The 258323-nt window shown below is 32.6% G+C and overlaps 4 protein-coding genes across 10 annotated transcripts; 1 reads left to right on the plus strand and 3 right to left on the minus strand.

Moving 5' to 3' along the window:
• Positions 1 to 7404: 7404 nt before the first annotated feature.
• Positions 7405 to 126870, minus strand: LOC114326992 (probable multidrug resistance-associated protein lethal(2)03659). Of its 4 annotated transcripts, XM_050654865.1 has the most exons (14): positions 126591 to 126870; positions 76820 to 76932; positions 72777 to 73019; positions 56803 to 56934; positions 51922 to 52352; positions 48145 to 48301; positions 41507 to 41966; positions 40794 to 41100; positions 38015 to 38245; positions 32022 to 32328; positions 25669 to 26171; positions 25385 to 25615; positions 20992 to 21507; positions 7405 to 10348 (listed from the first exon to the last, which is right to left on the minus strand). In XM_050654865.1, the coding sequence occupies exons 2-14, from the start codon at positions 76894 to 76896 to the stop codon at positions 9861 to 9863; spliced, it is 4083 nt and encodes a 1360-aa protein (XP_050510822.1). In that variant the 5' UTR covers positions 76897 to 76932; positions 126591 to 126870; the 3' UTR covers positions 7405 to 9860. The 4 variants fall into 4 exon arrangements, with proteins under 4 accessions (XP_050510822.1, XP_050510823.1, XP_028131287.2 ...); XM_050654866.1 differs by lacking the exon at positions 56803 to 56934; XM_028275486.2 differs by lacking the exons at positions 76820 to 76932; positions 126591 to 126870 and having other exon boundaries at positions 56790 to 56934; positions 72777 to 73014.
• Positions 126871 to 150438: 23568 nt separating this feature from the next.
• On the minus strand, positions 150439 to 178668 carry LOC114326994 (dolichyl-diphosphooligosaccharide--protein glycosyltransferase subunit STT3A). Its single transcript, XM_050654871.1, has 9 exons — positions 178350 to 178668; positions 176592 to 176759; positions 175967 to 176325; positions 173386 to 173577; positions 169938 to 170330; positions 166446 to 166780; positions 162088 to 162362; positions 159094 to 159246; positions 150439 to 150658 (listed from the first exon to the last, which is right to left on the minus strand). Exons 1-9 carry the CDS (start codon positions 178444 to 178446, stop codon positions 150510 to 150512), a joined length of 2121 nt encoding a protein of 706 aa, XP_050510828.1. The 5' UTR covers positions 178447 to 178668; the 3' UTR covers positions 150439 to 150509.
• Positions 178669 to 203357: 24689 nt separating this feature from the next.
• On the minus strand, positions 203358 to 215257 carry LOC114326996 (male-specific lethal 1 homolog). Its single transcript, XM_028275488.2, has 6 exons — positions 214179 to 215257; positions 213262 to 213850; positions 208165 to 208289; positions 207855 to 207979; positions 207280 to 207483; positions 203358 to 203988 (listed from the first exon to the last, which is right to left on the minus strand). Exons 1-6 carry the CDS (start codon positions 214524 to 214526, stop codon positions 203889 to 203891), a joined length of 1491 nt encoding a protein of 496 aa, XP_028131289.1. The 5' UTR covers positions 214527 to 215257; the 3' UTR covers positions 203358 to 203888.
• A 433-nt stretch (positions 215258 to 215690) lies between these two features.
• LOC114326997 (ADAM 17-like protease) lies at positions 215691 to 251056 on the plus strand. 4 transcript variants are annotated; one of them, XM_028275489.2, is made up of 10 exons: positions 215693 to 215925; positions 216873 to 217112; positions 217170 to 217624; positions 218883 to 219077; positions 228476 to 228614; positions 232673 to 232908; positions 235407 to 235609; positions 238328 to 238566; positions 238743 to 238858; positions 242995 to 251056. In XM_028275489.2, exons 1-10 carry the CDS (start codon positions 215850 to 215852, stop codon positions 243331 to 243333), a joined length of 2238 nt encoding a protein of 745 aa, XP_028131290.1. In that variant the 5' UTR covers positions 215693 to 215849; the 3' UTR covers positions 243334 to 251056. The 4 variants fall into 4 exon arrangements, 3 of the variants coding, with proteins under 3 accessions (XP_028131290.1, XP_050510827.1, XP_050510826.1); XM_050654870.1 differs by lacking the exon at positions 228476 to 228614 and adding an exon at positions 223554 to 223701 and having other exon boundaries at positions 215694 to 215916; XM_050654869.1 differs by lacking the exon at positions 228476 to 228614 and adding an exon at positions 223554 to 223701 and having other exon boundaries at positions 215695 to 215925.
• The last annotated feature ends 7267 nt before the right edge of the window (positions 251057 to 258323 follow it).

A 258323-nucleotide genomic window follows, 5' to 3' on the forward strand; every position in this document is an offset into this window, starting at 1 on the left:
TTACTTCGGATTTGACTCAGTTTCAGAGTTGCCACCGGATGTACTATTTTAAAGTCGCTGAAATAGTAAAAGCGATATATTATTCGACGCACCTTAGCAAGGCGACAACAAACATTACTTGCGGTTTTTATATCACTTTCGGTTAAAAAGTTATACTGGGAAGTTTGGCAAAATTACTCAAAATTAGTGAAATCGATCTTAAAACCATGAATATCAGGCAGTGACGAAGGAAAATATCCGATAGGGCAGAATGGAAGAACATATTGTTATGCATGCCCACAAAGGGTTGTAGCGCCATTAGAAAAAGAAGAAGACTTTTGTAATTCTCTAGACTATGAATATAAAATGAAATCCCGTATCCTTACTTTAGAGATGCAATGTTTTCTTTCTAATTTAAAAAAATCTCAACAGACAAATAATAATAACTCCTCTCACACCTTCAAAATTGTCAAGCGTTGCGTTGGTACGAAAATACATTTAGGCTGTTCTTTATATAGTTTTCATTTACTTATTTATTGAAATTTACATTATACTCAATCAATACAAATCATAATTAGTAAATTTGGAGCAAGAGGAACGATTGGACTCGAGTATTTGAGTAATTCAACCAAGTTTTCTGGCAATTGCTTCTCAAGTCTTTTGGCTCTGGTTGGTTGAATAGTTGCGTTCTTATTACATATATGATTTTTAGTAATCTTTTAAAATTGTTTTATTCCAGTGAGATTTTCACTTTCCGAAGATATGTACCTATACTCCGTCTAATATACTTACCGTTGCACGTCATCCGCGTCATAGCCCGTGAAGTCACATGATACCAACGCCAAATATTTAGGCCGTAGATGTGTTCTTTTTTAGAATCATTGCCGAGTACACTGGAAATACAGCCACTATCATAGACATATTTTATTATATACACATTTGTTCACATTTGTTCGGAATACACTGTAACTGTAATCGAACGAAGGTGATATTGTGGCATAAATTGGTAACATTTATTTGACAGTTGCGGTCATGACACTTCATATTTGTTTTTATTTTTTATTATAAGTATTTGTTTTATTATATTTACTGTTTTTATTATTTACTTTAACGTATGATTATAACTTAATTCTTGTTTTCTATTTTTAAAGTTTTTATTTATGTTCATTGAATATTAATTTGTTTTGTTGTATAATCAATCATCTTCCGCAAAAATTGTGTGATATATTTGATTTAAAATGAATTCAAGAATTTTTATTAATTCTACTTATATCTCTGACGTAGATAATGATGTGCAACGGTAAGTATATTAGACGGACTGTATGTTAAACTTTTTAAACTAATCAGTCTACAATAAACTATATTATTTGTTGAATATATAATTTAAACTATAAACGAAATAATCTGGATTCCGCGTACCAAAAAAAAGTTGATTAATAGCGAGCTGAAAATTTGTTAATAGCTTAAGGGTGTCTAGCCGGACAAACTTTGATGTACGGGAACACTGTAACAGGGGAAGTTTTAATTGTGGAACAGGTTAAAAATTTGGAACGTCAGACTACGAAAACGTCCCATGTATTTTGTCGGGCGAGACTTCCAATTGATTTGTTACCCTTTCATTAAACTCTCATGCAAAAATCAGACTGGTATGTATTTATCACCAACTGAGCATTTTAATAAGTCCGCCACGTAGAACATGTCAAATAACAGGAATTACTTTGGAGATAAATACCTAACAGTCTGATTTTTGCAATATGAGTTTAATGAAAGGGCAACAAATCAATTGGAAGTTTTGCCGACAAAATATATTGGACGTTTTCGTAGTCTGACTTCCAAATTTTTAACCTGCTCCACAATTAAAACTTCCCCTGTTCCAGTGTTCCCATATATCAAAGTTTGTCCGACTAGACACCTTTAAGCTATTCACAAATTTTCAGCTTGCTATTAATCAACTTTTTTGGTACGCGGGATCCAGACCTAAAACTTAAAATTCACCTCGATAAGAAATAAAATCATTTTAAAAATAAGCGATTGTTTTAAAATTCTCTTAAAATCCTTTTTAATACAGTAAAATCTCAAAAATATATTTTTAAAACATTAATAGGTACAGTTGTTTAAAAATTTTGCTAACGTCATAAACGACCATAATCTGTTGAAACTAATTTCTTCCAAGTTAACAACTATGTAACAGATTGTCCTGAAACTGTTAACCCTAACATAACCTAACAAAACCTATAAAGGTCTATAATTGGCGCCATAACCATATACTCGTATAATACCTATAGGTACTGCGCGCTGTAATCTAAAACTGTCCCCCAGTTCGACAGAGAAAAGTGTTTGTAAACAGGGTATGCATCTCTTTCTAATCTACGCGGTGTATCGACCACGTGACTTTTTGCACTGTCGTCGATTAGATAAACTCCGTCGATCAAAAAAACTTAAAGAAAATAAATGTGAAGAAATCTAAAGAAAAGGGTATTCAACAGATGTATCCTACCAGTGATGACCTATGGAATGGAGACCGTAACACTTACAGAGTTATTACTCCAGGGTAATAAGCTAAAAATAGACCATGTTCGGGACACTGAAAGATCCAGGTAGCTGACTACTTTGTTAGTTATTGTAGACCTATAGGAAGAAAACCTACCTGTTTCCTGCCTAGAGTTCGCGTCCGTTTTTTAATTATTAACAATTTTGTGCAAAAATCGCGATTTTTTCGATTTTTTGTATCCCATTCAAAAGCTAAATAGTTGACATAAAATTGCAAAATTTAATTTTTTATAACATTAAAAAACCTTCAAAATGCCGATTTTTGAAAGTTAAAAAGGTAATTTGTTGCTACGCAAACTGCAAAATAAGTGAAAATCGTTATTTGTTAATAACTTTTACTAAAACTACCTTAGAACTTTAGTGTTTCACCCAAAGTTGGGTATTGGAATACTTAATAAACCCTCAAAATTTGAGACCGATCCATTAATTAGTTTAAGTTATTCTATTTGTTTATCCCAAAAACCTTTATTTTGCAATAACATAAGACAGAAAATAATGAAGATATGGAAATTCTGCGTATGCCAAATGAAAGTAGAAAACTGATGCTATCAAAATGTACTAAAAAAAGATAAAAAAAGTATCTAATATAGTCAATCAAAAATCCTAATGCCAAATTTGTGAAATTTTGTAGTTTATAATCATTTAGAATAACATTAAAAATATTGTCCGTAGAAAAAATCATTTTACATATTAGAAAAGCTGGTATTTTACACGAATTTTAAAAATGTAGTTCAATTGGTGACTAGTCGTGGTAAGTGGCGGGTGAGCTGGGAGCCGACAAATGCACGAGTTTAAAAAATAAAAAAGGCAACTTAAAACTACTATCATTTTCTATATCTCGGGATCTACTGAATATATTTTGATCGTCCTTTTTTAAATGTGTATGTATTTTTTCTGTACATTACAAATATGCAATTTGTCTAGACATTTATTAATAAATAAAAAGTCTAATTTTTTTAAACAATTTTTGAAAAAATATTATTTTCCCAAAAATCCATGATCGTTATTAATCATAGAAAAAGTTAAGGTATACTTTAATAAATAAATTATCTTCAATAAATAATTATCTAATAAAAATCATTTATTTATTAAAGTGTACTTTAACTTTTTATATGATAATTAATGATACTATGATTAAAAAAATAGATTTTTGTAAAAAAATATTTTTTCAAGGATTGTTTAAACAAATTAGACTGTTTTGACTGATTATACTCAAAAAGTCTAATTTGTTTAAACAATTTTTGAAAAAATATTATTTTCCCAAAAATCCATGATTGTTATTAATTATAGAAAAAGTTAAGGTATACTTTAATAAATAAATTATCTTCAATAAATAATTATCTAATAAAAATCATTTATTTATTAAAGTGTACTTTTTCTATGATCATTAATGATACTATGATTAAAAACATAGATTTTTGTAAAAAAATATTTTTTCAAGAATTGTTTAAACAAATTAGACTGTTTATTAATTAATAAATTTAAAAACAAATTGCATATTTGTAATGTACGTAGAAATTATATACAAATTAAAAAAAGAAAGATAAAAATCCGTTGAGTTGATCCGAAGATACAGAAAATTATATTCGTTTCAAATTGCTTTTTCGGTATTTTAACTCGGTGGATTTGTAGGTTCCCCCTAGTAATCCTTTGGACTACGTTTTTGAAAAATCGTAGAGGGTGCTGTGAAGGTACAATGTTTGTGCACATTTTTTAAGAAAAATACAAATCCCATTCTTTAAAATGGCATTAATAAGATTCCTTAATTATTATAAACAAATTAGCTGTGAATTAAAAAAAAACATATGGCTAACTTTGTCCCAAATGAACCCAGGCTAAATTTTTTATTTAAAAATTCGTGTTAAAATACTATCTTTTTGAATATCTAAAAAGATTGTTTCTACGGACAACATTTTTAAAGTTATTCTAAATGTTTATAAACTACAAAATTTCACAAATTTGGCATTAGGATTTTTGACTATATTAATTTTTTTTATCATTTTCTAATACATTTTGATACCACTACTCTTCTACTTTCGTTTGGAATACTCAAAATTGCCCTATCTTTATTATTTTCTCTTATCTTATTGCAAAATAAAGGTCTCTGGGATAAACAAATAGATTAACTCTTAAATTAATTAATGGATCGGTCTCAAATTTTAAGGGTTTGTTAAGTACGCCAATACCCAACTTTGGGTGAAACACTAAAGCTCTAAGGTAGTTTTAGTAAAAGTTATTAATAAATAACGATTTTCACTTATTTTGCAGTTTGCGTAGCAACAAATTAACTTTTAACCTTTCAAAAATCGGCATTTTGAAGGTTTTCTAATGTTCCAAAAAACTGAATTTTGTAATTTTTTGCACTAAATTGTTAATAATTAAAAAACGGACCCGAACAGGTAGGTTTTCTTCCTATAGGTCTACAATAACTAAAAACGTGGTCAGCTACCTGGATATTTGAGTGTCCCTAGAAAATCCTTATTACTCTGGATTATATCAGCCAATAGATTAAGAGCAATACAGAAGGCCATCGAACTAGCTATGTCAGGAGTATCTCTAGTCCAGTCGGGTTAGACGAATAACAGGCCTAACCTTGCATTAGGAGCTGCCCCAAATTTTATTTTTCTAATCTTTAGGGAGGGTCAATATTAGTATAAATTTAAAATCTCGACTGAATTCCACCGTTGCGTTAGGCGCCATCTTGATTTTAAACGAGAACCGTTTTTGCTCAATATCTCCGCCATTTTCAATTTTTTGACAAAAAGTGTAGAAACTGAAATTGTTGAAAATGCGATTTTCTATAATTTCATTAATTATAATTTTTTTCGTGCGGTCGATATTTTCCGAGTTATGAGGGGAAAATAGTGAGAGTTGGAGCATCATTATTGAATTATTGAATTATCCCGTTCATTATTAGTTTTACAACAAATATGTATCTATACAAAAATGAAGATAATTAAATTCTACACAATTTTGACCTCCTTCATTTTTTTGCTAAAATTAATATTTAAGGTAGTACGTATGCGGAAATGGCGCGAGCGTAAGACCGGATTGATTTTATAGCAATTGTTTTTGTTCAATGTCTACGCCATTTTCAACTAAAATTGTTCAAAATAAAATTTCCTACAATTTCTTTTTAACAATTATTTTCATGCGGTTGATATTTTCCGAGTTACATGGGAAAATAGTAAAAAGTGGTGGGGGAAGCATAATTATTGAATTGAATTTTGTTTCCAAGCTGCCCCAAATTTTATAATTCTATCCTTTAGCAGAGATCAATAGTAGTGTAAATTTAAAATCTCGACTGAATTCCGCGGTTGCATTAGCCGCCATATTGATTTTAAATGAGAACTGTTGTTGCTTAATATCTCCGCCATTTTCAACCTAAATGGTGGGAAAGAAAATTGTTGGAAATGCAATTTCCTACAATTTCTTTGGCACAATTTTTTTATACGATCAATATTCTCCGAGTTAAGGGGGAAAATATTGGAAGCGGAGGGGAAGCATAATTATTGAATTGTCTCATTTATTATTAACTTTACGACATAATTGTACATAAACAAAAATAAAGAGAATTATATTTTATACAATTTTTGAAACTTCCAATGAAACATCAACCAAACTAAGTATGTAAAAGACATAAAAAGACATTATATGCATTAAGTTCACTTAATTTTATTAACTAGCGGGTTATATATTATATAAAAGACATAAAAAGACATTATATGCATTAAGTTTACTTAATTTTATTAACTAGCGGGTTTGATTGGTTGAATTTGTCTGTCAATATTTTAAGTTTTATGTCAGCTAATATATCTTGATGTTTCAACAATTTTTTTTTTAAATTTTGGACCCTGTTGGGGGGAATTTTCCCATTTCCCCCCTTGTAGACCCGCCACTGGTTCTCTCGAAAAATTGTAGTAAATCGTAATTGCAACAATTTCAGTTCTTACACTTTTTGTCGGAAAGTTGAAAATGGCGGAGATATTGAACAAAAACAATTGCTACAAAATCAATCAGGTCTTACGCTCGCACCTTTACCACATACGTACTACCTTAAATATTGATTTTATCAAAAAAATGTACGTTATCAAAATTGTACAAAATTTAATTCTCTTCATTTTTGTATAGGTATATATTTGTTGTAAAACTAATAATAAACGAGATAATTCAATAATTATGCTACAACTGTCACTATTTTCCCCTCATTACTCGGAAAATATCGACCGCACGAAAAAAATTATAAAAAATGAAATTATAGAAAATTGTATTTTCAACAATTTCAGTTTCTAAACTTTTTGTCAAAAAATTGAAAATGGCGGAGATATTGAGCAAAAACGGTTCTCGTTTAAAATCAAGATGGCGGCTAACGCAACGGCGGAATTCAGTCGAGATTTTAAATTTATACTAATATTGACCCTCCCTAAAGATTAAAAAAATAAAATTTGGGCAGCTCCTAATGCAAGGTCAAATGCTATCCCGACTGGGCTACTCTGAGAGCACATAATATACGAAATGAGGAGGTGCCAAGCAGGACGATGGTGGAAGGTGTAATTGGAAGAATTGCGAAAATGAAATTGACCTGGGTAGGACGCGTGGCACGGCAAAACAACGACAGGTGGACGAGATACACTGTACATTGGAGACCACGAGAGCACAGTCGTAGTAGAGGAAGGAGGAAGACCACAAGAACGATGGCTAGACGACATCAAAGTAAAAGTGGGGAGAAACTGGCACCAAATAGCAGGGCCGCCGAGAGGGATGAGTGGGCCCCGGTAAAAAGTGAAGGACGGACCCATGGCAAAAAGTGAAGAGCGAAAAGGACTGTTTAATTTTTATCGAAATCAAATTATTAATAATAAATAATAAGAAACATTTCAAATATAAATTTTATTGAATTTTGATTATATTATTTATAATAGTGAAAATATTTATATTACAGGTGCTTTTCGAGTTTTCTGATTGGCAAAAATGTCTCTAATTTTTGAAAAATCGCATGTTTTTGTCAAATCATTCTAATTCACAAAGTTGATAGGCAGCTAACCGATCCTGTTTCATTGTAGCTATCATTACCTCATAGAATTTTTTATGCGAAAAAGAAATCTAAAGGATCTTTCTGCTTCTGTGACTGTCACCAGTAATGTGCAGAATATTCTTAACGCAATAACGATTCAAATTTGAGATGTTTAATTTTATTAAGCAAATATATTGGAGAAAGTTGAGATTCACCAATATTATCCTTGTATCTCGCTCTCAAATGAAAAATTTCATCTATCAATTCTTAGTCCTGTCGCCAGGGGGGGTACAACGGCCTTCTTAATTCAGATGGACTTACCCAAGTTTTTTTTATGTATTTTGGCCCGTAGAACACGAATTTTTTGGGTAACAGTTGATCCGAATGTCGATAAGATTGTTATAAACAAAGAAGTTGAGGAGTTACATAACAGCGATTTCTTGCAAAACAAAACATTTTTTTGTATTTTTTGGGTCATTCTAACCAAAAAATGTTTCTACAAGTTTTTTCGTAGGATGCATAGTTTTCGAGATAAACGCGGTTAAACTTTCAAAAAATCGAAAAATTGCAATTTTTGAACCCGAATAACTTTTGAATAAGAAATAAAATAGCAATTATGCTTACCGCCTTTAAAAGTTTGAGTCAAATTATATCTGTTTTAAATATTTGCATTGCTAAAAATTTATTTTTTGATTGTTAAAAAAAGCTATAGTATTTCCCGTGCCTAATACATGCGTTTTAATGCATGCTACGTAGAAATAGCCTCACTTGCACTTTTACCTCTTCTACCTACTCGTTCGATTTTAAATGAGAAATCATTAAAAACATCACTCAAGCACTAGGTGTTTATAGCTTTTTTTAACAATAAAATAATACATTTTTAGCAATACAAATAATTAAAATCGATATAACTTGACTTGAACTTTTAAATGCAGTAAGCAGAATTGCTATTTTATTTTTTAATCAAAAGTTATTCGGGTTCAAAAATTGCAATTTTTCGATTTTTTGAAAGTTCAACCGCGTTTATCTCGAAACCTATGCATCCTACGAAAAAATTTGTAGGAACATTTTTTGGTTAGAATGGCCCCAAAAATACAAAAAAATGTTTTGTTTTGCCAGAAATCGCTGTTATGTGATTCCTCAACTTCTTGGTTTATAACAATCTTCTCGACATCCGGATCAACTGTTACCCAAAAAATTCGTGTTCTACAGGTCAAAATACATAAAAAAAAAACTTGGGTAAGTCCATCTGAATACAGGAGGCCGTTGTACCCCCCCTGGCGACAGGACTATCTTCACTGATGTCTTTTTTTATAAAACTTGCGCAATATACATATCTATATCAATTTTTCTTCTTAATATTTTCGTCATCATCATCGATCTCGGAATATCCATAAAATGTTAAATAGCGAATGAATTTTATTTTCCGCATTAAATCTTCTGGTTAAGTTGCTTATTATATATGACAATAGTAAATATTTCCCAACGAAATATTGCGTCGGGCTCAAAATTATTAGTCGCATAACTACTAGGCCCAGGCAAATCATCAAAAAATCTCACAAGCTTTGTTCGCGGTTTTTCGTTATTAATTTAATGTAGAATAGAATAGAATAGAAATATGCTTTATTGTCACTGAAAATTATACAATTTTATGGACAAAGCTTAACATAGAGTCAGAGTCATGTAAATTCTGGATTTATTCCATAACTGCTGGTAACTAATTTAGATCCTTCAAAATAGATTCTTCTCTTTTTTGTAAATCTTCTAGAAGCCCCGATATATTTTTAATCTCCATATCCATACAATAGTTTTATCTGACTGCACTTTAGTATTTGACTCCTGTGATTTATTGCTGTTAAAATTTTAAACAAAATCGATTAAAGGTCATAATATTAAATATAGCCGAATATTAATTAAACGCATCATGGGCACAAAGTGAAGAGCAAAAAAACGGGAAAAATTACGTCTTTGGTCTGGTCGACGCCGGGCCCCGGTAAAATTTACCGGCTGTACCGCCCTCTCGGCGGCCCTGCTAAATAGCACAACACAGAGAAGATTGGAGAACTTATGGTCCAGGAGTGAATGCTAATAGGCTGAAGAAGATGATACTAAAATTTTACTTAAAAACATTTTGATCTCGATAATAAATTAAAAATAAAAGTATATAGTAAAAAACAAGAAACTAACATTTAGCTATGTTCAATATTAAGTGTCTTGGATATTGAAGTGTTAAAAACTGTTAATTTGGAGGAAATTTCTACAACTGATTAATTTATTTAAGTGAAACGCACAAACAATCAGTGCCCCTATCAAACTACTACCTAAAACTGTCTGGATGAAGATGACTCATAGCTTCGTAACTATATTTAGCTAACTGATGAAGAGTTTCAGCCATAGTTTTTCCTGTCTGCTGAACCATCCCATAAAAGATACCATCTTTATCTTGTAATAGTACGTGAGGGTGGTCAAACTCCTTCAAAGTTCCAGCGTCCATTACTAGCACCTTATCTGAATCCATTACAGTATTCAGTCTGTGAGCTATAGTTAGAACCGTGCATTCTGCGAATTTGGTTCTTATGGTTTGCTGGATCAGAGCATCTGTTTGTGGGTCGACGTTAGCAGTGGCTTCGTCGAGGACTAAAAGTTTGTTCTTTCTGAGGATGGCTCTTGCTAGACAGACAAGCTGGCGTTGGCCTACGCTGAAGTTGGTGCCACCTTCGGACATTTTGGAGTTGAGACCGGCTACCAAGTTTTCGACGGCTTCTTTTAGTTCTACTTCTTCTAAAACGCTCCAAAGTTCAGCATCTAAAACATATTTTTAGTTAAAACAAGCTGAAAATGCGAGCATTATCATAACGAAAACTTTATTTATTTACGTATTTTAATTCATAATATGGAAAATTGCTATTATGAAAAGTAGTTTAGAATTAATAATTATGTTTTAATGTGCAATTATATCATTTTAATTTAAATTTTATGAACTATAAGGGCAGTTCACTCTTGATCGAAATTCATATTTTTTATATACCTCGTATAAAATTAATAAAATTTTACATATGATGGTTACATCATAAATCTTAGAACATGAAGAGCTTTGTATGAAGAGTAACTTTTCTTCGTCAAATTAAAAATAAAAGAGTTATAAATGAAAATGTTGCTGGCATCCATAATTTGAGAAAAATCTTCAAATATTTTTTTCCATTAGAAAGATGTAATTGCACATATCAGACCATAATTGTTTATACCAAACAATATTCTTTCATATACTGTCGGTTCGCTAAACTCAGACACAACTGGTTAGTGATTTTAGTCAATAATTTTGCCAATTTGCCAAAAAAATCATTACTAATTAGTTAATAATTACTAAATAATTAGTAATTTTGTCAATTTTGGCAAAATTCGCAAAAACAAAAAAATTACCTACTAAAATCACTAGCCAGTTGTGTCGAGTTTAGCGAACCGACTATATTTTAATTTCATAGCAAATTGAACAGTCCATTTATCATAAAGGGGAGGCCGCATACTCGTATAAACCTTTTTGAAGCTGTTAATAAATTATTGCTTTTAAAATATACTCAAATTGTATTTTTGAACATCTTATTTATTTTATATAATAATTAAATTCACTATCAGATGTCATTAATGTTTTATTAATACTTAATTTAAAATTTAGTTTGACATTCACGAAGTGTCAAACTCAAATGTAAATAACCTATTATGCTTTGATTAACAAATCGAGATTAAAAAACTAGCCTACTTAATAGCAACGATTTCAGCTGGACGTGTATAGTCCATGTGGTGAGACCGCTCCCGTCTGAAAAAAATTTCTGATTCGGTTTCTTTGTGGATTCCTATTCAAAAATGTCCCCTTTAAACAAATCTGAAGGGTGCCGGGCGGAATTTTTGGGCAGAAATTGTTTAAACAATTTTTTTAAACAAATACACAAGATCATGTTTTTTTACTCTGGAACATATATTTTTAGATTTTTTGGATCAATCTAAACAAGAAAGGTATCTTGTAATTTTTCTCAGAAATTGATACTTTTGGAGTTATAGGTGATTTAAAATCTGAAAAATGCGAAAATACGCATTTTCGAGGCTTAAAAACTTATATTTAAATTAGCATTTTTGAGGTGGCCAAATACTTAGATTGAAGACTGAACATTCAGCTTTAAGTTTCTGAAGAGTAATCGCGTCTAACTTTAATTTATATCGTTGTTTTTTAATTGTTAAATATGCGTGTTTATCCGATTTTTTTGCCGGTGCGGCGCGCTCCATTTCAAAAATCTCCTATTTTCACCCGAAAAATATTTTTTCTAGATTACTTGGGACATTCTAAATAAAATAAGTTTCTTGAAATTTTTCTAAAAAGGTTAATAGTTTTTAAGTTATAAGCGATTGAAAATTCGAAAAATGACAAAAAACGCATTTTTGGATTTTAAATCGCTTATAACTTTAAAACTATTAATAGGTCTGGATCCCGCGTATGAAAAAAAAGTTGATTAATAGCAAGCTGAAAATTTGATAATAGCTTAAGGGTGTCTAGTCGAATAAACTTTGATATGTGTGAACACTGGAACAGGGGTAGTTTTAATTGTGGAACAGGTTAAAAATTTGGAACGGTCACAGCACGAAAACGGCACATTTATTTTGTCCGACAGAACAGACTTAAACTCTCCGAACAGAGATTAAACTCTCATGAAAAAATCAGACTGCTATTTATTACCTGTCATAATTCCTGTCATTTGACATATTCTACATGTTCCACTCATTAAAACGCCCATTTGGTGATAAATAGCAGTCTGATTTTTGCATGAGAGTTTAATCTCTGTTCGAAGAGTTTAAGTCTGTTCTGTCGGACAAAATAAATGTGCCGTTTTCGTGCTGTGACCGCTCCAAATTTTTAACCTGTTCCACAATTAAAACTACCCCTGTTCCAGTGTTCACACATATCAAAGTTTATTCGACTAGACACCCTTAAGCTATTATCAAATTTTCAGCTTGCTATTAATCAACTTTTTTTTCATACGCGGGATCCAGACCTATAACTTTTAAGAAAAATGTCAAGAATCTTATTTTATTTAGATTGTCCCAAAGAATCTAGAAAAAATATTTTTCGGAGGAAAATTGGAGATTTTTGAAACGGAGCGCGCCGCACCGGAAAAAAATCGGATAAACACGCATATTTAACAATTAAAAAACAACGGTATAAATTAAAGTTAGACGCGATAACTCTTCAGAATCTGGAGGCTGAATATTTAGTCTTCAATTTAAGTATCCGGCAACCTCAAAAATACTAATTTGAATATGAGTTTTTAAGTCTCGAAAATGCGTATTTTCGCATTTTTCAGATTTTAAATCGCCTATAACTCGAAAACTATCAATTTTTGAGAAAATTTGCAAGACACCTTTCTTGTTCAGAATCACCGACAAAACTCAAATATATATGTTTCGGAGCAAAATAACGTGATCTTTTGTATTTGTTTAAAAAAATTGTTTAAACAATTTCTGCCCAAAAATTCCGCCCGGCACCCTTCAGATTTGTTTAAAGGGGACATTTTTGAATAGGAATCCACAAAGAAACCGAATCAGAAATTTTTCCAGACGGGAGCGGTCTCACCACATGGACTAGTAGTGTGTCGGAAGAAAATAACCCGATTGTGACGTCACATTTTACACTTTGGGATCGATTATCTCGAAGACGGTTAGAAATATCGAAATGCCGTCTTCAGATTTGGATTCATAAGAAAAAACTACATAAGAATCCATCGATAAATCTGATCTGAGTATTGCAGGAGCGGCAACACAATAACACACAGACTTTTGCGAATTTATAAACGAAATGTTTTCGTTGAAACGCAGATATACATTGTTAAATTATAAATAATTGTTAAGTAGAAGATGTTGTTTGCTGAGATTTCGTAAGAAAGTGGAGAAAACGACTGTTTATTGATGAATAAATTGAAGATTTTTCGGATTTCGATACAGTGTGAATACGTTTATAGCAGAAGAAAGTAACGCTAAAAGTTAAATAGATTATACAGGGTGTTTCATTAATAATTGTCCATATAGTAACTGGAGAAACCTTAGCACAAAATAAGAAGAATTAACCTAAAACACTTAAATAAAATGTGTTTCCTTACTGAGTTACAGGGTGTTTTATTTAAAAACTTAAAAATTATTTTTGCTCAGCATTTTAAAACTATACGACGTATCCTTTTCATACTTGGCAGAAAGTGCGACTACTATACACCCTACTAAATTGTGATAAACAAACGTTTATGGCTATTACCAGAGGCGTACGACTGGGGATAGTGAATGGTTAACCCTTCTTAAATTGTACGCCACTGGAGGAATTACTATTTTAGTGCCATTCTTAGATTCTCCAATACTTTCTACGTAAATAATATACTCCTCATTGGTAACGATAAAGTCATTAGTTTTCGAGATATTTGAAGTTAAATATGAAACGGCAGAGTTATTTTGATTAATTTATGATATGATTCGTATGATTAAAATTTAAAAATTATTTGCACCCAGTACTTTAAAACTATTTGGCGTATCCTTATCATACTTCACAGAAATTGTAGGTACTGCACACCCTACTAAATTAAGATAAATAAACGTTTCTAGCTACTACCAGAGGCGTACGACAGGGGATAGTGACTTGTTGACCCCTCCCAAATCCTACGCCACTGACGAAATTGCTATTTTAGTGTAATTTTATGATTTTCCAATACTTTTTATGTAAATAATATACGCTTCCTTCGTAACGATAAAATGATTATTTTTCGAGATATTTGAAATTAAAAATGAAGCGACACAATACATTAATCAAAATAACCGTGTCGTTTCATTTTTAACTTCAAAGATCTCGAAAACTAATGACTTTATCGTTACGAATAAAGAGTATATTATTTTCATAGAAAGTATTGGAGAATCCAAAAATTGAACTAAAATAGTAACTCCGCCAGTGGCGTAGAATTTGGAAAGGGCCAACCATTCACTTTCCCCCGTCGTACGCCTCTGGTAATAGCCATAAACGTTTGTTTAACATAAATTACTAGTTTGTACAGTACCTATACCTCCTGCCAAGTATGAAAAGGGTACGTCGAACAGTTTTAAAATGCTGAGCAAAAATAGTTTTTAAATTTTTAGATAAAACACCCTGTAACTCAGTAAGGAATCACATTTTATTTAAGTGTTTTAGGTTAAATCTTCGTATTTTGTGATAAGGTTTCTCCAGTTACTCTATGGACAATTATTAATGAAACACCCTGTATAGTACATACTTAGTACATACAAACGCAGCGCCGGATAAAGGGGCGGGCGAGCCAGGCGACCGCCCGGGGCGCCGAATTTTGAGGGATGCTGATATAAAAATAAAATATTTTTTACATTATTTTTTTATAACTTTGAGCATTATTCCTAAAACATGATTGAATAATAATTTTAATAATAAGAAAACTATAATCAGAATCAATAACTCAAAAAAAGAATAACACAAAAACAAAAAATTTCTGGTCAAATGTAATGCAACCTTAGGGTAAGCACAGAACAAGTAAGTCGCGGTGGAGCTGTATGTGTCGGTCGCGGTCGATGTCGACATCCATGTAAAACAAACACATTGTAATGAATGTAAGCGAACAGAGCAGGTAAGTCGCGATGGAGGTTTAGCGCGATGCCATCCAGGAGGTTTACATCGATGCTTTTGAAACTAAAATGAGTTTGTTTTACATGGATGTCTACTGCGCGGCCTACAAGGATGATCTGAGATGATACTTTTTATATAATCCCTTTTTTGTATTCAGTTTATTTTTGAATTTCTAAAGTAATTAAATTCAGTAAAGTTTTGAAACATGAAGGAGGATCTTTTTATTTACAGCCAATTGATAGTGGTTCTAGCTCGACTGACAGCGCAGGTGACCTCCTTGCTATGTGCTGTCGACATCGACCGCGACTTAACTAGTAGCATCTACCGCGACCTACACCTCCACCGCGACTTACTTGTTCTGTGCTTACCCTAAGAATTTTTACGATCTAAAAAGTTTGTTCAGTTTTTAAAAGAACATTTTTGTCACGTACCTATCACTTATGGTAACAATGTAATACATACATACTTAAAAAAAATGACAAAGATCAAATTTATGGATAGTCAGCGATATTATAATACTGGCGCTTGTAGGTATATTATGTCATAGATGTTAATACGCCTCAATGGTTAAAGTTAACCCATTTTCTACCAGAATATCAATAAATATATTATTTCATAAATATAACTGCAGATGACAATGGAATGAATCTAAATAAACATAAAAATATGTTTTTATTAACTTTTTTTTATAAACATAAGAAAAAAACGCTGTAACCATATGGTCACACAGGGAGCTTACATATATATATATATATATATATATATATATATATATATATATATATATATATATATATATACATTATGTATTTACTACTGTGTATGAAAAATGTCAAATCACTAAATATAAAGTCCAAAATTACATTTTTTACAATGTGTACGTATCACAGATGAACACCTTCTCCAGCGCGCCTGCGTCTATTACCGTTATAGAATGGAACAACAATATGATCAATTTTGTCATAATGAGATTCTCGGACACTCTATTCGTTGACAGAATATCTTTGCTTACTGCAGGCTTACCAGGATGACTAGGTGGAACTCTATATTTCCGCATTTTCCGCAACTTTCCTTTGAGAACTTATATAAAGTACCCACACGTTATGGAGGCACAAATGTAAAAGCCAAGTAAAAAGAGGCAAATACCACCTTTTACTTCTAATGCCAATTCTGTATCGTGCTACATCTCCATCCATTCTATCCTTGCCACCCATAAATGTAGTATATTTTGCAATAATCAAAGGCCTTTGTACTTGAATAATTTTCTTCTGTTGCTTAGAGTGCCTCTTGTCTAAACTTTGAGGACGTATGCTGTGACAATGTAACTGGAAAATTCTTGAACGCATCATATTTTTTTGTTTCTTGTAAAATATGTTCAAACATATCTTTGTCAAAAATAGTTCGAAGAGTTGTAATGCACTCATGTTTTAAAATTCATAACTTTCAGATTCATTCCGTTTTTAAATTTTTTATTATGTATCAAATCTCACTGTATTCATTGCGTGATCTCAGTTTTTTTTTAGAAATTCTACTGTTTTTATTTTTTTCCTTATTGTTCTTTTGTCTCTATTTCATTCACAGAGGCTTCCTCTCCTTGTTCCATATTTTATTACGATTTTTTCGAATTTCAACTGACACTAATAATTGACTGTAAGACAAATTGCCAAATAAACCACCACCATCTTCGTCGACGGAATCTTCCTCCCTGCTTTCATGAACATCTAGAGGACAAATAAACACCGTTATTCCACCATTTTCTATATTTTTGTCGTCATATCACATAGTCAGTGCTTTCTCTAATGTAAAACAAGATATAAAAGGAAAAACAGTAAACCTATCATTTATCACATATTATACCTATGTGACCGTATGGTCACAAACAAATATTAGCAGCTCTGCTACATTTTGTACAATACTTTTGTAAAAGATTGTATAAATATGTCTTAAAGAAATTCCTCTAGATTCTATTTTTCCAAAAATATTTTTAGTACCTTCAAAAATAAGATTAAAAAATATTACGTACTGCAGGTGAACGTCATTTTGATCCTTTCTCGTTGTAACACCACCAAATAATAACTATAACACGACCTTGCCAGCGAATAGATTAGGTACTGAGTATGTTATTCGTTAAGTAGAAGTCTCTAAGCTGCGTGGTCGTGTAACTAGTTGCATATATCGCTGTATGTGTTAAATGTTGTATATTTAAGAAGGGCCATTTAGTGTGACCATACGGTTACTCTAGCAAGAAACGGGTTAAATAATTCTGTCTTTCTGTTCTGTAAACTTCCGTTAACAAGACTGGCGTGTCACCGTGGGTGTGTAATAATTAAAGTAAAATAAAACAAAGATTTGTTGGATATTGAAAATTTGTGGTATTGTGGTATTAATTAGGTATTTTTTTACGTTATATAAATTTCCGTAAGTAGGTATCGACGTAAAAAGTATATAAAATTTATGGTAGGAAACATAATATTAAATTGCACATTGTCAGAAGGTAAACAGAATTTTGAACATTTGAAGTGATTTTTTAAAATTATTATTCTCATCCGTGTTAGTAAATAAATTTACCTATTCTTTCATTTAAAAGTGATTTATTTCTTCTTCTGACAATTTTTTCTGCCAATAAACTGGGTATGAACGAATTAGAAATGACAAGTTCTTTTTCATATGAATATTTTTTTCCTCTGATTCTGGCCTTGGTTTAGAACTAGAACCTTTAGACACGTAATTGTATAACATATAACTAACTCAGGTGTAATGTGAAGTGTGTGTTGAGTAAGTGTCTTGTTACTTTGCAAAGTCGACGTCATTGTCTTTGCAAAGAGACACTAATTGTATCCGAACGTCTGCGGTCCCTCCGGTGAGTACCGATCCCACAAGGACAGAAACTATTTTCATTTATTAATTTATAATAAATGAAAAAATTCCCTGTGATCCAAAATCCCAATGACCCTGGTGGGATTCGAACTCACTACCATTCGGAACTTTCGATCCAAAGGTTAGGCGCTCTTACCACTGAGCCACAGAGGGGGTAACATGTGAATATATTATAGAAACTTATTTCGAATACTTTGTAAGGTTAAGATGTTTTATTTTTTGCATAAAAACGGCGCGTTGCATGAAAAAAGGAAAGATAAATAATTTTTGTATCACAAATTGAACGAAGAATTCCAAAATGATATTTTATTTGAAATATCTCAGTGGCGTACTTTTTTATTCTTTAAAAATTTCAGACCATTACCCGTATTCGCCCCAAACCGTAGATATAAAATTCTTCATTTTATGTCAAAAAAAGCGCAATAATTCTCTTAAAACCCATAAAATTTCATTTACATATCTCAACCGGTTTTAGAGCACTAAATAAATCGTCAGTTTGTAAGAAAAATTTCAACAGCCTGTATCCCGGAAACGAAGTATTTGCGGACTTACGTTTATAGAAACTGTCATTATTTTTTCATGTAGCCCTTAAACTTTGTCGCACTTATTTAGAAATACCCTGCATAGTACTAATATAAAGATTTAAGCAGTTTTCACTGTATTCTATTATCCATTTTGATAGCTACTTTTTTATTCTTGTAGACTACTCTTATTAATATTCGCAGAATTTCGATGTCTTCCATTGCTTTCCATAGTTTGGTTCTGAGTATCGAATCATAGTCCTACTCATTATATGAGATAAATAAAAAGTTAATGAATGATTTTAATTGAATTTAGATTTAGATGATTGTAAGGCCAAGGATATGACAGTGGCTCTAACATGAATGGATAAAATAAAGGTGTACAAGCTCGTGTTTGCAAAGACTATCGTCCTGCTTTTTTTATGCCATATGGATGCCACTTCCTCAATTTAGTCATTGGGGATGCAGCTATATCTTGCGCACAATCAACATCTTTTTTGGTATTGTACAACATTATTAACATTTTTTTCTGCTTGTTGACAATGTGCATTTATCTTTTAACTAGTTCCTTCGTCGTTTGAACTTCATTATGCTATGTCATATGTTGGATCAGTTATAAATAATAACTATTGTACTATTTTTTAAATAAACATATTTTCACATAGTTCCTTATAGTGAAATTTTAATTTTCTTGCCGTTCCTTCTATTTTTTTATATTTGCCGTAAATTTGTAGGTATATTCTTGCATGAAAGGGCGCCAAATTTTATTTTGCCCGGGGCGCTCAAAACCCTAGAACCGGCCCTGTACGAAGGAATTAACAAAGGCAATAAAAAAATTAAACAAGAGGAGAAGCAGAGAAACGATCACAGCATAGGCTAGTCGTAGCAGAATGTATAGTTTGAGCAGGAAAGAAGAACGAACTAAAGTGAAGAGAAATGTCAACAAGAAACAAACGAAGAGTTAAAAAAATAAGAAAGTGAAGAAATCTAAAAGAAAACTGAAAAATATTAAAAAGAACAATAACCCAGAAGGCGGAAGAAATATGCGGAGTAAGAAAATTTAATAAACATTTTAAGACGCCAGAATGGTGGAGTGAAGAAATCAAAACATTAATACAAGAAAAGGCGAACCGGCAGAAGAATGCTTAGAGGAAGACAAAGTAGTAGAAAGTTTTCCGGATATAACAGAGAGGAAATGGACGGAGCTATAAATAGAGTCAAAACAGGAAAAACATTTGGGGGGAAGGATAACTGTCTCTATTGCCGAGACAGAAGATGATCTCCAAAGATTAACACACATCTTCAATACAACAGCCAAGAAATAAATACAATATGATAATATAATATGACAACATCTAAATACCCACTACGATGTAAAATCGAAATTGATGGGAAAATAATAAAGCAGGAAGCAAGGTTTAGATATCTGGGAATAGATATAACTAGTTAACGAGATGTTGAAGAAGAAATACGACAACAAAGCTTAAAATCAAGTAAAGCGGCGGGATCTCTTAATGACACAATCTGGAAGAACAAACACCTAAGATAAGACACAAAAGCAAGAATCTATAAAGCAGCAATTAGACCTATATTGACATACACGGCGGAGACAAGACCTGACACATCTCATCTAAAACTAGACGACTACTAGTATAAACAACAGAGATGAAAATATTTCGACGAATATCAGGGAAAAGTCTGTTAGATAGGGAGCGAAGCGAAAACATAAGAAAAGTATGCAATGTAGAAGACATAAATGGATGGGTGACAAAACGGCAATAGGAGTGGAATGAACACATTGGTGGAATGGCAGAGGATAGGATAGTACGAATAGCACGAGATAAGTCACCAAATGGACGAAGAAGTATTGGCAGACCAAGAAAAAGATTTAAGGAGGACCAAACAATTTAGGAGGCTAATATTCAAGAAGAAACAGGCTTTAAAGCCTACATACAAGAAGGAAGAAGAAGAAGAACAAGAAGAAGAAGAATAAGGTAAGGAGTGGCATGGATAATTTGCAAAGAAGCTTGGAAGAATCAAAAGATGCCTGAGGAATGGGAAAATAATTTTTGAGAAAAATGTGCGAGAAAATAAAATGGGGCAGGATAAGAAATGAAGATATCAGACAAAATGACAAAGCAGAAACCTATTACTGAGTACATTAAACAGAAGTAAAGGCATCCTTGTAAATGGAGAAAGAGTAAACAATATTAGATATGCCGACGACCCATGGTGATAGCAGATAGTTTAGAGGGTCTTCAGAGGCTAATGGACACAATCAACGAGTACAGTCAACAGTACGGACTAAATATTAATAGGTACCCAAAAAACGAAACAAATGATTATCAGCAGGGAGAATATAAACGGGGCTAATCTATACATTACGTACTACTTACCTGAAAATTCATCAAATGGATCTAAATTCTTCCTCATAGTTCCCGAAAACAGAACAGGCTCTTGTGGGATAATAGAGATCTTAGTTCTCAAATCATGTAATCCAATCTGTGAAATGTTAACTTCATCTATCAAAATATCGCCGATAGTTTCAGTTAATTGGAAGAGAGCATTAATAAGTGAAGATTTCCCTGCACCTGTCCTTCCGACGATACCGATTTTTTCTTTTGGTTTCACCACGAAGCTCAAATCCTTCAAAACGAAGGGATCCTGTGGGAAGTACTTTAGGTAAAGGTCCCTAAATTCCAACTTGCCCTTCTCTGGCCAAGAAGGTTTTGGTTTCTTGTCAGGCTGAGATTCCAACGCGCCTTCTTTTTCTATATCATTGTACTGGAGTACTCTTTCTACGGATGTCATTTGGTTCTCCAATTCGGTGGACTGCCTCATTCCCCATTGGAACATTCCAGTCAGTCCAATAGCTTGGGTAATAGCTAAGCCAACGTTTCCTCCGAATTTTTCTAAAAATATTTATTATTAGTATCCAATAATTAAAAAATATACCTAAGTTTTCAATATAAATGTACAAGGTGTTTGGTAAAGAATGGGCCATAGCTTAACCTCAGGTTCCTGAGGGTAAAATAGGCCGATTTAAGCTAACTTACCTTAGTACGAAGTTTATAATAACCGAGATACAGGGGTCAAAGTTAAATTTTTTTTTTATTTATTATTGAATATTCTCTGACAGGTATGATATAACAACATGAAATTTGGTATGTGGGGGCTTTTTGGGTCGAGAAAACTAAATTTCCTACCAAAAATTATGTATTACCCAGAGGGCGTCACATACGCCTTTCAGCACTCATTTATTACGTTCAATTTTTTTTATTCCTCACTCTGTATAATTTTGACATTAAAATTTTTATTCTCCTATTAGTTTTACTTAAAAAAAAGGTATACTTCTTTCATCTCCCTAAACTTAACTGTTTTCGAGATAAACGCATTTTAAATCTGAGATACACCATCATTTTTAGCATAATTTGTAGTTACACCCGAAAAATAACTTAAAACCATAAAATTATCCAAAAATATATCGCAAATTTCTTTAAATGGAATTTGCAATGCAATGACATACATTTGAGAACTGGCACAATTATTATGGTTTTAAGTTAATTTTCGGGTGGAACTACAATGATATTATGCTAAAAATGATGGTGTATCGCAGATTTAAAATGCGTTTATTTCGAAAACGGTTGAGTTTAGGGAGATGAAAGATGTATACCTTTTTTAAGTAAAACTAATAGGAGAATAAAAATTTTAATGTCAAAATTATAAAGAGTGAGGGATAAAAAAAATTGAACGTAATAAATGAGTGCTAAAAGGCGTATGTGGCGGCCTCTGGGCAATACATAATTTTTGGTAGGGAATTTAGTTTTCTCGACCTAAAAAACACCCACATACCAAATTTCATGTTGTTATCTCATATCTGTCAGGAAATATTCAATAATAAATAAAAAAAAGTTTAACTTTGATACCTTGTATCTCGGTTATTATAAACTTTGTACTAAGATAAGTTAGCTTAAATCGGCCTATTTTAACCTCAGGAACCTGAGGTTAAGCTATGGCCCATTCTTTACCAAACACCCTGTATAAAAAGCATAATGTAGGTGTAAAAAATATAAATGTAAAAAAAGAAAAATCAAGTGCATTTAATGTAAGCAGATATATGTGTTTTATTGATTACAGTAAAGCAATCGACTGTATCAGATGGGACAAAATGTGGGAAATACCTGGAGAAAAAGGATGCTCCAAAACACCTAGTGTCATAGCTAGTGAACATCTACGTAGAAAACTCAGCAAAAGGGAAGACACATGGAGAACTGTCGGAGATGTTCAGAGTTGGCAAGGATGTAAGGTAGGGCTGCGTGATAAGCCACTTTCTGTTTAAGATATCTGGAGAAGCCATTATGCGCGAACCAATCTCGGAATGGGAAGGGTACATATACATTAGCGGCAGAAGAATCAACAACTTAACACGCAGATAATACAATGATAATACAATGCTTTTCATCGAATCCTTAGAAGAATTGACGGTGCTGTTAGAACAAATAAAACGAGTGAGTTTGGAAACAGGGCTGTCCATAAATAAATCAAAAACAAACATTATGATCATAGATAAAAGAAATAAAAACCAGTCAGCCATTATCAGAATCAATGACATCGAAGTGGTAAATCAATTTTTATATCTAGGCATCCTTATAGCAAATTCCGGAGGATGCACCAAAGAAATAAAAAGAAGGTCAGCCAGGGCCAAGGAGCAATGACAAAACTCAAAAAAGTAGATATGAAAAAGACACAATATCTCCATGGATAAAAAATCTTCTTTTTCTTATATTTGTACATCTTTCGATCTGTTAATTCCGGCGTTGAAGTATTTCTTGAGAGGTAGACTGCCAGCTATCTCTCCAGCTTTTTGGTGGTCTCTCCGGTGGATGCTTGCCAGCTGGTTTTCATTCTAGCGCAATTCTTGGTAGTGTGTGCTCCTCCATTCTTTTCACATGACTGAACCATTCTCTTCGTCGTTACCTACCACATCTTATACATCTTACACGCCATTTTTCCATTGTTCCCTGATGAAGTTGTTTCGTATTCTATCCCTTCTTGTCTTCCCTGCTATCGCTCTTAGTGTCTTCATTTCGGCTGTTCTTAGCATGCTTTTGGTTTTATTGGTATCTTTACTTGATTCAATACCATAGCTCATAACAGGTCTGATACAAGTTTTATAAATTCTAACTTTGCTCTACATTCTCATATATGGGTTATTCCAGACCATCTCTCAAACATCCTGACATGACTGCGGCCTTCTTTATTTATCGTCTTAGGTCTCTTACTGAGTCATGATAACTTGATAGATCTATACCTACCACGAGCTTACATCTAATTGGATCTTTCGCAATGGTAATGCATTTTGTTTGGATAAAAAGATAGGGCTTTTAAAAACAATAGTCTTCTACATTTTTTTTATATCAATCTGAATGCTGGTCTCTACGCTGAAGGAAGTTGATAAACGCACTAAAACGCGTTCTAAATTTTTTGCTGGCGAAGAATGTTGCGAATACCTTGGACTGCAAGAAGAACAAACGAGTCTATTTGATTCTAAACATTGTGAAAATGATCTCGAGAATCTGACAAGGAGCGAGAGTTCGGGGAATATTACCAACAGGGTATGTAGACTACATTACAATAGAGGTCGGAGCTCCACTAAACCTTTGCTTCAGAGTTGCAGAGGATAGAGAAAGATGGAAGGATAGAGACAGTTTAAGAGAAAATATTGAAAATGCAAGGTAGCCTGACGACTAGGAAGTAAAGAATAAAAATAATTGTATATAATCACTTATAGTCCGCTCGCTATAACTTTTCCCATGCGGTACGATTCATTTTCAATAAGTCAAAACATAAATTGAAACGAACGTCGATGTGTATATACTGTATACTGTATACTATATACTACACACATCGCGTACGTTTCACGGTGCCGGTTTTGACTTAATTTGATTGAAAATGAATCGTACCGCATGGGAAAAGTTATAGCGGACGGACTATATATTCAGTTAGACAACATTAGAAAAGACAAAAAACATCTAACTTATAATTAATAAAAAGAGAAGAATTGGTTAGGTACTTCTTACAAAGAACTGCTGAGAGAAAATCGAAACGGATATAATATAGAAATACATACATGAAAAATCACTATACAAATTCTTCTGATAATTTAAATTATTATAAGAATTTTTTTACCAAGTAACAAAAACAAATTTGTTGAATTTGCTAATGTTTTGTATTTTCAGAAAGATTTTCCAAGTGGGAATCGAAGCGCCAAAATACATTTATTTTAAAGTACAATTGTGGCTTATTCCCAATAGCAATAGTAAATTGTAAAAAAGGTTTAGAACAGCAAAAGAAGAATAGCAGGACATCATGGACATACCCAAGGGCACAACTTTCAAGAAGAGAAATGTACTCAAGTGTATCATTTTTCTCTGAATCCAATACATATACGCCATCTATCCCTTTCGGAAGACTCAACTGGTATGGCCAGTAGGAGATTTTACACCTTCAACAAAAAATCAGCACCCTGGTGATTATAGCAGATCTAGGAGCCCGGAGCAACCTGGGTTGCAGAAATGCCGAAGATCAGATCCTCATGGACCTAGTGCGTATGATAGGGGTGATACAGTGGACCCGCATTAGGAGTTCTAAGTGACTAAAGGGCTCAAAAGTGCATGCTGCCCCAAAGTACCATAACCATAACCAACAAAAAAAAAGATACACTCGTTAGTAGGAAGAGTATTATTTATGATTAACATCTATAATTAAGTATACATATTATATACTTACCGTTACCGATAACTAGAAAACTGAATGTAACAAGAGTAACGTAAACCATACACAGTAAGTCCAACCAGTACCCGAAAGCTCTGGACGTTGATATAAAAGCATACCAAGCTGAACTATGCAAATCTTGATGGTTATCAAATTCCTTTTTCAAAATTTCTTCAGCTTGAAAAGCCCTGATTGTTGTTAATCCCAAAAGAGAGGCATTTAAATGGGAAAATACAGGACTTCTGGCTAAAAAATGCATTAAGTTAAAAAAATCTCCGGATAAAAATGATAGTACTTACTGGTTCCTTCAATTCTCTTTATGTTTCTACTAGTTCTTAAGTAAAAAATTCTGAAGAAAAAGAAGATTATTCCAATAGCTACAGTCGGTATCATTAAGAAAGGAGTTACTACTGCTACAACTACTATAATACCCAAAAGAGCTAAACCGATCTGTAGGCAATCTATTAAAGCTGTCGGCAAAAGTTCGTCAATGGATCCCATGTCTTTGGAAAACCGGTTTAATATTCTTCCGGAAGCATTAGTATTGAAGAACCTCATGGTGGCTCTGGTAATGCTGACGAACATATTGTCATGGAGTCTGGTAGAGGCGCGCATACACACAGCAAAGAATGTGAACGATCTGACTAACGTTATAATTACCAACAACACAATTAGACCCGAGTAAATGTATATCGAGGTTTCTCTTGAAAAGTGCCAAAAGTTATTGGTGATGGTCTCATTTGATGAAAGTCCTGTTGATTGTGTTGAGTTTGCGGCACTGTCTTGTTGTTCTAAATTTACCCTAAAACAAATTATGTCTTTTATATGATAGCATAAACACTGTGTTAGCACAAACATTGACTTTATAACATTTATAATAAGCAATATCTCTCTCGGAATGGATTTGAAATGTTTTAGAAGTGTATATCAAGATGGAAAGGTGCATAATGCAGGTAAAGAAATAGAAAGACTGAATATAGATAATATAAATACCTATGTTAGGAATCAGCTACATCCAATGACCTGATTCAGGAAGCCAGTTATCGGAGAGGTCTGAAAATAAAGGACAAAGTAGATGGCAATTGGATAGATTAATATAGACCAAAATCTGCTTTCTCTTAATGGAGAGGAGATAACGTGTGCACATTTTAAAGACCTTAGTGGCTGTTTAAATGTAAATTGTGACTCTGATGAAGAGATAATAACCAAGATCGAAATATTATGTAAGGGTTATGTAAAGCAGTCAAAAATATTAAGGTAAAAAGGAGCGCAGAGATTGGAAGTGATCATTATCTAGTCAAAATGAGCTTTAGAATAATAAAAGACATACAAAATGACAAAAAGAGAAAAATAATAAAAGAAAAAATCAGAAGCTACAAACTGAAAGAAATAGAAGTTAAGAAGAGATACCAGAAATGCCTAGAGGAACATAGGAAAAGAGAAAATAAGTACCAAAATATAGAAGAAAGATGGAAAGATTATAAACATAGTCTATTAGTAGCTGCAAAAGAGAGTTGTGGAGTAACAAGAATAAGTAATAACCCCAAAAAACGCACAGCATGGTGGACAAAAGACTTAGAAAAAATAGTACAAGAAAAGAAACAACTGTGGAAAACATACTTAACAGATAGAAAGCAAGAAAGCCATGACAAGTACAAAGAGAAAAGAACAGAAGTTAAACATATGGTTAAAAATAACAAAGACAGAACATGGGTAGAATTTGGAAATAAATTAACAGAAACATTCGGTGAAAACCAGAAATTATTCTAATAACACACTTAAGAGCATGAGAAAACCAAAACCAAATACATTGAAAAACGTGAAGGATAAGAATGGAAATATACTTACAGAAGAGAATGAGATTATGGAGAGGTGGAGAGAATACTTTAAAGAACGCTTGGAAGTGGAACAAAAAGAAAGAAATAAGATAGAACAAAAGAAAAATCAACGCACCCCACAAGAGCAACAAGAACAGATAGGAAATATAACACAAAAAGAATTAACAAATGCAATCAACAACATCAAGATGGGAAAAGCACATGACGATATAACTGCAGAAATGGTCAAATACATGAATGAAGAAAGACAACTAGAATTACTAAACATCATGAACCAAGCTAAGAGAGAAAAAAAGTGCCACTAGACATAGGAGATAGCTAAGAATGCTCAAACTATAGAGGAATAACACTTGGAAGCACAGTAGGAAAACTTTATGCTAGTATACTAGAAAAGAGGCTACGAGAAAAACTAGAAAACATCTTTGAGGAGAGCCAGGGCCTCGATTTTTGACCCTTCGCTTCGTTATCGAACGTATGCGCTACGTATACTAAACAGATCGTCGGCTTACTGCCAAAACCAACTAACTCCACTTTTTAAAGTTTTGAGAAATCTACGTTTTAAACTTTAATTTGAAATGAAAAATCGTGTAAATTTAAAAATGATTTAATGACTGAAAAATATTAAAGTAAATAACATTATAAACAAAACATTTTGTAAAAAAATTATTAAAATGAAGCAAAAGTTAAAAAAAAGTAAAAAAAACATTTTTTTCCGGCACTTGTCGGGTTTTGGCTGTACAAATTTAGTCAACTTCCAGGTCGCTTTGAACATCACTGTCCTCCATATCAGGCTCAGGTATACTGTCTTCGATGTCGTTCGAGGTCGGTAACGACTTATAGTATTGATGAAATTCATCTGGAATGACTCCTGTTTTGCACAGTTTTAATAGATCCTGTTTTTTTTTAAACTGATGGGCCGAGGTTTGGAGTATGCCTTTTAAAAATCTATTTCTCTCAGATTAAGAGGACGACCTTTACCAAAAATTTTTATTTCTTTGTATTCCGAACTGTGATCGTACCTGTACAACACAATGCCTGGTTTGGATTTTAAATATTTCAAGCATTTTAATTTCTCTTTCTTTGTCGAGGTCTAAATCATCGAAACCAGATTCTGTCGTAATACTCGAGCTATTTAAACCTATTGGTATTCCAAATGGAGATAATTCGACAGTTTCCTCTTTTTTGATTGTAACAAATTATTATCGATAACATCAGTGTCTAAATTAGCACACAAGTTGCCATCTACCACCATTCCATCGTCTAATAAAAAAACGTAAATACCGATAATAAAATAAAAACCTGATATTATTATCAACACTTACCATTAAGTAATTCAGCTTCTAATGCCATGCTTAATATACGAGAACAACGGGAAGACATTTTTAACTAATAAAACTTTTCCACAAATTAACAAAAAAATTCACCAACTGTAACACAAAATAAATCTCTCTATGTTTAAAATGTTTAAAATTGAAGACACATGGGCGCCGACAAGTCCAGACATTTACAGGAGAAGAATTGCATATCTGCAAATTTCTAAATACCTACCGAATTATCTACGTGCAATATCGTATTACGCTGAGAACTAAAGACAGTTATCATGAAATATACCGAAATAGTACAGTGAAAATAACTTAACTTGCACTTGTCTGGTTTTGGCAGAACTATAATATTGTAAATGATAAAATATTATTTTATTTTAACAGACAACTGCACATATCTGTTTTTGGCTGAATAAAATTGTCATCATTGGAGTTAGTTGTTTTGAGACCCTTCTGTTTCTCACATTTAAAATCTGTCTGGACGTGTCTGGTTTCATCAGTACATTCTTTGATAATTATTAAGTACAAAGGCGTACTTAACTCAGAATTGACAAAAAGTGGAGTTAGTGGGTTTTGGCAGTAAGCCGACGAGATACGAAGCGAATACGTTCGATAACGAAGCGAAGGGTCAAAAATCGAGGCCCAGATCTTTCTTCAGAAAAGAAAGAGGGACGAACGATCAGATTTTCATAATGAGACAAATAGCAGAAAAAGCTCTTAAAACAGAAAAATAAATACATGCATGTTTCATAGATATGGAAAAAGCTTTCGACAGAATTGAAAGAGAAGATATTTGGAAAATACTAGAGAAGAGAAAAATTGAACAACATCTAATAAGATGCATCCAGAGCTTATACGAAAAAACAAAAAGCTATGTAAGGACAAGAAATGAAAAATCAAAAATGTTCGACAGCAACATTGGATTAAACAGGATTGTGTCCTGAGCCCACTACTCTTTAACCTAGTACTAGATGACGTAATAAAAGAATGCAAACACAAATGGAGAAAATATAATTTAGGATATTGGAAGCTGAGAATGATACAAATAACAGAACTATGTTACGCAGACGACCTGGTGATCATTGGGGAGTCCGAAAAACAATTACAAGAAAATATAAACATACTGTATGAAGAGCTAAAAATCAGAAACATGAAAATAAACAGAGAAAAATCGAAAACAATGATAATTGGAAGACAAAAAGGAAAACATAATATAGAAATAGACGGCAAGCAACTTGAACAGGTAGACAGATATAAATATTTGGGGGTAATCATAAGCCAGGATGGAAAATTCGAAGATGAGATAAATGAACGAATTGCAAATACTGGTAAGCTGTACAATATTATTAAGAGTAACTTTTTAAAAAAGAAAGAAATACCTAATAATATAAAAACGGAAATAGTAAAAAAGATTATGAAACCCTCTCTAACCTATGCCTGTGAATCTTGGGCATTAACAAAAAGGCAAAAGAATAGACTAATAAGCACAGAAATAAGATTTTTGAGAACAATAGAGGGAAAAATAAGGAAAGATAAAATTAGAAATCAAACCTTTAGAGAAAATCTGAAAATATACCCAGTTACAATAACAATCTAACAAGGACAACTTAGATAACTCGGACATGTACTGAGAAGAGGAGAAGAAAAAATAGTAAGACAGATATATGAAGCCAGAGATATGGGAAGAAAGAAGAGAGGAAGACCAAGAAAGACGTGGATAGAAGAAGTGAGGGAAGCGGCCGACAAAAGAGGAATAAAATGGGAGGAAACAAAAGCATTGGCCATGGATAGAAGGAAATGGAAGGAAATGTGGAAGAAGACGACGGAGAACCTAACTCCATAATAACTCACACCGAAAGGTAGATGGGTTCTGGATTAAGTAAGTAAGTAAGTATCGAAATATTATGTAAGGGTTTTATGACCAGAAAACCAGGTTAATGTAACGGAACCCTGTCGATGCATATTCGCAAGAAAGTCCTTCTATTTTATCATATTAAATGGTTATGAGACATGAACATTAAGAACCGCAAAATGCAAAATAAATTAAAAACATTATAATTGTTGTGTTATTGATGGATCCTAAAAAAATCGTAGTTTTCGCACCCTTCCAGTCTTAAAATGATGAATTCAGGACATCTGCTCATACAGTCATAAAGAAGGGAAAAATAAAATACTTTGGCCATATATGTAATTAGAGGACATAATCTGCTTCGCTTTGTAATACAAGGAGAAGTAGAGGCAAGGATATGGATTGGTCGAAAGAAACTCTACTTCTTACCTACTGCTGCTGCGGATGGTGATGCTCTGGTACAAACTCTATTTTACTATATACTATTTTCAAACTCTATATACTATTTTCAATGTTGGCAATATATAAACTGCTCATCAAAAGTTAGGGATATAGAAAATTCTGCTTATTTTCATAGTTGATTTTTTCGCGAATAGACGGATTCCGCTATTTTTTTTATTTTAGCCTTTTATTTAGTATTAACACAGTTGTGCAAAGGTTTACTCAAACTTATTTTTTGTACTTATACCGGGTGGAAGAAAAAATATGTTTTTCTTGTGTTAAGTTTGAGACAACCTGTAGGGAGAACGAGGTACAAATGTGAGTATACATCAGAATAATATTGTAAGTCTTATGTTTTGTGAACATGGTGTTGTTTGAATGTCCCTGATATCTTTAGAAACAAAAAAAAAATAAGCGGTTTTGTAATTTAACATGTGTTTTAACCGAAACAAAAGTTTGAGACACCTTGTAGGGAGAAAAAGGTACAAAGGTGAGTATACCCCGATATTATGTTGTAGTCTCATATTTTTTGAATATTTTATTTTTTTAATTTCTCTGATATCTTTAATAACAAAGAAAATAGACGGTATTACTCTTTAATATGTTTTTCTATGTTTCACATGTGTGATGTGACGCATGTCGTCAGATAAAACACATATTAAAAAGTAATATCGTCTAGTTTCTTTGTTATTAAAGATATCAGAGAAATTAAAAAAAAATAAAATATTCACAAAATATGACACTACAACAAAATATCGAAGTATACTCACCTTTGTGCCCTTTTCTCCCTACAAGGTGTCTCAAACTTTTGTTTCGGTTAAAACACATGTTAAATTACAAAACCGTCTATATTTTTGTTTCTAAAGATATCAGGGACATTCAAACAACAGCATGTTCACAAAACATAAGACTACAATATTATTCTGATGTACACTCACATTTTTACCGTTCTCCCTACAGGGTGTCTCAAACTTAACACAAGAAAAACACATTTTTTTCTTCCACCCGGTATAAGTACAAAAAATAAGTTTGAGTAAACCTTTGTACAACTATGTAAATACTAAAGAAAAGCCTAAAATAATAAAAAAAATTAGCGGAATCCATTAATCTGTTCACGAAAAAATCTACTATAAGAATTCAGCAGAATTTTCTATATTCCTAACTTTTAACGAGCAGTTTATATCATTCAGCAAATCACTTACCAATAAGATAAGTAGTAATCTGAGGCACTGGCAAACATTTGTGATAACAGGAATAAAAAGAAGAATATAAAAATAACACAACAATTTCCTCCCGCTCTGAAATAGGCTCTGTATACATATCCACCAATCGTACCGGTGCCTTTTTGTTCCTGGACTTCTTTGGGTTCTTCCACTTCTACTGAAGCAACACTTTTTATAGAGAGCTGACGCATGACTTCAGATTCTTTAGTTGTTTCCTCTTCCTCCGTAGATTCCCCGAGTGATTTTGTAAAATCTAATCCACTCGCTTGTAATTCTCTAAAAGACCCTGAAAGAAAAAAATATATATCGGTAGGTAATAGGAATAAAAATAAATAAATAAAAGCAGAACAACACGCACAGAAGAGAGATAATTGGACAGAAATAGTCAAACAAATTACATGACATCAAATTACACTACATCCTTACGAAGAAGAAAATATAGAGGAGGAGGAATAATAAATTGTAGATGAGTAAGTATAAACAGAGAAGTTAATCCGAACTGCATTTTTAAAATTTTTGGTAAATTAGTTTGCAATATATATTTTTTAAAGCCGTCTGTTGTAAACTGGTCTTACTACAGCCCATAGGCGTAACCAGGGGGAGGGTTTTGGGGATTATAACCCCCCCATTTAAATGTACTTTGAGCTCTATAGGCTTAACACCATTACTATTCCATACCCCCCAGAGACCATCAAGTAGTTGTAACCCCCCTTAGGATCATCCTGGTTACACCTCTGCCACAGCCACCTATCTTAAATGTATATCTTCCTTTCAATCATGATACCCATTGTACGATTGAATGCCACCAATTGGATTGGAAGGTTTTCCGAAATATAGCAGAGGAAATCTTTAAAGACACAGAAGTCCAGGTACTAGTCTGTTGCAATGCGCATGCTTAATGATACGGAGCGAAAACTGTCCCTTGCCACGTCCAGTTGCCAATACCAGCATCCAGTTCTAGTCCCTACAAAGTTCCAAGAGAAACCATCTCATAAGGAGGGGGCAATGTTATGCCAAGCCCTTGCCTACGATCGAACATCAGCACAATGACCTACGGCTATCTAGAAGATACGCGTCATAGCAGATGTTTATTGACGCTATGAGATTTTAGGCTGCTAGAATCCAGAACACCGGGACATCTTCTTTGAGGCCGTTGTATTGGGATTCACAGCATCCATTATTAAGCATCCAATTAAGAGCAAGACACATTCTTTTAAAATTTAAATGTCCTTGGTAAACAAACACACGTTTGTTTATTATACACATTACGTGACCCAGATTACTCCACACAAGTGTACCAGTTGTCAATCCTGCTGTGTCAGCGATTCAATATTACATATTCCTAATTCATGGCCAAAGCCGACTCAGCATAAATAATATCAACACTTTCTCTTTTATTTATATACACAGAAAACATCGGCAGGCATTCTAATTTCATTGCGTGATCAATCATCATTGATAAATACACCAGAGGGTGAACGTACATTAGCACACCAACTCTTTACAGTCGTACTCCGAGTTGAATAAATGAATATACTGTGAGTAGTGTTTACTTCATCAACCCCTATCGTAGGGGGTAACTACCCAACCACTCTGAGATGATCCACATGATGTAGAACCAATATAATGTGCCCAAATTTTAGGCGTGGGTAGCTTTCATGACAATTTGCCGATATTGTTCTCGATCTTGCGCGGCTTGTAACAATTCATCTGCTGATAAGCATTGGCAGAGGTTTCGGAGCCATGAATATTTCTTCCTATCAATTCCTCTTTTTCCCGCGATCTTTCCAGTATTATATTTGCAGTACTAACTGCAGTATTCAGTATCTGCTACCTCTCATTATATGCCCCAGATATTCAAGTTTTCTCTTTTTTTTTCCATCTTCGTCAATTCACTTTCACCTTATACATATTCTGTGTGAGACTTCTATATTTGAAATGCGTCGAACTTATGATATTTTGAGCATTCTATGATATGAGCCTATCTCGAAGGCTTCTAATTGATTCATCATTAATCTTCATGATCCAGGTTTCACATCCATTCAGTAATACAATTTACACATAACATTTTAGGAACTTGATTATTAGTTATAAGTTCAACTGAGAATTGCTCAATATTGATCTAAGTCTTATAAATTCTCCTCTTGAAATGTCTATACAAGATTTAATTTCTTCGTCAGGATTTAGTGTCTCGTTTATCCAACATCCTAGGTATTTAAAATGGTTAACTTTTGTATTCCGCTATTTGTTGACAATTAGTTGCATAGAGCCAAAGTCTTGTTTACTAACCACAAGTAACTTTGACTTTGATGTATTTATGCCAAATACGTTATTGGAGCATTCTCTAGTTACTCGATCTATAATGGCTTGATTACACGTAACGAGTACAGTGGCGAGACAGCAAACTGTTACTAGGCCGAGACAGTGGTGAGGGCGAGAGATGGTTTATACGTATTTGGCAATTTTTGAATTTGGAGGCGAGTCAGTTCAGTTTCGATTCACAAAAACAAGAAGTAGTGTACTTATGGATCGTAAAGCTAACATTAAAAATATATCAAACGGCTTATACCGCTGCTTATACAAGATTTGACGGATATATCATGAGCAGCAGATAAGCGTCTTTGGACTTATAGACAATGGATTTTAAGAAGACCAAATCTCGGTTCCCCCGATTTCTTCCTTGAGTTTTAAAACCAACAATATTTATTTCTTCCACAATCGATACATAACCTGCATCACGTTTTTGTTTAATTTTATACTCCGGAGGTTTGAAATTTCATAAGCATGGTGGTTGTGGCATACAACTGAATAAACTTTATTGTCCTATCTGAGTTCCATTTGTTAGCTGTTTTTGAGAATCACAAATCACATTGATTAACACAAGTCGTATCCTCTGATGAAGTGGTAATGTGCCCAGTTGCACAGCGAGTGTTGTTTACACATTCCGAGTGGATTGGCGAGTATACGATTGAAGGGTAGGAGGTCGAAGACTCGGCCTAGTAAATAGAACAAGATCCGAGTGACTGTCTCGCCATTATGACTGGGTCGAGTTCTCGGCCAAGTACTCGTTAATATGTTGTATATCAAGGTATAAGGAATTGAAGATATTTTATATTTTCAGCCATGATCGCTGCATCAACTGTATATCTGATGTTGTTAATAGTTTCTTCCCCAATTCGAACTCCACATTGCTCTTCCAAGGCTGCGTTGAATGTTATTTCCGAGTACACGTTAGTGAGAACAAAGTTGAGGATAACACACAACCTTGACTTACAACTCTTTGTTTGAATGAAAATTTTGACTGTTTCTTTGCCGTCTACCAGAATAGAAGCTTCTGGATTCCAATATAGATCTTGTAAAAGTCTCAGGTCTTTATCATATAAGTATTCCAATCATTTCCAGATACTCAAATAGCCTATCATGTTGGACCCTATCAAACGCCTTCTCAAAATCTATAAAACAGACGTAAATTGGTTTCTGTCCACTTCCCATGATATGACCTTTGAAGTAATGTTAGCATTGAGAACAAAGGTTTCCTTGTTCCCAACAACATAAATATGAGAAATTAAATCGTAAAGAGTGAGTCTAAGATATAAATTTTTATTGTAATAAATATACTATAAATTAATTGTTTTTAATGTTAGTGGACATGAATTAAAATAAGTATTAGAAAAGGGTAAATAAACTAAAATGAAATTAAAATTAAATAGATCATTGCAGCATTCTTGTATAAATAAAGTTTTATATTATACAGGGTTTTCATTGGGAAACGGAAATACTTTAATTGTGAATAGAGGTCACCGAGGCGGTTCTAGATATACTACATTTTTTGCCCTACCGACTTTTATAACCGAGTTACAGGGTGTTTTATCGATTTTGCCAATTTCTTTCCTAAGCCATAACTTTAGAACCACCCTGTATATTTTTTTGATATTTGGTACACATGGGTCTCATCCAAAACCCAAACGACCGACATACTAATCACAAGAAAAATCCAGGTCCGGATTAACAAAAAATTATAAAGTAATTGTGACCTTAAAACAACACCCTGTATATTGAAATTCTGAAAATTTGTTTGCATATTTGAAAAGAGCCCAAAAAACTAAATCTAATCATTCGCTTCAATTTTTCGGCCAGACAATTTTATGACTTTAATTTTAAAATTATATTGAATTTTTTAAGAACTCTTTAAAAAGAAGGTATTATTAACTTTTAATTATAAATTATTAAAGCTATTGAATAAATACTTGTTTTAAAATTAATCAATACTTATTTACCACATTGGAACGACCCAATAATTATTAATCACAAGAAAAATCCAGGTCCGGATTAACAAAAAAAATAAAGTAATTGTGATCTTGAAACAACACCCTGTATATTGAAATTTTCAAAATTTGTTTTCACATTTGAAAAGACCACAAAAATCTGAGTTTATCGGTTTGCTTTAATTTTTCGTGAAGGAAATTTAATGACTTTAATTTTGAAATTAAATATATTGATAATTTTAAGAACACTGAAATTAAAAAGCAGATTTTTAAAGCACTTTTAAGAATAAATTATTAAAGTTATTAAATAAATACTTATTTTAAAAATAATCAATACTTATTTACGACATTCGAATGACCCACTTACAAATCACAACAAAAATCCTGGTCCGGATTAACAAAACAATATAAAGTAATTGTAACCTTGAAACAACACCCTGTATATTGAAATTTTCAAAATCCGTTTGCACATAGGTATGAAAAGAGCACAAAAAACTAAGTTTAATCGTTAACTTCAATTTTTTGGCCAGACAATTTAATGAATTTAATTTTGAAATTATGTCGAAATTTTTAAGAACTCTGGGAACTCATAATAAAAATTTCGATATAATTTCAAAAGTAATGTCATTAAAATGTCTGCACAAAAAATGAAAGTGCGACATTAAACTTAGTTTTTCGTGCTCTCTTCAGGTGTGCAAACGTATTTTAAAAATTTCAATATACAGGGTGTTTTTTCAAGGTCAGAATTACTTTGTATTTTGTTGTTAATACGGACCTGGATTTTTCTTGTGATTAGGAAGTCCTTCTACTGCTGTAAATAATAACTGATTATTTTTAAAATTAGTATTTATTCATTAACTTGAATGATTTATTAATAAAAGTGCTTTAAAAACCTGCTTATTAATTTCAGGGTTCTTAAAAATTTGAATATATTTAATTTCAAAATTAAAGTTATAAATTGTTGCACAAAAAATCAAAGTGAATCTATAAACTCGGATTTTTGTGGTCTTTTTAAATGTGAAAACAATTTTTGAAAATGTCAATATACAGGGTGTTGTTTCAAGGTCACAATTACTTTATGTTTTTTTGTTAATCCGGACCTGGATTTTTCTTGTGATTAATAATTGGGTCCTTCCAATGTGGTAAATAAATATTGATTCATTTTAAACTGAGTATTTATTCAATAAATTTAATAATTTATAATTAAAAGTTAATAATACCTGCTTTTTAATGTGGAGTTCTTAAAAAAATTCAATATAATTTCAAAATTAAAGTCAAAAAATTGTCTGGCCGAAAAATCGAAGCGAACATTAGACTTAGTTTTTTGTGATCTTTTCAAATATGCAAACAGATTTTCAAATTTTCAATATACAGGGTGTTGTCTTAAGGTCACAAATATTTTATAATTTTTTGTTAATACGGACCTGGATTTTTCTTGTGATTAGTATGTCGGTCGTTTGGGTTTTGAATGAGAGATATGTGTACCAAATATTAAAAAAATATACAGGGTGGTTCTAAAGTTATGGCTTAGGAAAGAAATGAGCAAAATCGATAAAACACCCTGTAACTCGGATATAAAAGTCGTTAGGGCAAAAAATTTAGTATAACTAGAACCGCCTTGGTGACCTCTATTCACCATTAAAGTATTTCCGTTTCCCAATGAAACACCCTGTATACATACATAGAAAATAGGTTGAAAAAAATTACCTGTTTTAGGAATGCCATCTTCCAAATACAATATATTGTCCAATTCCTGTAAGTACTGTATTTGATGAGTAACTAATATCACAGTTTTATTTTTTAAGTAACCCGTAATGCACTGTTCAAATATTTCTTTCCCGACGTGAGTGTCCACAGCGGATAAAGGATCGTCTAGCAAATAAACGTCGGCTTGCTTGTAGACGGCTCTTGCCAGATTGATTCTTGCTCTTTGACCACCTATAAGTAAAAAAGTTGACTTAATAAAATAAAATATCGGGTCAATAAAATATGCTGGGGTGGTCCGACAAATACTTAGCCTACAAAAGCAAAACGAAAACTTTGAAAAATTTGTGATTTATCTCTCAACATAGCCTCCTGTTAACTCGATACAAGTAGGCCTTAGTGGCGGCGATGAGCTCCTGGCGAGCTCCTGGTGAGCTCCTTAAATTTCTGTACGGCGAGTGACTTTTCAGGTTTGCAAACAAAGAGAAGTCGCATGGGCTCAAATCTGGAGAATACAGTGGATTGAGCAGTAGTTCGTAGTGTAGTCCGACTAATTTGGCTATGGAGACAGCGGAGGTGAGCCGTTACGTTTTCATAGTGGAAGAGCATTATTTTCGCCAAATTGGGCCGTTTTTTCTGCAATTCGACGTCAGCCCAATAATTCGGCACAATAGAGCCCTGTAACCGTTTTGCTCTTCTCGAGGTAGTCGTTGTAGATCACATCTTGTGAATCCCAGAAAACGATGGCCATCATCTTTTCGACAGATAGGAATTTGTAATATGAATTTGGAATATTATTAAAGAATTTGTCTTAATAAGATGATTACTAAGACGCAGTGTATCCCAATATATCTTCCTTTCCTTCCGAAAATTTTCTGACTACGGAAAAGGAAGAAAATTTTCTAATAATACCACCAATTGCTTACTGCGTTCTAATAAATACAATATGTACATTTTTTTCTATAAATAATAATTAAGTACAAAAAATTAAAAATGTTCGTTATCAACATTGTTCCCGTTCCACTTGTCACTCACTGTGTTCTCGGATTGTAAGCATATAATCTATTCTTATGTATTTCCCAGGTCTTGGATCACCATATAAAAGATAAAAGAAATAAAAAACCTGAAAATAACCTAGCTAAGAAAATAAACTAGATAGGAAAATAACCTAGATAAGAAAAAGAACCTACATAGGAAAAATATCCTAGATAAGAAAAATAACCATAGCTAAGAAAAATAACCTTAGATAGATAGATAGGTTTGAAAAAGAATAGTCCTAGCTAGATAGAATATTGATAGGTAAATATATTTTTTCGTGATTTTTTTTAATAAAATATAGTCTATTTTTATTAACACTTTCTTTCGAATTTTTATTGAATGTTGAAGTTTTGATACCGACAATAAGATTTTTGATTTCAAGTTTTTAATATCGGTTGAATTTTAGTATAAATATGATTTTTTTAAATATTTTATGATGAGTTAAGTAGACAATTGATTTTTTTTTAATATATTAGAAGCAAAGTTAATTAACAATATAAACAATAAAAAACCAACTTTTGTCAAGAAAAAAGGTACAAATGAACATCAGAAAATTTTAGCATGCTCATTTCATGTTTTGAAGCTAACCGACTCTCATCAAGACTGAGCAGTTCGGATCAGACAGGAATTTAGGGATGCAAAATGTAGAAGATTTTTTTAAGCGCACAACTATCCATTTTGTCTTTTTGGAACAAACCTTCCCACGACTAAGGACGTGGAGAAAGGACCGGAAGCAAATACAAGGATTGAAAGCTGCGAAAAACCCGCCGAGTAGGTAAAGGTTAGAAAAGGAAGAATATGTGAAGTAAATACGAGTTTAATGAAGAAATATGAAGAAGAAGAAATATGTTTAATAGTACACTATGAAGAAAGTACTAAGTATAAAGGAAATGAAAATATGTATTAGTAAAGTACCAGTCAAGAAGAAGAGGAAGAAAATGGAGAAATTTTTTTTTAATTGAAGAATATGTAAAAGGTCTGAAAATCAAATAATTATTTTAAAAGTGAAAGAAGTATAATTAAAAAGTAAGTTCAAATGTAAGAATTAAAGTTATAATTTTATTTTAAGTAGGGAAAAGGTAAAATATACATTACAATTTCTGAGTGTAGAATTTCGCGAGATAGGTATAAGGAAGTAATAAGTAAGAATAGACAATGTTTGAGGACTAATTTTTTTTTATAGGGTAATAAGTTGTATATTTGTATATATTATATTTGTATTTTATATTTGTATATATTTGGATAAATCTTTAACACAGTAATGAGTTGGTGACGTTGTTTAGAAAAATTTTCTTCTTTGTCGGAAAGGCAGAGAAAATAAGGTACATCTCTCAGAAAATTTTTCTTGTAAGGGTAGGGGATGTACAGGATTTATATTATCATTCCAAAATAAAAGCCACTCATATTCATTTAATTTTTAAATATCTTAAAACAAACATTGCCTGTTGTTGTAAATAACTAGGTGACACAGATTTCCCAATATAGTGCACTGGTTTCAAGAACACCTTAGTCAGCTACTTTGATATAATTATTTCATTAGGTCGAATCGTGTCAAAAATCATAATAAACAATTGGGATTGATTATAGATACGTAACAAGTAAAGAAAGAGATCATTCATTATTCAGCATTCATTATTCAACCATCAAGGTAGTTAGAATATAGACTTTCGTCCAAAATAATTTTGTTCAATAAAATTGTTGTGTCAGAATGTTTAGATAAATGCAAAACCAACTGTATACGTACCACTGAGGGATACACCTCTATCTCCAACAATAGTCTTGTCTCCATAAGGCAAAAGTCTAAAATCCCTTTCTAAAGCACACTTTTTAACCACAGTCTTGTATCTTAATTTGTCCATAGGCTGTCCAAATAATATATTTTGTCTAACGCTGCCTGCAAATAACCACGGCTCCTGCGATGCATAACTAACGGTACCATTGACAGTAACAGATCCATAAACTAGTTTCAACTCTTGCAATATCACGTGAAGTAAAGAACTTTTTCCGCTTCCAACTGGACCTATTACTCCTAATAGTTGACTGGGGTAAACCTAAAATGGAGAAAAATGGTTAAATAACAAAAAATAGTAAAAAATGGATGGGCCCGACATGTGATAAGAATGGGAGAGGATAGGCTACCAAAATAGCACTGAATGCTAGAATGCAGGGAAAGAGGCCGGTTGGAAAGCCAAGAAAGCGCTGGGAAGACACAGTAAACAGAGACGCACAAGCCCTTTTAGAAGTCCGTGTATGGAGAAGAGCAGCCACAGACAAGCAAGGGTAGAGGCAAAAAATAAAGGAAGCCAAGGCTCACTTTGGGCTGTAGTGCCGTAGAAGAAGATGATAAATAGAGACCTCAGAGGAGACGGGCAGAATAGGACGAAAATGGCGAACTTATACTGGGGTGTAAAATTATTATGTAAAACTAATATAAAACTATAACCTCATATACATTACCTTTATAGTAATACCTGTTAAAGTATTATCCACAGACATTTCACTCCACTTGGCAGTAGCATTGTTTAAAAAGACTCCCAGCTCCCCTTTCCTCTCAGATTTCTCAACTCCATTCCCAGATTTGGATAAATCCAAACTTTTACTACTGCTCATAGAACATCGTCCAAACTTTTCTCTGACCATATCTATCTCTTCAAATTGCATGAATTTGTTCAGTCTTTGGATAGATATTCTAACTTCTGCGACCTGCGCGATACCTTGAGGGAAGAACACCGTCAGAGATTGTCGAAGGACGCTGTAGAATGATGTAATGACGAAGACTTTTTCGGCGGAGATGTCATATCCGGAGAGGACGTATGCTAAGATGCTGACGAATAGTGATATTCTTGTACTGTACATTATAAATGAAAGAAATATGCCTCGCATAAAGGCAGTAGCTCGGAGTGACTTGATTTCATGCCTAAAAAAGAATAAAATATCTTAATGTATTCAAGCTGTAATAATGAACTTTTTCAAATTGAACACCCTGTATTTTATTAGTCTGTCTTGCGGATTATTTACTTAGCTTTTCAAATATGTATATTGAACAAAGTAAGTTATCAATCGAAGTAGCACAGAAAACGACAGTAAATATCGTCTTCATACCACCAGATTGACAGCAGGTGGAATACTTTCTTTGGTTACACCTCCTGAGATTTTCAAAATTTATAAATCAAACAGGATGCCGAGGAAATTAGGATGAGAAAATTTTAAATAATTCACAACTCATCTGCTCAGCGTGGTAAGTTCCAATAAGAAAGATTTCTTAATACTCCTACAAATAGTCTGGGCTGATTATCGGAGAATAGGCCATTTTTGGGAAAAGTTATTTACCAGCAATTTTATTGCTGGAATCGAATTATAAGATCCTATATATTAATAATATAGGTATGCAAAGTCCTCAGATAGTGTGCTACTTTTTTTATAAACAAAATGGCGCCCGAAAATCGTGTTTTTTTCACATATTGCTCTAGAACTCCGAAGATTTTAACTTTACAACAAAAACAGTCAAATAAAAATTCACCGTAATTAAATTCTGCATAGAGACGTGTTTTTCCCGATCTGCTCCGACGAAAATTTTTCTCGGAAAATGCGGGTTTTCCCATCAAAATCTTTAATTTTCAAATAAAGTTTTAGAAGTAATTATTTACCAATAATTAAATAATTTGGTGACTTAAAAGCCTTCTTGGTTTAAATTATAGTTCCAGAAGCTGGTGAAAATTAAACGAATATTTTAGCAACAATTCAATTATTAATTAATAAATTACGGTCGCAATAATAACCAAAATAATTATGATACACTGATCAAACTTTGAAATCTTATAAAGATGAGATGCCTATTTAACATTTTGTCGACAAAATATAAATTTTTTATTTTTTTGCATAATCTTTAAATGTTTTAAAAAAATAGTTATAAACAAATTAACGTTTCTCAGAAAGTTTTTATTATATTATAATTTTAAAAATTAGCTAAAATGCGCATTTCAAATATCTTGAAAATGAATGCTTTAAAACTTTTTTGCAACCATTTGCAAAAAAGTTATGAAACAGCAAAATAAACATACGATTACTACGGTGTTAATAATTTTTTTTAATTCTTTCAAAGCGTAGAAGTGAGTTTAAAGTACAAGCTAATTATTTATAAAACAATATCGATTATCAGCTTAATGGTTATATTTTAATTAAAGATTATAAATATATTTTTTTGTAATTTATACGCGCGAAAGTAGAATAATACAGTACCGTAGCTACCCGCCCACATACACAACTCGCGCGAGTTTAAGCGTGTCAGTCGTTTTGAGTGAACATTTTATCTCCGGCTCTGTATCAAGCCTACTTTCGCGCTAAAAATTACAAAAAAAAGTATTTTTAATCTTTGATTAAAATATAACCATTGCACTAATTTTTGACATTCTTTGTGAGTAATTAGATTGTACCATAGACTCACTTTTAAGCTTTGAAACAATTAAAACAAATTATAAACAATGGAGATATCGTATATTTATTTTGCTGTTTCCTAACTTTTTTGCAAATGGTTGGAAAATTTTTTTAAAGCATTCATTTTCAAGACATATGAAATACGCATTTTAAGTATTTTTTAAAATTAGAATATAATAAACAATTTCTAAGAAATGTTAATTTATTTATAACAATTTTTTTAAAACATTTAAAGATTATGCAACAAAATGAAAAATTTATATTTTGTCGACAAAATATTAAATAGGCATCACACCTTTATAATGTTTCTAAGTTTGATCAATGTCTCATGATTATTTTGATTGTTATTGCGACTGTAAATTGTTAATTAACAATTGAATTGTTGCTAAAATATTCATTTCATTTTAACCGGCTTCTGAATTTATAATCTATCCCGAGAAAGCTTTTATTTCACCAAGCTATATAATTATTGATAAATAATTACTGGCCCAAAAAATTTATTTGAAAATTCGAGATTTTGTTGGGAAAACCCACATTTTCCGAGGAAAATTTTTGTCGGAGTAAATCGGGAAAAACATGCCTCTATGTAGAATTAAATTGGGGTGAATTTTTATTTGAGTATTTTTGGTGTAAAGTTAAAATCTTCGGAGTTATAGAGCAATAATTGAAAGAAATACGATTTGTCGGCGCCATTTTGTTTATAAAAAAAGTAGCACACTATCTGTGGACTTTGCATACCTATATTAATAATATATAGGATCTTATAATTCGATTAAAGCAATAAAATTGCTGGTAAATAACCTTTCTTTGTACTTTACTAATTAGACCAACGTATTATAACTATTTTTTTTTTCAAAATTTAAAGATTATGCAAAAAAAGAAAAATTTATATTTTGTCGATAAAATATTAAACAAGCATCTCATCTTTATAATCTTTATAAGTTTGATCAATGTATCATGATTATTTTGGTTATTATTGCGATCGTAAATTGTTAATTAACAATTGAATTGTTGCTAAAATATTCGTTTAATTTTCACCGGCTTCTGGAATTAAAATCTATACCAAGAAATCTTTGATGTCACTAAGTTATTTAATTATTGATTAATAATTACTTACCTAAAACTTTATTTGAAAATTATAGTTTTTGTTAGGAAAACCCGCATTTTCCGAGGAAAATTTTCGTCGGAGCAAATCGTGAAAAACATATCTCTATGCAGAATTTAATTGCGGTGAATTTTTATTTGAGTGTTTTTGTTGTAAATTTAAAATCTTCGGAGTTATAGAGCAATAATTGAAAAAAATACGATTTGTCGGCGCCATTTTGTTTTTAAAAAAAGTAGCACACTATCTGCGGACTTTGCATACCTATATTATTAATATATAGGATTTTATAATTCGATTCCAGCAATAAAATTGCTGGTAAATAACTTTTCCATGAATTTTGCTAATTAGTCCAGAGTAAAAAGAGTAAATGAATTAAACATGTATAAACATTTTCAATTTCTTTGCAACACGAAAATGCAGCAGATGCATAATACTCTGGTTAAATCGGATAGTGCAGGAAAAGTCTATACCGGTTTCGGAGGTCTTTTCCCCCTCATCAGTAGTCCTATATCCTCTTCTCTCCGACTTATCCACGTATCATACTTTGGGCCTTTCCGAATTGCAAAGAAAGAAATGTCACGGATGAACTAGAGCCATCTACCGAAAAACAAAGTAAGTTATCAATCGAAGCAGCACAGAAAACGACAATAAATATCGTCTCCATACCACCAGATTGAAAACAGGTGAAATACTTTCTTTGGTTACACTCCTAATTTCCTCGGCATCCTGTTTGATTTATAAATTTTGAAAATCTCAGGAGGCGTAGCCAAAGAAAGTATTCCACCTGTTGTCAATCTGGTGGTATGGAGAGGATATTTATTGTCGTTTCCTGTGCTACTTCGATTGATAACTTATTTTGTTTTTCGGTAGATGGCTCTAGTTCATTCATGACATTTCTTTCTTTGCAATTCGGAAAGGCCCTAAGTATGATACGTGGATAAGTTGGAGAGAAGAGGATACGGGACTACTGATGAGGGGGAAAAGACCTCCGAAACCGGTATAAATTCTTCCTGCACTCTCCGATTTAACCAGAGTATTATGCAGCTGCTGCATTTTCGTGTTGCAGAGAAATTGAAAATGTTTATACATGTATATTGAAATTTTCTATACCCATCTATCTATCTAATTAGCCTTCTTCGGTCCATCTTTGGACATAGGCCTCCCCAATCCTTTTCCATTCTTCTCTGTCTGTCACTACAGTCATCCACCTAGAGCCCACGTGCTTCTTGATATCATCTGCCCATCTCCTTTAGGGCATTCCTCTGTCTCGTCTATATTCCCAAGGTCTCCAATTTATAATAATTTTGTTCCATCGGTCATGTTTTTGCCTTATATTGTGTCCGGTAAATCTCCATTTCAATTTTGCAATTTCTTCTATAATCTATAACATCCCTCACTTTTGTTTTCTCTCTTATCCACTCGTTCGTCTATTTATCCATTAGTCTTATGTGCAACATTTGTCTTTCTATTGCCCTTTGCGATTTTAGGATTTTGTCCATGTTTGCTTTTGCAAACGTCCAAGTTTGGGAACCATAAGTGAGAACAGGGAGTACCTACGCATTGATTGTATACCTTGGTCTTAAGATGTTGTAGATATGTGTATTTTCTTTTTAAGGATGTAGCTTAGTTTGCCAAATGCCGCCCATGTCAGTCTCACCGGTCTAACTCTAACTCGTCTTTTGATCTCTGCTGTTTGGTTTTCCTTGTTAAGTTTTATAATTTAACCCAGATATATAACTACATACACTTAATCGTGAAGCATAATCGTGAAGTATACCCGTATTGTATAATCGTGAAGTTGTTCTATTTCATCTTGTCCGATCCTCATCAGTATTTGTTATAATTTTGGTCTTGCTGTAATTCATATTAAGCCCGATCTTTCCAACTTATATATCCAGTTCTTTCATCATTTCAAACAATTCTTCTTTTTATCGGTTATCAATACGATGTCATCAGCATACCTTAGGTGGTTCAGGCGTTGTCCACAAATTTTTATACGTTTTTCTTCCCATTCTAGTCTTTTCAAAATATCTTCCAAAGCCTGATTGAAAAGTTTCGGTGATATTGTGTCACCCTGTCTTACGCCTCTATTTATTTGAATTGATTGTGTTCCTTCGTATACTTTAATAATTGTGGTTTGACTTCCTTATGTGTATATATTTGCTATTAGGTCTGTGTTCTGTGGTCAATTCTGCTCTTAATCAAAGAACTTTGCACTGTCCATGTTCAACACTGTCGAAAGCATATACCTATCTCTTCTAAACTTTAAAATATTTAAAGATTTCCTAATTTGTAAGCTTTTCTAATGGTAGGTATGCTAAATGTGCAGTCACTCGAGCGTTATGGGGACCTATTGGGTTATGAAGAGTAGGTCCTAAAACCAAAAAAAGTTAAGTAAAGTTTTCCATTTTAGTGGGCGCTTGCCATTTTTTAATTTAATTTTCCATTTCCAACAATCGTTTTTTCCGATTATAACGCCATCTATCCATAATTCGAAAAAATGTTTCAAATAAAAGTTACTTATTTTTACGTAAGGAATCCAGATCTGCAATAAAAATGGAGGCTCCTATTTAAGATTTTAAAGTAACCCCCCTACCCCTCTTCGTGGGGGTTCGTGTTTGGTGTCATTCGATAGATTTTTCAAAAATATTGAATAAGTGTATTTTACAGTTTTTCGACCTGATGTTCATTTAGTGATATATCGCGGGATTCGTATTTAAAATATTAAATTTATCCCCCACCCCTCTCCGTGGGAAGTCGTGTTTGGTATCATTCGATAGATTTTTAAAAAATATTGAGCACATATTTTTTAGTTATTCGATCTGTCATTCATTTCGCTTCGAAATGACGCTTTTATCTTGTGAAACTTTGGGACTCACCCATTTCCTTACGCCCGGTTCAAATCGTTAGATTTTTTAAATATCTCTCTTTTGCATGTACTTAACTTGTCTTATCCTAATCTGACAATTTCGAGTTTTTTTAAGAATAGATTTTTTTTTCGGGCCCCCTTAACGAACTCCCCTGTGTTAAGAGCCAATATATGGTAGAGGTACATCTGCAGGGTACCAGGTTTCTCCCCATATTATCAACGACGCGCTCGAGTAACTGCAAAAATCCCCGCTTGGGCTCCCCTACCATAATAAGTCAAGTATGTAGTGGTTAAGTAAAACAGATCACCTCTTTTCATCTGTTATCACCTGGTCCATCTTCTGGAATAATCGATAGGGTAACACTATAATTTGTAGGTATCCACAAAAAAGTCCATCGGCATCAAGGCCGAAGATTGTGGAGGCGTGCACCTCCACGGTGGACCCGTGGACCACCTCTTCCTCATTCCTGTTGAAGCTAGTTATCCCATAATTTATATGATTTTCAAATCACTAGCTGGAGAAATCAATTTTTATTACCGAGACGGTTTGAGATGTCCTGAGAACATAACTAGAACCTAACTTTATATTCGAAGATGCAGATTACAACAGTACAGTGGTCACTTAACACCCTTTTATTTTAGGCTTAGTGTGATACGTTACCTCAAAATTTTAATAAATATCCTTACCTTCTGGCTGTAGCTACCAACTGGGCAAATGGTGTCTCCCATGCATACATTTTAATTACTTGTATGCCTGACAAAATTTCGTTCATCAGTCTGACTCTTTCATCCGTTCTTAAAGCGGTTCTAAGACGATAGAAGGATATTTTCTTCCCCAAATAAACTAAAAATTAAAAAGTAAATCTTATTCAGGGTTTTGATAACAAAATGAAAAGGGTATTTTGTAGCAAAGACATCACAATGGCTTTCAATGTTGTTCTAAGGAATGGCAACTTGGATGAACCACGTACTGTACGGCCTACCGACACAATGACAGCTATGTACGCCGTTGCTCCCGCTTGGCGGCGCTATTATAGTTGGGGGTCAACGTTTTGACTATTCGTGAAGTTTGTATATGGTGTTTTTGTTTACGATTTAATAAATTATGGCAGAAAAACACGGATATTGGACTGTTTGTACGTTGAAAAACGAATTGAGGAGAAGGGAGAAGGATTGGAGGAAATGGAAGCCCTTTAACAGCCTCCACTTTGTATATAGCCTACTATTTCCTAACTGCCCTGTCCCAGTTTCTTAGTCTCTTGTTGCCACAAGATCAAATTTATATTTTTTGGCTTCGTTTACTAGATGCTTCAGTTTTCCTTCCTGGAATGATCCTCTTATATTCCACGTCGCTATTTCAACTAGTTCTTCTTTATTGCCATTATCTCGTTTATTATTTTTCGACTCTTGTTTCCGTTTTCTTTGCCGGGTCATTTCTGTTGGGTCTCCTAATACTGCATTCAATTCTAGTTTTTTGCAATGTCTTCCTCTATTCTTTCCAGCTGCTCCTTTTCTTTATTTCATTTCCATAATTCATTGTTTATTGTCAGTCTTTGGTATCCTGTTTTTGTGCCATTTCCTTGGATTTTCTCTTCCTTAGCAATTCTTCTTATTTTGGCCATTATTTCCCTTTCCGTCCTTGCAGTATTTGTACCTTATGAAGCGCTACCCGTCAAATATTTGGTATCGATTGATAACCGTTGATGAAACCTGGATCCACCGGAAACATAGATACACAAAAGAAAACAGAATGAACGCACGGCAATAGACTGAAGCCAGCAAATTATTGGATAGCAAAGGCATAATTTGAAAAAGGTAAAACTATCAATAGCCAATATTATTGTGCGCTATTGAACAAACTGAAGCAGGAACCCAGTGGCCCCATATGCAGAAGAAAAAAGTATTGTTTGTCCAAGATAATGAACCGACTCATAAGAGAGTTATGACAATGGCAAAAATTCATGAGTTGGACTTCGAAACGCTTTCTCATGCGGCTTATTCTCCTGATTTGGTCCCTCCGATTATTATGTGTTCCCAAATCTGCATCCCTATCTCTTGTCGATTCCCCATTACTGAGGATCGTGATTTCTTCCAATATTATTAACAATTTTTTTCCGTCGGTCTCTATCTTCAGCTGCTCTAAGAGCTTTGCAAAATGAGTTTCCAGCTGAATTCTTTATTTGGTCGGACCATCTAGTTGGTGATCGTCCTCTTGATATTCTCCCCGGAACGTTTTCAGAAACAATTAATCACTCCAAACGATCGTCACCTCTGCGAACCACGTGACCAAAGAATTGCAGAATTCTTTATTGTGGACAGCCTTTTTTAAATCTCGAGTTGGTTTAGCATGGAAACGTTTGTCCGATGAGCTGTCCAAGGTATGCGCAGGTGGCATCACATCTCAACACCACATCTCAAAGGCATCAATTGTTGGCGCTCCCTTGCGCGAAGAGCCTAAGTCTCTGCCCCGTATAGAAATATTGAGAATACAAGGGCATTCAAATCTGAATAGACGTCTCGTAAATAAAACATTCAGCTCGAACTAAGGAGTAATTGACTAGACAAACATATATTCTGAAAACCTTCCAGGTTATTCCAGTATTCTTTGTACGGCTTAAAGAAGTTGGAAAATCGCTGGAATCATTATACTGAGCTAAACGGAGATTATATCGAATAAAATAAATAAAGTACCCCGCACAAACCTTATGGAAATTAGGTCCCAGTGGATTTCGTTCATACTTGGGGAAAATACTCTTTGAAGCATGCTGATAACAAAGTTCTCATGGGCACAACTCAATTGTATGAAGCATTTTCAAGATCTAGAGGCACAAACTCGGAAAATTATAAGATTTACCGGGTATTCCCATTCCCTGAGTTACTGGATATCTGGCAACATGTAGAAGTTTCGATCAAGAAAAAGTACTGGTAGTCTAGGATTTTTTCCTGGCTATCCAATGGCGACCTTTACTTTGACCTTGACCTTCAATGGACGTCATATTCTAGAGTTTCTAGGTTTTTCGCCATTAAATTGATATAAACAGATTACTCATGGGTTTTTGGGATCGCTTAACACGAATATGCCATCAGAATTGACCTCCGGAGAACGTGGTGACCAGGGCTACTGCAAGGGACGTCATCTTCTAGATTCTAGATTTTCGATGTTTTTCGGCATTTAATTGATGCAAATGAATTACTGGAGGGTTTTTTGAGGTCGCTAAACACGAATATGCCACCAGAACCGACTCACGGAGCACCTGGTTGCCAAGGTCAATAAAAGGCGCTCTTGGAGTTTCGTGAGTTTTTGGTGCTGCATTAATGCAAACGGATTAGTTATAGGTTTTTGGGGTTGCTGAACACGAATGCGTGATCAGCACAGACACAGGAGCACCTGGTGCCTTAGACAGGTTATCTTCTGGAGTTAAACACCTAAAATGAATCCATTTGATTCCTCCATTTGATGTCTCCGAAACTCCAGAAGATAACCTTTCTTAGGCACCAGCTGCTATTGTGTCTGTGCTGATCACGTATTCGTGTTCAGCAACCCCAAAAACCTATAACTAATCCGTTTGCATTAATGTAGTACCAAAGACCCTCGAAACTCCAGAAGCCCCTTTCATTGACCTTGGAAACCGGGTGCTCAGGGAGTCGGTTCTGGTGGCATATTCATCTTTAGCGACCTCACAAAACCCTCCAGTAATTCATTTGCATCAATTAAATGCCGAAAACCATCGAAACTCTAGAAGATGACGTTCCTTGCAGTGGCCCTGGCCACCACGTCCTCCGGAGGTCAATTCTGATGGCATATTCGTGTTAAGCGATCCCAAAAACCCATGAGTAATCTGTTTATATAAATTTAATGGCGAAAAACCTAGAAACTCTAGAATATGACGTCCGTTGAAGGTCAAGGTCAAAGTAAAGGTCGCCATTGGATAGCCAGGAAAAAATCCTAGACTACTAGTACTCTTCCTTGATCCAAACTTCTATATGTTGCCAGATAACCAGTAACTCAGGGAATTGGAATACCCAGTAAATCTTATAATTTTCCGAGTTTGTGCCTCCATATCTTTAAAATCGTTTATACGATTGAGTTGTGCCCATGAGAACTTTTTATTAGGATGCTTCAAAGACTATTTTCCCAAAGTATGAACGAAATCCACTGGGACCTAATTTCCATAAGGTTTGTGCAGGGTACTTTCTGGAAAAACATGATTTTCATTTTAAGGGAGGTTACATCTCAAATTATCTAGTAGCATTAAAAACATCAACAGAAAAAATAAAAAACAGTAGACGAATTAGAAGCGACTATGCAAGATGTTGAAGAGAAAAAATAAAAAATTGAAACAGGCAAACAACGGACAGAAGAAAATAGGAAAGTACTATAGATCTGTATGGCTTGAAAGTAACCTACATCTATCTATATTGATGTCAACTTTAAATAACTTAATATCTTTATGAAATACTTACTTTGCAATGGCACCGATGCAGCAAGAATGGCCACACCAATTATAGCGGAAACTCCAATCTCCAAGTACATAAAGTAAGTACAAATCACAGTTTCCAGAGGAGCTAACCACAACTGGTGAGCAAAAATAACCGCCAAATCGAATCTGTTAACATCGTTGGACAACAGATTTACAATTTGCCCAGCAGTGGTTTCTCCAAGAGCTGTCTTGCTTAGCCTCAGCGCTTTTCTGTAGATAAGAGAGCAACATGCTATTCTCATTTTCATGCCTATATGGATTACTCCGAGCATGTACGGGTGGACTAACAGCACGGAGAGCAGAGAGCATAGGACAATGCCAGTGGCGTAGTAGTAAGCTTCCTCGATGCTTACTGGTTCTCCTTGGGGTGAATAATATGTGAGTAGACGCTTGAGGAGCAGCGGTTGAAGTATACTTAAAAAGATAACATATTTATAAGCACACCATCACCATCTAATACAGAATCATAAAGGTATTTTCCAAAACTCTTGTATTGTTATTTTTTAACAGTTAGTCATTTCCGTGCCATGTATTACACATATCTGGTAAAGAGAGTAGTCCATTAAAATGTTACATTTTTTAAGCCATACCTTGCATTTGTTAAAGGAGTCAATTTTATTTCTTTATTGTCTAGGGGGATCAGTGGAAGCTTAAGTTCAAGTTTTTGGGGTCGCCACCCTTGTCCCCCGGCCGCCATCTTGGAAATGGAGTGCAAAGGGGTTTCGCGCTATATCTCGTAAACTACCAAACCTACGGAAAATCCAATTAAACAAAAAATGTAGCAAATTAAATTTTCTACAATTTTATTTCTATAAATTTTTTCGTCAAGTGACCAACGAAAAAGATATAAACAAAAATATGGAAAAATTTTTTAATAAGTTTCCTTTTGGAGGTTATAACTTTTTTTCAGTTCATTTTAAAATAAAATAACATTATAGCAATTTTGTAAAGGGTTTTTCAGCGAACAATTTCCACTATAAAGTTGTGTAATTCTATTTATTTATATAGGTTTTACAGCGCTCCAAACTTGACCAGATTCTCGAATGCTCATAGGGATACAATAAAAACAAAAGTTAGGCTTACTTTTCTATCTATATATATATATATATATATATATATATATATATATATATATCAAATGAAAATATATATATATATATATATATATATATATATATATATATATATATATATATATATATATATATATATATATATATATATATATATATATATTGAAAACCATTAGGATAAAGATTTTTTTAGATATTTTATGTTTTGTAAAAATGTCAAATTAAGGAACAAACCTCACGTTGTAAGTTTTTGTACTAATTTTTATGCAATGTTCTTTCATTTCGTTGTATTTATTTATAACTATATAATAATTTTAGCTAATCCTGACGAAGCAAATAAATTTTGCGAAAGCTTGATTATAACACAGAGTTCCTCTTACCCTGCCCCTTAGAAATAAATGACTGCAACCTCAATAAAAAACTAAAGTCTACATATTATCAGTCAATAATACCAAACTTCTTTATATATATATATATATATATATATATATATATATATATATATATATATATATTATTCATACAATTTATTATGATTTTAACATTCCTATGCTATTATTAATCTGTTTTTACCTTTCTCCCCACTATAAAACTTATAACCCTAAGCATAGGTATATAGAAAAGGCCCAAGAAGTTGTTTGAGGACAAATTCGCCGGTTCAGAAGAAGAATTACGCAACCGCAAAATGCAAAATTCTTAAGAAGAGCAAAAACAATTTTTGATATCAAAATCATAAAGTATGATCAAAATTAGCCATTCACCACATCGTGGTCAGAATCTCAAGATTTAAGCGTTTTTTGGGGTGTGCAGCTTGTCTAAGAAGTAGGTAACATAACTTTTTTTCTATTGTATATTTGGACTTAAAATTTTCCAAAAAACTTCTTCATGAATTATATTTTATTGTTGTGTTGGTTAAAATTATAAACTAAAAAGTTTGTCACTCAACTTTTTTAAGTAAACATGAAACTAACGAAATATGATGACAAAATGTTTAAAAATTAACAACTCCTTTTATAATGTGTTTAAACATTTTGGACAAATTTTATTGTTATCTACATACTTCAGAGATAACACAGTAAAATATTTACAAGGAAATATTTACAGTGACCAAAGATACAGCGGGGTAAATTTGAAAAATCATCAAAATTGATTTTTGGCATTTTTTTATAAAATGTGATTTTTAAACATCGTTCCACCAACTCTAGATAAAAATAAACTGCATATTCGGATTCAGCTACCTCAAAACCATAAAAATAAACCAAAATTGGTCATTCACCTTAAATTTGATTTTCATGGTCGGCATAACGGTTGATGCCGCTGGCCTAATATATGGATAGAAAAATATTGTTTTTATTGTATTCCTATGAGAATTCGAGAATTTGGTCAAGTTTGGAGCGCTGTAAAACCTAAATAGTAAATAAAATTAGACAACTTTATAGTGAAAATTATTAATTGAAAAATACTCTACAAAATCACTGATGTTATTTTATTGTGAAATAAACGGAAAAAGTTATAACCTCCAAAAGGAAACTTCTTACAAAATTTTCTCTTATTTTTGTTTATAACTTTTTTGTTGGTCACTTGACGATAAAAAGTAATAGGTAGATATAAAATTGTAGAAAATTTAATTTGCTACATTTTATATGCAATTAAATTTTCTGTAGGATTGCTATTTTAGGAGATACAGTGCGAAAGCCCTTTGCACCCCTCTTTCCAATATGGCGGCCGGGGAACAAGGGTGGTAACCCCAAAAACTTGAACTTAAGCTTCTACTGAACCCCCCTACACATTAAAAAAATAAAATTGTGATGTTATTGTGAAATGAACGTAAAAAAGTTATAACCTCCAAAAGGAAACTTCTTACAAAATTTTCTATTATTTTTGTTTATAACTTTTTGTTGGTCACTTGACGATAAAAAGTAATAGATATAAAATTGTAGAAAATTTAATTTGCTACATTTTATGTATAATTCAATTTTCTGTAGGATTGCTAGTTTAGGAGATACAGTGCGAAAGCCCTTTGCACCCCTTTTTCTAATATGGCGGCCGGAGGACAAGGGTGGCGACCCCAAAAACTTGAACTTAAGCTTCTACTGAACCCCCCTACACATTAAAAAAAATAAAATTGACTCCTCTAAGAAATGCAACTCCAAATGTAACATTTCAATGGACTAGAGCATAATTTTGGCTTAAAATTATTTAAAATAATATATAATAATATATAAATTGTAATAATTTTTGGTTTGGAAAATACCCTCGAAAGCGTTGATACCTTGACCAAATATGGCAATCGATTGAAGTTAGCTTAATTGCATGCTCTTTGTTGATTAAAAATTAAATGAGTTATTTCAACACTCGATTTCTTCCATACGTCGCATTTTCAGACGGGTTAAAGAAGTTGGAGCATCGCTGAATCAAGCGTATCGAGCTAAAAGGAGACTAGTTATTGTTACTTTACGTTCTCGTATTATTTTTAAATAATAATAAATACATAGCACGAAATTTAGCTACCTTGCAAAAACTAAAAATAAAAAAAAAATAATCGTTAAGCCAAAGAAACCAAAACCAAGTCTATAAAGTTCACAATAATCGCAGGAAATAGAAGGAAGTTGAAAGATAAAATAAAAATCTACAGCACTTAAAAAAGAATAAAAGAAAAGGAAGAATACAGAAATCAGGGAAACATTAAAAGCTCTTTTACGTTATGTACAATGCTTTAAAGTAAATAATTTAAACTTAGTTGTTATATAGCTTTTACAATCTAGATCAAACAATAGTTTTTGTGGATTACATTTCATTATTTATAAAAAAAAAGTACATTTTAGTATTTTAACTTTCTTCTTCTTGAAGCTGTAATTTCTAAAGTACCTACTATAAAAACTACAAATCTATTTCCTAGCCTAGAATTCAATTGTTGCTAATTTGTCATCCTCTGTAGATGTATAATCTCATGTTTTTCGGTTAATATATTCATATTCTTTTGTCACACTTCAATGTCGCGTGCATAAGTAATCTGCCATTACTCAATATCCAATGAATTATTGTTAAAATGCAAATTCCCCAGTCGCCGCTTTTCTAAATTTCTTTGAAAGTAAAAGCCATTGTTTGACCTAGACATTTAACCTTCCGTTTTTCGCGCCAACTTTTTGTGATCGAATACTCGCGCAAGGTGCAGAAGACCCGGTCCAAAAATATGGGTCAGCAATATTTGAAAAAATTTTTTTTTTGCAAAATTGTGTACAATTATATTATTTAATGAATATATGATCATATAATTGTGTAAATATGCGTTTGTGTCAACATTATATTACTTTAACAAAAAGTAATTTTGTTAATCATCATCTTCATACGTTTCCTCGTCAGCAGATACTTCCTCAAATAATTTTAATAATCTTTGCTTCTCCTTCTCGTAATCCATATCTAAATATAAATAAACAAATATATAAACATTAAAAATAAGAAAAAGACCTTAAATTACCTGACTAATTAAAACTTACTACTTTTAATTACCTGACTAATTAATAGGTCTTGCCTAATAATAAAAGTACAATACTCTTTTTTACACTGCACGTGGACTTCACACACAGTTGACTGATGACTGAAGAGGTATATGCAGCAGCAATTGAAAATATGCACTACAATCAGAGTTACAGGCAGTTACTTAGAGGCCCGGTCTCATACACCGTGTGCGAGTAACGGAGGGTTAAATAATATGTACAATGAACACTACGTCTAAAAGCCACTAAAAGAAGAATATGCAACAAGTTAGAGGCCTCACACTGAATATTTACGTTTCGTTAACATTTTGTTGATCTGATGTGAAGCTGGTGTTTGACATTTCAGGAGGATTTATCGGTGGTGTTTTTTTAGAATACATGTCAAAATATCTCACTAGACGACCCAAAATAATGGGTTGATATAATCTGTTAGAAAAATAATTTTATTATTAAAAATCGTAATTCATAGAAGTGAGTAAAACATAGATATCACAAATATTACCTGCTGTACCTTATCGAAATCCTTTTAGTAATCGATGAAAGGCACATAAATATCTGTACGTTGGTCGCGGCATTTTAGGTCTATTAAAAATTAAAATTATCATTTTGCTTGTAATATCCATCTTTTAATCAACTTTATAGGTACCATGTACCATAATGTATTACATAATAGGTAGTATGTACGTTGCTAGAGAGAATAAATTTGCTTTGGCATAAAACGTATTTTTAAAATAAATACATTTTTATACAGGGTGAGTCATGAGGAACTGTACATACTCCTACCTCGTATAGAGGCTCCTATGGGAATAACAAATGACCATTAAAAAGTGTTTGCTCCCCTTGTTTAATAATATACAGGGCGAGTTTCGCATTTTGACAGAAATTTATATTAGTCATAATTTTTGAACTGTCAGATTGAGGTGTCTCTTATTTTGGTCAATCGTTACACTATTATCACCTAATCAACTGATTTATTCAAACTAGAAAAAAATCAGGTCCGGTTTTAACAAATTAGTTCGTTTGGGTCTTAGAAAAAATTTCACCTTGTATACGCTTTTTGAAAACTCTAATATGAATTTTACAAATTAGACAAATACGCAATTAATATGGCATATTTATTTTTTTTCCCACACGATTACTTAATTTTTTATAAAAAAATCAAATTTGACTATGAATTAAAAGTTTGGTAAAGTAAACCATAGATTTAAAAAAATTAACTTTTATTACAAAAATTAATTTTTTTAACAAATATTTGATTTATGTTACCACCCAATCAACTGATTTATTCAAACTAGAAAAAAATCAGGTCCGGCTTTAAAAAATTAGTTCGTTTGGGTCTTAGAAAAAATTTCACCCTGTATACGCTTTTTGAAAACTCTAATATAAATTTTACAAATTAGACAAATAGGCAATTAAAATGGCATATTTATTTTTCCCCACATGATTAATTAATTTTTTATAAAAAAAAATCAAATTTGACTATGAATAATAATTAAAAGTTTGGTAAAGCCAACCATAGATTTAAAAAATTAACTTTTATTACAAAAATTAATTGTTTTAACAAATATTTGATTTATGTTACCACCCAATCAACTGATTTATTCAAACTAGAAAAAAATCAGGCCTGGATTTAAAAAATTAGTTCGTTTTGGTCTTAGAAAAAATTTCACCCTGTATACGCTTTTTGAAAACTCTAATATGAATTTTACAAATTAGACAAATAGGCAATTAAAATGGCATATTTATTTTTTCCCCACACGATTACTTAATTTTTTATTAAAAAATCAAAGTCAAAATCGGAATTTTAACCTAAAAATGAAAAAAAAAAAGATGAAATCTCGGTTTAACAGGCTACAACGCAACGTTCCATTTAAAAAAAAATTCTGAAATTTTTACTGCACATATCTCTTACCATTGTGAAGACTATGACGATTGTTGTAGACTTTCAGTCTTGTTCTCGTAAAAGTTATGAATTTTTAAAAATAAAAGGTGCAGATTCGTGAATTGCAAAGTTAAATCGCAAAAATTAAGTGAAAAAATTTAAAACTTATCTATTTGATCACGTCTATGTTAAACTATCGAGTCCAAAGAGAAGTGTTATGGGGAGTTTTAGATCTAGACATGTTATAAAAAAAATGGTGAAACTTTTAATTTTAAGAAAAACGTTTTTAATTTTTATTTTTATGGTAAAATTGCGATTTTGACAAAGGGTACCCCCCGTTAAGATAGGCAAAATGCCCTCACTCTCAGAATTCAATCTTTTTAATTTTTTTACGTTCTATGCAATTAAAAAATGACATAACGCGGATTTTTAGCTCGCCACCCCCCTTACCCCTCCCCCCACAGCCTAAAACGTAGATTTTTAGATTTAATTTTTTTTAGTTGGATTTCAATTGATTTAAAAATTTCAAAAAATTCACACGTGTAACTGAGGCTTTTACAAAACATGTCCATTTTTATGGACCCTTAGGTCGAGTGTACATAACCTCAAATTTTTTTTAACTTTTTTAAAACCTATAATTTTATTTTGAAGGGGGCTGCAGGTCCAATTTTTTCTGCATTTTGTGTATTTTATCAAAAGCTATCTTTCTGATTTTTTTCAGATTTTTCCGTGAGGTGCGCCATCTTGAAAAATCCGGAAAACGGTTTTTTCGGGGGGTTTTTAGGGATTTTCTCCATTTTATAGACTGCAACATAGATCAACTCAAGGTTTTGTTAATAGATTATGTATAATTTGAAATAAATAAGTATTTTAGAATTATCAAAAATTGGGCAAAATACCTTTAAACCCCCCAAAAACCATGTTTTGTTAAGTTATGTAAGGGTTTTTGCGGGCTTAATGATATTTTTTGAGGTCGATACAGCCTGAATATATTTTTTATTTTTTTGCGTTCTATATGATTTTTAAAAATTAGGACTCACCGCAATTTTAGCCCACTTCCCCTATTCCCCCTCCCCCACAGCCAAGAATGTCAATTTTTCGATTTTATTTTTTTTTAAGTTGGGTTGCAATTAGGTTAAAAATGTTGTTCTGAAGCTATTTCTTTGTGGAATTTTTGTAATTAACTATTCTAAATGGGAAATAAGCCACAATTTAACTAAAAAATGATTTTATTTTCCATCTGTAATGCGATAGAGAGAATTCGATAATCTGTGACGCACTGAAAAAATGGTTTGGGACGATCTATATAAATAAGTCAGATTAAATTAAATTATTAGAAGAGTTTTTTACCAAGCAACCTTTTTGTTTAATTTATTAATATTTTGTATTTTGACAACGACGTCCGTGGTGGACGTCGAAACGTTAATAAAATCATTTTTTATTTAAATTGTGGCTTATGTCGCATTTAGAATAGTTAGTACCTAATTATTAATTTATAAATTACAAAAACTCACACGCAGAGCTGAGGCTGTTCTTCTTCTTAAAGTTCCCTCTCCTATCGGAGGTTGGATATCATAATGGCTATGGTCACTTTGTTGGCTGCTGCTCTGAATAGTTGTAATGAACTACAGTTAAACCATTCTCTAAGGTTCCTCAGCCAGGAGATGCGTCTTCTTCCTATGCCTCTTCTTCCTTGGATCCTTCCTTGCATAATAATTCTCAGCAACTCATATTTTTCTCCTCTGGTAATGTGATCCAAATATTCCAGTTTTCTAGTTTTTATACTTTTCATAATTTCTAACTCCTTATTTAAACGTCGTAGCACTTCAACATTGGTAATCCTTTGAACCCACTGAATTTTCAATATTCTTCTGTAACACAACTGAGGCTGTTACAGAACGTCTATTTTTATGGACCCGAAGGTCGAGTGTACATATTATAACCTCATTTTTTTGTTTTTTAATAGGTACGTATAACTTTTTTTGGCGATAGCTGCTAATTTTTTTTTGTCTTTTGTGTATTTTACAAACCATCTACGTTTGGCTCCTAATGCAAATAGTCCACGCTGTATGCTTGTCCCGTTAGGTAAATTATTCCGATTAATTTTTTTTTGCACAAACTTACTCAAAAACAGGTCCTTATAACAAATCCACAAGGTGCCAGGCAGTACCGCGATCGGAAAATTGTTTAAACATTTTTAAACGAATTAAAAAAATAAAAAAAAAATTCACTTCGGACAAATTTGTTTTAGATTCTCTGGATCAAGCTGAGCAAAAAAGGTATCTTGTGATTTTTCTATAAAATTGACTGTTGTCAAGTTACATGCAATTTCAAATTCGAAAAACGCGAAAATGGTCATTTTCAAGGCTTAATAACTCGGTTAAAAATTATTATTATGAAAGTCATAAAGTGACCAACTCAAAGTTTAATGCCCCCCTGCAATAGCCTAAAGAAATTTTTGTAATTATTTTATTGCTAACTATTATTTTTAATAATTAAAAACGAGCGCTAAGCATGTATTGAAGCGGCCGTCCGCGAGAGAGAGATGTAATGTAGGTACCGGGTGTCCCAATAAGAATGGCTCTCGGCCATATCTCAGGAACCGTTTATAGTAGAGCTTTGAAATAAAAAATTTTATAACAAAAGTTGCCTCAGGAAAAGCCTGGAAATTATTTTCATAATTGTGGGTCCACCGCTAGAGGGCGTAATTGAATATCAAAAATAAAAAAATCAAAATTTTACAAAATTTTCCTAATGAAGGGGCACTGGAAATCCGATGATTGTATTCTTCATCAAATTCTGCGCATATTTAATTTAACAAGTTTAACTCTACCTTTGCAAATAAGAGGTGGGGGTGAGTGGGAACCTTGTTATGAAAAAATAGCTCTAAGTCCGGTTCTGCTAAATCAAATTTTAAAAACTGGGTCTTGTTGAAGACAGATCTTTTTCTTCAATGTAAGCGTGATAATTTTGAACCATCCTAATAAGTAATAAGCCAGCTGGGAGGCGTTATTTAATTTTTTTCAGAAATCTAGTTTTCTTTGGAAAATATTAAATACAAGTATGCATTTTTAATCATACTTTATAAAATTAGATTAAATTAGCAATAGAATAGCGAAAACCGCATGTCGATACCTTTTTTCTATCTCAAGATATCTCGAGAAACGTGTAAATTTTATACATAACTGTTACTATCACCGGTAAGCTAAGTTAATGAAAAGTAGTGTGCTGTGGAAAAAAACAAAATAACATTTTCCAGATGTCAACGTATAAAAATATACTTAAATAATTAAAACAACAATATAAAGAGAGACAATACTATTAAAATTAAATATAACACAGAACAAAAAGAACTACTTAGTGACGACCTAAATATTCAAATTGTTGCCCATCATACACTACTCTAGGATACATTATCCAGAGAATACTAAACGCCATTCAAAGCATATCGAAAGCAGAAATTGAGACTGCTGTTCAATCTACTCTTGAAAGAGTAAATGTTTGCAACGAAAATGATGAGCAAAAATTTGAACGTTTATGTCATCACTAAATAGTTGTTTTTATTTCTTTGTAATAGGGCTTTTCAACGCTTCTCATTTGTTTCGAGCCTCTGTCATATGCCGTATAATCCGTGTATAATATTAATATAGGAGATATGAACGAGGCTCGAAACAAATGAGAAGCGTTGAAAAGACCTAATATACGTTGAAAGCTGGAAAATGTTTCTTTGTTGTTTCCATAGCACACTACTTTTAATTAATTTCGTTTACCGGTGACAGTAACAGTTATGTTTTTTAATTTACACGTTTTGTAAGATATCTCGAGATAGAAAAAAGGTATTAACATGCGGTTTTCGCTATTCTGTTGCTAATTTTGTCTAATTTTGTAATATGGTATTAAAAATGCATGTTTGTATTTAATATTTTCCAAGGAACACTAGATTTCTGAAAAAAATTAAATAACGCCTTCTAGCTGGCATATTACTCAGTAAGTTGGTTGGAAATCAGAACTTTTACATTGACGAAAAAGATCTGTCTTCAACAAGACCAAGTTTGCAAAATTTGATTAAGCAGAACCGGACTCACAGCCAGTTTTTCATAACAAGGTTCCCACTCACCCCCACCTCTTATTTCCAAAGGTAGACCTAAACTTGTCAAATCAAATATGCGTAGAATTTTATGAAGAATACGACGATCGGATTTCCAGTGCCCCTTCATTAGGAAAATTTTGTAAAATTTAGATTTTTTTAATTTTTGATATTCAATTACGCCCTCTAGCGGTGGTCCCACAATTATGAAAATAATTTCCAGGCTTTTCCTGAGGCAACTTTTGTTATAAAAATTTTTATTTCAAAGCTCTACTATAAACGGTTCCTGAGATATGGCCGAGAGCCATTCTTATTGGGACACCCGGTACAATATTCATTGGACGTTTTAAAAAAATATCGATTGGAAGTCAAAAATACGTTTTAAAAAATAAAAAAGGAATTTTGAGGTTATATGTATGTACTGTACACTCGACCTACACGGGTCTATAAAAAATAGATATGTTTTGTAGACGCCTCATAAAAAATTTAAATTAATTGCAACTTTAAACAAAAAAAAAATAGAAAAATTGACGTTTTTATGGTGGCAGAGAGGGGGGGGTGGTGTGCTAAAGATGCGATTAGTCTTATTTTTTATTCACATATAACGTAAAAAAAATGAAAAAAAAAATATTCAGGCTGTATCGATCTCAAAAGATAATATCATTAAGCCCGCAAAAACCCTTACATAACTTAAAAAAACATGGTTTTTGGGGGGTTTAAAGGTATTTTGCCCAATTTTTGATAATCCTAAAATACTCATTTATTTCAAATTATACATAATCTATTAACAAAACCTTGAGTTGATCTATGTTGCAGTCTACAAAATGGAGAAAATCCCTAAAAACCCCCTAAAAAAACAGTTTTCCGGATTTTTCAAGATGGCGCACCTGACGGAAAAATCTGAAAAAATTAAAGAGATAGCTTTTGATAAAATACACAAAATACAAAAAAATTGGACCTGCAGCCCCCTCCAAAAAAAAGTTATAAGCTTTAAAATGTTAAAAAAAAATTTGAGGTTATGTACACTCGACCTACGGGTCCATAAAAAATAGATATGTTTTGTAAAAGCCTCAGCTACACGTGTCAATTTTTTGAAATTTTTAAATCAATATCAATTGCAACCCAACTAAAAAAAATTAAATCTAAAAATCTACTTTTTTGGCTGTGGGGGGAGGGGTAAGGGGGGTGGCGAGCTAAAAATTCGCGTTATCTCATTTTTTAATTGCACAGAACGTAAAAAAATTAAAAAATTGAATTCTGAGAGTGAGGGCATTTTGCCTATCTTAACGGGGGGTACCCATTTGATTTTTTAATAAAAAATTAAGTAATCGTGCGGGGAAAAAATAAATATGCCATTTTAATTGTCTATTTGTCTGATTTGTGTAAAATTCATATTAGAGTTTTCAAAAAGCGTATACAGGTTGAAATTTTTTCTAAGACCCAAATGAACTAATTTTTTAAAACCGGACCTGATTTTTTTCTAGTTTGAATAAATTAGTTGATTGGGTGGTAACATAAATCAAATATTTGTTTAAAAAAAATTAATTTTTGTAATAAAAGTTAATTTTTTTTAAATCTATGGTTCACTTTACCCAATTTTTAATTCATAGTCAAATTTGATTTTTTTATAAAAAATTAAGTAATCATGTGGGGAAAAAAATAAATATGCCATTTTAATTGACTATTTGTCTAATCTGTAATATTAATATTAGAGTTTTCAAAAAGCGTATACAGGGTGAAATTTTTTCTAAGACCCAAACGAACTGATTTTTTAAAGCCGGACCTGATTTTTTTCTAGTTTGAATAAATCAGCTGATTAGGTGGTAATAGTGTAACGATTGACCAAAATAAGAGATACATCGATCTGACTGTTCAAAAATTATGACGAATACAAATTTTTGTCAAAATGCGAAATTCGCCCTGTATATTATTAAACAATGGGAGCAGACACTTTTTAATGGTCATTTGTTATTCCCCATAGGGGCCTCTATACGAGGTAGGAGTATGTACAGTTTCTCATTACTCAACCTGTATTGCTGGATGATTAACATACATATAATAATATTAGTAAAATAACCTGTTCAGTTATTGATTAAACCTTGTTAGAACATTGAAAAAATGATTAATAATATTATACTAAAAGATGAATAAATAAATCATAACATCATTTGCGTATATCCCTATTTGAGATTGAGTTCCCTCGGTATTTTTTTTTTGTTCTGCCGTCCCGAAAACTAATATACACTTTCGGTCATCATCGTAATCATTCAGTCTTCGCTTGTCCACTGCCGGACATAGATCTCCCTCATAATTTTCTATCTGTTTCGAACTTTTGCCTCTTGCATCCAATTCCTATGACAACGTTTTAAATCACCAGTCCAATCCAACGTGTTGGTGGACGACCTCTGCTTCTAAACCAGGGCGCATCTGTAAAAATATTAGTACATTTGGACGTTGAGAGGTGACTCAAATTTTTTTGCAGAAATTGCTTGAAAATAAGTCAAATAATAATATTTGAGTTATCCTCCCTCTCAAAAAGGTCCGGAACATTGTTTAACCCGCCATTACACGCGCTATGAGGGAATCCCTCACCATATTTGTTTATAAGCAATGAAATTGTGTAAACTAATACGATAACCTTAAGCACCCAGGAATGCCTTTAGCATGGTTCATGAGAGGATATGAAAAAGTTATAGAATATTTCAGGCGGTCAGTGTGCTGTGTGATAGTTGAAAGAAGAGACATCCCTCTTCAAGTGAGGGAATTCCTCACTGCGCGTGCAATCACGGTGAAATCACGTTTCTGTTATCTCAAAGAAACTTTTAGGTTTTTATTTAATATTTAGGTTGGTTTAATTAAAATAATATTGTTTGGATTAGGTTAGGAACAGTGGCACACCGAAGGGGGGAGGTTTGGGGGTTAAAATCCCACCCAGAGCATATAGAAATATATATAAAAGAAGGTAGGAAAATGTAACTTGTCTTTCACAAATAATACAAAAAACTTTCGGTGCCCAAGCAAACCCCCCTCCCCTCAGAGGAAAATTCTAGGTGCGCCACTGGTTAAGAACCCATTTTTAAATTTACCTATTCTAATTGGGAAATAAGCCACAATTTAACTTGAAAAATTGATTTTATTGACGTTTCGAATTCCACCTCGGACTTCGTTATCAAAATATAAAATATTAATAGTTAATTACATAAATGCCACAAAGAAATAGCTTCAGAACAGTTGTTAATTTTAATTTGTATTTTTAGTAAAATGAATTCGCGTAAAGACCGTTAATTTCTTCAGTGGCTTGCTGAAATTGAAAATTAAGAAAACTTTTGAAAATTTTTACTTTTGTTTTGTTAAATTAATAAAAAAAAAATAGGTTTACGAGACTTTCTATAATATGTGAGTACAACCCATTTTATATTTATACATGTTGACATTCATTCTTTCTCGAAATAAGTCGAATTTATGTAGGTGAGGGCAACGCTCATACGCGTGCAACCACGTCACAATAGAAAACGCGTGTAACGGCGGGTTAAATAATCAAAATGTCAAAGAATTAAGGAAAAATTCGATTTTTTTCTTCGTTTTTTTGATTATAACTTTAAAGGTATTCATTTTAGAGAAAAGTTGTACTGACATAAAAGTTGCGTAATTAAATTTTCTACAATATAGAATTGGTTAATATTTTAAAAAATAGTCACTCTTGTTGCAAAATACCAATAATTGCGAAAAAAACCATACAAAAACAAGTATTCGCATTTTACGTTTTTAAACCATTTATGCTACACTTAGGACCTTCGTGTTTCACCCAGAAAAACTATATGATACAGTAAAACAATACTGTAAATTTCATTAAGATCGGTTCAATAGATTTTGCAAAATAAATTTTGCAATCCAGCTTTCGCAAAAAAAATTCATTTTTTCAAAATGTTGCAGGACTGAAAATAAAGCAGATAGCAAGTTGAAATTTTTTTGCTTATAGAAGTGTACTGTACCTACCTTTCGTTTGCAATTTTGCAAAATTAAAATCGTTTAACACCACGGCGTCAGGAATTTTTTTAAATAAACAATAATTATTGGTGCTACGCGCAGGACAGCGGATAGTTTGCTCTGCTTGGGCATTCCAATGACCTTTGATAATGATTGATACATTTTAATTTTTATTACATTTCGATATTAATAAATAAATTTGTAATAACACTTTGAAATAACACTTTTATTAGCAAACACTTTCTTTGTTCATATATTTTAACTTAGAGAATAAAAGTTTATTATTTTTAAACATATGCAATTGTTTAAACAATATTTCACAAACAATAATAAAATTAGTTTGTTTTTTGTGGAATTAAAATATTAAAATACAACAAAATATAGAGTAAGAAAATAATATATTAGATAAAGATTGGAAGAAATTTTGGTGGAAATCAGCTTGTGTGAATCGAACACCGTTTTCCTGCGCATAGCACCAAAAATTAATGTTTATTTAAAAAATTCCTGACGCCGTGGTAATTAATCGATTTTAATTTTACAAATTGTAAATGAAAGGTACAGTGCACTTCTATAAGCAAAAAAAATTCAACTTGCTATCTGCTTTATTTTCAGTCCTGTAACATTTTGAAAAAATGAATTTTTTTTGCGAAAGCTGAATTGCAAAATTTATTTTGCAAAATCTATTGAACCGATCCTAATGAAATTTACAGTATTGTTTTACTGTATCATAAAGTTTTTCTGGGTGAAATACGAAGGTCCTAAGTGTAGCATAAATGGTTGAAAAACGTAAAATGCGAATATTTGTTTTTGTATGTTTTTTTCGCAATTATTACTATTTTGCAACTAGGGTGACTATTTTTTAAATTTTTAACGAATTCCATATTGTAGGAAATTTAATTATGCAACTTTTATGTCAGTACAACTTTTCTCGAAAATGAATACTTTTAAAGTTATAATCAAAAAACGAAGAAAAAATATGAATTTTTCTTTAATTTTTTGACATTTTGATTATTTAAACAATGTTCAGGGCCCTTCTGAGAGGGAGGATAACTCAAATACTATTATTTGATTTATTTTCAAGCAATTTCTGCAAAAAAATTTGAGTCACCTCTCAACGTCCATCTCAAAACAGATGCGCCCTGGACTATTCGGTAGGCATCATATCTTGGTCTCCAATCCAGTATCCACTTTGTCCATCTGTTATCTGTCATTCGAGCCACGTGACCCGTCCAGTTCCATATCATTGTTGCTATTCTCTCTACTGCATCAGCCACTCCTGATACTTTGTCGTAGCTGGTGGTTTGGGATCTTGTCTCGTATTGAAGCGTCCAATATAGCACGCTCCATCGCCCTTTGAGACACACGGATCTTTTGCACTGTTCTCCTTGTCATGGTCAACGTTTCCGATCCCTATCAAAACACACTGATTGAGGGTTTTTCTTTTAAGACATAGTGGTATGTCAGACGATTTGAAAATATGGTTCAGCTTGCCGAAGGCTACCCAAGTCAGTCTTATAAGACGGAGAAGCTCAATGGTTTGGTTATATTTTCCTGTGCGAATCTCATGACCTAAGTTCTAGGTATTTATAATCCATTGCCTGGTCTATTAATCTTGTTCCTGCGCATTCTGGGTTTTAAATATACCTATTTATTTTCAATCCCCCTTCTAGCGAAGAAAGGTAGAGCTGACTTAAAAATAGGTTATATTACTGAACAGAGAATTAAAAAAATAATCGATTACGTCATCACACCCAGATGGATGACTCACTAGTAAGATATATACATATACCAAGAAAATCACAATTTAAAAATCAAAATCGCCCTGTTTCGGGATTTTCCTTAAAATCACCGGCTTACGAACGACCTAACGAATTTATTCCTCTCATTTGCACCATACTGTATAATATAACGTATATTTTCTTGTACTTGCACTTGAAAATTATTTATTCTGAAAAACATAGTTGGTTAATCATCTATAGATAAAAAAATACCGAAATAAATAACAAAACGTCTATTAGGAGTTATTTATTCAAATTGATAAGAAATAGTTTTAAAAATAACGTTCAAAACACAAATAAATGAAAAATGGATTTCTTTAATTACACTTCGAGGTCGTCATTTGTCTAATACAGCTCCTCTGCATTTAATCGTTTGGAGTCTATGTTAAATTATTGTATGTCCCCCATTATATATGTGTATACTTAATGACACACAATTATCAATTTGAAAAGGTGCCACCCTGTATAATTTGGTCCCTATAGAAAATCTAAAAATATGCAAAAACACGTCAGATTTATTTATGAAGGGGACATTTTGTAGACCAGTTTTCAACTAAAATATATCAACCCTCTAACGGACACAAACCCCCAAAAACTTTAATGGAAAAGGGGGTTGAGTGATACCTCATTTTAAAGGTCGTTCAACTCCTCCTCCTCTTCCTCCTCCTCTATCTGTTCTCCTTCGTAAGGATGTAGTGGCGTGATGTAAGTCGTTTGACTATTTCTATCCAATCCTCTCTCTCCTGTGCGTGTTGTTTTGCTTCGGAGAACGAGTAACCAATCATGTCCCTTATTTGGTCTTCCTTTGGATCTTCTTCCCTCTACGTTGCCTTCAACTATTATTCGTTCCATGCCTTCTCTTCTTCTAGTTATATGTCCAAAATATCTCAGTATATTTTGGTTGATAGTTGTGCTGAGTCTAGTTTTTAGGTTAAGTTCGGCTAATATTGAATTATTTGTGCGATATGCGGTCCATGGTATGCGCAACATTCTCCGGTAGACCCACATTCAGATGGTCCAAGTCTCTGAAGCGTAGGTGGCGATAGGAAATATTAACGCTCGAACAAGGCGTAATTTTGTGTTTTTTGTAATGTCAGTATTCTTCCATATTTTTGTGAGTTTGGCTGTTGCTGATCTGGCCATTATGATGCGCCTACGGATCTCGTCTTCGCATCCTGCACTGTTAGTAATAACGGAGCCTAAGTAATTAAATTGTCTGACCACTTCGTAACCTGCCAAGTCTCTTATCTCCGGTTGGCTGTTTCTGATTCTATCGATGATCATTACTTTGGGTTTCTGTATATTTATTTTCAAACCATATTCTATACTCACCGTTCTTAGCCTATTCATAATGTCTTCCAGTTCTTCTGGTGAAGACGCCAATATAACAGTGTCATCAGCATAACGTAGGTTTTTTATTTTTCTTCCTCCTATCGTTGCTCCACCTTGCCATTCCTCAAAAACTTGACGCATAATGTGTTCACTATATATATTGAATAGAATGGGGGATATTATACATCCCCCCCCCCGTTTGAAGTTTGAAGTTTTTGAACTAGTCGTTAAACTACCTTTTCAAAAATACCACATACATTATTTCATTTCAGTACTTTTGGAAAAACCTTGGACTCAATAGGTACTCCAAATAATTTTTGGAGTTCTGAACTCGATAATATGCAATACCTTTACGGTTTCACTTGATTTTTTCAAAACTACTAAAAATAAATATTATATGTGGTATTGTTGAAAAAGTGGTTGAACGGCCTTTAAAATGAGGTATCACTCAACCCCTCTTTTCATTATAAATTTTGCGGGTTGTGTCCGCCCCGCTAGTGGGTTGATGTAATTTAGTTGAAAACTATTCTACAAAATGTCCCTATTAGTATGGTATAACTAGACCCAAACCCAGACATCCAAAGTGAAAGTTATCCTCCAACACCAAATTGTGCTATATGGTCCACATAATTTTCAGAACAAAGTCACACCATTTTCGTAGTTCACGCAGTTCGCACACAAATTCGTAGTTTTTTACGTTTTTCGTCAATATTTCTAAAACTATGCGGTTTAGCATGAACAACCTTCTATACAAAAATGTTATACATTAAATTTTAAATAAAAAGGCCCTATGCGTAATCCTTCTAAAATGAATGGTTCCAAAGTTACGGAGGTAGTATAGTATAATTTGTCCAAAAAAGGCATAACGCAAGCATCCAAAGTAAAAGTTTTCCTTCAACACCAAATTGTTCTATATGGTCCACATATTGTTCAGTAAAAAGTTACACCATTTTGAGCGTCCGGTTTGGGGGGAAGATGGGGAGAACTTTGTAAATTAGTAGTTTTTTACGTTTTTCGTCAATATTTCTAAAACTATGCTTGTGGCGTTTGAAAAAACTCCAACATTAATTTAATATCCTATCTTAAATATTTTAAAGCCGTCCCTGTTTGAAGGTTTCAGAATGTTATGAAATACTGCGTAACGTTGAGAGAGTACCGTTTTTAACCTTTAAAAAATTGTTGGACTCGTCCCAAACTTGCAGAGTTGCATCATTAAGGGCGAATTTCGCTTAGAAGTACGCAGAAGAATCGGTGAAGGTTAGGTACCCCGCTGAAGAAAAGTTCAGTACGGTTTAAAGATTCGAAGAGAGAATTGTTTAGTTGCATCATTAAGGGCGAGTTTCGCTTGAAAATGCGCAACAGGTTGGCAGCGGTGAATGATTTTGCCCCGCGAAAAAACCCTTCTCACCCCCTAACGATTCCACGACCCGCCACCGCACAACCCATGAGCTCCCGTCTCGCAAAGAGGCTTTGTGTGTCTGCTTCTTCTACTTTAGCCCTATTTCGACCCCCAGTATTTTTGTAGTTAGTCTTATCCCTGTCCCCATTAGAGCAGACATGTAAAACGCTTCATGCTTGAGCGTAAACAGTGTTCTATACAAAATGTTCTACATAAAATTTAAAACAAAAAAGATCCTATACATAATTGTTATAAAATCAACGGATCCAGAGTTACGGAGGGTGAAAAGTGGAGGTTTTCGATACTTTTTATATTTTTTGGGCAATTTATAGATAATATTATTACTGATAAAAGAAATTTTCTTTAACATTTTGTAAATAAAATTTGCTATTTCAGTGGCCGATGGTATGTTAGTGATAAGCCCTTGAAGAAACGTCAACCTCACCACCCAAAATCATCATCAATTGTCCAAAAAATATAAAAAGTATCGAAAACCTCCACTTTTCACCCTCCGTAACTCTGGAACCGTTAATTTTATAACAATTATGTATACAACCTTTTTTGTTTTAAAGGACATCGCACACATCTTATGGAAAATATAATGTCACTCAAATTCAATAAAATTTATACGATTAGATTCGTTTTAATATAACGATCAATTCTTATCATTGCGCCAACTCTTAATTATGATTAATTACGGCGCAAATTGCAATTAAAGTTTATCGAAATCACATTTTTGGAGTCCATAAAATGTTAGTTTACAATCATTATTGCTCTGAGTGCTATTCATAACAGCTTAAATCCCGCTGGGCCTAAGCGGATTAGTGAAACTAATCCGCTGATTTATGGAGTACCGAAAATCTGGGTATTTTAAAATATTTTTTCTCTCTCTAACTTATGTACCTACCCATTTGATTTCAGATTTATTTATATCAATTTCTGCTCTTATTTTTGAAAATAGAGAGTTGGCGCAATGATAAGATTTGATCGTTAATTTAAAACGAATCTATTGGTATAAATTTTATTGAATTTGAGTGACATTATATTTTCCATAAGATGTGTGCGATGTCCTTTTATGTAGAATATTTTTGTATAGAACATTGTTAACGGTAAAGCATAGTTTTAGAAATATTGACGAAAAACTTTAAAAAACTACTAATTTACCGACTTCTTCCCCATCGCCCCCACAAACCGGACGCTCAAAATGGTATAACTTTTTACTGAACAATATGTGGACCATGTAGAACAATTTGGTGTTGAAGGAAAACTTTAACTTTGGATGTCTGGGTTAGGCATTCTTTTGGACCAATTATACTATACTACCTCCGTAAGTTTGGAACCGTTTGGAACATTTTTGTATAGAAGGCTGTTCATGCTAAACCACATAGTTTTAGAAATATTGGCGAAAAACGTAAAAAACTACGAATTTACCGATTTCTCCCCTCGCCCCAATAAACCCGACGCTCAAAATGGTGTGACTTTTTCTGAACATTATGTGGACCATGTAGAACAATTTGGTGTTGGAGGATAACTTTCACTTTGGAAGTCTGTGTTATGCCATCTCTTGAATCAATTGTATCACACTATATCACAAATAAATTTGACGTGTTTTTGAACATTTTTAGATTTTCTATAGGGACCAAATTATAGAGGGTAGCACCTTTTCAAATTGACACACTGTATAGAGAGGAGCTGGGTATCCAATTTTGTAATGATTAAATATTCGTTATGATGTATTTATTCAGTGATCTTTTTTGCATTAATTTATTCTCCCTAAAATAATATCATCGTCTATTTACCTACCTTACCGTTTCTGACAAGATCAGAACAATACCCATCGCTAAGAACTCCCATCCAAAGGCTTTTAGCAGTGTCCGCTGTAAGGAGGGAGTAGTGTTTTTCTTTTTTGCTCTCTCTTCTTCTGCTTTCCAGATTTTTTCTATTTTATTTCCCAAATAGTCAGACTTGTGTTCGGAGAGAGTTTCAGTCAAATCGGATTCATCGAGATCACGTTTGAATCCTTTAATGAAGGTGGGGATTGTGTAACTAAAAAAATAAATAACGATTAACAAATGATTTGGATACTATAGATTTAATAATAAAGTTAATAATCAATAAAATGATAAGTCCCAGCTCAGAAAATCTGAAAACCTCTATGGGGAACCAACCTCTGGGTACAATCTCAATATGTGCCTTCTACAATTTACAAGGCAAGCAGGCGATGAATAAGCAGACGAAACGGACTCTACAATATGCAGCCACATTCCGTCCATTCGTCAAAATTGGGTCCGTATACTCACAATATGAGTAAACTGAGAAAATGAAGACTTCGGTTCAGAGGCGATCATCATCCTCTTACATACATTTCACCATCTCAGAGATCTTCAGAGAGGCTATATTATTATGATCTTCTCTGAATCGAAAGGAAATAGCTATTTGTATAACAAGGGAGGAAAGTGCTACTTTTCCTCCCGAGAATGAAGTTTACTGCCCGACGTGTAGCGGAGGGCAGTAATCATTCAAGGGAGGAAAAGGCACTTTACTCCCATGTTATACATATGGTTTTTCCACCTTCCTCAAATTAATAACAAGTCATTTTTCATTTTTACTTAATTTATTTATGTAACTAACCAACAAAATTTATTAAAACTAAAACTAACAAGTAGGTACAATATAACTGTCAACTGTCAAATACAAGTCAAATTATTAATGTAAACATTGTTAAATCAAAATAACAATTTACTGTTTTTTACCATTCTGCAAAATACAGGGTGTTTTATAAATAAACGTTAAAATGTATAGATACTTACGTAATAGAAAATAGATATTGTACAGGGCGTCAATAAGTTATATTTCATGAATGAAATACCATGACGTCACTTTTACTTTTCCTCCCTAGGGAGGAAAAATATTTTCCTCCCTAGGGAGTAAAAGTACTTTTCCTCCCTAGGGAGGAAAAGTAAAAGTGACGTCACGGTATGTCATTGATGAAATAACTTATTGACGCCCTATACAATATTCTATTATCTATTACACGTATAGGTATACACCCTGTATAATAGTATAGGTTGTATTAACGTGGAAATGAACCTCGCTAGGGGTAGGAATACACTAAGTACTCATAATATGTTTATTTAATCACTATATACGCTAGTAACTAGTTGGTGGATGAAAGTCTATATTCTAACTACATTGATGGTTGAATAATGAATGATGAATAATGACTGATCCCTTTCTTTACTTGCTACGTATCTATAATCAATCCCAATTGTTTGTTATGATTCCATACCTGACTGTGACCATGAAATACTAACAGTACCAAATTGCTGACTCCGTTGTTTTCCAAAACGAGTGGTCTACATTGCAGAAGCAATGTCACCTACTTTTACGAAATCAAAACAATACGAGTAACTAATATTTGTTTGAGACTTTAAACATTAAATCGATATAGGTTACTTTTATTTTTGAATGATAATATAAATCCTGTACACCTGTATTGTGCAGAATGGTAAAAAACAGTAAATTATTATTTTGGTTTAACAATGTTTACATGAATAATTTGACGTATATTTGACAGTTGACAGTTCTACTGTACCTACTTGTTAGTTTTAGTTCTCAATTTTGTTAGTTAGTTACATAAATAAATTATTTAAAAATGAAAAAATTACTTGTTATTTGAGGAAGCTGGAAAAATCATATCTATAACATGGGAGTAAAGTTCCTTTTCCTCCCTTGAATGATTACTGCCCTAGGCTATGCGTCGGGCATTAATTCTCGGGAGGAATGGAGGAAAAGTAGCACTTTCCTCCCTTGTTATACAAATAGCTATTATAATTCTCCTTTAACAGACAGGTTGTTTTCCTTTTGATTCACAGAAGACCATAAATATATCCACAACCTCTTGTTTGCCGATGATCCAATAATTTTAACAGAAGACAAAGCCGACATTGTCTTCATGATAAAAAAGCTGCAAGATGAATTTGTAAGCTGAGGCTTGAAAATTAATTATCATAAAACGCAATACATGGTCATTGGAAAGACAGCAGAAAACCTGGAGATAAATAATAACTTAATTAAACAAACAAATGAATAGATACTTACCTAAGGATAACTTAATAACTACAGAATCAGAAGAAACCTATATAATAAATAAAATAAAGGAAGGAAAGACAATACGACAATTAAACTAACTTATGTGTAGATTTAACTCAAGTGTAGATCTTGATTAGTTAAAAATTAGATTTGACTTACGGTACTATAACTTGATAACTCCAAAATTGACGTTTTTGAGATAACTAGTGCACAAGATGTATTTTATTTGCCTCCATATTGTGTAAAAACTTGATAACTCGCTAAAAACGGGTTAAGTATTTATTTATGATTGACGAAAGTTGATAAAACTCAAATGTCCTTAATATTCAGTGCTAAAACTTGACAAGATAAGTTATCAAGTTATTGTTTAATCGAAATAAACGTGAATACGACATATACTGAATGCTACAACTAGCTAACTCTAGTTATCTAGTTGTAATACGTGTTTTTCTGCAACCATTGAGCCTACCACGTAATTGTTACTGTTCATTCGGTTCATGTTAATGCAAAAATTCAAGAATTGTTAGCAGATCTGGCAACCCCCATGGCAGAGAGCTAATTTTCACCAAAATAGTGCTTAAAATATTAGTTTTGTTTAAAAGTTCACTTAGATGCAACTTGGCACGACATGCGACATTACCAAAAAATGTTAACATTATGGTAGTGCTAAAAGTTGATAACTTTAATTTTTCATGTTATTTTCCATATTGGAAAACAAATTTGAACCGTATTTCTAAACTGATCAGTAGCCAAAAAGTTAAGGAACAATAATTTTAGAGCTGCAGAGTGAATTCCGTATTTACCAACATTATGTTAGCAGCACAAATATCTTTAAAATCTTTAAACAAGTTTATCTCAGAACTACTAATTTCCAGTTATCAAGTTATAGTATTAAGGCGACGAGATATTCTCATGTGCTTGAAAAGGAAGGTCTTTGCTCAGTGTGTGCTTCCGATTCTAACGAATGGAGCAGAAACATTGACCCTTGCCAGAAATGAAATAAATAAAATACAAGTGGTACAGAGAGCAATGGAGAGGTCAATGTTCGATATATCCCTCAGAAACACAATTTCTAATCAAATATTTAGGAGAAAAACTGTGTTGAGGACGCAGTTAAAAGAATTACAACGCTGACATGGAACTGGGCCATTTTGCAGGAGTCAGAAGATGAACTGAACCTGGAAGATGAACCAAAAAAATTTTAGAATGGAAACCTAGACACGATGCTGATCGTAATCGAAGACATCCTCAAATAAGATGGTCGAATGACATCTAGCGCATCCAGGACAGCTGATTCCAAGGCTGCTCAAGGGGCCGTTCAAGTATTACGTAACGCAGGTTGGAGGGGAGGGGGAGTTAAAAATGTTCAAAAATTGCGTTACGCAATAGTTAAACGCCGATTAGAGTGCGTTACGTAGGGGGAGGGGGGTCAAAAATCGCGTTACGTAATACTTGAACGCTCCCCAAGAGCGGAAGTAATGGAGTTACGGGGAGGGGCCTATGTTCAGCAGTGTAATAGGACTCAAAAATAAAGTAATAAAGGAGCATTTTCAACGGAAGAACTACTACCCAAAGTCCAAAGAGAGCTTCTAAATATCGTTAAACAGCGAAAGGTATCATATCTAGTCTAGGCCATATTTTAAGAGGAGATAAATATAATCTTTTGAAAATAACTTTATTGGGTAAAATTGAAGGTCGGAGTGGACCAGGTCGCACATGTCACTCTTAGTTAAAAGTAAGTACACATAGCTTACCAGAAAGTGACTGCAGATAATGGAAATGCATTTTCTCTTGGATTTGGATTTCTTGTTTTCTTGATACCTCCGTCCATTATTTTTTCTGTTGATTAAAAGTATATTCAAGCTATCTGAAACCAATAACATACAATAAATTTTATTTAATAATTAACACAGCTGAACTAAACACAAATTAAGAATTTAATATTATATAGGGTTATGTTTTATTAAGATAAGAGACTAAGCTTTGAGAAGCTTTTACACATACAACAAAGTAAATGAGGGGACATGAGATTCCTAAGATCTCATCCTGAGATCAAAGAGGTCGCGCCTCGTGGAAACGGTACTTCCCTGGCCCCAAGATGCCCCAAACTTTAGGCTTTAATCTTGGATGCCCTGTGAAATGGGGCACCTGAGAGGCCATTTTCGTTGATGCCGCTTTTGTAGGGGTAGCGTCATTACGCCAGTCAATGGGAACAAGAATAGGATATTACCTCCGAATTCTATCCTACTACATGGATTTTAATGAAATTTTGGGCCTAGCCTCTACTTATCTCCCAATTCAAAGTCTACCCTATGCCGATGTGTGCTTTTATCTTGGGAGTGGTTCCGACCCCTTCTTAAGGATGGAAAATTTTTTGGTTAAAATTACCACGGAGTTCGCTAGATAACCTAATTCTAAGTAAAAACTGTTCTATAATTTTTTTTTGAAAACTCAACACTATTTGAGATATTCTTGGTTGAAAATTGGCCATTTTCATTGAAACATAATACCTTTTCGAACGGTTTTTTGCGAATACCTTAAAAACTATGCATCTAACTAAAAAAATTATATTAAATATTTTTGTAGGTTATAAAAAAACAAAGAGACACTTGCCTTCATAAATCTTCTAGTTATAATACAAAAATAGATATGGTATGTGAAAATAGTTTTTTTTTGGTACATTCTCAAATTCGTGTATTCAACTTGAAATAACAGAGAAACGGTCGATTTTAGATATATGTATAATGCTACTAATACATTTTGTAGTGTTTGAAAATATCTTTAAAATGAACTATATTAAAGGTCCAGGTATTCTAATAAGCGGGTTCCTTTAACAGGTATTCTAATAAGCGGGTTTGACTGTATAATGTTACTAATACCTTTTGTAGTGTTTGAAAATATCTTTAAAATGAACTATATTAAAGGTCCATTTTATTAAAACTAAGTGAGATATGCTGCAAACAAAATTGATAACTAATGTATTTTAAGAAAAAATGAGAAGTAATTTTAACCCCCATCCACCAAAATGTAAATGCATCGTTTTCCTTCCACAATACCTTTTAATATAGTGTTATTTCTATGTTCAAAAAGTTGGACGGGTTTAAAATGAATGGTTTTTGAAAACAAAAGATCAAATAATAGAGAGCATTTTTAAATTTTCTTAAAAATCTTCCTTTTTCTCCATGTAACTTGAAAATGATAAGAGATACAGTAATGAAAAAAAGAGGAAATTATCTTTTTCGAGTTACATGGAACAAAAGGAAGATTTTTAAGAAAATTTAAAAATGTGCTCTATAATTTTATCTATTTTTTTTTTCAAAAACCATCGATTTTAATCCAGTACAACTTTTTGAACGTAGAAATAACACTATAGTAAAAAGTATTGTAGAAGGAAAGCGATGTTTTTACATTCTGATGGATGAGGGGTTAAATATATTTCTCATTTCTTCTTAAAATACATTAGTCATCAACTTCTTTGCAGAATATCTCGCTTAGTTTGAATGTAATTGACATTTAGTATTGCTCATTTTAAAGGTCTTTTCAAGCACTACAAAAGTTATTAGTGTCATTATACACCTAAAATCGACAGTTTTTCTGTTATTTCAAGATGAATACACCGATTTGAGCATGCAGCAAAAAACAAACTCTTCTTACCTACCATATCCTTCTTTGTATTTTAACTAGAAGATTTATGAAGGAACGAATCTCTTTGTTTTTTTATAACCTACAGAAATATTTTATATAGTTTTTTTGTTAGGTGCATCGTTTTTAAGGTGTTCGCAAAAATCCATCCAAAAAGGTGTAATTTTTCAATGAAAATGGCCAATTTTCAACCACGAATAACTCAAAAAGTATTGAGTTTTCAAAAAATAATTATTAACAGTTTTTGCTTAAAATTAGGTTGTCTAGCCTCTTCCGTGTCTATTTTAACCAAAACATTTTTCACCCCCGAGAAGGGGTGGGAACCATCCCCAAGATAAAAGCGCACATCGGCTTAGGGTAGACTTTGTTTCTTGAGCTGTTTCCTACTTACTGTGAAAATATCAAGTAAATTGATGTAGGATGGAATTCGGAGCCAAATACCCTCATTGACTGCCCTATATGCTCCGTTCACCCTGGTTTACATTTCTTTTAGTGAATCCTCTAGCTAGAATTATGTACTTACCTCTCTTTCAAATGGGTGTCCGTTACCAAATGAGTAACCTCGGTTAATGGCTCGCTGCACTAAGGTTTTGTGTGAGAAGGTGTGAGAAAATATTGTAAAATTTATATCAATTATTGTTGTTATTACCTATTGTATCAAATATTGTATTTGATAAATCGTTCACAGGACTATGGGCTGTTTCGTAACCAATTTAACAATATTCACAATATATCAGCAAGAACCAAGAAACAAAACAAAACTGACGGGTCAAAAGCCTTTTGAAGCAAAAATAAAATGAAGAGTAGAAGAGTAGGTCAAAAATAAAAGAGCTTAGGTACATAACTAGGAACTGATTCAACAGCAGATTTTTTGTTAATTGATTTGTCAAAACATAGCTATGTATGTATTATACAAATTTCAAACATAAACAAAATATAAATAAAATTGTTTTTATTGTTTGTGTTAAGAAATAAAAGGTAAAATTAACAAATCTTCTAATTTATTTATCAAATGGCACGTATTTTTTCACAATAATTATTATTACTCACTACTTTTGTCCACTGTCGCGAAATTTTTATACAATTTGTTATTTTTCTAAACTGGCTTACAGAAACTAGATCTATAACCAGGAAAAGTAAATGTTGACATAGTTTTTATCTGTAAATCAATTCATTGATTTTATTTAATAGGAACAGCGTTGGATCTAGCCAACATTAGAGTTAAATTAATAATTTATCATCATGTCTAAAGAAAAGACAGAGATAAGAAAAAATGTTTAAATATGAAATTGCAGCCCATTTAATTTCCAAAAACCTGGTTTGCAAAATTTTTTTCTACGGCAAAAATTGAGTGAGCTATCGACAATTAAAACTTGTAATAACATTCAAAAACCGCCTTTACCCACCCTTTCAAAGTCACCTCTTTTTGCGACTGAGGATTTTAACAAGAATTAATATTAATACCCTTATATACCTTATAAAAACCTACAAAATTCTTTTTTTAGCAAACTTCTAGGATCAAAATTAAAAATTTTAAAGAAATTCAATTGGAAGCATAATAATGTATTTTAAAAACAGGAGTTAAAAGCGAATAACGAATTTTTGTAGCTTGGTAAAAAATGCTATTTTCTTCAGAATATAAGGATTAGCATCACAGATACGATAAAATGTTTCAATATAAAATTGTAGGTTATTCAATTCTGAAGAACTTGGTTTGAAAACATTTTTTCTACGGCAAAAATGGAGTGAATCGTAAATGAGTAGGGGAGAGTTGGACAAAACGGGATACCATTCTTGTTTACTTTTACTACGGAAAATATGTTTAGAGAAAGAAATTATCATAATATTATTCTTATAGGTATAACATTTATTGCAGCACACAAAACACATATCTTTAGCTATTTTTAATAACTGGAAAATAGTAAAAAAAAATATTTAATAAAATCCTACACATCCCGTTTTATCCAACCACTGTTGGATAAAACGGGATAGGTTTATAATATGCAATTTTTCTATAAAATTATGTAAAACTTAATTTATGTCTAAATTAAGTCGACATTAAATTTTATAGTAAAATTTACTCTTGAAAGAATAATATCTTCAGTAGTCAGAAACTTAAAAATAGGCGTTTTTTATGTTTTATGGCAAAATGGGAAATAATACCTTTTATTTACGACTAGGTACGTATATAAGAAAAAAAGTCACATAAAAATATGTTGTTCTTCTCTGCCGTATGAGAAAACGCTTCATATATCTTTTTAAAAAATTAATAGGCCAACAAATAAATAGGTAGATAAAACGGGACATAAGAAACTGTATCCCATTTTATCCAACTTATAAGTGTCCCGTGTTGTCAAACTCAGACATTTTTCAAAACAAAAATGGCTGCTGCCTAAATGCGAAAGTAAAATTAGGTAGACTATACATGAGAATATTCGTTAATGACTGCTTAATTAAATGTAATAGTCACCGGAATTATATTTTTATATATGTAGGCAGTATAATGCAGAAAACAACGCACTTAAAAGTACAAAGTATCAAAAAAATAGAGTCAAACAATTCTAAACACAACAACTTTTCATCAAATAGTGGCATCGAGGTAAAACGAACTGAAAATGTTAAAATGACGACTGATAACAGGTTTCCGTCGTTGTCCGATTGATAGCACCACTAGTTGGGTATCTAGGCTAGGTATGCCGTTTTATCCAACTATCCCGTTTTATCCAACTCTCCCTATATCTATCAAAACATTGATTTTTTCGATATAAAACTAACATTTTCGATGGCAAATAAATCGAAAACTGTTAATTTTATCAAAAAAATGTATAGAACATTTTTTGCTTAGAATGAATGTTTTTATCAACTTTTGCGGTCAAAATATAATAAAAAATTTGCACCCCCGAGATGGGGTGACAACCACCCCCAGAATAAAAGTGCCTTTCCGCATCATATAGATTTGGATACTTGGTCTATCTACTACTTATTTTAAAATTTTCAAGAAAATCCTGGCCTATAAGTTCGCATCTTAAATAATTATTTATGAAATAAACTATCAATATTATTTAATGAACAGCTCAAAATATTATTTCCGATGTCATGTCAAATATTTAAAATTGTCACTGTCTTATTACCATATTCTATTCGGCTGAGTGCGTTGTATGACAAAGATAGCGAATGTTCGATTTGGAAAATATCACCACGGACATAGTGTCAATTTTTTTCGAATCCTGATAAAACTAATAAATATTTTAAAAAAATTTAAACAAAGAATGAAAGAATAAATTATTATCGAGGGCCGAAAGTCCCTTATAATAAATAAAATGTTCCTTTTGAATGGGATATTTGAAATTAAAAACCACCCTAAATTTTCTTTTTGAAGTTATACTTCTTTACGCGCGATATGAGGGTGAATTTTTATATGTTAAAACCTACGATCTCGGCGCATGCGCATTATAACTTTGTTCTGATTGGATGTTCAAATGACATGTCAAAGATTATCCAATATGGCAGCTGTAGCGCAGCTGTGAGAAACAACAAAGAGAAACAACAAAGGTTAGTTAGTTATACTGCCTTTTTAAATAGTTTTCATATTATATTTTTGAAGTTATACTTCAAAATGTTTTAATTTATGTATGTATCAGTCCAGAAAAGGTGTGGAAAGAATATATTAGTGTTTTTAAATATATTTTTCTACAAACGTGTTAAAAATGCAATTTTTAGGACTCCATAGGAGCGTTAAAAATGCTACTTTAAGGCACTAGTGCTTTAAAATTTTTAAGGCACTGCAGTTAAAAGTGAATTGTCAAATTGTGAAACGTCAAAATATTTATATTTCATTTATTAACATTAATATTAATAATACAGCTTGCGCAATTTGAAAAAGGTGGTTTAAAAGGTTTTTTATTATAATTTTGTGTCTTTGGATTTGTCTTCCTTGGGCGTAAAATAATAAAACATCTATTTTTACATTTCACTTGTCACCGTGATGTATAATTATGTATATCTGAAAGGTAAGTAGCATGCGGCTTGATGGCCTTGTTGGTAGAGCATTGGACCAGAGATCAAAAAATCGCGAGATTGCGGGTTCAAATCCCGGACGATTCATATTTTTTTCTTTTTTTTTTTAATATTTGGCATTGTTAAGTTTTGGTTCATTTTTGGTAATTATTGTTAATTTTTTGTATTGTAACTGTTAAGTAGGTATATTTATTTCGTTGAAATTATATTATAATAGAAGTATAACTACTTACGTGCGTACAAAGTACACACACATTCTATTTTTTACCCCTCTAACTTATTAAAATAAACAATATAGAAGTTTTCAGGGACTTTTGGCCCTCGGTATGAACGTAATCTTTCATTCTGCGTTTAAAATTTTCAAAAATACTTATTAGTTTTCTCAGGATTCGAAAAAAATTAATCCCATTTAAATAGCATTGGAGCAGAAACTTCGTACCGATCCCCTTAATCTCTTATAGGAATGTGATAACACCATCAAATTTTTATAATTTCTTTCCATCGTTCTCTGTTACATCTAAATTTCATTTTTGATGGTCTATAGATACCATAAAATACTCTTTTATAATAATTAGTTAGAAACATGTATTTGTAGGAACGTGTAACCAAAAATTAAGTCATTGTACTTTTATCACCTTTAAGACAAAAATAATCACCCTTACGTGACCTAAAGTTCATCTTTCACTTTTATTAATTAACTTTTTATGTTTGTTTTGAAAACATTTAATTACCATTGATTACACAACAAACCATTCCGTAAGAATTATTAAGAGTGACTGAGTGATTGTTGAAATTCTTATTATTGATGATAAATGTCTTATACGAAAGATAACCACGTTAAGATAAAATATTAAGTAACTAAATTATTACGAATATTGTTAACCGTTGTATTGACTGTAATATCACCAAAAGGCGATTATGCTACTAGGCCTGGATCCCGCGTACCAAAAAAAGTTGATTAATAGCAAGCTGAAAATTTGTTAATAGCTTAACGGTGTCTAGTCGGACAAACTTTAATGTACGGGAACACTGGAACAGGGGAGGTTTTAATTGTGCCCAAACGCCCCAACTATCTTTCAGGCAGAAATACATGCTATGTACATTAGTGTCCAAGAATGTCTCAACCCAGACACTCGTAGAGCAAAAGTCTGTATTTTATCACACAGCCCAGCTGCTTTAAAGGCTCTGTTATTTACTTGTGAGTCACAGTTTTTTGGGACTGTAAAACAAACCCTCGAGAAGCTGGCGGAAGCTGACGGTGGGTTCCAGGTCACAAGGGAATTGCAGAAAATGGGGAAGCTGACAGCTTGGCAAATTGACGTGGAAAGAGCAATTTCACAACTAGAAGATGGCAAAGCTCCTGGACCTGAGAATGCATATGCTGAATTAATAAAAATATTTAACACCGACGGTACTCAACGTCTGACCAAAATATTTAATGAAATATTTTAAAGCGGAGTAATACCAAGAACATGGCTGAAGTCAACGTTTATTTCTTTACCAAAGAAAACAAAATCCGTAATCTTCAGTGATTTGCGAATCATCAGCTTAATCAGTGGCGGCTGGTCTGTAAGTGAAGGGGGAGGTCATATCCGGTGGTTCAAGATTTTTTTGGAAAAACAAGAGCTACAAATCCCATTTTAAATAATTTCTTATTCCATCATCTGTATTGGTTTCTTATAACTTATTTTGCAATATGTTGTTTAAATTTAAGCGGATCTTTATTTGACAAGTAAATATGAAATTAGTAAAAGGAACAAGTCTTCATTACTAATTGTCAAATAAATCAGATAAATAGTATGATATAATATGTAATTATAAGAGCCAGAATATCAACAAACTACTTAAACTCAAAACCTAAAATAAATAAAAACTTACATTTTTATGCGGATTTAAAAAGTAAATCGATTCTTCTGGCCTTAGATTTTACCGCTCAACAACGAAAACGATACCTACGGTCTACGGTCAATGACCACGAGTTGGTACCAACTTGCATATAAGTGCGTATTTTCGTGAACGTTCGGATTTCCAGTGCTGTATTCTCACAGTGAGGTCAAATAAATTTCTTGACCATCGTGAATGTTCGTATTTAGCTGTTTAAGAGTAATATTGCGGTAGTTTCAGTCAAAGATAAATTTGGCTTTTCGGTAACGTCAAACAGCTCGTATTTCATGTTTATTTATCGGTAATCTTTTGGCGGCATCTTTGTCGCTATATTTTACAACAACAAAATGACTGAAAAGTCAATACAATAAAAGCAAAATTTAACTTTGAACGATACTATTGTATTCCGAAAATTTTTAATACAGAAAATTTTCTTTTTTTAAGGAAATAATTACACTATAATCGTTTGATTGTACAAATATTACAGGGAGGTCATTGACCAATTGACCTAAAGGGATAACCGCCACTGAGCTTAATGAGCCATATTTTAAAATTGTTTATAAAAATTATACATCAAAGGATATATAGACTGTACGAAGAAAAAATCAGCCGTTAGTACACAGTTTGGTTTTCGAAATGCAGTGGGTACAAGAGAAGCTCTATTTAGTATTCAAGTGCTATTTCAACGATGTAGTGACGTAAATTGCGATATTTATGCATGTTTTATTGATTACCATAAAGCGTTCGTTACTGTAAAGCACGACAAGCTAATGGAGATACTAAACAATATTGGAATAAATACCTGTGATTTAAGGATTATCAGTAATCTGTACTGAAATCAAACATCATCTATTCGGACAGAGGCAGGAGAATCCGATGATATCAAAATCAAACGTGGGGTCCGTCAGGGATGTATACTATCACCACTGCTGTTTAACATCTACTCTGAGGAAATCTTTCAAGAAGCAGTGAACCATGTTGAAGCCGGAATTCGAATTAACGGAGAATGTATCAATAACATAAGATACGCAGACGACACAGTGGTATTAGCTGACAGTGCTGAAGCCCTCCAAGAGTTAATGAACAGAATCGCAGAAGTCAGTCAGAGATACGGTCTTTCGCTAAACACTAAGAAAACAAAATGTATGATGATCTCTAAGAAGGAACAGCAATTTGGACGAATCAGTGTAAACAAATAGAAAGAGTAAAAACATACACCTACCTTGGTACGAACGTCAATGAAAATTGGGACCATTCCATAGAAATCAAATGTAGGATAGAGAAAGCAAGATCTGCATTTCAAAAAATGGCAAAGTTATTCAAATGTCATGACTTGTCGATACCCATAAAAATCAGGTTACTACGATGTTATATCTTTCCTATACTGTTGTACGGAGTTGAGTCGTGGACTCTCAAAGACGTCACCTCCAAGAAAATTGAAGCGTTTGAAATGTGGCTTTATCGTCGAATTCTGAAGATATCTTATACCGACCACATTACTAATCAGGGTGTTTTGCTGAGAATGCAAAAAGAAAAAGAGCTGTTAATCACAATAAAAACAGCCAAAATCGAATACATCGGTCACATCATGAGGAACAGTGAAAGATATGGACTGCTGCAACTAATCTAGCAAGGAAAAGTGGAAGGAAAGCAAGGACCAGGAAGGCGAAGGATTTCCTGGCTGAAAAATCTACGTACGTGGTTCAACACAACAACCACAAATCTTTTTAGAGCAGCAGTGTGCAAAGTACAGATTGCCATGATGGTCGCCAACATCCGAAACGGATAGGCACTACAAGAAGAAGAAGAAGAAGAAGAAGAAGAAGAAGAAGATAGCTTGGCAAAAGAAGGGTTAATACTAATACCTTATTTCATGGTCCAGAACCCTTCTGTGGACTATCGAAAAGCCACATCACAGACGAACTCCAGACCTGGGAAACAATCAACAACTATATTGCTCTAACATAGTACCAGAACAAAGGCAAACAAAAAGGCTCATACATGTGTCACCTACTGTAACAAACTGTCACCTCAAGATGAGTACAAAAGCTATAAAAATGGTCACTGGTTTTCTCACTGGTCACTGCCCTCTGAGATATCATTTCAAAAAATGGGCAAAAAAATCAGATAGTGCGAGAACTGTCGTTTCTGTGACATCGAAAAAGAAACGTCAGAATATATACTATGCAACTGCATAGCACTGTTCTACAAACAACTAAAATTACTAGAAGAAGTCAGTCTAGCGTCCTCTGACATAGGAAAAAAGTCACAATAAAATAGCTTCTTTCAGGAAACAGTGTTTAATTTTTAATAAATCAAGAAGTATTTTTTTGTACAAACGGTACATTTCTAGAGAGTACAGAAATTGTAGGTGTTCTGACAATTTTTTCAGATCCTATAGCCAGGGTTTCATACGTGACTTCCTTTTAATAAAACTTAAAATACACTTTTAATTACATCTGTCCGTGTTTTTCTATTTGAATTCACACGATGAGAGTATGAGAGCAAATGTTTGAATATACTTAACTAATTGATGATACATTAAACATTAAATTGATTTCCCGCAGTTTTCACACGTGTAATTAATCATTCTGTGTGATTATATAAAATCAGTTTCAAATACTTGAATCAAACCTATTACTTATTGGATATGTGTAAAATTGAATCGTGAAAATGCACACGTCATAGAGCAAATACGTTTAGCTTGCAACAATAAAAAAACTACCAGAATACTGTAAATAACACTATAATAAAACTACATCATAAAAAATCAATAGGTATAATATTATATATTATAAATTATAACCAACTAACTGTAAGAATTTCAAGGTAATATCTCTAGTATAATATGCATACCTATATTGCAACGTAGCCTTATTAATAGTAAATTGAAAATTGAAAATTAAAATTTAAATTGAAAAAATGTGCTTTTAGAAAATTTTGGCATCCTCATCTACTTCGTTCTCACATCTCTACTTTGTCAGTCTAGTCCTAGTGTATTGTGCCAGTGTTGGTTCTCTGTATTGTTCGTATATTTCTTTATTAGATCTAAATCGCCAGTTGTTAGTTTCATTGGTTGACCCAGTATTCTCTGTAATAGAATGTGAAGAAGCGGACCAGGCCTGAGAAGGCCATCCTGTCTCCAAAATCTGTTAGAGTGGTATCAAGACTGCAATTTGACAATATGAATTATTTAAGAAATATGTTAAGAAAGCTAAGAAATATGTTACTCGTGCACGATCGTTTCTTGTATCCCCTCCAAGTACTTGCACACAGCGAATAGAGGTATTCTTACAAAACAAGAATCTACAGAAAAAATAGGGAACATGCACATATTTTTATTACATAATAATGTTCAGTTTTGTTTAAAAATGCTATTTCCAAAATTTTACGCTTCAAAAACTCATAATAAATTAAAAGTATAAATTTAAAATCTTCTGTGATTTAAAATAGTTCAAACGACCCGTGACGTCACAAAGTTTAACTATATGGTTCCGTTTATGGTTATATTTAGGAATATTCTTCTTCTTTTTCTTTAGTTTATTGGCATCTACCTACTTGGTATTTGACCAGCTCGACGTCGGGGAATAAAGGAAAAATATTTATATTCTAATGACATTTATCATATGCCATTGTAATAATATTATACTAGTTTGTTGAGATTGGAGTTTGATACAGTTCTGGAAGGAAATGAAAGAAGGTTTACTATGGAAAATAAAAGAAAACACTATAAGTGTTTTTTAGTGCCATTTTGTAAAATTACAAGTTTTCTATGTTTTTAAAATAGTTCAAACGGTCAAACGTATTTTCTACTGACGTTTATAATGTCTAATTTAAAATTATATACAATTTTGTTTACTTTGTTGGTGCAGAATGTAAACATATATAATCATATGACGTCACGACGCGTTTTGGCTGCAATAATTTGAATTTAGAATCGTCTTTAGGGGGGGCCAGGGGGGGCTAAACCGAACACAAAAACAACTTTTTGAAGTTATACTTCTTTAGGCGCGATTGAGGGTGAAATTTTATTAATCTGCGCGCATGCGTACACAGACAGTATGGAGTTCGTTACTAAATGTTTTAATTTATGTATGTATCAGTCCAGAAAAGGTGTGGAAAGGATATATTAGCGTATTTAAATATATTTTTCTATAAACGTGTTAAAAATGCAATTTATAGTACTCCATAGGAGCGTTAAAAATGCTACTTTAAAGCACCAGTGCTTTAAAAATTTTAAGGCACTGCAGTTAAAAGTGAATTGTCAAATTGTGAAACGTCAAAATATTTATATTTTATTTATTAACATTAATATTAATAATACTACTTGCGCAATTTGAAAAAGGTGGTTTAAAAGGATTTTTTAAATTTAATTTAAACTGTATTATTGCATTTTTAACACGTTTGTAGAAAAAAACTATTAAAATTTGTTAAAATATACAAAAATAAAAGTACAGTCGGAAAAATGAAAGAATACCCATGAACTAACATATAAAACACCCTGTATTTTCCTGTCACCGTGTCACAAAGAAAATTGCCCAGCGCAAGTAGATGTAATAATAATTATTACATGTACTTGCGCTGGCCAATTTTTTGTATGACACGGTGACAGGAAAATACAGCGTGTTTTATATGTTCGTTCATGGGTATTCTTTCATTTTTCCTACTGTAGATGTTATTCTATAGTTGTTATGATTTACGTATTGACAGTATAGGCAGTTTTGATGTAAAGTCAAGAAAAATATAAAAATGGAATGTCAGTCAAGTTCAAGTAAAAGTTTTTGTAGGTATTGTCATTGTCCTGTAATTGAGAATGAATAAATTATAATTGTTGATATATAAGACATTTGTAGAAAAAATATTGTATGATATAGGTGTTAAACAGTACATTTTTAAGGCACTCATGTGAATTGCAGAATGAGCGAAGCGAATCTTTCACATACGTGCCTTAAAATTGTGCTTTTAACATTTATATCATAAATAACTATTATTATAATTTTTGTGTATTTGGACTCGGGAATAAGATAATAAGTAATATTTAAAGTATTTTATAATTCACTTCGTATGTTTGTCACTATGTCTGAGAAATCTTGTAGCCCGTATAAACAAAAGGATATAGCTCAGTGGTAGAGCGTTGGGCTGGAGATCAAGAGGTCCCCGGTTCAAATCCTGGTGTTTTCTAATCTTTTTTTAATTTTTGGTATTGTTTTAATAAAAATTTTTGGAAAGTTGTAAGTAAAAATTCATTTAATCTTTAAATAAAATACAAATAAACTGTCCGAAAGTATATTTATTTCATTGAAATCATATTTAGAAGTATAACTTCTTACGTGCGTACAAAGTATACACACACAATCTTCTTTATCTTTGATACATGTTTTAAATAATTATGTTCTGTTGTGATTTAGAACATTTTTTTCGAATTTAAAATTTTATGGTTCCCTATCATATTCCATGATTTAAAATAGTTATTTTCCTAACAAGTGCAGAAAGTCATTCTTTTCCGCACGCGACTGCAGTTTGCCGAACGACGCGAAGCGGGAGTTCGGCAAGCAGTCGAGTGCGGAAAAGAGACTTTCTGCAAGAGTTAGGAACAATATTTTTTCTAAGAGTCTTAAAAAAATTACCAAATCTTAATCAATTAATTTAATTAATATGAAAATACATACACAAATTAATTCTTTGACAAGGTTGTCAAAACCAAACTTTCAATATAATTAGTTAGCATGACGACGATCTTGGTTTCCATGACGATGATTCAAAACGACTGTTATTGTCTACCGATTTGACTTTCGAATATTATGTCAAAATAATTTTATTTCATCGAATTGTCGCGTTAATTTCATTAAAACAGGAACACAATAAGATATATTTGAAATAAATTAGTAAATAATATCTAAATATTAGTTTATTGCATGTATTATAATTACTTTAAGGCCATATTAACATATCTAAATTAACACGCGTGCGGAAAAATAAAAACCGCGTGCGGAAAAGTAACACGCGTGCGGAAAAGTAACATGCGTTACTTTAATGGCAACCGAATAATATAAATAATGTAAAATATAAATTATTTATTAATTGCTAATTATGTGTTAAATGTTACCAGTGTACTAGGTGATAGTTATATTAAATAATTTAAATATTAATGGCCTGAAAATGTTAATAGAAATAAATATATGGATATAAAGCATTAAGTATTTTTTATATTTAAAAAATATATTCTTAATTAATGAATATACTAAGTAAAGTTGAGATTTTTATGCATAAGAAATACTATAAATATGCGCATAAATATGTTAAATTAGTCACTTGAAGGCATCAAAAGTATGAATTGTTTTTGCCATGTAGATGTAGGTATGTATTTTTACGTCATACTAGTTCACTTTGTGTTTTATTGCGTAGTTTTAACAAATTATAACAAAATTTTAATAAATATTAACAAATTGAAAGAAGTGCTCTGCCCAAGAGATTTGAAGTTGGAGCTAAGAGTTAGCTTGGCTAGGTGCTACATTTTCTCGACTTTGATTAATGGAACGGAAGCTTGGACCTTGAATGCGGCATTAATGAAAAAACTAGAATCATTCGAGCTGTGGGTGTACAGAATAATTCTGAAAATATCGTGGACAGAACAGGCCCGGTGAGAGATAGATTCCCTGCAGCAAATGGTGATTGATGTTTCATTGTCTACGTATCAAGTTTATGGAAAAGCTAGATCCAGAAGGTATGCATGTCAGCATATCTGAAACCTCATTGTTTTAGATATACTACTACCCTCTTATATCCTTCAGCAACTGACGTACATACTCTTCCATACAACATGTTCCTTCAACGTTGTCATACTGGCAAAGAGTTACCGATGTTACACGCAGATAGTGGCCTGTATACTTGTCAGGATCGCTCAAATTCAGATATTTTGTAATGATGAAGGGGATTTTTCCAAGTGTATTTTTTCCAACTGGTTGTACAGTACAGTGACCTTGTCTATAGGTCAGATAAAATCTTTTTCTGAACAACCACGTGCCCGTTAGGACATGCAGTCTCTTATTAGCTTCAAATTATTGATTTTATCTTCGTCAATAATGGTAAAAACGCGTCTTTTGTCGGTTTTTGTCTCTGGTACGTTTACCACAAAAACTGATTTTCCATCTTCTACGTGAATCATTCTTAGAGAATCTTCGACAGTTCATGGTCATGGATAAATTTTAAAACATCTTCTCTAGACAGAACTTTAGACTTGTTACCGTTGAATATTTGGACCATAAGGAGCTCGGAGAAAACTTTTCAAGAAAATCAACTGTACCATAGTACCATACCAATGGCCATTAGTTGTTGAGGTATTTAAGATAAATAAAAAAAGATTCTATTATAAATAGATTTTGTATTTAAACATAGCGATAGTAAACTAACGAGGCGTTAGACAAGGTTGTATACTTTCACCTATATTATTTAACCTATATTCGGAAGAAATATTTAGCGAAGCCTTGAAAAATTGCGAACATGGAATACTTCTAAATGGAGAACGCCTAAACAACATCCGCTATGCAGACGACACCGTTATTTTTGCAGACAGCTTGAACAGTTTACAGCAACTAATAAACAAAGTAAATGAAGTAAGTGAAAGATTTGGACTTCAAGTAAATATATCAAAAACTAAATTTATGATCATCAGCAAAAATAAAATTAGAGAAGTCCAACTACTTATCAATAATACACCAGTGGACCGAGTAAAACAGTATAAATATCTTGGAACAATAGTAAACGAACAATGGGATCACTCACAAGAAATAAAATGTAGAATAGATAAGGCTAGGAGTGCATTCAATAACATGGCCAAACTCTTTAAAAGCCACAACCTTAATCTGGAGATAAAAATAAGGCTCCTACGATGTTATATCTTCTCAATATTGTATTACGGAGTTGAATCCTGGACACTCACTGAAGCAATGGAAAAAAACTTGAAGCCTTCGAGATGTGGCTATACAGGCGAATCCTAAGGATATCATGGACGGACAAGATAACCAACGAGACCGTATTACGAAGAGTGCGCAAAGAAAGAGAGGTGATGTATACCATTAAAAGGAGAAAGTTAGAAATCTCGGACACATAATGAGAAACGGCACTAAATACAGATTACTGAAGGTAATCCTTCAAGGTCAAGTATTCGGAAAGCGAGGAATTGGGAGAAGAAGAATATCATGGTTAAAGAACCTGAGGAAATGGTTCTCCACAACAACAACTAATCCAGCGATACTCAACCTTTTTTTTCCCTGGGCCACATAGTAGCTATTGCCACAGCTTGCGGGCCGCAATCTAGGTGAAGTAATATACAGTATGATATACAAATGAAAGGAATAAATTCGTTATTTCGTAAATTGGCGACTATAAGGAAAAATCCTGAAATAAGTCGATTTTTTATTTTTAAATTATGATTTTTTGACATATATGTTATACTAGTGACGTCATCCATCTGAGTGTGATGACGTAATCGATGATTTTTTTAAATAAGAATAAAGTTTGTCTGCTAGCTCATTTGAAAGGTTATTCAATGCTCTATTCAGTAATTTAAACATTTTTTGCATATTTCATTTTTGAATATGAAGATTCGCACAGGCATGATCAAGCAAACAACGTGAAAAGCAAGTAAGCGCCACTTATAGTTATTCGGTGTTAATTTCCAGAATTCTCCAGAATATTGATTTGCGTCTCTTTTTTCTTTAAAAATTGCCTCCAGATTTGTATCATCTTTAAAATCAATTAGTTCATCTGACAACTTTGCGCTATTAAATCCCAATGCCGCAAATTGTGTAGTAGCGGCTACTTCTAAGTGCCGGGGATTTTCCACTAATAGAAGATATTTCCTAATTTTTCGCAAATCATTAAATCTTTCCTGAAATTCATCGCTCAAGAAAACTAAGTAATTAGAAATAGTAGCAAAGTTTTCTGGAGATACATCAATTCCATCTTGTTGACCTTTTACCAATGTCGAAAAGTTATACAGATTTTTTATATTAATTTCCTCGATATACCTACATCTTTAGCTTGTCTTCGAAAGCAAATACTTTATTCTTTAACTGCGAAATAATTTTATGTTTACCTTTTAATTTGTAAACGACGTAAAGTTCGCCAAGTTTTCCTGGTATGTCGCAAATAAATGCTAAAAGCCACCACCAACTATCTTAGATCAAAATAATTTGATCGTTTACAGAGCCCTTAAGTTAGTCTTCGGGCCACATAAAAAACTCAAGAGGGCCGCATGCGGCCCGCGGGCCGCAGGTTGAGTATCACTGAACTAATCTATTTAAAGCATCAGTTAATAAAATAATTATAGCTAGAATAATCGCCAATATTCGAAACGAATAGGCACTAAATGAAGAAGAAGTAAACTAAAAAAAAAAATTCTATAATAAACGGTTTGTCGCCTAAAATTATCCAATAATCAGGACCCTATTAACAATGACGTCGTAATTAGCATTACATAAGTATGATGTACAGCAAAAAAAATACAAGGACGAAACTTCGAGCATTTACGCATATTTACATTAGAAATTAAAGTAGTATCAATCTGAAATCATTCTTAATAATGCCGCTCCACTATAATTTATTTTAAATTGGATAGCAGTTAATACAACATCAATCTAGTTATCATCTATGTTTTGTGAGGATAATAATAGGAGTCTAGATATAAGATGCTATACTATACTGATAAATGACCGACAAAACCTAATGTTATTCGATATTTTCGAAAATTTATAAATCACTAAAGTAGCACATTTATGTTCTAAAATATCGCCTAGTGAAAACAATAGTGGCGAAACACGAAAATCAACGTTTTTGAGTTAAGTCCATCAATGGACATCTAAATATGCCCTCTTTTATCTGCATATCGGCCAAGAATTATTTAATTTCCTTATTACTAGAGGGCGCGTACAAGTCTTTATGGTATTGTGAATTTGTCAAATATTTTGATGCATTAACGACGAAAGCACACCAAACTTTATATCAACACTGGCGAATCTGTAATTACGCCGTGCCTGCATGTATTTGAAATATTAGATATGTTATTAAAGATAGTAGTACAATGTGCAATAGTGGCGAATGAGCACTTTTGTCTGTGTGGTCGTTTTTGCTTTTGTGTTTTTTTTTTATAAAACTTCTTACAGAGAAACTCAGTTTTAAGCGTTCTTAGGTACTTAGAAATAGCAAACCAAGACAGCATCTATCCACTTTGGATCAGTATAGTTTAATTCCACACTATCAAGAATCAATATTCATTTCTAAAAAGAAGTCTTACAAAATAAATCAATTCCTTCTACCCACAATCATTTCTTTAGTAGTTTGAAATACGAAACATACGTGAGTAAAATGATGAATTTAATTTTACTATTCATAGTTCTTTTGCTTACTTTTTATCTTTTATCATGTTTATCGTTTTCATAATTATTACTTAAGATCTTATTTTGTAATTTTTGTATTGTACTTTAGTTTCATTTTGTGAATAACTGGTGTGTACAATAAAATATTGTATTTGATGCGTTTAATTTATTTTTAAAAGTAAATTTTTTAATTATTTAAAACAGAAACTAAACTGTTGTAGTATAGTAGTAGTAAAGTATAGTGGTGAAACATCAAATTAAACATCCTCGATAATGCAATAATGGTGTATCGCAGAAAAAAAATCAAAAATAAATACAATATCCATCTGTTCGTCAAATAAAATTACTTCTACTAATTGGTTTACATATCTAGAAAGCATATTATTAGAAAAATTCTGCAAAATGATTACCTATTAGTCAGTTATGCTGTTTAGCAGTTTCATCAAAACTTTAAATACGATTATCTCTAAATGTTCATTTTGAAGTTTCGTCACTATTGTTCTCACCAGGCGATATGACGACTATATTAAGATTTTCACCGACGCGACGCTTCAGGAGCCAAGAATGGGTGTGTCGCAGCATCTATAACCAGTGGCGTACTGAGCATGGTTCCGCGGGTTCCGTGGAACCAGGGCCCGGGACCCACAGGGGCCCGCTCTAGCGCCCTTTTTGCTGCTTTTGTTTCTAATTTGATGGGGACATTTTGAACGACGACACAAGTACACAATACACACTAAGAAATCTAACTGCTTAATAAATTTTAATTTTTGTGTAGGTACCTACTTATAAATAAAAACGACGAATACCTACCAATATCAAATTCAAAAAATTTAAAAACAATATTTATTAAGAAGCACAGACTGGATAAGTCCGGAATTGTATGAACTAACTAATTCCAAGCAACTTTTTTTCTATACCGTTTTCTCACTAAGTCAATACTTTTCGAGTTGAACAAAAAACTAAGTTGCAGGAGGTTTTTTGCAAATAACTCAAAAGGTAAGTATTTTACCAAAAAAAATATTATTAGCAAAAATATAGCTTATAAAAAAGTGAAAAAAATGGTGTATGTATAAAGTCTGTAGACCCAGTAGAAGCACAGTTGTAGCTAATGAAAAGTGAGTTCTTACTAGTCAAATTCCAAATTGAATATTTCAACGTGAAATGACCAAAAAATCAAGCACTTTTCGGAGAAAATTTAAATTTTTTAAAGTATTTAAAAAAAGCTTTATTTTTGTTTTTTAAAAAAGTTTCTAACATCAAAAGTAAGTAAGTTACGATCAAAAGAATGTTGGTCCATTTTTTTTGTTGGTAAAAAAATCGTGAAAATCACTCCCAATTAGCATCCAAGATTAAATTAATGGTTACCGCTTCAGAAATTACTTTACTTATTTATTGTTTATAACATCTGTAAGATTCATTGGTTCAAAGTGCTTATTTTTGAAAAGGCTGCAGTTAAATTGGCTTAAACGAGTCACTAATCACGAGTGTATGCAAATTTTGAACAGCCATATCTTAATTAACCAATTTTTGTCTTCAGGAAAACAAAAAGTCCAAAATACAATAGCAAAACCTATAATATAAATATTTAAAAAATATTATTTTTTTACTACTTGGGATTTTTGGTATCACCAATAACTTACAAGGGACCAAATTTATTTTGAGCTTTACATAATTAATTTTGATGCTAGAAACTTTCTTAAAAAAAAACAAAAATAAAGCTTTTTTAAACACTTTAAAAAAGTTATTTAACTTAAATGTACACAGCATAAATAAAAAATGTACACAGCAGTCCAGCAATCCAGAATACACATTAATTCCATCTTGGAATGAAAACTACGCATTAGCATTTTATCATACTTTAAAAAACTCACTAAACTGTATGCTTGAGCCAGACTTGGAAAACTCATACCAAAAGCTTGTTGAAACAATTACTAACACCTCTTTGCTTCTTGGCTTATCGAAAAAATTATTTAATACTCCAAAAAACTCCAGAAAAAATAATAAACCTTGGTTTGATCAGGAATGTTACAACTCAAAAAATTTTGTTCAGCAAAATTTGAAAATAGCAAAAATCAACAACTTTCTACCAAATTATAAAAATGCTTATTTGGTTAGTAAAAAGCAGTATAAGACAATGATTGATAACAAGAAAAAATCTTATACAAACAATTTTACGCAGGCTTTAAGTAACGTTCGCGATCAAAAAAACTTTTGGAAAACGATCCAGTATTTTAAGGGAAATACAGTTAAAACTAATCTAGATATTCACACGTGGGAATTATTTTTAAATAATATTTCGCAAGAGAAAATTGTCGATAATACTCTTTTTTTTTGACGTTCGTTGTCCTATTTTGGACGCCCCTATATCTCTTGAAGAAATTAGCAATACTCTAAAACAATGCAAAAATGGCAAAGCCCCCGGACTAGATAATATTACATTTGAGTTCTTGAAACACCTCCCAAATAATTGGCTATTATATTTAAATTGCTTGTACAATCGTATTCTAGATACCGAAACTATGCCTTCAGCCTGGTCTAATATTATATTTACAATGTTGCACAAGAAAGGTTCCCGTGAAGATCCAGAGAATTACAGAAGAATTGCTCTAGTAAACTGTTTAACTAAACTATTCACGCAGATATTATCTAATCGATTAACGATATGGCTGGACAATACTTCCGTTATTCCAGAATGTCAAAATGGGTTTCGTCAAGGCAGGGGATGTCTAGATAATATATTTACCCTCACTTCAGCTGTTCAGCTACAACTGCGACTTAAGAAAAGAAAAGTCTTCGCTGCTTTTATAGACCTCCAAAGAGCATTTGACTCAGTCGAACATATCTTGTTATGGAACAAACTTTTTCAGTGTGGCATTAGCGCGAAATTTATTAGATTAATTAGATTCCTGTACGCATCGGCTACCTTCCAGGTTCGCTCAAATTCACAATTGTCACGACAATATAAAATAACGGAAGGTGTTCTTCAAGGAGAATGCTTAAGCCCGACTTTGTTCTCAATTTTTCTTTCAGATGTGGTGGCCTTTTTTAGGGAGGCAGGGGCAAAGGGAATTAATATTGATGGTAATACTGATATTCTTCTATTACTCTATGCCGACGATTTGATAATATTAGGAGAATCAGAAGTTGACATGACTCGCAAATTACGAATATTGGAAACCTACACCTCACAGAATAAACTGACTATAAACACTTCCAAAAGCAAAATCTTAGTCTTCTCGAGGGGTGGCCATTTCTCCAAGGAGCGAGGATTCCTACTAAATGGTCAAAAACTTGAAAGCGTTAATAAATTTAATTATCTGGGTGTAACGTTTAGTGGTTCCTCGTTATTTCGAGAGATGGCCGTTACTACGATTGCTAGAGCCAAGCAGTCTATAGGAGCAGTAATGAACCTCTTGTCTAATGCAATAGTAAATTCATGGGAGACGAGAATTACATTATATAATTCCATTATTTTAAACTGTCTTTCTCAGTGTATATCTGTCTGGGGTCTGCGCTACTCAAATACTCTAGAACAAATTCAAACTAATTTCTTTAAGAGACTGCTGCATCTACCAAAAAATACCCCCAATACTTATGTTAGGCTAGAAGTTGGCCAAGTTCACTTAAAATACTTAATTTTTAAAATATCACTTAATTGGCTTGAGAGAATTTTACTTATGGACTCCTCTAGGTATCCAAGAATTTGTTATAACCGTCTTCGTCAGCTATGTAACAATAATGACAATAATGAGAATTATAACTGGGTAGTTCAGCTAAAAAATTATTTTTCTGAAATTGATGCAACAGAAACTTGGGAAAATTTATCATGGGGGTTACTGAGGCATCAAAGAAACGGTTTGTTATTAAAAATGAAAGAAAAACTCTTCCAAGATGACTTATCAGCATTAACAAGTTCTCGCTATTCTTTGTACTATAAACATTTCTCACACAATAGGCAACCGCAAAGCTATTTACAAATAAAAACTCCCATATATATTACAAGACTTTATTCACAAATCAGACTTTGCTCTAAACTTTACATAAAATTTTATTATAAAGGGATTTCGTATCACATCAGCCAAACTGAAAATTGTTCAATATGTAATTTACACAAATTAGAGACTCTTTCCCACATTTTGTTGGAATGTCCATTATACTCGTGTTTTAGATCACCCCTTATTCGATCATTTGTAGAGAATACCGAGAGCTTTTTTCTGTTTTTAAATACAACCCATTCTCCCACTGAGATTAAGGAACTGTGTACATTTTTTATTAATGCACTCAGATTGCGTTCATTTATATTAAATGAATAATTGTAACTAAATCTCCATTAAGCGTCGACTATTTATGTGTAATAATTTGTACTCAACCTCTTGTTATATGATTTTTCATTAGAAACAATAAACATATCTATCTATCTATCTATCTATCACTTTAAAAAAGTTGCGATGAGATTTTACCTAAAAGTGCTTTATTTTTTGATTATTTCACGTTGAAATATTCCATTTGAAATTTGACGAATAAGAACCTACTTTTTATTACCTACAACCATAGATACAACACTGCCCCTACTAGGTCTACAGACTTCGTATATACACAATTTTTTCTTTTTTATAAGCTATGTTTCTACCAAGAAAACTTTTTTCGATAAAATTTTTTTGTTGAAAAATAAGCATATTCACCCGCAAATAACTCGAAAAGTATTGACTTATAGTGAAAAAACCCTATAGAACTAAAGTTGCTTAGAATTATTAGTCAGTTTATTCAATTTCGGACTTATCTTATACGTATGTTTTTTCACCCCCGAGAAGAGGTGAAACTCACCCCCAGGGCAAAAGTATGTACACATCGGCACAATATCACTTTTTTTCTTTGACATGTTTGCGATGTGTACTTTGTATGCCAAATTTCATGTCAATCCAAGCGATTTTTTAAAAATTACAGCAAAAGATCTGAGTAAGTGGACTATAAATTAGCTTGAGTTTTTATAAATATGTGTATGATATATAGATATTTTATGATATGCTGATTTATATTTAATGTTTATTAAAAACTTTGATATACCATGTGTCTTTTTATTGGGAGAGCGGGCCCGCATCCCAACTGGAACCAGGGCCCGCTGATTTATCAGTACGCCACTGTCTATAACAGAAGATATGGAACGAATATCTTCTATACGAATACCTATTTATTGCAGTGTATTTACTGGAGAAGCTATTGCAATTTTAAAAGCACTCGAATTGTGTCAAAATAATACAGATTCTAATCTTCTACTAATCACAGATTCATGATTAGTACTCCAAAGCATAAAACAGGTCTATCCAGTTCATACTATTATCAAAAAAATCTATGCTACATTCTATGCAAAATAGAAATATTAACATTCACTTCCTTTGGGTACCTTCACACATAGACTTAACCAAACTTATATGGAATCACTATGTCTTTGAAACCTACAGCTTTTGGAAGCTATAGGTGTAAATATTTTAGTTAAAACGATAAGAAGAAAATCCTGCGAAGAAGAAATTTAAGAAAATTCTGTGCAGTCATGATCTAAATTTGGAACTTCGCATAAGAAGCTTCTTCCTTCTTGTACCTGTTTGTAAAGCCTATTTCTTCTTCAATATTAGCCTCCTAAATTGTTTAAGTTATCGCACCATCTTTTTCTTGGTCTGCTAATACTTCTTCGTCCATTTGGTGACTTATCTCGTGCTATTCGTACTATCCTATCCTCTACCATTCTACTAATGTGTTCGTTCCACTCCTGTTTCCGTTTTGTCACCCATCCATTTATGTCTTCTACATTGCATGATCTTCTTATGCTTTCGCTTCTCTCCCTATCCAACAGACTTTCCCCTGATATTCGTTGTAGTATTTTCATCTCTGTTGTTTCTAGTAGTCGTCTCGTTTTAGATGTGTCAGGTCTTGTATCGGCCGTGTATGTCAATATAGGTCTAATTGCTGCTTTATAGATTCTTGCTTTTGTGTCTTTGTTAGGTGTTTGTTCTTCCAGATTGTGTCATTAAGATATCCCGCCGCTTTACTTGCTTTTAAGCTTTGTTGTCATATTTCCTCCTCAACATCTCCGTAACTGCTTATATCTATTCCCAGATATCTAAACCTTGCTTCCTGCTTTATTATTTTCCCATCAATTTCGATTTTACATCGTAGTGGGTATTTAGATGTTGTCATATATTTGGTTTTTTCTGCTAATATTATCATATTGTATTTCTTGGCTGTTGTATTGAAGATGTGTGCTAATCTTTGGAGATCGTCTTCTGTCTCGGCGATTAATGGTGCGTCACCTGCATAACATAATATTTGGATTTCTTTGTTCCCCATTCGGTAACCATGACCTTTACGTACTGCTTCTATTATTTCGTTCATTATTATATTAAAGAGCAGTGGGCTTAACGAGTCACCTTGTCTGACTCCGCTTTGTACTGGTATAAACTGCGTTGGTTTTCCATTTATCTTTGCCTGTATTCGATTATGAAAATAAATGTTTTCGATGGTTTGTATAATATTGATTGGTATGTTTCTTCTATACAGTAAATGTAAGACGTCTTCGACTTAGATGCGATCGAAAGCCTTTGTCAGGTTTATTGTACTTCTGTGATTTGTCTCAGTACACATACGGCGTCTACGCAGGATCTTCCGGATCTGAATCATTGTTGTTCATCTGATAAAGTTGTTAGTTTATTGATTTTGTTGGTTAGGACTTTTGTGATTAGCTCTAGATACCGCACGTTCAAATTCTTAGTGGGTGAAACTGGGCTTACTGAATGTGCACTTTACACGTGTGAAAGAAGCATCAACGCATCCCTAGAGATTTTCTTAAAATATTTCCTTTTCTAGCAACCAGCGATAGTAAGTTTCATAACAATAGCTAATAAAATTATAATGTGGGTAGCAAAAAAAACTCAATGAATTGCAGTAATTATATTTTTATATTGTTAACTGAAATAAGCACAATACGATATCTTCTGTAGATATAAAACAGCAGCAATAGTAATTTGTATTGAACACAAACGTGTATTCAATTCTAAATATACTGGTAGGTATATAAAAGGTCAATTTAGTTTTTTATCTAAAATCTGTGTCATCAGTTTGTATTTCAAGAATGCAAATACCATCTAATTTTATTACACAATCAGGTAAATGCTGAGAGCATCATACGATTACATAACTGTTGGTGTTCTTTAACAATAAATCAACTAAATACTAATTTAGAACTCAGAATACAATAAATTTGTTTAATTTACTCGTGCATATTTATATTGACAGAAGACATAATGTAAGAAAAACGAAACGCAAATGACTAATCAAAAACAACTAAGCATCTCTGGTAATTATTCATCTTTTTCTTTATATTCTTCTTGTTGGTCTAAGTTCAGTTAGTAATCTGTCTTATCTGTGTAATGTATATCATTATTCGAAATGTTGCTTCTTCTTCCTCTTGATGTGCCTACCCGTGACCAATGTTGGCGATCATCATGGCAATCTTTATCTTATCTGCAGGGCATAATAGCTGCACAGATGTTATGTTGAACCAGGTTCTGAAGTTCTTCAACCAGGATATTCTTCTTCCTGGAACTCGCTTTCCAAATATTTTCCTTGCAGGACGGCATATCTGATTTCATTTAGCATGTGTCCAAAGTATTGTAAATTTGAAAATTAGAGGGTTGTCTCCCCATTCCTCTGAGGACCTACTCATTTGTAACTCTGTCATTCCACGGAATTTGTAGTATTCTCCGATATAACCACATCTCAAATGCTTCCAATTTTCTGCACGTATCTTCGTTCAAGGTCCACGATTGAACACCATAAAAAAGGACAGAGAAGACGTAGCATCGCAGCATTCGTTCTGTTATACCAAGAAAGAAGTGAATTTTGAAGAAGGCCCCCATCCGGTTGAAGGCAGATCTTGTTTTTCCGATGCGTGCTCTTCTCTCTTGGTTGTTGGTCCATTCTTTATTTATTATGGTTATGGTGCCGAAGTAGCTGTAATGCGTTACTCTTTCTACAAGGGTTTTGTTGACGTAGAGTTGGTCTTCTGCTATATTTCTCTTGCTAATGATCGTAAGCTTTCTAAGCTTTCTTTCTCTAAGATCTAAGTTTTCTTTACGTTTATATTGAGTCCATATTGTTGACTCTACCTAATACGTGATTTTGTCCATAAGGACTTGCCTGTCTTCCAGACTGTCCGCAAACACTATGATGTGATCTGTATATCTGATGTTTTTTAGCCGGTACCCGTATAGTAGAATGCCCTTTTCAGTTTCTTGCAAACCTTCGATAAATATTCTTTCGGAGTATAGATTGAAGATTAGAGCAGACAAAATACAGCCTTGTCTCACTCCACGCATAATTTTCACATATTCGAAGTGTTCACCTTCAACTCTGAGATTTGCAGTCTGATTCCAGTAAAGGTTTCTAATTATTTTCAGATCTTGGTTGTTAATTCCTGCTTCTTTTAGTAACTATTTGCATCATCCTGGCGTGCTGTACTAGATCAAACGTTTTCTCGTAATCAACCAGACATGTGTAGGTATACGTCACAATTGACGTCTCTGCATCTCTGAAACAAGACTTGCATTGAGAACAAAGCCTCTTTCATACCAGCGAACATAAACTGATTGGAGCAATATTATGAACATAAACTGATTGGGGGAAATTTTACAATTGCACAGCTTGTAAATTCTCATAGGCCGTCCGCACATGGGGCGACGCTCGAACTTCTCGACTCGATTCCAGTCGCGTAGGTCTCTCCAGGGCTGCTTTATAGCCCGATCAAAGAACAATCTGACCCCAAAAAAATAAAGGAAGGATGAAAATTTGGGAATAGGTAGTTGAACTTGTCTATTATTATAAAATATAAGAAAAAGTTTACAATTCTACATCCCCTCCATTTTACAAAAATGCAGGGAATACCCCTTCTCGGGGGTGAAAAAATATAAATTCAAATTAAGATCGGAATTAGATAAAATGACTAATTCTAAACAACTTTTGTTCTATAGAGTTTTTTCAGTCAATACTTTTCGAGTTATTTGCGAGTGAATAATGTTCATGTTTAACAAACTAAAACGTGTTTTTGGACGGTTTTTCGGAGATAACTCAAAAAGTAAGTATTTTAGCGAAAAAACTCTTCTTAGCAAAAATATAGCTTATAAAAAATTTAAAAAATGGTGTATACATGAGGTCTGTAGACCCAGAAGAAGCAGAGTTGCAGCTAATGAAAAGTAGGTTATTCTTCGTCAAATTCCAAATCGAATATTTCAATGTGCAATAACCCAAAAACGGAGCACTTTTCGGGGAAAATTCATTTTAACTTGTTTAAAGTGTTTAGAAAAAGGTTTATTTTTGTTTTTTAAAAAAACTTGTAACATTAAATAGTCCAGAAAGCCACTGCGCATCCGCTAGGAAAAATATTCTAATTCGGATTTTTTGCACAATCTTACTCAAAAAGGACCCCTTTTAACAAATTTGCATGTTGCCAAGACCAAAAGTTGGTCAAAAATTTTTGAGACGTTTTTTTTTTGTTTTTTCCTAAAATTATTTTTTTTTGCATGGAAAATTTTTTTTTTAGATTTTTTGGATCATTCCAAACAGAAAAGCTCTTTAGTAACTTTTCTCTAAAGTTGATAGTTTTTGACATATAAGCGATTAAAAATTGAAAAATTGCGAAATCGGCCATTTTTAACCCTCAAAAACTATGTGAAAAACTGAAAATTTGAATGTTACCAAGGTAGGTAGATATTCTTTAAACATCGATTGATGAAATCACGAAGAGTTTTTTGCAATACAATATCAAAAACCCCTTTGTTTTTTAATTGCCAATCAAGTGTGCGCGACACTATTTTCCACTGTTGCATGTGTATGCAGTATGGTGCAAATGAAAGGAATAAATTCGTTATTTCGTAAACCGGCGACTTTAAGGAAAATCCCGAAACAGGTCGATTTTTATTTTTAAGTTATGATATTGTGACATATATGGTATACTAGTGACGTCATCCATCTGGGCGTGATGACGTAATCGATGATTTTTTTAAATGAGAATAGTGGTCGTGTGCTAGCTCATTTGAAAGGTTCTTCAATTCTCTATTCAGTAATATAAATATTTACATAATTATTTATACAGGGTGTCCAAAAATTTAATTTTTTTGTCAATTTGCCAAATGATTTAATTTAATAAAAATTTTTTGGACACCCTGTATAAATAATTATGTACATGTTTATATTACTGAATAGAGAATTGAAGAATCTTTCAAATGAGCCAGCACACGACCCGTATTCTCATTTAAAAAAATCATCGATCACGGCATCACGCCCAGATGGATGACGTCACTAGTATAACATATATGTCACAATATCATAACTTAAAAATAAAAATCGACCTATTTCGGGATTTTTGCTTAAAGTCGCCGGTTTACGAAATAACGAATTTATTCCTTTCATTTGCACCATACTGCATACACATGCAATGGTGGAAAATAGTGTCGCGCACGCTTGATTGGCAATTAAAAAACAAAGGGGTTGTTGATATTTTATTGCAAAAAACTCTTCGGAATTTCATCAATCGATGTTTAAAGAATATCCACCTACCTTGGCAACATTAAAATTTTCAGTTTTTCACATAGTTTTTGAGGGTTAAAAATGGCCGATTTCGCAAATTTTCAATTTTTAATCGCTTATATGTCAAAAACTATCAACTTTAGAGAAAAGTCACTAAAGGGCTTTTCTGTTTGGAATGATCCAAAAAACCTAAAAAAATTTTGTTCCATGCAAAAAAAATAATTTTAGGAAAAAAACAAAAAAAAACGTTTAAGAAATTTTTGACCAACTTTTGGTCCTGGCAACATGCAAATTTGTTAAAAGGGGTCCTTTTTGAGTAAGATTGTGCAAAAAATCCGAATTAGAATATTTTTGCTAGCGGATGCGCAGTGGCTTTCTGGACTAAAAAGTAAGTGAGTTACGCTCAAAATATTTTTGGTCCGTTTTATTTTTTGGTAAAAAAATCGCGAAAATCACCCCCTAATTAGCATCACAAATAAATTTTATTATTACCACTTCACAAGTTACTTTTCTATGTATTATTTATATGATCTGTAAGTTTCATCGGTTCAAAGTGCTTATTTTTGAAAAAGCTGTAGTTCAAATGGCCTGAACGAGTAACTAATCACGAGTTTAGGCAAATTTTGAACAGCCATAGCATAACCAATTTTTGTCTAACAAGAAAACAAAAATCAGAAATATTCAGAAAAGCAAAAGGTACATTTTATTACTCTTTTAGATTTTTGGTATTACTAATAATTTTTAAGTTAATTCCACAAACAATTCCATTTCTTTTTTTTTCAAAATTAAAAAAATGTTTTATTTTAAACCCAATTTTATTTAAACCTGAGCACTTTGAGCCAATGAAACTTTTAGATAATATAAATAATACATATCAGTAAAGTAACTTGTGAAGCGGTAACGATTAATTTTATTTGAGAAGCTAATTAGGGGGTAATTTCGCCATTTTTATACCAAAAAATAAAAGGCACAATATTTTAAGCGTAACTCACTTACTTTTAATGTTAGAAGTTTTTTTAAAAAACAAAAATAAACCTTTTTCTAGACACTTTTAAAAAGTTGTAATGAATTTTCCCCGAAAAGTGCTCCGTTTTTTGGTTATTTCACATTGAAATATTCGAATTGGAATTTGAAGAAGAAGAACCTACTTTTCATTAGCTAAAACTCTGCTTCTGCTGGGTCAACAGACCTCATGTAACACCATTTTTTTCAGTTTATTTATAAGCTATATTTTTTCTAAGAATATTTTTTTCGCTAAAATACTTACTTTTTGAGTTATCTCCGAAAAACCGTCCAAAAACATGTTTTTTTTTTGTTAAAAATGAACATATTCACTCTCAAATAACTCGAAAAGTATTGACTTAGTAAAAAAATTCTATAGAACAAAAGTTGCTTAGAAATGGTCATTTTATCCAATTCCGGACTTATTTTGAACGTATATTTTTTTTCACCCCGAGAAAATATTTTTCACCCCATATTTTCCAATTTTTGTAAAATAGAGTGGATGTAGAATTGTAAACTTTTTCTTATATAATAATAGACAATATCAACTACCTATTCCCAAATTTTCATCCTTCCCTTATTTTTTTGGAGGTTTTCGTAAAATTTTGTGTTCCCTGTTCGGGCTATTATCCATTAGGCAATATAGACAGTTGCAAAAATTTTTGTGCAATAATTGCATTACTGTGCAAAAATATTTGTACACAAAAATTAAAATCGAATAACATTTAAGTACATCCATCAATGGAATAGAACTATGCATTCATTTCTGGAAAACAAATTGCATTCTCTTAACACTATTTATTCAAAAAGGACGGAAGTCGTTAATTTAGGGATTATTATAACGATATATAGGGATAATGCATCCAATATGTCTGGCAAATATTCAAGACTACAGGCCAGAATAAAAAATCATAATCAACTTGCTGAATACGTACCTTGCTCTGGACATTTTTCAAGCAGAATCCTGTCTGAACGCCACTGCCTTTTTCATTTTTTTGCAAGAATTATATACATTTTTCTCGTCTTCCACATATAGATGGAAAATTTAGTTGACAACTTAAAATCACCTGTTGTGAAATCTCTTAGTGAAACTAGGTGGTCCGCAAGCGCGGACGCAACTAAAGCGTTATACACTGGCATTGATTATAATTATAAACTACCCACTTATATACTACTGGGTAGTTTATAATCAATGACACTGGCTTCAGCGAAATAAAAAATGCGCTTTCTAGAACGACGAATGTCAAACTGCAGCTGTGAAACATCCAGCACTTTTTATATTTGAAAAAATGCATACTTTTGAAATGGCTTTATTAGCTATCATTTGGCAACATATTTTAGAAAGAATGAACCTATCCAATAAGTATGCCCAGAGTCATGCAATGGATCTGGGTTCTGTCGTTAAAGGGTATGAAGCTCTTTCAAATTAATTTACCTAGATCAGAAATAATTTTGCCATTTATGAAGAGGAAGCCAAAAAATTGTGCCCAAATAAAAATTCAATTTGACGATTGGGCCGATGATGAACTAAACTTTTCAGATAGTGATGAAATGAAAATCCACATATTCTATATTATAATCGATACTCTGATAGGAGACCTGAATAGATTTCTGGAATCTTATCGACTTATTTATCAACGTTTTCGTGTTATAAGAGATTGGCCAAAATTAAACAATGAAGAAATTATTAAAGAAGCTGAAAATCTGATACAAATTTATTAAGTCTACCTAGATATTTACATCATTAATACATGAATGCATTCACTTAATGGGTAATTTGGATACCACAATAAAATCAGCAATTGACATCTAAATATTTAAAGAAGCGTAGATTGAAAGATGCTTTCCCTAATTTTGACATTGTTTTGGGCATTTATTCGTGGATCACAATTGTCAACGTGACCGCTGAAAGGCCATTTTCGAAAATGTCAAGAATTAAAAAAATTTTCCGATCAGTATGACGCAAGAACGTCTTAAAAATAGGGCTTTTTATCGATTGTCATTTGTTTCGAGCTTCTGTCATAATATGTTGTATAGTCTGTGTATAATATTAATATATACGGATTATACGACATATGACAGAAGCTCAAAACAAATGACTGTGAATGAAAAGCCCTATTGGTCGATCTTGTTCATAGAAAGTGACGTAACAAAGGAGATAATTTATGACGGCATTACAGTTGATTTTGCAAAAGAAAAATCAAGAAAGAAATCTCTGATGTGATCGAACTGGAATGACATTTTTTTCTGTTATATGTAGGTATATAAACATCGTAGTTTAAATCCATTTTAGTATATTTTTATGCTTGCAATCTTTTTTTCACCAAAATGGTACATGTTTGAAGGGCGGCTTCTAGAGAATTGCCTAGGGCGTAAATTGACCTAAATGCGGCCCTGGGTCGCTCCCCGCCAGTCAAGTTCCTTCGTTGTGCCATTGAGCTCCGTACACGGAGCGTTTAGGATTGCAAATCTCCTCGTCTTGTACGACTCTCGTCCCTTGCGATCCGTAGTGCACGAGAAAGTTCGAGTGAGACGCACGTTTCCAGTCATATGGGTAGTTTATTTTATTTGTTTCCTTCGTTTTTTGTTGTTTTTGCGCTTAATTAAATTTTAGTTTTATTTATAGATCGGTGCATATAAAATTCTGCAATCATTTAACTTTTGTTTCTAGGTGTTTATTATAAAATTCGTTGCGGAAGTAGAAAAATACCCTCAATTGTATAATGCTCATTGTATACAAATTATACTAAAAATGTAACAATACCGTACTTTTTACAGTCGAAATAGTAGTTTTGGTTGACATATGTATAGAAAATGCGTTCTTACTGGTTGGAGATGTGAGCAAATTGAATCGACAAGTATGCGGAGAGCAATCGCATGTGCCGCAGGGTTCGTACAAGACGAGCAAAACGCGCGAACTTAGAGACGTGTCTTCGATCCACCCATGTGCGGACGGCCTTATGGTTAACAAATAAACTTTGATTATCTACCGGTTTCTGAGTTTATTTTGACCTTTTAGACTTGTATCTCTGAAAAGGGTTGACAATTACCCCCAGGGAAAAAGCACATAGGTACCAGCACTATATAAGGTTTTTTAGATGAGTTTTTTCAACTCTTGTCAAAATGTCAAGTTAATCGATGCAGTTTTAAAGAATTCGTAGCGGAAGTTCTTCAGGGAATTGGAGAAGATATCGTAATGCTAAGTTGGAAAATCTTTATGTAATTAATAAGGATCGTGACTTCTTCCAATATTCCTAACAATTCTCTTCCATTGGTCTCTATTTTTAGCTGCTTTAAGAGCTTCGCAGAATTAGTTTCAAGCTGAATTCTTAATTTGGTCGGACCATCTAATTCAGCGATACTCAACTTTTTTTCCCTCGGCCACATACTAGCTATTGCCACAGCTTGCGGGCCGCATAGGTGGAGTAGTATACAGGGTGTTTCATTAAGAAACGGAAATACTTAAATATTCCTACCGTCCTACGTCCAATATTCCTAACAATTCTCTTCCATTGGTCTCTATATTTAGCTGCTTTAAGAGCTTCGCAGAATTAGTTTCAAGCTGAATTCTTAATTTGGTCGCCCCATCTAATTCAGCGATACTCAACTTTTTTTCCCTCGGCCACATACTAGCTATGGCCACAGCTTGCGGGCCGCATAGGTGGAGTAGTATACAGGGTGTTTCATTAAGAAACGGAAATACTTAAATATTCCTACCGTCCTACGTCCAATATTCCTAACAATTCTCTTCCATTGGTCTCTATATTTAGCTGCTTTAAGAGCTTCGCAGAATTAGTTTCAAGCTGAATTCTTAATTTGGTCGCCCCATCTAATTCAGCGATACTCAACTTTTTTTCCCTCGGCCACATACTAGCTATGGCCACAGCTTGCGGGCCGCATAGGTGGAGTAGTATACAGGGTGTTTCATTAAGAAACGGAAATACTTAAATATTCCTACCGTCCTACGTCCAATATTCCTAACAATTCTCTTCCATTGGTCTCTATATTTAGCTGCTTTAAGAGCTTCGCAGAATTAGTTTCAAGCTGAATTCTTAATTTGGTCGCCCCATCTAATTCAGCGATACTCAACTTTTTTTTCCTTCGGCCACATACTAGCTATTGCCACAGCTTGCGGGCCGCATAGGTGGAGTAGTATACAGGGTGTTTCATTAAGAAACGGAAATACTTAAATATTCCTACCGTCCTACGTCCAATATTCCTAACAATTCTCTTCCATTGGTCTCTATATTTAGCTGCTTTAAGAGCTTCGCAGAATTAGTTTCAAGCTGAATTCTTAATTTGGTCGCCCCATCTAATTCAGCGATACTCAACTTTTTTTCCCTCGGCCACATACTAGCTATTGCCACAGCTTGCGGGCCTCATAGGTGGAGTAGTATACAGGGTGTTTCATTAAGAAACGGAAATACTTAAATATTCCTACCGTCCTACGTCCAATATTCCTAACAATTCTCTTCCATTGGTCTCTATATTTAGCTGCTTTAAGAGCTTCGCAGAATTAGTTTCAAGCTGAATTCTTAATTTGGTCGGACCATCTAATTCAGCGATACTCAACTTTTTTTCCCTCGGCCACATACTAGCTATTGCCACAGCTTGCGGGCCGCATAGGTGGAGTAGTATACAGGGTGTTTCATTAAGAAACGGAAATACTTGAATGGTGAATACAGGTTACTGAGGCGGTTCTAGATATTCTACATTTATTGCCCCACCGATTTTTATAACCGAGTTACAGGGTGTTTTATCGATTTTGCCCATTTTTAAATGAATCCATAACTTTATAACCACCTTGTATATATTTTTGATATTTGATACAAGTATGTCATATTTAGAACTCAAACCATAGAACTACTAATCAGAAGAAAAATCCAGGTTCGGATTAAAAAAATGATACTTAAATTCATTGTGACCTTGAAACAACATCCTGTATGTACATATTTGAAATTTTCAAAACTCGTTTGCACATTATTTGAAAAGAGCACAAAAAACTGAGTTTATAGGTTCGCTTTAATGTTTTCCGCAGAAAATTTAATCACTTAAATTTTGAAATGAAATATATATATTGAAATTTTTAAGAACAGAGATTACAAAGCAGGTTTTTAAAGCACTTTTAATAATAAATTATTGAATTTAATGGATACATTCTCATTTCAACACTAATCAATACTTAGTTACTACATTGGAACGACCCACTTCCTACTAATCACAACAAAAATACTGTCCAGACTAACAAAAAATATAAAGTTATTGTGATCTTGAAACAACACCCTGTATATTGAGATTTTCAAAACCCGTTTGCACATTTGAAAAGACCACAAAAAACTAAGTTTAATGGTTCACCTTCATTTTTTGCTCAGACAATTATCAGACTTCAATTAATTTTGAAATTATGTCGAAATTTTTAAGAACTCAGGACTCACAACAAAAATTTCAATTTAATTTCGAAATTAATGTCATTAAATTGTCTGCACAAAAAATTGAAGCGGTCAATTAAACTTTGTTTTTTGTACTCTTTTCAAATGTACAAACGGATTTTGACAATTTTAATATACAGGTGTTGTTTCAAGGTCACAATTATTTTATATTTTTTTGTTAATTAAAACCTGGGTATTTCTTGTGATAAGTAAGAGTCATTCCAATGTAGTATATAATTATGGATTATTTTTAAGATGAATATTTATTTATTAAAAGTAATTTATTATTCAAAGTGCTTAAAAACCTGCTTTTTAATCTTAGAGTTATTAAAATTTTCAGTATATTTAATGTCAAAATTAAAGTCATTCAATTTTTGAATTGAAAAAATCTTGAAAATTTAAATATACAGGGTGTTGTTTCAAGACCACAATCACTTTATATTTCTTTGTTAATCCCGACTTGGATTTTTCTTTTGATTACTAAATGGGTTGTTCCAATGTATCTAGTAAATAAGTGTTGATTATTTTTAAAATGGGTATTTGTTCATTAACTTTAATAATTTATTATCTAAAAGTTAATAATACCTGCTTTTTAATCCCAGAGTTCTTAAAAATTTCAATATAATTTCACAATCACGCACAAACACGCCTTAACCCGCGAGTAGTCGCGCGGTGAGATAGAATCTCAATTTTTATCCTTTTTCGCGATAACTTGATGAAAAATTTTGCAATTTTGAAAAAATTTCGTAAGTGCCTCGAGGAAGGGTGTAGTAATGCGTAGGAATTTTTTTTTCTTCTTCTTCTTTTTGTGGAATTTATGGCTTTGGGGAGAGCCAATTAGCTTTAACCCGCGAGTAGTCGCGCCGTTAGATATAATCTCCCATTTCATCCTTTCTCGTAATACAGTAAAACCTGTCAGTAACGGCCACAAAAAATGAAAGAACTATTGGCCGGTATAGAAAGGTGGCCGCTATTGCCAGTTTTTGTAGTCTATATACAGTGGAACCCCGATAAGCCGGAAGTCCGGCTAACCCGGACAGATTTTCATCAGACAAACATTTCAACAATAAAAATGTATGTAATATAATATTTGAGAGATAATGTGTGTATTTGTGTAATTTGAACTATACGATAGTAAAAATGACTCATGGCACACGGCGGCAGAGCAATGTTCATTGTCTCGGATTACCGGAAACAACAGGCACCTGTATTCCTTTATTTATTTTAAACTGTCTTAGCATTGTTTAAAACAGACTGAAAGACTATTTACAAAATTAATTTTTTTAACAATGGTCTTAGTCTCCACTGTTCTTAAATAACATAACATTGTTCCGATTGTGACCGTATTGTGTGTAGTACCGAGTTTTTACCAAAAAATGAACAATACTTTATACTCTATACAACTATACGTAATTTAGATGTGTACTGTGCATATATATGTCATATAATATCAACTATAACGGAGTTTATCTGTTAAGTATACCGTATTTTATTAATTTTTACCACATTCTCCGGAAAACCCGGATTTTCGATAACCCGGATCGGCCGCGGTCCCGATTAATCCGAGTTATCGAGGTTCCACTGTATAATTGGTTTGGGAAATGTTTAAACTGGCCGTTAGGACAGGTGGCCGATGTTGGCAGGTGGCCGTTAACACAGGTTTTACTGTACAGTAAAATTTTTCAGTAACGGCCACTAAAAATGAAAGAACTCTTGGTCGATATAGAAAGATGGACGGTATTGGCAGTTTTTGTAGTCTACATATAATAGGTTTGGGAAATTTTTAAACTAGCCGTTAGGACAGGTGGCCGATGTTGGCAGGTGGCCGTTAACACAGGTTTTTTTAATAAAATTGTTAGAAATATATATTTTATATATAAAAAGTAGATAAAAATAGTACAAAATAAAAATTTGTTTTAAATTCGTATTTTGAGATAGAATCTCACACGCGACTATCGACGTTACAGAAGTGATCGCGACTACTCCCGGGTTAAACACAGCGGCACACTATCAAATAATTTGACTAACACGTGAAATTTGACAAATAATTTGGTCGTTTACAGCGCCTTTTAGTGAGCCTTCGGGCCGCATGAAAAACACTAGGGGGCCGCATGTTGAGTATCACTGACTAGTTGGTAATCGTCCTCTTGATCTTCTCCCCGGAACGTTTCCAGAAACAATTAATCTCTCCAAACTATGGTCACCTCTGCGAACCACGTGACCGAAGAATTGCAGACATATTGTCCACAATATGTCTGCAACGAAAACATCGTCAAACATAATATATAAAAGCTAACCGGATAAGATGGGCAGGTCATTTGGTAAGATCAGAGGAAGACAGAGTATGAAAAAGACAGTGTTTTTTGAAAGACCCGATGGTAGAAGCTCAGTAGGTCGTCTCAGAAAAAGATGGAAGAACGATATTGAAGCCGATTTATCTAGAATTGGGATACAACATTTGGAGGTGGAAGCGCAAGATCCATCGTAGAAGATGGAGGGCTATAGTGGATGCGGCGAAGAATCACCCCGAGTTGTAAAGCCAGCCAAGAAGCAGAAGATGAATATTATATTTTCGTTGGACTGTTTGCCATATCACAATAATTATTACGCACGCGCAGAATCTAAATAAATTAAAGTTTAATGTCCTTTTTTTTCTTTGGGAAACATCCATAAACTACGTCGTTGAAAAGGGGGAGGGAGATCTTTGCTTATTACGACGGTATACGACAGGGGTGAGGGGTCCATGAGTACATAACCGACGTCGTTTGACGTTCACGAATATAAAAAATATGCCCTATTGTAGGATTAAAAAGAATTACTAGGTATATTACTTTTATCGCATATTTTTCATTTGGTTTTTATCACTCACATCCTTAATAATATTGCTAGCAGTTTTGTACAGAATTTAAAAACAATAAAGCATTGTTCTATGTATTTAAACAAACGTTTCTATACAGAACAACGTCTGGAAGCAATAAATATTAAACTGTTCATTTATTTACTGAATACTGTGTGTGAACAATTATTCTACAAGAATGAATAGAAATAAAATATTCTATTTTATTTAGTTAGTACATTGTATTTATACTTAATAAAAGAAATGGTATTGAAATCAAAACAAAATAAGTATCAAGATTTATATGATGCAGTTAAGAAAGTATAGGAACTCCGATAAAAGTATTGTCTTTTGTCCCAATAAAGCTAAATAGTTGTACAGTGCATTGAAAGAAAAAAGTAAGCGGATATTAATGAGCTACATAGTAATACTGATTTGGATACATTCGTAAATAAACTTTGAGAGCTAACTTTAAAAAATCCAGAAATAACAAGGAATTTAAAAAAATTCACTAAAAAGGGGGGTCATGAGTTGCAATTGCGACGTCGGTATAAGGGGGGGTCAACTGTAAACGACGCTTTACGATGGAAGGGGGGAGGGTATTAAACAGTCCAAAATTTTTACGACGTAGTTTATGAATGTTCCCTTGCTTCTTTGATTTACATACTAATAACTTTATATCTAAGTACACAAAAATATACATAAGTGACCTTCTAATCATTAGCCTTGATAAACTACATTAGATTAGTTAAAATAAAAATATTTACGCAAAGCAATTCAAATTTGCGATGTTTTAGGTTATTTTTAAAATAATTTTTCGTCTAAGGTGGCAGAATTTATAATTATCACATATGAGGTCAATTCAATCAAAGGTTGCTAAAGCTGAAGAGATGAATGTCTAAAATATCACTTTTTATTATCCAGAATATCTGGAATATCTAAAAGTTTACTCGTTGTGACAGTCTACACTTGAAATTCTAATAGGCCCTCAATTTCTTCTTCTTCCTCAGATTTTCCTTTTCAAGAGTCGCTGTTCCTGGCTCTTTTTCGCCACTCATTTCTGTCCACCGTATTTTCTCCACATAAACCTTTCTCTATTAAGTCCTCTGCCATACAGTCCTTCCATCTTCTCGGTTTTCTTCTGTCTCTCCTCCCATAAACTTCAAACAGCTCTATCCTTCGTTCCATGTAGTTTTCATTTCTACATCTAACATGACCAAGCCATTGCAGTATTTGTTCATAAAAGTTTTTTGAGACTGTAGCCATCCCGGCTATTTCCCTAATCAAGACCATCCTGATCCTGTCCCTTCTAGTAGTAGCTCTACCATGACATTTTCATTTCAGCTACCTCCATTTTATTTTTCTGAATCTTCTTTATAGGCTACACTTTACCCCCATAAACCAACGCAGGTCTCAGTTTATGAAAAACTCAAATCGGTCAATTAGATGAAAACTCCCTCTAAGGAGAAAATGCACTCATCCCAGATACCCAAGTATCAAAATGATTGAGCTCTTTCCATGTCATTGATTTCTAGGTGACAATAGGTTTGTTCGTAGTACGATCCAATCGATCAGCAACCGTTGCCAACCATCAGACGCATGCGCAGTTAACAGTTAGCGCTGCGCAGTTAACAGTTTGAGTTCGTAGACTACGAACGCGCTTGCGTCTGACGGTTGGCAACGGTTGCTGATCGTTCTACGAACAAATCTCATATATCTTTAGGCGAGCAATACTTTTTGAAGTTATACTTCTTTAGGCGCGATTGAGATTGAGGGTGATTATTTATTATTAATCTGCGCGCATGCGCACACCGACAGTATGGTATTAGTCGTTATACGGGCTCTGGTTGGGAATATGGAGGTAAACAAATGTTGTATAATATATTAGTTTTATTGTTGTGAGGACAGAAACAAAAAGTTTATAATTGTAGTGACTTTTTAAATAGTTTTTAAAAGCGACAGGTACGTAATAATTGTAAATATTTCAGTATCCTAATAAAAAAATTTCATAGGTACCTACCTATTTGAACCTACCAAAATACATAGTATGTAATACTTTTATTTACATAATTTGATTACTATCAAAATTTCTATCAATATTCACCTAATATATTGTTTTCTTACTCTATGTTTTGTTGTATTTTTTAATTCTAAATCATTTCAATTCAAAATCAAAATAATTTGATTTAATTCAAAACTGTCAAAAGTTTAATCCGTTTACTTAGTCGATCTTCGCACATAATGACGCATTGTCTCCGTGGCGAAGGGTTTAAGGCGAATGAACCCCAATACCAACCGCGCTGATAAGCGGGTTCGAACCCCAATAGAAACTTTTATTTTTTATTTTTTTATACATTTTATGATAGTAAGTATATTTATTATATAATTTTATTTTCAGAAAATACGTATTTAGTTAAAAAAAATTCCGACAATTATTGTTCAGAAATCATTTGTGGCATTTTTCAATGTGTTTGTGTGTGTTTTATTCTTTTATTATTTTAATTTTTGGCACTGTTTTAATTAAAATGTTTGAGAAGTAGTAAGTAAAAATTAATTTAATATTTAAATAAAATATAAATAAAAAGTATATTAATTTCGTTTATAATCATATAATCATATAATAGAAGTATAACTTCTTACGTGCGTACAAAGTACACACACATTCTTTTTTTTTCGCATGCAAGCGTTTAATATTTATATAAAATATAAATAAAAGTATATTAATTTCGTTTAAATCATATAATAGAAGTATAACTTCTTACGTGTGTACAAAGTACACACACATTCTTTTTTATATGGTCTTCTACCTTTCAATAAGACTATTTCATGTTATCTATCAGAAAGCTAGAATATGATATGGATGATACCCAATTAATGTCCTCTCTCAAAGATGCTTAGATATGAACCTGGATATTTACTCCTGTTTCATCGACTTCGAAAAAGCGTTCGACAGGGTCCGACATGAAAAACTAATAGAATTATTGAAAAACAGAGATATAGACAGACGAGATTTACGAATTATCATTAATCTGTATTGGAATCAAAAGAGCAATATAAAGATAGAAGAACAAAAATCTGAGAATATTGATATAAAGAGAGGAGTAAGACAAGGTTGTGTTCTGTCGCCGCTACTGTATAACCTGTACAGTGAAGCCATATTTCAGGAAGCGATAGCGGAGTTAAGTGATGGAATCTCTATAAACGGAAGAATAGTAAATAACATAAGATTCGCTGATGACATAGTTATAATGGCAGACACCCTGGAATCGCTACAAGAATTACTAAATAGAATTAACGATTATTGCATTCGATACGGACTAAAAATAAACAAGAAAAAAACTAAATTTATGATTGTATCAAAAACAGAACATGGAAATGAAAGGTTAAAGATAGAGCAAACTTAAATAGAAAAAGTTAAGACATACAAATATCTGGGAACCTGGGTTGATGACAAAAATGACCAAAGCAAAGAAATTAAAGTCCGAATTGAAACTGCAAGGCAAGCATTTATAAAAATGAAGACACTGCTTACAAACAAAGACCTTCAGTTGCCTCTCAGATTGAGGGCTCTAAGATGCTACATATTTTCTATATTGCTATACGGAATGGAAGCTTGGACATTGAAGAGACAACACATAAGAATAATAGAAGCGTTCGAAATGTGGTGTTACAGTAGAATATTGAAAATTCAGTGGGTTCAAAGGATTACCAATGTTGAAGTGCTACGATGTTTAAATAAAGAGTTAGAAATTATTAAAAGTATAAAAACTAGAAAACTGGAATATTTGGGTCATATTACCAGAGGAGAAAAAAAAGAGTTGCTGATAATTATTATGCAAGGAAGGATCCAAGGAAGAAGAAGCATAGGAAGAAGACGCATCTCCTGGCTGAGGAACCTTAGAGAATGGTTTAAGTGTAGTTCATTACAACTATTCAGAGCAGCAGCCAACAAAGTGACCATAGCAATTATGATATCCAAGCTCCGATGGGAGAGGGAACTTTAAGAAGTTATCTAGGAGGCTGTTAAGGCCTGGGTTTGAAATGAATCTGAAAATATCATGGACAGAACACGTAACAAACAAAGAAGTTCTGAGAAAGATGAATAAAGAAATGGAAGTCTTAGATACAATCAAAACCAGAAAATTGGAATATCTCGGACATATTACACGTGAAAAGAGATACAACTTGCTTCAACTCATTATGCAGGGAACGATTCAAAGAAAAAGAAGCATAGGGAGAAGCAGAATTAAGTGGCTGCGCAACCTGAGAGAATGGTACCCGATGTTCATCAAATGAACTTTTCAGAGCAGACGTCTCCAAACTACGAATAGCTATGATGATTGCCGACCTCCGTCGTGGAGATGGCACTTAAAGAAGGGTTTGAATTCTCCATTGTTTCCTTATTTTTATCTCACCATTTCTCTACACGGTGATCTTTCCGTTTTATTGAAGACGAAATTATTGCGTTAACTATTGCGACATCAAAAGTGTTGTTTGTCTAGTTAGTTTAATAACCAGTATGATATGCTTGCCGATTGTTATTGTTATTTTAATCGATATTATTATTGCAATTAAAAATTATCGTAATTATATAACATTAAAACTATGACTAAGTAATTACTTCAACTACACTAGGAAAAATATTTCTCTATAGTACATTCTTTCACGGTTTTTGCTGTACATTTTAAAGAACCGCTTGGATTGACATGAAATTTGGCAAACGCATAGCTAACATGTCAAAGAAAAAAAGTGATATGGTGTGGATGTGTGCTTTTGCCCTGAGGGTGACTTTCACCCCATCTCGGGGGTGAAAAAATATATGTCCAAGATAAGTCCCGAAATTTATAAACTGACTAATTTTAAGCAACTTTTGTTCTATAGAGTTTTTTCACCAAATCAATACTTTTCGAGTTATTTGCAAGTGAATATGTTCATTTTTCAACAAAATAACCGGAATGGGACGTTTCGATGCCGCCGGTTCATCACCGGCCGTTTCGATGCCGCCGGTTCATCGCCAGTCCATTTCATCGCCGTCATATCTCGCATTTCCTAGAATTCCTAATTAATACTAAAAATAACAAATAATTGTAACTGTCGAAAATTCGGAAATATATCAGATAGCGATTAATTGACTGGCGATGAATCGGCCGGCATCGGCATCGAACTGGCGGCATCGAAACGGCGGCGATGAAACGTCCTAGACCCCAAAATAACCACGTTTTTAGACGTTTTTTCGCAAATAACTCAAAACGTAAGCAGTAAAAATTCCAAATAGAATAATTAAATGTTAAATATCCAAATAATGAAGCATTCTTGGGGAAAACACATTACAACTTTTTTGAATTGTTTAAAAAAAAGCTTTATTTCTGTTTTTATAAAAAAAATTATAGCATCAAATGTAAGCAAGTTCGCTCAAAATAAAGTTGGTCCCTTTTGTTTTGGCAAAAAAAATCAGGAAGGTCACCCCCCAATTACCAACTTAAATGAAATTAATCGTTACCGCTTCACCACAAGTTACTTTACTTATGTTGTGTTTATATGATCTGTAAGTTTCATGAATTTAAATTGCTTATTTTTGAAAAAATTTGTTTTTAAAGTAAAATGTTTTAAAAATTTAATTTTGAAAAAAATGCTTGTTTTCAAAATAACTTAAAAATTGTTAGAGATACCAAAAATCTTAAACAATAAAAAAGTCAGTTTTACTTTTCTTAATATTTTGTATTTTTTTTGTTTTTCTGTAAGACAAAAATTGGTTAAGATTCGGTTTTTCTAAATTTGCATCCACTTGTGATAAGTGACTCGTTCAAGCCCTTTTAACTACAGTTTTTTCAAAAATAAGGACTTTGAACCGATGAAACTTACATATCATATGATCAATACGTACGCGAGTAAAAAACTTGTAAAGTGGTAACAATTAAGTTCATTTGAAATGCTAATTACGGTGTGATTTTCCCGATTTCTTACCAAATAAAAGGGACCAACTTTATTTTGAGCGTAACTTTTGACGCTAAAATTTTTTTTAAAAAACTAAAAATAAGCATTTTTTTTAAACACTTTAAAAAAGTTAAAATGAGTTTTCCCCAAAACAGTACTTCGTTTTTTAGTTATGGCACGTTAAAATATTCGATTTGGAATTTGACAAATCTGAACCTATTTTTCATTAGCTATAACTCTGTTTCTGCTAGGTATAGTGACCTAAAAGATACACCATGTTTTTTACTTTTTTACGTGCTATATTTTTGATAAGAATTTTTTCTCGACTAAATACTTACTTTTTGAGTTATTTGCGAAAAACCGTCTGAAAACGTGGTTATTTTGTAGAAAAATTAACATATTCACTCGCAAATAACTCAAAAAATATTATTTTGGTGAAAAAACTTTATAGAACAAAAGTTGCTTGGAATTAGTCATTTTATCCATATCCGGACTTATTTCGAACATATATTTTTCACCCCCAAAAGGGGGTGAAACTCACCCCTAGGGCAAAAGCACACATCGGCACAATATCACTTATTTTCTTTGACTTGTTAGCTATTTGTATTACTCGAAAAGTATTGACTTAATGAAAAAACTCTATAGTACAAAAGTTACTTAAAATTAGTCAATATATCCATTTTTTGGACTTGTACGTATGTACGTATAGTTTTTCACCCCCCGAGAAGGGGTGAAATCCACCCCGAGAAGGGGTGAAATCCACCCCCAGGGCAAAAGCACAGATTGGCATATCATTTTTTTCATTGACTTGTTAGCTATGTGTATGCCAAATTTCATGTCAATCCAAGCGGTTCTTTAAAATTCAGAGTTTTTGCAATATTTTACCGTTAAAGAACGTACTAAATTAAAATTCCCATTTCTTAAAACTAATACTTGTCGTCATTGGAGAAAATAATATTTCTTTATACAGGAAATATTTGTCATTACGTTCAGCGAACATACCACATCCTAGTATATTGTTTCTATATTACAAAAAGGGAAAATGTAGGTATAGTACCTTCCAAAATATTTTAGAAAACCGTAATCTTAAGATTATTAGAAAGGCATTTGTATTTGAATCGTGTGGTTAAGTTTTTCGTCCAGGTAGAAATTAATAAATTTTAAGATATTGTACTTTTAATTATTATATCTGCAATTCAGTATGTTCGCTACTCGAAATTTAACAATACTACTCAAATACAAATGACTTGGTAATAGGATTAAGATACTAGGCCTGGATCCCGCGAAACCAAAAAAAAGTTGATTAATATCAATCTGAAAATTTGTTAGTAGCTTAACGGTGTCTAGTCGGACAAACTTTGATGTACGGCAACACTGGAACAGGGGAAGTTTTAATTGTGGAACAGTTTTAAAATTTGGAATGTCAGATTATGAAAACGTCCAATGTATTTTGTCGGACAGAACATCCAATTGATTTGTTACCCTTTCATTAAACTCTCATGCAAAAAATCAGACTGCTATTACTAACCAACATGATTCCAGTCATTTGACATGTTCTTCATGAGACTCAAAAAAATATGTAACAAAAATTTGGAAAATTGGACGTATGCGGATTATGAACAATACAATAAATATACATAGAGAATCAAAATATTCATTAAAAGAACACTTGACACGTACTCAGAGGTCATAATAAATTATTACAATGTAAAAATAAAATATTTTGTAATGCGTGCTTTCCTAGAAGACGACGGCGACGCACACCTTCGCTCTGAAATTAATTGTATGTAATTGTCTATTTAGATTTTGAGAATAGCTGTCCTTTCATAAAATAATCTGTGTTGTGACGCCGACAGTAACTTGAATATTTTTAAAGTTGATAAAAAATATAATACAGCACACACTCAATTGTTTTTCCGTTAGTAGGATTCTAAATACCAGATCGTATAACTATTAAACATTGTACATTGTACTTTTAACCTTTCTGCAGAGTGTGCAATTTTATACCAATGGGTCAAACAAAATTCCTTTCTTTCAAGACAGACATTGTTCTTTAATATAGTCAAGTTTATGTCATTTATTTTGGTTTTTGTGTTTTAACCATGTTTTAGCACATAATACCTATGTAATATAAGGTTATTAAATGCAAATGTTTAAAGAAACATACTGACTCCCGTAGGATATGGTAGATAGCTCAGTTAGTGAGAGTATAGGCAGGGATAGTTTAGATCGTGGGTTCAAACCCCACCCGATGTGAGTTGTTTAGACATTTATTAATTTGGTTGGTTTTTACTATGTTTACAGGGTGAGGTAGATAAAGGTCCTATTAGACATATCTCAAAACCTAAAGGCAACAGAATCATGAAAATGGGAACGAAGGGGTTTTAAAGAGTGATCTATTTAATGAAAATATTTTCATCTATTTCCTACTTCCGATTATACCGGATGTTGCTTATAACTTCGTTTTTTTTTAATGGGGCGCTCTGTATATTTTTACATTTTTAAATTCTTCTCGATGGCTTCGTTGTTAAAATATAAGGTTTTGTAATGTTATACAGGGTAGTTTAAAAGAGAATTACATTTTTTTTCTTAATTTCGTAGGACTATTCACACCCTGTAGAATTGTAGAAGTTTGACATCAAAAACTCTATTTATATTCATATGATTTTTAATATATTCTACTATTGTTAATAATTCTTAGTATGTATAGTTAAATTTTTACCTAACTGCTTTAGTTTGTGAGTTATTGGTGATTCAAGCCAAATATTAATTGCAACAAAAAATACGTGAAATTTAATTAGGTTGGTCGTGAACATATTCAATCGCAAATAATTTTTCGGAACACATTATAATCTAGGAATACATATTAATCTAGACTGATCCTAAAAATTACCAATAATGGTTGAGCTATCAAAATACCTACGTAGTTAACATTGTGGTGCGATTAACAATTAACCACAAATTAAAGCAGTAAGGTATAGGGAATGCTTAAGAAATGAAAAATTACCGTAAAATATCATTCCATTACAATACTAAAATACAGGGTGTTCCATTAAAGAAAACTCAGAAAATACTCATTCCGAGTTTCGACCAACCCTGTATATCAAATGCAACATTTAAATATACATACTAATAATTTTTAACAATAGTAGACTATATTAAAAATCATTTGAACATCAATAAAGTTTTTGATGTCAAATAACTACAATTCTACAGGGTGTGAAAGTTGCTACGAAATTAATAAGAAAACCTAATTATGTATCTATTAAACTACCCTATATAACATTACAAAACCTCATACTTTTAGAAAGAAGACATGGAAGATAATTCAGAAATGTAAAAATATACAGGGTGTTCCATTTTAAAAAACGAAGTTATAAGCATTTTCCGGTATAACTTGAAGTAGGAATAGGAAATATAATATAAAAATATTTTCATTAAATAGATCACTCTTCAAAACCCCCTATTCCAATTTTCATGATTCTGTTGTTTTTAGTTCTCGAGATATTTCTAATAGGAAAGTTATCTGCCTCACCCTATGTGTTAAGTCAAGCTGAAAATGTACCTATACTGTTACGTTGTTCTAAGATCTAAAGTAACGTTTAATAAATAGCAATATGCTAGTGGGTAACTGCGAGACTTGCAAGACTCTTGCTGCAAGACCAAGACCAAGACCAAGACCAAGACCGGGAGTGAAATACCAAGACCAAGAACAAGCAACAAGATCAGGTGTATTGGTGCAAGACCAAGACCAAGACTCTCTAAGTCTCGTCTTGGTCTTGCATTTGGGCAACACTAAGTTGGATGTGCTTTCGTACACAATGACTATACTGCTTCATACAAAATCTCGAATTTTAGCACAGTATACACTGGAGAACTATTCGCAATCTACAAAGCATTAGAATATACTATAAATGTTAACATAGACAGATGCCTAATAATAACAGATTCTTTAAGTTCTATTAACAGCGTAGGCACCATTTAACCAACCCATCCTTTGTTGCGATTGATAAAGAACCATTTATACCAACTTCAGCAAAAGAATGCCATAGTAAAGTTTATGTGGATTCCGTCGCATATAGATATACATGGTAATGAAAGAGTAGATGCTGTAGCCAAATCTTCAGTTAACAACGAAGAGTTAACAGACACTACATACAAGAAAGATTTTCATCACTGGATAAACTCCACATTAAGTGAACGGTGACTTCAAACTTGGAACCAGTCTCAACAAAAGTTGCGGGACATAAAAACAACAGTTACAAGATGGAAGAGTAAGTGTTCCAACAGGAAAGAGCAGACTATATTAAACAGACTGAGATTAGGACATACACGCCTAACACATGAATACCATATTACTCGAAGTGTTAATCCAATGTGCGGTAAGTGCGGTAACAGCTTAAGTGTAAAACATATATTCCTTGAATGCCCGGCATATGCAAATAACCGGAAAAAGTGTAAACTACCGATAACGCTACGTAAGTGTTTAGATGAGGACTGTGACTTTTCGTCAGTTTTAAGTTTTTTGAAATCAATAGGGATCTACAACCAAATATAAACATCAACACTGTAAAAATCAATGTACCTATATAAAAATCTATGTATATGTATTAATGTTAATTTATGTATCTATCAATGTATCAAAAACTTTGTAATACCGAGCGGCGCTAATAACCATATTAGGTTGATGCGCCTTAAATTTAAATAAAAATAAATAAATAAAGTCGTCCCAGGAACGCAACTTAAGAATATTGACAATACATATCATTTTAAAGTCAAAACATATTATATCAACGGCGTAACTAGGATGATCCTAAAGGGGGGTTACAACTATTGTAGATTCTCTGAGTAGTATGGTGTTAAGCGTATAGAGCTCAAAGTTCATCCCAATGGAGGGGGGTTATAACCCCCAAACCCCTCCCATAGCTACGCCTATGTATTATATGTGTGAATTGTCGACATGAATGAGTCAGATAAAATTAAATTATTAATGCCTGGTTGCACCAACAGATCTTAAGTTGCAGATTAGCTAAGCTCTACTTATAAATAGGGCCTCCTTGAGTATCACTTGAGTTGCACCATAATTTTAGATTCTTACCTTATTACCAATTATATCTCTTATTATATTATGGTATTCTTATTGTAATATATTATAACTATATTATATTAATTCTTATGATATTCTCGACTTAAGCTTAAGATCTGTTGGTGCAACCGGGCATAAAAGAATTTTTTTGTACAACCGTGTTAAAAATGCAATTTTTAGCACTCCATACGAGCGTTAAAAATGCTACTTTAACGCACTAGTGCTTTAAAAAAAATTTAAGGCACTGCAGTTCGTATTGACCGTATAGGCAATTTTGATGTAATGTCAAAAAAATATAAAAATGGAATGTCAGTCAAGTTCAAGTAAAAGTTTTTGTAGATATTGTCCTGTAATTACGTTTGTAGAAAAAATATTGTATGATATGCGTGTTAAAAAGTACATTTTTAAGGCACTCATGTGAATTGCAGAACTCGCTATCGCTCATTCTGCAAACTTTCACATGCGTGCCTTAAACGTGTACTTTTAACACTTATATCATAAATAACTATTATTACCAAGCACCAAAAACGAAATGTGCTTATAATTTATTGTTTTGTATTTTGAGGGCGATTTCCGAAGTGGAAATCAAAACGTCAAATAAACTTAATTTCAAAGTAAAATTATGGCTAATTCCCAACAAAAATAGTAAATTAAATTAGCCTAAATAGAGAGCTGGAAAAGGTTTTTGTTGTAATTGTTTTATTAATATTGATTAAAATAATATATTGATTAAAACACACTTACCAAAAATAATTACAGCAAATCTCCACACTACAGAGATGTTCTAATTCTAAATATGTCGAAACTATTTCAAAGAAGGAAAACTGTAAAAGTCAGGAAATAGTTGGTAGCACTCACGTCATTCCCGACTTTCCACCACTGGCGCGCGATCCCAAATAAACTAACGACTCACACTGTCACACTCGCGACTCACCTCACAACACCACGTGCAACCTATGTAACTGTGATCGCGTTTTCGTGGTAATCGTCCAAGTCCAAAGCCGCGGACAGCGAAGACCCGCGGACGCGGACGCGGAGAAATTCCCCATCATTCGTTTTTTAGATCCTGATCGATGAAAACACTATCGTAATAGCAGGCGCAAATCTACAAGGTTGTTATAGTTGGCACAGGAAACCATGACCTTGTTAGTGTGTCATGGGCGGCGGAAAAGTCCTTACAATTTACAATTCCGAAAATACATCGACACCGACCGCAATTGAGGTTTCCCAGTAGCATCGATCATTTTTTCTATTAAGAAGTGCTAACTTGTGTGTACACATCGAGTAGGAAATAGTTTTGCTTTAATCTATTGCACGCAGAAAATATTTATGAAATTATAGTTTATTTGAAAATGCATAATAATACAGTTTTTAGGGCAAAGTATTACAAATTACAAGGGTCTATATACAAGACTGTTCTTCTTCTTCTTTTAGCCCATTTCTATGCAACTTTGGACATAGGCCTTCCCCAAATCTTTCCATTTCCGTCTGTCCTTGGCTGCGCTTTTCCAGTGACTTCCTGCAGCTTTTACAATATCGTCCTTCCATCGTATCTGAGGTTTTCCTCTTCTTCCTGTCCACAGTCTCCAGTTTTGTATTTCAGTATTCCATCTTTTATCTTCCTGTGTCGCATTGTGGCCCGCAAATCTTCATTTTAACCCTGTTATATGTTCAGTTACATTTTTTACTTTTGTTTTCTCTCTTATCCATTTGTTTAATTTTCTGTCTTGTAGTTTTATTCCCAACCTGGATCTTTCCATTTTTCTCTGAGTTTATGTTTCATATTTCAATTTTGTTTATGTTGGCTTTTGTTAATGTCCATGTTTCTGAGCCATACATCAGAACAGGAAGGATGCACTGGTCAAATACAAGGGTTTTTAGGTACTGTTGCATCGTTGTGGTTTTTAGTATCTATATTAACTTTCCAAATAGTGGTGGATATGAGCTATTGCCTCCGATTTTCTTGAACCTCCGTCGATTTGCATGAAAATTGGTGAGTGGTTAGAGGATATCTCAAGGAAAAAAGGTGACATGGTGCCAACTTGCGCTTTTACGCTGGGGGTGGATGCCACCCCTTCTTGGGGGTAAAAATTATTTTATTAAAATTAACCCCATAATTCGATAGAGGGACAAATTTCAACCAAAATTTGTTATATAAAGTTATTAAAATAAATCACAACTTTTTGAGTTATTGAAGATTAAAGATTTTAATTTTTCTTGAGAAAAATGCATGTTTTTAACCAATTTTTCATCAATAACTCAAAAAGTGTAAGTTTAAAAAAAAAAGTTATTATTATCACAATTAAAGCTAATAAAAAATGAAATAAACCCCTTACTAGAAAAACCTTTTAATGTTAACTATAAGTGAGTTATAGGTAATTGAATGTATATTTTTTCGGCGAGTAAAAAACTGTAAGTATTCAAGCTGAAATAACGGGAAAATTGATGCATTTTATAACATAAACTTATTAAATATTTGTCAAAGTACTTAAAAATATCTATCAAATGAGCCCCCGAACATGGTAATAGCGTTAAAATTTATGCTCCAAAATTTTTTCAAAATTTATCTTTTAAAATTTTTTCCAAAAAATGTTATGTTTTTTTTTAATAACTCCGTTCGTGTTTACGATATCAGGTTTATCTAAAAACTGTTTGAAAGGTAATCTCAAGTGATACTTAAGCACGGTGAACCTAATCTTTTAAACCCCTTAATTTTTAAAAATAAAAGGTTAAATGAGCCCGGTTGCATGGTTCCCCCAGCAAAATTTAAGATTTAAACGTTTCTATCTCGGTTATTTTTTACCCTATAGAAATAGTAAAACAGGTACAATATTTGGCACAGAAAAAACTAAAATTTGGTTATATATAATTTTTTACGTATATTAAGTATTTTTGGAGTTATTATCAAAAGAATATAATAATTACAATAATTTTAAAAATTATGATTTTTTAAATTATATCTTTTTTCAAAAATATGCATTCTAAACCGGTCAAAATTATCGAAAAAATTAATTATGCTAATATAAAGAAGTTCTTGTAAGGATTGCTATAAATTTTAATTTTTGTGGAAATGGCGTATGTTTTATTTTTCACATTTTCCTGAAAAATTCGAAACGGTTCTTTTATTTTCATTATAACTGGCTTAATTTTGACGCTATTACCTTGTTCTGAAGCTCATTTGATAGGTATTCTGAAGTACTTTGACAAATGTTTAGCAGGAATATTTTATACATTGCATCGTTTTCCCGTTATTTAAGCTTGAATACATAGATTTGAGTACTCGTCGAAATAAATACACATTCAATTGCCAATAACTCACTTTGAACTAACATTAGTTTAGTTTTTTATGTGAGGAATGTATTCAATTTTTTATTATCTTCAATTTTAATAATGATAACTTTTTTGTGACAGCTTATAGTTTTTGATTTATACGTGAAAAACCGATTTAAAACATGCATTTTTTTACGAAAAAATAAATTTTTTGGTCTTTAATAACTCAAAAAGTGTTGATTTATTTTAATAACTTTATATAACAAATTTTCCTTACAATTTGTCCCTCTATCGACTTATGGTATTATTTTTAATAAAATAATTTACATTTATTCTGTGATTTGTATTTGTCATGATTTTGGTTTTACTCATGTTCATTTTTTAATCCTATCTTCTCCGATGTGTGTGCTAGTTGAGTCAGCATTGTGGCTAGTTCTTCTTGGTTGGTTGTAATAAGGACAACATTATCGCAATATCTGAGGTGATTGAGATTCTCTCCGTTTATGTTGATACCCATGTCTTCCCATTCCAGTTCTTTAAAGACGTCTTCCAGAGCTAAGGCGAAGAGTTTTGGGGATATTACATCTCCCTGCCTTACGCCTCTACGTATTTCTATGGGATGAGTTTGGTTTGTTTTATTTTCCCATTCGACTGTGATAGTTGCTGTGTTATAGATGTTATGTAAGAGTTGCCTGTACCTGGAGTCTATTCTGCTGTCATTTAGAGCTTTTTCTATCGCCCATATCTCGACACTATCGAACGTTTTCTGAAAGACTGTTCAAGGCAACAAAATTATAAATATCGACACATTCTTGTCCCAGTTTTGTACAAAAATTTATAAAAATAATATGTCTACTATGAAAAACTGCACTCTGACAAAATACAATACAATATAAAATGCAAAAAACAAGTCTTGTCATAAAATGCAAATTAACAACAGTAGATAAGTATGCCGACGACGCAGTAATTTTTGAAGATAGCTTGAATGATTTGCAAAGAATAATGTTATTCCAAGCAGATATAAGGAGAGAACATGGAGTTGATCTCAATACGAAAAAAACAAGTACCTACATAGTTGTCAGTAAGCGCAAAATATTAAATGCACAGCTTTTGTTAACCAACAACCAATTGACAGGGTACACAGCTACACATACCTTGGTATCAACATAAAACGCCAAAGGGACCACTCTACTGAAATAAAACAACACATAATCTCTTTTTAAATAAATAAAAACATTCATCGATTCCATATTGCTATACGAAGTGGAAACTTGGACTCTCTGAATTACATCTATGCAGTGGCGACGCGTGACTTTTTCTAAAGTGTTACCAAAACCAGATGCAAAAAATCTTATTTAAAAAAATGAAGATATGGCTAAATGTATATACATATAGCTTCAAAATAATATCATTTTGTATATCACTTGAAACTCTCGAAAAAACAGTTGATGTTTCTAGATGTTGGCAAAATTTTTGATCTTTTTTGACAATTAATGTTAACAATTCCCTGTAATTACCTCGAATGTCAGAGCCGTCGCCCTCAAAATGACCACGAAACGCTAATTCTTGTTCGGCCAAAAAAATACGGTACATCTATTCTAAGTGAGCTAAGGATATACGAGTACATACATATCTATTTTTTTAACAAACTCATTATGTTTAGCAATATTTGCTTTAAATGCTTGGTTAAGAGAACTTTTGATTTTTGTTTTGCCAAACTGAATCAAATTGGGTATACATCTTACATGTAGGTAACGGAGAAATTTCATGTCTCTTTTTTAAAACTCTAAAACTATTTAAATCGTGAACCTGGTCCACCTATTTTTCTGTAAAAACCAGAAGACATGGCCAACAATACAGTCTATTTTTCTTGCAACCACATAACCAAGGATTTTCACTGTACCAACTAAATTTAAAATATCGAGCTAATTTTTTATTAAATTCTTTAAAATAGGTCTTTCATTTTCAATAATCTCATTTTATTTTTCAATCAGAATTACTTTTCAACACATTTTTTGGACTGATACATACATAACTTAAAATATTTAACAACGAACTCCATACCGTCAATGTGCGCATGCGCGCAGAATAATAAAGTACTTGATCGATTACGCAGCGACACTCATCCATGGTGAACTGCACGTACACTTTTTATTATAGGTACTGTTAGCAAATTTAAATCTGGTAACAGCCCTACTGATATACACAGCGCGCTTACGCCCATCGCCCCTTTAAAATTTTCACACTAGCCGGTCCCGAGCCGCCCGAGCGACAGCGAGATAACCATTCATTGTCACCACAAATGAGACTGGTAACAGAATATAATAAAGTGCAACTGAGTCACATAAACTCGCCAATATTTTCGTGTGTCTGGCTATTTACTGAATTAGGTACTATTAACACATAATATAATAATATTTTGGTAAAAATAAAATAAAATAATAAATGGAATTATTCATCGTCATAAAATACATATTTATTTGCAAGATTTTTAACTGTTATCAATGGTAACAGTGGTTACATGGACGCTTCGCCAGTGCATCTATGAGACGTATAGAAGCATATGAGATGTCGAAGGATGCTGAAGATCTCTTGGACATAGCACGTGACCAACAAACAGGTCTGATAAGAATGGGAACTGAGAGGGAACTCGCAAATATTGTAAAAAAAAAAGAATGTGTTTGTACTTTGTACGCACGTAAGAAGTTATACTTCTATTATATGATTTCAACGAAATAAATATACTTTCAACAGGTTTTTTGTATTTTATTTAAAGATTAAACTAATTTTTACTTACTACTTTCCAAAAATGTTTATTAAAATAATACAAAAAAACATACAAATTCGAACCGGGGACCTCTCGATCTCCAGTCGAACGCTCTACCACTGAGCTATACCACCTTTGTTTTCACGGATTACAAGATTTCCAGACATAGTGACAAATAGATCAAGTGAAGTATAAAAATACTTTAAATATTACTTACTATATTATTCCCGAGGAAGACAAATCCAAAAACACAAAAATTATAATAAATATATTTACTAAAAACACTAATATATTCTTTCAACACCTTTTTTGGACTGATACATACATAACTTAAAAGATTTAACAACCAACTCCATCCTGTCAATGTGAGCATGCGCGCAGAATAATAAAAAGTCGTTCCCAATCGCGCCTAGAGAAGTATAACTTCAATAACAGAAAAACGAGTTATCTAGGACATATTTACAGAGAAGAAAAATACAACTTTATACGAATCATAATGGAAGGAAAAGTGGAAGGAAAAAGAGGTCCAGGAAGAAAATGCTCCTGGCTGAAGAATGTAAGAGACTTGACAGGCATGGACACACATTCGATACTAAGAACAGCCCAAGATAGAGAGCAATTTGCTGTAGCTATAGCCAACCTTCAGTAATAGAGAAGGCACCTTCAGAAGAATCTCTTTTCAGAAGTCAGGATTTACAACTTAGTTGTGCTCACAACGAGGCGCCGACCCTCGCTCCCTGGTATCCCTCGTACTGCTCGTACCATATTATCGATTGCAGGGGCGGCCCGTCAGGGTAGGCAAGGTAGGCGCCGCCTAACCTCTTCAAATGTACAATGATAAATTATTTATTAATATAAATTACTTATTTCAAAACTGTAATTTATAAATTTTGAGACAATACCGAAGTATCTAAAAATCTAAAATAAAGCAAAGCTACTTTTTAATTCATCTCTGAAGTTGTAATAATTATTGTACGCTCCCCGTAGCGTAGCATTACTACGACGGCTTTACCCTAGGGCAGGCTCTCTAAAAAGTAGCCGAACAGAATTCGCATTTGTCTCACTCTTTACGCTAAGCACAGCGGCTGTATTGTCGCTTGCCTGGCCGTGTATTTTCGGGCTATAGGTAGGCTAGATTTTTTTGAGCCTTTGACATTGGTTGTGCCGAGCTGCATCAGAATCTCGGAACTGCCAATTGCATGTTTTAGGATCTTGACTACCAATTCTGAAAAAAACGAAAAGTTCGAATTTGTCATGAAATTTGGTATGTGGGGTCAGAATAATATTTCTAACAATTTTTCCAAATAACTTTTTGCGATATCTCTAACGCGAAACAAAATATTGAAAATTCGTCCTGTTTGTGAATTCGCAGTACGCCGCGTTTAAAATTTAAATTTCAGTTGACTATATTAAAAAGTGTAAACCATCAAAATCAATGACTGCAAAATTTCAAATCTGAATTTATTTTAATAGCCGAAATATAAGAGTGTCTTCATCTTAAATGCGACACACTGTATACAGGGTGTTTGGTAAAGAATGGGCTATAGCTTAACACTAGATTCCTGAGGTTAAAATATGTCGATTTGAGCTAACTTACAAACCGACAAGCGAGAGCTGGCGGGTGACCTTAATCGCGGGTGTCACAAATGCGTGGTTGCCGTATCAAAAATTTCGTTGAAATCTAAAAATTACTATAGTAGATATTATTCACTACGATGTGAACTCCTAGCCGACAGCAACAGAAATGAGCAATCCCTTCCACTTGTCAATTTGTTCTACGCGCAACCTGCCAGCACTCACTTGTCGGATAGTACCTTAGTACGAAAGTTGATAATAACCGAAATACAGGGTGTCAAAGTTAAAACTTTTATTTTATTTATTCTTGAATATTTCCTAACAGACATGGGATAATAACACAAAATTTGGTAAGCGGGGATTTTTTGAGACGAGAAATCTAAATTCGTCAACAAAAATGATGTATTATCCAGGGGGCGCCACATACGCCTTTCAGCGTTAATTTAATAGGTTCAATTTTTTTATTACCCACTCTACATACTTTCTAAATAAAAAATTTTATTCTATTAATATTTTTACTTAAAAAAGGTATACTACATTCATCTCGCTAAACTCAACCGTTTTCGAGATAAACGCATTTTAAATCTGCGAGGCAACATAATTTTTTGCAGCATATCATTGTAGTTACAGTTACACCCGAAAAATAACTTAAAATCATAAAAATTTACAAAAATGTATCTCAAATTTCTTCAAATTGAATTTGCGACATAAATATGAGAACTGGCACAATTATTATGGTTTCAAGTTTATTTTTCGGGTCTAACTACAATGATATGCAAAAATTATGTTGTATCGCAGACTTAAAATGCGTTTATCTCGAAAACAGTTGAGCTTAGCAAGATGAATGTAGTATACCTTTTTAAAGTAAAAATATTAAGAGAATAAAAATGTTGATTCAAAAACTACGTGGCGTGGGAGATAAAAAAATTAAACGTATTAAATGAGCGCTGAAAGACGTATGTAGCGCCCTTTGGGTAATAGATTATTTTTGGTAGCAAATTTAGATTTCTAATCCCAAAAAACCCCGCTTACCTACCAAATTTCGTGTTGTTATCTTATGTCTGTCAGGAAATATTCAAGAATAAATAAAATAAAAGTTTAAGTTTGACACCCTGTATTTCGGTTATTATCAACTTTGGTACTAAGGTAAGTTAGCTTAAATCGACCAATTTTAAGCTCAGGAATGTAAGGTTAAGCTATGGCCCATTCTTTACCAAACACCCTGTACCTATATAGGTACAGGGTGTTATTATACACCATATGTGTTGCCTACCCGGATACTGAGGTCACGAGCCGCCACTGATCGATTGCCAGATGCATTATTTTAAAAGCGAGCGTTCACCAAAATGAAGAGTAGGATACTAAGCTCTAGGCTAGGATACGATGCGATGGTCTCCGTACCCCTGAGACTTTAAAAAGAGAAAGTGTACGCCAATGATTTAGATGCATTTATATACGTTCTATTTGGCAGCAGTCTAATTTTACCTTTGAATAATCTTCTGTTTACTTTTGAGTATGAATGTATGGAAGTCTATTTTGTGTCTTGAATTTTGATAGTTATTCATGATAAGAAAATAATAGATGACATTACTTAGTCCTTTTGGAAGATGCGTGGTTCACTTTAAAGGTGTGCATCTGCTTAATGGATTCTGTTTTATTGATATCTACATTTTATTTCACGTTAAGAATAGAACATTGCGAAGATAGCCCCATGCATTTCTTATGAACGATAGAAGCGCGCCGATACCACGCCGTACTGATTAAAATGAATCCTATATCGGCAGTCGAGTAGCCACCCGTGCCCGAGAGGTTTGGCAACACTGATTTCCATAAGCGTAACGTTCTCTCCTTAACGTGAAATAAAGTATAAACTCGTAAGGTTGAATTAGCACTCTTAATTACAGTTATTAGAATTTTATTCATTTTATTTATTAGTTATTTAGTTTTTAGTTAGGATCCCATCGTTCAAAGAAAAAGAAAAAATTATTTCATCAAAATTTAAAAAAGCTTTAACAATAGTTTTCGAAAAGACATTAAGTGACGCACAAAAAACGCATTAATAGGTTTAGTTTGGCACCCGTATCATAAGAATGGAAACTGATGGCACTGGTAAAAAAAATATTATATAATCCTTTCGGACAGGTTTCGGCGCCTCTGGCATCTTTAACCCTGTTTGAAGTAGCTAGTGTCGATGCTCACACTAGCCCAGGGGGGCCGACGACTTAACGTACCCTCCGAACCACGGTGAACGGCTCGTATTATTTTCAGAAATGAAAATGTCATTGTTGGTGCCAAGATTCGAACTCATGTGCTCTAGCTTATGAAGCTAGTACCTTGCCGCTGAGCTACGGGTCCGTCTACAATATATAAAAACAAGAGTGATGAACAAAAGAGAAGAAAACTTAAACAAGACTAGACACAAGAATATTAAAAACAAACAAAACAGGAGACAATTATAGGAAAGGAAAACATAGTGAGTAACGAAATTACAACACTTGGAATAGGTTCTTTTATTATTTAATGGCATAGACATTAGGCATTCAGCCAGTTGCAATAAAGAATATACAATCCTATCCCTAATACAAAATTAAACAGAAACAATATAGTAATACAATAAATAATACAATACAATAATAATACAATAAAAACAATGATGGATATCTGATAAAGTGATATAACATTTATGATAAAAAAGGATGCAAATCTGAACTTAAATCATAAAAAAATTTCATGCCCGCGTACAAATCTTATAGGACCGTGCGTGTATCTGACAAGAATAGGTTATAGATCATTAAGAAGATCTGCAAATCAATGATCAAATAGGTTAGGAGATAGACCTGGACCTCATTCCAACGAAGAAACCCAGGAAGATCGAAAACAAGATGGTGGGATGTGGGATGATTATAAAATAATGGACATTCGTTATGCTTCTCTTGCATAAGATTTTTTTTCTCTATTCCTGTTTCGTTCAATTACCAGCCGCTTCGGGTTCATTTTTCTTTTCATTGCTATTGTTAATTTTTTTATTTGTACACTTCAAAAGATATGAATTTATAAATACGACTGTCGATAAGTTAAATCAGTGCAAATGTATAGACTGGAGACTGGAGATCCAGCAAAGATAAATAAACCAAAACGTGTCAGACGGTTTGAGCAAGCAAATCATTTAAGATAAATAATTATATAATCTTTATAAATTTGTGTTTGTTTGATTAGTAAATTTAAATTTACATAGATTCGGTTTGACACAAATGGACAGCCTTTGGATATTCCCAAGATTAAACTTGTGTTTTTTCCTATAATAATTTGCCCTGAATTTTTGTATTTGCACAATATATTAAAGCGTTGATTATAGCGTAACTTACTTATCATAGCAAATATGATGTGAACTCAGAAGGAAAATACGATGCCAATCAATCACATACAAGGTGTTAACAAAAATCCTACTCGAAAGAATGAAAGTAGAATTGGACAAGAAACTGAGAACTAATCAAGCAGGCTTTCATGCTAAAAGCTCCACTATAGATCAAACGCTCCTCTATAGATCAAACGCTCCACTATAGATCAAACAAGGTTTGATTTAATCAAACCTTAAAAATTATCCTCGAACAAGCTAAGATATGCTCGAACAAGCTCTAGAAAGATATAAATGTAAAATAAAAATGTATACCATTTTTATTCAGTTGCAATGCGAAGGCAAAACAATCTTACTTTTCAATTAGAATACGGAGTGCAATCCAGTCCTCTGAATCGCGATTTTCGATTCTTATTGGAATCTCATCGGAGAGAGCGCAGGCTTGTTCTCCATATCCTAACTGACCAGCACCGAGAGCTTTTCCCACACATTGCAACTGAAACAAATAGGGTAGGTGACTAGCGTCATCTGGCAATTGAAAGATGAAGTTTTTCAATCCTAAAAGCAACAATAATAATATTGAAAATATTAAACTTCATCTATCTATCAATCTATATAAATGTAAGTTTTATCGACTTTGAAAAGGCTTTCGATTGAGTCAGTAGGGAACAAATGTGGAAAATTTTAAGACAGCATGGACTACCAACAAAAATTATTAATCTGATCAAACTGTTTTATGAAGGGTACAAAGCTAGACTAGAACAAGAGGGAGTGATCACAGAAGAATTAGCTATCGAAAGTGGTGTTATACAAGGTTGTATCTTGTCTTTTACGTTATTCCTAATTTTGGTAGACTGGATTATGAGGAAAGTAACAGATGATCTGATAGGCATTAAATGGAACCTCTTTAATTAACTTGAAGATCTTGAATTTGCTGACGACATCTGCCTGTTAACAGAACACCAAACTCACATGAAAATAAAAATCGATAAGCTAACACAGTACTCTGACATGATTGGTCAGTTGGTCTCCAGATAAATGTAGAGAATACAAAAATCTTAAAAGACGATAACCTGCAAATTAGTAAAATAAAAATAAAAGGTAAAGAAATCATTGAAGAAGTAGAGAGAGTGAATTAAGTGGGATCAATCATGGAAAGAGAATGGAAAGAAAAGAGAATGCAAGAAGGAGGAAGTGAAATATCAGAAGCAACAAAAATCAATGTATTCAATACTTGGAAGAAAACAGTAACCAGAGAACACAATTGAATCGTCCTAAGATGGGTGAAGTGAAAAACAAAGCAAGAAACACAGGGGAATGGAAGGAACGGGTACTCAAATTAGCCAGAGAATAAACACCAAGAATCTCATAACCCACATTCCGCTCCATAAGCGAGTACAGGCAATTCACACTGGTCAAAGATTTTCCTTTTCAGGCATATGGGTAAGTTCGATTTAAATACATAGTTCAGCTTACCAAACGCTGCCCAGGCTAATCCTATGCTACGTGGGAGCTTGCACGTCTGGTTAGCTCTTCCCGACCGAATTTCATGTCCCAAGTACCTACTTATAAGATGCAGTCTGCTCAATATCCATTCCATCAACAACAATATTACGATTTAGCACCAGATTAGCCATTATTTGGGTCTTGTTGATGTTAATCTTTAGTCCGACCTCTAAGGAAGCGTGATTTAACTTGTTTAACATTATTATTGCATCATCCATACGATCGGTTATAAGGACGATGTCATCTGCCATCTGCGAATCTCAAATGACTGAGCTTCTCTCCATTTATTTTGATACCATATTCTTTCAGATCTGCCTTCTTAAAAGTGTATTCTAAGGGCCGATTTCTCATACCTGAGGTAATCTACAGTTCAATTGACTGAAGTTCATCCTTGAACTTGGTTTTGTTTGGAAATGCAATTCTCATTTAGTCTGGGCTGATTAATTATCGGAGAATATGCCATTTTTGGGAAAAGTTATTTACCAGCAATTTTATTGCTGGAACCGAATCTTATTATTGTATGTATTAATAATATAGATATGCAAAGTCCGCAGATAGTGTGCTACTTTTTTTATAAACAAAATGGAGCTTGAAAATCGTGTTTTTTTCAATTTTTGCTCTATAACTCCAAAGATTTTAACTTTACACCAAAAACACTCAAATAAAAATTCACCGCAATTAAATTCTGCATAGAGACGTGTTTTTTCCGATTTACTTCGACGAAAACTTTCCCCGGAAAAAGCGGGTTTTCCAACAAAATCTTTAATTTTCAACTAAACTTTTAGATAAGTAATTGTTAATTAATAATTAAATAACTTGGTAGTGTAAAAGCCCTTTTCATATAGATTATAATTCCAGAATCCGATGGAAATTGAATGAACAGTTTAGCAACAATTGAATTGTTAATTAAAAATTTACGGTCGCTATAATAACGACAATAATTATGATGCATAATAATAACTATGATTTTTTCATAAAAAGACACTATACCTATCTAATGTACTTTACAGAATTGAAATTGGACTATTAAGGCGGCCTCAGGAATATTTTAAAATTATAAAGAATTTTTTGGCTTATAAACAAATAGAATATCTCGGGAAATATTAAACTAAATTAAATTGTAAAAATGGTATTCGAAAAATAGCGGCAGGACGCTTCCTTTAAAAGAAAAAACGTTTAATTATGATGAGCATTTCCTGAGATACAACCGGTCAAATTTGACCGGAATTTACGGCAAAGATGTAAACAATAGGATCATAATTTTCAAACCGTCACCTTTTTATTTTTATCCTCTTTCTCCACACCAATTTTCATATCCTTAAAATACTCATATTATTATAATAAAAACTATCGATAATACGTGTGAAAATTGCCAAAAATAGCAAAATTCCAATCAAAAATTAGGTTGGAGAAAATGTAACCCTCAAAGTTCAAAATCGGTATACTCGTAAAGTAACTCGAGTAGAGCCATCCCACTAACGCATTATTAAATGTCAAACTTGCTTTTGTTTTGTTATAATAAATTAATTTATTTATTATAACACAAAATTTTAATTTGTTTAAATAAAAATTGTTTAAATAATTATACAGCTTTCAAATGAGAATATTTATGTTTTTAACTTTAAAAGGTACACTTGTAGTAAGTTTATCTAAAAAAAGCCTACAACTGGAAAAAATATGTAGTTTTCTGTTCTTTTAAATAAATTAATCTATTATAACAAAACAAAAGCAAGTTTGACATTTAATAATGCGTTAGTTCGATGGCTCTACTCGAGTTACTTGGGAACAAAAAAAGAATGAAGGAAATTGCTTCATCAGAAGCCGAGAAAATGCATTTTTTTTAACGTATACCGATTTTGATCTTTGAGGGTTGCATTTTCTCCAACCTAATTTTTGATTGGAATTTTGCTATTTTTGGCAATTTTCACACGTATTATCGATAGTTTTTATTATAATAATATATGTTATGAGTATTTTAAAGATATGAAAATTGGTGAGAAGAAAGAGGACAAAAATAAAAAGGTGATGCTTTGAAAATTATGTTCCTATTGTTTATATCTTTGCCGTAAATTCCGGTCAAATTTGACCGATTGTATCTCAGGAACCACTCGTCATAATTAAACGTTTTTTCTTTTAAAAGAAGTGTCCTGCCGCTGTTTTTCGAATAACGTTTTCACAATTTAATTTAGTTTAATATTTCCTGAGATATTCTATTTGTTTATAAGCCAAAAAATTCTTTATAATTTAAAAATATTCCTGAGGCCGCTTAAATAGTCCAATTTTAATTCTGTAAAGTACATTAGATAGGTATAGTGTCTTTTTATGAAAAAATCATAGTTATTCTTATGCATCATAATTATTGTCGTTATTATAGCGACCGTAAATTTTTAATTAACAATTCAATTGTTGCTAAACTGTTCATTCAATTTCCATCGGCTTCTGGAATTTTAATCTATACGAAAAGGGCTTTTACATTACCAAGTTATTTAATTATTAATTAACAAATACTTATCTAAAATTTTTGTTGAAAATTAAAGATTTTGTTGGAAAAACTCGCTTTTTCCGGGGAAAGTTTTCATCGAAGTGAATCGGGAAAAACACGTCTCTATGTATAATTTAATTGCGCTGAATTTTTATTTGAGTGTTTTGGTGTAAAGTTAAAATATTTGGAGTTATAGAGCAAAAATTGAAAAAAAACACGATTTTCGGGCGCCATTTTGTTTATAAAAAAAGTAGCACACTATCTGCGGACTTTGCATACCTATATTATTAATACATACAATAATAAGATTCGATTCCAGCAATAAAATTGCTGGTAAATAACTTTTCCTTGTATTTTGCTAATTAGCCCAGAGTAATTGTCAGATCACGTTCTTCACCTTAACTATAATAGTATCTTTCGAGAAATGCCAATAGAGGGCAAAAGGTAAAATTCGGCATAAATTCGCATTAGTTTAAATAAAATAAATTTAAATTTACATAAATCTGGTTTGACACAAATGGATAGCCTTTGGATTTTCCAATATTAAATTTGTATTTTTCCTATATATTTTACCCTGAATTTTCTATTTGCACAATTTATTGTAGCGTAACTCAATTACCAGAGCAAATATGATGTGAAGTAAGAAAGGAAAATACAATATCAATCAATAATGTCCTGAAAAATGTTTATTTACAAACAATTAAATGTGAGTTATCACATTACTGCCATAGATGAACGCCTTTAAAAGGATATTATTTGTTGTAACCGATACAATCATAAAAATATTGTTTTAATTTTTTAGAGTGCACTATTCAAAAAGATAGATCTTGTTAGACAAAAGCGATTAAAAGCTGTATAGAAGTCCATCCATCCATCCATCCAATGGCACTACAGCCCAAATCGAGCCTTGGCCTCCTTTAACAAGCTTCTCCAATCGTTTCGATTTACCGCTGTTGTTTTCCATGAACGCGTTCCCAGAAAGTTCCTGGCATGCTCATCGACTTCGTCTTCCCATCTCTTTTTAGGTCTTCCAACAGGTCTTTTTCCCTGCATTCTTGCATTTAGTAATTTTCTTTGGATTCTATTCTCATGCATGCGGACGAACTGCCCTGCCGACCGTAATCTCTGCAGTTTAGTGTATTGTGCTAGAGTTGGTTCGCTATATTGCTCGTATATTTCTCTATTATACCTAATTCGCCAGTTGTTATTTTCACTTATTGGGCCCATTCGACAGTTGTTATATTAAGTATAGAAATAGCAAGGACAAAGTTTGTCAAAATGAAACATCTATTATGTAGTAAAGACCTAAGAATGGATCTAAGGATAAGGTTGTTGCGCTGGTACGTTTTTACAACTTTGCTCTACGGATATGACGCCTGGACATTAAAGCAATTAGAGATTAGGAAATTGGAAGCTTTTGAGCGTTGGTGTTATCGAAGAATGCTACAAATATCATGGATAGACAAAATTAGCAATATTGACGTCTTTGATAGGGTTAATAAAAAGAACTTTTTCCAGATCACGTTAGTTAAGCTATTTGAACTGCGTTTGTTTTCCTGCTATAAATTTACATATTACATTGTACATATAATACTAAGTTTCTACGCTGATTTATAGAATTAATTAATGAGTAATAATAATAATTACATAATAACTGCAATTATCACGTAAACATAGATAGGTAATTACTGTAAATGCCATATAATTATTTATATCCTTTCAATGGATATTTTAAATAATATTGGGTGAAATAATATTTTACTTTTAATTTTTACGGAATAGTAATACAGACTTAACTAAATTCAATCTCTTATATTGTTAAATAAACTTTCTTAACGTGAAAGCAACATCACTTGATAATTTAGAATATAAGAATGTACTCACAATAATTTAGGTAATCTGTTACATCAGATTAAGACCGAATGACGGGCTTGGACACCAGTCAAATCTTGGATAAAACGGGACTCCAAATAAGGATTATGTCTGTCGGTCCTTAGGGTCTACATACTAGGATGAGAAGGGGCCACCAAATTGGGATGTGAAGAGCCTCCATACTAGGGTTGGATGAACTAGGATGAAAGTGGCCTCCGTCCTAGGATGAAAGACTTCTTTGTCGTGGGATCCTAATTAGATGAGAAAATGCAAAAATAAAATATGCGAAGGAAAAAGGTATAAAAAAATTCTTACCCTTGTTGGAGGAATCTCGTACACACGTAGAATCGTCATTCACATTTTGATTGCAAAGCGGAAAACAAAAAAAATGAGAAGGTAATCAGTCAAACTGGCAGAACCTTTGACAAACGGATAGCAGAACACAAAAGGGCTTTCAACAATAGAAAAACAGACACTTCTACATACGCACTTCACCTTCTAGAGATCATAATCATTCTTTTAATGAAGAGTTTCAAATTCTGTATATTCAAAATAAAGGCCTTAAGCTATCTTTAATAGAATCTATGGAAATTAATAAATTAAAAAATACAGATATAATTCTGAATGACCAACTTGAGACAAACAGCTCCCCACTCCTCAACCTCTTCAGTTAAAGACTTTAAAAAGGCAAACACATAGTACACTAAATCACTTGAGAAAGGCACTTTGCCGAAACAGCTGTAGTCACATAGTTATAATAAATTTTGTGGAAGTATAGAAAACAAACGTTTTCAATGTTTTATTGTTAGAATGGTGGATATTTTTAATGTCCATGCTTCGACACCGTACAAGAGGACTAACCAAATGTAACATTTAATCATGCGCTTTCGAAGTTGAAGTTGTAAGTTATCATTACAGAAGAATGACCTCATTTTTAAAAATATTGTGCCAGCTATCTCGATTCTACATTTTATCTTTTTATCTGGATCTAGTTGTTCGCTGTAATATGGCAACCAAGATATTTAAAACGGGATCCTCGTATCTTTTCTAGATGGTCAAAATAGTCAGGACTCTCCTAACTGGATCAAAAGATGAGTTCTTTGGGGGCATTTTGGTAAAACGTTTAAAGGTAAGAAACTGGATTGTACAAGGATAAATGTTACGGTATTTTTTACAGAAAAGTGATTTCTTCCAATATTCCTAACAATGTTTCTCCATTGGTGTCTATCTTCAGCTGCTCTAAGAGCTTCGCAGAATGAGTTTCCAGCTGAATTTTTTATTTGGTCGGACCATCTAGTTGGTGATCGTCCTCTTGATCTTCTCCCCGAAACGTTTCCAGAAACAATTAATCACTCCAAACTGTTGTCACCTCTGCGAACCACGTGACTAAAGAATTGTAGAATTAGTTGCAGACATATTGTGAAGTCTTTTTTTAATATTAAGTTGGTTTAGAATGGAAACGTTTGTCCTATGAGCTATCCAAGGTATGCGCAGCATTCTTCTCCAGCACCACATCTCAAAGGCATCAATTTTTTGGAGCTCGCATGCGCGAAGAATCCAAGTCTCTGCTCCGTATAGAAATATTGAGAATACAAGGGCATTCACCAGTCTCATCTTGATATTTTGAGAAATAGGTCTTTCCAAACTTCAGCTAGGCGACTCATTGCATTTTTTGCCATACCAATACGTCTTCGAACTTCTGCTTCACAGTTACCTACCATCGTTAGTTATACTAGACCCGAGATATAGACAAAGGTGTTTACTATTTGATATTCCTGTAACATGCTAGTCTGTTGAATAGTGTCGAATCTGTCGACCACCATTATTTTTGTCTTAGCTTTATTGATTTTCATACCAACTTTATTGCTTTCGTACTCAACTCTTCGCAGAACATCAAAAATTTCTTGCTCATTTGCTACTATAAGTGTAGTGTCATCAGCAAATCTTAAATTGGAGATGTTCCTACCAACTACTGTTACTCCACCGGCCCATCCTTCTAAAACCATCCTCATGACATGTTCACCATAAATGTTAAATAAGTCAGGTGACAACACGCATCCTTGTCTAACACCTCTCTCGGTCTTGAATTGGTTTCAGAACTTCTGATCTAGTCGTACTGTCGCTATATTGGACTGGTACAGATTTTTAATAAGTGTCACCAGGTGCATTGGTGCGCCCATTTCTATTAAAATTGACCACAGATTTATCCAGCTTACACAATCAAATGCTTTTTGGTAGTCAACAAAGCATATAATCATAGGGACTTGAAATTCTCTAGACTTTTCAATGAGTTGTCTCAGGTTCAGGATTTGTTCCCTTGTACCTTTACCCTTTACAAACCCCGCTTGTTCCTGAGGTATTTGGTAATGTAGATAGGTTTTTAATCTGTTTTTGATGATATGCAACAAGATTTTACTAGCATGTGTTATTAGTGACAGTGTGCGGTAGTTTTTACATCTGGTAGTAGTTCCTTTTTTGTGTAGCGGGATATAAATTGAGGTACACCAATCAGATGGCCATTTTCCTGAATTCCAAACAGCGACACAGATAGAATGGATGATATGTAATCCTTTGTCACCTAGTAACTGCAGTATTTCACATGGTATTGAATCAATGCCTGGGGATTTATTTCTCTTTAGTGATTTAGTTGCATCTTTGACTTCAGCGAGTAAGACAGTAGGTTCTCTAGGGCAGGGGTCACCAATTAGCGGACCGCGGTCCGCATCCGGACCGTGGGCTAGTTTTTTGCGGACCGCCATTAAATTCAGAATATACCTAGTGTTTGACAATTTTGAAAATGTTTGGCCATGAAATTGTGTACTATAGACCTGGATCCCGCGTACCAAAAAAAAGTTGATTAATAGCAAGCTGAAAATTTGTTAATACCTTAACGGTGTCTATTCGGACAAACTTTGATGTATGGGAACACTGGAACAGAGGAAGTTTTAGTTGTGGAACAGGTAAAAATTTGGAACGTCAGACTACGAAAACGTTCCATGTACTTTGTCGGACATAACCTCCAATTGATTTGTTACGATTTCATTAAACACTCACGCAAAAATCAAAGTGGTCTTTATCACCAACTGGGCATTTTAATGAGTAGAACACGAAGAACATGTCAAATGACAGGAATAATGTTGGTTAGTAACAGCAGTCTGATTTTTGCATGGGAGTTTAATGAAAGGATAACAAATCAATTGGAAGTTCTGTCCGACAAAATACATGGATCGTTTTCGTAGTCTGACGTTCCAAATTTTCACCTGTTCCACAACTAAAACTTCCTCTGTTCCAGTGTTCCCATACATCAAAGTTTGTCTGACTGGACACCGTCAAGCTATTAACAAATTTGCAGCTTGCTATTAATCAACTTTTTTTTGGTACGCGGGATCCAGGTCTACTAGGTTTGGCTCAACTTATGTTGGGCCAAACAAAGTTTTTCGGCAAAGGCCCTTTATCAAGAATGAACTTCGTTAAAAATCGGTACAGATCTCAGCTAACAGATGAATATCTCAACTCCCTAATGAGAATCAATTGTACTAAACTCACTCCAAACTTTAGACAGGTTGTACATAACAAGAATGTCATTTCTCTCTCTGATGATTTAATTTTGTAAATAGTTTTTTCCCTTATTGTTATACTTGATATAATCATTGATTTTGAATTTAAGTAAACTGTAATATAAAATTGTCATGTGCGTTTTTTTATATTCATTTCCTCCCTCATATGTTAAGTGCGAGTACTTTTCAGCATTTAATTAAAATAATTTTCAGATTTAATAAGTTTGCAACAAACAGCTTGCATTGAAACTAATGTAGACAAGATAACATGTTAATTACCATTTTCTACTATGATTATTTATTTTCAATTCATCAGTTTCAATAACTGGATTACTGAATTTAAAGAACTTAACTATGTACAAAACTGAAGATATCAAAAAACTTCATTAGCATTCAAAATATAAATTCCTAACTTTTAAAATATTCTCCGTAACAATTTACAATACTGCTGTGTTCAAAATATACTGATAATAACATCAGAACAATACACAATGAATTTATATTTTATTTACAGTACCAGGAAAGCTTTAAGTCTACAGTGATAAAAAAATAACCAGATATTATTAGTTTTCCTTTCCATATTAGTCCATATGAGAGGCCACATTCGTATGAGAAATGATTCTGACTCGATTTCTTTGCGGATTCCTGTTCAAATGTCCCCTTTAAACAAATCAGAAGGGTGCCGGGCGAAACATTTTTTTAAGCAAATTCAAAATTACCTTTTTGCCCCAAAAAATGTATTTTTATGTTACTTGGGTAATTTTAAACAAAAAAGGCTCGTATCATATTTATACGCATTTTAGATGCTTGAAAACTCTTAAGTTTTGATAAAATGATAAATCTTTTTTGTTTAAGATGACTCAAAAATGCTTAAAACATATTTTCGGGGGCAAAAAAGGTGATCTTTTGAATTTGTTAAAAAAAATTGTGAAACAATTTCTGCCCAAAAATTTCGTCCGGCAGCCTACTGACTTGTTTATAGGGGATATTTTTTAACAAGAATCCGCAAAGAAACCGAATCAGAACAACCAGACACTGGGAGCATTAAATCCGGACCCCGGAAGTGTAATAGGTTTTCAAAACGGACCCCCAGGGAAACTAATTGGTGACCCCTGCTCTAGGGTAGTCAGAGGGCAACTGATGTTTGTATCACCAGATTACCTTTCTTATTTATTACAGACCACGTTTGAGGTTTAAATTCTCTGGTAAGGAGTTTGATCTTCTGGAATAAATCCCTCGGTTCATTTCGACAGCCATGTTCCTCTATCTCTCTGCATATTTGAGAGATGTAATCGGCTTTGTCTTTGCGGCACTGTTTTCTTATTTCTCTCGATAACGCTCTGTATTCATCGTTTGTTCCGTATTTAGTTTTATGTTCTTTTCTGCGTTGAATCACAGTTCACGCATTATCGGATATCCATGGCTTACGGCCAGTGGAAACCGCTGCCTTACAGTCTATTGCAGCTTCGATTACCTTATTTTTGAGATAGATCCAAGCTGCTCTCAGGGTCACTATCTACTTGGTGTAATGAACTTCTAGCTTGTGTTGGAAGCCATTGATTTTTAATGGATTTAGAGACATGACTTTTCTCTGCAGTCTTCTTTTGGGGACCTTAAAACGAAGTCGAACGTTCAATACCAGGAGTTGATGATCGCTTCCACAGTCTGCGCCAGGATATGTTTTACAGTTAATGGCCGACGACCATAGGCGTAACCAGGATGATCCTAAGGGGGGGTTACAACTACCTAAAAGGGGGGGGTTACAACTACTGGAAGGTCTCTGAGCGCTATGGTGTTAAGCGTATAGAGCTCAAAGTATATCCCAATGGGGGGGGTTACAACCCCCAAAACCCCCCCCTGGTTACGCCTATGCCGACGACTGCCATCTTCATATCTTATTAGGATGTAGTCTTAGTTTATTTGATTCCTTGTTCGTCCATCTGGGCTGCGCCATGTGTATAATCTTAGTGGATGATATAATATTGATATAACGTGTTTGTAATTGAGGGGGTTAGAAGTAAAAGGGTTTAAGTGCACTTTTTTTAAATTTCACTCTAAGTACAGATTCGCATACTTAAATTGTATTAGAACTTGGTGGTAAAACGATTTAAGCATATTTCGCCCTGCAGTCGCCATTATACCGGGTGTCCACTTATATTTTCCCCCATTTTAACTGCCTATAACTTCTAAACGGCTCAAGATAGAAATATGCGGTTTTCACTGAAATGTTTTATTTTAGTAAAAGTTTTGTCTGAATGGATGGAATTCTTTATATCGCTTTCAAATACGAAATAAAAAATGGCGGATTTTTGAAAAGAACTTTGTTGACTTTTTTTTAATAGAACACCCAGTATATTCTTTTGTAAATTGAAAGAAAGGTCATTCACCTATCTAGCGATATAAAGTTTTTCAAAATCGGTTGTCAAATCACTGAGTAATTAATTTTTAAAATGAGAGGCGCAACGTGGATATCACATACATAAATAACATAACTAAGCAAGTTGTGATTTCCACATTGCATCTCTCATTTTAAAAATTAATTGCTCAATCATTTGACAACCGATTTTAAAAAAATTTATATCGCTGGATATATACATGACCGTTTTTTCAAGTTTTTAGGTAAATGACCATTTTTTATATCGCTTTTAAATAAAAAATGGCGGATCTTTGAAAACAAAATACGTTGTTGACTTTTTTTATTAAAACACCCAGTATATTTTTTTGTGTCTTGAAAAAACGGTCATTTACCTATCCAGCCATATAAAATTTTTTAAAATCGGTTGCCAAATGACTGAGCAATTAATTTTTAAAATGAGAGATACAATGTGGAAATCACATAACATAATATCATTTTGCTCAGTTATGTTATTTAGGTATGTGATATTCACGTTGCACCCCTCATTTTAAAAATTAATTACTCAGTGATTTGACAACCGATTTTGAAAAACTTTATATCGCTGGATAGGTGAATGACCTTTCTTTTAATTTACAAAAAATATACTAGGTGTTCCATTAAAAAAAAGTCAACAAAGTTTTTTCAAAAATCCGCCATTTTTTATTTCGTATTTGAAAACGATATAAAAAATTCAATCCATTCAGACAAAACCTTTACTAAAATAAAACATTTCAGCGAAAACCGCATATTTCTATCTTGAACCGTTTAGAAGTTATAGGCAGTTAAAATGGGGGAAAATATAAGTGGACACCCGGTATTTAGTTCGCTGAAAACAATTGCAGTTTGCTTTGTTAGTAAATAGGTTTAACCGTGCGCTTGAACCGTTTTACCGTTGGTAAGAATAATAATATACCTTTATATTTTCATCACTTTATAGTACATTGTACACTAGTCAAATTTTAGTTTAATGACTCCTAGAATTTATAAAACTCAAACAACTTTGAAGCTGATTATCTCAGAACTATCAAAACTGCACTTAAACCCTTTTACGTCTGGCCCTCTCAATTGTAAGATGTTGTTCTACACATAACTCCACTAGACGGTCGCCATTCTCATTTCTCTGTCCCAGTCCGTTTTTGCCCAAAACACTCCTTCAATATTTTCGTTAGATGACCCCTCTTTGGCGTTAAAATCTAAAATTATGATGAGTTCACGATTCGGAATAGCGCGAACAGTTTCTTCTAGACGACCATAGAACCTGTCGATGTCTTGTTCTTGTGCAGCTGTTGTAGGAGCGTATACCTGGACAAGGTGTAGGGTATTGGTGGATATTCTCATTTTAAGGGATATTATCCTGTCATCAATAGTATTATATCCAATTACGCAGTCGTTAAGTTTAGAGGGTACAATTATTGCGACTCCATTTGTACTTTTGTTATCTGGGCCTGAAAAATAGACGACGTTGCCAGCAGTTGTTTTAAAATGCCCTTTACCTCTCCAGTGGGTTTCTGAGAGTCCCAGTACCGAAATATTGTGGTCTGTCATTTCTTTTTCAATTATGTGTAACTTTCCAGGGTTTTGGATCAGTCCCTGGACGTTCCATGTACAAACTCGCTGACATTTTCTTAAATGAAAATTTGGATTCAGTCGCACAATTTCTGCCAGGTGTCTGGTCCCTCACACCTTGGCAACCGGTAGCAAATTTCACATCATCCGACCCGGAACCGAGATGGCGCAGAGCGTGAGGAAAGACGATATACGGAAAGTAAATTCCCAACATCATATTGAAAAAACTTCGCAGAAAAACATACAATTGTAATAAAAAAATTTATTGTGTATAATACATTAGAAAAAAAAAATACAAAAACCTTTAAATAAAAATATTTATACACCCCTGTTTGGAAGATCCTTGACTTTGTAAATTCTAACTAGCCAATGCTCAGTTGTGTAGGCTTCTTCCAAAACGTCGAGTTCAAAATCTTTGTTACCAATTTCAGCACCGCGAACACGGTCATAACCTGGAGGTTTGCCACCTAAAAAATACACAATTCAATATATCAACATAAATATCATTAAATTAAGATGATATGATCAAATGAGATCATGATGAATGTATATAAGCTATAGACTCCCGAGGAAGGAAGCTGTTTGCACTTGAACACCCTGTTTGTGTGAGGAATTATCCCATTCTGGGTTTGGTTTTACAGTTGCTGGTGTGACTTCGCTGTTTTCACTACTCTTCTCCATTCTACTCTCTCTTTGATTGTCCTTCCTATATTTATATTTTCCATACTTCTTAAGTCTTCTTCCACATCGTGATGATGTATGATTATGTAATTTAGGAAAACCTACAGTTACATTAGCTAGCTGTCAGTGAGGGCAGACTGCAATTGCGCGCAGCGGTCAGGGTTCTCAACAGGGTGTCTAAGCCAATGGTGCAATTGCGCGCACGTCTTTAAAAAGGTATGCTGTGATTGCGCGCAAAGTCGTAAATTATAGTAAACGGAAGTTTAATTTACTTCTTATTCGTTTTGAACGGAAATTTTGCTAATTTTAAAAAATTAATATAATAACAAGTGAATACTACATTGAAATAGTTGTGATAAAAAAAAAACTAAATAGTGTTTCTTTTATAATTAATATTTATTGTATTAAATAATGTACATATGTAGAATTTAATTGGTTGGCTACTGGTTAATGGCTATGAAAAGATTCACAGGCGTTGGTAGTCCGTTCTCGACTTGGGCTACATGAAGCCCACATCTCTGGAGGAAATCTTGCAGATTCAGAAATGTAATTCTCCGTTAAATAATCGCAGAAGGACGTTATACGGGTATCGTTGGGGGCTTAAGCAATCAATTCTTCAACGAAGCATTCCGAAACATCGGTACTATCTAAATATATGAGGCCGAAAGACCAGCGTAACCATTTCCCCAACTCACTGTCCTTGTCGGAATACTCTCTTTTGAGTCCAATATTCTGTATTTTCCTCAGCCAAGTTTGGCTGATGTGGAATCTGCAGCCAGTTATCTTTAGCTGGGGCCAAACGTTTCGGCTTGCTTTGTGAATAGCTTCTTCGAAATCACACACAATTTCACTGGTATTTAATGTCAGATTCTTGCTATCACAAGCAGATATTACAGTTCTGAACACTTGCTCATAAGCTTCTGCCTTTTTATTTTTTATAAGTGCAAAAACTAATGGCACATAATGTCCATTACGAACCACGTGAATCGTGAATAACTGCGTGAAGAATTTTGTGCAGTAGTTGAAGGTCCCATCACAGAAAAACTTTGTTTCACTACACGAAAATTGTAAGTTTTTTTCACAACTGAATATTACTATTCCTAACTCCTTATTAAGGCTATGGGTACATTATTCACAAATATTTTACGTGTATCCCTACTTTTTCTGTCTTTACACGGCAAATTACGTGTAGTAAAATTCACACTGGTATGGATATGTAAACATTACTAGAATGTCATTCTACTTGAAAATGTCATTATTAATTTAAAGAGATGGCTTTTGAATGTTCTTGGATAACTGTTATTTTTATAATTGCCAATTATTAATTCATTTAATAAATGTGATAATTTTTTCACTAACTATGTATTCAGTGATTGTAATAATTTATTTGTACAACAAAAACTAATACTCAATCGAGAAAAGAGGAAAAGTGTTAAAGTGATTTTTTAATAATATATTGTTATGGAACGCTTACAATTTTGAACATCTTTAACAACAAAATACTTGGATCACAGAATATATTATCCTGATGTATTTTCTGCTTGGATCTTCCACAAATAATACATAATAAATAACTTTTTATTAAGTTCACGTCTTAAATCAATTATTTATCAAATACACTATATATCAATAATATTTAATCAATAACTGAATGTATTCCCGATGCAATGTCAAATATTTAAAATTGTCACTGATTGTCAGTGTCTGACTGACAATATTATATTCGGCTGAGGGCGTTGTAAGACAAAGATAGATTTGGAAAATATTATCACGGCATTGTGTTCATTTTTTTCGAATCCTGAAAAAACCAATAAATATTTTTGAAAAATTTAAATGCAGAATGAAAGACTAAATTATTACCGAGGGCCGAAAGTCCCTTCGAATAAATAAAAAGTTTATTTTGAATGAGATATTTGAAATTAAAAATCACACCAAATTTTCTCTTAGTTTTTCACCCCTGTAACTTATTACAATAAACATTATAGAAGTTCTCAGGGACTTTCGGCCCTCGCTAATAACATAATCTTCAATTCTGCGTTTAAATTTTTCAAAAATACTTATTAGTTTTTTCAGGATTCGAAAAAAATGAATCCCCATTTGAATAGCATTGCAGCCGAAAATACGTACCGATCCTCTTAAACGAAAGCAGGAAGTCTTCATTTATTGAAGTTTTAATTTCAATTGTAGCCAAAGCGTCGAAAACATCGTCCAAATTTTTGGGAAGTGGTGGAAGTAATTTTCTTCGAGATCGGTAAATGCTATCCCGAATGTTTGCTCGGTCTTGAGTTGTTGCCGAAAGAACCGCCAAAGAATAAAATAACATAGGTATATCTATGAAATCTTTATTAGACGAGGATACCCTATTATAATATAAGTCTCACGCAATAAATTGCTAACAAAATTAGATCAGTTTGGAATTTCCAATAACTTTCAAATATTACTGAAATCATATTTAACTGATAGGAGTTTGTTCGTAGAATATCAAGGCTTTCGATCTTTTCGTTTTGTTGCCACGTCTGGAGTACCTCAGGGGTCAAATCTGGGTCCCTTATTATTTCTCCTTTTTGTTAATGATATCTGCTCCATCGTAGACTCTGAAACACTGTTGTACGCGGACGATATGAAAATATTTCGCAAAATTAACCATATTTCCGACTGCGTTAAACTTCAACAGGATATCTCTGCCATTAATGAATGGTGTTTCGATAATCAACTATCCTTAAATATAAAGAAATGTAAAGTAATGTCCTATACCCGAAAGATCTATAACATACATTTCGATTATAAGGTCAACAACATTTTACTGTCTTTTACCTCAGAGTTTAAAGATCTTGGTGTTATATTTGACAGTTAATTAACATTCTCAACTCATATTAATACCGTGGTCTCTAAAGCAACCAAATCTTTAGGATATATTATTAGAAGCTGCAGAGATGTAACGTCTGTGGAAGCTTTGCGTAGTTTATATTTTGGACTAGTTAGTAGTAAACTTAATTACTGCAGCGTGGTATGGAATCCTAATCATGCAGAACTTGTCTCTAATCTTGAATCTGTTCAAAAAAGATTCTTAAGATATTGTTACCTCAAAAAATATAACAGATATCCGGTTAGAGGCTATAGCTATAATTTACTCCTTTCTGAGTTTGGATTCCATTCACTGCGTAAGCAGCGTGAAATAAACGGCCTAATATTCATCTTCAAAATTGTCAATTGCCTAATTAATAGCGATGTTTTGCTTAGTCTTGTAGACTTTAATGTACCACGAGCTGTGTCACGTTCAGGTGTAACTTTTCATATTTCGGTGCCTAATTCGCAACATAATTTCTATTGTCCGATAAAAAGTATGTGCAGAAGTGTCAATAACTTAAGATCTGTGGACATTTTTTTTCTTAGTTTTAACATCTTTAAACGCGAAATACGCAATAGCTTATCGAATTGATGCCATGTTATTTTTCTTTATTAAGGTCTTTGTTTATTATTGTGTATGTGTATTAACAACAGAAACATTTTTGGTTATTCTTTATTTTATTTTATATTTTGTCATCAAGTGTTCAGTCAATGTATGTAGTTTTCTTATGTACACCTTTATGGGTTTATACCTGGTGGATGTATATTTCAATAAATAAATAAATAAATAAATAAATAATATTGATTAATTAATTAAAAAATTAAGATATTATATATATTATATATTATACAGTACAATTTTCAAAGGAGGAAGAAACCTTCGGTCCAAACCTAACTTTCGGGTATTAGAGTGTAGAGTACCCCAGGAGGTATTTGACCGCTGCGCGTAATCACAATATACCGTTTTGTTTACCTGCCTTAATCCTTCCGTTGCGCGCAATCACAGCAACCCTCTTAAAGGTAAATTTCAGTACCCCAGGAGGTATTTGACCGCTGCGCGCAATCACAACCCACCCGTCAGTGACCTACTAGAGAATTCGATCAGACCTCAAAGTAAACAACGCTCGCCTACCTATTCAGGTACAGGGGTTCTACGGTCGCCTCGATGTCTCAAAAACAATTCTATTTATTCCAAACAAAACCATGGAAATTTCTGGTGAAGTCGAGAATGCAGAGCCGGGGCATTTATATAGAGAATTCTTATTCTAAGATTCAGTCAGAATAATAAATTGATATTGTTTGTGCTGTTTTAAGTCGGGTTTTGTAATAAATGTATTTATTATACAAATTATGTTTTAGTGTATATACACACAACCAAACTTATATGGAATCATCTGATATTTCTTATTATTTCGTCTAAATTAAAAAAAAAACGAACTCACGAAGTCAAACAATATTTATTTTAAAGCAATTTAGTCACAAATACATAACAATAGGGAACTTGCATAAAATTTTAAATTCGAAAAAAATGGTATAAATCACAACAGAACATAATTTAGAACCTGTATCAAAGATAAAAAAGTTTGTTTGTCTTTCGTTTGGCCCCTAAAGACGACTAAAAATTCAACTTATACCAGCCACCCCAAAACGCGTCGTGACGTCACGGGGTTGTATGTTTACATTCTACACCAACTGTATATATAATTTTAAATTAGACATTATAAACGTCAGTAAAAAATACAGTTATGTGACGTTAAAAGTGTTTTTGATCGTTTGAACTATTCATAGAAAATTTGTACTTTTAAAAAATGGATTTATTTTCAATAGTAAACCTTCTTTCCTTTCCTTCAAAAACTGTATCAAACTCCAATCTCAACAAACTGGTATATATTATTACAACGACATACGATAAATGTCATTAGAATATATAGCGATACGCTTTAATTACTATTTACGTAAGGAGAATGCCGGAGAATAGAATACCAAGACAAACCCTCGAATGGCAACCAAGAGGAAGGCGCAGATCAGGAAGACCTAGAAGAAGTTGGAGAGAAGGAGTTGATAGAGAAATCAGGGACAGAGAACTCGAGGACGATCTATGGAATAACAGAGCGAGATGGAGATTGGAAATCGGAAGACGTCGAAGAACGTTGTAAACCGATATTATATATTATATATATTTAATTACTATTTTTGCTAATTTTAATTTTAATATTTTTTCTCAAAACGAAATAATATGGGTCATATAAAGTCACCGTTAATATACAAACCAGACGCTAAGAAAGACATGGTTTTAAAAACGAATGCATGTCCCAAAGTGAGTTGTTGACATAATGGTCTGATATGGTAATTAATTTATGGGGACTTCAGTTTGTTAAACTGACACTCCAAAACCATATGGTCAGGGGATGCATTTCGTTTCGTAAAACCATGTCTTTCTTAGCGTCTGGTTTGTATATTTACGGTGACTTTATATGACCCATATTATTTCGTTTTGAGAAAAAATATTAAAATTAAAATTAGCAAAAATAGTAATTAAAGCGTATCGCTATAAATATAAATAGTTTTCTTTTATTCCCCGACGACGAGCTGACCAAATACCCAAGTAGGTGGAGGCCAATAAACTAAGAGGAAGAAGAAGAATATACGTAAATATAACCATAAACGGAACCACATAGTTAAACTATAATTCCTAAATCATAATTCCTAAATATACAGAATCAAATCATTTAAATAATATTTTAGTAAAATCTATACTGAGCGACTTTGTGGATTACACAGTAATTTATACAGACGGTTCTAAAAATCAAACAGGAGTAGGATGTGCTATGTATGTGCAAAATACCCATCAACATAATAATTACAAATTATCTAGTATTAGTAGTATTTTTACAGCTGAGATTATAGCCATCGAAAAAGCTCTAGAATGGATCAAAGATTGAATATATATTGAAAAAGCTGTGATAATAACAGACTCCAGATCTGCAATATATGCAATTGAAAATACTGATTTTAGTTCATACAAATCAAAAATTTTATGTAATATAAAAAATAATTTGTCTAAAGTGAAAGTAGTATTTATATGGACAAAAGGGCATGCCGGTATACTGGGTAATGAGAAAATGGATGAGTTGGCCAAAGATGCAATAAAAAAAGGTGAGATACTAACTCACATCTTATCGACAGATGCAATAAATGACGTCAAAGTTAGAATAAATAAAATATGGAAAAAAGAATGGAAAAATATTGCAAGCATGTCAAAAAATTTATATTTTTCTTTACATCAAGAACTTCCTCCGCCACCTGAATACATATTTAAATATAACCTGCCAAAGCAAGATATTTCTACTATCGTCAGATTAAAAACTCGACACGGGAAATATGAGGGACATCTGCACAAATTAGGAATAATTAATTCATCAGTCTGTTTTTGTGATAATGTTTCGATTAGAGATTTAAACCATATTTTCTTGGAATGCAAAATTAACGAGAGATATATAAATCAATTATATTACAATTTACGACAAACACAAGTTCATTTTCCAATTAGTATAGAATATCTACTAAGTTGTCATAAAATGGAAATATTTAAATTACTCATAACCTACTTGAAAGAAACAAATATAATCATTTAAGTGAAATACGTATAAATATAACAAAACTAATAAATTGAGGTAAAAATAAAATAAAAATCTGTGGCTAACGGACTCGCATCCAAGCCATTTTTTTTCACACATACATACATACATAGTTAAACTCTGTGACGTCACGGGTAGTTTGAACTATTTTAAGATAAAAAAGACTTTAAATTTGTACTTCTAAGTTATTATGAGTTTTTGAAGCATGAAATTTTGGAAATCTCATTTTTATACAAAACTGAACATTATTATGTAATAAAAAAATGTGCAAGTTCCCTATTAAATAAAACAATAAACTATCTAAATAACAAATTGAAACTAGTTGTTTTAAGGTCAATAGCATTAAAAATTTCAATGTAAAACGAATAATGTTTAAATTGTTTTTATTTATTTCAGTTTTTTTGGTAGTCAGTGTTACCACCTCTAGTCCGTATGCAAGCTTCAATTTGCATGGGCACGCTCCTAATCAAATTATCAACATTTTTTTGTGGTAGGTTGCTCCATTCTTCAACAGCAGGTTGTACTAGCCGTGCAATGTTCTGTGGATTATCCTCGCGAGCTCTAATTTTTCTTTTAAGCATATCCCACAAATACTCTATAGGGTTAAGCTCGGGTGAGCAAGCAGGCCACTAAAAACAAGGGATATCTTCTGCTTTAGTGAAGCCTCTAGTCACTCTAATGGTACGTGGATCTCGATTATCACACATGAAAATTAAATTTTCTCCTGTCACACCTTTCCAGAGCCCAACTACAGGTTATCAACATACCTGTGAGCAGTTAAAGTTGATTGGATGAAAATTAAAGGAGTTTTTGTACGGATCACAATGCCTCTCCTGAACATTACACTTTCCCTTTTATATATGTGAACAGATCTGACAGTTTTCGTCCTTGCTTGTCTTCCTCGACCTCTAAGTACACGATTTCGTGGGTCATCTGATTTTACACAAATCCTGGCTTTTTCTGGAAATATCACATTTTGTCAATTCCCATTGTTCCATTTTTGGTGGTGAAGACACCAATTTAGACGATCAATCTTGTGCTGCCTGGATAACTGGGGAACCCATAACTGTCTCCTGCTGTATACTTCTTGGCATAAACTTCTCTTCATGTCGTTTCAATTCAAAGTGTTACTGTTTGAATTGCTGCTCCAAAGGCAGCTCCAAAGCTGCCTTTGGAGCTGCAGGTGAGAAATGGTTGGGTGTCTTCCAGCTGATTGGACAATTAAACGATCGTGGTGAGCCATTATTACTTTTTGACGATTTTCCCTTGCTTTATTTTTGAGCTTTCCTAATTCCTGCTACCTACCATAGGTTTTGAGCAGAACGCCCTGTGTTACGCCTAGCTCTGCAGCTATGTCCCTCTGAGATCATTTCTTGCTTCACAAGGCCAACTTGCTTCCCCGTTGTAAGTCCTATAACCCCACATAAGGCATATTTTCGTTTTTAAACGCAAAAGTTAGTTTATTTATTTTCGTTCAATTTGCAACTCAAGCAAATAACCTATACCGTACCGAGCTGTACTATCTGATTGTCTTATCGATTTGTTTATTTTCAATAAAAACCTTTATTCTTCGCAACAATAACAAGTTTTTTCAAAAGAAATAAATATTACTTTGAAATGCATGGTAATTCCATATAAGTTTGGTTGTGTGTAGTGTTACGTATAAATAAATTAAAATAAGTGTTAAAAGACTCTAATAAATTAAAAATGAATTAAAGATTAAATCATTACACTACCTTCGGTGTACACTTGGCCAAATCGATAGTAGCACATTTTGTACATAAGACAATTTAATAGCGTTTGTGATCCCTCTTTGTCCACTCTGAATTCGCCGCTAGGAGAATAGTAATCCCATTCTTTGATGTGTGCTCCTCTATCCGTACTTCCACCTAAAACAGATTTAAAACTTGAAAAAATATACTAACTAAATATACATGTAGAATTGTAAATAGTTTACCTTATATTTTAAATTCCCCTGTATATCAGTTTTCTTAATTAGTACGCGAACGGGATAAGAGTCTCACACGTATGGACCTACGTTGGCACAGATGGGTGGAACGAATTGGGATTACTACGGTAGCCGGTCCGATATACTGCTAACGTTGATTCTTTAAGGACTAATTAAGTAAGGATAACATTCGCAACTTTGAACTAATTTTAATAGTTTGGTTCTCATGGGAAAACGGAAAAATGAGATTAGATGTATTTAAGTGAATTTGTTTTAGCGTGGGGGTGGTATAGTCAGTCGATTTTTAGTTTCGAAGAAAAGAGACATGTATTTGGGACAAACGAAAAGACGAAGTTTAATACTAGTGTAGGAAACAGAGGTTGAACCTTGCAAAATGGACATAAGTCCGGTTTTATTTTTTTTCTGTTATATCAAGGGGTGGTTATTATAAGACTTTTTCTGAAAAAATTTCGCCCCGGAACCCCCCTTTTCACCCCTTTAAAGGGGGTAATACACGCATTTTCCTACTTTATCTGTCTTTACACGGCAAATTACGTGTAGTAAAATTCTCACTGGTATGGAAACTGCAGATGTAAACATTAGGTTGACAGTGACATTGTCATTAGAAAGGTAGAGATGGCTATTTCGGTTTCGTTCAGTTTTTGAATGTTCTTGGATAACCTTTACTTGTGTAAATGATAGGATTATTTTTTCACTAATTATGTATTCAGTGGTTACCATTATTTATATACTATACAAATAGTCGAAAAAGAACAAAAGTTTATTAGCGGAAACAGAAGACCAACTTAAGATATGGATGAACATATTATCAGAAGAAAGTCACAGGCTGTTAAAGTCATTCTTCAGAGTTCCCAAAGCTTCATATACCTGAGCAGAGAGCTAAATACTCAACTAGACCACTGAAAAGAAATCATAAGACGCATTGAAATAGCAAAGTCTGCCTTGCAGAATATTTTTGAAAAATTTTAACACAAAATGAAAGATTACATTATTACCGAGGACCGAAGTCCCTGAACACGACTATAATGTTTATTTTAATAAGTTACAAAGGTGAAAAAGAAGAGAAAATTCAGAAGAAACTTTTTGTTTATGTTAAGGGACTTTCGACCCTCGGTAATTATGTAATCTTTCATTCTGCGTTTCAATTTTTCAAAAGTGTTTATTGATTTCTCAGCATTTGAAAAAAAATGAGAATGTATTTAAAAGACATTGGACCGAAATGTTGCGCCTACGCTCTTAAAATATTTTTTTTGATAACAATCATAATACTAGAAATAAAATAAGTTTAATAAAATTCATAGCATCATAACTTGAACCACCATACCAAGATTTGAGTTGTGCCACTCTTGCATGCAGGCGACGAAATAGCATTTTGTAAATAAAAAGTCAATATTTATTAAAATAATGTAGTATCTCAAAAATGCGCTTTGGTAATGAGGAAATTAAAAGACTTGGAATATGAATTGATCAATTATCTTCCTTAGCTACATTCGCCAGATTGGTCCTTTAAAAATTTTGACTATTGTCTGTCCCACCTTGACTTTACAGTGCACGAACATACGGCAACACAATCCTTATGAGAGTTTTTAGCGCGGCGATGCCGACTTTCTTCAAAAGAATTTTCAATCGGACATTACCAAGGTCCTAAAAATGTAGGTCCCTAAAAATGTTAAATTAAAACTAACCCGTTACAGTCAAGTAATACAATATTTTTTATTGTTTTTTTGTGGGTGATAGTCATTTTCCAAAAGTAATAGACAGTTCTGAAATAATGTCAAGAAAAATATAAAATAGATTGTCAGTCAAGTTTAAGTAAAGTTTTATATTGTCCTACCAAGTCCTACAGTTGAGAATAAATAAAGTATAATACGGTATAATTGTTGATGGTCAGTTCACCTAAATTAAATTATAACAAAGAATATTAAATAAGCTTAAAATTATTACTGATAACATTGTATTGAATAACCCATTGCTTATTTGGATAATTTGGATCCTAATTGCAGTTTTTTGTAGTTCTTAATGACTGATTTCCAAGATGAAATTAATGTCATTTTAACGTGTTTACACCCTACGACAGTGGCAGTGAAAGTGAGGAAGACGGGATTATAGAAAGAAGTAAAATATATAGTTTAAATGTATTTTAATTATTTCTGTAGGTACCTACGTGTTGATTAAGGTTTAACATATTTATGCGCTTAAATACATTATTATATAAATGTTTTATACAAAATTATTTTTATTTTGTTCACATTAAGGTATTTTTCGAAAAAAAAATGTTTTAGAACCCCTGACAGCCACAAAATGTCAATAATTTTAATTCCTAAGTTATTAAGAAAAAAGTATGTTTGCTTAAAACCTGTTTCTGATAAAATTTGGCATCACTGTTGGTCATAAGAACCTGTACTGTAAAGTCAAGGTGGGACGCACATTAGAAATGAACTAAAAGTCAGCTATACGAAAACATTAATGCATGATTTCAATATTGCCAACTTAATCTGGGATGAAACCACGACAGGAAGAAAGCTCTTAGGATGTCCACGAATACGATGAAGAGATAATTATATCATCAGATTAAGAACAATGGAGCTACACACTGACCCAACCATCATGGACGACCGTTCGAGATGTGCAGTCAGCCAAGACCCACCCCGGGTTGTGCTACGAGAAGAAGAAGATTGTTTCAAAAAGATGGATAGCGTTTATTACTAAATAGCAAACTAAAATTTAAATTACTATTTTAGGTAATTTATTGCATAGTTACCTATTCGCACCATCCACAAGAATTTATTAATATCGTCTGAAGAATAACCAGTCAGGCCTCCAAATATAACCAAAACATAATCGACGTCGAGTTCTTTCATAATTTCGTAGGCTTTTTCCTCGGTACTAGCCATAGCCTGACCAACTCTGCTGATGTGAGTATTGTTCCAAGTGTTATTATCCACAAGAATTGTCCGATTCGCCATGGCTGTTATCTGGTATCCGTAATCCCACCATGACATGATTCGAGCATCCTCTGGAGTGTTCATTTTTAACCTAAAACAGAGATTTACCAATGTAAAAATGGGTATACAAATTGACATTATGATGACTGTCCAAAAACTTACAAGGTCAAACTGGCAGAACCTTTGACAAACGTAAAGCAGAACACAAAATGGCTTTGAATAATAGAAAAACAGGTATGTACGCACTTCACCTTCTAGATTAGATGATAATTATTGTTTTAATGATCAGTTTCAAATTCTTCATATTCAAAATAAATACCTTAAGCTATCTTTATTAGAATCTGTGGAAATTAATAAATTAAAAAATACAGATACAGTAGACTCCCTCTATAACGAGAACTGAAATGGCGGACTAATTACCTCGTTATAAGCGGATCTCGTTATATCAGACAACAATAATATTGTGCATACATATGAATATATAGATTTCTAAAGCATTAACTTCTTATAGTAACGCCATTCGGAGCAATATAAGATGCTTCGCCATCATAAATTGTAAATTTCCTACAATATTCAATATCGGTACATAGATAAACAGAAGTTTATTATATGTGGTGGATTTTATTACAGCACTGGCCTCAATAACCACACAGATGTTGGGGATTTCTGTATACAGGCAGTTGGGGTATTTATTTATAGCCATTACTGCGCTAAAAACAGGTAGAGAAACATATTCTTCGATTTCATTTTTCCTCGTTCTAACCAAATATGCCTCGTTATAGAGGTGTTACAGTTCAATAGGAATTTCATGGGACATCTAGTGTACCTCGTTATAAGCGAAATCTCGTAATAACCGTGTTCGTTATAGAGAGAGTCTACTGTATAATTCTGAACGACCAACTTGAGAAAAACAGCTCCCCACTCCTCAATCTATTCAGTTGGAGACTTTAAAGCGCAGAAATATAGTAAAATACATCACTTGGAAAAGGCACTGTGCCGAAACAGCTGTAGTGACTTCTTCTTTTGGCATCATAACCCTGGATGGGTCTTTGCCTGTCTGGCTATGTCCTTCCATTCAGACCTGTCTTGTGCTCTTCTTCTCCACTGTTTTATGTTCATGGTTTTCAGGTCATCTTCCACGTCATCCAACCATCTCGTTCTGAGCCTTGCTATTTTTCGCCTTCCTAATTGGCTTCCATTATAATAGTTTCTTGTTGTTTTTGCATCGTGTTGTCTCTCTGCATGACCCAGCCATGACAGTCTTTGAAGTTTCACAAATCTTACAACCGTAGTCATATTTACTAATAATAAATTTTGTGGAAGTATGTATTGAAAACAAAAGTTTTCAGCGTTTTACTGTTACATAACATGAATTTCCATTAAGTAATGGTTGAATCCATCAATTAATGTAAAAACCAATTAGAAATTATAGACCAATAATATAAGCCATGCTTTTGTGTATAAACGATCTCTTAAGGTCGTGGCAGATTATCATGCACTCATCGTTTCTGGCACGTAGCGTAGTCTCCGAAAAACCTGATTTTACAAAGTGTCTGATACGATACGTTCCGAACAGTGTGAACTGTTCATATTTAAAACCATTAAAATCAATATTTTTCGGAAACTAAACGCTACTTGCTGGAAACGATGCGTGCATGATAATCTGCCGCGGCCTTTATACTCTTATGCGCATCTTTAAATGATTTCTGTGTTTGCCCAATGTAATTTCTTTGTACAGTTTCTGCATGTGATTTTGTCAATTGTGCTTTCTAAACATTTAGATGTATACGTAACTGAAAAAGGTTTTGTTATTGCAATAACCAGTGTCAAAAGTTGACTACTAAACTGAATTCGATTAGCCGAGATTCATTTTGACACATTCGGAATAGGAAACATACAGCACAAAAATTCCCAACCTCACACTATTAACTGCTCAAATCAACTTAATCTTTCCAAAAAAAAGAAGAATTATTGGAAATAGTGGGAGTGTACACTAAACCCATAAAATTTTGTGGAATTTATTTCTATATATTATGTAAAATTTTTATTTTGAACAATAAATAATTTTCTCATTTGTTATCAATACATTACAATGGTGTAAATAAATAATTATTGAAATGAATGTCTACTCGATTCAAGTTCCCTGTTAGCCCAGATATGACAATATCAAAAGGGACCGCTAGGAAAATATTCCAATATGCGGTTCAGAGAACCTGTATGAAACAAGTCTTTGTACTCTAATACAGAGTATGGCATTAGTAAAATTAGAAAAAATACGGTTTCGTTTTGATTTAAATCTGTCACCTGCCATCCCACGATAGCGCTATCTCTAGGTCTACCTGTTGTCAAGGAGGCTCTGCAGGAGACAAATTTACACCAAAACGTCCGTAGTTCTCGGTACAAAATAAAACTATTTATACCGTAGTATGGTCATATCTGGGTTAAGAGGGAACTTGAATCAAGTCGACATTCGTTTCATTTATTCCCCGTTAGAGGGCGTTCTAACCATACTACGGTATTCAATAGTTTTATTTTGTACCGAGAGCTACGGACGTTTTGGTGTAAATTTGTCTTTTGCAGAGCCTCCTTGACAACACGTAGACCTAGAAGAAGTGCTATCGGAGGATGGCAGGAGACAGATTTAAATCGAAACGAAACCGTATATTTTTTAATTTTACTAATGCCATACTCTGTATTAGAGTACAAAGACTCGTTTCATACAGGTTCTCTGAACCGCATATTGGAATATTTTCCTAGCGGTGCCTTTGATATTGTCATATCTGGGTTAACAGGGAACTTGAATCGAGTCGACATTCATTTCACTTATTTCCCGTTAGAGGGCGTTCTAACCATACTACGGTATAAATAATTTTATTTTGTACCGAGAACTACAGTTGAGTCCGCGAGTCTTTACCCGTGCGTCATCATTTAAAGCATACGAAATCAGTCGGAAATCTATTTCACGCAACAACAACTGACAGAAAGTGGCTACTGTTCCGATTACGGGTTTTATTATAAAATTTGATGTTATCAAATATATAAAATGTCAAATGTAAGTTTTGCTTCAAAATTTTTGTGCAGAATTACAGCTACATTTGAAGTAGCTTAATAAATTATTTTATTATTATTGATTAATAAGTAAATAAACAATTTATAAAAAAATTCAATAACATATTTTATTTTTGTTATTTTATTCACTTTGACGGAAATCTAAACACATTCATTTCTTTACTGTGTGAATGACGTTAGCTTTGTATGTTTTAAATATTAATTGCCAAAATATAATTATTTACCTTAAAATTTCAATGTCCAATATAAAATTAGTTGTGGAAACAACTGTTTGTGTAACATAAAGAAACTTCAAAACGCAAAAATTCGACAAAAACCGCAAAAAATTCAACTGACTGACAGCCACAAAAGTAAACAAAGCAGAAACGTCAACAAATTGTGCTTAAAAAACATACCAAAATGAAAACATACCGAATCATCTTTTTTTGTACCTATCTCTTTTCAATGCACTTAGTCTAGATGGTTCATAAAAATAACATGTGTTTTTACTTAATAACAAACGGCAGCTGGTTTGTCATGAGTTTCATGCGTGGAAGAGAATGATGCTAGATAAAAAGTATGTGTTTTATCTCGCCAGGTATTAATGACGCACGGGTAAAGACTCGCGAACTCAACTGTACGGACCTTTTTGGTGTAAATTTGTCTTGTGCAGAGCCTCCTTGACAACAGGTAGACCTAGACATCGCGCTATCGTGGGATGGCAGGAGACAGATTTAAATCAAAACGAAACCGTATATTTTCTAATTTTAAATAATTATTGATTGACGTAAGGTTTATGTTATTTATGTCTTTTTACTATTAACAATACTGGTTATGAGCAGGTATATTTGGTTGTGTAGTAATTTCCAGTCACGTCTAGCAACCTAACTTTCCAAAAAAATTACCAACGTCACTAGACAGTTTTGTCTCGGCCTCGGCTGAGCGAATTCAGTATATTAGTTTTAACGAATTTTCAAAGTATTTTAATCTATTGTTGTAACAGGTATCCTTTGACAGAGTATAGGTGGCAGACTATACAGTCCTTTTTTTGGTCACTTTATGGCCATAATTAGGCCTTTATACACAAGTAATAGGGAGTTTTGTATATAAATAACAAATAACTTACCAATAATAAGCCTCCCTGAAGTCATCAAAGATGATTCTGCCTCCATCGTGAGATCTAGCGCTAAGAACTATGCTAGGTGAACTATAAGCTTCAGAAGTGACCCAAGTGCAGTGGAATGTGTAAGATATTAACAGGACGGTAATGACGACGACAAACATCGACGATGTTTCATTCTTAAAAGTAGAGTTTGCCTCAACTTTCTTATATTTTTTATTTTCAACTGGTTTTGTTCCTTCGATATTTCTCATGAACTTTGAAAGTAAATGTGACACGGCGATGCCGCTTAAAATACACATAACTGGGGCTAGGACAAGCATCAAACGAACCATAACACCCTGAAAAATTTCAAATATGTATGTACATGACGATACTGAAGTAAGGAAAAAAATTTAAAAATACAAATAAATTAATGTTGTGAAGCTATTTCCTTGTGGAATTTTTATAATTAACTATTTAGATGGGAAATAAGCCACAATTAAATTGAAAAAAATAATTTTATTGACGTTTCGACGCCCAAATCGGGTGCCGTTGTCAAAATACAAAATAGTATCATACTAAATGAAACAAAAATGTTGTTGCTTAGTAAAAACTTTTTCTAATAATTTATTTGATCTGACTCATTTATATCGGCAATTCAGACATATATTATACATTTTAAAGTAGATGACTTTAAAATGATATTGCCAATATTTATGAGTTGCATTTCTGGGGCGACTTTACTGAAAGATAGTTCATTCGATTACATGAAATCAACCCCAACTCAAGAATATCCGCCACAAAGAAATCATAGCATGTGATCTGTCTTTAAAAAGACAACCAAGTGCAACGGTGACAGTAAAATTCTCGCGTTAGACATTCCATAGTAAATCACGAGGGAAACCAGGAAAAAACCTCGTAATACTATCCCGACATCGTAAGTATTTGGTCTTACATTTAGTTTACTCTCAAAACTAATTCCAAACTCTGACTTTAATATATAATATATATGTTGTTTAAATTATAAATAATATTAATAATACATAGATATATAATAATACTAAAATATAAAATATGTACTAACTCGATATGTTATTGACTTACTAATCGTGGTATTTTCTTTCTATTGACTTCCTCTTTAGAAGCGGCTCTAATTATGCTAAATGAAACCAATTGTGGCGTAAATTCCTCGGTAGAATGCAGTAGGATGTGGTTACCCATACTGAAAGAGGAAGTCAATAAAAAGAAAATACCACGAATAATAAGTCAAAGTTGGTACATATTTTATATTTTAGTATTACTTATATATCTATGTATTATTAATATTATTTATAATTTAAACAACATATAGATTATATATTAAAGTCAGAAATTTGGTATTAGTTTTGAGAGTAAACTAAATGTAAGACCAAATATTTACGATGTCGGGATAGTATCACGAGGTTTTTTCCTGGTTTTCCCTCGTGATTTACTATGGAATCTCTAACGCGAGAATTTTACTGTCACCGTTACATTTGGTTGTCTTTTTAAAGACAGATCATATGCTATGATTTCTTTGTGGCGGATATTCTTGAGTTGGGGTTGATTTCATGAAATCGAATGAACTATCTTTCAGTAAAGTCGTACCAGCAAGGCAACTCATAAATATTGGCAATATCATTTTAAAGTCTTCTACTTTAAACTGTATAATATATGTCTGAATTGCCGATATAAATGACTTATATTAAATAAATTAGAAGAATTTTTTACTAAGCAACAACATTTTTGTTTAATTTAGTAGTATTTTGTATTTTGAGAGCGACACCCGATTTGGGCGTCGAAACGTTAATAAAATTATTTTTTTCAATTTAATTGTAGCTTATTTCCCATCTAAATAGTCAATTACAAATAAATTAGGAAATTATATTGCATATACAATAGGGACGAATTTAAACCTGACTATGATTGCAATATCATCAGCATATCCTAAACCTGAATAAGTACAATAATTATCCTAATCTGTAAACAGCGTAACTCCACAATTCTCTGAAAATGAGTTATTACCGCCATCTGTTTCAAAAAGTCCCTACTTATGGTTTAAAAAAGACACACATGCTATTTTTACCAGATGAGTAAACAGCGACCTCTTCGTATACACTGTATCTCCCTTGCCGCCAAATTTAGTACGAAAAATATGTAACTACCTAGTTTGTCACACCACACGACTGATCTATCACTGTTCAGAATATGATATTTTCAAGAAAAAGTTGGTGGTAAGTAATATTAAATACTTATTAAACAATATACAAATGTTAGTGATATGTGTTTATACAGGGTGAGTGGTGAGGAACGCGTCAAACTTTAAGACTGTATAATATACGTAATAATAATTAAAAATAACATGTTGTTATTCGATTTTCATTTGTTTCCGAGATACGGGGTGTTAAAATTTTTCTTACAAACTGACAATTTATTTATTGCTCTAAAACCGGTTGAGGTGTGCAAATGAAATTTGGTGGGTTTTATGACATAGTTATTACGCATTTTTTGACACACAATTAACAATTTTATATTCACTATGGGCGCGCGTAGGGGTAATGGTCTGAAATTTTTTAGAAAAAAAAAATAGTACGCCACTGAGATATATCAAATTAAAAATTATTTTTGAATTCCTTGTTCAATTTCTGACAAACAATCTATCTTCCCGTTTGTTCATACGACGCTTCGTTTTCATGCAAAAAATTAAATATCTTAACGCTTACAAAAAAGTATTCGAAATAAGTTTCTACACATTCATATAGAAACTTGATCGAAAACTTTGACTATTACGCTTACGCGCGCCAATGGTGAATATAAAATTCTTAATTGTATGTCAGAAAATGCGCAATAACTACGTCTTAAAACCCACCAAATTTCATTTGCACAACTCAAGCGATTTTAGAGCAATAAAGAAATCGTCAGTTTGTAAGAAAAATTTTAACAACCTGTATCTCGGAAACAAATAAAAATCGAATAACAACATGTGAGTTATTTTTAATTATTATTATTATTTAAGTTTGGCGCGTTCCTCAGCACTCACCCTGTATAAAATATTTTCGATTTATCATCATATCTTTTAAAATGGGAGATACGTAGTATTCACATTAGTCATATTTAGAGATACAGTTTTGTGTCTCCTGTAAAATTTGGATAAATGGAGTTATGCAGTTTACACATTAGGTCTACGATATGTTAGTCTATTATGAATGATGAGACCTGAATAAATACAATACATCTATTATTCTATAATTCTGTGCTCATGTGAATGATTAAAATAAAAGGTGATAAAATACCTGCAACGAAAACCTGACAATAATGTAATTTCCATGCATGCATTTTATGAGAAGAAATTCGTCCTTATAAGTCGTAGTAAATTTGTCCCATATAAAACCTTAAATTGACAATTAGATATGGCAACAACTGCATAAATGAATAAAAAAAATTTGGTTAATTTAAAACAATAATTTCCCTTATATTTAAAATAAGTGTAGTACTTACTGCAAAATATATACTGGTTATCCCATATAAAATCATAAAAATGTTGGCATCAGTCAACTCCTTGAAGCAAAAATATAACCCAGCAGGAAACAAGAAGACCAATATCTGCAAATCAAAATAAAACGAACTCCAAGACGTAGGTTGGTGCTCAGAAACACTAGCAATAATAGGAATATGGTTTTTGGCATAAGAGGGATCTAATAAAGAATAAAATCTTCCAGTCCATGGCGAAATTTTTCCCGATACTGTCAAAACACCTCCAACTACTACTGTTAGGATACCAACTGTATAGATGAGGAAGGTGTAGAGTGTTTCAAACTCCGATGCAGACAATTTACTGCGCGTGTAATCTACAAAAGCAACTATTTGGCATAGTCCAAAAACACCCAGTGCCTAAAAGAGAAATTATTATTAGTCATAAACATACAGTATAATGCAAATGAAAGGAATAAATTCGTTATTTCATAAGCCAGCGACTTTAGGGAAAATTCCAAAATAGGTCGATATTTATTTTTAAATTATTATGATTTTTTGCATACATATCATACTAGTGACGTCATCCATCTGGGCGTGATGACGTAATCGATGATTTTTTAAATGAGAATAGGGCTCGTATGCACATTCATTTGAAAGGTTATTCAATTCTCTATTCAGTAATATGAGCAGTGATGTAATTATTTATACACAGTCCAAAAAAATTGTTTTGAATTAAAATAATTGACACACAAAAAAGAATGTATGTAATTTAGTTAACTCAAAATACATTTCACTGCTGTCATAAAACAGAAAAAAATGTATTTGAAAGTAAACATTGCTTTTCGCTTAAATTCAATGTTCAAACTGCTAAAGTCTGTTTTAGACTATAACATAAAATTATTTAAGAAAAAATGGTATACTAAGTTTTGTCACAATGTAAAACAGGAAACAAAATCTGTTAACAGAAAATGTTATACAAATTAGAGCATGTCCTATTTGATAACAATTTTTAGTACACAGGCATGCGCAGTTAGGTTATTTTTGTTATACTGTCACATTGGTTCTTTTAAGGTTAACTTTTCTTTTAAGAAATGTTGCAATGGAAGCAGCTGATAATAATAGAGTTTTCTTATCCATCATATAACATATCTTTGTAATATAAAATATCAAAGATAAAACTAGCTAGGTTAAATGTTGAGGAAAATGAGCTTAAAAGAAGAAAATTGAGGTTAACAGTACATGTACCATCACAAAAATATAAAAAAAGTACATACTTTTTTAGCATGTAATGCGCAGAATCACATAACATATTCTAATAGGAAAAAGTGACAATGTAATACACAAAACTTCTGTCTTAATATTGTAAACAATAATTTCATGTAAATTTTTGTTATCATTTTCTGTTAACAAAAAAAAGTATAGTCTAAAACAGTCTTAAGATACCAGTGGGTGGCAGCGTGAACATTAAATTTAAGCGAAAATCAATGTTTATTTGTCAAATAAACATTTTTTTCTGTTTTCTGACAGCAGTAAAATGTATTTTGAATTAAATAAATTACATAGGTACATTCCTTAATTAAAAAAAAAATTTTAGACACCCTGTATAAATAATGATGTTAATGGTTATATTACTGAATAAAGAATAGAATAACCTTTCAAATAAGCTAGAACACGACTCATTTAAAAAAAATCATCGATTATATCATCACGCCCAGATGGATGGCGTCACTAGTATAATATATATGGCAAAATATCATAATCTAAAAATAGAAATCGACCTGTTTCGGAATTTTTCCTTAAAGTCACTGGCTTACGAAATAACGAATATATTCCTTGAGTCAATACTCGCAATCTTAAGTTTGTATTTTTATTAGTTGTTATATAATCATGGGGCAACCGGTTTCGAGTCTTACAATTATGACTCATCATCAGGTCCAGTACAAAAAGTCTTCTCAATACAAACTACAAGCTAAATCACAAAACGAGAGACATGTACATATACATATATAAAACATAAAAAACAACTTTGTCTATTAAATATAACTTTGTAAATAAAAATACAACTGTTAATGTCTGTTAATACAACTATTAATGATAAAAAACATACACCACCGGGAACACAGGAATTTATGCCAGGTTCCACATTGAACATAACAAACAATTTAAGAGACTAAGGGCTGTTTGATTGGTCAACTCTTCTTATAGGGCTGGTGACTTCCAGGTACATCTTTAGCTGTAGAACAGTTTCAGGGGCTGTTATGTAAGTACATACCGATTACTAATAACTTTATATTATGTCTTTTGATCGCATACCATCTTGTCAGGACTCCATCAACCCTTAACTAGTTAAGGATTGATGGTGGTATATATTAAATTATATACCAAGCAATTTTCATCAGATTGGTCGCTCCCAATGACAAAATATCTCATTTTTTACATGCTATAGACTATTGAGTTCAATACTACACAGTTGTTTGGCTTTATTGTGTGTGATTAAAACCAAGACAAAGTTGTTTTTTATGTTTTATATACATGTCTCTCGTTTTGTGATTTTAGCTTGTTGTTTGTAATGAGAAGACTTTTGTACTGGGCCTGATGATGAGTCATACATTGTAAGACTCGAAACGGGTTTCCCCATGATTATATAACAACTAATAAAAATACAAACTTAAGATTGCGAGTATTGACTCAATTACTATATCCAATTGTATAATGGACTCGCATTGGCAACCCTTTCATCATTTGAATATATTCCTTTCATTTGCGCCATACTGTATAGAATGGTACAAGTGTACAGAAATATCTGCAACCGTGAAGGTCATTCAGATAGCAAATCAAGGAGAGGGGCTTCAGTTGAACACGTTGTTGCAAATAGTAAACACCTATTTAAAATGCATTGTGCACGAAATCAGTTGTTTTGCGACATTACCAGATAAACTAATTGAATAGTTGTTTGTTTAGAATATATTTAATATTTTTTTAATATACGTGAATATTACAAGTGCTGTGAAAAATAGGGCACTGAGTGCACAATCCCGTGAAATTATACACAATGTTTTACAATTTACGCAGTAGTAAGCAGAAGGAAATTTTACTGTGCAACAGGTAACAAATAAAAAACCAAAAAACCTTTGAAACCAGATTGATCTGGCAACGTCGTGTAACCAAAGTTTTCGATCGGTCTGACCTTGGCGGTCTGAGATATTTCTGCCGACCTGTAGTATAGTATTTTTACTACAAAAGCGATATTACGTAGGTCAAAATTTTTGACGTAAGAGAACTGTCAAAACATTAGAATGTGACTTTTCATAATTGCCATGTTTATAATAAACATGACAATAATGAAAAGTCACATTCTAATGTTTTGACAGTTCTCTTAGGTCAAAAATTTTGACCTACGTAATATCGCTTTTGTAGTAAAAATACTATATTTTAGTATTGTATGGAACATTTGTTATTTATGCCTACTTACTAGCATATGTTCTGAACTTTGAACAGGTTGAAATCCAACAAAGGATATTTGCATGGATAAGATTGTTCCTACACAATATAAAGTACTGTAAGCAATATAAATTCGATGTCCAAAGCGTCCAGTTGCCATCAAGGTCAAAACATGCAAAGGAATTAAATTAATGAGGAAAACATATCCTCCCCATGAGGAGACCTAAAATGAAAATCAATGATTATTAAAATTTTTCATACATTTCTCGTATAGTCAAAACAGAAATCGGTAAGAATGCGCAACAAAGTGTCAGTATCAATGTTTGGTGTAAATGCTTAAAGAAATTCGAGTAAGGCGATTAAAATCCTTTGAAGATAAGCAGTTGCTGGTATTTTAACATCCCATCAATCATTTATACATTAGCCAATTTAGAACCCAGAGTAGAACTTGCATATTAGTGAAGTTTAAATAATTAGACAATAATAATTAAGCAACAAAAATTAAACTTTTTTCTAATTTTTAAGGACAAAAAAAGGAAGTTCATTAGCTGAACCAGATTGAAAATTATTTTGCACATCATATTTTAAACATTATTTGCTTAAAACATCTCATTTTTGTTGGTAAAAAAATATATTAATTTGTCTGGACTAAATTACGGCTCTGTTGATATCCGATAACACTTGGCATCTATTCACCCAATGTTGCCAAACTGAATTTTGTGATACAGTGGAACCTCGATTATCCGTCTCTCCATTAACTGTCACCTCTGTTAACCATCAGCGTCTGTACATCATCAATTATTGAGCATTGCGATGAGCCAAATGAAATTCGTTGAAATGTACAGTGATGCTACCATTGCATTTGCACAAACAAAGATTTGTTTAAAGAAGCCAGAGAAGGTGCATCGCACATGCAACAATTCATTAAGTGGAATTCTCGACAAGAAGAAGACTATAAAGTAGATTGTATGATCCTACGCGGATTAAGAAATTCTTCGTTGTAAAATTTGAATTAACAGTAAAACAAACAAGATTTCAGAATATTCTAAACCAAATTAATTAGATTGGACGAACACATATACCTCTTATATTATTAAACAAACCATACAAATAAAATTTGAGAGTTGTACTATGAATTTTTTTAACGTTCTGTTAACTGTCTTTTCGATTATCCGTCATACCCTTGGTCCGGTGCCCTGACGGATAATCGAGGTTCCACTGTATTCGGTTTAAATTTTCTAGTCGATTTGCGAGGCGACTATATATTTTCATACAAAATACTACTCAACCGATCCTTTCTGTAGTCATTTTACTAGGTACTGATGTCGAATTTTTTTATTTTGGTTTTTTTTTCTATAACAGTTTTTTTAGCAAAAAATCGCATTTTTGAGCAAAAAAAATTGTTTATTTTTGTTTCTCTGATTTTAAAATATGCTACAAATTCAAAAATCAATATAAATGAAAAAACTCAATATCAGTACATAGAGAAACTCATTAGCTAATAAAATCTTTTTAGTTCTTTTTATTTTAGATGATCCAGTCAATTGTTACCATCCTCGCCACAAAACATCTTTATTTTTGAGGTGGTGTATTCAAATTACTGTCAGTGGCTTGTTTTTTAATATTCTTACATTAAAATTTTATAAAATACCCTTTACCCTTCTAATGTTGAACTTTAAGATAATATTGAATAAAATAAACTTTCTTTTACTATTTTCCAAAAAAAAAAGAGTGTATGTACTTTGTACACACATAAGAAGTTATACTTTTATTATTATTTTTTTTTTCTCTGATTCTGGCCTTGGTTTAGAACTAGAACCTTTAGCCACGTAATTGTATATCTTATCACTAACTCAGGTGTAATGTGTAGTGTGTGTTGAGTAAGTGTCTTGTTACTTTGCAAAGTCGACGCCATTGTCTTTGCAAAGAGACGCTAATTGTATCCAAACGTCTGCGGTCCCTCCGGTGAGTACCGATCCCACAAGGACAGAAACTATTTTCATTTATTAATTTATAATAAATGAAAAAATTCCTGACCCTGGTGGGATTCGAACTCACTACCATTCGGAACTTTCGATCATTTCGATCATGATTTCAACAAAATAAATATATTTTAAACAGTTTAATTGTATTTTTATTTAAATATTAAACTAATAAATAATACCAAAAATTAAAAATAACGTTAAAACATCATTTTTTTATGAACTGTAGCCTCCCCGCAATTAGTTTTTGCCTTGATGAATCATAGTAAATATAAAAAAATGACAGATTTACCACACAAATTTTGAATTTTCTTTTAATCATATTTTAATACTAATTATCCTATTCTATATACACACATTATTATAACTATATTTACTAAAGACGCCAATATATTTTTTTCGCACTTCATTTGCATTGATACATAAGTAACTTGAAAAATTTAACGAGTACTTCATACTATCGTTTTTATAAAAATTCAAAACATTTTTCCCAATCGTGCTTAAAGAAGTATAACTTCCAAAATTCTTGAATTTTTGCTCAAAATGCAGCTAACAGTGTATACCCCTGCGTACCACCCCCCTTTAAACTGTTTATCAATGAAACATGTAAAATTCTATACTAATACTCACCATATAAAAGTATGCCAAAGCACTGAGAGTCCCCCAAAAGATAGTTCCTGTTTTGACAGCTTTAATCCACGTATAATAAGTAAGCAACATACAGAATATGGCAATTCCTTCGTTATCATAACTGCCAGCTACAGATCTGCTAATATATCCTGGTACAATGGATACGAAAGCTGCTGCGACTAAACCAGCACCAGAGTTTTTAACTTCTTTAGTGAGCAAATATGTTATAATTGTTGTAAACGAGGAAAACAGAGGTGCAAGGAATACGCACACGTTTCTTATATCTATAGTGATATTTAGCAACCAACATAAATGGTATAAAACTGTAGAAGTGATCATCAAACCTGGATAGATAGTACCTAGAAATAATACATGAATATTTTATATTTTATATTAGTAATAGACCAGCAGTTTGCCCCCACAAACAGAGCATAAACCTACTAATTTTTTTTTTGTATTTCTACAGCACCAAACTTTTTTATTCAATTCTATATATTTTTCAAATTTCAAATGTATTTTTTTTTATTTTTCCAAATGAACGGCCGGAAAAATGTCTTAATTGGTGATATTATAAAATAAAGTGAATAAAAAAAATAAATTGTTAATAAAATATTGTTATAGTTACCTCCAATAATTCTCCCCAAAGGATACCATGCTCTATCATCAAACCAGTTATGGAAAGAATAAAATCCTTGTTCAGCTAAATATTTAGTTGTTCTATAATTGAAATATGGATCGAACTCATGGATAACGCTCTCAAACCTTAATACAGAAAACAGTCTTGTGGCAAAAGCTGGAAATTATAGAATCGAAATATGCTTTATTATCATTAAAATTTTTACAATTTTATGGACAAAGCTTACAAGGAGTCAGAAAAAAAAACAATAACGAATACAATTTACTGACATTACAGAAATCGTCAATATTATAAAAGATAATGGAATAAAACAAAAACAATCTATTGCAAAACTTAAATAAATTGCAAATTGCCTAATCAACCTTAGGAACTAATAAGTTGAAGCTGCTACCTATTATGACACCAAAATATAGGGCTTTTCATTCACAGTCATTTGTTTCGAGCTCCTGTCATATGTTGTATAATCCGTGTATATTAATATTATACACAGATTATACAACATATGACAGGAGCTCGAAACAAATGACAATCGATGAAAAGCCCTATAGATAAAAAAAATAATACAGTGGAACCCCGATAACTCGGCCTCCGATAACCCGGAAGTCCGGCTAACCCGGACAGATTTTCATCAGACAAAACAAACATTTTTTCACTTTGACTGAGTTTTTTACCAAGAAATAAACAATACTGTATCTGTATACAACGTAACTTAGATGTACTGTGCATGTGTATTTGTATATTATTATTTATATGTATTTTATTTGGTTTTACCATATTCTCCAGCTAACCCAGATTTTTGATAACCAGGATCGGCTGCGGTCCCGTTTAATCCGACTTATGGGGTTCCACTGTACTTGTTCATAAGGGTACTGTAATTTCTTAGTTATTCATTAAGAAACTTTTCTAGTGAATAATATAGGGAAACTTGGGGAAAGATGTTGCAGATTGTTAAAATCGCGTGATCTTTGAAGTAGCTTCTGCAATGAGTTGTTCTTCTGAGGCCAAACAGATAACTTATTGCTCTTTTTGTAATTTAAAAATAACATTGGATTGAGCAGCTGTACTAGACCCCCAAAAAGGAAGACCACATCAAAGATCAGACTGGAACAAACAAAAATATGTTATTTTAGAAGATGCTAAATTGATTTCCTTCAAGACAGATCTTATTGCATAGCAAGCTGAGGCTAGTTTCTTACTTAACATATCGATATGAAGGGACCATTTAAGGTTGTTAGTTGTCTACAAAAATACCGAGACATTTTACAGAATCAACAGTACTGATCTGGCTGTTATTAAGAAGCAAGGGTTGAAGAGCTCCTTTATAGGATAATGCTACTGTCTTATCCATGTTAAAAGAGAGTAAATTAGAGTCAGACCAGGTTTGTATTGTAAGTAGGTAGATTGGAAGTTATAGTTGCAGTTGAAGAGTTGCAATATTTTAGTTGCTTCAAGGGATACTGATATCATCAGAAAAACGAAAAAAATTTTCATCGATTTTTAAATTAATGATGTCATTAATAAAGATAAAAAGAAAAGGGACCCAATACTGAACCTTGTGGTACCCCACATACAATGTTTTTGAGACTAGAGTCTGTATCATTTGCTCTAACCAGTTGTTTCCTATTATCCAAGTAAGATTGGAATCAACTCAAAGAAATACCTTGAATTCCCTAGAAATTTAGTTTTTTTATCAAAGTGTATAGATTATCAATATAAGTGGGTGGAAAGTGACCATACAATACTTACAAAGTATAGCAGCTAATGTGAGAATCGTTAAAGTCAAAAGGGTCTCTTGTTTTTCTACATTTTGCTGTGAGGAGCCCTTTTTCCCAAATCCCAGCATTTTATACCTCTTCTAGGTTAAACCGGTAATCTTGAAAAATACTTTATTTAATACCAAATACTTCTACTTATATTCTAGTTAATATCAGTAAATCTTCATAACTCTTCCATACTCTTCACTATTCTACTCAGATCTGATAGTTTCGTTTAAATTAAGCATAAATTAATTTATTAAAAATGCCCACATTTGTTTAGTTCCCCAAAGCTACCCAACTAAAAGTGACAGTTTGACACGTCACTTCACAATACAAATCACACCGCTCTGCGCATATTCTGTCATCTCTGAAATAGCGGGATTATATTGAAAAAATTTGAATTAATTAAAATAGACCACTAAGGATCTGTTTTTAGGTGGATGTGAGAGGTGGCATTCAGATTTTTGCGGATAAAGTTAGGTGATAACTTCGTTAATAATAATTGATTTATGCTCCTTCTCAAATATGCCCGGAACATTAATAAAAAAAAAAAAAATATTTAAAAATTTCAAAAAATTTCGATTTTTTTCTACTTTTTTTGCATATAACTTAAAAACTTTTCATTTTAGAACAAAGTCCTATAGAAATAAAACAAAGATAATTAAATTTTCTATCAGATGCGATTGGATAAAAATGTCTTAATTTATCACCCTTGCTTCAAAATATCAATAAATATAAAATAAGGGGGCAAAACAAGCCTGTCCTTATTCAATGATTTTCCATCACTTAGATTACACTTGGAACCTTCCTAATTCGCTTAGAAAATTTTTGTAATGTGCTAAAACCCTACACCAAATTTCATTAAAATTGACTTACTAGATTTTGCATAATAATTTTGCAATCTAAACTTTTTTTAAAAATTAAAATTTTTTAAAATCTTGCACAACAAAAACTAGAACATACAAAGATTTTACATATAAAGAAGTACTCCACCTATCTAATGAACTTTACAGAATTGAAATCGGATTATTTAAGCAGCCTCAGCAATGTTTTAAAGTTATAAACAATTTTTTGGCTTATAAACAAATTAGTGCTGTGGCCAGGAGGGGGTGATATGGGCTCCTTTATTTAGATGGACTTACCCAAGTTTTTTATGTATTTTGACCCGTAGAACACGAATTTTTTTTGTAACAGTTGATCCGGATGTCGATAAGATTGTTATAAACAAAGAACTTGAGGAATTACATAAAATCGATTTTTTGCAAAATAAAACATTTTTTTTGTATTTCTTGGGTAATTCTAAGCAAAAAATATTCTTACAAGTTTTTTCGTAGGATGCATAGTTTTCGAGATAAACGCGGTGGAACTTTAAAAAAATCGAGAAATTGCAATTTTTGAACGCGAATAACGTTTGAATAAAAAATAAAATAGCAATTCTGCTGACAGCATTTGAAAGTTTAAGTCAAATTATACCGGTTTTAATTATTTGCATTGCTAAAAATTAATTTTTTGAAGTTATACTTCTTTACGCGCGATATGAGGGTGAATTTTTATATGTTAAAACCTACGATCCCGGCGCATGCGTATTATAACTTTGTTCTGATTGGATGTTCAAATGACATGTCAAAAATTATCCAATATGGCAGCTGTAGCGCAGCTGTGGTTTGGACGGTTGACGGTTTGGTTATGTATGGTTGTTGCGTTTTAAAATTTGTGGGAAGAGAAACAACAAAGGTTAGTTAATAGTTATACTGCCTTTTTAAATAGTTTTCATATTATATTTTTGAAGTTATACTTCAAAATGTTTTAATTTATGTATGTATCAGTCCAAAAAAGGTGTGGAAAGAAATATATTAGTGTTTTTAAATATATTTTTCTACAAACGTGTTAAAAATGCAATTTTTAGGACTCCATAGGAGTGTTAAAAATGCTACTTTAAGGCACTAGTGTTTTAAAAATTTTAAGGCACTGCAGTTAAAAGTGAATTGTCAAATTGTGAAACGTCAAAATATTTATATTTCATTTATTAACATTAATATTAATAATATAACTTGCGCAATTTGAAAAAGGTGGTTTAAAAGGTTTTTTATTATAATTTTGTGTCTTTGGATTTGTCTTCCTTGGGCGTAAAATAATAAAACATCTATTTTTATATTTCACTTGTCACCGTGATGTATAATTATGTATATCTGAAAGGTAAGTAGCATGCGGCTTGATGGCCTTGTTGGTAGAGCATTGGACCAGAGATCAAAAAATCGCGAGATTGCGGGTTCAAATCCCGGACGATTCATATTTTTTTCTTTTTTTTTTAATATTTGGCATTGAAGTTTTGGTTCATTTTTGGTAATTATTGTTAATTTTTTGTATTGTAACTGTTAAGTAAGTATATTTATTTCGTTGAAATTATATTATAATAGAAGTATAACTTCTTACGTGCGTACAAAGTACACACACATACTTTTTTTTTTATTATTAAACAAAGCTATTTGTTTATAAGCCAAAAAATTGTTTATAAATTTAAAACATTGCTGGGGCCCCTTAAATAATCCGATTTTAATTATGTAAAGTGTATTAGATAGGCAGAGCACCTCTTTATATGTAAAAAAATTAGCCAACTTCTAAATGGTCTACTTTTTGTTCAGAAAGATTTTAAAAAATTTGAACTTTTTTAAAAACATGTAGATTGCAAATTTATTATGCAAAATTTATTAGGTCGATTTTAATGAAATTTGGTACACGATTTAAGTATGTTACAAAGAATTTCCTAAGTGAATTACTAAGGTTCTAAGTGCCACCAAAGTGGTTAAAAAATATTGAATGACAACAGACTTATTTTGCCCCCTTATTTTGTATTTATTGCTATATTGCAGAAAAGATAATACCTTAAGACATTTTTTACCAGTCGTATATCATACAAAATTCAATTATCTTTATTTTATTTCTTTACGATTTTGTTCCAAAACGAATCGTTTTAAAGTTATAAGCAAAGGAAGCAGAAAAAAATCGATGTTTTTCGAAATTTTTAAATATTTTAATTTTTTTATTAATGTTCCGGGCATATTTGAGAAGGAGCATAAGTCAATTATTATTACTGAAGGTGTCACCTAACTTTATCTGCAAAAATCCGAATGCCACCTCTCACATCCAAAAATAGACGTTTTTTCGCAGATCCTTACTGGTCTAAAAGGGAAAGAAATAATTTTGTTTTTAAGTTTATTTGCTTGTAGATTTGTATCCTCCACAATTTAAGGGGGTAGGCGCAAAATCTTGGTCCAATGCTATTTAAATGCATTCATTTTTTTCGAATCTTGAGAAAACTAATAACACCTAATAAGTATTTTTGAAAAATTTATTTGAACGGAGAATTAAATAAAATTATACAATGTTTATTTTAATAAGTTACAGGGGTGAAAAAAAGAGAAAATTTATAGTGTGATTTTTAATTTCAAATATTGCATTCAAAATAAATGTTTGTTTATTTTAGAGGACTTTATTCAGCCCTCGGTAATAATGCAATTTTTCCTTCTACGTTTAAATTTTTCAAAAACATTTATTAGTTTTTTTAGGATTCGCAAAAAATGAATGCATTTAAATAGCATTGGACCAAGATTTTACTACCCCTTAACTTTAAAATAAGTTTATTTTGACGTTTATTCGATTCGATATAAGGAAGCCTACTAAAAGTGAGAAATTTGACCTAGGACTTCCGGTTTTAGAAATGCAACCGGAAGTACTGTTTTAAAGCCGCCGGAATAGTACAACCGATATATAGTATTCGACGTACCTTAGCAAGACGAGAATAAATATATAACTCCGTCCGCGAATATAACTCATCCGTTATAGTTATTACCTAATACAGATAGAATGACAAAAAATAAGATGTCGAATGAAAGCTTACAACCCAAGGATATGGTATTAAAAATGAGAAATTTGACCGCGGACTTTCGGTTTTAGAATTACAACCTTAAGTAACGTTTTAAAGTCACCGAAATAGTGTAAGCGATATTCGACGTGCCTAATGCCTCCTCTACACATCGGCAGACGCGTCTGCGGATGCATCTGCCGATGTATCATCACGAGGTGACCACACATCTGTAGGTACACATCTGTAAATCATTCAGTCTTTGTTAATTCTCGGGTGACGCAATATCTACTTTGAATTCACTGCGAAAACTAATGCGTCGTAGAGGTCCGAGGTAAACAACAGACGATCAAATTACCCCATCTACACATCTGCGGATGCATACGCAGATGCCGTCCGCGGACACGTCTGCCGATGTGTAGAGGAGGCATTAGCAAGATGAGAACAAATGTATACTTTTGGGTTTTATATCATTTCCGGTTAAAAAGTTTGAACCGGAAGTGCCATATTATAGTCGCAGAAATAGTACATATGTGAAATATGAATCGAAGCGAATTGAAAAGTCGAGCTTGAATCTTTTAGTTCAGGTTTGGTTTTGAAGTCATTTTGGTTTAATCAATTATGACCGAAAGTTTAGTAAAAATTACTCAAAATTACCTGCCTTTATCTACCAAAAAACTGCCTTTATCTTACTCAAAATTAGTTCAAATATCGACTTCCGTTCTACTTTCGATCACTTAGGGTGAAAACTTAGAACTTACGAAGTCCAATTAATTGTTTTCTTTAAAGATTCCTCCAATGGCACATTAGCAAAAAGGCTGGTGCAGAGGCGTAGCTACCGCCGTATCAATTATACGGGGTCCCCGACATTCAGAGGCCCCGGCGCGGCACGTCGAAACAAGAGTTCCATTTAAAAAAATTGAACAAAATATTCTACAATTTCACTATTACACCGCTTTGAAACAGTGTGTATTGTTTGGATATCGACATTCTCGTGTAATGGATTCTTTATCTATATTATTATAAATTATATGTAGGTACAGGTGCCTAGGTTAGGTACATCTATTTGCCGTCGCTCGCCGTTATTTCATCACAAAAGATCTTTTTTGTAAGCTACTTTTCATTGTCCACAACCGTTGGCTATGGGTGAGACACTGTATATAATGCTAAATTTCAATTTTTGTAATCGCTATACCTTTGAATATTTGAAACAGTGTGTATTGTTTGGGTATATTTTCCTGTAATCTATTCTTTATCTATAATTACACCACAGGGTTCAGTATTGGGTTCTTTATTTTTTCTGATCTTTATAAATGACATCACTAATTTAAAAATCGATGGAAACATTTTTCTTTTTGTTGATGATATGAGTTTCACATTGGAGCAACTCAAATATTGCAACTATAGTTTCTGATCTACTTACAATAAAAATCTGGTTCGACTCTAATTTACTCTCTTTTAAGGTGGATAAGACTAGCATTATTCAACACTTGCTTCTTAATATCAGCCAGATTATTGACTCTGTAAAATTTCTTATGGTCCTTCTCTCTAAATGGTCCCTTCTTATCGGTTTGTTGAGTAAGAATCTAGCCTCAGCTTGCTGTGCAATAAGATCTGTTTCGAAGGAAATTAATTTAGCATCTTCCAAAATAACATATTTTTCTTTGCTCCAGTCTCATCTTCGATATGGTCTTCATTTTTGGGGTTCTGTTCTAGTAAAACTGCCCAATCCGATATTATATTTAAATTACAAAAAAGAGCAATAAGGCATCTGTTTGGCCTCAAAAGAACAACACATTGCAGAAGCTACTTCAAAGATCACTAAATTTTAACACTTCCTTCTATCTAGGTATATTCTAGAAACTGTTTGCTTAATTTGTAAACACCTACATTTCTTTCCAGCAAGACCCAATCATGCTTACTCCACCAGAAGTTCAACCTTTGATGTCTATTTACCGATCCCTCCCACTGCGAGTTAGTAAAGAAATCTATATTATATTCTGCAAAAAAACCAGACAATCATCTCCCTTTAAAACTTAAATCTGCAACATCTTTCCCCAAGTTACGTAAAATGGCAAAAGCCTATCTATCTGAAAGACCATACCATTCGGTAGAAGAGTTTCTTAATAAATAACTAAGAAAGTACAGTTATTAAACCCTTATGTACAGTACAATACAAGTAACTAAAGTATTTTTTATCTATATTTGGGTGTGATACGGAGAACTTATTAGTTTCTAAAACGTCCAATATACTATTCGCGAAGTTGATTAAGGTTCAGCGAGTACGAGAGTGTAGACAGGCACTTCATGCGACTTCGCTTCCCCTCGGCCTACTTCCATTCTGTGGCGGTTTTTGGACCGAGTCAAAGAAATCGAAGTAGGTATCGCCCCGCGTGAATGTGTTCCTCGCGAAATTGAACGAGTGTGTAGTGACGTACCTATACTTCGGTCAACTTTCCGAAGTAACTTCGCGAGAGTGTGGAGCTTGCTGAAGGTTGTATCATGCAATTTGCAATTTATTTAAATTTTGCAATATATTGTTTATGTTTTATTTTGCAATATTGATGATTTATGTACGTAATTTCAGTAAACTGTATTTGTTGTTGTTTTTTCCTACTGTTTGTAAGTTTTTAAATAAGATTGTAAAATATTCAGTGACAATAAAGTATATTTCTAATCTATTCTATACAAACGTTTTTTCTGCCTCTGTTGAACATTTTTTTAGCACTATCCAATATCAGTCGTGGAAAAGGGCCCCGCGACAAACTTTGATAGGAGGCCCCTGTGCGGCTAGCTACGCTACTGCTGGTGGTATCGAAACTGACTAGCATATGAATTTTAATCTACATATTTATGTTAGTTTTGCAAGAATTGTTGTGTGTTTTTAGTATTTGGTGTTGTTTACGCGCTAATAAAATGTGGCTAAAAACTGTATATATATCTAGAGACAGTCTTCTTCCAATTGGTCTGTTTCTTTGTGAATTTTTGGGACTCCGTATAGGTGTGGTGGCCTGCTGTGGGTTTAGTGTTCTTTTTTGATATACGATATGTCTGTTAATTTCTGCAGTTACTGTATTACTTTGGTTGATTTGTGAGCCTAGATATACGAACTCTCTTACTCCTTCAAAAGTATATTTTCCAACCGTTAGATCTTCAGATTCTGCTACTTGATTATTATTTGTGCCCTTCATATACTTAGTTTTATTAGTGTTAACTTATAGCCACATTCTTTTTGATGCTGCTTTCAATGCCGTGAACGATTGAACCAGGTCCGCCTTTCTTCTTGCTATGATATCAATGTCATCCGCATTCTCTAATATTTGTACACTCCTATTAATAATGGTTCCTCTTGTTGCTATTCCAGATTCTCTAATAGCTTTCTCTAGGTCAATGTTGAACATTGCTCTTGTCAGCTGCGAAAATATTATTATGGCTATTATTGATCTTCTTTTACAGGTTTGATCGCTTTTAACTCCTCTTTACTAATATTAGCTTTGGATTTTGTATACATGAGGTTTGAAAATAATATTGTAAAACACGTGACATTTACAGGAGTAAATAAAAGACGAGTACTTCTTAAGAGAGTGTATTTAAAAAAAAAACAAAATCTTTCATTCAATGCAGTTTACCTAAGTACATTACCAGCATGATCAACTCATTTTTTGGCTACATATAAAAATAATATCAAATATTTACTATAGTTTTTTTTAGTATTATATCACAATGAAACTAAATCGAGGGTAAAAAGAATCTACAAAGGACGTTAGAGGTAACAACCTGACAAGCGTAAGAACTAGATCGTCCTGAGTACAATGTCTCACAAATACAACAGACCGTGACAAAACATCTCGTAACGCGACAGTTCGTAACCCCACAAATGGTAACGGACAATTCGTAACGCCGTCAAATCGTAACGGCGACACTTCGTAACGGTGGCAATTCGTAACGTCAAAATCGAATTATTCTGTTTATTTTTGTTAGCTTAGAAACCACTTTTTATTACATTTGCAATTGAAAGTACGTTGATTAATTTAACGAATCATCATCATCGGGATAAAGATTTTTAATACATTTCATATTTCGTGAAGAAATATATTTGTAAAATTATTATGTCTTAAAATAAAATATAATTTAGTAATATAAATTGTATTAGTTATTAGAGTACATAAATACATTATTATTAAATTGTTTTTATTTGTTTCATTATTAGGCTATTGATTATGTTCACAATAAGAGAGCTAAAAGGAACTACAACGTTAACGGGATTTTATTGTCTCATATAGTCAATGGACCTCTAAATTTGAAAAAACCACGGAGTGCTACCATTAAATGGGTGCGTTTTTGAGAAATGGGTGAATTAGTCCCTAGGCACAGGGTGAATTAGAGTGAGTGCTATGCAGTTTTGGTACAAAGACGTTTACAGGAAAATTGTTCCAGGTTCAATTTACTATCGAAATATTACATTCTAAAGTCAGAAATATTTTTATTTACAAAAATATATTCAAAAGAAAAGCAAAAAACAACACGATAGAAAGCAATTTTGTTTTTTGCCCCATAACTTTTTTCCACGGGGATAGAGGTATAGACATTGCTTCAGCATAAAATAACTTACATTCTTTCTCTTTAAAATGACGTTTAGTAGAAGTCTCTAGGATTTATATTTTCCGAAATAGGATTTTTCAAAATTCGCCGCTCACAGCATTTTTGGGCCATTTTCCCCATCATTTCGCAAACATTGTTCTGTAACTTTTTTTACGCATTTCTAGGTATATGCAATGGTACATTTATTAGAGAGAGGAGTCAATTACCTTTAAAATGGTCTATCGTATAAGGTTGCCTGACTATTTTGAAGCAAGTTCTGCTTTTTCAAGGCTTTATACTTTTAATGATTTTTGATATTTTTTATGATTATTTTTTAAATTTCTCATTATGACTTTTTTTCCTGTACATTTAGGGATATACATTGTATAATAGAAAACAGCATATTTTATTTACTTTATTGTATTCCAAAAAAATCTAGGACTATTTTTAAACAAGATATCCGGAGGATATCCAGAATATCCGTAATTTGAAAAAATTTTTAAATTTTTTATTTTTTTTTAATTAGAAGAATATAATATAATTTTTAATCCCAAACAATTTTTCTTAATAACACTTTTCGATATTGTGAAATATAAAGGTACTTTACTCCTGAGCAAATTCATATTTTTTAAAATACCTCGTACACTATTAACAAAATTTTATATCTGATTTTTTATTTTAGGTTTCAGACTAGGCAGAGCATTTTATAAAGAATAACTTTTTTTTCATAAAATTAATACTAAAAAAGTTTTCCATATGGTTCCAACTATTGCATGTGTATATGTCAAACTTTGAAAAAGCATATCTTGTTTAAAAATAGTCCTATAATTTTTTACAGTACACCATTTTAAAGTAAAGAAAATGAGCTTTCCTTTTTATTACACAATGTATATACCCAAATATACAATCAAAAAAGTTATAATGAGAAATTTAATATTAATCGTAAAATATATCAAAAATCATTAAAAGTATAAAATTTTGAAAAACCATATCTTGCTTAAATATAGCCATACAACCTTCTACGATAGAACATTTTAAAGGTAATTGACTTCTCTTTCTATCAAATGTACCGTTGCGTATACCTAGAAATGCGTAGAAAAAAGCTACAGAACAATGTTTGCGAAGTAACAAGGAAAATATCCCAAAATCGCTGTGAGTGGCGAAATTTGAAAAATCATATTTTGGAAATTGTAAATCACAGGAACTTCTACCAAGCGCCGTTTTAAATAGGAAGGATGGATTTTTTTCTGTGAAGCAATGCCTATACCTATATCCCCGTGGAAAAAAGTTATGGGGCAAAAAACAAAATTGCTATCTTTCATGTTTTTTTCTTGCTTTTCTTTTGGATATATTTTTGTAAAAAAACATGTTTTTTACTTTAAAATGTGATATTTCGATAGTAAATTTAACCTGGAACAATTTTCCTATAGACGTGTTTGCACTAAATGTGCATAGAACTCCCCTTAATTCGCCCTGTGCCTAGGGACTAATTCACCCCTTTCTCAAAAACGCACCCATTTAAATGGTAGTACTCCGCGGTTTTTTGAAATATAGAGATCTATTGACAATATGAAACAATAAAACCCTGTTAACGTTTTAGTTCCTTTCTAAAATACATAATCGATAGCCTATATTTTTCACACTTCGTTTTACTACTTTAAAGTCACAATTCAAGAAAGATTTAAAAAAAACATTAGTTGTTATATTAACAAGAAATAAATATGTATGCAAAAATATGTGTGAGGTAGAGCTAGTGCAAACACTCCTGACCACGGCGCAGTAGCCTTTACGTGAATTTTGACTCCGCCTTCGCGCAGCTCCATGGTCGGACTATCTCTATGTATATTTAAAAAGAAGTGGCCTTAAAAAAAGTACCATTACCTTCAGTATAGGAATGTGTGCAAAATGCATTTTTGTATAAATTCAGTAATATTAAATTTGCTAAAAAAAATTAAATGTTGGTATTACGAATTGTACCGTTACGTTACGAATATGTATAGTTACGAACTGTTGCCGCTACAAAGTGTCGCCGTTACGAATTGTCTGTTAACATTTGTCGGGTTATGAACCGTCGCGTTACGAGATGTCATGGAACCCTCACAAATACAACAGTCACGTATAACTTTTTGGTAAAATTGTATCCTTTATACTAACACTGTATCGTCCCTTTACGCATATTTTTACTTTAGTATTTTTTATTATTTTTCTTTTATATTTAGTTTTATTAACGTGTGTGTATATCTTTACTACGTTACGTAACGTAATGCGACACCGCCCTAACATTCTTAAGAGATACTTATGAGGACCACTAATCCTTAAAAAAAGTAAGGTTATTTTAAAAAATGTATATTTTGTATAATAATAGGTTTAATAAGTTTTGCGGTTCGATAAGAGGGGGATGGCTACTAACCTAAAATTTTTGTTATGTTAGTACTCCAGGGCCCGGATTACGTACACTCGATACGCATCGTATCCGCCATGTTTTCCCATAAGGCGCTACAGTAAAACATGGCGGATACGATGCGTATCGAGTGTACGTAATCCGGGCCCTGTATATATCAAACAGTACCACACTCTCGTCGGCGCCTTTGAAGTTTTTGAAGTCTCGTTTCGTGGAGGCAGCCATCTTGTTATCCGTCATCTGAAATGAAAAGTTACGACCAGACTGGCTCAATGAAAAATCTTTCTGGTAATCAGAATCACTAGAAGCCCTACCTATTGTAGGGCTTAGGGTTAGAAATATTAGAGGAATTAAATAGGTCCAATAAATAATCAAATCTTTGAATGATCTGAGTAGTTCCAACAACTTCAAGAGGCAACATATTAAAACGAATGTATAAGGTTAAACCAGCAGCAAATGTGCTACTACGCACCTTAGCTGCTAGTCAAACCTTCAAGATTGAAAGCCTATTGAAAGTATGCAGAAGCGCAGCGAGTTCTGCGACTATTCATTTGAAGTTATCAGCGCAGAAAAACTGCGTGACTTCTTCAAGGTCGCAGACTTTCATTACTGTTTGATATATATTATACTGGGTTAGTACACTCTATATGAACGTATATGAAGTTTCATTTCAATCAATCTGTCAATTCATTCCTTGTTGACAAGCAATTTAGTATTGACGTGTCACAGTATTTTTTTACAATGAAAAAATCCAGTATTTTGCAGTGATTGAATTTTGAATTTTTATTTTTGGAAGGTTTAAAATTTGCGAACTAACGTTGAAAGTTTATAAGGACTAACAAAGTAAGTTATCAATCGAAGTAGCACAGAAAACGACAATAAATATCGTTCCCATACTACCAGATTGACAACAGGTGGAATACTTTCTTTCGTTACAACCTCCTGAGATTTTCAAAATTTATAAATCATACAGGAGGCCGAGGAAATTAAGATGAGAGAATTTTAAATAATTCACAACTCATCTGCTCAGTGTGGTAAAAGTTCCAACCAGAAAGATTCCTTAATAACCCTACAAAAGAGTAAATGAATTAAAAATGTATAAACATTTTCAATTTCTTTGCAACACGAAAATGCAGCAGCTGCATAATACTCTGGTTAAATCGGAGAGTGCAGGAAGAGTCTATACCGGTTTCGGAGGTCTTTTCCCCCTCATCAATCTCAGGAGGTGTAACCAAAGAAAGTATTCCACCTGTTGTCAATCTGAATCTGGTGGTATGGGAACGATATTTATTGTCGTTTTCTGTGCTACTTCGATTGATAACTTACTTTGTTTTTCGGTAGATGGCTCTAGTTCATCCGTGACATTTCTTTCTTTGCAATTCGGAACGGCCCAAAGTGTGATGCCTGGGGAAACCGGAGAGAAGAGGATATGGGACTACTGATGAGGGGGAAAAGACCTCCGAAACCGGTATAAACTCTTCCTGCACTCTCCGATTTAACCAGAGCATTATGCAACTGCTGCATTTTCGTGTTGCAAACAAATTGAAAATGTTTATACATTTTATAAGGACTCTTCGCCTTCAATTAGTACAGTAGAAAGATGGGTTGCTGAGTTTAAACGTGGTCGTACAAGTCTTGAAGACGATCCACGTCAATGACGTTCAAAAACTTTAGAGCGTTTTCGAAAGGATAAGGTGGATTTTGGGCATCGAGATATCACTATCGATAAGACTTGGGTCTATCACCATGATCCTAGATCAAAACAAGAGGCCAAAGAGTGGTGTGAAGCTGGTTCTTCGGCTACAGTTCGTGTTCAGAAACGGGCCAAGAAGGTGTCAGCATAAGTTTTTTCGGATCTGAAAGGAATGTTGATTATGGATTATTTGCAAACTGGTAAAACAATAAATTCTGAATATTTCCTTTTAGACCGGCTGAAGGAAAAAATTCGTGAAAAAAGGCCCCGTTTGCAGAAGGAAAAAAATATTTTTTATCAGGTCAATGCACCGTGTCCTATGAGCATTTTGACAATGGCTAAAATTCATGAATTAAGTTCGAATTGTTGAAGCATCCACCGTATTCACCCGATTTGGTCCTTAGCGACTTCCGTGTTTCAATACTTACAAAATTCATTTTAAAAAAGCATTTTTTTTATCAAATTATGAGGTTATACAAGCTGTGGAAGTTTATTTTTCAGCCTTTACAGATTTTAACTTCAGGGATGGAAACCATAAATTTTTAACTCGATGGAACAAGACTATTCTGAATAATAAAGTGTGTTTCAAACCATAAAATTGTGTTTCTCTTAGGGAACATCCATAAAATGCGTCGTTAAAATTAAGGACTTTTTAATACCCTCCCAACCCTTTGACTTAAAGCGTCGTTTAACGTCTAGCTCCCCTCATGTTAACGTCGCAACTGCAACTCATGAGTCCCCTTCTCAGTGTTTTTTTGAGTGACTTATTGCTGGATTTTTTAAAATTAATTATAAAATTTTATTCACGAATATATCATAACAAAAATAATTAATTGAGATTAATTCATTTGAAAACAATTGAAATACTCTAGAAACGACGTCGAGTAGTCACTCACGCTCCTCTCCCCCTGCCGTATACCATCGTAATAAGCAAAGCCCTCTTCTCCACGACGTAGTTTATGAATGTTCCCTTGCCGACCGCAGAACTCATTGAACAGACTATTAAAATATTTGTGAGACACTGTAAAAAATGAAAAAGATCAGTAGTAGTACCTAAGAATTTTCGTCTAAAAATTCTATTCTAAAAAAATATTGATTCATTACTTAACACTAAATAAATACTATACAACTTGTCATGAGAAATAAACAGTAAGTCAACATCTCCACCGTACAGGATAAATCAAAAAGTTGTCTAAGGCAGAGGAACATCTAATCGCTTACAATGTATGTAAATTATATACAAGTTGTCTGTCAGATGTTTGTGAGCAAGGATGGGTTATTATTTTGATTGTATGAGCCTATTTTTATACTATATTTCATATTTTATATTAATTCACATAAAGAAGAGCCTAAACATTGCTATACTTCTGCTTGAGGTCGGGGAGAGTCGGCTATTGGTGCGCACCTAAGGCAAATTCAGGATATTTCACAAACGAAACATTTCAGTTTCCAAATTTTTTGAACATATACTTCAAAGGCTTAGGTATATTGGTAGGGACCGCATTTAATGAATGGTTGAACAGTTGAAGAGTGAGAGACGAAATTTCCAATTAGTGTAATGCGCACAATTGCCCGACTTATTCGGCTAATGGTGCGCATATGTCGGATAACTGTGCGTAATAGAACTTAAAAATTACCTTCGAAATACTCAGTTCACTTTTTGTACCTTTTTTTAATTTCGTGGTTTTCTCTTTGCCCCTTTCTGTACTTTGACGGTTGTTTTAACGCTTGTTTACGTATTATAACGCAGTCACAAAACGTAAAAAATGTCTTTATATACCTTGCCGGCTAATGGTGGGCAATGCTGTGTTCTACCCAGTTCCATTCCATTTGTGCAATTCTTCCAATTATATTTTCCACCTTCGTCCTCAATTCATATATGTTTCCTCAGAGATACTCGTAACATAGCTCGTTCGATCGTCCTCTGTGTCATTCTCAATCTATTTTTGTGCAAAGGCCATGTAATTATGGTAGTATTTACAGTGTTGTCAGAATGATTTCATTTTTAGAGACGTTGTGCGACCTACTTGAATTCTGCATTTATTCTCTTTATTTGGGTCTAATAAGTCTGCAACCCAGATATTTAAAGTAAGTAACTCCTTCAATGTTGTGTTGATCTATCGAAAGGAAAGAATTGTCTTGAGGTTGGCGACTAAATATCATAAATGCGACTAAGAAATCACTAAAAAACTAAAGAATCTGCTAAGATGTAACATATAAAAGCTTACCGATTTTGGTTTTAGAAGTATTTACTGGAGCCAACAAGTATGCCCATATAACAAAACAGTTTAGTAGTGCCATATATGGCCAATCTCAGCAATTTGTTATGAGGATTAACCTTCTTCTTGCATCATAACCCTGGATGGGTCTCTGCCTGTTTGGCTATGTCCTTCTATTCATATCTCTCTTGTGCCCTTGATAAGGATTAACCTAGCTAGATTAATCCTTATCAATCCTTTCCCGTGTTGCCAGCTGTTGAGTAAGCTTTTTCCCTCAACGTACCTTAAAAATTCCCACTTTTATGATAAAATTCCCTCCTTTGCTCCTATTTAAAAAATCTGTGAAAATATGTTGAATTATTTTCAAATATTTTGATTTTTTTAAATATTTTACAATTTGGACTGGAGCAAAGATTCCCTTATAAGTTAACTTTTCCCTTTTATGTTGAATATTCTCGCAAAAAGGGAAATTTCCCTCCGGTGGCAACACTTTCGTTTTCGTGAGCGTGACATCAGTCAGAGTAACAAACGAAACCGAACCGAACCGACCGTCAACCAAATAGATGGCACGCGTGACGTGGCTTTGCAACTGTAAGCTTGCAGCAAAGTTGCTACAAACTTGAATCATCATCCTTGTCATAACAATATTGCAGCAAACTTGCCTCGTCATATTTGACGCAGCAATTTAAAATCAAAGAAGAATCAAACTTGCCACAAGTTTACATGCTATCTGGGAGCTTTCTCTAAACGGCGTTACGTGAGAATAAATTGCTCTCGATTTTGACATATGTCATCCACCGTATAACGTCTGTCAAAACCATATAATATATAATAACATAGATTAGGCCAGGTCCGAAAAACGCGGAGCAGTTCGGGTCGGTGGTCTATCTATATCTCTCTAGCATATGGTGGCCGTCGCCTCTGTGTCTGTGTCGTTCCATTACTCCCACCTCTTGGTAGATACGCTCACACTCGCACGACAGACAAAGATCTAGACCACTGTACTTGATATTGGCGTTACACCCCGATGCATTGAGTGGCATATGACCAGCCTGGTCTATTGTTATCATGTCTCTGGTCAAAACTCGTGTATTGTTTTCGATTAATAGATATTCTGTCTTACGGGTTCAGACAAACGTGTAAGAGTGTGGCGACGTTCAGACGAGAGATATGCTTAAGCATGTATTGCCGAGCGACTTCCAATTGGTAATGTGTCAGTTATGACATGAGGAGGTATATCGTTGGACGCTCGCACGGGGTTAGTCTTTATCGAGAATAGTACATTGACTGAGCCTAGAGTTGAGTCCGCGAATATTTACCCGTGCGTTAGTGTCACTTGCTGTTGCGTTTAGTAAATTTCAATTTCCGACTTATTTCGTATGCTTTAAATGATGACGCACGGGTAAAGATTCCCGGACTCAAATGTAGGTGCCTGACACAGGTTCTAGAAGGTCATCTTTTACCGTTTACGGTTATTACTGAATTATAGTTACCTAATATCTTGACAAGGTTCAAATCGCACGATTTATTTGGTCTACTGCAGTCCAGATATCAATCCCATAGAACATGTTTGGGATGAGACGAAGAGACATTAAGGGAGTCATGTGCCGGGCCCAAGAAATCCTAGAGAGCTTCGCGACATATTGGTGCAGGAATGAGACAATCTTCCGCAGAATGTGATCCAAAATCTATTCGAATACTCGCTATTGAAGTTCTTAAAATTTTTTGTTTCAACAAAAAGCACATCAAATTAAAATTGCCCCTTTTCAATATTTAGCATATCAAAGGAAAATTGTTCATTTTCATTACTTTCAATCAACTTTGAACGACAAAAACGTTGTTTTCTTTAAGCAGTCCGTTAGTAAACTATGTTACAATCGAAAGTAGTTAAAAAAGTTGATTATTTCTAAAATATATTCAAATTAACCCTTTCCGGCTCAGGACGCGTAAGCGCGTCCATGGCACGTAAGTATTCAAACGAAATTATTTCTGCCGGCACAGAAGCTGAAAGGGTTAAGGGGTGACCCACTTTTATGCTCGGCAGTATAGATGAAAAAATAAAGTTTTTTTACTAATGTTACTAATACCCTAGTACTACCTTTGGTCACAAACATCGTATATTTTTATGTACAATTTGAATGGCAATTCGTAAAAAATATTTACATCGATGTTAGATGGAGATGTAGAAATATACAGTTACAAAATGAAATTCAAAAAAATCGAATCTTTTATTCTTATGTATAAATTAGTGCTAATTTTCGGTTACTTAACTATTCGGTCGCTTCGTTTATTCTTTAACTGGGTTAAAATCACAAAATTAGTCTAAATAACTAAATTAATATTAACAACTTATACGTATAATAATACTGATTGAGTCATAGGACTGTTAAATATTAGGAAAGCTAGAACTGACTTTGATATATAATTTTGCTTTATATTGCATTTTACCGTGCACAGAATGTGAAAACAACAGTAGATGGTTCTATAAAGTGGATAATAAAAAACGTAAATATATCATATTTTAATTTGATTTATTTTATTTTTTCGATTTCAATTTATTTTATTTCATTTTACATTTATTTTATTTGGTTTAATTTCCTTTGTTTTTGTTTAATTTAATTTGTTTTTATTTATTTTAAAGCTATGCTTCGAAAAATATTAAGACCCACCATTGCGATATTCAAAACAAGGTTTAGAAAAACATAATAATTTGTAGCACCAACAGTTAATTATACCGGGTGTCCACTTAGATTTTCCCCCATTTTAACTGCCTATAACTTCTAAACGGCTCAAGATAGAAATATGCGGTTTTCGCTGTAACGTTTTATTTTAGTAGAAGTTTTGTTTGAATGGATTGAATTTTTATATCGCTTTTAAAAAATGGCGGATTTTTGAAAAAAACGTTGTTCACTTTTTTTAATGAAACACCCAGTATATTTTTTTGTAAATTGAAAGAACGGTCATTCACCTATCCAGCGATATAAAGTTTTTTAAAATCGGCTGTCAAATGACCGAGTAATTAATTTTTAAAATGAGTGATGCAATGTGGAAATCACATAACAGAATATCAATTTGCTTATTTGTTCATATTATGTTATTTAGTTATGTGATTTCCACGTTGCACCTCTCATTTTAAAAATTAATTACTGTCATTTGACAACCGATTTTAAAAAACTTTATATCGCTGGATAGGTGAATGTCCGTTCTTTCAATTTACAAAGGAATATAAAAAAAGTCAACAAGGTTTTTTTCAAAAATCCGCCATTTTTTTCGTATTTGAAAGCGATTAAAAAATTCAATCCATTCAACAAAACTGCATATTTCTATCTTGAGCCGTTTAGAAGTTACAGGCAGTTAAAATTGGGGAAAATATAAGTGGACACCCGGTATACTAAATAAAGTAAACATCGAGTACCGTTTGAAACTTCGAGCTTTAATCATTTTCTTATCTTTCAGTTTCCTGTAACGTTACTTATTTTGCTTCAATTAGTATTTGATACAAATAATATTAATACATTTAGTTTAACAGTCTACTAAGTAATTGATGACAAAAATTTTTTTTTTTTTTTCGCAACAGAATCTTAAAATCGGCGAATAAGGGAAATTAATACCCACATATTGATGGTTTTGACCGTTACGATAGGAATTGTTACATTTTTCATGTACCTTTTGTTAAAATGAAGTATTTATATGGTTTGTACAGTATAAATACCGTTACACGTCATTATCTACGTCAGAGATCTAAGTTGACATCGTTGCCAAATTACAAAAAAAATCCTGAATTCATTTAAATTAAATATATCACTCAATTATTGCAACAAAACAAATTAATATTCAATGTAAATAAATAAAAACAGGAATAAAAGACAAGAATTAAGTAATAATCTTACGTTAAAGTAAATAATAAACACAATAAATATAATAAAATAAATACTTCTAGTAAATAATAAAAACAAATCTGAAGTGTCAACACCACAAATGTCAAATAAGCAGTTATAGTGTAATCTGGACTAGCGTGCTTCATAATCCATTTATACAAATTAAATGAAACAAGTTATGGTATATTTCACAAGTTTACATTAATAGAAATCTTCAAAATTTACTTCTACGCGATAAAATATGTCTAGTGGCTATAATTCCAGTGTACTTGGTTAAACGATTCTAAAAAGGTACAGACCTACGACTTGAATATTTTGTGGTGGTATCATGTGATATCACTTGTTATGTCGCGGATGACGTGCAACGGTATTTATAATGTACGAAGCATAGGTTGTAATTGAATAAGGAAATGGTAGTTTCGATATGTTTCAATAGTGAACAAATCAAAGTAACAATTTGGCAACTTTATATCAGTGTTCTAAAAGCCAAAAAATAGCATTCCTGAGCCACCAAAATGTTTTGGGTAAAAACCCTTTAAGGGTCATTGCTTTCAAAATGTACATTTTGATGTCCTTAAGCAAAAATAAGGTTTAATAAGCAAAAATAAGGTTTAATAAGAAAAAATAATTAGCATAATATTACACTCAAATAAAGTGCATTAGAACTTAACTTCCTATGATTATTTAAATCCCACAAATAAAACCAATCCTATATTTTTTTGAAATTAAAGGAGTCAATTCTCACTTTCGTTAATGTCCCCACCTTGCTAATATAAGCTTTGAAACCAAAAAAACGGCATTTGGACATATTATGTAAAATAAATAATTACAGAGAATGATAAAATAGCTGACATTATTTCTTAGTTTTATCATCCCCTATAAGAAATACTTTATTTTATAGTTTAAAATCAGATTTTTATAGGTGTCCTCATCATTCATTCTCACTTTCGTTAATAGAATTATTATTTCACATTAAATTCAGTTAGATGGCGCTAATAGTGTGACATTAAGTGTTTGGACAAGTCTTCTTTAGTTGAATAAAAGCCTTGAGAGAGGTAGGTTGTTCTGTGAAATTTAACAAATATTAATAGAAAAACGGAGTTAAGACCCACAAACGGTAAGCATAATGTTTCACTTTTGTTAATAAGTATATTTTGTGAAAATTTTTTAATTAGTAATGTTTGTAAACTGTATATGCTAGGGAATTAAGCAAAGTAGTTTTTCTTAAAAAGGCGTCACCATCCAAACAATTTATCATGGATTTGGCGGGAAGTTTAACATAAAACCTCACTTTCGTTAATCTCACTTGCGTTAATTTATGTGTTAACGAAAGTGAGACAGAGTTAACATAAATGAGGTTTGATTAAATTGTTACAAAATATTATTATTTTTTTGCTTAAATCATTGCTTAAAACTTATTTTTTTTAAATAAACATAGATTTTTTAATAATATAGTACTGACAGTTTGTAGAAATGGCAAAGTCGGCGAAAAACAATGAAAAAAAGGAGACTGTTCTTAGGGAAAGATCAAAAAATGCGATGCGTAAGTTAAGAGAAAAAATAAAAAATAATCCGGCATTGCATGAAGAAGAAAAACGGAAGGCTAGAGAACGATATAGAGCTAGAGAAGAAGCCGGTAAAGTAATAGGTCTGGATCCCGCGTATGAAAAAAAAGTTGATTAATAACAAGCTGAAAATTTGTTAATAGCTAAGGGTGTCTAGTCGGATAAATTTTGATATATGGGAACACTGGAACAGGGGCAGTTTTAATTGTGGAACAGGTTAAGAATTTGGAACGGTCAGACCACGAAAACGGCCTATTTATTTTGTCCGGCAGAACAGACTTAAACTCTCCGAACAGAGATTAAACTCTCATGCAAAAATCATACTGGTATTTATTACCTGTCATAATTCCTGTCATTTGACATATTCTACATGTTCCACTCATTAAAACGCCCATTTGGTGATAAATAGCAGTCTGATTTTTGCAAAAGAGTTTAATCTCTGTTCGGAGAGTTTAAGTCTGTTCTGTCGGACAAAATACCTACATGTGCCATTTTCGTGGTCTGACCGTTCCAAATTTTTAACCTGTTCCACAATTAAAACTACCCCTGTTCCAGTGTTCCCATATATCAAAGTTTGTCAGACTAGACACCCTTAAGCTATTAACAAATTTTCAGCTTGCTATTAATCAACTTTTTTTTCACACTCGGGATCCAGACCTATAAAGACCATTGATGAATTATCAGAACGAGAGCAAAGGAAGATTAGAAAATAATGGCGAGAAAAAGTAAAAAATCGTACTATGCTAAAAAAGGAAGAGAAAGACTTTTAGCTCAGCTTAATGAAATAACCCCACCATCCACTCCAGTCCCTGAGGAATTTGCAGGAGTAATTACACCTCAACAAAATCCACAGCCTGGTTCATCACGACAGTCCTTAAAAGTTTTTTTATAATTTCACATTGCATTTCTATCACAGAATAAATTTTTTATTTTGAAACTTGTTATAGTAATATAGATTCCTGTTTTCTCACTTTTGTTAATTACTGTCTCACTTGTGTTAACCAAAACATTACAAAATCTAAAAATATAAGCAATATAAAAAAATTTAAGCTTTACCTGTTATTAGAGTATTAATATTTAGATTTTCCTGTTCTATGAAGGTCTTTCATAGTTGGCTTTTTAAATTTTTAATTTATAATTTTTTTATAATTGAAAATGTACATTTCAGCAGCAATGACCCTTAAATGTAAAAGATTATGTTATATTACATATAATGATGTTCTAGATATGCCTGGATGTTACCCAGGGCAATACAGGACTCTTTCCACGTGGTTGGAATTTTTTTTTGGAGAAAACCTCACATATTGGATTTCAATGGCCAACTGAACTTGAAATGTCAGTTGGCCATTGAAATTGTCAAGTGTCAGTTGGCCATTGAAATCCAATATGTGAGGTTTTCTCAAAAAAAAAATCCGACCACGTGGGAAGAGTCCTGTGTTGCCCTGGGTAACATCCAGGCATATCTAGAACATCATTTGCAATTTATATAAATATGTAACATAACCTAATCTTTTACATTTAAAGGGTTTTTACCCAACACATTTTGGTGGCTCAGGCATGCTATTTCTTGGCTTTTAGAACACTGATGACGGATTTCTTAATACGAAAACGTTTTGTCTTGTGTGTGACCCTTATTTAGGGTATTTTAAAATATACCTTTTACAACAAATCTAGTATTTTTGTGATTTATGGTATACAGTCAGCTACAGGAAGTTTATTTTCCTCGTGAATTATAATTGGACTTTTATAGTCTCCAGTTGAAAGTCGCCTGTGTTCTGCCTAAGTGTCTCTCCTAGGTCTTCTTCGTCTACTCCTTCCAGGAACGCACCAATCAGCAATTCTTCGTATTGGGTAATTTGTGTCTATCTCTACGTTGAACATGCCCAAACTATCTTAACCTATGCTCTCAATCTTCACCGATAGCCAGGCAGCGCTTACGGAACTCAATTCAGATGAAATGGCCAAACAAGAAAACCGACTACATATTGAAAATGATTAAAATAAGAAACACCAGTTATTTGGCTCATTTGCAAAGTAACTCTTCAATTACATCATTCTGGGTGAAATAAAGGGAAACTATTAAGAAAAATTGTCCTGGCTGCGTAATATTAAAAACTAGACAGGACTAGTGATCACCACAATTCGCTAGAATTTATTTGTATATACAGAGTCAATTTGAAAAAGTAGCACCCTGTATAATTTGGTCTCTATAGAAAATCTAAAAAATATGCAAAAAACGCGTCAAATTTATTTGTGAGGGGGACATTTTGTAGGCTAGTTTTCAACTAAATTATATCAATATCTAGCGGGGCGGACACAACCCCTAAATTCTTTAATGGAAAGAATTTGGGTGAATAAATGGAAATTTAAATTTCGTTCAATTATATTTTCAAAAATACCACATACATTATATTTTTTTCAGTATTTTTGGAAAAATTTTGGACTCAATACTTAATATCTTTACGGTTTTACTTGATTCTTCCAAAAAAATACTCAAAATACTCCAATACTCAAAAAACAATCAATTTTGAATTCAATGCCCCAAAAAAAATTTCTAAACTCACAGTTTTACTTGATTTTTCCAAAAGTACTGAAAATAAGTACTACAAAGGTAGTTCAACTACCTTTACAAAAGTACTACATACGTTATATTTCTTTTCAGTACTTTTGGAAAAATCAAGTAAAACCATAAAGATAACATTAAGTATCGAGTTCAGAACTCCAAAATTGTTTTGGAGTATTGAGTCCCAAGATTTTTTCAAAAGTAGTGTAATGAAATATAATTGTGTGGTATTTTTGAAAAGGTACATGCACTCGGGTGCAAAAAAATCGATCCACTAATAATTCGGTCATTTTTGATGTCTCGAATTTCCTAAACCTGTTGTCCGATTTAAATAATTTTTTTACCATGCTATAGCCTTATTCATTAACAGTATCTCTGTAATAATATTGTTGCTAGACAGGTAAACTGTCATTATATAGGTACCGGGTGTACGAATCAAACTGTGTTTTTTTCTCAAAGTTCGCATCACCCTGTGGACTATTCTAGCATTTATCAAATGCTGAAATTAAAAACCACCGATAGCCTCAGGTTTTATTAACATTCTGTTTTTAGATTCATTCGCTTAGGTAGGATAACAAAAAAGTTAGGTACTTTAACAACTGGCCATGTTCGTCATCAGTACAGGGTGTTTTTAAATAAGTGCGACAAACTTTAAAATGTCCTCAAACGCTTCGTTTTCGAGATACGGGATGTTCAATTTTTTTTACAATCTGACGATTTACTTGTTGCTTTAAAACCAGTTAAGATATGCAAATCAGATTTGGTGAGTTTTAAGACGTAGTTATTGCACATTTTTTTTTCTCTGATTTTGGCTTTGGTTTAGAACTAGAACCTTTAGCCACGTAATTGTATAACTTATCACTAAGTCAGGGGAGTAATGTGTAGTGTGTGTGTGTGTGTGTTGAGTAAGTGTCTTGTTACTTTGCAAAGTCGACGTCATTGTCTTTGCAAAGAGACGCTAATTGTTTCCGAACGTCTGCGGTCCCTCCGGTGAGTACCGATCCCACAAGGACAGAAACTATTGCACATTTTTTGACATAAAATTAAGAATTTTATATTCACCATTGGCGTACATACGGGTAATATGATCGGTTATAATATCCGTTTGCGCGCTAATGGTGAATATTAAATTCTTAATTGTATGTCAAAAAATGTGCAATAACTATGTCTTAAAACCCACCAAATTTCATTGGCATAAATCAACTGGTTTTAAAGCAATAAATAAATCGTCAGTTTGTAAAAAAAAATTAAACATCCCGTATTTCGGAAACGAAGCGTTTGCGGACATATGATTATAAACAAACTGTCATTATTTTCATGTGTAAAATTACCCCTTAAAGTTTGCCGCACTTATTTCGAAACAGCCTGTACAGATGACGAACATGGCCAGTTGTTAAAGTATGTAACTTTTTTATTATCCAACATAAGCGAATGAATCTAAAAACAGAATGTTAAGAAAAAATGAGGCTATAGTTGGTTTTTAATTTCAGTATTTTATAAACTCTAGAATAGTCTACAGGGTGATGCGAACTTTGAGAAAAAATCACAGTTTGATTCGTACACCCGGTATACAATGACAGTTTACCTGTCTAGCAACAATATTATTACAGATATATTGATAATGAATAAGGCTATAACATGGTAAAAATATCACTTAAATCGGACAACAGGTTTAGGAAATTCGAGACATCAAAAATAACCAAATTTTCAGTGGATCGATTTTTTGCACCTGAGTGTAGTTGAACGACATTTAAAATGAGGTATCACTCAACCCCTTTTCCATTAAAGATTTTTGGGGGTTGTGTCCGCCCCCGCTAGAGGGTTGATGTAATTTAGTTGAAAACTGGTCTACAAAATGTCTCACTCACAAATAAATTTGAAGTGTTTTTGCATATTTTTAGATTTTCTATAGGAACCAAATTATAGAGGGAGGCACGTTTTCAAATTGACACGCTGCATAAAAGCAGTTTTTATAATATAATAGTTTTTCAGCAATAGTGTGTAGAATATCATAATTTTTGTAAACGTTTAAATAAATCAGTGTAAATAATTCGAACCATAGTCAAATACCGCTTGACCATTCAATAGTCAAATAACCAAAAAATGACAATAATGGAATCAATGTTAATTTATATTAGTCAGCCCAGCTGTTATTGAATAACTAGAGTTGTTAGTAAGAAGATCTGCGAGGATAAGATATACATAGGATGATGCAATGAATGAAAACTGGGTATATCGAGAATTAATTTTTTTTATTGTTGTCTGCATATAACTAAAAAAACTATGATGAAATATATTGTTTTTATATTACTACAGTATTTATACGAATAATTCAGTCTTCAGTTTGAAAATAAAAATAATAAACTTAAAATTGACCTAAATTCATTTTCACTTATTCGATTAATACACAAAAATTATTACAAATTCAACTTTTATTTTTTCTTACGTATACACTTGTGAAATATAACTTCTTCAATTCATTAAAATTTCTGATTCATTAAAACAGCACATATTTTATAATATTTCTGATTCATCAAACTAGCACATACTTTATACATAAGTCTAAAATCACAAAAATAATGGAAGCTTAACAAACAACAGTTTGCTCTGGCTAGTCCACATTTATCTACATATCTCTTTAAGACTTACACGACAAAGAACGGAAATGTGTTTTTCTGCTTATTTACAATTTTTACAAAAAGCTTCTTTGTCTTCTTTTTATTATGCCGTCATCCAGGTACCATTTTATCTAGCTTAAGCCAAATTTCATCTTTTAGTCGTGCATCGTCTCTTCAGTTTTGATTTTCGAGAATGTGACTTTTTGCTCAGGATCGATGGGTTCTCCATCCAAGGTACACGGAATTCGCTGGAAAGAAAAATAAATGGTTGTACACAGAGTACAAATGAGGCGTTCTTTGCAAAAACCCCATATGTCACTTTTTACAACATCGGAGATATTTAAAAAAAAAGTTATTTAATTGAACCCTATTAAGTTTACGGAAATTCTAAAATTAGTGATTTATTATTTTGATGATTACACACAGTTTACAATATAAATAACATTATTTTTTCCTTTTGTTTATTTATGAAGGACATTTATTCATTTGACATATGGGGTTTTTGCAGGAATTTTTCATTAATTAATAGGAAAAACGATATTTATAGTAATAAACCAAAATAAAAAATGAATGAAAAATGGTGTTTACTTATAAAATCACACAACACAACTATTCGAAGGAACTTTAACCTATAAAAACCTACTGACAGCCAAGCGATAAAGTTTCCCGCAAAAACACCAATAGTCATTAACAAAGGGAATTGCGCTTGACATATGGGGTTTATGCGGAATCGCCTATAGTTTTGTCGCTTATATTTTGGACTACTGTAACTTTAATGGAAGTTTCTTACGCAAGGAACGTAAGTAATTAGTCCTTCAATCCATAGATGGCATAAGTCCATTTTCGGAAAAAAAGGACTACTGGGGTTTTTGCAAAGAACGCCTCAAATGTTTTAGTGTGTTTTTCAAAACTCGCAAAAACTTACAAAAACCCTTAAAAATATTGAAAAAAAAACATGTTTTTTAGGGTTTAAAGGGGTCTCACCCAAATTTTGAATGTCTTAGGGGGGGGGGGGTATGGTTTGAAATCAACATATCAAGCACATTTTTGTTAATTTTTTTCGAAGCTATGGTACAATTATTTTATTTTTAAATTAAATAAACATATTAAGTGCAATTCAAAGAATATTTAGAAAAAAATGCAATCCAAAATATTGAAAAGTAAGCCATTGGTGACCAATTTTGACAGGCAGCTCACAAAAAAATGGATTTTGTGGTGGACATCAGAACTCGTCACTAGATCATACGAAACAAAAAATTCAAAAAGATGTAATTAGCTTATGAGTTTCACGAGGTCACAACGTCGAGTTTTTTATTTTTAATGATTTTTGAATTTTTGGTATCACACAAGAATCAAAAAAATGAAATTTTTGGTAAAAATTTTGTGAAAATCAACAGATTTATTATTGTTGAACAAAAAATAAGTAAAAAAAGAAAAATATCTCGACGTTGTTACCTCATGAAAGGTCTCAAGAAAATATGTGCAAAATATCAGGTAGATCGGCTGAATAGTTTTTCAGTTACAATGTCCACCGCATTTGAAAAAGCAGTTTTGAAAAAAATGCGTTCAAAGTTTTGACAACTGCATCTTCATCTTCTTATTTGTCTGCCAAATCGTAAAGTGATGCACATTGGGATATGTTTTTTGAATCGAGGAGTAATCTACAAAAGAGAAGACGAACAGTTGTTTAACGTTTCTCACTACACTCAAGCGTGCTGGCGCGAAGTCGCGGCAAAGCGAGTCGAAGGTAGTGATATTCAACACACTGTATCTCTGGTAATTTTACTCCGATTATTTTGAAATTTTCAGAGTATTCTTGAAAGTATGCACATTTATTTGAAATAATAAAAAAATTAAATATTTCTAAAAATACCCCAAAACCCCTAAAAAACAGCTTTTCGGATTTTTGAAGATGGCGCACCTTACGAAAAATCTGGAAAAAATCAAAAATACATTTTTTGATAAAATTCACAAAATAAAAAAATAGACCTTGTAGCCATCTCCAAAAAAAAGTTACACGCTTTAAAAAATCTACATTCACCTACGGGCCTATAAAAATAGATTTTGTAAAAGTTGCAACTACATGTGTGATTTTTTTTAAATTCTTAAATTGATTGCAACCCATTGACAAAATAAAAATGAAAAAATGACGTTTGGGGGGTTAGGGGGAGAGGGTGACTGACTAAAATTGCTCTGAGTCTTATTTTTTAAACATATAAAATGCAAAAAAATTAAAAAAATGATACAGGTTGTATCAATCTCAAACAATATTTTCAACCCCGCAAAAAATTGCAAAAACCTTGAAAAAAACATGTTTTTGGGGGATAAAAGGTGTTTTGCCCAATTTTTGAATGCCCTAAAGGACTAAGTTATGCTTTTTCTCATGAGGATCTTTCAGTGCGTCACAGTTTTTCGATTTCTTTCTAACGCATCAAATTGTATGTGACAGAAAAAACGCACGTCGGTGATTACATTTCGTCAGTGACATTTATAACATTTATTCTAGTTGTCAATAGATGGCGCTACAATCAAAAATAAAATAATTTGCGAATTATATAATATATCTACGATTATAATCTTAACAATTTAAAAAAATATACAAATCAAAGAAAATACCATTTTATAAATGCAATAAACACAATTGATTTGTTTTTGTGCCAAATTGCAAATCAAATTTGACAACTGTCAGATTTAACTAAAATGTCATGTCACTAAAATGTATATTATCACGGACTTACCTTTTTTTCTATCATTTGTGAAGCACTGAAAAATGCTCAACAAGTGATGAGGGACTGTTTAAGTATTACGGAACGCAGGTTGGGGGTCAAAAATCTTCAAAAATTGCGTTACGCAATAGTAAAACGCCCAATAGAGTGCGTTACGTAGTGGAGGGGGGGGGGGTCAAAAATCTTCAAAAATCGAGTTATGTAATACTTGAACGCTCCCTGAGCAAGTTAGACAAGAGGAAGAAAAATAAGGAATAGAATGGAACAAGATAAGGCATTTGGCATAAGATAAGCCATCATGAAAAAGAAAAATCAGAGATACAGCACAATAATAATAATAATAAGAAAATACTGAATACAAATCTAGAAAATTATAAATCTGGACTTCGGAGGTAAATTACACTATGTCATTTCAAGCAATTCTGCAGTAGAGCACATTGAATGTTATAAAAATCTTATATATTCCATAATTGTTTGAAAAACAATATTATTTACCATATTTTAATGATAATATATAACTAAATTTGTATAATCCAGCTAATAAAATAAGTGGATTAAAGAAACTTATTCAAAACAACACTATATCAACATAATGTAGTTTACTTCCGAGGTCCAAAAATGTATTGTAAATATTGTAAGTTTTGTAATGAAGTATGAAATGTAGTTAAACTAGCCCTACACCTAGGCTACTTTGGTTGTATTGGTTGAATAAGCAGCATTTAAAAAAACCCCTGAATTACACAAAAATGGCTTATAACAATAATGAAACTGACTACATTTTCTAAAATTTTTATACATTTTGCAAATACTTACCACGGATCAAACTTTGTTATGGGATGCCCAAAGGCAGCTACAGGTAACTCTTCACTGACTTCCAAGAATTTGATATCTTCTAATTTTGGCCACAACGACATAACTGGTTCGTTATCCTCCTCTTTAGATGCCAAACCGGCTCGCTCCTGTCTCTGTTTCAACTTCTCTATAACCCTCTGCTCCCGGATTCTCTGAACATCCCATCTACAATTTAAAATCTAAATTTCAGGAAATTGAATGGATTAGAAGAAATTCAATGAATGTATTTGAATGAATCGGAATAAATTTGGACAAATTAGAATTAAATTGAAATGGTTTTAACTAATTTAACACATTGCGTGCCACCCTTTAATTGGGATAATAGTCTCACGGGCCACTGATATTCACGACAAAAAAGTAAGTCATACGTGGTACATCAAAAATGAGTGATGTGGTCCCTGGCAAAATATCTGTGTATCTCATATATGAGTGACGCAGCACGCAATGTGTTAAAAGAATTTTAGCAAATTTGAAAAGACATGTAATGGATTTTAATGAAGTCGCAAGTCCTGATAAAAATAAATAGAATTACAAACCGTTTTCGTCTCCTTTCGTCATTTTCTAACCTCATATGTCTTTTATTGAAGACTTCATCATCTAGATTTTCGGTGCCTTCCATTGTATAACAACTTGCATAAAGTTTATGTCGCCACCGAGGTACCTTAAAACGTAGATCAAATCATAGGTACATCACAGATAAATAAAATGAGATTATTTGTCTCATTTTAACAAGTTTAAATTATTAAATTTCAATCCAATGGTGCATTAAGATTGTCTAGTTTATTTAGTTAAGTGTTGGGTCTTATATTCATATTCTACCACCATACTTGAAATAATAATTCTTACCTCTAATGAAGCTTCAGTACATTCTGTAACATCAACTTCTATCGTAGGTATTCCTAAATTTACTTCGTGTGACTGAGTAACATAAGGTTCTAAGGATGTTAAAGCATTTGTATCTTTGGTGACTCCTTAAAAATAAACAAATATTTTTTAAATCCGGTACCATATTTTTAATACATCTTTACACACTTTAAATGTGAAATGTTTTAACTGTTAAAAAAAAACAGATATAACATAAAATAATAATATAAAACATATACAGTAGACTCCCTCTATAACGAGAACTGAAATGGCGGACTAATTACCTCGTTATAAGATAAGCGGATCTTGTTATATCAGACAACAATAATATTGTGCATACCACCATCACTGAAATGTTTTGATGCCTCTTACGTAGTTTATTAGGTGTCGATGGTCAACATCATCAATAAAATTTGGCCATCGTCAATTGTAAATTTCCTACAATATTCAATATCAGTCAAGAAGGAAGAAGTTTATTACCAGCAGTGGAATTTATTACATCACTGGTCTCAATAAGCACACAGATGTTAAGCATTCCTGTATACAGGCAGTTATGGTATTTATTTATGGCCACCACCATGCCATAAACAGGTAAAGAAACATATTCGATATCATTTTTCCTCGTTATAACCAAATATGCCTCGTTATAGAAGTGTTTATAGTTCAATAGGAATTTCATGGGACATCTAGTGTACCACATTATAAGCAAAACCTCGTAATACCCGTTTTCGTTATAGAGAGAGAGACTACTGTATATACAAATAACTTCTTTATTTTTTTACTGTACCTCCAACTGCAAATAATGTAGCAACATTTAAATTTTAACATGTTTGCCCTTTGTCCAGTGTGTATTACTTGTTAGTTTTATCCTTAATTTTAAGCAAATCTCTATAACATTCTGGGATATTTCCTTTCTGAAGAAATGCCCCTGATGATACTCTTGAGAGCGAAAGTATACTTGGACAAGATTTAATAAAATACAGTGCTCGATATCTACCTTTTATTTCTAAAATTCATCTATTCGAGAACTCAACCATATCCTATCCTATTTTAAATAACTTTTATTCTGTGACAATCCCAAAATGCCTCGTATTTGTTGCCAAACTCAAAATAGAAATTTCATGTAAAAGATTTTAACGATTAGGCTCTAATAATGGAAATTCCATAGAGGCCAGTCAGTGGAAGTGATAAATTTTATTAATCTCATAAGAGTCATAAACAGACTTTATTTGCGGCAAAATGCAAAATTCATATACGAAACCTACACTCTTCACGTTTAAAACACATTTTGATTTTTGTCAAGATTACACTCTGACGAAAAGATATCGAATTTTTACCAACGAGTTGATACAAATTTGGGACATCATTAAATTGTAGGGTCCAAGAAGTTAGCTACAGATATAAGAAAATGAAGACATGACAGTGTTGTCATGTGTTCTTAGAATAAATTTATTTATTTATTTATTAACGGGATACCACCCAATTTAATATATACACAGAATATTATTATAATTATCTAGTGATATAATAAATATAAAGATATAGTAAATATGTATGACAAAAATTGGTGATGCAGCTATATAGAAAAAACAAATATTAAAATAATACAAAGTAAATAACAAATATAAATCACATAAAATTACAATTTTTTTTAAACACTGTCTACAAAGATTTTCCGAAGCGCACAGCAACAAATCAAGGTCTATTCTATTTCCATTAAGAATGATTCTACTCAGCGGAGAATGCCTACCAAAGTTGCAGAGATGAAATTTAATTGCAAAATTTTGGGATGTTCTAGTAACTCTAGAGGGAACATTAAAGTCAATTAGAGACAGTAGATCATTGCAATTAATTTTTGAATTCAGTAGTTTATGAAGAAACAAAACATCAGCATACATCTGTCTGGAAGATAGCCTAGGAAGATTTAATTTATTTCTAATTTCTGAATAGGAATGGTCACTTAAAGGTTTGTGTAATTTAAAACTAAAGTACCTAATGAATTTATTTTGGACTTTTAAGCTTGGCTATATGGACTTCATAAGTGGGTGACCAAACAACTGAGCAATACTCAAGAACAGATTTAACTAGGGAAATGTAAATCAGTCTGATGGAATTAATGTTATGCAAGCATCTAGAAGTTCTAATAATGAAGCCTAACATTTTAAATGCCTGGTTATTCACATAATCAAAATGAGCGCAAAAATTTAGTTTGGAATCTAATTGAACACCTAGATCTCTTACAGTTGATACAGACTTCAGTGGTTCTTCAGCTAATTTGTAATTATAAAAGAGGTTGTTAATTCTTCTACAGAAACTAATAAAGTGACATTTTCCAACATTAATGCTCATTTGGTTCCAATTGCACCATGAAATAATTTTGTTAATGTCATTTTGAAGTTTTTCACAATCTGAGACGGATTCGATAATTCTATAGATTTTTAAATCATCAGCAAATAGCAGAAATTTAGAGTTAATTTGAGATTTAATGTCATTAACATATATATTAAAAAGGAAAGGCCCTAAGTGGCTTCCTTGTGGAACACCAGATGTTACGGAAATTTCACTAGATTGAATGTGTTTAATTTTAACAAGTTGTATTCTGCTAGTTAGGTAACCACATAACCAGTTATACAGATTGCCCATAAATCCAATAGCTTTAAGCTTGTTACACAACAATTTATGATTCACAGTGTCAAATGCTTTGGAGAAATCTGTATAAATAGCATCCACCTGTAGTCTCCTTTCCAAAGCATCAGATATGTATTGCGTGAAAAGTAAAAGATTTGTAGAAGTTGATCTACCTGAAAGAAAACTATGTTGCTCTTCAATTAGTACATTGCATAAAGGTGTTTTAATAGAGTCGCATATTATACTCTCTAGAATTTTAGGAATAGAAGAAAGAATGCTTATTGGTCTGTAGTTAGCTATATTACTCCTGTCACCTGATTTATGAATAGGAACAATAAAACTAGATTTCCACAAACTTGGACAAATACCTGAATCAAGTGAATGAGAAAACAGAAAATATAAGGGACGGCTTAAAGTACATCTACATGGTGGAATTCCATCTGGTCCAGAACCTTTAAAAATGTCTAAATTGGCTAATTTAGACATTTCAATTCAAATATGATTTCAATAGATACATTACAAGAATTTCGACTCATTGTTTTTTCATATTCTAAGGTGGACTGTATTAAATCATCATCATTTACTCTGTAAATATTTTGAAAGCATTGCACAAAATTATTCTGCACCATTATTAAGCACTGTGTTTCCAAGAAACTTAGTGTTTGGTAGACCATTATTTTTGCGTTTGCTGTTAACAAAATTCCAAAAGTGCTTTACGTTTGAACTAATTCTAGATTCAGTAAATCAGGAAAGAGCATGTGATATATTTATTTATTTATTTATTAACATGGAAAACATTAACTAGATAAAATAATGATGAAAATGTTTAATGTTCTCTAATTAGGTTTTTCGAAATACCAAGATTTTGGTATCAATATTAAAGTTAAAAAGTGTAAAATAAGTAAAATTCTGCTGGTTTTAAGATTTTACTATTATATTTTTAGTATATTATTATCAATATGAAAATAAGATTTGTATGAATAATAAAGTTAAACTGTGTTAAACAGTGAAAAATAAGTTAAAGAAATGGCCATAAAATTGATATCTACAGAACATCTGTGCAATCTGGCAACAGGAAATTTACATGTTCTGACTCCATTGCCAAATCTATCCACTAATCTATCAACGCAATTTGCCAAAAAGAATTTCTAATAACTTATTGCAATTAATATCAAAACAAACAACAAATATGTATTCGTTCGTGTGCTACATAAATTAGAAAATTGCACAATCTTAGACAAGGAAAGAGAGGGACGAGTAATCCCTATGACCAAAAGTGAAGCAGAACTGACACCAGAGATTTTGATCAGCAACGTATCTTTGAGGTATTGTTATAGATTGAGTATTTAAAATGAAAAAATGAAATGTATTTAAAATGAAAAATTTATGTACAGTAAATGTTTTATTAAGTTGCTCATATTACGTACATATGTTTCAATACGTACATATGATTTTATTAAGAATTTTAGATGAGGATTTACTTTATTTTTTATGACATTTTACCCCTCAACGAACACCCACCACTGGTAACCCATTGTTATATTTGATGTGACTGCCATGTTTTTGGTGCCAAACAAACTCAAAACTGGCTTCACTTTTTGAATGTGTATTAAATGAGTGTTACCCGTCCTCTCTCTTTCCTTGTCTAAGGGCACAATCCATAAAATAATGTAGTTTTCAAAGCTCTCTCTGTATATTTAAAGCCTACAACATATTACACATTTTATATATTATATAATCACATGCCAACAATGCCAAACTAAATTTAATGTTCTGTGAATATCCAATGCAGCTAACTTCTCAGACCCCACAATTTAATGTTGCCCTTAATTTAAAAAATTGAATTCATGCTTCACTGTCATTCAAAATTGCCAATCACTTCGAGCGTTATTCCTGAGAGAGTGGTTCATTTTACACAAAAAGTGCTATTAAACATTTTTGTTCAAAATTACCTCAGCTACATTTCTTATTTGAAAAAATTTTTTCTACGGTGTACAGATTCTTCGTAAATCGATGTTTTCCCTTTCCCCCCCTACGAGTGCGGTTTTTAAGTGTATGTGCGGGGGTGGGTGCACCAAACTTTTTGGGGTTCCAAAATTGACATTCTCAGCAAAATTCAGCTTATTCCTAGCATTTTTACAGGTTACGTGGCATTTTCATCTGATAAACATAAATATTATGCAAAAAAATGGAATCAGAATATTTTTCCCAGCTTGGCATATACTTATGTGTCAATAATTGTTGTTTTTTGTTCAATTTGTGAAATTTTATTTAATATTGAATAATTAAAACCATATTAATAAAAAACTTATCATGTATTTAAATAAAAAATATTGGATAAAAAATGGCGACCAAAAACAAAAGATGACATATGACAACTGCGCCATCTAGCCACAAAGCTAGTAAGTACAAATAATAAAAGCGGGAAAACTTAAAAACACTATTACTTACGCCGTTTTTTCTTCTTATATCTCCTTTTGTACGTCCTTTTCTCCTCCAAATTGAGAGATTCATTATGCGATAATCCTGAAGAGTTACTCGTAACTCTTTTCCTTCTGATACTCATTTTTAAATTTTTCATGGGATCAAACTCACTAATATTGTTCACAGAGAAATGATACCCAGACACTTCTATATTCTCACCTAGATTAAAGTCACTTTTCCAACTATCGTCTATATTTCCTATCAAAAGTCCTTCACTGTTTAGTTCTGTTTCACTATGTACACTGTTTTCTTCATCTTTCACATCATTTAAAGTCACAACAGGTGTTTGAGATTCACAAGTAAGTAAACTTAGACCGTTTTCAGTCTTATAATCACTTAGTTCCGTGTAACTATGATCATTTGGAGAATTCGGTTGAACTACAACTTGTACTTCCTCTTGTATTTCTTCTTTCAAAGGGCCTTGGGTCATATCTTCTAAAATAACCTCGTAGTTAATGCCTTCTGTGTTTGGTTTAAAAAGAATGGCTTCTGTGTTTTGTTTTTCATCAATTTGTATAGGAATAAGCTTCTCCAAACGACTTATTTTTTCTTTAAGCTAAAACATTCACAGTTAATTAACTTTTAACAAAAAATTTAATTGAATCTTGAATTGACCAAACAAAATCAAGTAGGCAAATTTGTAAACAAACAAGGGATCACAACAACAGCATAAAATAGTTAAAATTAGGAAAATATAGGGATAGAGAATGTAATGTGAAGGTGTTGGGGATTATAATAATAAATAATAATAACAACAAAACAATCGGCCAACGCTGATACCGGCAGAAAAAATGCAGAATAGCTAAATGAATACTTCAATTGTTACTCTACTCTCAGCCCTAAACCTCGAGCCGTTTTTAAAGGCTTCCTAGTATAAAACTTACCATTTCATTTTCCTTTCGTAAAAGAGATATCTCCCTTTCTTGTTCGAGACTTCTATCACATTCAGTTAATAAAAGATTAGAAGTCAACCTTAACCAGTTAGAAAACAACTTAACCTCACTTTTGGCAGATGTTTGACAGTTACAGTTGAATGACGCATTTGTGTTTAATTCTTCACTTGTACTCTCGTTTTGCAAATGGTTCGTAAATACATTTTCTATGACATTAATTTCTTCCTCGTCACTGAAATCGCTGTTTTCGGCGGTATTTATTTCGTTTGAATTTTCGAAGGGATTAGCACAATTGGACAATTTTGAGCTATTATTTTCATCATGAAAATCTTCGGACATTTTCGAACTCACTCGTTATGTTTTGACCATTGTTTATGCTTGGCAAATTACATCAAAATGCGACGAAATTTAAAATTACTGATGTCTTAAGCATTTCCCGTTGTAATTACAGTCTTTTTTCACCGGCACGGCCAAAAAACTACCCCTGACATTGTTTTACATAAAACTAATCACTTAACGGTCTGTAATTCCGTAACCAATTAACCGGACTCAAAAAACTGTTCATATTACACATTTAATACCTCAAATAAACAAAAAATCCTTCTAAATCATTTATTAGAAAAGCAAATCAAGAGTCCTGACTAATAAAACGTAAGGCCTGCTACGTTGTTTTTGAACTAGAAACCAAATCATTGCAGATGAGGTTAGGTGCACTATTCACTTATTTTTAAGCCCATTACCTACTAGACACATAGTTTTCACTCACTGTTAGTTTGAAATACGCCATTTAATAGTTTTATATTAATTTCGACCTTTTTAACCGTGCTTTAAAGAGAAAATACGCGTTTAGTTCACTAGTCATTTTTTTAAATTATGTATATTGTATTAAATTGAAACACAATTCCAGTAAAGTTATGTTGGAACTGCGGTTTTTAATTTTCGGGATATTTTGTTTTTACATTACTTTTGTTCATCAAAAGATTCACAACAATCGACAAGAACAACGCTTTTTCCCTACAACAACTATAATTTACCACATTTTGCACGATAAGACACCATACTGTCAAACACAGCATGTGTGAGAACAGGATGGAAGATCGATCAAAAGGTAAGCGAAAATGAAAGACATCACTTTTTATTATGACATCTATCAGCCGTATGTCCATCTCTATTTATTTTCGTAGGATAAAAATGTGAGCAAAGGATAGACATACTCTAGGCATTTTTTCATGATGATAATGATGTCATCAATTATTTTAATGTGATTTAAATAATTACTATAATACATATTTATTTTAACAACATATAAATACATAATAACATAAATACATAATTAATACATTTTAATAGCATAAATAATAACATATAAATAGCGAAATAGGCCCTTTATTTGACAGCTCGTCAGTGTTGCCACATCTAATACGACGAACTGCGAACTTTTCAAATAAAGACGGCCATGGTAAAAGGTTAAACAGTTACCGATTCACAAGCTTTTGAATGTAAATATAACCTACACCAACATAAAAGAAGAATCAGCTGATTGCTGAAAACATTTAACATTTTTATGTGTGGTGTGATGAAAACTAAAATGTTATCACTACCTGCATTTATAAATAAACATTGAGGTTTTCCTAAAAGTATGAATAGATAAAACTTTAAAATATGGAATTTGGGTGTTGGTACTTTCTCATTTTTAATTTATCGTTAGTACTTATACATTATGCTACAGGTTTAACAGGTTAGTTTTTTGTTTTTTAAAATGTATTGTAACTTAAGGCCCCCATTCACGTTGAGATCGGTACCGATACACGTCGCAAGTATCAGTTCGCGATACAAATCTCAGTGTATTTGGCTGTCTCAGTATCCCTGTACCACAATTCTATCTTCATCATCTACAACTCTATCTCCATCTGTACCACTGTTGTGAAACAGATACAAATCTCATGATACATGTATCACAACTTGTCACAATATATTGTTGTATCGATACTGATCTCAATGTGAATGGGGCCCTTAATAATAACAATTTCTATTTAGTTTTATATATTTATTTATTTATTTATTTATTTATTTATTTATTAACGGGCCTTGCCCACTTTTAGTACAATAATTTACAGTTTAAAAACCTCAATAGAATTAGTCAAATAATAAAATCTTAATATAAAAACAATCTAAAAACAGTCAAAGTGCTTAGAAAAATAAAGTTACAAGTTAAAATAATAAAACAATACAACATTGATATAATATAAAACTGACAGGTACAAATACAATACATCACAATATATCACATTGAAAAATTTATATCACAATTTGCTTTAACAGGCTCACAAATTTACTATAGCTTTCATTAAAAAAATCTAAACTATCAGCATAACAGTTAGCCATTCGTGATACTCTAGTTATATAAGAATTTAGGCCAACATTGGTTCTCCTAAATGGCTGATGAAATACGTTAACTGATCTGGTGTTTCTTAATGGAACTGAAAACAATATTGTGGACATCAATGAAGGACAGTCAATCATGCTATTAATGAGTTTAAAAAATATTTTGAGATCTGCCTGATCCCTCCTCACTTTCATATTATGTGATAGTTGACTGGACTAAAATACTAGTAATGCTAACTGATAGGGAAATTTATTTATTTACATTATATTATATTTTATATTCTTCGTGTTATTTTTCAGGCACCTTACATAAAAATATAAAATACTATGAGACTATCCACTCTGACCAACTAACCCATAAACTAGTCAAGAGGGGTGTCAAGGAAAGTACTCACCCTTACAATCAAATAAAGGAGGTGAACTTACGAACTCACGGTAGAGATTTCCGGCTGATTCTTTCACCAAAACGAGACATTTTGCATTCCAATTTTAAAGCTTATGCTGTAGATGGTGATGGCAAGGAAACAAGTGTTCATATAAGTAATATAAACATTTTACCTTTATTATTATTTAATTAAAATATCTTTTTATTTGTAGATCGTGATGATTTCTATCATGGAAGAATGTTTGGAGAAACAGATTCACATGTTAGTATGCACATGGATGATGGTATGTTAACTGGTAGCATACATCTACCTGATGAGACATTTCACATAGAACCATCTTGGAGACATTTGCCTCATTTTAATAACCGAACGATGATTGTTTACAAACAGTCTGATATTAAATTTAGTTGGGACGCTCAAGAATCTCCTGAACACCCACCGAGACACAAGGTTTGTGATTATGTTAAAGAAGGTGCTGAACTAGAGAGTGACGAAGATATTGTAGATGAAGATGAAGAGCTTGAGAAGCATATAAGGGAAAAGAGACAGATCGACCAATATGAGTACACTCCAACCAAGACTAGATGCCCTCTACTACTTGTAGCTGATTACAGATTTTTCCAAGAGATGGGTGGGAGTAATACTAAAACCACTATAAATTATTTAGTAAGTTATTTTAAAAAGATGCCTGGACTATTTTAGGGATTTTTATTTATTTATTTATTAACGGGATAAACCCAATACATACAAAATACAATAAAGCAGAGCTTTCGTCAAATAATGAAAATATAAAAATTAGATACATGTAAAACTACAACTATAAAACACAAACATAAAAAAGAATATAAATTATTTTCAAATGATGAAAACATCTGAATCAATTACAGCAGTTAGATCTATTTAATTTTTTCTTTTTTAAATTCAAAATTCAAGACGCCCAAGTTCTTGTTTCATAGAGGAAATTGAAGAACCAAACAGATCGATTAGATGACTAAACTTGTTTACATACAGGGCCAATCTACTAATTGGTGCATATTGACCATAATTTGTAGCGTGCCATTGTTCCTTGAATATTTGTGGAGTTTGTGACAATCTAGCAGGTATATTAAAGCACACAAGACTTATCAATTCTTCGGAGTTAATAACCCCAGAGATAATTTTGCGAAGATAACAAATATCCAACATGACTCTTCTGCGTTCAAGAGTTTGTAAATTTAATCTCATTAATATATTGTCATAAGTATAATTTCTAACTGTTAAACCCATCTTAAATGCTGCAAAACGTAAAAATTTGTTTTGAACCTTTTCAATATTTAGGATTTGATATGCATAACTAGGTGACCAGACAATAGAACCATATTCAATAATTGATCTCACGATACTGCAATATAAGATTTTTATTGTGTGAATTGACAAATCTTTTGATGAACGTAATTCAAAACCCAACATCTTAAATGCCTTCGAAACAGTATAGTCAATGTGAGAGTAAAATGTTAATCAAATATTATACCTAAATCCCGAATTTCGTTCACACATGTGACAGGAGTATTATTAATAAAATATTGATGGTGAATAGGCAAATGGGATCTAGCAAAAATTATTAAAAATCAACCTGCTAGTTTTCACAATCATAAACTTGTCAGGAAGACACGTTCCACAATTAAAATTACGTTCAACAATTAAAACTTCCCTGTGTTCCAGTGTTCCCATACATCAAAGTTTGTCCAACTAGACACCGTTAAGCTATTAACAAATTTTCAACTTGCTGTTAATAAACTTTTTTTTGGTACGTAGTATCCAGGCCTATTAGGGTTGCAGTTTTCAGTGCACGCAAATTTGTGCATACCTACTAAGGCCTAAAAATGAAACATTTCAATTAACTATTTTTGTTTCTATGAGGTTGAATCTATTTTTAATTTTTCAGATTAGCCTTATTGATCGTGTTCACAAAATATACAATGACACGAGTTGGCAAGACCGACAAGAAGTAGACGGCTTCAAAGGTATGGGATTTGTAATTAAGAAAATTGTTGTTCACAGTGATCCGACTCGAATAAAATCTGGCGAAGCTCACTATAATATGTTTAGAGATAAGTGGGATGTCAGAAATTTACTAGAGGTAAATATGTAGATGAACAATTAAAATATTTTTAGTTCTTTGAGTACAAGTCAAAATTATTCTTATGGGATATCTTTTTAATCCTACATATATTGTAGGTTTGATATATTATCGTCGTCTTGGTGATGAGAGTTAACCCGCATTTTTGGATAAAATGAGTTGACTGCACCTAGTTATTTATAACACAATGAAAAATGTAAAAAATGGTGAAGTCAGCTAAGTGATTATTTAAAAAAGTAAAAAGCATTGCTATGACTGTAAAAAATTTCATGAGAATTGGTTAATAAACTACATACCTACTTATACTATTTCTTTTTAAACAAAAATTTTCTATGCCTATTATCTCAAAACAATAATTGTGTGGGTTAGCTCTCTATACCTCCAAGGCAACGATATGCATTCTCTTGAGTTTTCTCGAAAAAATCAATGTTTTTAATAAGTTTTCTGCAAATAACTCCAAAAGTTTTCGTTTTATCAAAACAACTTTACTTAACAAAAATGTACCTTTTGAAAAAATAAACAAAACCGTTTTTTTTTTTAATTCTCTTAAGACCAATAGTAATCGAGCTATACTTTATTATATGTTAGCTCTTCTTCGTCAAATGCTAAATATTGTAGTTTCAAAGTCGAAAGACGGGAAACCTATGCATTTTTCGAGAATAACTTGTTCAAACTAATTTGAAACATTTAAAAATATCTATCTCCAGAAATAAAAAAAGTCTCTAGCTCAAAAATTAAGTGACTTATAATGAAAAGAATGTCAGTCCCTATTTTTTTTCAGCGAAAAAGTGATCGGAAGCAACCTCCTAATCCCTACTTTAAAATTAGTCATTGACCTTATTTGAAGAGTACAGGGGAAAAACAAGGAATGTCACTTTTTCATTAATTTTGGTTTTTCTCGCCATGTGGTAGCAAAAACAGTACTATCGACTAGGCTATTAACCTAGGAAAATAATGAGAAAGATCAGTCTATATAAATTTTCTAAGAATTTGTATCCAGTCGAAGGACCAGGATTGTCCGCACGCCACTGAACAAAAATAAGAAATGTTAGCAGTTTTTTTGTGCATTATTAAATTAATAAGTTTATATAGATTCAGATTATATTAAGATTATAGAATAATAATTGCTAGAATTCTGCTAAGAATCTCCTAAGTAGTTTTTAGATATCATAAGAATTAATTATTTATTGGTGTTTATCTCAATATGTATAAAATGTGACATTCCTTGTTTTTCCCCTGTGCTCCTCATTTGGTCTTCTTTATTTATGTATTATTAATAGGTTCTAGAAGTTTGACCGGCTTAGAATGATTAGATTTTAAAACAATGGAGTTAAAAGCGAATAACGAATTTTTGTAGTTTGGAAAAAACTGGCCTGTTCTTCAGAATATAAAGATTAGCATCAGAAATAACAAAAAAATTTTAAATATAAAATTGTAGCTTATTTAATTCCCAAGAACTTGGTTTGCAAAAAATTTTTCTATGGAAAAAATAGAGTGAGCTATTGACAATTAAAACTTGTAATAATATGCAAAAACCATCTTTATCAACCCTTTCAAAGTCACATCTTTTTGCGACTGTGGATTTTAAAAAGATTTAATATTAATAGGCTTATAGATGTTGTAAAAACCTACAAGATTCATTTTTACCAAACTTTCTAAGATAAAAAATAAAAAAGTTACGGTTAAAAAATCAATATATTTTTTTGAAAATAAAAGGAGAAATCCAATTGGAAGCGTAATAATGTAAGTTAGCGGTGTTTTTAGTTATTGGCCTTATTCACTCTTCTTTATTTATGTATTATTGATAGATTCAGGATTCTGGCTTAGAATGATTAGTTTTCAAAAAACTGGAGTTAAAAGCGAATAACGAATTTTTGTAGTTTGGTAAAAAATGTCATTTTCTTCAGAATAGAAAGAGTAGCATCAGAGATACGAAAAAATGTTTAATATAAAATTGTAGGTTATTTAATTCCCAAGAACTTGGTTTGAAAAATTTTTTTCTACGGCAAAAATTGAGTGAATTGTAAATGAGTATATCGAAAAACATTGATTTTTTTCGATATAAAACTTTTATCAAAAAAATGTATAGAACATTTTTTGCTTAGAATGAATGTTTTTATCAACTTTTGCGGTAAAAATATAATAAAAAATTTCCACCCCCGAGATGGGGTGGCAACCACCCCCATGGTAAATGCGCCTTTCGGCATCATATAGATTTTGATTTTTGAACTATCGACTACTTATTCTCAAATTTTAAAGCAAATCGATCCATTCTGTAAAAATTGCAAGAAGTAAAAATCAGAATTTGTTTCCGACTTAAGAAATCTTTTAGATTTTTAAATTTTGTAGGTTTCTTATTTATTAGTTTTATATTTAAGACACTCACTCACGTCAATTCCTAGTAATTTTATTTCATCTTCTAATCCTTAGAATTTTAAGGTCTTCTTCCACATCATTAATCTATCTTCTAAGCCGTCTTCCTCTACTTCTTCCTCAACGTTTCTTCGTTTACTCATTAACTGACATCCCAGCAGTGTGTTTGCCTATCTTAGTCTCTGCACCACCCATCCTTTTCCATCTGCTAAATATTTTAGTTACTCAATATTGAAAATAACTCAAGTTCATTATAAAACTACTTTATTTTCAACGAAAACATTTCGTTTATAAATTCGCAAACGTGTGTGTGTGTTATTGCGTTGTCGCTCCTGCAATACTCAGATCAGATTTACCGATGGATTCTTATGTAGTTTTTTCTTCTGAATCCAAATCTGAAAACGGCATTTCGATATTTCTAACTGTCTTCGAGATAATCGACCTCAAAGTCTAAAATGTGACGTCACAATCGTTTTATTTTCTTCCGACACACTACACGTCCAGCTGAAATCGGTGCTATTAAGTAGGCTAGTTTTTTAATCTCGATTTGTTAAGCAAAGCATAGTTTATTTACATTTGAGTTTGACACTTCGTGAATGTCAAACTAAATTTTAAATTAAGTATTAATAAAACATCAATGACGTTTGATAGTGAATTTGATTATTATATAAAATAAATCAGATGTTCAAAAATACAATTTGAGTATATTTTAAAAGCAATAATTTATTAACATCTTTAAAAAGGTTTATACGAGTATACGGCCTCCCCTTTATGATAAATGGACTGTTCCATTTGCTATGAAATTAAAATATAGTCGGTTCGCTAAACTCGACACAACTGGCTAGTGATTTTAGTAGGTAATTTTTTTGTTTTTTGCGAATTTTGCCAAAATTAGCAAAATTACTAATTATTTAGTAATTATTAACTAATTAGTAATCATTTTTTTTGCCCAATTGGCAAAATTATTGACTAAAATCACTAGCCAGTTGTGTCTGAGTTTAGCGAACCGACAGTATATGAAACAATATTGTTTGGTATAAAAAATTATGGTCTGATATGTGCAATTATAATTTTCTGATGGAAATAGTTATTTTCCTAACAAGTGCAGAAAGTCATTCTTTTCCGCACGCGACTGCAGTTTGCCGAACGACGCGAAGCGGGAGTTCGGCAAGCAGTCGAGTGCGGAAAAGAGACTTTCTGCAAGAGTTAGGAACAATATTTTTTCTAAGAGTCTGTAAAAAATTACCAAATCTTAATCAATTAATTTAATTAATATGAAAATACATACACAAATTAATTCTTTGACAAGGTTGTCAAAACCAAACTTTCAATATAATTAGTTAGCATGACGACGATCTTGGTTTCCATGACGATGATTCAAAACGACTGTTATTGTCTACCGATTTGACTTTCGAATATTATGTCAAAATAATTTTATTTCATCGAATTGTCGCGTTAATTTCATTAAAACAGGAACACAATAAGATATATTTGAAATAAATTAGTAAATAATATCTAAATATTAGTTTATTGCATGTATTATAATTACTTTAAGGCCATATTACCATATCTAAATTAACACGCGTGCGGAAAAGTAACACGCGTGCGGAAAAGTAACACGAGTGCGGAACAGTGAAACTTTCTAAACTAAAATGCGTGCGCGAAAGTAGACATTTTTGCACGCTCGTAGAAAAAAATATTTGAAGATTTTTCTCAAATTATGGATACCAACAACATTTCAAGAAAAGTTATTCTTCATAAAAAGTTCTTCATGTTCTAAGATTTATGATGCAACCATCATATATAAAATTTTATTAATTTTATACAAGGTATATAAAAAATATGAATTTCGATCAAGAGTAAACTACCTTTATAGTTCATAAAATTTAAATTAGAATGATATAATTGCACATTAAAACATAATTATTAATCCCAAATTCTTTTCATAATAGCAATTTTCCATATTATGAATTAAAATACGTAAATAAACAAAGTTTTCGTTATGATAATGCTCGCATTTTCAGCTTGTTTTTTATTTTATTTATGAATATTAACATTGTTTGGCTTTGTATTAATATTTGTTTTTAATTTATTTTCCCATAGGCCTTTTCTAGAAATAAAGACAATGCGGGATATTGTTTAGCACATTTATTCACGCACCAAACATTTAAAACTAGAAATTCTGTCGTACTTGGCTTGGCGTATATTGCATCTCCTAGATTGCATACCAGAGGAGGCATTTGTAGCAAGGGTTATTATTTTTATTTTATTTTTATTTTTTAATTGTTAAATGCAAAGACCAATTCAGATAGATATTAAAATTAGCAAAGTTGATAGTTTTATTTGGCTAATATAAATCCATATACAGTGTTAAATCACAAATTAAACCCTTAATTTGTAATCTCACATTAACTTTCTTATCTTCTTCCTAATAGATATCTATAATATACTTTAATTACGAGGTTATTTACCTTCTGTTGAATTGAATTAATTGCTAACTAGACCAGGATTAATCTGTAAAAAACGTGTATTTTTGGATGTGAGAGGTAGCATTCGGATTTTTGCAGATAAAGTTAGGTGACACCTTCAGTAATAATAATTGACTTATGCTCCTTCTCAAATATGCCCGGAACATTAATAAAAAAATTAAAATATTTAAAAATTTCGAAAAACATCGATTTTTTTCTGCTTTCTTTGCTTATAACTTTAAAACGGTTCGTTTTGGAACAAAGTCATACAGAAATAAAATAAAGATAATTGAATTTTGTATGATATACGACTGGTCAAAAATGTCTTAAGGTATTACCTTTTCTGCAATATAGCAATAAATACAAAATAAGGGGGCAAAATACGCCTGTTGTTATTCAATGTTTCTTAACCACTTTGGTGGCACTTAGAACCTTAGTAATTCGCTTAGAAAATTCTTATAACTTACTTAAATGGTCTACCAAATTTCATTAAAATCGACCTAATAGATTTTGCATAATAAATTTGCAATATAAATGTTTTTAAAAAAGTTCAAATTTTTTAAAATCTTTCTGAACAAAAAGTAGATCATTTTTAGAAGTTAGCTAATTTTTTTACATATAAAGAGGTGCTCTACCTATCTAATACACTTTACAGAATTAAAATCAGATTATTTAAGGGGCCTCAGCAATGTTTTAAAATTATAAACAATTTTTTGGCTTATAAACAAATAGCTTTGTTTAATAATAAAAAAAATTAATTTTTAGCAATGCAAATAATTAAAACCGGTATAATTTGACTTAAACTTTCAAATGCTGTCAGCAGAATTGCTATTTTATTTTTTAATCAAAAGTTATTCTCGTTCAAATATTGCAATTTTTCGATTTTTTGAATGTACCACCGCGTTTATCTCGAAAACTGCATCCTACGAAAAAACTTATAAGAACATTTTTTGCTTAGAATTACCCAAGAAATACAAAAAAATGTTTTATTTTGCGAAAAATCGATGTTATGCAATTCCTCAAGTTCTTTGTTTATAACAATCTTATCGACATCCAGATCAACTGTTACTCAAAAAATTCGTGTTCTACGGGTCAAAATACATAAAAAAAACTTGGGTAAGTCCATCTAAATAAAGGAGCCCGTAGGACCCCTCCTGGACACAGCACTAATTTGTTTATAAGCCAAAAAATTGTTTATAACTTTAAAACATTGCTGAGGCTGCTTAAATAATCCGATTTCAATTATGTAAAGTGCATTAGATAGGTGGAGTGCTTCTTTATATGTAAAAAAATTGACAAATCTTTGTATGTTCTAGTTTTTATTGTGCAAGATTTTAAAAAATTTAATGAAATTTGGTGGACGATTTTAGCACATTACAAAATTTTTTTAAGCGAATTAGGAAGGTTCCCAGTGTAACCTAAGTGATGGAAAAACATTGAATAAGGACAGGCTTGTTTTGCCCCCTTATTTTATATTTATTGCTATTTTGCAGCAAGGGTGTTAAATTAAGACATTTTTAACCAATCGTATCTGATAGAAAATTTAATTATCTTTGTTTTATTCTGATACGACTTTGTTCCAAAAAGAAACGTTTTAAAGTTATAAGCAAAGAAAATAGAAAAAAACGAAATTTTTTGAAATTTTTAAATATTTTATTTTTTTTATTAATGTTCCGGGCATATTTGAGAAGGAGCATAAGTCAATTATTATTAACGAAGTTATCACCTAACTTTATCAGCAAAAATCCGAATGCCACCTCTCACATTCACCTAAAAACAGATCCTTACTGGTCTAAACTTACTAGTTCGAATTATATTTGTGTAAGCATCTAGTTACAAAAGTACTATTCCCTGTTTTTAAACTAGGAGGAGTAAACTCAAAAGACAAATTCACACCTAATAATGTCACTAGAAAAATCACCAGATCATCTTTTTTGGTTGATCATGTCTGCCTTCGACGGTAATCCATAAACATTAAATATATTATGCTAATACGTCGCTAAAGAGTTCTAAAAACAACTTTTTTATATATAAATGGAGACTATAAATCTAAAAATTAAAGGAATAATGCAGAAAACACAAAAAATCGCCGATATAACTTAATTAACGTCTGAATTTTAAATGCCAATTGTGTCAAAATTTGATAAATGTCAATAGTGTCAACATTTCATAATTTATTTCATAAACATTTCATAAACATGCCTGCAGGTGGAACAATTACAAACAACATTACGGCGCGGTAAATTTGAATTACTTTTCCTAGTTTAAAAACGAGGTATAGTTACGATGTACAAGGCAATAACGTTTTTGATGAGTTGTAGTTTTATTTGTGAGCTTATAGACAAACGGTTAAACTCTTGTGAATTCATAGTTTAAAAGAATATATACCGTAGTCAAGTTGCGTTAAGTCATTGTTTGAAGTTACTCCGAGTGTATTTATTTTGAAGTTAACAATAAAACATTTACTCCATGACTTCAAGAATTATTTCATATTGTCGATAGAGAATTTTGGACATAGAAAAATCGAATTTATACATTGAATTGATTGCAGACAATGCAATACTATTCTCTCAAAGTGTAGATGATTTACAGTGTATGCTGCACCAATTTAATATATCTGGCTACGGATGGCTCGAAACAGAAGTGAAAGATCAAGTGAATAGAGCAAACAGAGCCGCAGGTTGCCTGAATGAAACAATATGGGGAGACCATAAAAGGAAGTATCCATAGTTCACAAATGTGGTCTAGAGGTAACGAAGTACTCAATTCTAAGAAGGTACCACCAAATTTTGTGGTACCTTCTTAGAGTTGAGTACTTTGTTAATATGGAGAAATCAAAATATCGGAAAAGAGATCAAATGCAGAATTTACAAAACAATCATCAGCCCAATAATGACACGCGGAAGAAACACGACCTGGCACAGAGAGGACAAAAAGCAGAGATGAAAACCCATCGAAAAATCTATGGTAAAACACTATGGGAGAGAGCTAGAAGTACAGATATACGACGGAGGTGAACAACATTAATAACCGGGTAATAAACAGAAGATTAGAATGGAATGAGCATATAAGCCGAATGACAACAAATAGAGTAGTAAGGACAGCGAGAGACGATTCCATAATAGGAAGACGATTAGTGGGAAGACCACGAAAACGATCGAACGACAACTTACTGGAGGCACATTGAAAAAACAGACAGTCGCGTCTACACAAAAAGAAGTTATACATTGGTCCTTCGAGCCGGATATGACCAGCGACCTATGGATGAGCTAAAAAGAATTTGTTAAATTGTAACAGTATGTTCATAAGCAAAGAATATTAATATTTTATATTACAATAATGGAAGACCTACGATTCCTCGCTCCCAAGCTGCATAGTATCAGAGCTATTCTATCTCTAGATGGAATATTTGATCTGTTACAGTCCTCTTATGCCTGATAAATTGCTATTTGGATTTACGTTTTTTAAATACGTCCAACTAACACTATGACTAGATATTGACGACAACAAAAATTTATCTGTATTGGTGCTTTGAATTTATTTTTAACGTATTTATTTTGATGTCTCTCTTTTTCTCTCTCTCTCTCTCTCTGGTGGCGGGATTTAAATTTTTTTTAAATGTGTGTCTTGTATTAAAAAAATGTTTTAATCATAAAAATCACATTATAACTGCATCATCTTTGTATGCTGCAATATTAAAGTAGGTATTGATAGGCTATTAGAACTATTACAAATTAATTTGTATTTTGACAACGATTTTCGAAATGGAAATCGAAACGCCAAAATAAACTTGTCATTTATATCTAAAGTGCAAGTTGTCATTTAAATCAATTCGCCCAAATTTGATTGCTTTAGCACATTTTTCAAATGTTGAAAAAGACGACAGGTCAAATAAAAACATGACAACAATGTTAATCTCTTCTGTCCGATTCCATCCACTATTAAATGAACAAATTACTTCTGACAACTAATAGGGCTTGTCATTCACAGTCATTTGTTTCGAGCTTCTGTCATATGTCGTATAACTCGTGTATATTAATATTATACACAGATTATACAACATATGACAGAAGCTCGAAACAAATGACAATCGATGAAGAGCCCTATATTTCTATGTCGTTTTAAACATATTTCTCTCATTTCCTGCCGTTGTAAGTGCACACCCACATTCCACATTAAATTCATTGCTAGACAGTAGGTATATGTCGGCATAAGCAATCTTACTCTTCCATTTTAGAAAATAAAGGAAAGTGCACTGTTGCCAAATTTGTCAATATTTCCTAACATTATTAGTAACGTCCATCTTTACATTTCTTGTTTGATGGTAGCTTTTGCGCTATGATAAGCGTGAATGTTATTGTAAGTTGAACATTTTTACCTTACTTGGAAGCAGTATAAATATTTATGTTACCATCATACTGTGACGTTTTCATTGATTATTTTCTGCGAAAAACATTGAATATTGTTTCCCTCTATCAATACCTACTTATATTGCAGTAATTATTAATATTTTTGTGTTCTAACATACATAAACAATAATTATTACTTGGTGATTAGGTGTTTAGCAGGGAGTATACCCATAAAGATTTCTGCTTGGCTCACCTTTTTACGGATCTCAAATTTGAAGGTGGTATTTTGGGGCTGGCTTACGTTGGGTCGCCTAGACGCAATTCAGTGGGTGGTATTTGCACCCCAGGTATTTATAGGTGCCATTCTGTAGCTTTTGCTTTCAATTAATATGCATGCTTTTAATCTGTCACTGTGTCGCATTAAATAGAAGACGGAGCCAAATCTCATTCTTGTAGTGCTGTCTCATTTAGTGGAGGTTAGCGACTACACTGACATATCTGTTTCTGTCCAATGCGACTCTAAACAAAGATATTGAATCAAGGCTGGTCCAGTCTCTGATAGTTTTAAGCCATGAAATCTGGCGCCTACCAGGATCCCGTTTTCCTTCAATCTCCCTCTGGATGCTCAGTAGCGAACACAACCAAATAGGTTACCTAATCATCGGAAAATGTTTTCGAAGAAATATTCAGATAAGTTTGGAAAAATGAACGGAACACTCGAAAAGGTGTTAGAAAACTTAAAAATAACTTACAAGACATACACAAAGGCACCTGAAAATCACCAGAAGAACTTACAGTCCTAAATATGTTATTGTAGACTGAAGACACTGATCGAATATAATAAACGTTCTCACCAGGAGAGGAACAAATGTGGATTCTGATCACATCCTGGTCGAAAGTAGGGTAAGATCCAGAGTTTCAAACATTAAAAAAGCAAAGAGGCCCTAAACATGAACGATACTATGTAGAAGGATTCAACGATACGAAGAAAATTAGAAATTATAAAGAAAAAATAAACATCAAACTAGAAAACAGACTGAAACATGAAAATATAAATAAGGAGTGCGAAGGGTGCAGAAACAGCATAAAAAACGCAGCTGCAGAAGTCCCAGGCGTAGAAGGTAGCTAAACAAGAACAAGAACGAATGACTTGTGTGACGAAAAATTACAAATTATAACAGAAATAAAACAAAGTATATTTACTGATGCAACAGGGGCACAGAACCCGACAAGCAGACGAAGAATATAAACAACTACGTAAAGAATAAAATAGATCGAGAAGTTGAATGGCGGGAAACATATCTTTCTTTGCAATGCAACCATAGGCGTAACCAGGGGGGGGTTTTGGGGGTTGTAACCCTCCCCCCCATTGGGATGTACTTTGAGCTCTATACGCTTAACACCATAGCCCTCAGAGACCTTCCAGTAGTTGTAACCCCCCCCTTTCAGGTAGTTGTAACCCCCCCCCCTTAGGATCATCCTGGTTACGCCTATGAATGCAACATCTAATGAAGTCAAGACTTCTCTCACAAGGTGCAAAAATCCAGATATATATGACCATAATACTATCAGCAATCGCGTATGGAAGCGAAACATGGACGCTAACAAAAAGAGAAATAAATATATTGCTGGTGGAAATGTAAAATTCTTTGAGTCATATATTTGGCCCTTGCAGAGACAGCGTGACAAACGAATGGAGGCGCAGATACAATAACGAGTTAGTGTCTCTTCGAAAAGGAAAACCTAGTCAGATATATAAAGGCCAATAGACTAAGATGGGCAGGGCACGTGATACGCAGTAACGACAATCGCCTTATAAACAATGTATTTTGGGAAAACCAGATGGGAGAAGGTCTGTAGGACGACCTAGTAGTGTAAGAGCTAGTGAACCCTCCGACTAACGGTCGTCCTGTAAGGCTAGAAATTTGTCTAGTGATAATTCATAGCACACCAAGGCTAAAAACCATGACCTGGCAGACATCAGCCGTGCACGTGTATCTACCAGGTGAATCGAAAAGTGCAAATTTAGGGGGTAAAATAAACTTTCTCCTGTAAAGTTTAAATTTAAGTATGTGTTTGAGTAAGTCATTTAGAAGAAATGTGTACAATGACACGCGATTCTGAAGAGCATAAGACCTTGCCAGGTGAGGGGAAAGATTAGGGGTTTTTCCTAAAATTATTTTTTTTGCGCCGAACAAAGTTTTTTTAGGTTTTTTGAAACATTCCAAACAGAAAAGGTTTTAAGTGATTTTTTTTTAGGTTAATAGTTTTTGTTATATAAGCGATTAAAAATTTTGAAAATTACGAAATCGGCCATTTTTAACCCTAAATCGGACATTTAACTAAAAATTTCAATGTTGCCAAGGTAGGTAGATATTCTTTAAACATTGATTGATGAAATCCCGAAGAGTTTTTTGCAATACAATATCGAAAACCCCTTTGTTTTTTAATTGCTAATCAAGCGGGCGCGTCACTAGTATAAATGAGGACGTTTGAGTTTGCATAAATTCTTTATCTCGAGAATGGGCTAATTTGAAGAGAAATCCTCAGAGAGGTCGATTTTTATTTTTAAATTAGGACTTTTTGGCATATATATAATACTAGTGACGTCCATCTAGTCATACTAGTATCCATCTGGGCGTGATGACGTAATCGATGATTTTTTTAAATGAGAGTAGGGGTTGTGTGATTGCTCATTTGAAAGCTTATTTAATTCTCTATTCAGTAATATAAACCTTAACATAATTATTTATACAGGGTGTACACACAATTTTTTTCTTCCTTTTGTCTAAATTAATTTAATAAAAAAAAATTTTGTACACCCTGTATAAATAATTATGTTAATGTCTATATTACTGAATAGAAAATTAAATAACCTTTCAAATGAACTATCAAACAACCCCTACTCTCATTTTAAAAAATCATCGATTACGTCATCACGCCTAGGCGGATGACGTCACTAGTATTATATATATGCCAAAAAGTCCTAATTTAAGAATAAAAATCGACCTGTCTGAGGATTTCTCTTTAAATTTGCCCTTTCTCGAGATAATGAATTTATGCAAACTCAAACGTCCTCACTTATACTACAGTGTCGCTCCCGCTTGATTAGCAATTAAAAAACAAAGGGGTTTTCGATATTGTATTGCAAAAAACTCTTCGGGATTTCATCAATCAATGTTTAAAGAATATCTACCTACCTTGGCAACATTGAAATTTTTAGTTAAATGTCCGATTTAGGGTTAAAAATGGCCGATTTCGCAATTTTCAAAATTTTTAATCGCTTATATAACAAAAACTATTAACTTAAGCCCTTAAACCCATAATCTTTCCCCTCGCCTGGCAAGGTCTTATGCTCTTCAGAATCGCCTGCCATTGTACACATTTCTTCTAAATGACTTACTCAAACACATACTTAAATTTAAACTTTACAGGAGAAAGTTTATTTTATCCCCTAAATTTGCACTTTTCGATTCACCTGGTAGATACACGTGCACGGCTGATGCCTGCCAGGTCATGGTTTTTAGCCTTGGTGTGCTATGAATTATCACTAGACAAATTTCTAGCCTTACAGGACGACCGTTAGTCGTAGGGTTCACTAGCTCTTAGACTATAGACAGAGGTGGAAAGATGCGGTCAGAGAAGATCTGGAGAAAGTGGGAGTGAGACAATGGGAAATAGTGGCACAGAACCAACAAAAATAGAGAGAGATATAACAGAAAAGCAAGAAAGTCTAAAAAGACGGAAAAAACATTTTAAAGAGAAGCTTGAGGGAGGGTAATCCTGATATACCATTAGACCAAGCAGACAGATTTTGATGTATGAGGCGAAACATGGACCCCAAACGACGAGAGACTACTTAGTATCTTTGAGAGAAAAATACTTCGAAAGATTTTTGGGGCTGAAATTAAAATAGTCTATAGCGTCGAAGATATAACTTTGAATTATGCAAGATATACACAGATCCAGATATTATGAAATTTATTAAGATGCAAAGATTAAGATGGGCTGGACACATTGCTAGGATGTCAGATAATGAGTACACGAAGAGATTCTCAAACCCAGAGGGCAGAATAATTAGAGGATGACCGCATAGAAGATGAATTGATGTGGAAGAAGACTCTTAGATTTTATGAATCAGGAGGGGGAAGAAAGTTGATAGGGAGTGACGATTTCTTTGCGGCCAGACGAAAATTCACAAAATATTGTCGAGGCAATTATGATGAAGATACACGTCTTACACAAGCTTGTATTGGCACTTTTAGAGCTTTTGATTTAACATTATAATTTGCATTTACGTTTTAGCGCACTCACCTAACTTTTCATTTTGTTATATAGTTAAGTTTTATGTGCTTATTTAGTCGTAAAACTAGTATAAATAATAATATACCCCTACCATTTTTAGAGTACTTTAAAAACGGCTACACGTTGTACTTAAACTCTGGTCTTAGCTCCAGTAGAAATCACTACGGTCAAAGAGTTATTACCAGAGAAGCTGATTTGGTAACTGCCCACGAATTTGGGCATAACTGGGGATCAGAACACGACCCCGATATCCCAGAATGTTCTCCGAGTGCTAGTCAAGGGGGCTCCTATCTTATGTATACTTATAGTGTTAGCGGATACGATGTAAATAATAAAGTAAGTATAAAATCTAAATATATATTCTTCTTCTTTTTTCAGCATCTATCTTGTAACACAACAAACGACGGATACTGTTTGAGGTACAGAAAATGAACTAGAGCGCGTTGCTCAGAGTACAAATCCCAGTATTTGGCGAATAATGTCAGACCCCTGGCTTTTTCTTCCATCGGGAATGAATTTTATTTCTCACGCATGGATGATTTTTCGCCGGTGAAACAAAACTCCCCGTTCTCATGACTTCGAGCAGGAGGCATCCGACAAAACAACCACTTTTAACTCTCTGAGCGACAGTTTGCAATGCAAATAAATGATTCGAATTTGTTTATTCCAATCGGATGCTTTTAAGATGCAGTTAAAATATAAAGAGTAAAATAAAACGCTGCGATCTCTCCATATCTACCACCGAAAGGAATCCCTTAATTATGTTTTCTGTTGTAGGTTGTAGCGGTATTATTGTAGTTATGCTAACTTTTATACTAACTTTTCAAATACAAAATTTGAAAAAAAAATATAAAAAATACATACAATTTTTTAAACAAATTATCAAATATTGAATTTAATCCAAATAATATTTTAGTAAGTTAATGTGCCATTAGCTAAAACTTTAAACATAATCAAAACGAAATTAGAGAATGATAATACATTGACAACTAGGACAATACTTAATATATCAGCTTTAATGGAATTATTGAAATTATGTACTAATAATACCTATTTTCAACTAAATAATGAATTCTATAAACAAAATTTTGGTCTAGCAATGGGCTTTTCTTTATCTCCATTATTGGCTAATATATTTATGGAGGATTTCGAAACTAATATCATTTCTAAACAAAATTTAAAACCCACAGTATGGTGTGGTATGGTGGAGATATGTAGATGATGTGTTTTCAATATGGCCTCATAGATCAGAATTTTTGGATACATTCCTAAATATTATAAACGATCAAGAAGAGACAATACAATTTACAATGGAAAAGGAATATAATAACACCCTGCCTTTCCTCGATGTTTTAGTCTCAAAGAAGGATACTGGATATGAGACCCAAGTGTATAGAAAACCAACACACACCAACAGATATCTCAATTACAAATCAAATCACAACATCAACGTTAAAAAGGGAATCATTAAACCCTTATATGATAGAGCCAAAATTACTTGTTCTAACGAAAATTCATTCTTAGAAGAAAAACAATTGTTAACATATGTTTTATTAAAAATGATTATCCTTTATCGTTTACAAATAAGGAATTGTCAAGATTGGATCGAATGGAACAGAACAACTTAGAACGGGATCCTATAACATTCACAAGAAATAATAGAGGAAAATATCAATACCATATATAAAAGGACTATCCGAGAAACTTAAAACAATATAAAATAAATTCAACATTTCAACATTCAAAACAACAAACACATTGAGATCTATTCTATCTAAAACTAAAGCTAACAGTGAACAAGAAAGAACAAAGAATTGTATTTATAAAATACCTTGTGAATGCGAACAATTTTATTTAGGTGAAACATCAAGACCATTAAACGTTAGAATAAGTGAACATCAGTCTTATATTAAAAATAGAGAATTTGATAGAACTCAAATATGTCAACACGCATGGGATAATGAACATAGAGTCGAGAGATTCAAGTATAGTCCTGAAAGAAACAGATAGTAAAAAGCGAAAAATCAAAGAAGCGGCTCTAATTATGCTAAATGAAACCAATTGTGTCGCAAATTCCTCGGTAGAATGCAGTAGGATGTGGTTACCCATACTAAAAGAGGAAGTCAATAGAAAGAAAATACCACGATTAGTAAGTCAATAACATATCGAGTTAGTACATTTTATATTTTAGTATTATTTATATATCTATGTATTATTGATATTATTTATAATTTAAAATAACATAATATGTACATAATAAGGTCAGCATTTGGTATTAGTTTTGAGAGTAAACTAAAGTAAGACCTAATACATACGTACGATGTCGGGATAGTATTACGAGGTTTTTTCCTGGTTTTCCCTCGTGATTTACTATGGAATCTCTAACGCGAGAATTTTACTGTCACCGTTGCATGTGGTTGTCTTTTTAAAGACAGATCACATGCTATGATTTTTTTTGTGGCGGAAAGCCTTCTACTTTAAAATGTATAATAATTATGTCTGAATTGCCGATATAAATGAGTCAGATTTAATAAATTATTAGAAGAATTTTTTACTAAGCAACAACATTTTTGTTTAATTTATTAATATTTTTTGTATTTTGACAGCGGCATCCGATTTGGACGTCGAAACGTTAATAAAATAATTTTTTAGTAAAATTGTGGCTTATTTCCCTTTGAAAATAGTTAATTACAAAAATGCCACAAGAAAATAGCTTCAGAACAACACTAACTTTTCAGATCAGATTCAATGTACTCCTGAAGATTATCGGTCACATTATATCCGAAGACTAGTTCGTCTCATTACACTTTTTCTAATTGGTGATTTTATTTTAGAAATTTTCCCCATGTAGTTTAAGATCTATCAGAAAGGTTCTGCAGGCTAAGTCTGGCAAGTGCTTCTCAGAACCCGAAGAAAGTTTCTGTGGTAATCTAAGAGTTGAAGGAGATGAAGAATGCGATGCCGGTCTATTAGGAACCGAAGATAATGACGCGTGCTGTGATAAGGATTGTAAACTAAGATCAAAGGCTATGTGCAGGTAATCAATTTTTTATCTGTTAGATTCTTACAGCGATACTCAACTTTTTTGCTATATAGCTATTGCCACAGCTTGCGGGCCGCAATCAAGATGAAGTAGTATACAGGGTGTTTCATTGGGAAACTGAAATACTTGAATGGTAAATAGAGGTAAATGAGGCGGTTCTAGACATACTAAATTTATTGCTCCACCGACTTTATAACCGAGTTACAGGGTGTTTTATCGATTTTGCCCATATCTTTAGAACCACCTTGTATATTTTTTTGATATTTGGTACACATATGTCACATTTAGAACCCAAATCACCCAACTACTAATCACAAGAAAAATCCAGGTCCGGTGTAAACAAAATTTTAAATCCATTGTGACCTTGAATCAACATCCTGTACATTGAAATGTTCAAAACCAGTTTGCACATTTGAAAAGAGCTTTAATGTAGCTTCCATTTTTTGCGCAGACAATTCAATGATTTTAATTTTGAAATTCAGCCCTGTGATGGATGACCGAAGTTATCGTTAACGTAAAGTTATCCTGTAGTTATGTTATAATCATCGAATTGGTGTGATGTAGCATACTTAACTTAACTACTTGCGTTATTTCTTGACAGTTCTTGAGTTATCTGGTATATCAACTGTCACTTTATAACGCGACGTTAAACCTCAAGTTATGAGATAACTCTGTAGTTATGTTAAGGATTGTAAGGTTAGGTTTATGTTTTGATTTGTTTTTAGATAGAAATCAAGTGAATATTTAACGTAGAACGCTGCTTCAGGTTGTCCCAGGACCTTGTGCGGCATTTTATTTTTAATAAATCAAACTTAAGATCAAATATAAAGCAGCACAAAATTATCAAAAACATAGACCTAAGATAACAATTAAAAACACGTAGGTAATAAAATTAAAACAATAATAAAAATGAAAAAGGAAGCTAATAATTTAAAACTAGAAGTGTAAAAGTTATACAAAAATCAAATCGAGAGATACAAATTGAAATTTTTATTTATAAACATCCAAATCCAAGCGTTTTATACTAAATTCACAATCAAGATGCAGTAGAAATAAACAAACCAAGACACGTTAAATGCTACTAGAAGCACTCCCAAATCGTAATTTACAATGTACCAATATACATTGTAAATCCCAAATCATGATTTCCAAAGATTATACATTGTAAATTATGATCCGCGAGTACTCCTAGTAGCATTTAACGTGTCTTGGTTTATTTATTTCTATTGCATCTTGATTGTAAATTTAGTATAAGTATCTGCTTTTACGATTCACCACCGAACCACATCGAACAGCGAACAGCTGTTCAGTCATCGGTAGCCGGTAGGTAGGTATACCAACTTCTCGTGATTCTCTTTCTCGCTCCAACTTGTACTGATTCTATATCTCTCTTCAATCCTGACCCCCCGGAGGGAGTGTAGTGGTCGACGTGATGTCGTGTATTGTCCGTCTCCAAAGATCTCTGTCTCTGGTCATTTCTTTTAATTCATGCATAGGTCTTTTGCATATTCCTGTAATCTGATCGATCCATCTTGTTGGGGATCTTCCTCGTGATCTTCGGCCTTCCACCTTTCCTTGTATAATGAGTCTTTCCATGTTTTCTGTGTTGGCTCTCATAACATGTCCAAAGTATTTTAATTGTTGGAGATGGACTTTACTGGAGAGCCGTTGGCTAACTTTTAGCTCTCTTAAAATCGAATTATTTGTTCTATGGTCGGTCCAAGGAATTCGTAGCATTCGTCTCCAACAGAACATTTCAGTGGCGTCTATCTTTCTTCTTTCCGAATTTCTCAGGGTCCAAGATTCACATCCGTAAGTCAGTATTGGGAATATTAAGCAGTTGATCAACCTCATCTTTAACGCTCTTGACATTTGACATTCTACATAAGGTTCTCTTTTTAGACAACTTAATATTTTCTTCCGCCCGATAACGTCTGAGAAATAACTCATCTCATAACGGTGGATGATCCATCACACCGAGTTTTCGTTTTATAGTTATGGAGATAGTTATATTTTATAGTTATGTTAACTTTAACGCAAACGTTAAAAATAACTTCGATAATTCATCACACGACTGATTATGTCGAAATTTTTAAGAACCGGAACGTTCAAAAGAAAAATTTCGATATAATTTCAAAATTAATGTCATTAAATTATCTGCGCAAAAAATTGAAGCGAGCAATTAAACTTAGCTTTTTGTGCTCTTTTCAAATGTGCAGACGAATTTTGAAAATTTTAATATACAGGGTGTTGTTTCAAGATCACAATTATTTAAAAAAAATTTTTGTTAATCCGGACCTAATTTTTTCTTGTGATTACTAAATCAGTCGTTGCAATGTAGTAAATAAGTACTGATTATTTTTAAAATGAGTATATGTTCATTAACTGTAATAATTTATTATTAAAAGTTAATAATACCTTGCTTTTTAATCAGAGTTATTAAAAATTTTAATATAATTTCAAATCAAAGTCATTATATTGTCTGCCTCACGCCCAAACACATCGGCACACTATCAAATAATTTGAAAAACAGGTGAAATTTGACAAATAATTTGACCACAGGGCCCTTTAGTTAGCCTTCGGGCCGCATAAAAAACTTTAGAGGGTCGCATGTTGAGTATCACTGTTAGATAATATAGTATTCATACGGCTGTATTATTTAATTCATATATTAATACTTATACCAATATGGTTTTTTTTTTTATTTTTCAGCGATAAAAATTCACCGTGCTGTCAGAACTGCCAATTCATGCGCAATGGTGTCAAATGCAGAGATGCGCAGTACGCTACGTGTGAACAGGAGTCGAGATGCACCGGACAACAGGCGGAATGCCCCAAAAGTCCGCCCATGGCAGACGGAACGGATTGTCAAGAGAGGGGTAAATGTAGAAATGGCAAGTGCATACCCTTCTGCGAAACTCAGGGCATGCAAAGTTGCATGTGTGACGTCAGTAAGTACTTCAATCAAATGTGATTATCTCTATCCTCTTGATAATGATAGCACAAATTCTCTAACTATATCATTATACTCCATAAACCATAGGCGCAGTTTATAATGAGGTGCTGTGCTATCAACCTCAAGAAGACAGAATATAATATTAATAATGTACATACTAATATTTTGTAGTTGAAAACGCCTGTAAAAGATGTTGTAGATCGAGCATTAATGAGACATGCTCGCCAGTTGATTCAGCTGATATTTTAGCTGATGGAACTCCATGCATTCAAGGATTCTGCAATAATGTAAGTATATGAATTGGACATATTAAATTGGGTTGTTAGTTAATCTAAAATTAAGATCCTATTCCCAGTATTCTATATTATAAATTCTGCATAAAGCTAAGGTTCTTCAGCAGCCTTTACTATTTGGTCCGTTTTCTGTTTTTTCTTCCAGTTCTTGACTTTTTAGTAGTTGTACATAAGTTGTTTTTGATTTTCTGTCGTACATAATTCTATAAAAAAAAAAAGAATGTGTGTGTACTTTGTACGCACGTAAGAAGTTATACTTCTACTACATATTATGTGATTTTTAAGACAATACAAAAAATTTAAAAAAATAAAAGAATAAAACGCACACAAGCACATTGAAAAATGCCACAAAGAAAAAATGAGTTGGCAAAAATTTTAAATACGCATTTTCTGAAAAAAAAATTATATAACAAATATACTTACAATCATAAAATGCATAAAAAAAATAAAAAAATAAGAACTTGCATCGGGAATCGAACCGGTGAATTTCGGGGCGCTTTGATTCGTAATCGAAGCCTAGACTCACTCGTCCAATTCCACATTATTTGTCATGTGGAAAAATAGGGTAACTGAACGTTTTACTGTTTGACAGTTGTTTTGAATATAATTAAATTATGTAGTTTAAATTTTGTGGAAGAAAATATTAAAATATAACAAAACAGTAAGAAAACAATATATTAGATGAAGATTGGTAGAACTTTTGTTGGTAATCAAATTAAGTATGTAAATCAAAGCATTACATACCTACTAGATAAATAAATCTACGCCAAAAAATCATAATTTAAAAATAAAAATCGGACCTAATTTGGGATTTCTCTCTAAAATCCCCATTCTTGAGAAAATAAATGTACAGTAGAGCGTCGATTATCCGAACGTCGATCAACCGAACGACCGCTTATTCGAACTATCGACTCCCGCGTCCCGCACTCGAATACCGAGCAAGCGTTAGTAATTGACGCTTAAAATACATATCTTCAATTTTCTTCAATATTGTATCCAAAAATAATTATGTTGTTGCGAAGACTGCACTTTTTTGTTTAGTTGCTAGTTGTCATTATCAAGATATAAATAAATATGTAGGTATATAAATATGGCTTTTATTCACTTGTGGATAAATATGTATGACTATAAATATGTATCAATATATTGCAGTTCGATTATCCGAACAAATTGGTTTTCCGAACACCTATGTCCCCCAATTAGTTCGGATAATCGACGCTCTACTGTATTTCAACCTAATCCAAATGTATAATTACAATATGATTATAATAAAAACTACTTACCAAATTAGAATGAGTTTTCCTTGTCCAAAATAGTCCAAAAGTCCAAAAATATAGGTATATGAAAACTATTTAAAAAGGCAGTATAACTATTAACTAACTTTTGTTTGTTGTTTCTTTTCACACAAATTTTAAAACGCAACAACCATAAATAATCAAACTACAGCTGTACCACAGCCGCCATATTGAATAATTTTTGACATGTCATTTGAACATCCAATCAGAACAAAGTTATAATGCGCATGCGCCGGGATCATAGGTTTTAACATATAAAAATTCACCCTCATATCGCCGGTAAAGAAGTATAACTTCAAAAACATAAAATCCTTTATAAAAGGTATATTTGTTAAAATCCCTATACAGGGCCACATCACAGTACAGAACTAGTTTTCAATTGGTTGATCGATCATCATCGGTGTTTTCTTGAATCTAACATGCTAACCAAAGTAAAAAATATTTGGGTAAAAACCCTTTACAATTAATCTGGCATAGGAACATATAAATAAGATGTGAATTTAAACTTGGATGTTTAAAATATCCAATGTTTCATGCTCTAGGTACCATTGAGCTCGAATTTGACTTGTTCATATCATGACTGTATGGTAGCAAGTGCTAGTAAAAACCCTTTACAATTAATCCGTCATAGGAACATAGAAATAAGATGTGAATTTAAACATGGATGTTTAAAATATCCAATGTTTCATGCTCTAGGTACCATTGAGCTCGAATTTGACTTGTTCACATCATGACTGTATGCTGGCAAGTGGTACAACTTTTGTACAACAAAATAACGCTCTGTATAACAAAACCGTGTTATTATAAAAAGTACTTCTTTATTATAGTGTAATTTTTGGAATTTTAAGCATTTTATATCGTCAAATTATTTTATATTCTCCTATAAATAATAAAAACGTTTTATTATAAAAAAGTTCTTTTTTTATAAAAGTGTAATTTTTGTAAAATTGGAAAAAATCCTTTGTAAAAGATATAAAATTTTTTATTAAAAATCCCTTTAAAGGGCTACATCACAACAAAACGTTTTCGATTTTTTATAAAATCATCATCAGTGTTAAGATCTAAAAATAAGTATAACCGAATTAATAAATGCAAAGTTGGTATTTAAATTTTGACTAGGGTTATAATAGCAAGTTGGTTATACTTACAAACTTGATGCTAGCTGAGCCACAAAAGAAAAATATTAGGGTAAACACTCTTTAAATATCACATTGATGCGTTATAAGTGCATACTTTGAAAAATTGCCTTGTGATGGTTACATGGCAACTGGGATAATGCCCTAAGGTAATGTATATCCCAACACGTGGGATCCAAAATTTACTTGTTTACATACCGATGACTTAATGGCAAATGAATGCAAAATGAAATGAGTGATGTTTCTGAAAGGTGTCAAAGGACAGACCGACAACGTGACGTATAAGTTACCCTGTATTACCACAGCCAGCTAATTGTAATAAAAGATTTTTTTTTAATTTTCAATGGTAATAACAAACATCAACAAAATTGTGGCTATAATTACATTTGAGTACTTTGATTATGAAAGATGTAGGTAGAGTATAAAATGATTTTTATAATGCAAATAGAGAATTAGCCAGAATGTATGCAGCCATCTATACATAATTCAAATGTAGTCGAATAAATTAGCGAATACTGGATCCATTTATGTTAAAGAACATCTGGGACCAAATAATTAAGTGTAAAATATTTTTGCTAAGATGTTTTAATTTATATCAATAGGTTGATGATTGTGGTTTTTATTCAAAATTGGAGTGAGTCCAACTGTGTTGATGAAAATTTAATTTACTAAGGATTAAAAAGGGGGGTTGTTGAGTCTGTAATATATGGAAGTCTGATATCAAATAGTGTTGGACTCACTCCAATTTTGAATAAAAACCACAATCATCAACCTTTTCATATAAATTAAAACATCTTAGCAAAAATATTTTACACTTAATTATTTGGTCCCAGATGTTCTTTAACATAAATGGATCCAGTATTCGCTAATTTATTCGACTACATTTGAATTATGTATAGATGGCTGCATACATTCTGGCTAATTCTCTATTTGCATTATAAAAATCATTTTATACTCTACCTACATCTTTCATAATCAAAGTACTCAAATGTAATTATAGCCACAACTTTGTTTATGTTTGTTATTACTGTTGAAAATTTTTAAAAAAATCTTTTATTACAATTAGCTGGCTGTGGTAATACAGGGTAACTTATACGTCACGTTGTCGGTCTGTCCTTTGACACCTTTCAGAAACATCACTCATTTCATTTTGCATTAATTTGCCATTAAGTCATCGATATGTAAACAAGTAAATTTTGGATCCCACGTGTTGGGATATACATTACCTTAGGGCATTATCCCAGTTGCCATGTAACCATCACAAGGCAATTTTTCAAAGAATGCACTTATAACGCATCAATGTGATATTTAAAGGGTGTTTACCCTAATATTTTTCTTTTGTGGCTCAGCTAGCATCAAGTTTGTATAACCAACTTGCTATTGTAACTCTAATCAAAATTTAAATACCAACTTTGCGTTTATTAATTCGGTTATATGTACTTATTTTTAGATCTTAACACTGATGATGATTTTATAAAAAATCGAAAACGTTTTGTTGTGATGTAGCCCTTTAAAGGGATTTTTAATAAAAAATTTTATACCTTTTACAAAGGATGTTTTTCCAATTTTGTGATTGATGGTATACAGCCAACTACAGGAAAAACATTTCTTTTTCTTTGTGGATTTTGTAATTTTTCTATTAACATTTTAAGTGATTTATTATTGATAATTTTTTATTGACAATACATCTTTCTTGTAGGGCCACTGCGAAAAGACAGTTCAAGACGTAGTCGAGCGCTTCTGGGACATAATAGAAGACATCAACATCAACAAAGTCCTACTATTTTTAAGGGACAATATAGTCGGCACGGTCGTACTAGTAACCGCTTTGTTGTGGATTCCTGCTAGTTGCGTCATCAGTTACTTCGACAGGAAGCGTCGGAGAGAAGAGTTCAACAGATGGGAGTGGAGGCACGACAGGAATCTCGTACATAGCTCTGATGGTACAAAGAAAGTGATACGTTTGAATATGCCTAGATCTAGAAACGTTCAGCAAGTACAGACTAATCGATCCCGAGAACCGATGGGTACTGAATAAGGTTGCTAGTCTAGGAAATTTTATTTATTGCAGGGAAAATTATTTACTGTTTAAAACTCGATAGAGCTTTCAATGATTTTAAAGTGTTTCTGTCTGTTTTATTTGCGAACGATGTATTTTATGCCATGACTAGACTTTTTGGTTGTCTGATCCAGAATGTAAGGTTCCGTTGTTCTTCTTCTTCATTTGTTTAATACCGTTACTTACTTACTCCGTGGCATATCCATTCCCCTCTGTCTTGAGCAATCTCCATCCAATCCTCTATAATAAAATAGTTTGTTGTAAGGGGAATGAACGTCCCTCTGCTAGGGGTTGGATATCAGGAATACACTAAGTACTCATATGTTTATTTAATCACTATATACGCTAGTAACGAGTTGGTGGACAAAATCTATATTCTAACTACATTGATGTCTAAATAATGAATGATGAATAATGAATGATCTCTTTCTTTACTTTCTACGTATCTATAAATAAATCCCAATTGTCTGTTATTATTGACGACAACGTTGTGGCCGTGAAACAGTACATAATTGCTGACTCCGTTGTTTTTCGAAACAAGTGGCCTACATTGCAGAAGCAATGTCACCTAATTTACGAAATCAAAACAATGCATGTAAATAATATTTGTTTGAGACTTTTAAAAATTAAATCGATATGGATTACTCTTATTTTTTGAATGCTAATATAAATCCTGTACACCTCCACGCGCCCATAGCTTTAAAGTCTCCTGCTATATTATCTCGCCAGCGGAGACGAGGTCGTCTTCCAGTTGGGAGTTCTTCCCATACGAGCCTTACTATTCTTTCGTCTGAACATCTTCTGGCTCTTCTGAGATGGCCTGCCCATTGGAGTCTTCTGGATTTTATTTCTTTTATTATGTTAGCGTCTGGATATAGTTCTTCGAGCTCTTTGTTAGTTCTTATCCTATATTGTCCTGCTGCTTCATCAAACACAGACCCAAAGATCTTTCTTAGGACTTTTCTTTCCCAAACACGTAGTCGCTCTTCGTTTGTCTTTGTTACCGTCCACGTTTCGTTACCATACATGACTACGGGTCGTATGACTGTTTTTTTTTTAGTTGTATCTTTGTATATCTTGTTAGTTGTTAGGATTTTATATGGTTTTGAAGGGCATAAAGACATATGTTGCCGGCTTGTAACCTTCTGTTTGTTTCTTGTGATCCGTTATGGTCTTCAGTTATTGTTATAAGATACTTAAATTTTCTGACGCGCTCAAAATTAAAGTTATCGATGGTAATGTTCTGTCCGATTCTTGTTTCAGTTATTGCGGCTCATATACAATTATATTGTTACAAAACTGACTTTTCTATGATCTTTTAGGCACTAATGTTTAGTTTTAGTTGACTTTATTTATTTTTAATAACGTACTTCTAAACAAATGAAAAACACGGAATTTATATACTTTATTTTACAAACTCCGATATATAATTTATTTATTACACCAAATCTACTAATTTATCTAATTACAAAAAAATATAACGCGCCCGTTACATATCAAAGTACACTGACGGTTTCAAATTCACAACTCCTTGCTAATTTCAAAATCCCTCTTATTTATACAATGCTTAATAATCTCGAACACAAAAGAATTATCCAGAATAAACGAGTATTTACATAATAACTTAAAGCACGTAAAATCGACTTTACTAGTTCAATAACAAAAGAACAATTATTAGAAAAAGGTATGTAGACAACTCGATCGAGATCTTTTTTTAAATTAGGGTCCCTCATAAATCATTGTATAAAAAAGGTTACTTGGTAAACATCTTCGGCGTCTGTTAGACCGGGAGCTGAAAACAGTCGGGTGACATAATCATGTCACAATATGTATTTAGTTATGTTTTCATTGATTAGGATCCCCATCTTCTTTGCTTTCTTCTCGAGCCTTACGAAAGTCCCCTTCATCCTTAATCTGGTGTTTCCTATTGATATCATCTGCAAATGCTAACAGTAACTTTGGCCCTTCTGATAGTTGGTGATAGTTTATTGCTGAAATACATCTGATATAAGTTTCGAAACAGTGTAAAATGTTTAAAAATTATTTGCCATAGAGAGATATGCACGTATAGTATTTTTACTACAAAAGCGATATTACTTAGGTCAAAATTTTTGACGTAAGAGAACTGTCAAAACATTAGAATGTGACTTTTCGTTATTGCCATGTTTATAATAAACATGGCAATAATGAAAAGTCACATTCTAATGTTTTGACAGTTCTCTTATGTCAAAAATTTTGACCTACGTAATATCGCTTTTGTAGTAAAAATACTATAATAGTCATTCGTCGTGTAAAAATATATTATTGATGTAATGAATGCTCTACGTTATACTTAACGTACTTATAAGTAATTAACATACTCTAGTCAACTGACGATTTAAACAAAAATGTTACTTAATGTTACTTTCTTTTATAAACGTGAAACGTTATTGTTTTTTTAATAAACTAAAAGTCAAACAATTAGGCATGCATGCACGTCATAGATTTAATGACATCATCAACAAATTCAATAAATTTTTCCTCATATATTAGTTTTTTCGCTACCATCAAGTTTAACAGGAAATCGCTGTTGCCAAATAAAAAACATATGTATAGTCGGTTCGCTCAACTCAGACACAACTGGCTAGTGATTTTAGTAGGTAATTTTTTTGTTTTTGGCAAATTTTGCCAAAATTTGCAAAATTTCTAAATATTTAGTAGTTATTTTTTTTTGCCAATTTAACCAAATTGTCAAAATTACTTACTAAAATCACTAGTCAATAGTGTCTGAGTTTAGCGAACCGACTATATATGTATTTATCACAGCAACTACAGGCTACATTGTTTCTTTTTGTCTTTAAGAGTGTGAAACAAAGATAACTATCTGCAATATAAGTGTCAAAGTTATGTTGTCCTATAGGTTATGTAAGATTTTTATTCGTTTATTTTTTTCTTCTTGTTTTATGGCCTTGAGAGCTGCGCCAATTTAGCCGGCAACATTTCTTAAAATTAACGCCCAACTAAACCTACCATACAACAAAACTATTACGAACCTAATCGACAAAACAATGATAGGTCAGTTACCATTTACAATCTCACCAAATATAATAATGACTTCATATCGTCCCTGCCATTTCCAACTGTCGAATGTGAAAAGTGATACTTTTCAGGAGAGCAAAATAACTCTTTTTTAGAGACCCCTAAATCAGCGCATTGACAAATGGGAAAATTTTTATATTTTTTGTATGTAATGTTTAATCCTTGTTAGATTGATAACAAATTTTAACTGCTTATCATTTTTTTCTTTCCAAAAAATCACATTCGTTACTTTGCTTTTTGTATTAATCAAAGATTTGTTTCGGTCCGATGATTCAAAGTAGTGAATGTATAATAGCGAATAACTGTATAATCAAATAATGAAAATCCGTTAAAATGAAATCATAAATTGCCTCACAAGAATTTCTTGGAAGCGATACTGAAACAAAATTCGCACAAATTGTAAACACGTACATTTTATTCTTCTCAGCAGTTTAGCATTTTCGACAGTAGTTTACAGATTATAATTTAATAACTGTTGAATAAATTACAGCACAAACTAACGAATGTGACACATTCGACATTCAGCGTACATTCAGCGGACATACCTTTAGTTATATTTATACAAAACAAAAGTATCGAATATAACCATTCTCGTCAGTTTGCAGTCAACCAAATGAAAAAATGTTCATATTCGATGGTTTGAACAGCATATTTCCCGCGCTCCTAATCAAGCTACAATAACGAGAATTTGCCACAAGATGGTATCACGTATAATGCGAGGGCAAGGTATCGAAACTGAAAAACCCGATTTTTCACATTCGATAGTTGGAAATGGTAGGGACGATATAAACTCGTCATTAATTCTAGCCAATGAAATGCTCGCTATAATAGGAATGGCATGTCAAAAAAATCTGATTATTTCCTATATATTTTTTCAAATTTAGGATATGACAAGGAAAAAATTACGTGCATTCCTTATTGTTTGACTTTTCCTAAAGTTAAGTAATAGTTGTAAAAAGTGTTTAATTTAAATAGTTACCATTGACATTGACATATCGAATATCGAGGAAATGTTCGTTCAGTAAGCACTTTTCGCAAAATTGACAAATAATCTTTTTCTCATGGGCATCTTTTAGTGCGTCACAGTTTTTCGATTTCTTTCTAACGTATTAAATTGTATGTGACAGAAAAAAGGCACGTCCGTGATTACAGACATTTATAACATTTATTCTAGTTGTCGACAGATGGCGCTATAATCGAAAAAAAATATTTACGAATTATATAATATATCTACGAATATAATCTGTACAATTTATAAATATACAATTTACATGTGTATAAACACAATTGATTTGTTTTTATGCCAAATTGCAAATAAAATGTGACAACTGTCAGATTTAACTAAAATGTCATGTTAGAATAAATGTTATAAATGTGTATTATCACGGACTTTCCTTTTTTTCTATCATTTGTGACGCACTGAAAGATGCCCATGAGAAAAAGTATATCTTTACTCATTTTATAATACATATTTACCATTTTCATGTTAGGCTAAGATTATTAAATTTGTTTCATTTTAAAAGTAACCTAATTGAAAATTTCCACATTCCAAGAAAAGCATTTTTAATTCACTACTTAAGGTAGGAATACACGAGAGAGTTCTTTAAAAGATTTTGACCGGCGTGGATCAATAATATACCACTTCATTGAGCCGTCGTCAGTACTCTTCCCTTATCTAGAACAATGTTTAGAAGTAAAAAATGGGTAATTTTGGTTTTATTATAATAATTAAATATAACAAATTAATATAAACCCAAAAAGTTACATTTTATGTTCATTCAGACATTATAGTTTATTTTTTAACCAGGAGGAATAAACTAAAAAGACAGATTCACACCCAAGAAAGTCACTAGAATAATAACCAAATACATTTTCTTTTTTGGTTGATCTAGTCGGCCCTCAACGGTAAACTAATCCATAAATATTATATTAAATTAATACGTCGCTAAAGAGTTCCAAAAACAACTGCTTTTTATATAAAAGCAGACTAACAATCTAAAAATTAAAGGAATAACACAGGAAACACAAAAATCGCCGATATAACTTAATTAACATATGAAATGTCACTAGTGTCAAAATTTGATAAATGTCAATTGTAAAAATTTTATAACAGTGGAGTAAACTTGCCTGCGGTTCACAGTGGTTCCAAATGCCGAAAACGTGGTCATGAACTTTTAAAAGCGTTTATTGTTCATACACTTCGGAACTACTTTCGTTTTGAGGGTTTTTGGCATCGCTGATTACGAATTTGACATTATTTTTTCTGAAGAACAAAATGGCGGATCCAACATGGCGGAAATAATAAAATATCAATCAAAACGCAATTTTTTTTATTAAATTTGGTAGTTTAAGGTCCCTGATTACAAATCTAACATTACTTTTTTTAAAAACAAAATTGTGGATCCAATGTGGCCGAAAGAAATTCGAAAATTTTATTTTAAACGCATATTTGTTTAAAATTTTATATTATAAGGGTCTTTTAAAATTGCTGATTACCAATACATTTTGTTTATGAAGTACAGTATCCAGAAACTATTACTTATGTACAACCGCCCATACATACTCAACAATCGCCAGAATCATGTAATATGCGTCCACTTTTATATTCAAACAACTGCCAGTAATGCATAGGCAGTTATAGGCAGCTAAACCAAAGTGATTCTGTATCTTCTTACTGTATACTTCAAGATTAATAAACATTAGTCGCAGAATTTTGTACTTTTTGAATGTATTTTTACAAAAGTTTAATTATTTCAAGTATATTTTCACTATTTATGCATAAACAAATTTAAGGTATTTATTGTTAGTAAATCTTAAGTTAACTTACATCTTACATCACTACATACTTGAAAAAGAAGAATCTGCTTTACAGCGATAAATAAAATTGATCAACTACAAAACGTTTTACAGCGTTTTCAATATACGCGTTCTTTTTCACTTTCTCTGCCGGCCAAAATACCCTCGTACATGGCTCACTTGTTCCTGAGCTATGAGCCACAATATATCCAGTCTGATCCCTATACCTGCCTATTACGACTCTACGATAGTATGAGAACACAAATGTAAACATGAGAATCCCTAGATAGGGACAGTTTTCTTCGCCTCATGACCACGTTTTCAGCATTTGGAACCACTGTGCGGTTGGACCAATTACAAACAAGCAATACAGCGCGGTAAATTTGAATCACTCCTCTTGGTTAAAAACAAACCATAGTTACATCGGGGAATTTGACAGGTCAGATGATGATTATTAAAAAATACCTCTCGTGTGTTCCTATCACATCAATATATGCCTTATTTATTTAAATACATAGTGACTTACCATTACTTGTTAATTTCCAAATTTAATGTAATTTATGTACAGCAGAATTTGTTTAATGTATGATGTGATATTCATATGCAGCGATATTACATAGATATTACGGATATGGTATTTTCTACCTTTTAAAGTGGCATAACACTGCAAAAACACTGGACATTCCAAATTGTCAAAAATATCCAAATTCTTTCCAAAAATCCCTACTCTCATACCTATTTTCTTCAAAATTAAAATATAAGTTTGTGACTTCCATTTTTTTATCACACTTTAATGCCGATGTCAAGATGTTCTTTTGTTTTCTCCTTCATATATATTGTTCGGTAAGTAACATCTTACAAATATAGTCGATTCGCTAATCTCAGACACAACTTTCTAGTAATTTTAGTAGGTAATTATTTTTTTGCGAAGTTAAGTATGTAGTTACATTTTGACAAACTATTCTTTTTCTCATAGGCATCTTTCAGTGCATCACAGTTTTTCGATTTCTTTCTAACGCTTTAAATTGTATGTGACAGAAAAAAGTCACGTCCGTGATTACAGACATTTATAACATTTATTTTAGTTGTAGATAGATGGCGCTATAATCGAAAGAAAATTATTTACGAATTATATAATATATCTACGAATATAATCTGTACAATTTATAAGACTATACAAATCAAAGAAAATACAATTTTATAAATGCAATAAACATAATTGATTTGTTTTTATGCAAAATTGCAAATAAAATGTGACAACTATCAGATTTAACTAAAATGTCATGTTAGAATAAATGTTATAAATGTGTATTATCACGGACTTACCTTTTTTTCTATTTGTGACGCACTGAAAAATGACCATGAAAAGGACCATACAACCAAGCACACGTGCTCATAGCCAATATTAACAGAAAAAAAAAATAACGAAACAACAATAATACTAATATCTAATAATATAAACACCGCGAATAATACAATTATTTACTATATGTTAAATTATAATAACTGAAATTATATATTTTGAATATATACTGAAAATTGTATGAATTATATTTTATTTTAAAATACACTCCTACTATTTCTAATAGTGTGAGGTAGGAACTTTTGTGTTGTATGTTTCCTACTCTGATTCTGTCAAAATGCGTCTGAGTTGAGCGAATGGAGTTTAGCAGCATTACCTGTTTTGTAGCTGTGACTGGTGATTTAAAATAAATAAGGTGTAGTTTATTAACGCATTTATTACTTACCATTGACGTAACTTAATTAAGTACTTAACATGACATTAATGAACAATTTATACCCAAATGTAATATATTTTCTGTTTTTATTATTATTTTTTAATTCATCGCACCTGGTCCACCACTGAGTTATACTAGCTTTATCATCTCTATAAAGATTCTAGACCAGATATATTTAAAGCATCTCTGGAAAAACTTGGATTCAGACTGCTCTAAACAGAAAAGTCTATTCGCCGTGTGCAAGTATTGGAGGGGATACGAGAAACGATCGTGCGCGAATAGCGGAGAAATATTGCAACTTTCTTAAATATAATTCATTGTCAATTGAAATTGTCAAATTGACGTATATTTCATATCTACTGTCAATGAAGAACAAAAATTATATGTTGCTCCACAATATTGATATGATATGCAATTACATATAGACCAGGGCGGATCTGTAAAAATATTAGTACATTTGAACGTTGAGAGGTGACTCAAATTTTTTTGCAGAAATTGCTTGAAAATAACTCGAGTAATAATATTTGAGTTATCCTCCCTCTCAAAAAGGTCCGGAACATTGTTTAAATAATCAAAATGTCAAAAAATGAAGGAAAAATTCGATTTTTTTCTTCGTTTTTCGATTATAACTTTAAAAGTGTTCATTTCCGAGAAAAGTTGTACTAACATAAAAGTTGCATAATTAAATTTCCTACAATATAGAATTGGTTAAAAATTTAAAAAATGGTCACCCTTGTTGCAAAATAGCAATAATTGCGAAAAAAACTATACAAAAACAAGTATTCGCATTTTACGTTTTTTCAAACATCTATTCCACACTTAGGACCTTCATATTTTACCAAGAAAAACTTTATGATACAGTAAAATAATACTGTAAATTTCATTAAGATCGGTTCAATAGATTTTGCAAAATAAATTTTGAAATCCAGCTTTCGCAAAAAAAATTCGTTTTTTTTTTAATTGTTACAGGACTGAAAATAAAGTAGATAGCAAGTTGAATTTTTTTTGCGTATAGAAGTGTACTGTACCTTTTATTTGCAATTTGCAAAATTAAAATCGATTAACTGCCACGGCGTCAGGAATTTTTTTAAATAAACATTAATTATTGGTGCTACGCTCAGGACAGCGGATAGTTTGCTCTGATTGGGCATTTCAATGACATTTGATAATGATTGATACATTTTAATTTTTATTACATTTCGATATAAATAAATAAATTTGTTTATTGCAAAATAAAAACACATACTCTATCCTTTAAAATAACACTTTTTTTAGCAAAAACTTTCTTTGTTCATATATTTTAACTTAGAGAATAAAAGTTTATTATTTTTAAACATATGCAATTGTTTAAACAATATTTCACAAACAATAATAAATTTAGTTTGATTTTTGTGATATTAAAATACAACAAAATATAGAGTAAGAAAATAATATATTAAATAAAGATTAGAAGAAATTTTGATGAAAATCAACTTGTGTGAATCGAACACCGCTGTCCTGCACGCAGCACCAAAAATTAATGTTTATTTAAAAAATTTCCTGACGCCGTGGTAATTAATCGATTTTAATTTTGCAAATTGCAAATTAAAGGTACAGTACACTTCTATAAGCAAAAAAAAATTCAACTTACTATCTGCTTTATTTTCAGTCCTGCAACATTTTTAAAAAATGAATTTTTTTTGCGAAAGCTGGATTGCAAAATCTATTAAACCGATCTTAATGAAATTTACAGTGTTGTTTTACTATATCATACAGTTTTTTTTGGGTAAAATGAAGGTCCTAAGTGTAGCATTGTTTACCTTTTAATAACATAACCTTAATATTACATTTTCTTCTTATAATTTTTTTGGGCTATGGCCTTGACAATTGTCCAGTAACCAGGACCAATATATGATTGGCCAATATAATTAAAAGTGAGAAAAATGTTGCCGAGCTATGAAACCAGGTGTCGCGTGTCGCTTTTCCGAACTTGCACGGTCCCAATATTCAGGAATTAGTGAGTGTAGGCTGAGAAAATAAAGATTAGCTGAAGTGAAAAAAAGTAAAGATACGTATAACAAATGTGACAAATCATCTTGTGAAAATAAAATATCAAGGCATCTTTGAAAGCATACGAACTTTCATTAATTAATTGGGTTTAGTTGTCCCTGTAATTATCATAAGGTCTGTTCGTACAGGAATCAGAAACTATCACTGACTATCAGCAACCGCACGACGCATGCGTGTTTCAATTGTGCGAGCGCTAATATTGAAACACGCATGCGTCGTGCAGTTGCTGATAGTCAGTGATAGTTTCTGATTCCTGTACGAACAGACCTATAATCAAATATGGAGTTTTTTCTTATTTGGAAGCTGTTTGTTGTACATCGGTCGTACTTGAGTCAATTAGCTTATTTCATAAGGCGTGTAGAAGCCAAGGGATACAAGTGCATTTTTAGTAGTTTTGAGAAAATCAAGTTTAAAGTTTAACACCTTTCCTAAATTCTACCGCTTGTTTTTCAAAATAGTTGGTCATTGGCTGGTCTTGTTAATTTCAAAAACTTTTATATAATAGTACAATTATATCAGATTTAAAAAAACTTCGCATTTTATAAGATAGTTTAGAATAAAAAACAGCACTTATACCCACTGTCTTCCAACTAAATACTTGTACAGTACTCTGTACTGTATCTTTATTCTTCTAAATACAATTTGATCAATAAAACAGATAATTTTTGTAAAAGAATTAAAAATTGGCATAAAAATGCAAAAAAAAGTAGGAAACAACACTAGAAGTAAACTTAACTATAATAGTTATAGACTATTAATATCTATCATAGACTATTTATATTAATAGTCATCTTCGCTATCGAAGCAGTTGTCTGGTTCGTCGGGATCTTCCTAAATATTATCCAGAGTGCCTTGATATGTGATTTGTTGTCCTTCCCGTTGTTGGTAAGACAAATTTCTGTAGAAGTTAAGCCACTGCACGGTTCATATTCCCGGTACAGTACTTTTATGTCGAATCTGCCAAAGTGTATCTAGATTAACAAAATCCTGGTCTTTCATCCTAACAACCATAAATTTTGAACTGGTCTTCATCTATACCCAGTGTTCTGGTACAAACATTTCTCTTTCAGTTTTTCTTTCTTTTTCCAAGTACACTTGGATCGTGTCAACTCGCATTAACTAAAATATGATGCAATGATTCGCGACATTCTTAAAATCCTATATGTCAAAATTAATGACGCACTGAAAGAAGGGTTTGGTATGAACTTTAACACATTCATGGGCGCCCATACAAAAATTTTCAGGGGGGGCAGACGTGAAGATTTTGCACATTACATTTTGTACACTATGGATAACAATATATAGTTTACAACACCCGAAAAGCTAGGGGGGCCACGGCCCCCCTGCCCATAGGTATGAGCGCCTATGATCACATTGTACCTATAATCTAACAAGTCAGTATTAACGAGTTGGCTGCCAAACGATATAACACTTGTTTGGAGGCCAAGGGATATAAGCGTACTTATATCCAATGGCTGCCAAATGATTCTCCTTCTTCTTTAGCTGCCATCTCCGCTACAGAGGTTGGCAATCATCATAACTATTTTAATTTTTGAGGCAGTAGCTCTAAATAGTTGTTTTGAGCTGCATCCAAACAATTCTCGCAGATTCTTCAGCCATGAAATTCGTCTTCTTCCGATGCTTCTTCTGCCATCTATCTTTCCTTGCATTGAGTCGTAGGATGCCATACTTCTCGTCCCGCATCACTATAGTTTTCTTTCTTTAATTGTAAGTTCAACTTCCTTCTCTTTACCTATTCTTCTTAGTACTTCGTTGTTCGTAACTCTATCTACCCAGGAAACCCGTTAAGTCGTTCCATTGTCTCTACATTTAACGTCTATGATTCCACTCCATAGTATAGTACACTGTATACGTAACATTTTGTTAGGCGTACTTTAAGAGCTAATGTTAAATCTTTGCTACATAGGACCTTTTTCATTTTCATAAAATTAGAACCTGCTTTTTCGATTCTGACTTTCTGCAGTGTAGTCATTAAGTGTTCCTAGGTAAGTGTACTTTTTTACTCTTTCGATCTGCTGGCCCTCTACTATCAAGATTTCGTTAGTATTATGGTTGTTTTTATTAATTTCCATAAACTTCGTCTTTTTGATATTGAGAGAGAGTCCGTATCCCTACTACACCTTACTATTTTACTCATGACTCTTTGCAGGTCTTGTAAACTATTATTACTGTATCATCTGCATATCTGATGTTGTTAACTAAGACTCCATTTACTCTTATGCCGACTGTTTCATCTTCCAGAGTTTCTCGCATTACCTCTTCAGAATAAGCGTTAAATAATAGAGGTGATAGTATATACTATGCAGCCTTGCCGGACTCCTCTATTTCCATTTCTTCAGATGTTGTTTTCAATTCTTACTATTGCTCGCTGATTGTAATAGAGGTGTGTTATTAGTCTTAAATCTCTTTCATCTCGCTAGGTTTTTAGTTTTCAGAATTTCCATGAGTCGATCATGTTTTACTTTATCAAACGCTTTATAAATGCCAAATGATAAACAAACTATTTTCAGGAGTTAAGTGAAATACCCATAGATGTAACTATTGGTTTTAAATTCACTTGTGTCCTTTGGCTACAACATTAAAATGGGTATAAACTATCTATTACTGTACTTACCTCCAACTTTAACAAAATTGCACTTATACCCCTTGGCTTATAGACGCCTCATATATTCCATTAATTATTACCACGTTTTTATATACTCCTGTTCTTTGTCATTTTGTCCGGGAAAAATCTATTTTAAACATACTTCCCCACTAGCTAAAGATCTGAAATTTTCCTAACAGCTCAGAACTCGATGACAATCCAACAGCTTTTACATGGATGCATCGAGTTTGGGCGCCGTCCAAAACATACAACGGACAACGACTCTACCTTATCGACAATAAGTCTACGAGAACTGCAGGGTAAATTGAAGATGGAATTACAAAAAAGATACCTATGTATATATAGGGTTACCATACGTCCGGATTTGAAAGACATGTCCGGATATGAGAAATGTCCGGATTTTTATCTTTACTAAAAAAAGATGGAAAACACTTGGCCCAACGGTGGGAAATTTCATTCTCCGCAGCACCTAGTTAAGTTGGTCATTTTGGCCTTTTGTCATGTTAAAACATAGGTGTATATATGTATTTTAAACTGGCAGAGATATTCGATGTTAGTTGCACATTGTAGCGAAACAGCTGTACTTTTAATTGTGCCATATGCATTTCGCATATATATATATATATATATATATATATATATATATATATATATATATATATATATATATATATATATATATATATATATATATATGTACCATGTAGAGGTAGTGTAAGGGTTTATCAACATCCAAAATTGAGATCAACACATATTCATTTAATTCTTAAATGTACTAGAAACGAAACCAAAACATACACATTTGTTTACATTTTAGTAGGTCACCTAGATTTGTTAGAAGTACCAGCCGACAATATTGCATAGTCAACTAATTCATATTTTCGTAAGTCATGGTCAAGCTAAGTCGACAATATAAACAAACTACATGTTACAAGTTTATTTATATAAACATGAAGGCATGGTGATTCATTCTAATTCATTCGTATTATTAAAAAGATCATTCTTAATCCAGATGCACTCGCAGATGGTTTTACCGTGAGCACATCAACTACATATTTACTGTGGTCTTTATAGTTGGTAATAAACAAGCAGTTATAATTATTGTTTAATTCAGCAACCCCTATTGGTAGGGGGTAACTACCCTCAACTACCCTAAGATGTTTCCTGAGGGTGCATACCCGCATAGTAGCAACACAGTCAAATTCACATTTTACATTTTCTACAACCCCTTGGACTACTCCTATGTTTTTGTATTCACTTTATAATGCTCAAAAAATTACGGGATCTGGATTTCAATGCATTTTTTTATAATTCTCGTATCAAAGTTGCGCGTGAAGTTAGGCATTATCGATTTTGGGGGCGACCTTAGACAAGGAAAAAAGAGAGGACGGGTAACACTCATTTAAAACACACGTTCCAAAAGTGAAGCCAGTTTTTGGTTTGTTTGTCACCAGAAACATGGCGGTCACGTCAAAAATAACAATGGGTTGCCAGTGGTGGCTGTTCGTTGAAGGTTAAAATTTCATAAAAAATAAAGTAAATCATCATCTAAAATTCGTAATAAAAACATATGTATGTATTGAAACATATGTACGTAATATGAGCAACTTAATAAAACATTTACCGTACACAAATTCTTCATTTTAAATACATTTCATGTTTTTATTTTAAATACTCAATGCATAACAATACCCCAAAGATACGTCGATGATCAAAATCTCTGGTGTCAGTTTGGCTTCACTTTTGGTCAAGGATTACTCGTCCTCTCTCTTTCCTTGTCTAAGGGGGCGACCCATCGAGTTTTATGTGGAATTTTAAGCCATTTTAAATTTTATATGGTAAAATTAGTTCTTACTTTTCTCAAAAGATGGCGCTGCTAGTTTTCTGAATTACATACATTCTATGTCATGTAAAATTTTCTATTCATTTGTAAGCGCTACTGAATATTTAAAATTGCCTCGCTAGTTTGTTTACATAAAACTTCTCAAAAATAAATATTTTATTAAAAATTCTTGTGTCAGAAGACAGGAATTGAAACAACAAAATAGTTTATAGTTTTATATTGTGTCCTATAAATAATAAAAAGTGGTATTATAACAGTTATTTATGTACCAAGTCAGTAAAGTTGCTCTTTATCGAACGAGTCTGATATTATGAACCGAGCGTGCGTAGCGAGCAAGGCGAATAACAGACGAGTTCGATAAAGAGTCTTTACTGACGTGGTGCGTACAAAATTTTATCGCCAACAATTTGATATTGGTTTTAACACTTACTTACAATTTAAAAACCTTTTAAATTTTAGACGTCATAATAATTTCATGACAGCGATGACAGATCTTTTGCAAAATGGCCGCTTCCGATTTTTAATAGATAGTTATCAATATTGAATAATTACTTAATCGGTAAAGTTTTAATTCCTTTTATATGAACGTAATTTCCTTTTTGACATAAATTTAATTGATAATATTGCCAATTGTGTACAATATTTTTAATATTTAAAGTAAATATATTTTAAGTTCACTCAAATACTCGCCATTCGATTACTGCCATCGACCACTTACATTAAATCTCGGTTAATTTGATTAATCGCGGCAGGTAAAGTAAAATTCTTCTTTCAGTACAATAAAGTGTTACTTTACTGCCGCAAATGAGGGCAAATGAGTACAATAATGAATGACTTT

Source organism: Diabrotica virgifera, chromosome 6 (genome assembly GCF_917563875.1).
Source record: "Diabrotica virgifera virgifera chromosome 6, PGI_DIABVI_V3a".
NCBI lineage: Eukaryota > Metazoa > Arthropoda > Insecta > Coleoptera > Chrysomelidae > Diabrotica > Diabrotica virgifera.

What these genes read in the sequence shown, in the direction of transcription:
- LOC114326992 (XM_050654865.1), bottom strand. Translation starts at nt 76,896, where the DNA reads ATGGACGGAGGTATCAAGAAAACAAGAAATCCAAATCCAAGAGAAAAT. An exon ending in CAACAAAATGTTAACGAAAC is followed by an intron (nt 52,353 to 56,802) that starts GTAAATATTCAG and finishes TATCTTTTTAAG; the next exon opens with TATACTTCAACCGCTGCTCC. An exon ending in TTTTCTAGTTATCGGTAACG is followed by an intron (nt 21,508 to 25,384) that starts GTAAGTATATAA and finishes AAATATTTTTAG; the next exon opens with AAAAATTCGGAGGAAACGTT.
- LOC114326996 (XM_028275488.2), bottom strand. Translation starts at nt 214,526, where the DNA reads ATGTCCGAAGATTTTCATGATGAAAATAATAGCTCAAAATTGTCCAAT. An exon ending in TACGAAAGGAAAATGAAATG is followed by an intron (nt 213,851 to 214,178) that starts GTAAGTTTTATA and finishes TGAATGTTTTAG; the next exon opens with CTTAAAGAAAAAATAAGTCG. An exon ending in ATAACAAAGTTTGATCCGTG is followed by an intron (nt 203,989 to 207,279) that starts GTAAGTATTTGC and finishes TTTTCTTTCCAG; the next exon opens with CGAATTCCGTGTACCTTGGA.
- LOC114326997 (XM_050654869.1), top strand. Translation starts at nt 215,850, where the DNA reads ATGGAATTTGGGTGTTGGTACTTTCTCATTTTTAATTTATCGTTAGTA. An exon ending in AAGTTGCATGTGTGACGTCA is followed by an intron (nt 238,567 to 238,742) that starts GTAAGTACTTCA and finishes AATATTTTGTAG; the next exon opens with TTGAAAACGCCTGTAAAAGA. An exon ending in TTCAAGGATTCTGCAATAAT is followed by an intron (nt 238,859 to 242,994) that starts GTAAGTATATGA and finishes TCTTTCTTGTAG; the next exon opens with GGCCACTGCGAAAAGACAGT.
- LOC114326994 (XM_050654871.1), bottom strand. Translation starts at nt 178,446, where the DNA reads ATGCTGGGATTTGGGAAAAAGGGCTCCTCACAGCAAAATGTAGAAAAA. An exon ending in TTCAGGGAGGCTTATTATTG is followed by an intron (nt 162,363 to 166,445) that starts GTAAGTTATTTG and finishes TCTCTGTTTTAG; the next exon opens with GTTAAAAATGAACACTCCAG. An exon ending in TGGCCAAGTGTACACCGAAG is followed by an intron (nt 150,659 to 159,093) that starts GTAGTGTAATGA and finishes TGTATTTTTTAG; the next exon opens with GTGGCAAACCTCCAGGTTAT.